Raw genomic sequence first — 288,358 nt, 5'->3', positions numbered from 1 at the left:
TTCATCTTTGTATGCCATTTTCCCTGTATGTGTGTGTGTTCAAACTTCCTTTTTTGTAAGGATACCAGTCACACTGGATTAGGGCCTCAGGACCCCATTTTAAGTTAGTTATCTCTCTCTCTAAAAACTTTACTTGCAAACAAGGTAACTTTCTGAGGTACTGGGGGTTAAGACTTCAACACGTGAATTTGAGAGGACATAATTCCAAATCCATAACACCCTAACATCCATGCACATACCAAAGGTGGTCAGGACAAGGAACCAAAATCTGTGTCTAGTCTCTAGTTGGCTCCTATTTAACATTTAATTCTCCAATGCAGGGCAAATCATACAGGACTCCTGAGGCTGCCATCAGTGTGTGCTCCTGTGAGGGAGACCAGCAAAAGGATGTATCCAAGACTACTTGGATTCAGAGCTACTCCAAGACTTCAGTAGTTCTAGACATGTATGCCAAGTGTGGTTCATGGACGAGAAGAATGATAAATATGAGGCCTTCGCATAATCAGTAGTCATAATACACTTTATTTCTTTGGCAAGTAATAAGAGTTTAACCACTGGAAACTTTAATTTTTAAGGTTTGATTTAACACATGATTGTCTTGCTTCTGTTAATTGTTTAGCAGTCCATGCTCCTGTGCATGTGAGACGGTATATTTGAAAGCAGTCAGAAAGACTTCAAAATACTAGAGAAAGATGCCATCCAGAGAACAATAGAACTGATGGATAGCTAAATACCACAGCTACCTTATGACTTGGTTTGGGTATCTGACCAAGCATCTGACAGTGCCTGAGACATACTGGACATCCAGGAACTTTTTGTTGAATAAGTCAATAAAACTAATGAGTGAGGGTTATGTTTCTTTACATAGTTTTTACAACTTATTTCCTGATCTTTTTTCCCTGGAGTCTTGCATCTGACAAGTGCCTGAGACCAAGCATCTGACAGTGCCTGAGACATACTGGACATCCAGGAACTTTTTGTTGAATAAGTCAATAAAACTAATGAGTGAGGGTTATGTTTCTTTACATAGTTTTTACAACTTATTTCCTGATCTTTTTTCCCTGGAGTCTTGGACCATAAGAATGGAGGAAGGGATATTTTATGTTTAGTTCCTGGTCCACTGTCATCTCTGACCACTTTTACCCACAGCTCACATGCTTTTAATAAAGTTATTCCTGCAATGCACGGCCAAGTTTACTAGATTTGGAATGTCTAACTTTACCCTACCATTAGAAATTCCTTTGACTTAGAGCCAGTTATATGCAGATATGTGCTTGTGATCTGTTGTGGCTGAGATGGATAACCTTCTTTCCATACGATTATTTGCCTATTAAGCCTTTTTGCTGACTTTGCATTGTAGGACAGGTTCTTCCTTGAACAACACTTTTGGATATCTATCCCAAACTGAAGAAGGAAGTCAGCATTCTCTTTTTCAGTTTAAGTTTGACTTTGTGGATATGATATAGTTTAAAGGCTTTTAATAGGCTAATAATCTTACTTAGCTTGAATGGAAGAACAGTTCATAATCTTTTATTCATTCACATGTACATTTGCATACTTAAACATAGTAATTTAAAGACAAATATTTTTATGCTCTTATATGTGAAGATTAGACACAAAAATGAATAAGACAAAGATATAGTTTTCTGGGTTAGCAGGATAGCCAGGCAGAAATGTTCTTCAGGGAGTTGGAAATATGGACCTGGAGCTCAGGAAAAATATTTGAGAGTCAGTTCTTTTAAGGTGATAGCTAGAGCCATAGTAGTAAATGAGATTTCCAGGAAAAGAGTGAACAGAGAAGAGATGAAAAAAGGGGACAAGAGGTAAATCTTGATGTATGGCCTAGAGAAGCAGAATTCTTCTTTCAGGTGATCCCTGGCTTGGGACTCAAATATCCCTTTTTGGAATATAAATAGATTTGACTCATTTGAAGTAAGCTCAATCATTATCTTTCATAAACTTGTAAATTCATGAGAAACTTCTAGTACTTTCCATGATTGACATTATCATGTCAATCATGGAAAATCCATCAAAGGGATTCTCATACCCTTACCTGGTTATGTCTTGAGTGCAGGGTTAAAAATAGTGAATAAAATGTATGTTGTACCAGGCATTCTAATGAACAATGTATACGTGTATTATCAATCCTCATATTATGCCATAAAGTGAATATCATATCTATCTCTGTTTCATATACAAGGTGACTGAAGAATTGTAAGGTTAAGTAATCTGTCTCACATCTAGTAACAAAAATGGCAGAGTAGTAATTCACATACTGTATGTTGGATGTGAGAATTTAGGCTTAGTCATTTTACCAGATTGCCTTCCATGACCATATTCTTCAAAAGGGTGAGTCTCATTCACTTTTCTAATTGCCTGTCTCAGACATTACAGAAACCAGAAACCAGTTTAAAAGATAAGCCAAATGTTCAATAACAATTACCCAATGCTCCAATTTTTAATTTGAAAGAGTCTAAGTGAACAAATTTTAATATACAGAGGGGCCTTACAAAACAAGCATGGACCCTTGGGTAACCTAGCATTCAGATTTTGAGAAAGGACAGTATAAGTAATCTATTTAGATTTTTTAAAATGTTAAGTTGTCATTTACCATATCAATAGCAGCTATCCCAGATATATTTTTCATTAAAGTTTCTAACTTCATCCATGCCTCTGTCATCACTACTGTACACCCACAGATCCTCTTTCATGGGAAATGCAGGCTGACAGTATATACAGTTTTCTGCTTTTCTCATATCAGCCTGTGATCTTATCTAGAGGGTTACCCATCCTTTTAGATTTCCTACTTTTTTCAAGGGAGAAATGTACCCATTCATTTTATAGGCCTACTCTCAATACAAATTGCACGTAAGACTATGATACCTTTTAAAATTAACATGATAAAAGCAATAGAGTGTCAGTCCACTGGAAGTTCAAAAGGAGATTCAGTGACTTTGATGAAGTTGCTATATTCATGTATGACCCTCACCAGAGGGTCTGGGATACAGTAAATATCCAATGAGTACTTTCTGAAACAAACTGGAGTAAAATAGAGGGTGGAAATCTAGCTCAGAATATTGCCTAAAGAGGAAAGGTGGGGTAATATAGCAGGAATTCATGGAAGCCAAATGCTGGTGATACCAGGCCTCAGAAGGGGAAGGAAAGAGAGAAAGGCACTGGAAATCAGTGATTCCTCCTATAAGTTCAGTCTGTAGCAGGTGTTGGAATCTATGGTGCTATTTTTCATGAATACTGACAACTTGACTCTGTTCTTGTTCAGATTTTTTTGGGGGGTGTCCTTAAAGATTCTAAGATGCTATCACCCTTATGGTAAAAGGAAAGGTAAAAAAGATAATTAATGCATCTTAATCATTTCAAGCATCTCATAAGAGTTCTTCAATTTTCAAACTTGCATAAATATTTAATACTTTAGACATATATCTCGGCACTTGACATATTTTGTGCATACTGGGGAAATAGCAATAATAGTTTGTTGATGAACTCAAGAAAAGGTATGTTTCTGAAAGGCAAATCATTCCATTATTCTGGCAAACCAGAAACCATTATTCTGTAGTATAATCAAGCAGATGAGTAATGCAGTTTGCTTCTCTTAGCAGGGTGTGGGTACAAGAACCAAACAGATGGCTCAGTTGACTCAAGAGAGGGGGTTTGCTGGGTTTAGTCGGGTGTAGCACAGGAGGGTTCTGATAAGAATTCAAAGGGAAAGGTTTGTCCATGCTAGACAGGGAGTTAAACAAATGAGAAATGCCAGTATGGAAGGACCAGAGGACTGAAATGTGGCACTGTCAAAGAGATTTGATGAGAAAAGGTAGCATATTGAGAACTCAGATTAGGATGTCCTAGTCCCAGAGTTAAATATTTTGAAGTGGAAAAGTCCAGAAAATCAATCAAGAGCAAATGTGGCCATGCATTGTTTGATAAAGTGGAATTATCAGAGTCATTTGTAAGACTTATTTGAGCTCTCTCTGAGATTCCCTTCTGCACCATGGTTAAAACTTTAAAGTAACCAATGGAGACAGGCTTCTCTCTTCTCAAGTCATCCTAAGCAGAATACCTACAAGCAATAGGAAGAGAGGCTGTCCTCGGCTTACCCCTCAGCTTCTCGATGAACCTCTTATAGGAATATGGGCTCTGGACTGACTGCTCTCAGCTAGCCCATCCTCGTCAGTCCTAGTCTCTTCTCTCTAGACCATGCTGATCCTGGAAGATGTCAACTGGCCTGTACACTTGAAATTTGGGTCATCTTTAGTCTTTCTCCTAATTCTTGGATGTTGACCCCAATCTCTATTTAAAAACAACCTATGTATTTTCCCCACCCATATTTTGGCCCTAATTCTTCTCTCTGAACTTTAGGTATTTTTGTACCCTTCCTTACAGTAGATGAACTGACTGTGGTTCCCTCCCCTTAGAGGACATTACTGTCCATCTAATTCTTTGGTTTGACTAGATATTAGGCTTGCTTTTCTTTGAGTCTATTCCATTTTTTCTAGACCTATTTAACATCTCTCAGGAATCCATTTCCAAAAGTATCTGCTTTTTTCACTCTGAGTTTAAAGATCTAAAAAATGAGTCCATACTTAAGAATATTTTAACCTAGATTATGAGTTATTATGTCAGACAAGTCTGAAGGAATGTATCTTTCTAAAATTATGGCGACAAGATCACCACTTAAACAGGTGGGGTAAATGTTGTAGGGCATAAAGATCTTTCCTGTGTCTTCAAATCATGATAGTGGAAACTCATATTTTAGGAAGTAAACTGTATATGCCTCTCCCTCAGCTATTTCAGAGCAAGAATAGACTAGGCAAAACAAAGAATTAATCTGGCAGATAATATTACTTATTCAATAGAGTAGCTCAGAATGTCTAATAAGGAAGTTCATGGACAATTTTTCTTCCTTGAAAATTACTGCTTAATCTTGTTGACCTTTCTTGGAACACTTGGATGAAACATTCCCAGCAGTGAGAAATCTCCTGTAGTCATTCTACACATATTTTTCACTCTAATAGGAGGCTTGCCGGTATCAAAATAGGAAGCAAAGATACTATGCCCTCAGACAGAGAAAGTGATTTTAGAACAAAGCCTGAAACCCCCAGTAGGCATTCTGAATACCAGTTTCCAGCTCTTTTCCTTGTCTTAAGAGACAGCTGGTTTAGTGAAGTGAGAAGCATTTTGTTCTCTAAGCAAAAAGCTTCAGGGCATGGAGGTTGGGGAATCTGTGAGGTTATTTTGCATATTCAGAATTAGTTGCTTTTGCTTTCACAGGAATTAATTTTTTTATCCTGTTATAGTGTGTTTGTTTTGAAGATTTTGTCTTTTTCTAAAGCTTTTTAAAATTGTTGTTGTTAAGTACTGATTTAAAATTGTTTTTATTCCCAACCAAGTAAAAGTCTCTGATCCTTTAACTTTTCCTATGCACTGGAAAAAATGCTTCAGATTATGGACTTATGGCCAAACTCCACATTAGTGTTTTTGCATATAGACACATCTACTGGTGACAAGTTTTCAAGGATGAGACTCAATTCTCTTCTCTATTTATAAGAAAAATGTAATGTCCCCTGGTGTGGAGCCCCTGCAAAAAAAAAGGCGGCCCCTTTGTTGTACAAGTGAGTACTAGAAATGAAGTTACTTCAGACCTTCTCTCATACTTTAATGTCTACAGTTCATTTGCAACATACATCTCCCATTTGCCGTGAGCTGTAGCACTCACATAGATGTATTATTTTTCTGGATCAACTTTCATAAAAAAGTCTCTGAGAAAATGATGGTCCCTACAGATACTCTAAAATAAAGTATTCTCCACAAAGTAAACTCAGAAAACATGGTTGGGAAATTTATTCCTGGCAAAATTGTTTGATAGTATAGGAAATAGTTACTTTTTGCTTTGAAATTCACTATATGTATTAATAAAGTAAAGGTTCTGAAAAGTCCCACAACCATGAAATCTCTTTGAGATTTTTAAGTCTGTTTCTCAAACTTGTTTAAAGATGTAATCTCCCCCCCTTTTTTTTCTTTCACATAATCACCATGGATCAAATGCAATCATTACAGAGCAATGAGACCTCTGTAGAAATGGCTTTATTGAGTTGCTCTTTGGCTTTCATCCTTGTGCCTACACTGAGGGGCTTACTGGTATCTTGTCAGGGAAATTATTAAATTAAGCAAAATGCTGCTGTCAATGCTCACTACAATCCTATTTTCTCTTCATAAAAACTCAGGCCGAAATTTCTCCCTTTGTCTCAGTATCAGGAAAATTATGATTTGGGGGATACCAAGTATGCTTTTATTTCATGGACACCACATATATTTTGTCATCTTTGTGCTGGCAGATGAAAAGCCCAAATTCTGAGCCACTCAAAATGCAAGTTCCAACACACAGTTTATTTACTAACCTCTTCCCTAGCTTAATTTAATTTTCCTTTAATATTTTTCACGCTTTAACATTCTCACTTGTTTGGATATTATCGAGTTACCCTATTCTAGTATATGTGTTTATAAATGATGTGCTATTGTAATAAGGAGATGTATAAAACATAATTGTTTAACATTTTCACTAAGTATTTGAATGAATGAATGAATGAATGAATGAGATACTTAAGCTGACCAAACATAATATAGTTATGTTAGACTTGCTGTTTTGAGGACCATTGAATTCAGAAAAATATCAATCCTAAAAATGTTATCATCTTAGCCTTTTTATTTAAAACCATGATTCATTTCAGTTTTTGTGTTTAGCTTGAAATAGAGATGATATCCCATCTTTCCATATAGATATCCAGTTGTTCCAGTACAGTTTGTTGAAAAGATTTTCTTTTCAATTAAATTACACTATTTTGAGCTAAATGGTGACCCCAAACAGCATTAGATTCTAATTCATGGAAACTGTGAACATTAACTTCCTGTGGTAAAGTTTTTACAGATGTGATTAAAGCTCTTGAGATGAGGAGATTATCCTGCATTGTCTGGGTGGTCCCTAACTGCCATTGTAAATGTCTGGCTAAGAAAGAGGCAGAGGAAGATTGGATTCACTCAGGAGACAAAGGAAGATGTGATGATGTATGCTGAGAGAGAGATTTGAAGTAGGCTTTGAATGTGGAAGATATCATAAGCCAAGGGATATATTTCTAGAACATGAAGAGGTGGGGAGGGAATCTCCCTACAGAGACATGAGAGTGGCCCTGGAGACACTTGATTTCAGTCCAGTGAAACTGATGTAGGACTCCTGGTCTCTGGAAATGTGAGAAGAATTAAAGAAAGTGAACATCTTTGGCTATGCTATAAATCACAGAGCTTGTAGAAATGAAGCCTAGCTCAAAAGAAGTCTCTTCTCCCTCTCCACAGGTAAGAAGCAAAGGAGCCTCTGGAATTGGGGAAATATTTAGAGAGGGAGTCAGAGGAGACTAGACTTAAGTTGGAGATGCTACCTGGGTTCTGTGGGGACTAGCATCTCATTCCCTGAGCCCTTACCAGGATGGAAAGAGGTAAGACAATGTGAACTTCAGACCGTATGAGATGGGAACCTGAAAGCACACAAAGCTCATGTTCTGCTTTCTGTTTTGCAATATGAGAGCCCCAGAAACCAGCATAGTGCAGGCATGGTCAGGTAGCCATGATCCAGGTAGATTTCTAGGCAAATGGGCTCAAAAGAAGGTCTGGAGGAGTTTCAGGGAAAGCAGTTGATAGTTTCTGAGCTCCTAAGGAGGACGCAGGGAAGTGCAGAGAGAAGAGGGTGACTACAGGTTGAATTTGAGATAAAGAAGCTGAAGAAGACAAGAGCTCTCATCTAGAGGCAATGACTAAACTCATGGATGTTAGCACAATGCTCAAAAGGCCAGTGAAGTTTGACCAACTTCAATGGGTATCAACTGACGATATCTAAAGCCAGAAATTATAGGGATAAGGCATCTTCAACCAAGGCTCAGGGGCATTGTTTAAGTATTCCCTGATGCCAGGGAGCACATGACTCTCCCTGGGAAGTTTCAAGCTTGAGCTTAATATAATAAAGTGGGGGAAAGGGAAGACACTTCTAAAGACTGAATATGTGTCCCAAAGTGTCTAAGTATTAGAAAATGATTGAGATGAAAATTTGTGCTCTAGATTCATTAATATTGGATGGAATAATTTTTCCACTCTGTAGAGATTGGAAACTTTGGGAAAAAGTTGAATTTTGATATAGGAAGTAAACAACAAAGTTATATTTAGGGAATTCAAATATTAACATGTAAATTTTGACACTGCCACATGTAGGTCATTATTAATTTATATTTCAACAGTAAGTATCTAGCATATCCATTTAGTAGTTAATGAATATTAGGCTCACTGAATTCAGTAAATTGTTCATGTACACATAGTTAAAAAGACCTAGTTCAAATCCTGTGCATCTAACTTTAAAGTTGTGTCCTTTCTGGTACTAACACATGGCTCCAAGGGAAAGCCCATCATCAAAAACCTGTTAACACCACGGATTGATTTTTTTTCTCATCATTATGGGTTGTATTTCCAGCTTCTTTTCATGCTTGATAATTGTTTATTGGATGCTAGACTTTGTGAATTTTACCTTGTTTGGTGCTTGATGTTTTTGAATTTATAGAAGTATTCCTAAAATTGTTCCAGCATAAAATTATTTGGAAATAGTTTTAGACTTTTGAAGGTTACTTTTAAGGTTTATTACATGGATCAGAAAATTCTTAGTTTAGAGTTAATTTTGCTCTACTATTGAGGCAATGGCTTTTGTATTCTCTACTCAATGTCCTGTGAATTAAAGGTTTTTCCCTTCGCTGGAATGAACACAAACTATTTGCAGCTCTGTGTGAGTTCCACAGATTGTTCCCTCTAATACATTAGGGTATTTTTTTCTCCAGTTTTCGGCCATTTCCTTACAGTACAAAGCTATGGATTTACACAGAATGCTCTAGGAATTTCTGGAGATCTCTTTCTATGCAGCTCTATCTTTTCTCATGATCTGCCCTATGAATTCAACCTGCCTTGACTTTTTCAGACTTTGAACACAATATTCTCAACTCTTGGGCTCCATTAGGCTCCCCTTTCATTTTTTTCACTAAAAAGAAACCCTGACATTAAAATTTAACCAGAACTTCTATAATACCCACCAAAATCAATTAGGTAAATTCTTAGATTCTGGTAATCAACATAATAGGAAACAGAAATTAAATCTGAAACTTAGGACATTAAATACATGAAAAAATGACCATATTTTAAAGTAAGAGTGTAAGCAATACAAGTTGCTAAGAAACTATCACCATTGAAGCTTTTCTTTGGAAATATCTTATTTTAAAATTATGATGAGGTGGATTGGAAGAACAAATATTGTTAAAATATCTAGAGTACCCAAAGCAATCTGCACTTTTAATAAATTCCTGAAAAATATTAATGGCATTTTCATAAACTAGATCAAATAATCCTAAAACTTATATGGAACCACAAAAGACCCTAAATAGCCATAGCAATCTTGAAAAAGAAGAACAAAGCCGGAGGCATCATAATTCCAGACTTCAAGTTACATTACAAAGCTGTAGTAATCAATATAGTATGGCACTGTCACAAAAATAGACACACGGATCAATGGCATAAAATAGAAAAATAAGAAATAAACCCATAATCATATGGTCAATTAATCTTTGACAAAGAGGGAAAGACTATCCGATAAGAAAGAGATAGTCTCTGCAACAACTGGCATTGGGAAAACTGGACAGCTATATGCAAAAGAGTGAAACTGGTTCACTTTCTTACACCATACACAAAAATAAACTGAAGATAGATTAAAGACCTAACTGTGAGGTCTAAAGCCATAAAAATCCTAGAAAAGAACATAAGCAGTAACTTCTTTGACATCAACTGTAGCAACTTTTTTCTAGGTCTGTCTTCTGAGGCAAGGGAAAGAAAAACAAAAATAAACTATTGGGACTAAATCCAAATAAAAAGCTTCTACACAGCAAAGGAAACAATCAACAAACTAAAAGGCAACCTGTGGAATGGAGGAAGATATTTACAAACGATATATCCAATAAAGGGTTAGTATCTAAAATATATAAAGAACTTATACAATGCAACGCCCAAGAACCAAATAATCCAATTACAAAATGGGCAGAAGACATGAACAGACGTTTCTCCAGAGAGCACATACAGATGGCTAACAGACACATGAAAAGATATTCATCATCACTTACCATGAGGAAAATGTAAATCAAAACTACAATGAGATATCACCTCACACTTGTCAGAATGGCTAAAATCACCAATACAGGAAACAACAGGAGTTTGTAAGGATGTGGAGAAAAAGGAACACCCATGCACTGTTTGTGGGAATGCATACTGGTGTAGCCATAGTGGAAAACAGCATGCAGATTCCCTAGAAGTTAAAAATAGAACTATCCTATGATCCAACAATTGCACTACTGGGTATTTACCTAAAGAATACAAAAGCACTAATTCAAAAGTATACATGTACCCCTATGTTTATAGCAGCATTATTTACAACAGCCTAGGTATAGAAGTGGCCCAAGTGTCCATCGATGGATAAATGGAAAGAGAAGATATGGCACACACACACACACACACACACACACACTAGAATATTAATGAAATCTTGCCATTTGCAATAACATAGATAAAGCTAGACAGTATGATGCTAAATGAAATAAGTCAGTCAAAGAAAGACAAATACCATGTGACTTTACTCATATGTGGAATTTAAGAAGCAAAATAAATGAGTAAAGGAAGAAAAAAGGGAGAGAGAGAGAGAGAGAGAAATCAAGAAAGAGACTCATATATAAAGAACACACTGATGGGGGACGCCTGGGTAGCTCAGCGGTTGAGCATCTGCCTTTGGCTCAGGGCGTGATCCCATGGTCCCAGGATCGAGTTCCGCATCAGGCTCCCTACATGGAGCCTGCTTCTCTCTCTGCCTATGTCTCTCCCTGCCTCTCTCTCTGAGTCTCTCATGAATACATAAATAAATAAAATCTTAAAAGAAAACTAAAAAAATAAAGAACACACTGATGGTTACCAGGAGGAGGTGGGTGGGGTAATGGGTTAAATAGGTGATGGGGATTAAGGAGTATACTTGTTTTGATGAACATTGGGTGTTGTATGGAACTGTTGAATCACTACATTTTAAACGTGAAACTAATATAACATTGTATTTTAACTAACTGAAATTAAAATTTAAGAAGGCAAAAATAAAATTATGATGACAAGGTGGGTAGAATATACGCAGTTGAAAACAAAAAATGCAGTGATATATTACAGCAGAAAGAGGGAATGCATTTTGTAATCCACAGCATCAAATTTGTGGCTCTAAGTAATTACCAGTATTTGAGTATTTTTCCTATTATGTTAACTTTAAAATTTAAACTGAATAATAGTTTCATTTATAAAGTTAATAGTTGACAACAGCAAATTAGAAGAGCCATAAAATTAGTCTGCTTTAACTGGGCAGGATTTAGGATTTACCTTACCCATCTGAATCAACCCATGTCACCATTCTTAGAGCCAAAACAATGTGGATATTGGCCTATTTTAATACTTTTCTAGTTCAGATCAAATTTACCATGACCTAGAAACTCTGCCCTGACAGTGAGCTGAGGTATTTGTAAGGCTCACCTTGTTTATTTTTCTCTCAGGAATTATATTCTATACTGACTGATACTTAATATTTGAGAACCATTGTTTTCTTTATTTTGTCCTTTTTAAAAATCTTTCAGTCATGAAGATAGATCTGACTCCTATTACTCCATTTTGGCTAGAAAGAGAAATCACTTTAGTTTTATTTAATCTCATCTATGTACCTCTTTTCTGGCGTTTGCCTTGGCATAAACAAGTTAAGATCAGTAACATTTAAATTAGGTTTAGCCTCATCTCCTTGACTGATGCTAAAAATCTCAAGTGTATTTAACTCTGTCGTTATTACTAGGCATTTCCATCATACAGCTCTGGCATTGTGATGCCCAATACGACAGCCACCTCTCAGATGTAGCTATTGAGAACTTACAGTGTGCCTAATCCAAATTAAGATGGCCTATAATTATAAAATACACACTGGATTTCAAAGATTTATTTAAAAGGTAAAATATTTCCTTATTAATTTCTTATATTTCTTACATTTTGAAATGAATATATTTATGCATGATTTCATTAGTTTCTTTTTGCTTTTTTAAAAAAATATTTTAAATGAGTGTACCAGAAGATTAAAAATCACATATGTGGCTTGCATTATGTTTCCATTGGATAGTGCTTTCCTGAACACTTTCAAATGAATTTGTAAACATCTGTTCCCAATCCTAGAACAGTCACTAAGTCATTGGCATTTAAAGATCAGAAAATGTGTGACAATGAAAATGGAGAGAAACCAAAATAGATGACTTGAGTTGTAATCCTAGTTCTCTAGGAAGATGCCTGCAGTGGCTTTTGCAAAACCTTGCCACTTTTCCAGAGACTCTGATTGGCTTTTTTGACATTTAGCAGATGATCTTTCTGTAGTCCTGAATTTTCCTTTATTTCAACTTAAATATTCTTCAGAGATAGTAGTTCTCAAAGTGAGGCCTTTGCTGCAGCAGCATCAGAATTACCTGGGAATTTGCTAGAAATGCAAATCATAATGTATTAGGGATGCATTCTGCTCGTGGAGCTTAGCAATCAGTGTTTTAACAAGCACTTCCTATTATTCCAATGCATGCTATGCTTGAGAACCACCGCTACAGGAACTCATATTTAACATACTAAACACAATGGTTGTCTTAGAGGTCATCAACTTGCTTTCTTCTTCACTTCCTCATTTCTATTAACCTTAATTCTTGTCATCAAGGTGCAAAACATCAGTGCCCTCTTTGATTCATCCTTCATTCTCAACTCCCATGTTCCATAAGTCATCAAATCCTACCAATACTGAGTTGCAGGTGGCCTCCGTGGACTGACTATGCCCTCATTTGGTGTTTTCAAATATTTTTCTTCTCTTTTTGCTCTCATTTCCACTACACTCTGGCTAAATTGAACTATTTTTTCCTCCATGCTCTACTTTGATCAAGTTCTTATCACTGATAAAAAGTGTTCCTTACTCTCAAGAACCTACCCCATATCCAACTCACCGGGATCAAATTACTTACATTTAGGGATCCCTGGGTGGCGCAGCGGTTTAGCGCCTGCCTTTGGCCCAGGGCGCGATCCTGGGGACCTGGAATCGAATCCCACGTCAGGCTCCTGGTGCATGGAGTCTGCTTCTCCCTCTGCCTGTGTCTCTGCTTCTTTCTCTCTCTCTCTCTCTCTCTCTCTCTGTGTGTGTGACTATCATAAATAAATAAAATTTTTTTAAAAAAATAAATTACTTACATTTAAAGGGAGAATTCAAAAGCCACTTCTAGAAAGTTTTCAGACTTTCCAATCTGCAGTAGTTTCCCTATTTCCAAATTAAACAAAATCTCTACCTCTTTTGACTTTTAATTTTATTTCTTTTATTGCTCTACATGTTTTTTTTTTTAATATTAGTGCGTATGTTTTACCCTTCTAGTAAATTTAAGTTTCTTGAGGGAAGCACTCAAGTCTGATTTATCTTGTTATCCCCTAAGAAATAGGGAAGGAGGCACTAATATTTCTCATATATCTTCCAGTCCCAGGGCTTCTGCATTTTTTATTATTTGTGCCTCAATATTCTCTGCTTAGTAACTTGATGGCTCATTTCCTCACTTGCTTTAATGATCTCTCAAAGAAAACTTTTTTTTTAGATTTTATTTATTTATTAGAGACAGAGAGAGAGAGAGAGAGAGAGAGAGAGGCAGAGACACAGGCAGAGGGAAAAGCAGGCTCCATGCAGGGAGCCTGACGTGAGACTCAATCCCAGGTCTCCAGGATCATGCCCTGGGCTGAAGTCGGCGCTAAACTGCTAAGCCACCAGGGCTGCGCAAAAACTTTTTTTTCATCTTCTTGCCTTACCTTATTTTTCTTCATACCACATATTCCTACCAGGCATATATATGTATATGAATTGTCTCTTTCTCTTTTTGATCACCATTGTAGTTCAGATACCTTGAATTAGAATTATTTGTTGAGTATGAATGTATGAATGAATGGATGTATCTAACTTCCAAGCCTCAATCACTGCATCTGTAATGTTTGGACTATTACACTTACCTGTGAGAGGTTTGGAAGAACAATGAGGTGACAGAAATCTGCCAGATAACACAGCATCAGACACATTGCAGCACATAGTAACTGATAACTATTATTATCATTACCATTAACTATTTTATGAGTATATATTGTTTTGGGGTTCCTGCCCTTTTGCCCTATTAGACTCTGAATTCCCTAGGTTCACTGACTTTGGACAACGTATCTTTGCACAACTCATCTTTGCACATCAGAAAACAGTATTTAGTGATTACTGAATGCATGACCTTAGCACATTGTGTGGATTGCACTATTCTCACTTATGAAACAAGAGAATTAAAATCTCCCAAGTCTTTTCTGACAGTGACTTTTCACTAAAAAACATGTTACAAACCCCACAGCCTGATAGTTTGGAGACAGAGGTCAGAGTATACAGACTCCACTAATTACTTCAAATCTTTTATTTTTCTTACATTGAATCTTTATAGTGTTCTCAGTGAGAAACAAATACTTGCCTCTTGGATTTGATGTTTGCCAATGCCCCTAAATATCATCTTATCTTTTTCCATAGAAAAGTATATATATTTTTTCTGTTTCCTCCTGAGTGAACTCAATTCTTTCTGCCTTTCTGGATCCCATCACTAATGTATTCTTTTGATAAATCAACCAACTTTTAATAAACCACTGAAATCTTGGTGTCATTTAGTGTGGATTCGCTGTATAATGTTTCTGAGAAGTTATACTCAAGGCTCATTACAGCATTTAAAAATAGGTACTCTGAGTGATAACAGTAACAGTTGTTTGCAGAGCTGGGCTAGAAATCTGTCTTTGCTCTAACTAAATCTCTGCACATCTCTTTGAGCAAGTATGTGCTCCTCTGCTATAATTTTAGTGAACTTTCTGCTGGTTCCTGCAGATCCTACATTCTGTCTGGCTGACTAATGATATATTCCCTTTTTTCTTGAGCCATCCTATGATTTCATCACATAAATAGCAGCTTGGTTTCTTTCCTTGAATACTTGGAATGCTACCTTTTATTTGGATTGCTGCAGACATCAGTAGAATGAGATCTGAGTCATAATTTATTTGACCTATTTGAGGGCAGAAAAGCAGAGACATATTTCTGATGAGAAGGAGGTTTTCTTCTAGGAAAAGAAGCTATTCTAAAACTGACTACAAACATTGCCATTGCTTCAGACTAATGCAAAGGGTCAAGGCAGCAACTTTTCAAATGCCTATATGGGTCAGGCTAGAAGTGGGAAACTAGTCAAGAGGGCTTAGTGGAGGATATGGTGAGATGCAAGGGGTGTGCATTTAAAAAGGGCAGCAATGCTTGTGTTTGGACAATTACTATGATGCTGAACCATATGGATTCAACACTTTTTTTTCAAGTATTGCCAACCCTTCTGGTTTTTCAAGAGAAAATATAAATCCAGATCTTAATATAATTCTTTTCTGATTGTCAAAGATTGATGATAAATTAGGTTGAAAACAACAATATTTAAATGCTAAACAAAATATGTCTGTGCAAATGCTGTTACTTTGTAGTCTGATTTGTACACCCCACAGTTTTAGCTTTTCAAAAGGAAATTATTGAACAGGGTATTATCACCTACTTTTAAGGGTTCATGGAGAAATACATCTCTCAGAACAAATGCTATGATACAATGGTCACTAAAGATCTTACCATTTCTAAATTCTTTTAGATTTTAAAAGGCAATAACACTTGCATTAGTTGCTTACTATGAGCAAGAGAGTAATGGAGATACAAAGCTGCATAAGATAACATCTTTCTCTTTCCTCAAGGAAGTAATTACTTAGTTAGGAGAAACAGACAGTATCTTTTCCATCAAGTGCTGTTCTTCCAAATCATGACAAATGTAAATGTCATGGAAACATTTCTATGAACTATAAAAATTTCTAGGAATTCAGAGAGGTGTATGGAAAATAAATGGGCTGTTTGGTCAGAGTGGACTCATGAAGAAGAGAGAATGGATTAGATGTGGATATGAAGAAGAGGGCATGGATTAGATGTAGATAAGAGGACAGGAGGGAACAAAGCTGCAAAGATGGGTTTGCATGTGACATTATTTGTCTTGTCTTGTCCATTGGGGTGTTAAAGGTTTATACTGAGGTGTAAAGGGGTGATATTTTGCATTCCAAATCTATCAAACAATAGCAACAATAATCAAAAACCACATAACTTTGGAAAGCTTCAACAATGAGGATGAAGCATTTGGACTGTCCAGTCCTGGATGTGAGGGTGGACACATTAGACACATCTCATGCTATTCCTGTCTAATCCTTTAATCTGAGTTAATTCTTTTTGTTTTGATTCTCTGTTCACCAACCAATCTTCTGAATCTCACTTGACAGTCCTGTGAACTTATGACATTGGTCACTAGAGAGAATACCTAGGTCACAGATACTTTGGTCCAACTCTTTTGCCCCAGCTGACTTTGCTCTTTGTGCCAAGGAGATAGATATATGGTAGAGATAGATAGATGATAGATGATTGATAGATACATACATAATATTTGCTATTATATATTTTTATCTTAATGATATATATGTATATGTATAACCAACTGTATACATGTGTGTTCAGTTGGTTAGTTAACATATACATGCAAATGTACACATGCATATATATATATATATACACTTAATGATATATGTGTGTATATATATTTAATGATGTGGATATACGCATATTTAATAACAAACTTTTGCCAAATATTATTTTTCAGATACAAAACATTAAACTAATTTAGTTTATTATTCATTTCCCTCTAAGGAGCAGTTAAAACATTTTGAATTCTTTTTCAATTTTCATCTTATTAAAATTATTTTCAGTGAGATTAATTAATTTTACCATGGTTTTGATTTAATCACCTTTGAAATCCACATTAAGTTTTATGAAGTATAAGTTCTTCTATTTAGAATTTTCTCTCTTGTGGTTATTTTTCCAAGTCTGATTTTCTGAAGTCGAAGTTACCACTGTGACTTTTGTTAAGATACTTCGTTTTTCTATAAATATTTTGATAACAAAATTTATAGGCTAGTCTGTTTATGTTTTTATTTTATGTTATTTCCATTAAATCTATTTTTAATTGATAATATTCTTTATGAATTGAACAAGGTACTATTAGCTCATATTTATTTCTTAGTAAATCTATAACATCATGGTGAGCAGGTTTTTCTAGACATCTTGTGATTAGATTTTTTTTAGAATTTGAAAATTCTACTATTAATCAATGTACCCCATGCACTTCTGATTACATTGTATACCATGTACTTATTTTTATTAACAGTGAGTGGAATAAAGAACAAACAGGGTCAAAGTAATGGAATTAAACGATACCACTTTAGGGACACCTGGGTAGCTCAGTGGTTTAGTCCCTGCCTTTGGCCCAGGGCATGATTCTGGAGTCCCGTGATTGAGCCCCACATTGGTTTCCCTGCATGGAGCCTGCTTCTCCCTCTGCCTATGTCTCTGCCTCTCTCTCTCTGTGTCTCTCATGAATAAATAAATATAATCTTTAAAAAAATGATACCACTTTATGTCCAACCACCTTAGACTTACTGGTGACTTTCTGGTTTTGTATGATTGTCTTTTGAGCTTGGGTTCGTTCAACAAGTATTTATTCAGAACTGACTATGTGTCAGACATACCACTTTGCAAATATAGTAATGAGCATGTTCCTATGGGCCCTATGCTTATAGAACTCACAGTCCAGTGGGGAAGACAATCCAATGGTTAGTTACCACAATGTACAATTATATATGTATGATTAATAATATGATAAGAAAAATTCTGGATGCCAGGAGAGTGCAAAATCTAACCTAACCTTACAGTCATGGAGTCTCCTCAAAAACAATGATATTTAGGTTGATACCTCTGGGAAACCAACTAGGGGTGGTGGAAGGGGAGGTGGGCGGGGGGGTGGGGGTGACTGGGTGACAGGCACTGAGGGGGGCACTTGATGGGATGAGCACTAGGTGTTATTCTATATGTTGGCAAATTGAACACCAATAAAAAATAAATTTATTTTAAAAAATGATATTTAGGTTGAGGTCTGAAGGATGAATAGCAGTTTGCTCAATGAAAAGGAAAAGGACTGTGGTAAGAGGAAGGAAGTATCACAGGAAGTTGTGTCATACGGCACAGAGTGAGAAGGGAGTGTGTCAGGAGATGAGGTAGCAGAGACAGGGAGAGATCAGATCATATAAAGCTTTGTAAGTTTTTCAGAGTCTGAAATTAATCTAAATCACACTGGGAATCCATTAACATGTTTCAAGAAGAGAAGTGACATCATGGACTCTGAGAACAGAATTAAAGGACACAAGGCTGGAAGCAGAGAAGCCAGCATTGACAGCTGTTGTGACACTGGCAAATGATGTTGGCTTGGTTAGTATAGTGGTCATGACAAGGGGCAACATAGGTAGATTTGAATAGATGTAGTAGGAATGGGTTGGTGAGGGAGGGAACAAGAATTGAGTTCCTGAGGTTCACCTTACACAACTATAGAGGGAAGTGATTTGCTAATATGAAAATTTATAGAAATATCTGGTTTGGAGAATAATATAATGCATTCAGACTTAGAAATGCTTAGTTTCAAGTGTCTATGAGATATCCAAGTGCACATGTTCAGAGATAAATGGAAATATGATTGCGGAATTCTTGAGGGAGAATTAGATGGAGATGTTGAGAGTAATCAGCACATGGCTGGTAGTTAAAGCTGTGGGCCTAGATAAGGATACCCTGTAACAGTAATTGGAGTAGGAAAAGCAGTGGGCCTCTTGCAGAACTCCAAGGATCACCAGTACCTGAAGAACAGGTTGAAGTAGACGACTCTACAAAGGATATTGGAGCAAGAATAGACATAGGAAGAAAACCAAGAGAGAGTAAAGCCAGGAAAATCAATAAAGGATAAACGTATCAAATTCTGTTGGAAATGTAAGCAAGGCAGAAGTCTGGAAATGTTCTTTGGATTTTCTGACATGTTGGTGATGGGTTTTGGTGGAGTAGGAAACCAGATTAAAGAGTGAACAGGGAATGAATAGGTAAAAACAATAAATTTGACAAGTTTGCTTGAGAAGTAGGAAAGAAATGAAAGCCATAGCTGAATGGAAATATAGAGTAGAGGAAAAGACATTGATTAGTGAAGAGACACCCAGATATTTAAGTGATGATTTAAAGAAGTTCATAAAGATACAGAGGATAAAGTTACAGAAGAGAAGAGAGTAATATGTGAAGGGGGAGGGGCCTACAAGGCAGGAAGCATTGTGAATGAGAGCATAGTGGTAGGGTGACCCTTAAATTTCAAACAAGCAAACATAAATAAACAAATCTGTATCAGTGTTCCCTGTGGCATCATGAAATGCAAGTTGGCATTTTGTTCCTGGCCTCTGTGCTCAGAAATTATGAACTATGTCTTTCTCCCATTTTGGAGATATTGCATTATGACTGGAGCCTTCTCACTCCCCTTGCATTCATCATTGTCTGTCTGAAATCCTGCCTCCTATCCTCCCTATGGATGCACAAACATGTCACATCTCTCCACTTTGCAGTGAAAAGAAGATGGATGCTGGACTCAGGTGGCTGTGGACTTAATACTGATTCCATCACTCATTTTTGTAGTTTCACTTTGGACAAAAACCTAACCTCTTTGAGCCCATAAAAGTGCATATAATTTTTTGAAAATTAAATGAGAGAACACTGTTGGCTCTTAAGTGTATTCATTTTCCTCCCTTCCCTTATAAAGAGTTATCTCTCTCAATTGGTGATCACCTGTGTGATTTACAAAAGCATTTCTGAATTTCTCAGTCTCATCTCTTTTTATTTTATGTAATGTTGCATTCTTCCTCACAGTATTGGTTATTCCTTAAAGTCCCAAGCATTTTAGGCCATCTGTTGCGATCCCTTGAATCCAACTTTTTGGGGCAAGAGGGAAGACAGGTTTGTGGGATAAGAGAATAAAGTCATTTCTGAACTTCAATCTATACTTTTACAATACAGCAAAGAATCAGAAAATAGCACAGATTAGACGGAAACAGAGACTCTCAGTCCTGGCTTCAATAACAGGATATTATCAAGCACCTTAAGTGATATCGCTTAGTTCCATTTTTGATTTTCCAAAAAAACACTATGAATCTTTAGCAAGGCCTGGGGGCTGGCTAGCAATTTAAAAAAAAATAGAACAAAAAACTAAATTCCTGAAATAGTAGCCCAAGCTAAATTTATTTCCATGCTAATATGTTGATTGCTCAGATAGAAATGAAAATTTGGGAGCAGCCAGACCTGTGAGCATAAATAAATATCTCAGAGAGAATCATTGGTTTTGCCTATGGTTTAGAACAAATCTTGTTTTCAATGAGAATTCTGTCTTGTTGCATGAATTTAGTACATGACAGTGAGTTACAAGATTTTAAAGCTGTGTATAAGTCCTATCTTTAATCATGATGTAACAAGGCAACAACATTGACCACTCTTCCTCATTGAAAAATAGTTTGTTTATGGAGGTACCAAACTGTGTCGATACTCATTATAGTCCATAATCGTTCTTTGCACTCAACCATGTTTCCATATCACTTAAAAAGGTGGTCTTCAACGGCAGCATGTGTAATAGTTTAACTTCAAAGATATGGGATGGGTACTTGGGTGTTCATTATAGAAGACTACAGAAATGGAAAATAAGGTACAAAACCTAGACTCTTCCACTGACCATTTTGTTGGAGGCCCTTGAAATGGTTGGAGTGCTAATACTTTTACAGGAAAGGAAGATAAATATAGTGTTGAAGATGAGAGGAGAGAAATTAAATCCTGGGAAATCAGAAAGAATGTGTAGGAAAAGGAGCTGTGTGTATGACGCTATAAAGTTTTTCAAGTTGTTTTTATTTAAAATAAAATAACATGCAAAATGCAACTTTAAAAAAATATGTAGGTGTTGGGAAGCATTTCCTTTCTGAGGTGGGGGTAGTTGGCTTCTATTCACTCCCACTAGAGCTGTGAACTTTTCTAACTTGGAGACTAGTCTCCTCTCACTACATCTCATTTCCAAACTTCATGAAAAAGGATGTGTCAGACACCAGAGTGATTTCAATTTGGCTAACAATTCCAGAAACTAAACTACTGATTGCTTTGTAAAAGTCTCTGTCCTGAACAGAGCAACTGAACACCATATAACTATTTATTTCAGATTTAAAATTTCAACCAATGGCTTTAGAAGTAATTGGAATGTCCTTAAATTGGTCAGATACAATGTCTGTTACCCTTCCATCCTCTCTGCTTGTTCCGCCCTGGGAGATTATTTAAGAGGCCCAAGCTCTATTTCCCATTTCAGTTCTGATTTGTACTTACAAACGTGTTCTCTCTTTTTCCTTGATTTTCTCCACACCTATTTACTCAAAGAGTTATTTTAGATTAAAATGAAGGAATAGTGATCTTGGCAAGATGAAGCTGCAAAGGGAATGAAAGTATTTAAAACGCTACTGAAAATCAGTATCTTTTTAAAAAATGTGATATTAGGGGAAAAGTACGACTTGTAGGTCATATGTCAACTTGGGGCTTTAGATCTCTTAAGATCTGGGAAATTTGCTTTGAATGCCCTTCCAAGATTTCTCTGAATTACTTACTGGGAGGGAATTTGTGACATCTCATGATGACCTCTAGTTTTGAATTTTGCCTCTACTGAATTATCATTTTCAGCTTTGTATCATATGATTTTTTTTTACCATCATGTCTTCCAAAGATGTGTACAGTCAGTTCTTGATTCCTACAACAAATCTATTCATTAAGAGCTTTCTTATGTGTAGAAAATTTTGCCAAAAGTTAGAGATTTATAATTTACATAGACTGTTAACATCTTTGTTCTTAAAGATCCTACAGCTAATCAGCTGGGTTTCTTTTTTTAAAAGATTTTATTTATTTATTCAAAAGAGACAGCATGTGATCACAGATCAGGAGGCAGAGGGAAGGGACAAGGAGATTCAAGCAGATTCCTTGATGAGTGGAGCGCCCGACTTGGAGCTGGATCCCAGGACCCCAAGACCATGACCTGAGCCAAAGGCAGATGATTAAACCTTTAATCAACTGAGCCACCCAGGTGCCCCAAATCTCCTGGGTTTCTTGGTGATCTTTTCTCTTTTCTTGTCACACTCCCTTCTCCTTTTAAGTCTTCTGCTCTATTTCCCTTAAGCAGGAAAAAAATTAATCCTCTCATTTTAGGTATTTCCAACTTTTATTGCTTTTGCATATGTAACTTTTTATAAGATTTATTTATTTATTTATTTATTTGAGAGAGAGAGAGACATGAATGAGGGGATGGGGGTCGGGAATGGCAGAGGGTCAGGGAGAAGCAGACTCCCTGCTGAGCAGGGAGCCCAATGCTGGGCTCAAGCCCAGGATCTTGATATCATGACCTGAGCCAAAGTCAGATGCTTAACCAACTGAGCCACCCAAGTGCCCTTGCATATCTAACTCTTGAACTAAAGATCTGGAACTCCCAGTTAGTTTTTAGATAAAATATCATCCTTTTTCCAGGTACTTTGTGGAAAGCAGGATAGGAAGTAAGTTTGGAAGAGTGGGAATCTTTATTTTTTCTTATAGTTTAATAACTGATGGTGTGTTAGCACTGCCTCTCCATCATGGCCTTTTGTCAACATTCCCCATACTCTCTGGATTCCAGCTACACTGGCTTTCTTGATATCCCCTAAACTCACTGCAGTACACAGGTTAATGGTCCCAAAAGATGCCCATATCTTGGTCACTGGAATCTGTGACTATGTTAGGTTACATGGCAAGAAGGAATGAAGGTTGCAAATAGAATTAAAGTTTCTAATCAGTTGACTTTAAAATAGGGAGATTATTTTAGATTATCCAGGTGGGCTCAATGTAATCACCAAGGTCTTTCAATGTGAAAGTGGGAGGCAAAAGAGTAGGTCAGTGATGCAGTGTGATAAAAATTCGATCTGACATTTCTAACTTTCAAGATGGAGGAAGGTCACCATGAGCTATAGGAAATAACTAGACACTGAAAGAGGCAAGGAAGTGGTTTCTCTGTCTCTAGAGTCTCAGAGAAGAGAAACAGTGTTGCTGACCCTTGATTTTAGCCCAGTGAGATCCATTATACACGTCTGGCTACAAGAACTAGAACTGTCAGATAATAGATATGGGTTGTGTTTAGTTTTAAAGATTTCATTTATTTTTTTGAGAGAGAGGGAGAGAGGGAGCATGAGCACAGAGAGAGGAAGAGGAGACTCCCTGCTGGGCAGAGAGCCTGACCCTGGTGGTGGAGGGGGCAGGAAGGGGGCTCCATCACAGGACCCTGAGATCATGAACTGAGCCAAAGGCAAATGCTTAACTACTGAGCCACTCAGGTGCCCTGATATGTGTTGTTTTAAATAATTATGTTTGTGATAATTTGTTATGGCAGCAAATACTCATACATTTACCACACTCTCCCAGCACATGATGCTTGCACATGCCAATCCTCCTGCCTGGAATGTCTTTCCCTCTGTTTTCTGAATAGTTAACTATCACTCACTTGATAATTTTTCTTCAATTGCTCACATACCTACGAAAGGCTTTCTGATTAGATTAATCCTTTATTAAATGTTCTTATGGAATGCCATATACTTTTATTTTGAAGCACCTTTGTGTGTTTGCCATTCTACCCTTCATTTGTTGGATCTTTTGTTTAATGTCTTACCCCTGGATTATACAGTCTGTGACTCACCACTGTATCTCTACAGCCTGGCCCAGTAGCAGGCACACATTGAAGGTTTAATGTCCTGACCTCTTACTGGCATTAGTTTTAAAGGCCGGTCTTAAAGGTATTTCCTGTTAGAAATATATTGCTTTACTTGGCATGTTAATTATCTTCCTATGCTATGAATTGAATCCCTACCTTGCTTTATAGACATCTCATTGCCTTAATATATAGTCTCAGATCCTTAGATTTAAGTCCAGTTCATTGAGCACTCTAACTTTTTATTCTATTTCTCATTCTCAATCACCACCTGTGTTAGTCTCATTAACCTTCTTATTTTTCTTGAAATGATGTCTTGTTTTAACTTACACCATTTTATAAGACTTCTTCTTTTTTCTCACTGTCTCCAGGTATAGAAATGCACTATATGGAGAAATTTTTTAACTATATATATTAGTTCTAACATTGTTTTCCTCATGTGTCATATTTTAGCTATTCTTTTAAAAATATTATCTGAGAAGTTTCTTGTTTGATTTGTCAAAGAGAAAACTATAGAATTTGCTTATTCTACCAATTGCCCAACTTCAATATCATCATTTATGCTTCTGTACTTATTATGTATATACATATATATTTTTTCTTGGAGTTATTTTTGTAACTTTTAAATTTTGATCTAATTCCAAATATATAACTTGCAAGGATTGTACAAAGATTTTTAGTATATCATTTACCCTAGATTCACATCAATTGCTTAATTTTGCCTTACTGTTTTATCATCATCATTGTGTGTTTGTGTGTGTATATATGTGTACTTAATATAATTCTGTCTTTTGAACTATTTATGAGTAAGTTGGAGACATTGTGCCCCATTACCACTAATTCTTTATTCATTCTCTTATAATGATCAAAATCACGGTAGTCAAAATTGATACAATATTCTTAATTAAATCTAATCTACACTTAAATTTTATCACTTGTTACAGTGTTGTTCTTTATAGCTATTTTTTTACTCTGATCCAGAATCCAAAACAGAATCACAAATTGCATTAATGTCATGTGTTTTAGTATAGTTAAAGACTGAGGAAAAGTTTATTAGTTTTACCTTTTCTTTCTTGACTTAATTATTTTTGAAAAACACAGACCAGTTATTTTTTAGAATGTCCATCAATATGGGTTTGTCTAATATTTCTTCATTGTTAGATTTAGGTTATGCGCTTTAGGCAAAAATATCAATGCCATGATGTTGGGCCCTTTTCAATGCATTATTTCAAGAGGCACATGATGTTTCTTTATCACAATACTGGTAATGTTAACTTTAATCACTAGGTTAAGGTAGAATCCAATATATTTCTTCTCTCTGAAGCAATTATATGGGGATGTATTTTCAGATTATGTGAATGTCCTATTCCTCAAAGAACATTCAATCACTAGTTTTAGCATACATTCATGCTTCATGAATTATTATGTATTTATTAGTTGGCCTCCAAGGATAAAGAACTTATCTATCTATCTATCTATCTATCTATCTATCATCTATCTATGTATCTATGTACCTATCTATCATCTATCTATGTATCTATCTAATCTATCTATCATGTATCATCTTCCTCGTCATCTATTTATCTGTTCTAGCTCTAATGAGATGATACCGATATCTCCAATTCCAACCTAACATTATAGGGTACATTCTGTTTCATTGCTTTCTGTATTTTCAATGCCCTTATCCAAAAAAAATTGATTTTCACTATCCTCAATATATTTATTCATTTTTCTCAAGAGTAGAACACACAAGGAATGGTTTAGAATTCTTAACTCAAAACTCTGCAAAAATAGCAAATATACTAGAGTTCAATATTATTCATATTCCTTTTTTTATTAGGGTTAATATTTGCATAACATGGAAGACATGTCTTAGAAGACATGGAAGACAATTTGATGAATTTTGAGAAATACAGGCAGCTGCATAATCTAAACTCCTGTGAATGTAAAGAGCACATCTATCACCCAAGAAAATTTTGTCACCCTTTACAGTTAATATTCCCACTAAAAAACACCTGCTTTTTATTTTTTCATCATTGATTAACTTTGCCTATAGTAGAACATCACATAGATGAAATTATAGAAAAATTATTCTTTAACTTAACACAATGTGAGTGAAATTCACCAATGCTGTTGTATGTATCAATAGTTTATCTCTTTTTATTGCTTTTTTTTAAAGATTTTATTTATTTATTCATGAGAGATACACAGAGAGAGAGAGAGGCAGAGACACAGACAGAGGGAAAAGCAGACTCCATGCAAGGAACCTGATGTGGGACTCGATCCTGGGACTCCAGGATCACACCCTGGGCTGAAGGCAGGCGGTAAACCGTTGGCCCACCCAGGGATCCCTTTCCTTTTTATTGTTAAGTAGTATTCCTTTTTTTTTTCATTTATTTTTTTTTCCATTTTATAAACATGTCACAATTTTAAAAATTCTCTTATTGATAAAATTTATTTATTTATTTATTTATTTTTAAAAGATTTTATTTATTTATTCATGAGAGACACAGAAAGAGAGAAAGAGAGAGGCAGAGACACAGGTAGAGGGAGAAGCGGGCTCCATGCAGGGAGCCCGGCATGGGACTCAATCCTGGGACTCCAGGACCAGGCCCTGGGCTGAAGGTGGCACTAAACTGCTGAGCCACCCAGGCTGCCTGTTGATAAACTTTAAGATTATTTCCAGTTTTCCAGTTTGGAGTTATAATGAAAAATGTTTCTATGAACATCTGTGTACAGCCTTTAAAATACACACATATACATACACATATATATGTATATATATATATATATATATACACACACATGTATATATATATGCATGTATATATATGTATATTTGCCTTTCTTGGGTAAAGATCTTTTAGTGGAATTCCTGTATCATAAGCTAAATGTTTGTTAAGTTTATGAAAAACAACCAAACCATTTTCTTTTTCTTTTTTTTTAACCAAACCATTTTCAAAGGTGATTTTATCATTTTATACATCTATCAGCTATGTATGAGAGTTCTAGTTGCTCTACGTTCCCACCAACACTGATGTTGTCAGTCATATTTATGTTAGCTATTCTAGAAGTTGCAAAATGGCATCTTACTGTGGCTTTATTTTTTAATTTTTTAAAAGATTTATTTATTTATTTATTTATTTATTTATTTATTTATTTATGAGAGACAGAGAGAGGCAGAGACATAGGCAAAGGGAGAACAGATCCCCCACAGGGAGCCCATTGTGGGAGGAACACCCCATCCAGATCCCTAGACCATGACCTGAAGGTAGCCAACCAACCACTGAGCCACGCAGTCATCACTTATTGTGGCTTTAATTTGCATTTATATGATGGTTAATGATACAGAGAAAATTTTCCAGTACTATTGGCTTTTCATACAGCTTCATTTGTGTTAACTCTACTTATATATTTTGCCAGTAATTTGTTGAGTTTTTTGTAGAAGTTCTTTATATATTTTTGATACTAGTCATTCATTAGCTACGTGTATCAAGAATATTTTTTAACCAGTCTGTAGCTTGCCTCTTCATAATCTTATTGTCCTTTAATGAAAGCAATTTTGAGTTTCAATGAAATCTTACTTAACACTCTTGGTTTTATGGCTACTACTTCTGTATTCTAAGAAGTTTTTAGCTACACCCAGTTTATGAAGATGTTCTTCTATATCTTTTCTAGAAGCGTTGTGGTTTTAGTCTATATTATTTGATCTATGACCCAACATGCTTTAATTTGTGTATGGGGTGTGTGTGTGTGTGTGTGTGTGTGAGAGAGAGAGAGTGAGAGAGAGAGAGAGGATCAAGGATTTATTTGTTTGATTTTTTTCATATGGATATTCATTTGTTCACCACCATTGTTGAGAATATTGTACAAATCAGTTGACTGAACAAAGTTAAATCATTTCGGGCTTTACACTTATTTCGTTGAGCCCAAATTTTGCTTTTATAGGTCCTTTGCATTTCAATGCAAATTTCAAAAAAACTTTTTTTTTGGGGGGGGGTCTTCTGAGGATGTAATTACCTTGACTCTATACAGAAATTGAAGAGAATTAATATCTTAAAAATATTTAGTCTTGGGATCCCTGGGTGGCTCAGCAGTTTAGCACCTGCCTTTGGCCGGGGGCGTGATCCCGGAGTCCCAGGATGGAGTCCCACGTCAGGCTCCTTGCATGGAGTCTGCTTCTCCCTCTGCCTATGTCTCTACGTTTCTTACTCTCTCTCTCTCTCTCTGTGTCTCTCATGAATAAATAAATAAAATCTTAAAAAAAAAAAAAGTTTAGTCTTCCAATCTGTGAACCAGGTATAGCTCTCTTTACCTAGTATTTTAAAAATTCTTTAGCAATATTTTATTGTTTGCAGGGATTTTACACGTGTTTTGTTGAATTTGTCTCTATTTATGATTTTGAGGTTATTTTGAAAGAATTTTTTTAAATGTTATCTTTTCCACTGTTCACTGCTAGTGTATAAAAAGAATTTTTCTCTATTGACTTTATATCCTGTGACCTTGCTAAATTTTCTTATTTATTTTCATATTTGCATTGTACATTTCTTACTATTTTCTATGAACATGATCAAATTGTCTGTAAGTAAAAAAAAATTATTTGCTTTTTCCTTTCTAATACTTCTGCATTTATTTATTTTTCTTGAAGTATTGTCCTATCTAAAACTTCTAATACAATAGCAAATGCAATTGGTGAGAACCAACTTTTGGTTTTTAAAGATTTTATTTATTTACTAGAGAGAGAGAGAACAAGAGAGCACATATGAGCTAGGGGGAGGGGCTGAGGGAGAGGGAGAAGCAGGCTCTCTGCTGAGCAGGAAGCCTGACTCAAGGCTAGACCCCAGGACCCAGGGATCACGACCCAAACTAAAGACAGAAGCTTAACCACCTCAACCATACATGTGCCCCCAACTTTTGGCTTTTAAATTTTTTCTACTGTTTGTCTGGTTTCTACAATTTAGTAGAAATAATATAATATAATATATATATAATCATTTTAGATTATATTCTTTTTTATTTTCTTTCCTTTATTTATTTTGGATTTGATTGCCTTTTTTCCACCTTCTTAGAGTGATAGCTTGAATTATTGAATTTAAATGTCTATTTTTAAAATATTTATTTATTGTAATATTTTAAATATATTTATATTATAATATTTAAAATATTATATATAAGTATATAAAGCTATTTATTTCCTTCTATGCATGGCTTTAACATAAATTCCACATATTATAGATAATAAATACCATTTTTATCATCAAATGGTTGAAATATTTTATGATTTTAATTCTGATTTCTTTCTTCCATGATCCATGGGATATTTAATAGTGTGCTGATTAGTTTCCAAATATTTGAGGCTTTTATAAATACTTTGTAATAATTTATTTCTAATTTAATTCTATGTGGTCAAACATATTGGTAAGATTTTAAACTTTTGAAATGTATTAAAACTTGTTTTACTTCACAGCATGCAGGTCTTGGTAAGCACTCTATGTGCAGTTAAAAGGATTTACAGTTATAGGTGATTTGTTTTATAAATGTCAATTATATCATAATATTTGATCATAAAGAAGATGTGAGATATTATATATATATATACATACATACATACAATGGAATATTTTTCCACCATTGGAAAGGATAAATACCCACCATTTGCTTCAACATGGATGGAACTGGAGGGTATTATGCTGAGTGAAGTAAGTCAATCGGAGAAAGGCAATCATCCTATGGTTTCACTCATACGGGGAATATAAGAAATAGTGAAAGGGATTATAAGGGAAAGGAGGGAAACTTGGGAAAAGTTAAAGGGAGACAAACCATGAGAGACTCCTAACTCTGGGAAACAAATAAAGGGTTGAAGAAGGGGGTGGGGTAACTGGGTAATGAGCACTAAGGAGGGCACTTAATAGGATGAGCACTGGGTGTTCTACTATAAGTTGACAAATTGAATTTAAATAAAAAATATTAAAAGAAAATGCAAACAGCAAGCAAAGAATTAAAAAAACAATATTTGATCATATTGTTTAAATCTTCTATGTCCTTACTGACTTCCTGCTTATTCGATCAATTGCTGAGAGCGTTGTTAAAATCTCCAACTGTAATGGTGGATTTGGCTATCTCTACCTTTAGTTTTGTCAGTTATTTCCTTCATTTATTTTGAAGCTTTGTTATTGGACATCCACACAACCATGATTGTTTTTCCTGATGAATTGATCATATATCATTTTGAAATGTCTCTCCTATTGCTAAGAATATTTCTTCTTGTGAAGTCTATTTTGTTTGATATTATAGCTACTCTAACTTTATCTCACTGTTTTTATGGCATATCTTTCCATTCTTTTATTTTCAACTTCCCTGTTTCTTTACATTTAAAATGCTTCTCATGCACAAGAAAGGATTGGGTCCTATGGTTTTTTAACCCATGGCAATATGTCTTTTAATTAGAGAGTTTATTTCCATCTAAGTTTTATATAATTGGATTATGTCTACTAGTTTTCTCCATCTTTCCTAGTGTGCCATTTTTTCTTTTCTGTTTTCTTACCTTTTCTGGAATAATTGTTTGCTGCATTTTGTGGGATTCTATTTTAATTTCTCTATTGGTTTTTAGGTATTTCTTTGCACTATTTATTTTTGTAAAGATAATGATATGCATTCCTAACTTATCATATATACTTAGAGTTGATATTATATTTTTCAAATGAAATATAAGAAACTTGTAATAGCGCAGTTTATTTTACCCCCATTATTTTTAAGTTCTTAATATATATCTACATGTATCATGTACCTTACAATATGGTTTAATTTTTGCTGTAAACAGCCACACATTTTTTTTAAAGATTTATTTATTTATTTTGGAGAGAGTGCAATGTGTGCATGCACATGCTGGGAGGAGGAGCTAAAGGAGAGGGGAACCCAAGCAGACTATATGCTGAGCATGAAACCTCATGTGGGGCTTAATTTCATGATCCTGAGATCATGACCTGAGCTAAAACCAAGTATCAGACACCTAACAGACTAGGCCATCCAGGTGCCGCAGCCATATACTTTTTAAAGAAAATAAGAAAATATTAGTATCTTTTATATTTTCCCACATGTTTATCATCTCCAAGGTTTTTCATTCCTTCATATAAAGACAGGTTTCCATCTGATGTCATTGACCTTCAGTTAAGAACTTCTTTGCATTTCTTGTAAATAAGCTCAGCTAGCAACGAATTCTCCTACTTTTGTATTATATGCAATAGTCTTTATCTTCACTTTTTTAAAGAATATGTTCTCTGAGTGTAAAATTCTGGATTAACTGATTTTTTTTTCTTTGGGCACTTTGAAGATGCTATTGATTTGTCTTCTTGCCTCCATCATGGCTCTTGAGTTATAAACCATGATTCATATGGTGGTCCCTGTTTTACAATATGCCAGTTGAGCATATTGTAAAAAAAGTAAAAAAATATATCTCTATACTTTTCCTGACTTCCTTCAACATTTTTTTAATCTTTTTTTTCCCCAGCAGTTTGACTATGATGTGCCAAGTTGTGTGTGTATATGCATGAATTGCGTGTGTGTGTGTGTGTGTTTATCTTATTTAGAGTTCGCTAAACTTCTTTGATTGCTAAGTCCATGTTTTTTACCAACCATGGAAAGATTTTCATAAATATTTTTTTTAAATTTCCCCCATTCTCTCCTTTTCTTTTTTTCTATGTCTAACTACATGTAGATTAGTTTTTATTAGTGTCAAGAGTCTCTGTACCTTTATTGTTGTTGTTAATCCTTTCCTCTCTTTTCCTGAGATTGGATAATTTTCATTTTTCTACCTTCAAATTCACTTACCTTTTTTCTTTTACCTACCTTTTTTCTTTTACCATCTTTACTCAGTTGTTAAGCCCACCTCATGATTTGATTTTTTTTTTCATTTCAGAATTATATTTTCCAGTTCTAGAACTTCCATTGATAAGATTCTCTGTAAGTACATTTATTATGGCCCATTTGTCTTGAATATATTTGTAATTCCCTAGGTCTTTGAATATATTTGCAACCACTCCCTTAAGGTTCTTGTATACTTTTTTTTCCCCAAAAAATATCAGTTATCTCAGTTAGTTTTATTGATTGTTTTTTCCTCTGAGTCACATTTTCATTTCTTTACATGTCTCGTAATTTTTATTGCAGAATTTTTGCATTGGTTTAGTAGGACTGTCATAACAAAATACCACAAACTAGGTGGCTTAAACAACGGAAATTTACTTTCTTACAATTCTGAAGTCTAAAGGTTGAAGATCAATATTTCAGCAAGTTTGGTTTCTTCTGAGGCCTCTTTCCTTTGCTTACAGATGGTCACACTCTTACTGTGTCCTCACATGATCTTCACTCTGTCTATGTTGCCTGTGTCCTGTCCTAATATTCTCTTCTAATAAGGGCACCAGTCATACTGGATTAGGGCTAACCATTTTAAGTTAATTACCTCTTTAAAAACACTCTTTCCAAATATCACATTGTGATATGTAAGAATTTGAGGGGATGCAATTCAGGACATAACAATGGATATCATAAAAAATATATTTTAGAACTCCTGATTCTATTATCTTCTTCTGACAAATGTTGATTTTTTGTTTAAAAAAGGGGTGATCAGGATGCCTCGGTGGCTCAGCGGTTGAGCATCTGTCTTTGGCTCAAGAAATGATCCTAGGGTTCTGGGATCAAGTCCCTCATTGGGCTCCCTATGAGGAGCCATCTTTTCCCTCTGCCTATGTCTCTGCCTCTTTCTCTGTCTCTCATGAATAAATAAATAAAATTAAAAAAAAAAAAAAGTAATCTTGGCTGGAAACAGATCCAAACTCTCTCTTCTGAAGTGAGAAGCAGCTGAAACCTTGTCTGTTTATTGTTGTTATTGCTATTTTGTCTTCCAATTGTTGCTCTTTGCTGAACTTCTTGAAGTCTCTCATGAATGAATAAAGCTTCAGCCATGAAATTGAAGGATGCTTAGGTTCAGATTTTGGGGTCCCCTCTTCTGTAGTTCCTTTCTTTCCAAAATTATCCTCATATTTTCCGGCTGCTCAGACATCCTTGAATCCTGCACTTTGACCTTTAACCCAATCAAACCAAGTCTTTATGCTCCAGTTCCAAATATCTCTATACTGTGTAGACTGGAGTGTCCTTTTAGGCAAAAAGTCATATAAACACAAATCTCACCCGATACAATTCCCTTTTTTCATGGTTCAACTGTCTTCTAACTTTTGTCATATTTTATTTATTCTATAGTATCTTTAATCATTAATTTTTTAAAAATGTTTTATCAAAAGCATAAATTTTTTTCAGTGGAAAGGTTGGTGTGATACAAGTTGCTAGTCTAATACCAAAATTTTAAAATAAGTTTTGAATTTCTTGAGTTTGCATAGATCCTTGATGCAGAGACATAAGATAAACACATTTAACTTAAAATCCTGTGGTATTAATCCATATGCCATGTTAGAAATAATGCATTCAAGTGATATGGGCTTAATGTCTTCAAAAAGAAGTGAGAATACATGACAACTCTGATAAAAAAAAACAAGGGGCAATAAAGAGAAATGATTCAAGAAAAGGATGAGATTGAGGCAAGCATGCAAATAAGGGAGGCTCAGATAAAATAAGGAATACAAGCAAACTCCAAACGCAGTGGCAAAAACCAAAGTTTATGAATTTGAAGTAGTGAAGATAAAAATTAGGAATACAAGAAAAGAAATCAGTAATTGCTATGGTCTGAATACAGCCCTTAATAATTCAAAGGTTGAATCCTAACCTCCAAGGTTATGATATTAGGAGATGGGGCCTTTGGGAAGTAATCAGGTCATGATGGCAAAGCACTTATGAATGGGATTAGTGACTTTACAATAGAGCCTCCAGAGAGATCTCTCGCCTCTTCTTCCATATAAGGCTATAAAGAAAAATCTTCAACCCTCCACTTAACTATGCTGGCACCAGAGTTCTAGGTTCCAAAATTGTGAACAATAAATTTCTGTTGTTGATAATCTACCCAGTCTGTGGTATTTTGTTAGAGCAGCCCGAATGGACCAAGATGGTAATACAATGTAGAGAATTGGTTTGAAACATTCCCAGATGGTCAACTATGATGAATATAGTGACAGGAGATTTTATCACAGGGGAAAGAGAACAGTGAACCAAAGGAGAATTCTGTTTGTTCTAAAGAAAGAAATGTAGATGATTGGAATAGAAAAGATAATAAAAATACAAGAGAAGGAAACTGCATAGAAGAACTGGAGTCTACAAATCAAAATGATATTTCTACTTAGTACACATGTGGCATTGTTACAGATTCTCTGCTGACAGTAAATGAGCCATACAGGAAAGGTCCTTGCGATGACAGATCGTCTATTCACTTGAAGATGAAAATGCAATGGTCAAAAAACAAAGAAAAAAATCAGTAACTAATTTAATATCATTTCATTTTAGTTATGGATAATTGTCATAAAGAACATATGTTTCAAAAAAAGATTATTTTTCAGAACAGTATGTCACAATTTTTACATATAATGACACATGAGAAAGGTTATTTCTATGTTTTTTCTATGACATACTGTAGTAAACTTGAAATAAGAGAGTGATTTTATATGTATATATGTATAGGCTTGGTAAAAAAAAAAAAAGTACATTTTTCTTTATGTTGTATAATTTTGATAAGTGAAATGGAATACCAGGTTTCTAAAATAAAATTAATGCTAATTTTTAAACTTAAAATCTTCCCAAAACATTTTTTTGTGTCCTTCAACTTACTTCTATGAACATTAGTTTTTTGTTGTTGTTGTTCTGGTTAAATGTATATGCAATTCTTAGCCACAAATTTTTAAGGATAATTTCTTTTTCTTTTTTAAAAAAGATTTATTTATTTATTTATTTATTTATTTATTTATTTATTTATGATAGACAGAGAGAGAGAGAGAGAGAGGCAGAGACACAGGAGGAGGGAGAAGCAGGCTCCATGCTGGGAGCCCAACGTAGGACTCGATCCCGAGACTCCAGGACAGTGCCCTAGGCCAAAGGCAGGCGCTACACCCTGAGCCACCCAGGGATCCCCAAGGATAATTTCTTCAAATAATTTATCATTACCATTGACAATAAACTTTGTTTACACAAATAGGTAATAACAAATTTAAATTTTTAAAAATAATCATCTCAAATTAATTTACAACAGTTAACAATTGTAATTAAAGAACCAATAGTTCTTCCTTTTATTTCCCTTACAAATGCATCCTTGAAATATATTGTGATAAGACATATGAGTTTATATGTAATTAAGTTTTTATATCAATATATAAAAATAACAATGAAGTTCTAATTTGCAGTTTGTACTTGCATTGCTGGAACAGTCATTCTGCTGCTGGCTGCTGGCTTGAAAGCCACATCAACCATAAAAGTGTGATAACAGCGATTTAGGACTGCTGTCTGGGCATGTTCTTATTCATCCTCCCTAACATTCAGCCACAATCTGAGCTGCACAACCTGCTCCTTGTGCATCTCTACATAAACTTGTCTATGACAGGCAGCAGCAGCTCACTCTTCAGGTGGCTGCTGACTCAGATACCTCAGAGTTAAGTATTTCTTTGACCATGTATCTTGTGGTACAGAGAGAAGATGTTGCTATTGTATTCCTCGGTGTCAGGAACTGTGGGCCATGTTATCAGATTGTACTTTGTTCAGGCTATTCCCATAGTGGTCTCAGAAAAAGCTCTCAAGTTTGGAGGTGGCCAACCTGAAGCTTTCAGCAACCCCAAGCTCCATGAGTGATTGAGGCTTAGTATATCCTAAGATCTAAGAGTACTTATTTATTGGAAACTATTACAAAGTATGGAAGTCAATAGATGGTCATTATTTTCTCAATATACCATTGGCTGAAGCTTGTGTTGGGTTCTGTTAACTATTCTTTGATTGTCTAATATTTTTGTATTCTGCATTTTGATGCTGTTTTTGACATATTAATGTCCTTGATTGCTTTAGTCTTGTTATTGATTATAGCTTTTACCAATTTATTAAAAGATTCCCTTTTTTATTGTAATTATAATTTTACTTTGTCTGGATAGAAATACCGTAACCCTGTTCTCTTGTATGTTTATTATTTGCCCAATACTCTTTATTCTTTTATATTTAATATTTATTTGTCATTTTGATGTATATATGAAGAGGCCTAGTAGGCTAGATAGTTTTGTTTACTCTGGGTATTTGTCTTTTAGAAAGTAATTTTTTCCCATTTACTTTTATTTTTGTCTTAACTACTTCATTTGTTGTTTCTTCTGTTATTTTGTTTTATGCTTCTCCTTTTGACCTTTACTGTATTTATAGTGTTTTGTCAACACTATATTTCTATTTTATTTTTGTTAGTAACATACCCTTTTTTAGAGCATTTATATTTTATTATTACTCTCTTTCCCTAGGCCTCAATGTTGATCAACCATCATTTCACTCTCAATATTTTAAATTTTTGGTTTTTAGTTGACAATCTGGGAGACATTTATGTTGATATTAGATAAGACCTGTTTATTTTGTACATTTGCAATTCTATTCATTAATGCCTTTAGATATAGACTTTGGTTCTACATTAGCAGATTTCTGAGTGTTTTTTAAAAAATTTCTATCTTCATCCTAATGGATTTTCTCTTTAAGCTCCTATTTCTCTTCCATAGTTGCCATGTAGTCTTGCTTCTTTTAATGATATTAGGAAAATATTGTCTACATTTTTTTCTTTCTTATTTAAAGTTATTTTTATAGGCATGTTTTCTCTGAGTCTTTGGAATTATGTTTATATTCTCTTATCGTTATCATTTTTCTACATATTTATATACTCTTAAATGTGAAGAGATCTAGTCAAAGGAGAATTTGCCCACAGACATGAAAATGTTAGTGCCCATCTGAAATTGACTACCCATTTTATCTAACTCAAAAGGCAGATTTTCTCTAAAAATATTTGAAAACAATATATAAAGCATTAAAATATTTGGAAACAATATAGAAAGATATTGATCAGGTATATTTTCTCAAAAGAACTGTTTGGAGTTAAGGGAACAAAGTAAGTAATCACTTAAGAACTCATCTTTCCCTAAAATTCCTTAAAACTCTTTCCTTGCTATTATTTATTAATGGCCTTGTTCACCTTTCATAACACCAATGTAGTGAGTTCCAAGAACATAGAACAGCATGTGCCCTAGCAGCTCTGTGGAAAGTAGTGTTGTTTGAACTGGATGACATCATTTCCTGTTCAAAATGAGGAATCAACGTTTAAAAATTTTTTCTCTAACACTTTCAAAATGAGCATGAATTTTTTGCATCATTCTTTGCCTTGGGATTAGTAATACTAAGCTGCAATAGCAACAGAAATTTAAAGCCTAACAAACCACAAAGTTAAATACCAGGTTTCTACTCTTCAAAGCTCAAGAGAAAACTATGAACAAGTCAAAACTTGTCATGTACTTCAGTAATTGGAATGTCTGAGGTTAGTTTCAGGTAAGCATCCCAGTGAAACAAGGTTAAATTGTCAGCTTACATCACCATACTTAGTTTAAAGAAAACTCAATGGGATTGACAATATTTTTCACAATGTAATTTGCTTTGGTTGGCCCTCATGGTGACAAAAATAAAAAGCCTGGCAAAATAGGCTGCTTTTCAAAAGGTCTTACAACTTCTTTGGAAGGGAGACTTTTTCCCCCAGTTTAGTTTGTTTTCTGTTGCATAAGGCTCTAAACTTGTATATGTACACCCTACATGAGAGTAGGTGTTTCTGGGGAGGATGAGCTGAGAAAAGCATGGATGGATGTGGTTTGGAAAAAGAATAGGATGTGAATTTTAGAGCAGCAAACTGTCTAAAACCACTTCAAAGAGAAGGAAGTAGCTTAGTGACAACATCTCAGGTGTGGGAAGTTAGCTGAAATGCCTTTGATTCCATAGTGCAAAGAAAAGAACAAAAGAGTTCTTTGCTGATCATTCAGCTGCTCAGAGTCTTCCTTTTCTCTCATGTTCTGTGAGTACAGTCCCTTAGAAAAAAGATCTTGATGTTCCAGCTCTTAATGTTATGCCATTTGTTCAGCAATGATCAGGATCAGAAAAATATCTAATCAGCAATTTAGAAATTAATCATATTTTTTTGAAATTTAAATAGATGCTTAAATTCAGTGGCAAATCTTAATTTAGAGGTTTCAGTTGAAGCTCAATGCTCACATTTATTTGATCTCTGAGGCTGTGCAGAGCTATGGGAAGGAAGGAGCTCTTTGGGCCACTTTGCATTTTGGTACTTCTGAGCAAATGCAAGTTGTGAAGAATATGTAAGGTGATACCTCATTATATGTCTTGTGTGAATTCCAGGAAAATGTGATGCTTGATGTTTGATTAAGTGTCTGTAATCTGTTTTCTTCTACAACTCTATTTCACATGCATTGATGAGTCAAAAGCACACTCAAAAAGAAGAAGAAGAAGAAGAAGAAGAAGAAGAAGAAGAAGAAGAAGAAGAAGAAGAAGAAGAAGAAGAAGAAAGAAAAAAGAAATCAAAGAAAAGAGAAGAAAAAGGTAGCCCAGAAATTTTTTTTGTTCAATGCTATGTAGTGCCCATATAAAGAACTCATGGGGGGATTTTTTGAATCAAAGGGAGACCCAAATGTCATTGGCTAAAACTGAAGATAAAGGATTTCTCCAGAATGAAAAAGGCAAACTCTCAGCATTTTTTCACTGCTGTTGAGTTATATAAGAAGCAAGATTATAATCAGAATATTTCTGGGATGCCTGGGTGGTTCAACGGTTAGGGTGCCTGCCTTCAGCTCAGGGCATGATCCTGGAGTCCCAGGATCAGGTCCCCCATCAAGTTCCCTACATGGAGTCTGCTTCTCTCTCTGCCTCTGTCTCTGTCTTTCTTTCTGTGTCTCTCATGAATAAATAAATACAATCTTTAAAAATATATATCAGAATATTTCTTAGGTGATCACAGATATCAATTTTTAAAAAATTAGATGATCTTATAAAGAGTCCTTCCCCTGAGAGAAGGATAATTTTGCTCATAAGATATGGTACTAGTAGTCTAAAGCAAGTGACTATTAGTCACTATTAGTGAGAGTATTAGTCACTATTAGTGAGAGTAATACTCTCACTCTCAGTTGGATGGTTCCAAATATACTCTTGACAAAATTCTAATGCAAGCCCTTTTCCAATGTTTCATGCAGATTATCTACTAGTGATAATTTTTATTTTCTTTATAAACATACAAATTCAACAGATTTAATATACCAATGCCATAGTACACTCTGGCTAAATTCTAGAGCGGGGTTTCTTAACCTTTGCACTATCAACATCTTAGGGTGAAGAGTTTTGTTGTGGGTGCTTTCCTGTGCATTGCAGGACATTTAGCAACATCTCTGGCCTCTACCCACTAGCTGCCAGTAGAACCTTCTCCCTGCACCCCTCAGTCCTGACAATAAAATAACTCCAGACATTGTAAAAACCAGAACTACTCTAGAGTTTCTTTGGTCATTGATTATAAGAAATCCTTCAATTTATTTTTATTTTCTTAAGAAACCCTGTACTTTAGTCACCCATTGACAAATTGTTGTGCTGCACTTTAGAATGGCCAACTTCTCCTGGTGACTTACATAGTCCCCGAATAAGAGAATCTATTTTTTAAAAATCAGCATTCATTGTTTCAAGATTCTGGCTTCCCTATGACAGACAGAGTCTGCTCTACAAAGCATTTGATGCAATGCCCTGAAAATAGAAGAATATAACACATGCTATTTATTCTTAAAGTTGAGATCATTTTATGCTTGACAGAATCCTTCCATTGGCTTTAAAGTTCATTTTCTCTTGTATTTTCATGTACTTGAACTTCCATTATCCTCCTTTACTTGACATCAGCCCTCCTCAAATGCCTCCTGAATAAACAATGGCAATTGCTACACACCTTCTTGTCTACTTGATATTTACCCTTAACAATCAATTGTTGCAGCTGACTCTGAAACAAGTATCCAAAAATCTCAAAACCTTCCACTTTTCCCTTTATGCTATGCTTTATTTAAAGAAAAATCTGGTTTGTTTTTGAGATAAGAGTTTTTTCTTTGCTTTGAAGTTCCTTTTTTCCAAGACTCTGTAATGTCATTCAACACATTGTATTACTATTCATATGTATCTCTTTTTCACTAAACAGTGGACCATTCGAAGACTTTACTGCCTATTTATTTCTGCATCACCTGGTGCCTAAGACAGAGGCAAATGGAAGGCAGTATTGTTTACTGAATTGTGTTAAGTGGATACACAATTGAAGAGCTCAAGGAGACAATACTGCAATACTAGAAGCTGTCCCAGAGGTTGACTGCTTAAGTCATCAGACATCCAGTCACACTTCTGTTCTCTTCTTTTGCCTCAACAATAGGTCCAGCTCCATTACCTTTCCCACTCACACACTCAGGAGAAAGAGAACTTTGGAACTTTAGAGTTTTGAGAACGAGTACTATAAAAAGTGATTCTAAGCTGAAATGGGAAGGGTAATTTAGAAGAAAGAATTGATAAGGAGAGGGATGTCATATGTCACTATCAATTTTAGAATAAGAAATAGATATGCATTGAAATAATAAGCCTTTTCATGAAAAGGAATCAAATCAATCAACTTTTAGGAAAGAAAGGAGCTATTTTGTCTGTGGGCAAATTACCTTTAGAAATTATAAAGCCAGGATGCCTGGGTGGCTCAGCAGTTGAGCGTCTGCCTTTGGCTCAGGGCAGAATCCCGGGATCAGGGATCGAGTCCCACATACGGCTCCCTGTGAGGAGCCTGCTTTTCCCTTTGCCTGTGTCTCTGCCTCTCTCTCTGCATCTCTCATGAATTAATAAATAAAACCTTTTAAAAAAAGAATTTATAAAGCCTGCCATATTAAAGTTTCTAAATTAATATTGGACTATTAGAAGAGGGCAGGGAGGCAAGAGTTAGCATTTTCTCCCTTTGTCACAAATTTGGCCTTTTAAAAGACCTACTCCTAGGTGCAGATCATAAAAAAAAAATAGCTTAAATCAAGGGATAGCTCAATAAGAAGCTAAATTCACATATTCCAACAAAGACTCAGTCTCTAAAAATAAAATTTGTAACTGAAGAGCAAAGATCTAGAATCACATAATTCTAGAGCTAGGAAGAACTCAGTCTCCTCATTTGTGACATAAGAAGTTACAATGGATGATTGTTTAAGTATGTTTTTTCTTGAGATCATATAAAATTTTGAGTCAATGGAAGATGATTTAATTTACAAAACAAAAAATCAAAACCGAAAAACACCTTTTCATAAAATTCTTCAAGAGCACATCTATTGTAAGTAATGATAAATATGTGAGTTCAAATTAGGAGACTAAGAAAATAATAATGATGTGGAAAGAGGCTAAGAATGATGCTGGTGAGCAGAGAGAAATTTACAAGATAAAATCACTTAATAGGAAAATATAAGAATTTTGAGAGATGTTCCCATATACACACAAGACTGCTGAACTGCATGGTCACCTACACAGTATTCTTTCATGATACCCAGCCCCTGTGACCAGGAGGGGATGTTCTGGCATGGTCTTTCTAATAGTGGAGGTGGATTTTGGCTGATGCATCATGAACATCCTCTTGCTTGGTCCCATTAGTGGCCTTTGAAATAGGATTTCTGGATAGCTTAGGCATAGTCTGTGGTCATGGAACAGTATTAGGCTAATGAGGGCTCAAAGTCTTGTTTTTTTGGCCCTGAGGGTGGGGTAGCTATCCAGGTGAAGAAAAGACCACATGCAGAAGGTTCATCAGGCATGCACCCAGCTGTTAGGACAACAGTTCTCAAATGTTAGTGTACATCAGTGCCCCTGGGGAAGGTGTTAACAACGCAAATGCCTAGGCCTTATTCCCAGAGATTTTTTATTTAAAAAGTTGAAAAAGTTATAAAATAAATGTCACTGTCATGAGGATGAGAAGTACAACATAGGGGAATAGTCAATAATTCTGTTATAATGTTGTATGGTGATGGATGTAACTACACTTATTGTGGTGAGCACTGCATAATTTATAAAATTGTTGAATCACTATGTTACACCTTAAACTAATACATTGTATGTGAACCAAACTTCAATAATACACATTTTAAAATAAATTAAAAATTAAAAAATAAAAAGTTGGATGTTGGACCCAGAACTTTGAATTTCTTACCAGCAGTCCAAGAGATTCTGAAGCAGGTGGTCTTCTTTGAGAAATGCAGTTCTAGAAGTTTAGTTGATTTCTGCTTCTCCTGCTTGGCTCAGGTCCTCTGAGTTAGACCCATTAAATTTTTTTTCATCTGCTCCTATTTTGATGAAGCCAGTTTTAGAATCATAATTTACTTCTAGAATGCTCTTACTGTTATTCAAAATAGTATCATTTGGCAAAGTGGAAATGATTTTGAGAAGAGAGAGCATAAAAAGCTTTTGAAAAGAAAACCAGATCATAAGATGGCCTATTAAGCAGCAAGAATAGATTCAACTTTCAAGCTATGGAGAATTTTGCAAATGGTCTCAATGAGGAAATGACTAATGGAGATTTTGGGAGCCAAGGGAAAGAGAGAGAGCACCATACTCCTGTCAGTAGTTAGACCAAGAATGTTTGTTCTGCTAGAAGACCTTGTGACACAGGGAGAGCCAGGTGACTGAGAGATTAGTGTTCTCATCACAGACTTTTATTCACTTATGTAGAAACCATTCCAGCTGAATTGGTGTTTCCAAGACTGAAGAACAACCAGGAGAAAAGTTGCCTGGATTTATAGGAAGTCTAAAAACCTTGGCTACAGCATGAGTACTTGGATCTTAGGTTGAAACAGCTGAGAGATCAATTTTGTGGTCCCCATTATTAGAAGAACCCAGAGTGAGTGGTTAATTACCCAGTATGAGTTGTGGTGGGAAATGGGCTTAGGCAAACATATAAGGGCTAGTGAAATTTTTGGAAAAAACAACATACAGGTATAGAGGTGTTTGCCCTTCTGACAGAATGATCATTTTAGAAAAAAACAGAAAAAAAACAAATGCATGTAAATTGATTTGGCCAATATATGCCAAGAAGCATAATGACTAACAGCAAAGGCAGTGGAAAATACTGTGGAATCTGTTCTCACTGTAGTTGGATTCAGAGAATCACCATAGGACTAATAAATAATAATAACATTAAGAAAAAAATACTAAGGCAGGCAGTCTGAGCCAACCCTTTTTTCCACGCCCTCCAGCCTACCTTTTTATAACCAAGGCCGTCTTCCTATGTCTCTAGACTGCCCTCTAGTCGTCCCTGTCTGTACTGCCATCTCTTCTAGGCAGAAAGTCTACAGAATTTCCCTTGTAAGACAGATTGCTCTGCATCTCAGTGCCTTTTTGTTCTGCTCTTTTCTTAAATCTGAGAAGCTAGTGATTTTCAAATACTCCTAATAATGAAATTCTTTTTTTTCAGATAGCGTTTCATGCAGAAGCTCAGCACATAAAATAAGTACTCCTTAGCTTGAATGGAACAGACCCTGCAACCCTATCCATCTGGCCTCCTATGAGAGAGAGGCAGTCCCATGGAGCATTTAGGCAACTACTGTGTGCTAAACTCATTATGCCTATGGACTCCTGTTACTTATCTTAAAGGCTATATTTGTATTAAGCAGAACCGTCTTGAAAATGATATACATTCATCAGAACTCTTTAGGTTAGAATTGACAGAAATCCAACTCAAAGCAACTGAAACAAAAATGAGAATCTTCTGTTTATGAATCTTGAAAATGTAAGGGTATGATCTGAAGTAGGACCAGATATAGATGCCCAGAAAATGTCAACAGAATTGTCTCTTTCTATCCTTCAGGCTTGTTAAAATTTGTTGGCTTTATGTTCTATAAGTTCTATAAGTTCTATAAGTTCTCTCCACAAGGCTGCAGAAGAAGACATTCAGGTCTACATGGTAGATATAGCTGGACTCTCATAAAAAGAGACATCCTTTTCTCTTTGTCCAAAACCTTGTTCCTTCCCCATCAGCCCTGCCCCACCCCCCCACCCCCACCCCCAAAAAAAAGGACTCTGATTGGCCCTGTTCATTACTGGGATCTGCTATTGCATTGGGCACTGAGGTTATATATTCATGACTTCTACAAGGAGTGAGTGTACCATAAAGCATCCTTTTTATAGACCATTCAACTATTTTTTCCTCTTAATAAAGGGAATGGATCATCTAAGTGTAAGCCACGATGGGGTTCAGGATGCAGAAGTCCACAATGTCATTAGAGCTATAGCTCCATTTCTGAGCTCTTCATTCCGCCCTCCCCCTCCTGCCTGCTTTGTCCCAAGACTGGTTTCACACATGCTAGTGAGATGGCTGCAAGGAAACTTCAGGGCTATGTGCTTTCTCCTTCAAATTATCCAAAAGACCTGGGCTTCCTTCCCTCTGACTAGATTAACTAAGCTAATGGTCATGGCCCTGAGCCAATCAGTGGTATAAGAGATTGGGAAATTACTGATGGGCTCAAATCAGTTAGATCCACTCCTATAGCTAAGGATGGCTTAATGGATAGGAAAGTTAAGGTTTGAAAATAAGGGGATGAAAGCAATGAATGCTCTTCTCCACACTACAGTGGGAGAAGTTAACTCCTTCTAGGTCATAGGAACTGTATCAATCAGTGTCTGATCAGAAAAGCAGAATCTCCAAAATCACTATCTCTCTATCTATCTATCTATCTATCTATCTATCTATCATCTATCATTATCTATTTATATATCTATATATATATCTATCATCACTATATACTATATATATATATATATATATATATATATATATCACTATTTTTTGAAAGCACATAACTTGACTGATTTCATAGGTTCACAGCTGAAGAAGAATTTTTGCCTCAGGATGAATCACACTTTAAGTCTCACCCATACCTGATTTAGATGATGTCTAGATGAAACTTTAGCCTTGGAATTGATGCTGGAATGGGTTAATACTCTTGGAACTGTTGGGATAGGGTGAATGTATTTTACATACAAGAAAGACATGAATCCTGAGGGGCCTGAGGGGCGAGAGGAAAGAATGTTATGAACTGGATTTGGTCACCCCAAAATTCATAAATTCAACCCTAATCTCCAGTATGACTGTATTTGGAGGTAGGACTTTTAAAGAAGTAATTAATGTTAAGTGAAGTCATTAAGTTGCGGCCCTCATCTGATAGGGCTGGTGTCATTATACAAAAATGAGGGGGCACCTGGGTGGCTCAGTGATTGAGCATCTGCCTTTGGCTCAGGTCTTGATCCCAGAGTCCTGGGATTGAGTCCCTCATCGGGCTCCCTTGCAGGGACCCTGCTTCTTCCTCTGCCTATGTCTCTGCCTCTCTCTGTGGGTCTCTCATGAATAAATAAATATTTTTAAAGAGATATCAGAGCTCTTTCTCTTTCTCTCTCCACATGCACACAGAGAAAATTTCATTTGAAGACACAGAGAGAAAGCAGCTATCTGTGAGCCAGGAAAAAAAACTTATCAGAAACCAGCCCTATTGGCAACTCGATCTTGGACTTCTATCCTCTAGAACTGTGAGAAAATAAGTGTCTTGTGTAAGCCACCCAGTCTGTGATGTTGTGTTATGGTATCCTGAGCAGGCCAATGTATGTATAATAATTTTCTTCAAGAATTTGACCATACATAACTACTGGAGTTGGTTAAATAATCCATATGAGGCTGTTGTTTCTGTGTCATGCTGAAGCCTTAAGTTCAGATAAGCAGTCTGTAGTCAGGGAGAAAAGATAGGCATGAAGTAAGAAGGCAAGGACAAACTAAAACCAGCAAAGGCGAATTAGAAGCCCCAAGGATGCTCTGGAACTTGCTGGTCCTTCATCACCTCTAAGCCACCAACCCTTGATGATGAGGTGATCTGAAAGAGCAGCTGGTAGTCTTTGTCATAGACCTAGACATGCTCTTGGCCCAGGAGTCAGAAAAGCTGAAGGAAGAAATATGGCAAAGCCAAAGGGGCCATGGTCTGCTTCCTGCCCCATGCTAACTGACCTAGCAGATAACTGACCATATGTCTGAGCATCAACAGTTCTTCATGATCTGTGCCAAGCTTCCAAGCATAAAGAATTTTAAAAAAAATTATTGCTGTGGCTTCCTATATGCCTTCCAGATCTCATGCAAATGTCTTATGTGGCTCATGCTAATCCAGAACTATGCAGTGATGGGAATTCTAGAAAATGTAGAATACCTAAATTGACACAACACAAATCTATGACAGGAATTAGCACGAGGTAGGAAGAAACAAAACATGCCAACTGGATAGTATCTTAACCATTGGCCAAACTAAAGATTAGAATCCATAGCAGTCCTCCATGAACATTGGGCAGGATTCAGTCCCCATCTTAGAGCACTCTGTATCCTAATGGATAGCAGCAAGGCCTATTGTCCAGGAAAATCCAAGCAAAAGCTAGTTCTAGATGCTTAAGTTCTATTGAGTATATCAAAACCAGCAGTCACCTTATCTTGGAGTCATTCCTTTTTGAATCTAAGAAGTGATTGTTTTCTGGAGTGTCCTAGGAAATGTTTTATTCTCAAGCTTTCTCATTTTATACTATCTATGCCTATTCATATAGGAAAAAGAATGATGAATAGCATACAAGAGAAAGAGAGAGAGGATGCCTATTTAGGATTTCTATCATTGAGCAAAGGAGTCATACATTTGGGTAGGACTTTTATTCTTTTGTAATGAGCTTTACTCTGGTGAAGAAGCAAAATATTGCCTGTTTGAAGGCAGCAGGGAGAGCTGTCTATCAGTTACATCTAAGAAATTGAACTATCTGTATGTATTTGTGTATAAGATGAACTAAGAAGGCTGCAGCAAGAATAAATTTATAAATCAAAGGGCCAGAATTAGAGATAGAGAAGTCTATGGGCAGCTATAATACAGGTGGATCAGAAAGCAATAAATAGACTTTTTATCTGAAATCATCGGATGTGATGAGAGGAAGTAAAGTGTAGTGATTAAAAGTACGACCTTTAGAGTCAAACTACCCATGAATGTATCTGGTTTCCAATGTATGCTATGGGACCTTGGACAAGCTACTCACATTCCTTTTGACCCCATTCATTCACATTTAAATGGGGGTGAAAGTAAAACTAGCTATTTGAAGTAAAGATTAAGTGCTTAACATATGTAAAGTGCTGGCTAGCACTAGGCACACCGAAGGCACTATGTGTTAATTGTTTTTGTGATTCTCTATCTGTATAAGCGGAAATGACAGAATGCCATCACTAGTGTTTTTCAAGCAACATGTTGAGAAACACCAAAGATACTATTTTTCAAGTACTTATCATCTGTTGAGTGCCCATTATAGGGCAGGTATGATACAAAGTACTTTGCAGTTATTTAATGAAATCCACAGAACAATCCAGGAAGATAGTTTTTTTTCACGATTTTATGTATTTATTCATGAGAGACACACAGGGAGAGGCAGAGACACAGAGGGAGAAGCAGGGTCCCTGCAGGGTGCCCAATGTAGGACTCAATCCCAGGATCCCAGGATCACTACCTGAGCCAAAAGCAGACACTTAACAACTGAGCCACTCAGGTGCCCCAGAAGATACATTTTCTTATTCCCGTTTTATGGATAAGAAAACTGAATCTCAGAGTTGAGTAATTACTCAAGGTCACATAGCTAAAAACAAACAAATAACTTAAAAAGATAAAGATCCCAACCCAGTCTTATTTGGCTATGAACCCTAGGAATGCTCCACCTAGTATTATGGTATAAAGCCACACTCCACAATCCAAGCACTGAGTCTGCTCCTGAGGGAGGTTCTTTTGCATACATTCTTAATGAAGTTCAATCTTTCTCTCAAAGCCCTGAAAGAAACCAAGTCTTGAGCCTACTGAGAAGGAGACAATTTTAGGCCTTTTTCTGCATTTCTTGTACTTTTGAGGAATGTCCCTAAGTATAGAAAGCCTTAGGAGCCTCAGCCAGTTTGGGGACAGGGAGGACTGGCTGATAAAGCTATTCAGCACTGAGAGATTTTCTTTCTTTCCTTTTTTTTTTTTTAAGATTTTATTTATTTATTCATGAGAGACAGAGAGACAGACAGAGAGAGAGAGAGTGAGAGAGAGAGAGAGAGAAAGGCAGAGACACAGGCAGAGGCAGGAGAAGCAGGCTCCCTGCAGGGAGCCTGACTTGGGACTCAATCTCCCATCTCCAGGATCAGGCCCTGGGCTGAAGGCAGGGCTAAACCACTGAGCCACCCGGGCAGCCCAGCACTGGGAGATTTTCACTGAGATTTTGCTCTCAGATCAGAATAGTGAGGACTACCAAAGGGAAGAAGACAGAGAACTGATGGGAAGTATTAGCAAGTACCCCAGATATCTGAAAGAGTTACCTGGATTAGGCAAAATGGCAAAAGAGGCCGGTGAGACAGAGAAAGTGATATATTGTCCGAAAGCCACAATTCCTCCAGCCCTAGGGACAAGCTCACTAGTCCATTTGTGGCTGCCTTGGGCTATTCCACTTCATCTTTCAGTACTGGATTTGCCCTTCAGGGTGCTCTCCAGTCTCACTGGGATTATCTCTGCACAATTACTTCGTGATCCAAATAGTTGATTAGAGACCAAGCCGTCCTTTCTTTGTCAACATGTTATGCTTGCTGCTACCAAAAACAACATTTTTATTTTTTAGTTAAAATGTAATGCAAAATCAATTTCAGGGTCACCATGGTCACATCTTGAGAATGACTTACACCTGTAATTGGGAAAGTTGCTCTGTTGGCTTTGTCATTGTCCTAAAAGAATTTTTTTTAGCCAGTGCTCCAAGTGTGCACTATCTCGGAAGACCTTGGAAGGTTCTTGATTATACCTCTGGTGACTGATAGAGGTGCATGTGCATGTGCATGTGCATGTGCGTGTATAAAGGAGCCATTGCCCTGTGTTCTCTCATTCCCATCCACTCTCCTTCATCAACTCCTGAGACTTGAATGCAAACCGGCATGATATTGCCTGTATCAGAGACCTTTCTAAATAGTCCTTAAGTATTTGAGAGAGCTCCTTTTATCTGTATCAGCTTCCATGCTCTCATGATAAACATTACTTCTGATACTATAAAGAGTTACAGAGAGACTACCTAGAGAAAATAAAACAGAAAAAGAGGTTTTATTTATTAGATTTTTTTTCTCTCCTAAAAGAAGCGTTGATTGAGGTGAGTTGATTCACAGACAGGAAGAGAACTCTCTGTCTTTTCTATATCTTATCTGTTCCACCTGGAGACAAAAACTAATGATTGGTCATAAATGGTTAGCTGATGCTTCTTTATTGACTTGTGGTTTGCAGCAGCCTTACTTCCTTTGCTTTGTGACATCATTTTCCTGTTCATTTCCCACAGTTGCATATGTGAGTTTATGTGGTACACACTAATCCAACAAATGGAAGAAATTATGGACCATGTCAGAGTGCTTTCAGGAATAGAATTTGGAACAAAGGGGGCCAATACTTGAAGTATCCATAAAATAAAAAGGGTGATGAGATAACTGACAAAGAAGCTTCTTTGCTTAAAATTAGAATCCTGCTTACAGAGTGTTTTGAGTGAACCATAGTGATTTTCTTTATGGCCTGTGATCTTCATGCTTCCAACACTCTTATAGGCTAGAGGGCTTGTTGGGCTACTAGGCAGATCTTTATCCCACAAAGCCCAATGGGTTGAGTAAGACTGACTAGCCACAAATGGGAATAATTTTCTTTCCTTTTTTAGGGGAGGGGGGGATCGTTTTCATCAGCAAGAGAGAAGAAGACTTCTTTGGGGATAGTATAGTATGAGGGAACCATAAGATTCCAGGAACTTTAGGATGCTGATACAATTCCCATGGAGAGAAAAAAAAGGGGGGGGGAGGTTGAGGTTATTCCACTTGGCCAAAAAGTCTTGAGGCTAGAAATTACTGCCCAAGATAGTTTTGAGTCACTATAAATTCTGTGATCATTCTGATACTAATAACCTCACTTCCCCATGAGCTAAGAGCTCCTTGGAAAGTTACCGGAGTGTCAAAAGTACCCCCTGACTGGACTGAGAGTAACTCTTACTCTGAAGGAAGATACTTCGTGGTGTACTTTTGCTAACATTGTCTGCTGTGAGGAGCACCTCTGGTAGCTGTTCACTAGAATTCTCTGCTGCACTGTTAGGGTTTCAGCTTGATAGTCAAGAACAAGGTGCTTTGCAATGTTACATTGCTGTTTGATGTCTATTTGTTTTTTATGTTATCCATGCACTAGCTACTACACTTGCATGTTGAGCTAAACACTTGTATTAAGTCCATTATCCAAGCAATTTTTCACTCAGAATTTAACTGACCACAGAAAAAGATAATCCTCTTTTAGAGTCTGAGTTATATTTCTTAAAGTGGTATCTGAAATATGTTTGCTATTGCATGGTATTCACAGAGGTTCAAGGAAACATTAGAGTCACAAGGTGTGTGGTAATGCTTTGTCACAGAAAGATCCCATGGTTACAAGCAAAGCCACAATTATGCTCTGGGAGGACAGTAATAGAATGAAAAATTTAATAAGCCCCAAGTTGCTGGATTATCTAAGTATCTTTAGGGGAGTCCCTTAGTTTTTCAGTATTTACGACAGTGCTTGACATATAGGATATGACCAAAAATGTCTATTGAATGGGTGACAAAGGAATGGTTAGCCTAGGCAGAGCCTGGAGAGGACTCTTTGCATCCAGGGCTATGAAACTCCAGCCTAACACTGTAGACACCTGGTGTAGTTTAGCATCCAGGGCTATGAAACTCCAGCCTAACACTGAGACACCTGGTATAGCAAATGCTGCCATAGAATTTTCTCTTCAACAAAAAATCAGGGTAGCTTGATATATGAAAGAAAAGCTTAGTGATTAGAATAACCTAGCTTTTGAATATGGGCCTTCAGAGTTTCAGCTTAGTCATCTATAAAATGGGATATGGAAACATACAGGGTTGGAAGATAAACTAAATAGTATTAGAGATCACTGTAGTTGGAAAAGCATCTCATTTACTACCTAATGCTGTCCTGAAGATTTTTCCATACAGCATTTTGGACACTTGGACAAAAATCAATCAATCTTTATCATTTTGAGGGATCCCTGGGTGGCGCAGCGGTTTAGCGCCTGCCTTTGGCCCAGGGCGCGATCCTGGAGACCCGGGATCGAGTCTCACGTCGGGCTCCCGGTGCATGGAGCCTGCTTCTCCCTCTGCCTGTGTCTCTGCCTCTCTCTCTCTCTCACTGTGTGCCTATCATAAATAAATAAAATTTAAAAAAATATATCTATCATTTTGAGATGAAGGATATTAGGTAAAAAATGAACATTTACTGAGTACTTGATATACATATACATGTCAGAAATATCATATGTTCCTCATCTACTATTTATAATAACTCTGGGATAATAGTCTGTGACTTACATAGATCAACTGAGCCTCAAAGTGCTTAAATATCCGTATCCAGCTTGCAAATGATGAAGTCATCATTTCAGTCCATAGTGTCTGATTCCACAGCCTATGAGCTGTTCTCTACATGGTGCTGCTGCCCTACGGGTAGTGCAAATTGGGTGAGAAGACTTTAGAACTGTTAAATTTTTCTACTTTTGGCATTTAGTTGATGTTACTAATTATTTGCTTGGTTTCAAAAACATCACATGTAGAGAAGAGGTCTGGGTGAACCTTGTACTTTGTGCCTAGTAGCCTATTCAAATTAATTTTAGATCAATTCTTGCCTTTAAAGAAGTTAGGAAACATTAACATTCATAATTCACTAATATGGTTTTTCTTAGGTGTTAGAAAATTTCTATTTTAGCATTTCTTTGATTTATTAATGCAATCGAATTTCATTTTTTGCATTTTTTTTTGTAAGTTTATAGGTGTCTCTTTTTCCTCCAAAAAAAGAAATACCTTTTCATGTCTTAAGGATGAATGAACCGCCTATGGATAAACATACTATAACCACACACACACACACACACACACACACACACATCTATGGTAAAGAAGCAATACTGCTTATTTTTATGACTTCATTTCTCTTATAGACGAAATGACCCTATGTATATGTGAATGATATACATACATATGTAATATATATAGATGTAGATTATATATGCATATATGTAAAGAATATGTGCATATCTGCATGTGTATATATACTCTATATGCATTCCCAATAGGATGAATGTGAAGCAAACCATTAGTTTTAAACCTTTGATTTGTCTCATGAGTCTTCTACAGCTCTTGTGGCTATCCAACACAATACTTCTCATTCCAGGGATCCCTGGGTGGCGCAGCGGTTTGGCGCCTGCCTTTGGCCCGGGGCACGATCCTGGAGACCCGGGATCGAATCCCACGTCGGGCTCCCGGTGCATGGAGCCTGCTTCTCCCTCTGCCTGTGTCTCTGCCTCTCTCTCTCTCTGACTATCATAAATAAATAAAAATAAAAAAAAAATAAAAAAAAAATACTTCTCATTCCATCCTGCTTCAAATGTATACCAATGTCACTCAGAATAAATATTCAAGAGCACTTCCTGAGAAGTTGTTTTTATGTGACTGTCATCTCACAACCTGGACCATCTAGGCTTCCATCCCAGGAAAATTCTTATATACAGCTACCTTTTAAGATCTAGGAAAATATCTTTCTTCCCCATCAATCTAGGGCTACATAATGTATATATCTCTATGCTCCAAAAGCACAGGTTTATCCACTTGTCATTACATCTGTCTCATGGCAATATGCTGCCAGTCTGCTGAACTAGCATCCCTGGTTGTAAGCCTATTGTGATGACCCTTTGCATCCTGAGCCGGTGACCTCTCCCTTTCAGAGGCACTATTGGCTTTGTCAAACAAGTTGAGGAAGAAAATTGCTAATTCTGAGCTGTGTAGCTGGGGCAACTCCTCAGTCTGAAATGAAGGATACATGTGGGTAAAATTGTCATAAAATAGCCACGATGAAGGGGTTTCCACGTGCGCACCCTCCCAGACTCTGGACTCTGTAGCAAATGGATGCCAGTTGTCCAGAGTTCTAGTGTCAGGGAGAGAGATAACAATAATGACATTCCAGCAGTATGGTCTATCAGGATGCACTACTATGTCACAAAAAGAGCCCCAGAGCCATCATCACCACAATGACGCATGTCTACACTGAATGGTACCACTGCTTTTTCTTCTCTTTTTTACTATCATCCCTGGCAAGATTTTGATGACTGATTTTCCCATGAGATCATTAAGCCTGAGCTTTGACATTACATTGGCCTCAGGTTTATCTGAACATTATCCCTTTATATGTCATTGTATATTTTTTTAAATCTTTTATTTGATTGCTTCCAAGTCAAAACAAATTAAAGTTGTTGTTGCAATTGCTTCTGTGAAAAAAGGAGTTGGGAGTGTTTGAGGTAGATGGAAGAATACAGACTGCAGCTGATTCAACTCCTCTGCTGCAGGTGAAAGTGTGTAAGTGGGGAGTGTGAAGTTTAGACTTCAGTATCGTCATCAGTTACATGTTTGTCTTCACCACCATCATCACCAAACACAATTTGTAAGCACTGTTGGTATATGGTTGGACTGCGTGACCCAACACTCAGCTCAGTGTTGCTGAGAACTATTGAGGGCATGACAGTTCACCTGCATCTTGCCCTTGGTCAAGCACAATGTTAGGTTAAGGCCCTTTAACAAGGTTACCCTACAAATTGAGGCTTCCTGATCTTTCTTGGTCATGCAACACTAGAAAATGATAACATTTTATGGCATTTGGATAAATGGATAAAGAAGCTCTTGGCCTGAGGCCACCAGTCTAGGAACTTTGGCAACTCCAGGTCACATATAGGTGCCATAAGGAAAGGAAAGTAATATCTTGGCACACCTGTGGCCCATTCATGGTACAGCATTGCACTACTATCCCCAGTTGAGCAGTGCTACTCTAAATTACTTATATTGGTGAACCACATGTGTACTTACTGACAAAGTTCTATGCTTGTGATACTTGAAATATCCCCAAAATCAGTGAATGCAATTAAGTATTCAATAAAATATTAAATTCCATTGATTGTTTCTGCATGAATCCTAGTAGTTCAGTTGACCCTAAAGGCACAGAGAGATTGGAGGGAAAGGAGGAATCTGTCACAAAATATGTCAAGGTTTCATTACTATCAGATGCCTCTAAATCATGGACGTGCCATTTTCAGAGTATCCAGGAATTTGGTAGAAATATTTCCATTTAGTTACCTCTACTGAAATAAATCTCAGCCAAATCCAAAAAGTAAATCAGACAGTCCACTGGGCATGGTGGCATTGGAGGGAGACTTGGAGGAAAGAGCTAATTAGTGTTGTCTAGGGGGTTTTTGGGGTATTGTGGCACTTAATAATTGCTTTAAATTGGTCATTAAATAATAGACTCAGGATCCATCCCTTAAGAGAGTATTGCATGAGATGTTCCTCAGGAGAAATCTAGTATACTTGTCCCTCAAAGAACAAATCTGGAGACACTTCCTCCTAAAGTTTTCTGTTAGGTTTCCCCAGATACCCCCTTTCTCTGGAAAACATCTTGTTCTCTCTTCAACCACAGCCCTCTTGTGTCAGGTGGTAACTGCTTTTCAGGGTATGGATGAACTTAAGAACTCGGGTCATGTCTTACAGACTTCTGCACAGCATCTTTCAAGTACCCAATAAACTATCAAATGACAGATGATGAGTATGAAATTTGGGGAATATTTATCCGCTATTATATGTATTTTATACACTACAGATGATAAGCTGGTGTGTTATAGACTAGATGGGCTGCTCCCAATTTACAAACATTGCTTTCCCAAATTCATTTTAGCAAATCAGTTGTGGAGAACTTGGAAAGGGTTTCTTGGAGAAACATTTTTGTATGTGGTGGGTAGGTTTCCACTCAAGCTATAAAATTCAATGTAACAGTGAATGTCACCACATCAGAAGACACATGCAACATGCCTGAAATCTGCACCTGGGGTGGGTGTGGAGGGCCCATAATGCAGAAATAGGGAAGGGGTATGCATTCCCCCATCTGTGTGCAGCTGGTCTTTGGCAGAATTTTGGAAAAAGGAATATTCGAGACTCTCCTATTTATCTTAAACTATGATTTTGCCTCATCCTAGATCTGTCCTATTTCCTAAAATGCTGCACTTTAAAAATATCCCCTTTAGCTTCAATCACAACACAGATTTTCTTACTGTACAAGATCTCAAGCTTGCGTTCAGCATAAAACAAGCTGATCCAAATGAATCCCACAAAAGTGAATGACTTATCTGGGAGATGCTTGCTCTGTTGAGTGGTGATTGAGGTTAATCCTCTAAACTGTTCTTGATTTTTTCAGATTTTGTCTGGCTGTGAGGATCCACAGTTTCTCTCAATGCTCGGTTATTTCATTCTGACTTTCCTGGAAACAGAAATGCCGGTACAGCCTTTCGCCTGGGCAGGAGTGACCCTCTTGGATCATTTATTTATAAATTGGGAATGTGCAAGTCTGGTACTGCCTGTGCTCAGGAAGGCTGACTAACATTCCCCACCCCAAGGCACTGGAATGCCCACTTCTCTAAACCTTCAGAAGGCAGCTCCTGCCACGCCCCAAAACAGCCTAAGGAACAGGGGAGCCACCCTGGGGTTTGGAGGCTTGAGCTAATGACACACAACCTCCTGGCTGTGGTTACAGGCTGCTTTGCCAAGGTTGTACAGCTGGTTGCCTGTGTGTTGGAAGATTCTGATGCCCCCTGCTGTAACTTGGGTTGCCAGGGAGAGCAGTTCCAGTGGGTTTTAAAGAGACCACAATTTATCTTTTCTCAGAGGCATCCTTGTTCCTTTGCTTCTGGCAGGTCCAGCTCAGCTCAGGTTGTGGTTACGTAAGTGTTATACAGTGAGCCATCTGTCTTCCCGAGGGGCCAGGCTGATTTACAAGCAAGGCTATAGACAGCGTTTGGCACTGTCATAGCTTGGATTTTACTTCAGATTTGAACCTCCAGAATATTCTGTGCTGTGTTCACTCCTTTGCATGAGGCAAGCATTCCATGTATTTTTTTTTTCCTTTCCTTTTTGCCTGGAGTGTTTGTTTACCACAGAGCTGTATAATACCTCAGCTATTTCTTTAACTGTCTTAATCTCCAAATGAAGATTGTTTTTGCCTCTATCCAATTGTTCTCTCTACAGCTGCTAGAAGTTCTTCAAATTTATGCTTTTATTAAATATTTAAACATGTATTTTCAGGGATGGAACATACTCTCTGCTAAGAGCTGTGCCAGCAGATTTATCTGCTCTACCAGTGGAGAGATGAATTTATGAAAGGCTATGAAGTGTCCTTGAGTAGCCAGCACCAAATGAAGATAGCTGAGGTTTTATGTTCTTTTCAGCTTCAGACTGGCTCTTATTCCTGGAAGACCCTTGGTGTGCAGCAGTATTCAGGGCTGTGAAATTCGAAGGACAACATCATAGAATGAAAGCGAATGAAAGCGAATAAATGTATGCTGATTTAAAATAAAATGTGTACCCCCTGAAAAAAGATGGTAACGTTTAAATTCCTGCAACTAAGGCAAAAATCTGTTATTCAATGAACAGGACTCCTGCAAGTAAACTTTGCAAATGAGATAATCTTTTAACAGTTGTGTAGAGCGATCCAACCCCTCCAAGTGTTTTCTGAGCACCTGCCATGTGCTCAGCCTGGTGGTGGAAAGAAGCTGCTTTCAGAAACGGCATAAAGAAGGGCCCCTGTGACTTTGCCAGAACAGTGGGGGCTGAACCCAATCCTGACAGAGCATCAGAGTTTTTCTCCTGAATGCCATCCTTTCCCCATCAACGACCTTCCAGGGTAAATGCTGAAATCTATTAAGAAGAACACAGAAGGGAAGGCAGATGCTGAATGAGTAAGAACCCCCTTTGGAAATGCCCACCAAGCCACCATTACCTATAGTAAGAAAAAAAATGATCCTAAAAGAAACAGCAGTATTTATTTCCAACCGTAAATACAATCAGCATCAATAATGTCTAAAGGCAAATTGAAATAAGCGGTTATATGAATTGTCCTTGCATCCTTCCAGCTTCTACCAGTCCATTTTCTTATCACCTAGGGCTTAGCTCTCCACCTGGTTTCACTCCCACAGTTACCTGATACTTGCTGCCAAACCTTCCTCAAGCTGCCTCCCGGCCTACCTCTATGCCCACCTCCTGGTCAGTACACTCTCTTAGTACTCTCTCTGCCTCTCTGCGTTATCTTCTCCCATTTCCCACTGCTGGGTTTTCATACCAGGACCACTCACCCCAGTACACACACAAGTCAAACCTGACATATATTGTCTCTTTATAAGATGTGTAATCGCTTATTTTGAACTAATTCTATCTCTGCCACTGGCTAGTATATAATTTTTTCTTAGTATCTCTTATTCTAAATAATTCAAGTCCCAGTAATGATTATAAATGAATATTCATTAGAATTCAAATACCTTCTATCCCCCTGTTTTGCTTATTTCTTGGGTTTCAAAGCAGTCTGTTGCCTCTTCCTAGAAGAACCTAAAAAGTCCTCTCCTTGATCAAAATTGCTACTCTACAGTGGTGATTTCTCTTCCTGGAATAGCCTCTTCCTCTATGCTTCTCGCTCTTGTTTATGAATATCTCCTTCCAAAATTCTGAGATAGATTTATGGACCTCATGTCTACCCTGACCAGCACTAATAACTTCAGTTTTGCAAATCTTTAGGTCTGTTACTAGGTGAATGATGTAATCACTTGGCATCTTTTAAAAATACCATAGTTATTTTTATGCACAACATATGTTAAAACAAACTTAATCTCTCTCTCTCTCTCTCTCTCTCTCTCTCTCACACACACACACACATATATATAAACAAATAACTTTCTTCACAGTCCCTGATTACAGTCTACTTGAGGAGACAAGACTAGCACACGTACATTAATTCTGGAACAATATAAGGGTGCTAAGCTAGGTGCTAAATCACATCATACTGTCAATAAGAAACCAGGAAGTCTGGGAAGTATGAGAAGGATAAAGGCAGTGTTAGTAAACTAGAAATGACAGTCTTTGAGGACTAAAATGATTTAATCAAGAGAAGGAAAAATCAAGAGTATGTAGGGAAAGGGAACTATCAAATAGAGGGGGAAAAACAGGAATATGCTTTTTGGGGGAGAAGAGGACACTTAAGAGATTGGCTGAGAAACACATGGCAAGAAGTGATGGATTATTTTCCATTATTTTTCACTATTTTTCATTCATTTGAGTAAGTAGGGTGAGCCTCAGTTATGGTGGATCTTAACAACCGGATATCACAACTTGAACTTTAGATGCTAGGGCATAGCTATCATGTGTTGAAAACGGTATGAAAACTGAGTCTAAAGAACCTGAATTCAGGGCTTGGGAACAGCTGGAAGGTCATTTTATTACACATTTGCAGATAATGAGGTTCCTGTCTGATGATTTTTTTTCTTTAATCAAAGACTAGGGAATATTTTCCCTTCTGTGATTCCTCTTTATTGATGTTAAAACTAAGAGTATAGATACAGGTAATAAGTTTTTTTTTAAAGGAAATAAGTAGTCAGTCTACAAAGGTCCAACATGCTTGCCATGTTTCATGTACTTCAGATGCAAAGGGAGTCAGGATGAAGGTGGGTTAGCGTTACCACTTAGTTACAAGGTGCCACCAACCAATGATTACTAAAACACTGCTTCCTTCTCTTGATGTTCCCTCTCCCAATATTTCTCTAGGAGTGGGGACCTTAAAGTAATTGTCATGTGTCAGTTTCAGTCTATCAATAACCAATATTGTGGCTAGGCCAGAGCTTGTGGATCTTACTATCATTGCAAGATGCCCTTTGGCAGTAACCATCAGGAAACTTTGAAAATATTTACTTTTTGCAGGACCTGAAAATCACACAGCACACCTGGGACCACACAGCAAGGTCTCAGATAAAAAGAGAGACAGAGAAGAGTGTGGGCCTGAGGTTGAAGGTGGTTGCCTAGGTTTTCCCAGACTCACTCTTTACTGAAGAATTTAAAACACAAGAGTGGGACTTGAAAGCAGAGGAGAAAAAAAACAAGTGATCTTAATGTTCAATTATTGAAATTATCCAGCATCTCTAAACCAAAGGAGGCTCAGTGTAGGGAGATAGCCTATTCTTCCTCTACTTTTGTGGTTGGCCATGTGTTTATTGGAGATAGCCATCTATTTAGTGGTTGCCCCTTTGAAGAGATGCTTCATCACTCAAAGCTTAAATCAGGAACTTGCATTACAAAAAGAAAATTTAAAGTCAAGGTTCACACTATAATCTACACCATGATGCCAGGGCATCAGGGTCAAAGGTGAGGACATTGACTGCCCGGTAGCTGATAGGCTAAAAGTCAAGGATAGGACATACTGTAACCTAGAACGTGCACATCTAAATGGGATTATAGTAGCAATTCTGTAATAATTATACAAGCAATAGTCTGAAATCCAATCTGTAGCCACTGTCTCTAATCTGAAAGTGTTCAACCATGAAAACAGGTCAGTCATCTTGTGGGCTGGCCCCTGGGAATCTGTTCAAAGATTTGGGTAATGTGAAATATTTTAACATCTTCGGCCATTGGGTATAAGGAAGTTTGAACCTGTCTTGAGTTGGTAGACTATTCCATACCTCATCAAACTAATTTTTTAGTCCTAGGAATAAGTTGGTTCCATTTAAGGGTTGTCTTATTTCAGGAAACAGTGATACATGTGGGCTTCCAAAGTTAAGTCTATATGATGCAAGTATTTGCATCAGGTATTTAATAAGAGGCATATCTATGGAAACTAACAAAAACCCCACAAAAGTTAATGATTGGAGCATATTATAATTCCTGTTTCTGGATTCTGAAGACAGCCAGACAAAAATATTTCTAGATGTCAGGTCCAAAGCATCTTTAGATGGGGTGAGGTAGACAGTGACAACCTGATAGATTTTTGGTTCATACTATGAATGTCTCTGGTGGTGTTTTTGGGTGTCTTACACAGCAACAGGCATAAAGATTATCTATACATCACCTATTGTAGTGATTTCTCTGAAGTCTGTATAAAGTTGTCCCACTTTAGCTTTCATGGCTTTGGGAAAGGGCAGTTTTAGTTCTCAATGACTCCAAGTCAGAAGAATGGGAAAAAAATTAGGAATGTTAGTTTGGATGGTTGCAGCCAGATATTGGAGGAAATGAAAAGAGTTCAGTCCAATTTATAGGTAGAAAATAAAATTTTAACAATCAACAGAACTAGAATCTAATGTTCACAAGTGTATATTATAGTTTATAATAAAAAGAAAATAATTTCTAGCTCATTGAAAATAGTTAATAGAAAATAATAATAGTTAATAGAAAATAATTTTCTAATAAATAGAAAATAATAGAAAAATATTTTTTCTCTGCACAATCACACCTATTTCTATCAAAGAGACCCATAGTAAATCTAATTTGTTTGCAAATTAAGTCTAGTTTCTATAAATTTGGCCTGGTTATTTACGTAAGTGCAACAAGAATAGTGATTGACCATATAGGCTCTTTTAAGTCTGCTTTGTTGGAATCTTTCATAAGGAATTTCAGATTGAACATTTAAAAGCTTCTCCAGACTAGGAAGTCAAGCCAAGGACTTGTCATTAGACCTTGCCTAAAGTACCTATAGATTTGGATGACTTCCTCTCTTCTTGACATCCCCCAAGATATCCTGAACTTTGGCCCAGGAATCTGCCAGAAAGTGAGCTTCCTTACTCACGTGGTAAGGCTGCCAGGAACCCTGTAAGCAAGGTACTACGCTGATTTTTCAAAAGGGCTTTATCAATCCATAAAATCAAACTTAGCTTTCTTGAAGTTGTTCATTTATTTTTAAGTCTATGCACACTCTATCAAATATATCAAATATGACATTCCAGTCAAAGGCTTAACATAACCAATGTTTCCAATTGTGTGCTTGTGTTACAGGGAGAACAGATTCTTTTTTTTTTTTTTTTTTTTTTTGAGAACAGATTCTTACTGAACTTATGCAAATAACTACATTGCCATGAAAATAAAAATATTCACTAAGAGTTTCTGAATTCTTTTTTTTTTTTTTTTTTTTTTTTTTGTTTCTGAATTCTGAAGGGATCAGATAGGGAGAAAAAGATAAATGTTTCTTCTTTGTTAACAAAGGTACATCTTGCCCAACTGCTGATAGCTTGAGAGAAAACAGAAAAAGGTCTCCTTAAATTTGGAAAACCAAAGTATGAAAGAACCAACAATATTTCAAGAAAAGCTCTTAAAAAAAGGAATAATTAATCTCATCAGGTTATTCAGTCCTATGTAATTAATTCTTGATCTTAACCTTTTGTTAGCAATGTTATGAATCCAATTTTACCTTAGAGTTCCGTAAACTCAAACCCAGTTCAGTGGTATGGTTATCAGAAACTTGTACTTGTCAGAGTTCTTCTCACAAATCTCCTTGAAGATGAAGCACTTTTGTAAAAGCACTTTTTGTAAAAGCACAAATGTCATTTGCATTTGTTTTTGTAAAAAATAAGACTTAAAAGTGTCCATGGCTGAAGATCTGATGAGAATTTGTCATAATGTGATTAAGAAGGAAATTTTATTCTTGCTGTGACATACAGTGCTTTAAGAGGATAAGTGGAATTATGACTGATAACATTTCATACCAGATTTTTAGGAATTTCATATAATTTTTGGAACACTTATATTAATGACACATATCCACACAGAGAAATGCATAAAAAGGCTTGGCATTATTTATTTGACAATGCTTCCTATGAAATTTAATATATCAACTAAGCCTAATTAGCTTAATGTCTCTCTTTTCATAAGGAGAGAGAACAATTTGATATGTTCCAGTGACCTGCTGGAAAATCCCAAATTACTTCCAGGTCAAAAAGGTTTCACTTAGGATTTGCTTTGGGGAAGTTTGTCAAAAATATTAAAAGGTTTTGGACACTTGACTAACTGGGATCTACGGCTCATTATGAAACAATAATTACTTATCTACTTAACCAAAGTGACAAAAGATTTTAAGGATAAAACAAGTTGCATAGTGTGAACAAAACTTAGCTCTTTTAATTTTCTTAAGTTATCAAATACCTAGTTAAGGCAATATGAAGCATAGGAAATTATTTTGGTAAAACACTAAAATCTTTGCTTTCTAGCCAGATGACTTCAAAAGTAAAAAAAAAAAACATCTTTATAAGCTCTTATCAGTAGCATATCCAAGAAAACTTTGTTCTTTCAGCAGAAGAAAGAAAATTACAACAGCATACTATTGATATTAAAACTTATTGAAGGAGATCCTTGGGTGGATCAGCGGTTTAGCGCCGGCCTTTGGCCCAAGGAGTGATCACAGAGTCCCGGGATTGAGTCCCACATCAGGCTCCCTGCATGGAGCCTGCTTCTCCCTCTGCCTCTCTCTGTGTGTCTCTCATGAATAAAAAATAAACTCTTAAAAAAATAAAAAAAATAAAACTTATTGAAAAAGATAAAACAACCCTTTTAATAACAATTCATTTTAGCCAATTTGACCACAAAAGGTGAAATTCTCTCTCTTTCTTCCCAGCTTTCTCTATTTTGTCCTTTCTTTTTCTCTTTCTCATTCTGAAATAACCAGCTTTTCTTTTCTTTTTTTTAAGGACAAAATTACTTTTTTTTTTCCCTTAATAAAAATGTCTTTCCATACCTCATACCTTTTCTTAACCAAAACATATCCTACTTTCCCTGCATACGAGTTGTTCCTTTTATGATTTCTAGTAGCCTTAATAACACATGTTAATTAGAATTCCTTACCCTTAAAAATCCCGGTTTCTAGTTGAAATCCCCAAACTGAAAAGCAATTGTAAACTGTCTGTTATACCAGTATTCTTTACATTGGCAAATTTATGAATACATTTCATAATTTCTAGAAACATACATTTCCTTCCAGTACAGCTTTTTAGTGTGGCACAGATTGTGTTTATGAACAGACCCAAATATTAATTCACTTTCTCTATAATAAGAGGTCAAAAGTAAGTAAATTTAGACTTAATTGTTGAGCAATTAGTGTTTTTATATTTAATCTTATTTGGAAATGATCTAGACATGCAAGGAATTATCACTACTTCACTTAATTTAGCAAAATTCTGAAGTTTCAAGTTGCCATTGAGATTTTGGAAACTATTTTGAAATAGATGTAACATAGCTTACAATTATAGATGAAAAGTTTACCTAGAAGCCTATTCCACTTATATCCATGTAAGCCATTTCCTTCCCAAAATGATGTTTAGATTACCAATGAAACTTGATTACATGGTAGCCAAAGTCAGCCATCATTTCAAGCTATTTTTCTTGACAGGATTTGTAAAAGAGAGAACATGAATTTATTTGACTAGTAAACACAGGTAGAATTAAAGTTGTTTATCTGCATTATATTTAATGTTCATAACTCTGAAGACATACCTATTTTAACTAAACCAAATATAAATTAGCTTGTATTTACCAAAGATTACCCAGATGATGTAAACTTGAAAAATATTTGGGTTAATTCCTATATTTCTGAGTTTTAGGAATACTTAATTCATAAACACCTACTTTTAAGCCAGTTAAATAGAGCTCTTTTACAAATTGGTAACACTATTTGGAGGCAAGGGGCAGGGGAAGCACATATGCCTAATATACATCCATAGACATTCTTTTTTTTTTTTTAAGATTTTATCTATTTATTCATGAGAGAGAGAGAGAGAGAGGCAGAGACACAGGCAGAGGGAGAAGCAGGCTCCACGCAGGGAGCCTGATGCGGGACTCGAACCCGGGTCTCCAGGATCCTGCCCTGGGCTGAAGGCGGCGCTAAACCGCTGAGCCACCGGGGCTGCCCGATAGACATTCATAAACATGACAGGCACAGAGACGCTATAGCTTCCGTTTCAAAACAGCCACAAATCAGGTACAAAAATAAAAGACTCAGTAGTTTATAAATGACAATTGAGCCCAAATTGCCATATAAAACAAGTTAAGTTTATCTATGTGGAGGCCGAGAAAATTAAGGCCATTCCACCTTAAATTCAGCGTTAGCACAAGTACAGCCATCCAAGGCCCCTGTGAATAAGAGCTGAACTTTACTTCAGTTACTGGAGAAAAAACATCTTACAGCTTAACGCCCTAGAAAGCCCCATATTAGAATGAGAACAGAGCTTAATACCCTTGAAAGCCCCACATCAGAATGTAAACAGAACTTGAGAAATTCCTCCCCCCCTTCTGGAGATCCCCTAGTTCAGCCCATAAAACTAAGCTGGCACCCACCTCGGGGTCCAAGTCCCTGCTCTGCTGTGTCGGGTATACTTGGACCCAAGCTCGAGCTTGTAAATAAACCCTCGTGTGTTTGCATCCGTGTGGGCTCCTTGGTGGTTTCTCGGATTCGGAATCTTGGGCACAACAATCTACTCCTATGGCTAAAGCATTTTACCAATATTTGTGGGGAAGACTTTCAAGATTTGTATTTGTCCTTGATTTGCAATCTTAAGAAAGCTGTGAACTAGATTTTGGACAAGAAAACTTTTATAGCATGGTGTGTGTGTGTGTGTGTGTGTGTGTGTGTGTGTGTGTGTGCCTGTGTGTATACAGAGAGAGAGAGAGAGAGAGAGAACAGTATAATTGACACATAACGTTACATTAATTGCCGGTATACAACATAGTGATTCAACAAGTTTATACCTTAAACCAGGTTCACCATAAGTGCAGCATTTAAGTGTAGCATTTTGTATTTTAAAAAGCCTCTCCCCTACCCCTCACCCTTCCCATTCCCCCAGGCCCCCACCCCCCACATTTTGCACTCCACCACCCCATCCTGCTTCTATTCTTTCAGTAGCAGGTGATTGTAAGCAGAGTTTTAGTTACCTTCTAAGATGTTTACATTTCAAAGATATGGTAAGATTTACATCTTCAAGGCATAGAGAAAGGATGCAAATTTTCTCCTAGAAGTTTGTTGTCTTTTGGATGGTTTCAGTAGTCCCAATAAAATGTAGTAGCACTGCTTTGTAGTTAGGTCTGGGCTCAGGATCATATGGGGACCTCTTCACAGAAAGGAAGAGAGGGTCTTTTGGGTCACTGTGGTTATGGACATGGTAAATCCATTGTACCATACCAATTTTGTGCAGCAGGAGATGGGCTTCATCTTAATATTTTCCATTCCTTTAGCAATGATCACTGTGATGGAGGAACTGGCACAGTACCAGGTAATATATAGCCAAGTGAGGAGAGGGAGGGCCCAGGTATGAATACTGGTGGCTCTAGCGGCCTTTGCTTTCCCATTTCCCTCTTCCTCCTCACTAGAAGCCTCAATGACCCCATCAGCTTTTCCCTGTAAGCTTCTCTATACCTAAATGGCAGGTTCATTCCTTGCGAAGTATGCTTCTAGCTCTACTCCTTTCAGAGAGAGCTCAGGATCTACAGTATCTCAGAGGAAACAAGGATATATGCCCCATAAACCCAGTTAAATCTTGAAGAAAATTATGGATTTTAGGGTTTTTAGAGATACTGGCCAATTGATTCATTTTGGCAGCTGTGACTAACAATTCAGAGCCTGTTCCAAACAAATGAGAAAACCCACATTGGTCAATTAGTTCTCCTCTCTTCTGCAGAGGCCTGTGATCTCTGTTACCACCTTTACCCTCTACTGTTGTTCTTTGCCCTCTCACCTGTTGGGATATTATGAGCCCAATCTCTGGTGTGATGTTGCTAAAAGACTAATGGATAAATGTAAATTCTTGAACATCTGGTACTAGAACCAGAGGAGGCATATCAGCTCTTTGATAAATGCAAAACCCCATGACTGCTTCCTGGGTGTTAGTGCCATGCACACCAGCATGCCCAGATGTTGGTATCATACTCCAGAGGCTTAGGGGCTTTTCCCAAAGACTCTATGCATATCTCACGGGTGGAGATGGACCCCAATCCTGGAGTGGTCTCTTAGGACACCCTTGAAAGGAAAACAGCCTTCAGTAATAACCACTGGGTAACTTTTACAAAATAAAGGATTGTTACTTACAGGACCTGGAAATTACATAGCATACCTGGGATCACACAGTGAGTTCAAGGGTAGAAAGAAAAAGAGGGAGAGTGAGTGTAAGCGTGGGGTTCACCTTTAACTGGGGTCAAGGGTGGGACCTAGGATTTCTCAATTTACTCTTTATTGGTGGATTTAAAATAAATATTTATATTTATATTTATAATCTATATTGTGGGAAGGTAGCCTGATTTTTTGTCTAGTCAAGAGGCTGTCCATGTGTTATTTAAGATAGCCATCCTTGAAGTGGAACCTGTTTGACATGAATGCTGCAAAATCAAAGCTTAAGTCAGATACTTGCATTACAAAACAGAGGAAAAAACTGTCAGTGCTTACAGGACAATGAGCCAACGTTACAAAATAGTAGAGAAGTAAAATGAAGTTGCACAATTGCTTAAGAAAAACTATTGTCAAAAATACAACTCTTCAGAATATGTAAGGAGATATAAAACCGTAATAAATATTTATTTAAAATTATTTTTTTATCAACATGTCACATACAAATATCACAGTTTAGCGGGCAGCTGGTATTTATTTTTGAAAGATTCTGGAATTCTATTCTATTCCTGAAAATCAGCTTTCAGGATTTCTTGTTCACTGCCTTTTAAAAATGGTAGAGTCTTATTATATCATAGCTCTTTTCAGCAATAATATGCAATATTCAGCAAAAGATATTTTGAAGAACTATTCATTGATCGTAAGAATGTAAGGACCAGTAATTGATTAGATATATGGATGAAAGACAGGAATATGAAAAAGACAACGCATCTTGGAATGATCAGGACAATGGAGATTTCAATGAGAACTAAGGAAGTTGGGGAGAAAAATTATATTGTGAATAATGGACTTAATCCTGATTACACTAAATTAGCAGCAATGTTAGGAAACTCAAGCAAAAGGGCTCAGAAGGCACACTCATGACCATGGAAAGACCATTTTTAATCTGTGACTTGCTGTTCCTTAAGGGTTGCTCTTATGGAGTACGTTGTGAATATTCTATTTATTTGAGTAACTAATGTCAATAGATATTTCTGAGCTAGCCACTAGGATATATATCTATATTTATCCATTTATTTGTTTGTTCATAAGGAAATACCCATATTAAACTAACTGGCTAACTTATTAGTTCTATCATATATTTTTCAATAGTAAATATAAATGAAGCCAGCTTTTTCAGTACTGCCTCAGGGAGCCAGCAAGTTTTCTACTATCCAATCTACAAATCTTGATTCAATAGGGATTGTATTAATATGAAATAGAAGATTTATTTGCTAAAAACCTCCATGGATTATGTAAACAGTATCTAACGGAAGGCCAGTAAGCAATGGCAGGCTGCCATACTCCCTGCTGAGGGTCGTTGATCTGATTTAACTATTATTAAGGAAGGAAACTAATGATCTGAGATAGGCCATTGCAAAGAATATTGGAGCTTTCAGAATTTTAAGAGAGTGGAATGTAAAAGTGTAGAAGAAATTGCATATAAGATGTTTGGGGATCCCTGTTCTCTAAACAGTGAGGGAAATGAGTAGCAAGGAGGTTTTAGGGTTAACCTTTCTTAAAAGGTAACTGTCAATGTATTTGTGTAAGGAGAGAAGAATGCCAAATCTGAAGACTAGAGGACATTTGATCTGGTGAAGAGGAAATTTAGATTAAATCTCAATATGAGAAGGTTGAGGTTTATATATGTTAAAATAAGAAAGTCTGAGTTGATGAACTTATGTTTGGCATTATGCTTAGGTGGGTCTAGGACTTGTAATTTGGAATTGACTCCTACTCATTCAAGAAACAACTGAAATACATGGAATTTAGCCTTGGCTATTCTAGAAAAATAAAAGTCTATTACTAATTTAAATATTTTAAACTACAGGAATCTAAACCTGTTTTATAGCTATGATGTAGAGTGGGGAACCCAATGATTAAGATCTCCATGTCTGAATGGAGGGAAGCCAATTTCTAGCAGAATACTGGACAATAGCACTGTATCATAGAAAACTACCTTCTAATTTCCTCTCTCTAAAACTAATTTGCTCAAAATAGCATAACTATTAACAGTGGGACCTAAACCCAGATGATCTGATTCTGAAACATCAATATCAATTTTGGATCTCTTGCTTGCACTTTGCTCTCATCTGTAGATCACATTGAAACAATGTGCATCTGAACTACTCTGCCATTGTTTGATCCTTTTTAAAGCAGAAACTTGAGGTGTTTAATATTGCCTTCATATATCAGTTTATGTTACTCAGATGAGCTATAGTTGTTCAAATTTGTAGCTTCAAATTCAATGATGTGTATCTTTCTTAAATTAATAATTTATCTTTTAATCTTCTTAGAAGGGATGCTAATCAGACAGATAAATAAGCCTTATTCCAAGTTCCCAAGGCCAAAAGAAAATTCGAGAATAACCTTAAAGGGAATATAGTGGAGAGGTGCTTGAGTGGCTCAGTCATTTAAGCATCTGACTCTTGATTTTGGCTCAGATCATGATCTCGGGGTCCTGGGATTGAGCCCCACATCAGTCTCTGGGCTCAGTGCAGAGTCTTCTTGTCCTACTACTCCTCTCCCCAGCTTTATGCACATGCTCTCTCTCTCTCTCTCTAACTCTAAAAAAAAATAATACAATCTTAAACAACAACAAAAAAAGCGAATGCAAGAGCTAGGCCAGGAGTTCCCAGATAGGCAACAGGAAATACCATAAGAGCTGGCCACACCTTTTTCTTCCTTTATGCATGCATGGTAATTATCAGGTTTGTATCTCTGAGTGACTAATGAACTTAGTTATTAGTGAATGGTATATCCTTCACTCTGGGTTCTGGGAAGGTGTAAGTAAAGGAATGGGCTTTAGGTTATGGTAACATTTTGGTGCTGTCCTAGTAGGAAATAGAGAGTTCATTGAAAGAGGCTACTGAATTGAGCTTGTTTATAAGGAAATTAGTGGGATTAAGGAAAAACAGTTATAAAGTTCCCAGGCATGATATTACCACGCTAGGTCTAACAGACAGAGACTAAAAAGTTAATGGAACCCAAAGAAAGTGCAGTGGTTGGTTAGTTGTAAATAAGCTCTGTCAGACAGAAGCTCTAGCCTTCAGTGAACAAACAAGAAAGAAAAGAAAAAACTCAAGCAACCTTAGTCATGACCCAGCAGGGCTAGGTTCAGGGAAACATACCCACCCTCCTTCCTCACTCAGATCTCCAGCCAGTGCAACAGTGCATAACACACTGGGAAGCCAGAGGACAAGAGAGCCTTTGACACAGACACGGAGGTGGTTCTCCCAAGGCATCAGGAGCAGGGAAGGGGAGTGCACCTAAGGTGTAAACAAACAGTGCCCAATGCAGAGGATGACAGTGAGTGAGGTTAAGGCTAATCCATTTTTTTTGTGGACCAATGCCGGTATATCTGACTCTCAAGTATTTGATAATTATTCTCTAAATGAATGGCTCTTGGCAGCAGAGATCTGCTGTTAATAACACCCTCAGAATCAAAGAGTAAACATCAGTGTCTGAATCTGGAGTCTGGGGTGAGACCCTTCGAATCATGACTTATCCGTTAACAACCCTGGGTGAAAGTGGATGGGGAACTCAGAAGGGAATCCAGCAAGAGCTCAATGGCTTTTACTTTCCTAGAGAAACAACCGCAAGAGTGAAGTAGATGAAATCAGCAAAGGAGAGGTGACTTCATGGTCAAGTTTCTTCTAGGGTATTGGAAACAGGAGCCAGTGCAAAAGTTTTTTGCAAATGAGTTGGTGATGTTTCTTTGAAAGCCAATTAAAGGAACCTCAGATTGAAAATGATTGTGAACAATATTTTTCTCATTTTAAATCGGGAGATTGAGGTTCATTTGTGAGAAATCAATGTAACCACATTTATCCTTCGGTTAGTACTGAAAAAAATATAGTTATAGTGCAAAATGATTTTAGTCTTTTGAAGCTGTGGGTAATATGAATGCTAACTGAATAGAAATTTCAGATTAAAGTGTACAAGATGGCAATTCAATAATGGTGTGGAATGTTTGAGGGGGGTGCGTTTAATCTCAAGACACATGGGTAACTATGCAAAAAAAAATGTATTGCAGTAAATGATGTAACCCCAAAATTTTCACAGGATGGGCTCAATCACATTTTCACAAACCCAGCACATTTCAGCATCAGTTAAATATATGCTGTGAATGCAGAGGAATAAGGCCGGTATTGATGACAGCAAGCCTTGCAAAAACCAGACCCGGCACAGTATTCCCCTTCTGTTTTCCCCCTTTCAAGAAAGGGCTTCAAGCATTCATTTGAAATTTGTCTCTTAATCTGTTTTCCATTGATGGCAGCAACTGAAAAAGTTTTCAGCCGGAAAAAGTCAAGTTAAGTCAAACCAGTTTTGCGTGCAGCAAGCATGCAAATTGGCTATTTTTTTTAAAAATCAGAACTTAACCATATGCTTTGAATTCAGAAGTGGGATTATATACTAAAAGGCTGCATTATCCTTAAATCACCTTGTGTGTGTGTGTGCATGTGTCTGCACGTGCACGAATGCATGTATATGCCTGTATGTGGGTGTGTGTGCATGCCTGTGAGCAACAGAAAAGTATAGGCCTGCTCTCTCTGCACCCTGCTTTGCAGATGATCCTGAAACTGAGACAGTGGGATGGGGGACACTTACCAGAGATACTACCACAGTCCCCCACAGTGATTGTCTCTTAAGGATGCTGGAGAGACAGACTCACTCTAAATATACTCTGAGAGAAAATGTAGAGCCTCAGGAAGCACAGGAAGATTTCAGTAAAGTGCTTTTAATAAATAGCACTTGAACAGATATGTTCTTTTAAAATAAAAACATGCCATTAAATAGCATACCTTGAAGTTTAAGAGATTCACCACTGATGAATGGGTTGTGTCAGAAAAATATTCTACACACTAGAAATATGTACAACAAAAGGAATGAAGAGAGATCCTACCCTGATGCCTCTCCAGCAAGTTATATCTTTGGCTGAAATCAACAGCACCTCTAGAAGTGACTGCTTCATAGTCTCCTTCCCAGGCAGATGTACCCACGATGCCAAAGTTTCAGGGTTTTGAAAATGTTCTTCTGAGCACTGTGCATATATGTACAGTGCCCAGGGGGCACAGGCCCTGATGTTCTCACTGGGGTTGGAGCTCAGAGGTGTAGGACCATCCTATATGCCTCAATGAGCTCTGGCTCTAGCAAGAGGGGGACATGTTGCAGCCCTTCCCCATGTCCCAGACAATGTGCTTTTCTCAAACGTCAGAAGTAAGGCATAGAGAAGATATCCAATGGAGATGTTGAAGGGGCAAGTCAATTGGGATATTTTATCTTGTAACCAAGACTGGGTGAGAAGTGGAGTGTCATAAGACCGCCCCCCCAGCCCAATTTGACCATTTTTTTAGGGAGGCCACCTACCTCTCAATGTTGCAGCCTCTGGGAACCATCATATATTATTTTTTAAAATGCAGGTGTATCCCTTTACTCACTTTCCTACACATGTTATGGGTAAGTGAATTATCATATAAGCTTTCCCAGACCTACTGGTGAACACTGAGGCAGAAACGTGCTCTAAGGTCTTTGTATCTCAGCAGTGTTTCCAATTATCCAACAACATTTCACAGATGTTGCATCAATGTTAGGAAACTGGGTACTGCTCTGGGACCTCCCATTCTCACTCACCTTAAGCAATTGGTCAGGATAAGTGTGACAGCAGTCTGTGACCACCTGGGATTTTGACCCTCCTTGAGCAGAGAAGATCACTAGCTGTAACTCTCAGGTCAGGCTTGAGGTGGGGAAAAAAGGAAACTCAAGTGTGCATCCTCTTCCTCACACCTGCCCCAAGATGTCTGGTCATGGGTTCTCTGGACTTTTATACAAGTGATAATGGAGAAGGATGGGAATAGTGAAAAAAAGAGGGTGGAAACATAGCTACAGACAGAGGGTCACAACCCTTACCAAACTGCTGGTCAACATAGAAGTGTTCATCTGGCTGCCATGGGCAAAAAAAAAGTGTTCATCTGGCTGCCAGGGGCATGACTGTCCATGATGTTACAGACTCTACATATAAATTTTCTGTACACAAGTCCTCCAAAATCTGGGAAAACTTCCTCTTGGGTCATAGATTAATCCAGTTACATTTCTAGAATACTTTTTCACTAGAATATCATATTTTATCCAGCAATAATAATTTTTAAAAATTTTAAAAATTAAGCAAAGATTTTGACAAGATTTCCAAAAGCATTGGAATATAACTATACTGTAACCCCTGAGGAGTTACCTATGGTTGCTCTATGGTTGGTTTTAGGCAGATATTTTTATTTAATTTTTAATGAAATCAAGCAGCATAGATGGACTCTCTCTCTGTGACTTCCCATAACACCTTAAAGTCTTCTATCACATATCACATTTTATGTAGTCATTGCTCAATTTTTCAGCTCACAGCATGCATTAAAAAATAAAATATTTGCATTAATCATTGGGCTAATTAGATAACATTGCCCACAGCCAGAGGCAATTGGTCTGGGGATCTAAGCATCCATTGCCCAACTAGTCTCCCTGGTTTATTTATTTATTTATTTATTTATTTATTTATTTATTTATTTAATTATTATTTTTTTTTTAGTCTCTCTGGTTCTAAGTTTATCAAATTGAACTCTTTGTGGGCTTTAAGAACATCTCCACTGCCTGAAGAGCAATGGAGAGGCTGGCCATTTTGGTCTTTTTCAGGATTTAGTGTCCCTCTTATATAAGTATAGTGTGAAACACTGACAGGTGAACAATACTCTCCAAACAGATTAAAAATGTCATTGTGAAGAGACCTGAACTGACTTGATGACACACTGATCCCATCCTAGGCAAGGTTCATTTACACTGTAATTGCTTATCTGCCACATCTGATTTATCTTTTTCCTGGCTATTATGTGCATGCTGCCTCAGGAAGTGAACTATCACTACTGTTCCTCTAGCATCAGAGTCTCCTTATATTTTGATGTTTCAAGAGACAATGAAAACATGGAACACTTTCTCTTACGTACATTCCAATCACCCTTGATTCTAAAGGCCTAGTGTGACTCCTTGATATTCTATCTCAATTGTAAGAGCACGATTATAGAAATATTAATAAAGTGCAATGGATTCTAGGCATCCAATAATATCGAACTTGAATATGAAAATCCCAGACTTTGATTCTGTATCAGTGAGGATAACCTATAACACTAAAGTTCATTTATAATTAGATTACATGTCCATCATGATCTGCAAGAGGGTTCTCCACATCATTGACACTCAGGAAGCCAGAATGTAGGAGGCTCCATCTCAAAACATGCTTCATCAATGCAGAGGTGGAGAAGAGAGGGCATGGCAAACCACAAGCTGCTACTTACAGCTGCTGACCAAATATAACCCATTATTTCTTCAGTTCAGTATTCATTGGCTAACTAAGTCACATGGCTATTTCTGAGTTCTTTGCAGGCAGGGAAACCAAGTATCTGTAATGATATAGTGTACCATGTGGCTTCATGAGCAGAAATAAGGCATTCATTTGTTCAACAAACACCTTTGAGTACCTATTATGGGTCAGAACAGGTTGAGGCTCTTGCAATATGTCAAACACAAAAACATATAAAGATCCCTGTCCTCATGGAGTTTCTACTTTAGTGGGAAGACAAAGTCAATACACAATAAGTGTAATGTAAAGTAAGGTACTTATTTTGTTAGAAGTTGATAATTGCTACGGAGAAAGAAATTTTAGAACAAGGTTGGGGAGCAGATGGCAGCGTGTGATTGGAAGTGCCAGAGAAAAAGGAATGGCGATGTTACTTTCTTTTTAATTAATTTATTTTAAAAAAGATTTTATTTATTTATTTGACAGAGAAAGAGAGAGCAAAAATGGGAAGAGGGGCAGAGGGAGAGGGAGAAGCAGACTCCCCCATGAGCAGAGAACCTGAATTTGGACTCTATCCCAGGATTCTGGGATCATAACCTGAGCCAAAGGCAGACACTTAAGGAACTGAGCCACCCAGACACCCCAAAATGATAATTTTAAATAAAATTGTCAGGGAAGGACCCACTAAATAAGTAAAATCTAAGCAAAAACTTGAAGTAGGTCAGGGAGTTACCTCCATGTACATCTGATCCTATACGACTCCCTTGGCTTTTATTTTCAGTAGTTAGGAAACCTTTGATGGCTTTTGAACAGAGAAATAGCATGACTAATATGACTTCTGTTATAAAAGAAACTTTTCTACTGAACATAGACTGTAGGGTTCAGGATAAAAGCAAGGGAACACGTTACAAAATTACCTCAGGAATCCAGGTGAGATATGATGGCAGCTCAGACCAGAGTGGCAGCGTTAGAGATGATATGGTGAGAAGTAGTCAGAATCTGGGTACTTCCTGAAAGTGGCAAAAACAGATTTTGGGAAGGGCTGAATGTGGTATAGGGGAGAAAGTTTTTGTCCTAAAGAGCTAGATGGCTAATGTAGGAGCACTGACAATACTGACTCCATTTTGGCCCTCCATCTTGTCCATGTTTGCTCAATGATCTTTCTTGGGACTATATGTCCTGGGCTCCTGGGAAATTAATATACATACCTTAAAAATTCCTGCCGAGACCAGGAAGGAGGGAGGCTTGCTTTGGCCTCCTATGATTCGTTAGAGACAACCTGGTCTTTTCCCTTCCTGATGCAGAGGTGATGCTTTGAGTTCTAATTGAAGGTTAGCTGTCAATTAAGTGCACACAAGCTGACCTTTGAGGTGTGTGTACACCTTGTAATCTCACTACAATGCCTTTCTGCAGGTCCCCTCACTCTATAAAGTTTGTGGACTAAGGTCTGGATTTTTCAGGGAGTAACTATGCAGCTGCCATGTCCTCTGCTTGATCCTGCCTGTCAGTAAATTACCTCAGATAAAACTGTGTCAACTATATGGAGTGGCCTGCCTCATTTTCTGGTCTCAAAGTGCCTTCTCAATTTGGGGGATATTTTGCTTTTTAACGATAGAAATGGAGCAGAACTAAAGTGGGGTGGAATCTGGGGGAAGATAATTCGGTTTTACACGTGCTACATTTGACACATTTCTTAGATGTCATGTGGAGGTATTGATTAAGGAGTTGAATATATGAATATGAAATTGACCAGACAGATTGAAGTTGAAGATAGAAACTTAGGAGTCTTCTAAGTGTGGATGGTGTTTAAAGTCATGATATTGAATCAGATTAATATGAGCGTAGATATTGGAAGGGTAGGAAATTTAGGCCTGAATTTTGGAAGACTCCAAAACTAAAGAATATTATTGAGTTTTCCAGGCCTGGTGTAAATTGACCACAGTGTTTATTTAATTCTTGTTTGTTTTTCTTCTTTGCTTCTTTAGGTTATCCTACACTTGTATTCCACATGAAAATGCATTTTCAATTCAATGGACTTTTTGAATGAAAAGTATTTATTCCCTGCTATCATGTAGGAATTAGGCTCCAAATCAATTCATTTTAAAATGAAATCTGAAAAAAATAAAATAAAATGAAATCTGAAATGAGATCTATGACTAGGTGCTGAATATAAAAAAAAGTGAACAAAAGAATCCTTAACCATAGTCTTCTGTGTAAAGGATATATTTCTACTTGTGGTAGATGAATGGAAAGGGAACCTGCTCCTTCTCCTCTGTTCCCAACCTTGGTCTTTGAGACCACCATCTACTCACAGGTGAAGAGAAAATCAGGGTGTTCTCTGTTATACCTGGCTGTCCCTTAATCCCAACATCAGTTGTAGCCAAGTTCTGTTGAATTTACCTTCAAAACAGCTCTTAAGTCCTTGCATTTCTTCCATTTTCAGCGGGTCAGTAGGGCTGTTTTTCAAAGAAGAAGAGGAGGAAGAAGAAAGAGAAGGGCAGCAAGAAGAGGGAGGGAGAAAAGGAGAGCGAAATGGGAGAGAAGAAAGAAAGATGCTTGAAATTCATCAGTGGCTTCCTACTGGCCTTGGGATAGACTCCAGTCTTTTATTACCTGTTCTTGCTGCCTCTCCAGTTGTCTCCTCCTTCTGGTCTTACTCCTAAGTATCCTTCAGATCTCAGCTTCAATATCAAGTCTCTAACACCATCACTCCATTCCTCCTAGACTGGAATGAATGCCCCAATATTTGTTTCTATAATCCCCTTTATTCTTTTGCCATGTGCATGATATGTTGTTATATTTGGACTCAGACAGGTTGTGTTGCTCATCCACATATGCCCAGAACCCAGGATTTTATGAGACATTCAACTAAAAGTTTTTAAGAACGTGAGTAATAAATGACAAAAAGGACACTCAAGTTTTAGTCTCTCTACATAGAGTGTTTGGTTTTTAACAGGGATAAAGCCTTTGATATCAATCAGAGCTAAAGCTGTAATTGATACTGGGACTGGGAAAGAAGGCTGAATATGCCAGGGGAAGCATCATGGAGAAAAACCTGAGCTCCTTAAAATATTTGGAAATGGAAAGGAAATGGCAATTCCCTGTATCCTGCTCTCTTTTAATGTGAGCTGCAGAGAGAGGATGAGAGGTGTGTCTAGCATGAGTGGAAGTCCTGCATGTTTCTTGGATCCCCCTCTTCCTTCTCCTTCTCCTCTCTGCTTTAACATTTTACAAAGGAGGAAGCATTCTTTATTTCCTGAATTCATGTAAATTTATTTGGAATTACCTCATTCTGAAAGCTGTTTCTCTATCTGCCTGTTTTTAATTTGCTGCAAATTTCAGAAAAGAAGATGATTTATGGATGTGTCAAATAATTCATGTTTGAAGTAACTCAAATATCAGCATTATTTGTCTTGCTGAGTATTTCAAGTATGAAAAAAAAATATTTGTCTTTAGAGTCTTCAGATCCTTAAACAATGTGGGAATGTGCAAAACCTACCATCGTACTTAAGTGTTTTCGTGAAATGAGCAACCAATGCTTCAACTGTTCTTTCTCTTCTTTCCCTTCCTCTCTTTCTCCCTTTCTCCTCTTCAAATGAGAATATATTCAAAATCATGGACAAACAAATGGCTTAGCTAGTTAGTCAAAACAGATGGAAAGATCAGATTAACAGAGTCTGGATCAGAGAGCTATGTATGGACTTAATGGTAGTGAGAAGGAAGTGCAAAGGTCTTTGTATTCCCTGATAATGGTCACTTGAGAGCACCCACTACAAAAAAAAAAAAAAAATCTACCAGTAAACCAACAAGTAGGCAGGACAGAATTAATTGAATAGTTGATAACAGCCAGCCTCTATCATCAGATGTCAATACTCAACAGTATGTGAATGGAATAGTTCTGGTGGCAGGAATGGAGGCTATGCATGGGCCCAACAACATGAACTATCACTCCCCAGTGCTAACCTAGCCACTGGTATCGACAGATATCCAACCTACAAGCAACAGGAAACAGAAAACAATGATTTCCCCCTTCCTGTCCTTCCCCCACACACTCTTCCCTGGTATGGAATTTTATTTTGAAACCAATCAGCCACTCGGCAGAAAGTTGGCTATGTTGGATATCATCTATGCTAAAAAGAGCAGTGATTCATTTTTATGAGAATTGATTCATATTTCCCATTTCAGTTTACTTTTCCTACCTGTACAGCCTCAGCTGACACCACTATTTTAAAGTTGAGAGAATGTGATCCATTAACATGACATCTCACATAACATTCCATCAAAACAAATGAGTCACTTCACAAGAAAGAAGTTGTAAGAGTGGTCAAGTAACCATGGGCTCCATGGGTCTTATCACATACTTCACCATTGAGAAGTTGCCAAATAGAATGATGGAAAGGTTTGTTGAAGGCATTGCTGATGTGTCAGCCTGGGGACATTATCTTGCAAGGGTGGAACACCGTCCTCCCAGATATAATACATACACTAAATAAACAGATATATATGATGCTGTGTCTCCAACAGGTAAAATATCCCTGGGAATCAAGGGATGGGAACAGTAATAACCTTACTTCCCATCAGTATGATCAACGCTGTTGGGGAATTTGTGCCTAAGCTCTGTGGGTTTAGAGGTCCTGGTACCCAAAGAGACATATTTCCAACAGGGAATACAACAAGGATCCAACTGAATATTAAACAAAACCTGTCTTCTGGAAACATTAGGTTTCTTACACCAAGATACCTGCATGTAAGAGAAATCTCTACCTAAACAGGAGATGGAACTGATCTTCAGAAGATGGGACTGTTTATACACAAGGCATACAAGGAAATGAAGCAAATTAGCTGGGTGTCCCTTAGAATCCTCTTTCCCAATTTTGATGATAAATGGACAACTGCCACAGCCATAAAATGATAAAGGCATGGTGATGAAGGGCTTGGAGTCCTCAGGAATGAAAATCGGGGTCACCTCACCTGCCAACTAGAGCAGCCAAAGTGCTAACCAAGATAAAGGGGAATCTAAAATGTAAAATAAAGGAGGAAGATAAGTCACAGTGTAATCTTGAGACCAGATGAAACAAAGGTTTATTACCCACTAGCTTTCTTTTTATAAGTCTCACCCAGGAAAAGAGGTCAGCTGGTATCCTGGAGGAGCTTTAACATAACATATAAAAAGAGGTTGATTCAAGAAAAACAAAAAGTGGATTGCCATGGACGCTGCACTGTCTTGCTCAAATTTCTTGTCAGGTCTGCAGGACCTATTTCCCATAGGCTGAAGACAGTCACATCACCCAGCTTCATGCTCCTACGTTAGGGCTGTCCACATCCAGTAACTTGTCAGCATAGGGGCTGATCTCTGCCTCAACAAGGCAGCTCTGAAGGCAGAGCTGCCTCTCCATCCCAGCTTCAGAGCTCCCAGTTGCTTTGGGTTGGCCCAACCTCTTCCTCTGTCCTTTCTTGTTTCCTGTCCTTTCTTCCTACAGATTTTGATTCTAATAGCACTCCCTAACAAACTTCATGCCCACATATCTCCGTTGGAGTCTGCTTCCCAGGGGCCTTCCCCAGACAGATCAATTTACAAAGATAAAGGAAAGGTTTAGAGAAGCAAAAGGATTGCTGCTACCACTTCCATGCCTGAGGGACAAGAAAAGGAGCTTGTAATAAGAGCTAGATAGGAAAAAGCAACCTGACAGTTTATAATGATTCTAGCAGAAGCATAAGGCCAAGCGCTGTCAACCTCCACCTCTTATCCCTCCCACTCTTTGAACTTCTGCTGGTTCCTCCCATTGGTAGAACCAAAATGGAAGCTGAAGGTCAAGGGATTCCTTTGTTTATTCCATACAATTCAGCCTCCTACCGTAGCACACAATGTGGAAAAGGTTAAAGAGGGGCAAATGAAAGTTATACCATAGCCCACTTGGCTCTGCTGAAAATTTCTTTTTTTCCCCTTTTTCCAGGAAGCAAATTAAATAATACTTCTTTCTTAGAGATGGGGTGTGACTTCTAATTTGAGCTATTAGCGTCAATTAATCAATACCTTAACAAAATGACATCAAAGGAAATATTTATTTGAATATGAAGGGCAAAGACTTAGATTATAGCCAAGTCAGGGCAAAGACTTAAATTATAGCAAAGTCACCTCTTTATTTTTTAATTTAAATTCAATTAGCCAACATATATAGTACATCATTAGTTTGAGATGCAGTTTTCAACAATTCATCAGTTGTGTATAACACCCAGTGCAAAGCCAGCTCTTTACATGATATTTTATGCAAGTGCATTTATAGGAAACAACATTATCAAAAACTGCTACAAAAACTGGAAAAATGATGCTCTTGTTAAATTCTTGTAAGGGAGCTGATATCAGCCCCCACCTCATTTCTAGGCTTTTACCAGCTCAGATTCCAAATGCCCTTCCATGGCTCTTCTCTTCTGCAGGCTTAGTCTTTCTCCAGACAAGGACCAATCCATATGCAGGACATTTAAATATCCCAGGCTTCATATTTTGTAAGTTTGGGGATTTAGTTAATTCCTAAATCCAAAACGTTTAGATAGCATGTTTATCAGATAGTAAGCAGAGTCAGAATTTGAACTCACATCTGTCCTATTCTTAGCCAATAATCTTTCCACCAACCACACATCATTAATTATTCAATGTTGTACCATTGGTTAATATGTATGCCAAGGGACGTCATTGCTTCATGCAATGGTGTCTGTAGAGCTCAAATGGGAACTGTGGGCTCTAGATTCTGGTTTCCTATGGAGTAGCTGCAATGTTATTAGAATATAATCATTTCTCCTTAGTATAGAAAACAATTGTAGATTTCTCAGTAGGGAAGAGCTTTTGCAACATGAAATTTTATTTTAGCCACAGAAGTAAAGAAAATCTTTTGTTTTTGTTGATATGTCAGCATCAGAATATATATGAGCTGTATGTTTTTTATTTTTTATTTTATTTATTTATTTATTTATTTATTTATTTATTTTGTGAGCAGCAGAAAACACTTTATTCCCAGGTTCTGAGCAGCCCTGTGGCCTCCAGCCAAGAGCCCCCAGACTGGTCCAGGCCACCCCTCATGGCCCAGCCCTGGGAGGCAGGGGCTGGCATCTGGGTTTGTTCCAGGGGGGCCCCGTGGAGACACAAACATGCGAGAGATGGAGGGAGTTACTCTTTCTGGAATATCAAGCACTTGTTGGCCGGCATGTCCACCATCCTCTCCAGCAGCAGGCCACTGGCTTGGCCCCCGTCCTCCAGGAGGGCCGTGTTCCGCAGCCCCCACTCAGGGTTCCTGCATCTAAGAGTTAGATCAAAATCCACGTTACTCTGCAGAGTATATATAATAAATATATGAGCTTTATATAATAAAGATGAGCGAAAGTGGCTGTAAAAGCCAGGTTGCCATCAGAGCATTCTATCCAATCTTCTAAGAGAATGGCCTTTCTGGTTGGAAATCTGAAAATGATCAGAAATTTTGCAACTCTTTTATCAGGTCAGAGTTATAAGTTAAAATTCAGAGACTTTGTAGATGAGAATGTGTGTCCTAAAATTTTTTAAATTGGGCAGCCTGTGTGGCTCAGTGGTTTAGTGCCGCCTTCAGCCCAAGGCCTGATCCTGGAGACCCGGGATCTAGTCCCACATCGCGCTCCCTGAATGGAGCCTGCTTCTCCCTCTGCCTGTGTCTCTGCCTCTCTCTGTGCATCTCTCTGTGTCTCTCATGGATAAATAAATAAAAACTTAAAAAAAAAACTTTAAAAAATAAAATTTTTAAAATTTATTTGACAACTTTAAAAAAATCACACTCTAATGAATCGGGCTGTATATTTCACCGTAGTTCTCATCACTTCACATAGTTCACACTCAGTTATGATCTGGACACGTCTCAGTTTATGACTCCTGGGTCTTCAGGAATTTTTTATGATGTTCTGAGTTTCATGATTTGATGGCTTTAGAGCTTAATGTCCAAATGATCCAAATGAAAAATCCCTCTTATTTCTTTTCCTTTTCAAAAAAACAAGGAGGACATTCAAGGCTTCAGTCTATATTATATTTTTACCATATACAAACAGGTTAATGATATCGTAGCCTAAAGAGATATTGGGGAGAAGAAAAATAGTTCTGAGATTTAACCAGAGTGCAATTTTTTTCTTGTAAATGTCTTTTAATATTTATCATCAGAGAACACCTACTTCTCTGCCTGGGTGATGCTATACAACATTCAAACTGAAGGATGTAGATGTGAGGATATTTAATTCATTCCTCTCATTTCCCAGTCTTTGGGTCTTTGGTGCTGCCACTGAGCTGTGATGCAAACAAACACCAACTTTGAAGATTCCAAAGGCTTTTTTCCTCCCCCCATCAAAAACATCCTTTTTCCTTTTGCACATCTAAAAAGTAAACCTGCAGCTAGCTCTTCAAACTTCCTTTAGTAGGAGTCCTGTTTCTTTACTAAAAATGTGGCTTGCCTTAACTAAGCCCCAGAGCTTGCCAGCTATCTTCCCTTGTTGGATTCGAGGTAGGATACAGGGAGATGAAGCACACTGATGATTGATGAGATCTTATGGGGATGGCAGAAAATATTTCCAATTTTAATTTATTAGGCTCATATTGACAAAGAAATCATAAGCTTTTAAAAGCTTACTTCATTCACATATTTTTTGGCCAACGAAAAGTTGCACTGTTGCCAAGTAAAAATGCTTCCTTTATTTCTCTCACTTCTGCTGACATATAATTTTTTTGGAAAGACTTAATTAGAATCAGAAAGCAGCTGATCTAGCCAGAACTGTTGATGGAGACAAGGTGTTTGGTAGCTGGGTCCTGCTTTTTTAAAAATGTATTTCCTGGTTTTGCTATAGACAAGAGCACGGTCCGTTGCCACCAAGAGAGCTCCTCTCACACTGGAGCACTTTAACTTGGAGAAAAAGGAAAATGAGGACTGCATGTACTATTTCCACCAATATGGATGCTGCTGACCTTGAAGGTTTCAAAAGAATAAATGTTGTTTTATGATTCTTAGAATTTCTGCTACAGTGAAAAAATTTTTGAGTTCCTGATGAATTCTTTAGAAAAATGATTTTTGCAATCCATTCAGTTCCATATTTTTAGCCAGAAGTGAAAGAGTTAAGAATGCTGAAAAAATAAATACCTTCTATAATCAGGAGTTTGGGGGGGAGAAGTGGGTGTATCCATTTGGTGCTTGCCAACTCTTGCTTTCTGTTTACTTCCCTCTTGTGTAATCGTTCTTCATGATGCTCTTGTTGATGTTAACATTTAATGAGGGCCAAAAATATGCTAAGCCCTCTGTGGTTATATAGAATGAGCAAAGCCCTTTCTTTGAGATCTCGCAAGGCACAACGAGGGTAGAAAAATAATAGATTAAAACGGGAGACATAACTATAGAATTATACAATGAATTCCATCAGCTGTTCTCAAAAAAAAAAAAAAACAAAAACAAAATACCAGTCCTTCCCAAATAAAAACCAAAATGCAACCCCTCAAAGGGGCACATATATACTAAGATATGAGGGAAAATATGTTTTGAGTGATTATATGCTCATGAACTTATCCCTTTATCCCCACATTCAAAAAATGTTTATTGCATTATTGCAGACTCCTGGAATCAGCTCTGTACAGGATAAAAATGTGTTTCCATTATATTCCTGACCTGAAGGAATTTTTTTTTTCTGAAGGAATTTCTGATCTGTTAAAAAAGATAAAGAAAATATGCACAAGATCTTTGCTGACAGGACAATATCACATTTAATAATAGGAAGTTGATGACTTTTCCCATGCAAGTGCCATCTATTTCTCTCCACTCCCAAATCTTAGTTCAGACCACATCATGTCCTAACTGATCTCCTGATTTCAGTTTTGTTTCCCTCTTGCCCATTCTTTAATCAGTAGCTGGTGGGCATTTCTCATCTGGAGAAAGCCTGAAGGTTATGCAGGACTTGGACACTAGAAGGGAACTAAGAATATTCTCAGAAGAAATTCATACATGAGACAAGCACATGAAAGGCATAATAGTGCATCTGAAGAAATGATAGACACCTCTGTGCCTGTCTGCCTGTCAGGTTCTGAGAGGGAGGAAGTATTGAGAGATGAGGCAGGAAATGCAGACAGGGTCTTGCAGGTTATCTGAAAGGAGCTTGTACTTTCTTGGATATGAGAATAATTGGAGGCCTGGAAGACTTTGGAGGGGTACATAGCATCCCTTCACACTTCCTACTTTTCTCATCTCTTTGCCTCTTTGTGTCCATAGAGCATTTTACTCTCCCTTAATATTACTCTATTGGGATTTCATTTCTATGTCTATAAATAAGAATCAGATTTCAGGGCTCAGAAATATGGCAGACCAAGTTAACACAGATAGATATGTTTCCTTGTAGGTGCACTTATCTGTACTGAATAGTATATTTAAAACAAAATAATAGTAGTATGAAATTCATTCATAAGGACAAATGAACCCTTCAAGTGCCAGTGAGTGTCTAAGCTGATGCCAGGAGGTATCTAAACCAGATAAAAGCTCCAAAGGCTAAAAACTGGAAGTTTACTATCCTTATAGGAAATCCTAAGCTAGACCACATGATGGCACAAACTAGGTGGCTTAAAATAACAGAAATTTCTTTCTGTCACAGTTGTGGAGGCCAGAAGTCCAAAACCAAAGTACTGACAGTGTTGGCTTCTTATGGAGGCTTTGAGAGAGAATCTGTTTCAGGCCTCTCACCTGGCTTCTGGTGATGGCTGGTGATCTTTGGTGGTCCTTGGTTTGTGAATGCATCATCCCAGTACTGGTCTTCATTGTCACAAGGTCTTCTTTCTTATGTCTCTCTCTAGGTCTCTGTATCAAAATCTCTTTCTGTTTTCTCTTAAAAAGATCCTAGTCTTTGGATTTAGGGTCCACCCTAATCCAATACACCACATCTTAGTTTTATTATGTCTACCAAGATCCTATTTCCAAATAAGACACATTCATAGATATAAGGGGTTATGATTTAAACATATCATTGGAGGGAGGGAGCACTTCAGCCTAATAACAAGAACATCAGTATAAAATTTGGTCCAGAGTAGTAAAATATTTATAGTGCCACATCAACGCAAATATAAAATATCTCACTAGAACAATCTCCTCCAATCAAGGCACGTGGAACTCCAACAAAAAATATACATACAAACACACATCTGAAGATTAGCTTATAGTAAAAAAATTAAGAGCACACAGGAAATGATCTAACACAAGGAAGAAATAGGAAGCACAACAATAAAGGACATGATTTGGAAATAACAAAAAACATCCCAAGGGTTCGAAGTTATGAAAACCATACACCATAAAATAGTATTAAAGTATTTAAGACATAAAAAAAGAAATGGGAAATAAAATGAAAGATAGGACAAAGGATTATGTGGACTCAGAAAATAGGTACTCTAAAAATAAAAATAATAGTTTTTAAGCTAATAAACTTAATAAATTGATTAGACAATAGATTAAACATAGCCAAAGAGGGGGGAAATCAGTTCAGTGGAAGATGAATCTGGTGCAAGTGCTCAGAAAGAAGCACAAACAGATCAAAGCAGAAAAATAAAATGTGAAATATTGAGAAAGGATGATGAAGGATTGAAGAAGAAAATACAAAATATATTCAAATAATTCTAGAGAAGAAAGGGAATTAATGTATGCGAGGCAATGTTTTAAAAGATAATGGCTGATAATTTCCTAGAATTAAGAAAAGTTATGACCCTCAGATTCATCCCTGAGCATCACAGATGCTCAATAGACTTTGGAATATTAAAGACAAAGAAAAAAATCTTAAACAAGCACACCAACTTGACAAGAAGAACGGATTACCTGTAAAGGAAGAGAAATGGGGCTAGTGACAAAATTTCTTATCAGTAAAAGTAAAGGCCAGAAGACCATAGAATGATACCTTTAAAGTACCAGAGAAAATAACAGTCAATGAGATTCTGTATCAAGTGATCCAAGAAGAAAGGTGTGAGAATGCTAATATGCATCAATAAATTAAACAAACAAACAAACAAATAAATAAATGACAGTGACTCACAAGCGATACAAAAGCCATAAGTAAATGAGAAAGTAAAATGAAGCCCGGTAGGAAAAAAAGAATAGGACCATAGACCATGAAGTAATAGAAATTTTAGAAAGTAAAATGACTAGTAATCTATCTAATGAACATAGATATAAAAACAATGAATGACACATTAGCACACCAAATTTAGTAGTGTATGTAAAAAGTGACTGTGGAGCAAGCAACGAATAGCTGAGGGCAGTGAAACTATTGGACGGATACATGTCATTATATATTTGTCCAAAATGATAAAATACACAACACCAAGAATGAACCCTAATGTAAACTGTGGACTTTGGATGATAATATTGTGTTAGTGTGGGTTCATCAGTTGTAAAAAGTGTACCACTATGACAGGGGATGTTGACAATGTGGCAGGCTATGCATGTGTGAGGGCAGAGGTTTGCGACATCTCTGTACCTCTCTCTCATTTTTGCTATGAACCAAGACTTCTCTAAAAAATTCACGCCTTAAAAGAAATACACATGACAAAGGAGAGTTTATCTCAGAAAGATAAGGATGCATTGATAGTAGCAAATGTAAGAAGATCAGAAATATGTAATAAACACATTTTAAAAGGGAAAAAAGGTGGAAACAAAGTACTTGAATATCTCAGTTGAAGTAGAAAAAGTATCAGATGAAATTCAACATTCAGATGTTATTACACACAGGCACATACACACTTACTCAGCTAACTATGAGTAAGAAGGAAACCTTTAAATAGGTGAATACCTTCCTGACAAACACAGCAAACAACATACTTTAACTGTCAAACATTAAGGGTTTTTCTGCAAAGTCTCAAACACAAGGATGCCAATTTACAAACTTATGAATTTTTAACTTTTTATTTTCAATGAGCTCTAACCTTACAGAAAAGTTGAAAAAAAAATTTTTTTTATATCTCTCATCCAATATCCCCCATAATTAACATTTTATATGACCCATACTATAATTATCAACCAGGAAATTAACATCAGTATAATGCTTATCAACTAAAGACCTTATTCAAACTTCACCATAATATCCTTTTCCTGGTCTAGTTTCCTAAAGAGGTTTCTGTGTTACATTTCCTTGTTTAGACATAATTGTCCCCAGCATTTTGTAATAATTCCCCAGTGATTCCTTGTCTTTCAGGATCTGGACACATGCACAAATATTGATCAGTTATTTTGCTGAATGTGCCTTAGTTTGGATTTGTTTGCTGTTTTGTGTGGATTTTGTTTGGTTTGGTTTGGTTTTACAGTTGGGCTAAGATTATGCATTTTTGGTAAGACTAACATAGAAATAAGGTTGTGTTCTTCCTGGTATGTCATACTATGGAGTTCAGTATGTCCATTTGTTTAAGATGTGTTTTTAATATAAGTGATGGTAGCAACAAGACAAATATAAGGCAGAAAACAAAAGTTTAGGAATTGGAATGAATACTGTAAGTTACCTTTTTTCACAGATAATGCTTACCTGTGAGAAAATCCAAGACAGTACACAGACCAAATATTAAAAACAATTATATAATTAAGCTTGCTAAATAAAAGATAAAAATAGATTTTTCTTCAACTGCATTAATTGATTTGAAAATGCAATAAAGTAAAATGTCACTTTTCAAAATATAAAAATAACAGAACATGCAAAAACTTTATGCTAAGACTTGAAAGAATAACTAAATGCATAAGGAGATATACTACATTGATGGACTGGAAAAATAGTTGAACTAGGACAATTCTTCCAAAATTGCTCTATAAATTCAGTGTAATTCCAGCTGGCCTTATCATGGTTTTTCATAGAATTAGACAAGCTGATTCTAGAAGATTATAGGAAAATACACCATCAAGATAACACAATTTGATAGATTTTTAAAAGCCTTAGTAAATTAATACTGTGATATTCGTGTGGGGATAAATAAATAGATGAACTGAAAAAAATGAAGCACAAACAAACTCATATATTTTGAGTCCTTTGGATATGACTGAGATGGCATTAAAAATGAATGAGAAAAGGCCGGATTACTCAAAATGTTTTTTTGGTAATTGGTTATTGCCAGTGGTCACTACATCACACTGTAACAAAATATCAATTCCAAATGGATGAAAGGTCTATAGCGAAAAAATTGAAGCTGCAGAAGTTCAGAAAAAGTTGGAGGAGATTATCTTTATGACATCAAGTAGGAATACATTAAAGCCTAATAAATAAATGAGCCATATAGAAAAAAAGTATGTTTGTCTACTCCAAAACTAAAAACTTCCACTTAAAAAATACATGTAAAGACTAAAAGGCCAACTAAACAAAATATTGAAAACTCATATTGTAGACAAAGAATTAGTATTCATATATCACATAGCTTAGATTATAAAATGCACATTTTCCCATATTTTAATATCTCTAAATTTGGATATATCTTGCCACTGGGAAGATAGTTTGACAATATCTTTTTTTTTTTTTAATTTTTATTTATTTATGATAGTCACACAGAGAGAGAGAGACAGAGAGAGGCAGAGACATAGGCAGAGGGAGAAGCAGGCTCCGTGCACCGGGAGCCCGACGTGGGATTCCATCCCGGGTCACCAGGATCGCACCCTGGGCCAAAGGCAGGCGCCAAACCGCTGCGCCACCCAGGGATCCCGACAATATCTAATAAAGTTGAGGACACTCATACCCTCTGACCAAGCAGTTCTGCTCCCAGATGTATACCTCAAGCCAGTGTTTTTTAAATCTTAGGTCCTGACTTGTTGCTGGGTCATAGAATCAATGTAGTACATCATTCTCAGAATTTAGAAAGGAATAGAATAGAATAGAATAGAATAGAATAGAATAGAATAGAATTACATCAGATTGCACCTCAATTTTGTTTCAGTTAGATGCACACGCATATGTTTATGTGTGCTTGCACTTGAGCTTGTGGATGATGACATAAAATGTAGTCTAACTGTATATCCTTGTCAAAAGAAGGTTGAAAAACACTCCCCTAGCGAAATTCTCACACATATGAACAAGGAGGCATATACAAGAATGTTCACTGCAGCACTATTTTTAATAGCAAAAAGTTTTAAATGTGTATATGTTCATCAAAAATAGAAAAGTTGGATTATGGTAAGCTCATATAACAGAATAACAGTAAAGTAGCAGGATATACTGAACTAACTATGTGTGTCAAATTGGATAAATGTCAAAAGCATTATTTTGAATGGAAGATGTAATGTCCAAGAGAGCTTATAAAGTATGATACCATTTTGATATATTCTTAAAAGTCAAAATCATTCATTTTGTAATGCATGGCCACCAAGGAAGTAGGCCAGTAGTTACCTTGGAGAAAGAATGGAAGAAAGAGGGAAGGAGAGAGGGAGAAAGGAGAATTAAACTTTTGGCAGAGAGCTTTTCGATTCTCTTGGTAACATTTTCTTTTTCACCAATTTAAGTCTTTAGAAGATTTAGCAAAATGCTAATGTTTATATCTACTTAGTACTACATTAATTGCTGAATTTTTTTACTATTTGTATTATTTTACAATAAAATTTAATTTCTTGACAGCAAAACAAAGTATTGCATGAATCATATCTATTCCATATCCTAAGCATCTATGGCATGGTTGGGATATAGTAGATGTTTAATTCATTGGCTACTCAACTGATGGGCTTTAGGATATTGATGCCATTAGAGCGCATGCTAGAACCAGTCTATCTTGTGTGAGTAAACTGGTAGAGTGCTCAGGCTTGTAGGAAAAGGGTGGGCAGGGTTGGCAGGTGACAGCCTTATGACCAATGGCTTTCTTCATTCCTAAGCACTCTGTAGGAAAGCAGGAGGAGAGTTCAGACATTCCAGGAAATGTATTTTTGATGAAGATGAGAGTATGGAGAAAAATATCACCATTGCTCCTTTAAGAGTGCAAAGTCAGAACCAAAAAGGGATATTCTGTTGCTGGGTGCTTTTCATCAGTGTCAGGAATTTCCAGGAGGATATTTTAATCCCAAAAGACTAGGGGGGAGAGGAAAACCTTAGGGCACCAGGGCACAACCCAGTGTGCCTTAGATTGCCATGGAGCTGGAGATTCAGAAAGGGGAGAGTGAGAAGAGAGAGACAAAGAGGGTCTCAGGCTCAGGGGAATGGTTTGCCCTGACCATGTGTGGCTTTGTAAATTCCTCTGCATTTCTCCTAGTGTGAGGAGCCCAGGCAGCTGTACTCAGGATACTTCCCCTTCCAGGCTGCAGCTGTGGTGGATGCTGTTGCTCCCCAGGAGAGGACAAAAATAGGTTTGTGAAGGCACACAACTCCCTGGCTTAGAGAGAAAGAGAGAATTCACAATGAGAGAAACCAATCTTGGTTGTGTGAGATGCTGCCTTAGAGAATATGCAGTTCTAATTCATTCAAGGCTGATTAAAAGTGAAAATCCCCTCAGCAGTTGATCACAGAACTAAGGAATCAATTGGCCCCAAACTCTAATTCAGTGCTTATTACCCCAGGCCATTGTTATTGATTCAAGGAGGTAGAGGGTATAGGGCAGTTTCCTCGGTATAATTTTATAATCTCCTTGAGTTTTCATCTTCAAAGAGAGGACTCTGATTTATTTTGAGAGGGTAGAAGAGGAATTTTCTGTTCTTTTTTCCCTAGAAGTAGCTTTGTGGGATGGGGTTGGAGAGGAGAGCTGTTCTCACTTGGAGAATGAATGCACGCACTAGCAGACCAGAACAAAATGCAGACTGGAAAGATAAAGTCCAGGGCCGGGGCAGGGGTGGGGGGAAGGTTAAAAGGAATAGAGAAACATAACAATGCCTACAAGTTATTTGGGGTTTAATACAGATTAATCAGTTTATAGAATCCTATACACATTGCTTCATTTAACCCTCTAACAATCCTGAGAGATAAGCAGAATAGAATTTTTACAGATGAATACAGGGAGGTATAGAAAATTAAATAACTTGCCTGGGAGAGTCATTAGGTCTGCCCACCACTCCTTCTAAGTGCATAGTAGGATAGTATGCTTCTGCTTCTTGAAGGTAGGTGTCACCATTTGACCTGCTTTGTCTAATAAAATATGAGTGGAAGTGACATATGTCACTACTGCATAGTTTTAGGAAACAGCGTTTTCTATGTCCTTGTTCCCTTCCCCTTGCCATGACAAACCAGAGACGCTTCAGATGGAGAGCTGCCATCAGCTTTGGTCCTAGAATGAAGAAACATGACCCAGTTCTATACTGATCGGAAAGCACAGCCTAGAATCTACTGCTTCGGCCCTTCCCACAATTAGCTAATTCAGCAAATTCCATATCTTCTTGTTTAAAATACCTGCCATGTTTTCTGTTACCTTGACTGATACACTCAAGTAAGGACTCCTGTAGAATCTGACACACTGAATCACTCCCTCCTTGACCTTCTCTCTTTGGCTTTGATGGCACTGTTTTTTTTTTTTTCTGAGTTTCCTTACTCCTTCGCAGTACCCATCATAGGTTTAGTACCCTCTGCCCATCCCTAAAATGTTGCTATGTTTCAGATTTGATTCTTGGCAGCCTTCTTTTATTGCACATTTTGCCCATAAAGTTCTATCCACACATGTTCATTTATACTGTATTCTATATGGATGCCTGCCGATATGGCTATTTTCAGACCAACCTTCCAAGATCCAGATTTGTGTTTGCAGTTACCAACCAGAAATCTCCATCCAAGCACTACTCAAGCACCTCAAACTCAAAATGGAGCTATCCTCACCACCACCAAACCTGCTCCTCCTTTGGGGTTTCACATCTCAGTTAATGGCATCACTATTCACTTCATGGCCTCTACTAAAAACCAGGCTTCTTCAACTCCTTTTCACTAACCTTCATACTTTACCTCCCATCTGTCAACTCTATTTCTTAAGTAAATTTATCCTGTCGTCTTATCAGTTACTTTTTAGTTCAGAAAATATTTATTAAACACACAAATATGTCAGGAACATCATGCCAGGCAATGGTGAACAAGATGTGGTCTCTGCCCTCAGAAAGCTTAGCTTAGTTCATGCATCATTATGTCTCACCCAGACTATTGCAATAGCCATCTAATAGGTGCATCTCTCCAATGTACTTCGTTTTGCTAAAGGGATCTTTCCGTTTTGAGATTAGAGAGTCTTCTGTACTCAGAGTGATCTGGTTTTGAATGCCTGCTCCACTACTTTTCGATTATGTACCCTGGTAACTCAAATAAATTTTCTGTTATGTCCTTCTATGTGAAATAGGCACAGGGTAGCTCAGTAAATGTTAACATAATTAAAATAAAAATCTGATCAAGTTGCTAGCTAGCTTATACTTCTTTTGTGAATCTTTATTGTGAATAAAGTCAAATCTCTTTATCATAGGGTATTAGAATCTTAACGACCAGCATAGAATAAATTCGACTTTGTTTCTCTGCACCCTCACACACCTATCCTGTGTTCCCCACCACACTGAATGACTTGTACTGAATGTACCTGTTATGTTCTTTCTGGCCTTTGTGCTCTTGCACATTCTGTCTGTCTAGAGTACTCTTCTTGTGGTTCACTGTGGACTGCTGATTATTTTTCAAGACTCCATTCAGCAATAAATGTATTAGTTATTTATAATTTCCCAGACATTGTTACAGGCACAGGGCACTCAAAATTTTATAAGACATTTTATTTGTTCAGGAGATCCTTATAGTTTAATGAGAGAAGTGTCCAGTAAGCAGGTCATACAATACCTGGTGGTAGGAACTATAATGGCAGAGAAAGACTACCTATCTCAGATTCAGAGAGTCCTATGAGATTTGGGGGTTGAAGAGATGCCTGAGATGAGTTTTAAAGGAGGAAGTGGAGGAGAGAAATTGGAGAGTATAGTCAATGCTTTTGAGGAATTTGCTGTAAAGGGGAACAGAAAAAATAGGGCACAAACTCTTGGGGGAATTGGATCAAAAGAGGTGTGTGTGTGCGTGTGTTTAAGATAGGAATATAAAAACATGTTTGTATACTGATATAATTGATACAACTGGACCAATAAAGAAGCAGTAATTGATGGGGGTAATGAGAGGGGAGACTTGCAAAGTGGTAGCTTTGAGAGGACAAGAGAAGACAGGATCCAGAGCATTAAGTACTAGAAGGGGCTAATCTACAGTACCCTCATGTCTGCTTCCTTCTCTGGTATACTCTTTTTCATCTTTCTAGAAGCCCTTATTACCATTTTCCCAAGAGCTAAGACTTTAACCATACTTTTGTAAGCAGAAAGCTAAAACAAAAATCTGTAAAATGAATAAAAAATGATGAATAACCTAGAGACTGCACCAGCATGTGCAAACCTAAAACACAAAACATGTCCAAAGGAAAGAATAATTGAATTACAAATTGTCTTTTAGAGCACACTTATTTGTGAATTGAAAACTACCTTTAAATTTCTTTATTGCAAACAATTTGACCTTTAAATGAATTTAAATAATTTTGCAACTTTTTTGAGAGAGGATTGTAAATGCTGTCTAGGGGATTGTCCATTTCGAAATAATAAATAATAATTTCATTTTATATAGAGAAGCTCTCAGATTTTGAGATTTTGAATGCTTGCTCTGAACAATACCACTGAAGAAAAAAATACTTTTTAAAGATTTTATTTATTTATGTATTTATTTATTTATGTATTTATTTATTTATTTATTTATTTATTTATTTATTCTTTCTTATTATTATTGGAATTCAATTTGCCAACATATAGCATAACACCCAGTGTTCATCCCACCAAGTGCCCCCCTCAGTGCCCATCACCCAGTCACCCCAACCCCCCACCCACTTCCCCTTCCACTACCCCTTGTTCATTTTCCAGAGTTAGGTGTCTCTCATGTTTTGTCACCCTCACTGATATTTTCACTCCTTTCCCTTTATTGCCTTTCACTAATTTTTATATTCCCCAAATGAATGAGACCATATAGTGTTTGTCCTTTTCCGATTGGTACTTATTTATTTGAGAGAGAGAGAAAGTGCGTGCGACAAGAGAGCAGGAGTGGAGGGAGGGGCAGAGGCAGAGGGAGAGGGAGAAGCAGACTCCCCACTGAGTGTGGAGCCCTAAGGCAAAGGCTTATCCTAGGACCTTCAGATCATGACCTAAGCTGAAGTCAGACACTTAACCAACTGTGCCATCCAGGCACCCCTGAAGAAAAAAATATTAAGTAGAAAAATTAGATTATATAATTATTTATCATAGCACTGTTAATTTAAAAAACAGGAAACAACCTATAAGAGGAAATTAGATTTAAAAATTTATTAAATTTGGGGATCCCTGGGTGGCACAGCAGTTTAGTGCCTGCCTTTGGCCCAGGGCGCAATCCTGGAGACCCGGGATCGAACCCCACGTCGGGGTCCCAGTGCATGGAGCCTGCTTCTCCCTCTGCCTATGTCTCTGCCCCTCTCTCTCTCTCTCTGTGTGACTATCACAAATAAATAAAAATTAAAAATAAATAAATAAAAATAAAAATTTATTAAATTTGATACAGCCACTGAAATTAATGAATAAAAGAATAGTTATATTTAATGATAAAAGTCGGTTTATGATATATATATTTAAGTGAAATAAATAGTTTACAAATAATATGTTCAGTTTTTGTCTTAGGAAAAATACAGATTTATGCATTGGAAAAATTCCTGGCATATCATATAATTTTCTCTACATACTGGAAAAATCATTGGTGGTTTTTTTTTTTTTTTCATTTCTCTCTCTCTTTTTGCTAATCTAAATTTTCTAGTTTTTTGCAATGAAAACATATTACTTTTGATTTTTAAGTGTGATTTTTCATGGAGAAAAATATATTTGCTGCATATTCTATCAACTCCCATAGTCAACATTCTACCTACGTGGCGTATATTCTCCATCACTCACATGCTTAATAGGCCATGTTTTCCTTCACCTCTTAGAAGCACAAAGTAGTTAACTACAGTGTTAAATCTCTCCTGAAGAAAAATGTTGTTTATACAGTGTTAGCATTCATCTGGGGGGGGGGGGGTGTAATGGTGTGGCAAACATATTATATTTTCCATTTTTTTAAAGATTTTTATTTTATTTATTTATGAGAGAAACAAATTGAGAGAGAGAGGCAGAGACACAGGCAGAGGGAGAAGCAGGCTCCATGAAGGGAGCCCGATGTGGGACTCGATTCTGGGACTCCAGGATCACGACCTGAGCCAAAGTCAGACATTTAACCACTGAGCCACCCAGGTGTTCCATATTTTCCATTCCAGACCAGGAGATGTACAAGTGGTTTGGGTATGTCAAGAGGTAAATGTTCATGGCCACTGGGTGTCCTGCCTATCCTGAAAAATGCTCAGTAGCAATGTAGCTGTTTCTTCAGGTGGTAAATTACTATTCATTTATCATCTTAGGATATTTCATTTTCTCCAATGCAAGTATGCTGTTTAAAAAGTAGACTTCAGTTTTTTTTTGAATGAGGGAAGGGAAGGATTAAACTGGTGAATGCATTGTTAATTCTAATACAGAATCTATAGCATCTCCAAAGGGCACTAAAGAAGTATTACACAACAGGTAGGTGTTAGTATTTCCTGGTTTGACTCGTTATAGGTAAAAGTAACATTTTCAATTTTATGTACTTAATGCCCTCCATCTTAGTTATCCTTAATTTCCACTGCAATCTTCTCTAAAATTAGCCTCCAATAGAACACAAGCTTCCTCTCCAAATATAGCCTTCACCAGATCTAAAATAGCAAGCTTTTTTTTTTTTCTTTCTTTCTATTTCTTCTTGGTCACAATCAGAGAAGAGAGAATTCAGTAAAACTCTTCCCTGTGAGAAGGATGTGAAGCATAATTTGAAATCTTTTGGGAAAATAACTCACTCTAGATGTGTCTCTGGCAGAAGTTTGGACTGTTAATATTATATATGGCTGGTGTTCCATCAGCCCTGGAATGGATTTTAATTAAGCAACTTTGTGGACTTCTCCATAGGCCAGGTGACAGGAAGCAGGCTGTTAGCCTCATACTGTATGTTTTCATTGGTAACGGTGCTGAGGGATGCCAATGTGTGTGGAATAAGGAAATGCAATAAGAAAAGACTCAGCAGAAAATGATTTTTAAAAATAGCAAAAGAGAATGGGAAGGATCTGCACATTCATGGGGGGAGCACAAAATTATAAATATATGGGGAATAAATGCCAGAGAGGAAAAAACAGAGTAGAACAAGATTATGAGATTAATCAGATGTTGGATGCCCAGCTAATTGAGAAAATAGCAGTCTTAGTCAAAGGGAAAGAAGTACAAACAAAAGATTTACAGAGCTTCTCCAACACAGAAAATTAAGAAATGAGCACAGGAGAGTTATGATACTTCATGCACAACAAATGTCCAGGTATGGCACCCCTTTTAACCCTGTGAAGGGGGCGACTTTGGTGCAAAAGGATCAGGGAATACGTCTAGGAGGAAATTAGTTTATTGAAGGGAAAGAGGCTTTAGAGGCGGAATGATTTGAGAGTTGCTTCCCAACTGTGCCTCTGGACCAAGACACTTTCCCCCCACCCCACACCCAGCTCAAGTCTGCTTTCTCTTATTTAAAATGGCAGTTTAGCCACTGTCTCTTTGGAGTTTTATTATCTCTGAAAATAGATAGTACAATGCCTGATGTATGATTGATGTTCAACAAAGAGTACCTATAATTATTTCAGAGAATGTTCAAACCTTTAAATATAGCTTCCCAGGAGATGCTTGGTTACTCTGACTTTGGGGTATAAATAATATAGTGATACTATACATATTTGTCTAATGTAGCCAATGCCCTTCGCTTTTTATGAACAAACTAATGCAATGCACGGGTTGGCTGATAAATAATCTTTTCTCACTGAGCATCATAGTTTGGTGTTAAATATTATAAATATGCCCTAAATACATTTTGCTTTTGTTGTATAAATTTAGGAACTAGCCAAGACCAGGATGGAGAAATGGATAAGAGTCAACAACAGAAGACTCATAGAATATGGCATCCAAGAGATCTGGTTTGAAAGATTATCTGCCCACTTCATGCTCTGTGACCCTGAGCTATTTGTTTAAACTCTGTAAGTATCAATTTTTTCAACTCTATAAATGAACGTAGTAAATATTAATTACTATCATTAGTAATTAAAACAAATGAGTGGCCAAGAGTGGGTAAGTAGTGGACTCAAGTCCTTGCCTTGCCTAGTATGGAGATGCAAGCTTATGGAAGAACTTGGAGGGTCCAAAATGGACCTAAAAGCAGGTATTACCTTTGTAGGTATAAATTTGATTTTCTCTGACACTTGATGAGGTGTTGAGAACTCATTTCATATTAAATAAATACTTTTGAGACTTTTTTTTAGTTATTGTTAGTTATGGTGGGGTTTGCAAAGATGAATAAATCCAAGTACTGTTTCTGTAAAGCATACATCCTCACCAGGATATATACTGATATATAGAGAGAGACATACAAGTGAGAGAGTGACATGTGTCATAAGAGGAGTGGAGATAAGGGACACCTGGGTGGCTCATTGGTTGAGTGTCTGCCTTTGGCTCAGGGTGTGATCCCGGAGTCCCGGGATCGAGTCTGCATCAGGTTCCCTGCAGGGAGCCTGCTTCTCCCTCTCCCTCTGCCTATGTCTCTGCCTCTTTCTGGGTCTCTCATGAACAAATAAATAAATCTTTTTTTAAAAGAGAGAAGTGTAGATAAAATGTTATGGGAGTTTAGAAAAATGATTACTTTCAATTGGGGGCCAATAGAAAAATGCCCTTTTTGTGTGACTTCTTGCAGTTTTTCTAAACCCAACAGAATCTATACCTAAATATGGGATTATTGAGACACAAACAAGCTCTGTGTTCCAATTCACTCAGGGGACATTTGAATACAAATTTGGAATTGTGTCATGAATCGCACCATAAACCAATATTTAGATTCCTTTCAATTTAAGGTAAAAGGTCAGTTTGTACTATTGAGTGGAAGTTCCAATGTGCAACAAAATATACTGATTGAACAAGCCAATTAGAAATTTTGGTTCTAATTCAGTTACCTCATAGATGATTAGCCTTAGGGATCCCTGGGTGGCTCAGTGGTTTAGCGCCTGCCTTCGGCCCAGGGTGTGATCCTGGAGTCCTGGGATTGAGTCCCGCATCAGGTTCCCTGCACTGAGCCTGCTTCTCCCTCTGCCTGTGTCTCTGCCTCTCTCTCTCTCTCTCTCTCTCTCTCTCTCTCATAAGTAAATTAAAAAAAAAAAAAAGATGATTAGCCTTAGAGAAGAGTGAGCTAATAATTGTACCAGAACTTCTAAAATATGACAAAAGCAATAAATCAAGGATTAAGCCTTACTAATAATGATCATTACAGAGAAGTGTTTGTCTATACTCATCTACATGGAAAGCAAGCACCTCCAAAGACTTAAAACCACTTCCCTGCATAATATAGCATCTTTTCTGCTGGGGGCAGTGGGGGGAGGGCAGCGCAGCGGGGAGCATAACCTTAATTGCAAATGGGCTCACTACTCTCAGAGAAAAGTATTTCTTATTTTGAATGACGATCAAAATAGCAAGTTTTCCCTTACTTAGCAAAAGTAAAGTAAACAATGACAAGAAGTCTTTCTCACAGATTCATTATTGATTTTGACCCAGGGATTCTCTGACAGGCTGTTTTTGCATGTCTATAATCTGTTACTCTTAAAGATTACATAACTGAAATGTAGTTTAGACTATTTGAAGTCTCCATTGTTTAGATTGTTTTTTAAATGTTAGTGATGAAAGAAATCAGCTTATTATATATTCCCTATCCCCATTTCCAGATATTCTGATTCACTGAGTCTTGGGTACGACCCAAGGGTCGGTATATATCATAAATGATGCCAATTCATTCTAATACAAGGGGTCCATGGACTGCATGTGATAAACCCTGCTATAGACTTACTAAGCTTTATGACCTCCTTTAATCAAAGATCTAGTAAGTTCTTTCTTCCTGCAGTTTCTAGAATGCATCCTGTTTCCATTTCACTCTTTCTTAAAAATGCCACTCATTTCTGGGCCAAATCTTTGCCATGCTGTGAAAAAAAAAAATCTCTCTGTGAAACTGTTTAAATGCTCAAAGTTAGTGATCTTCCAAGTAGGTGTGTGCACCCTAAGATCCGCACGAGGAAATCCACTGGAGAAGGAAGAAAAATTAGAATTTCTATTTCTTTTTGCTTTTATCTAAAAAGAAAAATTAAACGTTATCAATATTATTGGATTAGGGCATTAGTATAAGTGCCTTGTAGATATTTTTTTAAGGTTTATTTATTTGAGAGAGAGAGGAGGGGTAGCAGAGGGAAATGGAGAGAGAAAATCTCAAGCAGACTCTGTTCTGAGTGCAGAGCCTGACATGGATTTGATCCCACAACCCCGAGATCATGACCTGAGCTGAAACCAAGAGTCAGATGCTTAAACCAACTGAGCCAATCAGGCACCCTGAGTGTGTTGTTTCTAAGTAAATAAATATGCAATAGAGGCATGCACCCTCAAATACTTTTTACTGGTAGGGATGAGTTATGAAGACATTGAGAACCATCTGCTTTAATCAGTAAAGTTCCCATTTTCCTAAAACTTTTAGCATTTATTATAGCCTTGTATCATTACTTAGATTTAACATACTTCGGTCTTCTTTTCCCATTTAGAATATAAACTAGAGGACAGTTTAATACCCTCTCCCCCACACCCTCTCCCTACACTTAGCCCAGAGCTTTCAATTAGTGGGTGTTAAATAACTATTTGGAGATTAATGGACATGTTTCAAGTCCTTCAGTCTATTCATTCTCTAATTTCATTAAGATTGGCAGTACCATGGACTGCCCTTTCTCATTCCTGTTTTCACGTGCTGTGTCAGCCAGAACTACTCTTTTACTCATATTCCCCTCTGACCAACACATGTATCGTTGTGTCGGCTCCAATGCTACTTCTTCTATGATGGCTTTCCTACTTATCTAGCCTCAGTCGGCTCCACCTGTTTTCCTGACTTTCCAGAGTAACTCATCCATAATTCCGTCATGGTAATTACCATGCTATGTGCAAGCCTGAATGTCCTGGATCTAAGTTTACAAAGACTTAGGTCTTATGTCTATAACATAGGAGACACTCAATGTGTGTTCTTGAATTCTTGGTTCAATAATGAATGAAGGAACAAAAATGCTGCCTTTATCCTTTGTCTATGGAGGTAAAAAATCTTAGAAATGTGTTTATAAGTTTACAAGAGAAGAAAGCATAATTTTATCAACTTAAAGGGATTTTTCACAGCATCTTTTCATTTTAGTGTGTGAATAAAGAATTGCTATGCTAGAACTAAAAAAATTAGGCAAGTTTTAGTCCAGTTTCCTTTCAAAGGTAGCAATTTATAAACAATTACAAATGAGAAATGTCTTAAGGAATGCACAAGCACCCCAGAGTGCTGGTGAGCTTATATGGTGATTTTAGGAAATAAATGGTTGAAGTTAACTATAAATGAAAAGGTAAGAAATAATCTTAATTAAAGTTCATCTCTTTAGAATAGATCAACAACGCAAGAAACAACAGGTGTTGGCAAGGATGTGGAGAAAGGGGACTGCACTGTTGGTGGGAATGCAAACCGGTGTAGCCACTCTGGAAAACAATAGGGAGGTTCCTCAAAAAGTTAAAAAAATAGAGCTGCCCAATCATCCAGCAATGTATTACCAGGTATTTATCCAAAAAATACAAAAATACTAAATCAAAGGGATACATGCATGCATCCTGAAATTTATAACAGCATTATCTATAATAGCCAAATTATGGAAACAGCCCAAATATCTATCAACTGATAAATGGGTAAAGGAGACGTGGGGTGTGTGGGTTGTATATATATGTTATATATATATGCATACACACACTCATACACACACATATATAATGGAATATTACTGAGCCATAAAAAGAACAAAATCTTGCCATTTGCAATGACTTGAATGGAAGTAAAGAGTATTATGCTAAACAAAATAAGTCAGTCAGAGAAAGACTAATATCATTTCACACATATGTAGAATTTAAGAAAAAACAAAAGGGCAGAGGGAAAAAGAGAGGCAAACCAAGAAACTATGGAGAACAAACTGATGGTCCCTGGAGGGGTGGTGGGCAGGGTATTGGATTAAACAGAAGATGAATATTAAGGGTGGCAGTGGCACTTGTGATGAGCACTGGGTGTGGTATTTGAGTGTTAAATCACTAAACTGTACTCCTGAAACTAATATTACACTGTATGTTAACTAACTGGAATTTAAATAAAAAGTTAAAAAGAAATAAATGAATCTCTGTCCAGGTTTTCTTTCTTATTTCAAATGAACATTTGAACACAGTATTTGGGAATTTTCTACAGTTATATTATTCCAATATATTTTAAACCTCCTATTTCCTAGCAGCTGAGCATGACTCCATCACATTAAGTAAATATTTCCAGAAAGATTCCAACTGAGATGTTTTATAATATGTTGAGGTTGTTATTCTATATTCTATGCCTAAAACTCTAAAGAGATTACCAAGAAACTTCTGGGCCCAGGAAGTGGTTGGAAGGCCTGGTTTTGTCCTGGAAAAGATGGACAAAATGTTCTGGTTTTTAAAGTAAATGACTGTTTATGCCTATAATCAGGAAAATTCTTTTCTTTTTTCTTTTCCTTTCTTCTCTTTTATTTTCTTTTCCTTTCTTTCCTTTTCTTTCCTTTTCTTTTCTTTCTTTCTCCCTTTTTTCCTTTCCTCCTTTTTTCTCTCCCACTCTCCTTCCCTCCCTCCCTTCCTTCCTTCATCCCTGGCAAATTCAATGGTAGAGGTAAATAATAAGGCTGTAAAAAATAACTGTTATTCAAAACTATAAAATTATTCAAAACGTTTTCTGAAGCTGTCCATGTGAAAGGTAGGAGTAGCTTCAGGTAGGGAGGTGGTAGCATCTTTATTTTATTTCTGATTTTAGGGAAAATGTATTCAATCCTTCACAATCAACTGTGATATTAGCTCTTTGTTTTTCATAGCTGGTCTTTATCAAGCTGAGGAACTTACCCTCTGTTTCTAGATTATTGAGAGATTTTTTCAGGAATACAAATTAGATTTTGTCAAATGTTTTTTCTTCATCTTTTGAGATAATATATAATATATATGGGGTTTTTTTTTTTTAGTTTATTGAAATGGTGATTACATTGATTGGTTATGTTAACTAACCTTGCATTCCTCAGAAAAACCATACTTGATGTCCACTCTCACCACTAGACCAAGAACTGAGTTTTGCACAGTTGTAGAATATGAGTTCAATATACAAAACCAATTATATTTTTATTCATAAGCAATGAACAATCAGATATTGAAATTTTAAAGAATATTGTTCACAATAATATAAAAATCATGAACTTAGTGATAAATCTGACAAAAGATGTGTGAGACTTGTATACTGAAAACTGCAAAATGTTCCTGAGAGAAATTAATGAAATTAGAGGTTGTCTAAATAAATGTAGAGATATACCTTGTTCGTGGGTTAGAAGACTCAAAATTAAGATGCTAATTCTAGGGATGCCAGGTGGCTCAGCAGTTGAGCATCTGCCTTTTACTCAGGGTGTGATCCTGGAATCTGGGAGTCCCACATCAGGCTCCTGGTAGGGAGCCTGCTTCTTCCATGGCCTGTGTCTCTGCCTCTCTCTCTCTCTGTGTCTTTCATGAATAAATAAATAAGATGTTAAAAAAATAAGATGCTAATTCTCTCAAAATTGATCTATGGGTTGCAAACAAACCCAACCAAAATTCTAGCAGTCTATTTCATAAGGATTGACAATCTGATTTTAAAATTCATATGCAGATGCAAAGGACCAAGAATAGATAAATCAAATTTGAAAAAGAGCAAAGTTGGGTATTTTTTCAAGATTGTTTATAAAGTAATGGTAATCAACACAGTGTGGTATCAACATAAAAATAGAGGGAGCAGAATAGAGAATCCACAAATAGACTGCACATATATGTACAACTGATGTCTGACAAAAGTGCAAAGCCATTCAGTGGAGAAAGAATACTCTTTTCAATAAATGGCACTGGAATAATTGGACCTCTATATTCCCTCTCCCCGAAAATCAACTTTGACCTATCTATCACATCATACACAAAAATTAGATTAAAGTGAATCATAGAAGTAAATGTCAAACCTGAAATGATAACATTTTCTGAAGAAACATAGTTGAAATTATTTTGACCTTGGGTTAGGCAAAGATTTCTTAGATTCCATACCAAACATAAAAGAAAAAAATGATAACCGACTTCATCAAAATTAAAACGATTAGCTTTTCAAAAAATGCTCTTAATGGGGATCCCTGGGTGGCTCAGCAGTTTAGCGCCCGCCTTCGGCCCAGGGTGTGATCCTGGAGTCCCAGGATCCAGTCCCACGTCAGGCTCCCTGCATGGAGCCTGCTTCTCCCTCTGCCTGTGTCTCTGCCTCTATCTCTCTGTGTCTCTCATGAATAAATAAAACAAAAAATATTTTTAAAAAGGCTGTTAAGAGACTGAAAAGAGAAACTGAGAAAATATTTGGAATACATATATGATAAGGAACTTGTATCCAGTATATATAAAATTCTCAAAGCTCAGTAATAAGAAAAAAAAAATTCTTTTAATGATCAGGGTGCCTGGCTGGCTCAGTTGTAGAGCATGTAATTCTTGATGTTGGCATTGTGGGTTCAAGTCCCACGTTGGGCATGGAGCCTACTTTAAAAAAATGATCAAAATATTTGACCAGGCATTTCACTAAAGACATAGAATGGAAAATAAGCATATGGAAAGATGTTCAGCATCTTTACTCATTAGGGAAACACAAATTTAAACCACAATTAGATACCTGTTAGAATGGCTAAAATTAAGAAGATTACTCATGCCAAGCACAGGCAAAAGTATGGAAGAATGAGCACTCTCATTCACTGCTGGTAGGAGTATAAAATGGTATGACTTTTTGGAAAAGTTCATTGATTTCTTAAAAAGATAAATATACACCTTTTATAGGATCCAGCCATTTCCGTCATATAATTTACCTGTGAGAAATGAAAGCATTTGCCCACACAAAGAATTATGTACAAATGTTCACAGTAGCCTCATTAAAGATAGCCCCAAGCTGGAAATAATTCAAGTGTCATCTACAGATGAATAGATAAACAAATTGTGGTTCATCCATATAATAGAAAACTACTCAGTAATAAAAAAGAAATGAACTACTGACATATGCAGTGACATTGGTGAATCACAGAATAATTATGCTGAGGGAAAAAAGCTAGACATAAAAGAATACATACTGTATGATGTCATTTATATAAAATTCTAAAAAATTCAAATCAACCTATTCTGACAGAAAGTAAGTTAGTGCTTGAGGATGGAAGTAGAGCATGGAGAGGGTGGGATGGATTACAAAGAATGACAGGAAGCTTTTGGGCATGAGGGATACATTCACTGTCTTGTTTGTGGTAATGACTTCACAGTTGTATACGTATGCCAAAACTTTTAAAATGTACTTATTTTTGTACAAAATTATACAAAAATTTTAAAGTATCTATTTTCAATATGTGCCTTTGATTGCATGCTAATTATACCTCAAACAATTCTGAGGTACGTGTGCCTGTTAGAATAGTTGAAAGACTGTAATAAAGCATTTTAGAATTTTAAAGCCAAAAGTGACTATTAAAAAGCTTGTTTTATAATTGTATTTATTCATTTTTTTAAATTAATAGGTGAAATAAAAGGAATTATTTTCTCAAAAGAAAATTCTAAGAAGAGTTGGTCACCCTACTAGTTCCTGGGGTTTTTTTTTGCCTTCTAAGATAGTTACATCCAGTCATACACCTCCACAGTTTATTCACAGTTAATTGTATTTAGGCTAATTCCTCATATACTCCCACATATTGTTAAAAGCTTTATTGCTTCTTTACCTTTGATTCTTGCTAAAATGTTATTGCTTCCTACAACTGTGCCCAGAGCCAAGTACAGCCAAGTGACATGAAGTCATGCTTTGTGTCCACCACCATTTCTGTAAAAGTCCTCACTTCATTGCTAATGATCCAAAGACACCCTTTTAAATTTAACAATAGCTTCTTTATGGTTGGATCATCTTTAATCATTCATGATGTAGAAACAAGAAAGGAAAGTCAGATCTCTTTAGCCTCAGTATTCTAACAAAATGAAAAATAGCTTATAAAAAGGAACTTAGCAAATTGCCAAGCACCTTGCAAACAATTGTCTTTATTATTGTACCTCTTTATCACTGTGTCCCAATGAATGTCCATCTGTCTGGCTATGAGCATTACCCTCCTCTGTTTCTAGATGGAGAAAACTATCAACCTTCCTGACACAAAGAACAAACAAAAAACTAGTAAGTGATGTAGCTTGGGTTTCAAGCCCTCTCTGCGTAACACTAAAGGCTGAGCTTGTCACCATTCTTGGGTACTGCTTTCCACAAATGCCAACTGACGTGTTGAAATATATAGTAGATTCTCCTAATAGGTGCTCAGTATTTCTGAAATTGAATAAAATTGAAGCTTGTATCAGGACGAGGGGATGGTTGCAGGCCAATACTTTGTTTGCATAACATGACCTTGTATGTAGCCTCCTTAACAAAAGGCAATGCAGTTTAATTTCTCTGCGGTTCCATGAGTAATTTCCCACTGCATTCGCTATGTATCCCCCCTTGCCAAAAGCCAGATGCTCTTTTTTGATCTATATTTGTTCAGTAGTTGTGCTGTGCATGCTATTAATTGGTCAATTGGGACTCATAATATTTATTCCTTTATGATTCAAACAATACTAATTCTGTTGGAGGCAGAGAGCAGTTGTTGATGATATATTTTGGCCTGAACATCTTACTCTTTAAAACCTCAGCCTTGTGCTTTCTTTTCCCTTTTAAAAACATTTGAAGTATAAAAATCCTTGTTTATTCCTCTGAATTTTGTTAAAAACCTAAAATTGTTCTAAAAAACAATCTTTAAGGGGTGCCTGGGTGGCTCAGTCAGTTAAGTATTGAACTCTTGATTTTGGCTCAGATTATCATCTCAGGGTCTTGAAATGGAGCCCTGTGTGGGACTCTGCATTCACCAGGGAGTCTGCTTGGGGCTTTCTCTCTCCCTCTAACCCTCCCTCTCTCAAATAAATAAATAAATCCTTAAAATTTAATCTTGAAAAAAATCCTTTATTCTTCTCATTTGTATTGTATTTCACATCCCACTCCCATCCTAAAGAAACCATGAAAAAAATTCAGAGTGTAACTAAACTTTTAAATATTTTACATGATAATAGCTTGGTGAATGGTGTGTGTATGTGAGAGAGAGAAAGACATATTGTGCTTGTTATAAAAATATTCTTTAGTTGATATTGGTATACTAATTTTTAAAAATCTAATTTTCAAAAAATATTATGGGTCATTGAGTGCCTACTATGTACATGAGGAGTTTACACAGTACGAGTAATCTCATAAGAAATCATAGGAAAATGGAGGTTATGAGAAGTTAAGGGAATTGTCAAGTGTAAGTGCTACAATCTGCATCATTCAATCCCAGCTCTGCCTATTTTAATGTCCCACACTACAGTTACTAGCGTGAAAAGAGGATTATCATCTTGAGAATGTTGCTGCTGGTGTTAACACCCTTCCCACCTTGAGTCTGTTCTCCTCAAAGGCAGGAGGAATTAAAACTAGTTTCAGAGAAACAAATTTAATTCAGAGGTAATATTGACCCTAATCAGGGATCAGAGTTGCTTCATCTCTTTGCTTCCTGTTATCTACAGGAAAGCTTTGGTAAATGTCGGAGCAGAGCTGAGTGAAAGAAATGTCAGGGCTGCTCACAAGCTCCCCGTTCATATCATGGTGGCCACTTTGAAGCTTCCGTGGTTCTAGCAGAGTGGAAAAGGTAGGAAGGCAGTTAGTGGAGAAGAGACTCATTAGAAACAGAACAGGGTACAGTAATTTGAAAGAAAAAAAAAGAAAGCAACAAGCAGAGAACATAAGGGTTGAAGGTCAACAATATGTTTCATTAGCTCCTCTGAGCTTCTAATGGAATATGGATTGGTTTGCCCTGTGAAGGCTGGTTATAGCATAAGTCAGTGGTAATGTTCTTCTTGCAGAATACATTATCAAACTTGTTCTCCTGCCATAGCTGATATATCATCATTTTACAATAAAGCAACCATGAATGACATAGTAAATTTTTTCAAGAAAGAAAAACATGAGGGAAAAAAATTGACAAGTTTATAACTTTTCTCTTTTATAAATGTACTCTCAACACATCATATATTCACCTAATTTGAACAATACTTTTGAGTTGTAGGACACAAGGGTGCCATTCCCAGCTTTTGGTTGGGAAAATTTAGATGAAATAATCAAATTATCCAGCCAAAGCTTTATATGGGTTTGTGGCAGAAAGACATAGGTCTTCCAACCCATGTGCTATCTATCAGTTTCTAGTTGGACTGAGGGTATTTTCTTCCTGCCAGGAAAGACTACTCAGTTTACTGTTGTTTCAAGTGTTTAGCTGCCCTGGAATAAAAACATAACCATTGTTTTGAATTATCATCATCATTAAAAACTGGTAGACCTTGAAAGTAATGGTCATATACCAAAAAGATAAGAGAAGAAAATTTAAAAATTGCCTTTAAGGAAATAAACATCCATGAATGAGACTCAAGCAGTACCACCTCTGAGTTTGACAGTGATTTTTCTTGTCAACTAAAGAGTTCTCTGAATTTGAATTATATTTCATCAATGTCTTTCTTATTAGGAAAGAATTTTTACACTGAGAGTTCCATGTCTATTTTATCAGAATCCCACTGAAAAGAGGAAAAAATATACATATTTTTTACTGTTCAAGTCATTTAGATCAGAAATACTCTTTGGGGGCACTCCCGGGTGGCTCAGCGGTTTAGCACCACCTTCAGCCCAGGTGTGATCCTGGAGACCTGGGATCAGTCCCACATTGGGCTCCCTGCATGGTGCCTGCTTCTCCCTCTGCCTGTGTCTCTGCCTCTCTCTCTCTCTGTCTCTCTCTTTCTGTCTCTCATGAGTAAATAAATAAAAAAAATAAAAATAAATTTTAAAAAAGAAATACTCTTTTGAATTAACCTGCCTGACCCATAATGCCTGCAATTGGCACTAAAAAAAAAAAAAAAAATGTGCTGATTAGAATTACTTTGAATTTTGAATTGATAGAAACTGATGTGCTTTTGAATTGACAGAAATTGGTGCGCTCACACTGCCCTGTGTCTGGCAAAGCTGCATTGCCCAGTGGAATACCGAAAGAGGACCATAGCTAGAGCAAGAGAAAAATTTTTTTTCTCTAAATTCCTTGTTTCTTGAATTTTGAAACTACAGAAGAATGTTATTATTCCAATGTTTCCCTCACTAAGAAAAGAGAAAATCATTGTAGAATATGATTCAACAAATCTCTCAGGTTTACATAACTTTTACATTTTTGCCTTTTGAAATCTATATGTGATAGATTATAGATAGAAATCTATAGTGATTGATTTGTAGCCTGACCCAGTTTTTCTAGGATGAAGTAGAACACAGTTAGTCAGGTTCCCCAGAGATGTGATAGTGAAGTGGTTTGAATTTAGGTTCTGGAATTGGACAGATGTGGATTCAGTGCCCAATCACTATCATACACTCAGTTTTGTACACTGGACACTTATGGAATCACTCTGGGCACGTTTCCTAATTGGTAAAGTTAGTATTGCAATAAGAAGTAGCCCATATTTATTTTTCCTAAATATCTGCTGCAATACCAGAAAGTATTTAGCAAATAGTATACCCACCATAAATGTTAGCCATGATTATGACCATTACTTGTGCTGGAAGAACTCATAAGTTTTCTAAGACAGATCACTGAGGATGGAAGGAATCATCCAACTATAAAGAGCCATAACATGTGTTGACTGGTGTAAATGGAACTGGGGATGATATGCAAGTGAGGTCAACCCCTCATGGGGCTGACAGAGATGCAGGCTTGACAGCAAGCAGGGACACGGAGAGCCCAGAGGGAAGACTCCAAAACCACTGCCCATAACTTGCCTGGTGATGCCACCAGCCATAGCCTAGGCACCCGCTGCTTTTGCTGACCCTTCAAAATGCCTCGTGTTGCTGCCATTCCTGGAAGGTGTAAATTCTCACTTTGTCTCCCAGTTTGAATCACAGTCTTTAAATTCAGCGTTTTGTATGGATGATTCTGATCAGTGAAAGGGTCAGAAGAGCAGGCACAGCTTTTCACATTCTAAATAGGAGTCAGCCCTACCCATTGTGACTTATAGGGTGGAAAAGCCCAAGTGCAGGAAGGGAAATGATATGCTGATCCAGCCCAAATGCTTTGTTCCCTGTAAACTCATAGGATTAATGTCAGGTGTATTTCAGAACAAAAGGTACTTGTGTGAGTCATTCTGCAAAATGATTCATGCTTAGAGTGTAGATGGGGAAACTCAACAGTTAGATTGACTGAGTTATCTGATGCTTGAGGCCCCTTATTGGTCATTCTGTTCTGGAAAGCATCTGGCTATCTCCATGACAGCCCTGCAGCTATCTCCATGAGCTCTCTGAATGCTTTTGGGAAAAATGGAGGGTTGACCTATTTGTAAATTTTTTTAAAAAGATTCTATTTATTTATTCATGAGAGACACAGAGAGAGAGAGAGAGGGAGAGCAAGAGCGAGAGCGAGAGCGAGAGAGAGGCAGAGACACAGGCAGAGGGAGAAGCAGGCTCCATGCAGGGAGCCTGATGTGGAACTCCATCCTGGGACTCCAGGATCACGCCCTGGGCCAAAGGCAGGCCCTCAACCACTGAGCCACCCAGGGATCCCATTATTTGTAAATTAAAGCAATCTCCCTGCTTCTGATGTTCAACAATTCCTCCCAGATTAAAAGGGAAAAGATAGTATAGGGTTTTTGATTGGAAAAAGGGGACACCCATTAAGTCTAGGCATTATAACCCCATCCTACCCCTCCAGCCATAGCCCACTCTTGGGTTCTCATGTTTGGGGGCAGGGAAAAGGAAGTTTTTGAATCTCTTCCTTAAATCAGTTTATCCAGATTTAGTCTAAATAGAGAACATAAGAATAATTTCACCAGTTATTGATGCTTTAAAAATAAGCATGGTTTTATGTAAAAGGAATGTAATTCAATGAAATGGAATTTTGAAAAAATGGAGAAAATGAAAAAGTCTACTAATACTACTATTCTATATGTGCTGCTGAAGCGAGCACATAATCCCACTATTCTAATAAAGCTACTTTGACCCTTTTGGCCTGTCTTCTGTCACACAGCCTCTGCTATTAAAAGGCATTTGGTTGAGGGTGCCTGGGTGGCTCAGTCGGTTAAGCATCTGACTCTGGATTTGGGCTCAGGTCATCATCTTAGGGTCCTGAGACTGAGTCCCGGGTCAGGCTCCACAAGGAGCATGGAGCCTGCTTAAGATTCTCTGTCTCCCTCTCTTTCTGCCCCTTCTATCTCTCTCTCTCTCTCTTTTTCACTCCCTCCCCCCCCCAAAGGCATCTGGTTGTTTCCCAAAATTGTCCTTATAAAGTAGAATTTGAGGGTTGCTTGGTTGAGCATCTGCCTTTGGCTCAGGGCAGGATCCTGAGGTCCAGTGATCGAATCCTGCATCAATCCTGAGAAGAGCCTGCTGTCTGCTTCTCCCTCTCCCTATGTCTCTGCCTTTCTCTCTGTCTTTCATGAATAAATAAATAAAATCTTTTAATTAGCAATAATCGCACCTCGGATAAACCTCATTGGTTACGATTCTGCTACTCTGCAAGCTATAAATAAAATCTTTAAAAAAAAACAAAAAGAATTTGAGGATCAGCTTCAGGTGTATGTGTGTATCTTTGGAGGTTGGTGGAAATAGGGAACAAGCCTTAGATGTTGGCAACAGGGTTGTGAGTCTACTCTTTACAAGTGCTGAGCAATCAGTTGACCTCTGTGACCCTTATCTGCCAACTGGAGAAATGCCAATCATACATACATTTGCATACATTGATAGGCAAATTCCTGGAGAGCAGTAAAGCCACCAATACAGCATGGACACAGAAGGAAAAGGAAAAATGAAGATTCTTACTTACTTCCCTTATCCTCCATGGAATAGACAACTCATGAGCAGCATCTACACTCTAATTATGTTTATTAGAGATAGCGGCTTTTATCTAACCATATTTAAATATAGCACTTTCTATGTGTCAGGTCCAGCTTTTAGGGTTTAAAAATTAACTCATTTATCCTCTTAACAACCTAGGGAGTGGTATTACTTCACAGCTGAGGCCACTGAGTGCAGAAAGTATACATCACTTACAGACCTCAGGACCCACAGCTGGTAAATGGCAAGGCTGACATTCAAATACAGTAGGCTGGACCCAAATCCATACTCTTACCTCTCACACTATAACCATCATCCTGTTCTAGCCCAGTGCTCTCTTTGGAGTTGCCATAGTCTTTCTTCTTAGGCGGAGGTATGGGCTCTTGTTCTCCTGAAATCCCTAAAAAACAACTCTAAACTTAACATCTTTCCTTAGAGACTTAAGAAATGTGGGCATCTCAGCTGCTTTGCAGGCTGGGTTAGGTCTGTGCAGAGCAAACTAGAAAGAAGACACATCCATGTTGAAGCATGGACCTTTCTCAGGATTATTCACTCCATGTTGCCATTTCCTATAATTCTTTTAAAAATAGTCAATAAAACAATCTAAATAGTTTCAAAATAGGAAGATGAAATCAAAGAGTAAAATTTTACCAGCCCAAACAAAAATCCAATATCACAAAAGTGCTGCAAGTTCCTTTGAATAAAATTTTTTAAACTCTCAAAGAAAGATTAAGTGTTGAGTTGACACAGATTAAGTGCAAGAAGTGCTTCTTATCAGGATGCTGCAGGTGAGGGCCTCTGGAGGATAGAATTCTCAGCTAGAAATTTCTTGTGGGAGAGCTCTCCCCCTGAGAAATAAGTACCTTCAGCTAAATTGTGCAGTTTCACTGGGGATGGGTAGAGGAGAGAGTGCTGGCCATTCAGCCCATCGGAGAAACGGAGCAATGTAGGCTTTTCTTCAAGCAGACACCAAGGAATTGCTTCTTCACAAACTGCATCCCTCAACAAGAGATGCCCTCATTTTGCAAATAACAAAATTGACAGCCTAAAGGAGTTATGTCTTAATTTCCATGGGGAGAATAATATCCCACAGTCTCTAAAATATCCTAATAGACTCTTCCTTCAATCAATCTTCCTTCCTCCCTCCCACCTACGTTCCTTCCTTCCTTCTTCCCTGCACCCCTCCTTTCCTCCTTCTCTCTCTAATATTACCTCTCAACTCTTTTTGCCAGTTGGAGTAGAGAATGTTAAAAAAAAAACAACAACAACTCTTTTTCTGGGTATTGTCAAGGAGTAAACAACATTCTCATATAGTAATAGTTATAAGAGGTGCTGTCCTTATCAATCACGAATGTGTGCAAGATACTTTATATACCCTGTTTCTATTCTTAACACAAATACTCTAACAAGTAATTGTGGTTAACTTCATTTTATAGATAAGGAGAATGAAGCTCTCAGGAGTAAGGAACTTGCTGAAGTCACACAGTGACCTTGGATCAGAGGTGCACATGGAAGCAGAATGCATCTTTCTTCCTCATGCAGTCCATCCTGAGAACTCAAGAGGACAGGCTTGGGGCTGATTTGGTGTTTAAAGTAGAATGGTTGCTGAACTATTTAACTTAAGACCAAATGGCTGATTCCCTGAAGTATTTTATTTAACTGAATATAAGGAGGTGTGGCATGCTGGCTTTTTTTTTTTTTTTTGGTTTATTTATCTGTGAGCCATGACAAGAAAAATCATTTTTATAATGTGTGTGCTCCTGACGCCATGGCTCCAAATGGCCAGTGAATGAATGAGTGAAATGAAGCTAGAAGGACAGTGGAAATGGGAAGCAGCATGGCCTCTCAGAAGTGATGTAAGGCCCCCCTTCCACCCCACAGTCTATAAAACATCTTCAGAACAGGTGTCTTCTAGAATGGCGAGACTCAGAGAGCTCAGTGCCTAATGAGTGCAGGCATTTCTGAATCATACGTCATGGAGATCCCTTTAGACCAGAGCTCTTTGAGTTATTCCCCCTCCCAAGTAATTAAACTGTGTGACATCCCTTCTCCCACACCTTACTCCCACCGTCGCACGTGGCTTTGTTAATGGGAACATGCGGCACTGCAATGTGGGTAGCTGTGTCAGGTGTGGGGTGTAAATCTATCTAAGGAGTAGGAGAAGGCGTAGAGGAAGAAATCTCTCTCTGCCTTTGAGTAACTCAGGAAGAGAGAAGTCAAATAGCTAGTGGATAAAAGGCTTTATTTTAGCTTGTCATTGCTATTCCTTAATAAAGAAATTGTCCCTAGAAAAGGAAATTGTGAATTTTGTGGTACCTGATACTCTTCCAGGGTTTAATGCTGAACAGATATCCACCAAGCAATATCTGAATCACTTCAGGACTTTGCACAAATTTCTTTGTCACTGTCCAGAATTGTGCCAGTATTAATTCTTCACGCCTACTTCACTGGATCAGGCTCCAGCTGGCAGTGGCATCACTGCCTTTGTGTGTTGATCTTATTGCTTCATGCCATTGAAGTTGAGCTTCTTTCTTTAGGGTGGTATGAGGACAAGAGGAATAAAACTAGACTTTAGCCACCAGACAGATGTCAATGACTCCCAAGTTGTCAAGCCTGGAGAGTTGAACAGCTGCATTTCCTTCCAGGCAGCCAGATCATGACAGGGCTTCAGGTACCAGTTAGCAAGCATTAGCCAACACTGTGCAACCTTAGGATTTTCCCATCCAGGTGCATTTAATGGCTCCCAGGCAGCCAGGGAAGATATCAGGCGCTCTCTCTCTCTCTCTCTCTCTCTTTCTCCCCCCTTTCTTTCTCCCGCTTGCCCCTCTTTCCATTTCTCTCCTGCTTTCTTTTCTCAGACTGTGGCAAAATATGAAGAAAATCAAGGATTCAGTGATAAGAGTAGCAAGTGCTCATTATAGAAACTTAGATGGAAAAGTTTAATGAAGAAAATAAATGGCACCAGGAAATCATACAGTTTACAGATAAACACTACTAATATGTTTTTAATACAGACTTCCAGCTCATTTCTACTACATGTGGGAGGGGGAGGAAGGCATGAAATTATCAAGACTTTCTAAGAATTATTATGCTTCATCTTCCAAAGGTAAATATAATTTGCCATGAAATGATGTTGAAGTGAGAGGAGTGTGAGGACTGAATTATAGTATTTCCCATCAGCCACTTAAAACCTATATTCTTCATATTTTAGAATAATTTATAACTATTTTAGTTTTATAAACTATAATAATTTATAACTATTTTAATAATTTATAACTATTTTAGTTTTATAAACAAGAAAAAATACTATGAAGTATTTCTGTTCACCCTTAACCACATCTCCAAATGTTAATATCTTACCACATTTGCTTTATCATTCAATCTATCTTACATTCTCTTCCATGGATGATAGATGATAGATAAATAGATAGGTAGGTAGGTAGGTAGGTGGATGGATAGATTTTTTTCTAAACTATTTGAGAATAAATTGTAAGTTGCAGACCTTGTACCCACTTATTGATGAATACTTCAGTGTATATTCCCTAAAAATAAGAGCATTCTTTTATGTAACCATACACAACAATCAAAATCAGGAAATTAATATTGATACAGAAATATTTTTTGGTCATGCCATTTTTGAAGAACACAGGCCATTTATTTTGTAGAATTCCCTTCAATTTAGGTCAGTTTGATGTTTCCTTATAGCTAGATTCAGGCTTTACATTTTTTGGCAAAAATACTGCAGAATATTGCATCTTTCTCAGGACATCATATTAGGAGAAACATAATAACTATCCCATTACTGGTGATGTTAACTATAATTACCAGATTAAGGTAGTATCTTCCATATTTCTTCACTGTAAAGTTACTATTTTAACCTTTTTCATTAATAAGTTTCTTATGGGAGATTATCAGTATCTCCCATAATATATATATTATATAATTACATTAATATATATTTTCTTGGTCCTTTGGATTGTATGTATATATGATATATATACAATATATAATATTACATATATTGTATATAATATATAATATATAATATATTTTATTGATCCTTTGGATTATATATTATAAAATATGTAAATATACTTAATTTTTAAAGTTTATTATAGAAATTTAAATATATAAAATTATATAATATATTTATAATATTTTTTCTTGGTCCTCTGGATTATATTTTGGATATGGTAAATTATGACGATTCTGGATTCTAATATTTTTTTCCAACAAGTATTACTTTCTTCAAGCAATGTAATTTACAATATTAATAGTTTTAGAAATTGTGTTAGGCACTGTCCTGGACACCTACCTAGAGAATGAGACAGAAAAGTTCTTCAGCCTCATGGCTAAAGTTTTTTCATGGAAAGAAAAAGACTGACAATGAGCAAGTACACAAATAGGTAAAACATCACCAGTGTGATCAGTGTGATGAAAAGGATAAATATGATGGTACATTACACTAGGGGTTGATAGACTTTTTACGTAAAGAGCCAGATAGTAATATTTTTTAGACTTTGCAACTATTTAACATGGCCATTGTAGCAACAAAGTAGCCGTAGATTATACATAAATGAATGAACATGGTTGTGTTCCAATAAAACTTTATATAAAAAATTGAATGGTGGGCTAGTTAGGCCCATGGGTCAAAATTTTCCAACCCCTGTGCTACGGAATAAAGCAATCTTTGTTCTTGATACTTTAGACAGAAATGGCCAAAGAAGATCTATTCAAGGAGAAATATTTTAGCTAAGGTTTTCAGAAATGCCAGTGTGTTCTGGGAAAAGAGGTGGTAAGCATAAGAGTTCTAAAAGGTAGGAGATGTGAGGGCTGTTCCAGGAGCTGTCAGAAGGCTGGTATAGCTAGAGTGTGATCAGTGGCAAGTTGAGGTTGGGGAGTGGTGAAGAAAGATCATCCAGGGCTCATGGGTCAGCATAAGGAATTTAGGTTTTCTCTCAAGTACAAAAGAGAGTCATAACAGGGTTTTAAAAATAGAGTGATGTGACGTGGCAAATAATTTAAAGGTCATGCAATCTGCCACATGGAGAACAGATTGGAAGATGATAAGAGGAACAGTGAGGACCCCAGCCTGGAGACATCTGCAAGAATCCTGTGAGAGATCGTTGAGCCTTTTACATGGTATCCACATCCTACTATTATTTGACTATTACCACTTGCCCCATTAGGTCTTATAATTCCTATGAAGTAGTTAACAGAGCTGGAATATAAACCTAGGAAGACTAATTTTCAGGTCTGTATTAGCCACTCTCCCAACATCCTTCGACTTAAGTCACCCTTCCTACCACTGCCTATGGTTATATGGTCGAGTGGTTTTCAGAACCCTTTGGCTCAATGCACTATGGTTCAGCAGTAAGCCATACACCTCAGGCTTTTGGCACTGATTTCAGCCAAAAGCCTGTGTGCTTGATGCCTAAATGCAGGGGAGCCAGTATTCTCCACAGGCAACCTTCTCACCTCGGAGAGCATGTGCCAAAGCTCAAATCTGGCTGAGTGTATATTTGAGAGCATGGTAAAGCATGAAGATATGTCATTATTCAGAAGACATCATATTGACAATATTAAAAATACTCTAAATCTAACTTTCTTTAGTTCTTAATGAGGAACGGCATCAGTTTGGCACAATCAGGATTTACAGTTTTGTTTTCATTTTACCAAGCAGTATTTTTTGAGATTATTACTATCTCACATTTAATTCAGTAAATTTGGTGAATAATGACCTTTGGAGCTGGAAGGCATTTTCAAGATCAGTCAGGCTGGTAGTATCCAGATTGTGCTCTCAAGAAGCTCAAGATTCTAGGAGAGAAAGTTCAAAGAGAGAAAGAAGTGCAAGAGGAAAAGTCTCCTTCAACTCAAGCACTTTCTTTTATTTTATATATTGAACTTTTGGATAAGATTTTTTTAAAAGATTCTGCTGGTAAAAATATTTGAACTTAATTATCTGATCCAATGCCTTAATTTTTACAGAAAAATTAAGTAAGGCCCAGAGAAATTAAATACCTTGCTTAGGAAACCACAGTGATAAGACAAGGACTAGAATTTTTTTTTAAATTTCTCCACCCAATATGGGGTTTGGACTCACCACAGGGAGATCAAGAGTCCCCTGCTCTGTGACTGAGCCAGCCAGGCACCCCAAGGGCTGGAACTCTTTGACCCTGAGACTCAATGTGGCAAAATGTTAAAGAAAATGTTGGATCAACTAACATGTATCTAATTATCACTGGTTGGGCGTCTAGACAAATCATTTTCCCTTTCTTAAGTCTCCTTATATACAAGAGGATTTTAGGTGTCTTTGTTTTCCTTCCTTTCACTATAACATTTTGTCTCAGAAGTGTGGCTTTCAACAAAGTGATGAAGGACGAGAGAAAATTTAAAGAGAAGCTGTGGACAGTTCTCTTTTCTTGCTCACATATGTTACTTCACTAGGAGTACTCCCCATCACAGCAGTTTTTGACTGTTTATTGACCAGTGTCAACCCAGACTCTGAATAAGATCCTTGCACACAGCAGGAGATCCATAAACATTTATGTAGATCTACCAATCTCTAAAGACTGAACCCACCTTGTTCTAATTGTGTGCTCCGCTATTATTAATGGTGCAATGCCATCTGCTGGCAATATGAATAATTACAGTTGCATCTGTGAAAAAGAAATCTTGAGGGACTTTTTCCTTTCTTGTTTTATATTACTTTAACAGAGAAAGTAGTGTGGGAACACTTTATGTCTTTTATAATGAAATAAAGAATATTATCTCTGTAGACCATAAAATCTCTTCATTTTCCCAGCATAATGACAAAACATGAACCCTCACCTAGAGTGAGAATTCTAACCAAGCATAGGAAAAACCTGGAAGCGAATACACCTGAATCCTGAAGGAAACGAACAGTGGTGAGGGACGCCCCCTTGTGGACATTCTGAGCCCTACTTAGAATGGAAGGATGAAGGCTCCATTGGTGAAGTGAGGCCCTTTTTAAGAGAATTTTAAATTAGTAGAAATTTCTGACGCCATAGAAAATTCTCATGTCTCATTTGCTATGGGGCTTGATCCTTTAGAAACAAAATCTTCCTTGGCTTTTCTAAATCCTTCAGACCGTGTTTTAACATGAACCCTCCTGAGAAGAATTTGTGTTTTGTTTCTTTTTTTAGAAGCCAGGATAGGTTACTGCAATGTGGGATTTCTTGGGTCCTCGAGTTTGTCCTATAAAATATGGATTGTTCTAGAGAAACTCTAAGGCAATTATAGCCCTGAAGCCCATTAAATCTGCTAAGCATTTCAGCTCTCCTGTTCAAAAAGTGTCTTCACCATCACTCCCCTTTCTGGAATGCAGTGCCTGTGAATATGAGAACTTACATGGCTAATGGACTTTGCAGATGCAATTAAATTAAGGGTCTTCAGATGGAGGGGTTATCCTGCATTATCAAGGTCAACCCCATGTAATCACAAGGAGACTCATAAGAGGCAGAAGAAGGACCAAAATCAGAAAAGGCAATGTGACAGCAGAAATAGATTGAAGTGATATAGTAAGGAGTATCAGCAGCCTCTAGAAGCTGGAAGAAGCAAAGAATGGATTCTCCCCTGGAGCCTCCAGAAGGAATCAGCCATGCCAACACCTTGCTCCGGAAGACTCATTTCAGACTTCTGATCTCCAGAACTGTAAGAGAGTAAGTTTGTGTTGTGTCAAGTCACTAAATTTGTGGTGATTTGTTACAACAGCAATAGGAAACTAGTGCTAGACATATTTTTAATAAACAATGATTTTTAACATAATCATTGTGCTATTATCAGACTTCGTAAAGTTACCATTCTTTCATACCGAATGCCATATTCAAATTTCCTTGATTTTATGGCTCCAATCTCTGTGTCACCATCACCTGTTTAACACACCTGCTTTTCCCACCAGACCATGAGTTATTAAGAAGGGCTGATTCTGTTCAGCAATATATCCCCTACAGTGCTCAGGTTGTAGCATATAGTAGACACCTAATAAAAATGGGTTAAATTCAAGTTAATCACATCCACAGTAGCTTTGATGTGAAATTTCTGAAAATGCAACTTCACTCTCATGACTATCCTGTGTACACCAAATCAGAAATATGTTACACTCCAATGACAAAGTTACTATTTATTGAGTAGCCAACCTAACTGCTCTTTCTATGTGTAGTTTCAAATTTAATTGTTCTAGCAGCTCTGTGAAATAGGTAGTATTATCATATAGAGGCATACCTCATTTTATTGTGCTTTATTTGATCATGCCTTGCAGTTACTGCATTGTTTTACAAACAGAAAATTTGTGGCAACCCCGCATCAAGCACATCTGATTGGTACCATTTGTTCAGCAGCACTTGCTTCTTTGTGTCTCTGTGTCACATTTTGGCAATTCTCAAAATATCTCACACCTTTTCATTGTTATAGTATTTGTTGTGCTGTTAGTGTGGTCAGTGATCCTTGATGTCACTACTGTAATTGTTTGGGGGCACCATGAACCACACCTATATAAGATGGCAACTACCATCCTGGCCAGTCAGCAGCCATTAATATCAAAGGCAAGACTCTCCACAAGCAAAAATATTATGACTCCCTGAAACCTCAGATGATGGTTAGCATTTCTTAGCAAAGTATTTTTTAAGTAAGGGAAGTTTGTTGTTTTTTAAGACAATGCTATTGCACACTTAATAGGCCACAGTATGGTATAAACATAACTTTCATGTGCACAAGAAAACAAAAACAAAACAAAAAAATCACTTGATTTGCTTTATTTAGATGGTCCAGAAGCAAATCTGCAGTATCTTCAAGGTACGACTGTACCTCAAACTGAAATTGAGAGGTCTGTAACTGGATAAACACCGTTCAGCAGGTGATCAGCATAGACAAGATTCAATTCTTGGAAACATCAACTGTGAGCCATCCTGCATTCTTCGTGAATAACTACCGCTTACAGAGTTGAAAGGTGCAACAGCAAACAGGACTGGGAGCAAACCATGAACACAGTACCACTTGCTTACTGTAATTCACAGGGCAGGACTCTAGGTGGAGACAGACTGGCAGAGAGAGTCTTTCCCTAAGCCAGAAATGTGGTAATGATTCATATTTAATGTAAAATGTCATTTAGTTCCTGAATTATGAGTAAGAATGAATGTCATCCCCCTCCCCCCCAACACACACACACAAATCAGCTACAGTTAAAAACAAAATGAGGGCAGCCCTGGTGGCTCAGCAGTTTAGTGCCGCCTTGAGCCTGGGGCCTGATCCTGAAGACCCGGGATCAAGTCCCATGTTGGGCTCCCTGCATGGGGCCTGCCTCTCTCTCTCTCTCTCTCTCTCTCTCTCTCATGAATGAATAAATAAAATCTTTAAAAAATAAATAAATAAAAAACATATGTTTAAAAACAAAATGAAACCCTTAAAAAGCTATGGTACAGTAAGATTCCTGGATATCAGATTTTTCACTCTTTCACTTGCTCACAGTGGTAGGCTAATTTATGCCTCCTGAAGCGATCCAGGTCCTAATCCCTGGAACCTGTGAATGGCACCTTGTATGGCAATAGAGACTTGCAGATGTAATTAAATTGAGGATCTTGAGATGGGGAGATTATCCTGGGTTAATTTTGTAAGCCCTAAACATAATCACAAATGTCCTTATGAAAGGAAAGATAAGAGAAGGCCGCGTGACTGAAGCAGAGAAAGACTCGTCTCTAGAAATGAAGGAAGGGCTCAAGAGGTGAGAATAGGAGTGCAGAAGAATCTGGGAAAGGCAAAGAAATGGATTCTTCCCTAGAGCCTCCCCTAGAACCTCCGAGAAAGCATAACTTGGCTGAAACCTTAACCTTAACCCACTGAATCCAACTTGGGAATTCTGGCCTCCAGAATCATAAAGAGAATAAATTTGTATCATTCTAAGCCACCGAGATTGTGGGCAGTGTGTTAGAACAACCATAGGAAACTACTACACTCACATAAAGAGATTATCTCTAATTGCAGGTGTACTTTAGTTTATATATAGAAGAGGCATGCTTCAGAAAATACTCCTAAAAAGTATACAGGCATCTCAAATCAATTTCTGTTGTCTTTTATTACAGAATAGTGGATGTTACATTATAGAACTTCAAGGAAATTCCACATTCTAGGAAGAATGAGAATTGGCTCACTAGTGACTATCACATTGTTTTATTTTTAAAAATATATACACAAAAGGGATGGCTGGGTGGCTCAGTGGCTGAGCATCTGCCTTCTGCTCCGGGTGTGATCCCAGGGCCCTGGGATTAAGTCCCACATAGGCTCCTTGCAGGGAGCCTGCTTCTCCCTCTGCCTGTGTCTCTGCCTCTCCTGTGTCTCTCATGAGTAAATAAATAAAATCTTAAAAAAATAAATGAAAATATGTACACAAAAGAAGCTCACAAGTCATAGTTGCAGCTTGACAAATTTTGAAAAGTGAATGTTCCTGTGTTATTAGCAACCATCAAGAAATAGAATATTCCCAGAATCCCAAGCAGCCCATCTACTTCCTCATAGTCACCTCACAGTGGCTACCAGCCTTCCCCAAACATCATATCTTTCTTGACTTTTTTTTTTCTTCTTTCTTGACTTTTACCTGTTTTCAAACTTTATATAAAGAAATCAATAGCATGTGTTCTTTTCTGTCTGGCTTCTTTCATTCAAAATTATGTTTTTGAGCCTTGTAGCTATAGTTTCCACATTTTCTCTACTGAATAATATGTGTTGATAAGGCAGTTTATTTAGCTATTGCATTGTTTGGTGGGCATTAACATCGTTTCCAGTTTGGGGTTCTTCTACACAGTAAACATTCTTGTGCATATTTTTTGGTACACACAATTAGTATTCCTGTTACTTATATATCTAACAGTGAACTAGCTGGGCAGAGAGTATGTGTATGTCCAGCTTGGGGAATTACAGATTAATAGATTTCCAAACAATTAGATCAATTTATATTCCCACCAATAATGCATAGGAGTTCTAGGTTCTTTTGATAGTGACAGTTTGTTAATTTTAGCCATTATAAGGTATATAGTATATCTCAGTGTTTGTTTGTTTTTTTAAATTTTCATTTGGGAGGCAGCCCCGGTGGCGCAGCGGTTTAGCGCTGCCTGCAGCCCGGGTTTGATCCTGGGGACCCTGGATCGAGTCCCACGTCAGGCTCCCTGCATGGGGCCTGCTTCTCCTTCTGCCTGTGCCTCTGCCTCTGTGTGTGTGTGTGTGTGTCTCTATGAATAAATAAATAAAATCCTTAAAAAAAATAATAAATTTTCATTTGGTGAAGTTCCTATTGAAGTCTTTTGGCCACTTCTCTGTTAGGTTACTTCTGTTTCATGTAGGATTTTAAAAATATTCTGGACATAAGTCATTTGCAGGAGATAAGTATTTCAATTTTTTTATGGCATGCATTTTCAAGGTCTTAAATGGTACTTTTAATAAATGGAAGTTCTTAATTTAAAACAAAAGACAAAAATTTAACAATATTTTGTGTGTTCTCTTTAAGAAATATGTGCCCTCCCCAAAGTCACAAATATTGTCTTGTATGTTATTGTATAGAAGCTGTATGTTTTATCTTTAACATATAGGTTTACCAGTCACCTAGGTTTATTTTTCTGTGAGTGCAGCAGGAGACACATTCTATTTTTTTTCCATATGGGTATTCAGTTTATTGAATATTGCATTGACTTTATATTATTTATTGAAAAAACTATGTTCTGTAAGCTATTGGTTTTGTCATAAATCTAGACACCATAATGAATGTATGGATGTTTCTGAGGACTATTTGTGTATTTGTCACTTTTTTATGTCCACATTACACTGTCTTAATTACTGTAGCTTTTTAAAAAGATTTATTTGTTCATTCAAGAGAGAGAGTATGTATGAGAGAGCAGTGGAAGGGCTAAAGGAAGAGAGGAAAGAGCCCTTTAATAGACTCCTCACAGAGCGCCAAGCTGATGTAGGGCTCAATCCCATGACTCTGGGATCACCACCTGAGCCAAAACTCAGAGTTGGATACCTAACTGCCTGCGCCACCCAGGCACCCTACTGTAGCTTTATAATGTCTTGATACATGACAATGTTAATTTGGATCTTTAAGGATTGCCTTAGTTATGATTGTCTCTGTTTTTCTATAAAAATTTAGTTTTAGCTTGTCAATTTCTGTATGCAAGAAAAGAAATCCCACTGGGATTTTAAATGGGATTGAATTGAATGTACAGATCAATTTGAGAAGAACTAATATTTTTAAATTAATGACTTTTTAAGTCTACAAACATGGTATACATCCCCATTTTATCCAGGCCATCTTCAATTTTTGTCAATAATGTTTTGTATTTTTCAGTGTAAAGATCTTGCATATTTTGTCTGCATTTGTTATTTTTATGTTATTTCAAGTGGCACTCTTTCTAATTTTATTTTCACGTAGCTTATTGCTTATATGTAGAAATACATAGCATGCAGATATATAAAAATAGAGAAATACATTTGATGTCTTATTTGACATTTTATCCAGTAATCTTATTAAATTTATTCACTAATTCTAATAATTTAGATATGATTCTTTTAGATATTCACTGAACACTATCACAGTATCTATCTGCACATAATTATATTTTTATCTCTTCTTTTAGAATCCTCATAATTTCTTTTTTTTTTTTTTTTTTTTTTGCCTTGTTGTCCTGCTAAGGCCTATTGAATTGATGTGGTGTTGGCATGCACCTTTATCTTGTTCCCAAATGCAAAAACAAAGCTTTTAATTTTTAAGATGAAATGTGATATTTATAGTAGTTTTGATTTTGTAGGTACTCTAGATGAAAATAGTTTCCATTTATTCCTATTTTGCCGACAGGTGTTCATGATAAAAAGAATCTTTCTGTACCTGTGGAGATGATTTCTGCTTTATTCTATTTACATCACAATAAGATTATCTCAAATGAAACCCATCTTGGTTATCACTCCTACTCAACATTGAACTGATGGTTTCTGCCAGTGCAATATAATAAGAAAAAAAAAGTCATCTAGGTTGACAAGAATCAAGCTGTCTTTATTTCTGGATGATGTGATTGTATATATAACAAATCCAATAGAACCTATAAAATAGTTGCCAGAACTCATAAATGACTTTAGAAATGTTGCAGGATACAAAAACATTGTGTTTTATATTCTGGTAGTTAACAATAAATAGTTGAAATTCTTAAAATGTAACTTATAATAGCATTGACAATATGAAACAATCTGACAAACAATGTAATTTATATGTATATATACTAAAAGTGAGACATTACTAAAAGAAATTGAAGGAGATATAAACAGATTAGAAGATGATATTTTTAAGATATCAAGCATCCCAAATTGATCTGTAGATTCAATGTACTTTCAGTCAAAATCCCAATAGGCATATGTGTTTGTTTTGTGTGTGTGTGTGTGTGTGTGTGTGTGTGTGTGTGTGTAGATAGATATAGGTAGGTATAGATATCTATATCTTCCTCCAACTTATTAAAACACTTGGGACTCAGCAAACTAATAGCCTGCCAGCTAAATCTTACCAGTCATTTGTTTTAGTAAATAAAGTTTTATTAGAAAAAACCTTGCTTATTTATTTATACACTAATACTGCTTTCATGTTACAATGGCAGAGCTGAGAAGTTGCAACATAAATCATATCTTTATGACCCACAAAGCCTAAAATATTTACTATCTAGCTCTTAGTAGATGGTTGCCAATCTGTGCTAAAAATTATATGAAATGCAAAGGACTTAGAATAGGTAACTTTGAAAAAGAAGAAAAATGTGGAAGACTAACACTATCAATAAAAAGGAAAAAGCTACTGATGCAAGCAATAATATGGATTCATTTCAAAAACATGCTGATCAAAATAAATACGTATATAATGAATAAGTATGTAAAAAGTACTATGCAATTACCTCTGTGGTAAATTTGAGAATGGACAGAACTAATCTATAGTGACAGAAATGTGGCTTTCTGTGATTAAAGAGATTGTAAAGGGCATGAGGTACCTTTCAGGAAGATGGCAATATTCTGTATTTTGTGATAGTGTTTACATGGATTTATACCTCTGTCAAATCTTACTGAACTGTGCAATTAAAATGAATACAATCAATAAAGCAGACTCGGGGGAAAAGAAAAAATGGGTATAAGGAACACAGGTATAGTAATCCAAAAACAGAAGAGTGTCTTTGAAGAATGTTAAGTTCTTTTTCACAGATTTCTCACAAGGACTCTGGCTTGCCATGAGGCCCTGTCACAGGTTTGGGTTCTATTCCTGGGATTCAGCAATCACTAACTGCATTGTTTTCCACAAGGGCTGGTGTGATAGTTAATTATATGGGTCACCTTGCAAGGGCCAAGTATGCTCAGATTACTCATTACTTCTGGGTGTATTTGTAAGATGGTTCTGAATGAGATGAGCCCTTGAATCAGTGGACTCGGTAAAGTAGATTACCCCTCCCCTCTATGGATTGGAATCATCCAATTTGTTGAGGGCCTGAAAAGAACAAAAAGGTGGAGGAAAGAGGAATATGTCCCTTTTTGTTTGCCTCACTGAGTTAGGATATCTCATTTACCTCCTTTGCTCTTGGACTGGCCTTGACTTGGAATGAATTACACAAGTGGCTTTCCTGGGTCTGCAGCTTGCAGACAGCAGATCATGGAACTTCTTAGCCTCCATAATCACATAAACCAGTGCCCATAAAAAATGTTTATATACATATATATCAATCATGGGATCTGAGTATTATAAAAGCCTTGAATTCTAGGGAAAGGACTTCAGATCTGATTTAGTAAACAAGACAGGGGGGAGGGTGGTGATACAGTCAGAGCTTTGATTTAAGAAAATTAATCAGGTGTCTGTGTGTATGATGTATGGTGCACATACCACATGATATACTCAATGAAAGTTGGTTGGATGAATTTTAGAATATACAGCTTTATAAATTCATAATTTAAGAACAAAGCAAAGAAAGAAATGCAAAGGAGTTCTCCATGCAAGTTGATAAAACAGTAACATCAAGTTTCACAAAGTCTTAGTACTTGTTAGGCTGTGTGGTATATATGCTAGTTATGGGAGCTACCAGGGATGTGGGTGATTTTACACACTAATAAAAATGTATGTGCAGGATAAATAGAACACATTTTCTGCTATTAGTATGATTATTCTAGTAATCTAGTTGACAGCAATTTTGAGAGATGGTCAAGATAGAGTTGGTTAGTGGAATCTCACTGAGGTATGAAAATGCCATGGTAGATCATAGTAAAAGAGAAACATCTCTCTTAGACCAACAACAGTGAAAAGGAAATCCTCCTAAGAGTTAGAGAACATTTCTAGCCTAGCTAGAAACCCAGATTCCGACAGGAAAACATCATACATTTTGGAGACTTTATGCACGTCAGGTTTTTTCCACTAACAAGTTGGCAACATCTGCAGAAGAGGCTGAGATTTTATGTTTATATTGCTTTCTGAGAGCCTGGGCTTTGAAGCACAAGGTTGTCACCAGCATCACGAACACTAGTTTTCTCCAGGAGCAACAAACCCTAATGAGCCTTCACATCACTGTTTTCAGTTCCATCCAGGCAGGACAGAAGGTATATCTAGTAATTTTCTGAGAACATTGCAGCCAATGCAGAGCCCACGGGCTGGGCTATAGGAGGAAAGCATTTCCTGAAGCTAAGGGATTCTCTAATGGGGAATTCCATATTCTAGGAAGGAGGCAAGTGCATTTTGTTAGGGCCACCGACTCCCTAGGTAGAAGTCTCCCCAAGTCTAAGGTCAAATTCCTGAGTGACAAGTTAGTAACTCATGGAGACACAAGAGATGCCTTTTTTAAAAATCTCAATTTCCAGTCATGGGCAGAGAGCTGGCACCTGAATAGGACCCAGGAATCCACAACTCAGGGTATTTGACTTAATAGAAAACTGACTACACTAATCAAGGCCACAATCCTTTATCGTTTACAAAATAGTTCCGTATCCTTTATCTCAACTGATCTCCACAATCAGGAGATCAGTTATGTTAGTTATGATCAGAATCATCCCCCCTTTAGTGGTGAGGGAAATATGGCTTGGAAAGATAAAGATATTTCCTGGAAAGTGATAGTTGGGACTGCAAAACTTATTTCTTACTGGCAAATCCTTTGCTGTTTTTACAACATCATGCTATCAACCCCTGAATTAAGGCAATCACACTTAAGGAACAGAAAGAACCACCAATATTACTTTTAATTTTTTAAAAAAAAAATTCATCTATTTGAAAGAGAGCAAACATGAGTTGGGGGAGGGGGAGCATAGGGACAGAAGGAGAGGGAGAAGCAGGATCCCGCTGAGCAGGGGGCCCAATCTGGGAATTAGTCCCAGGATCCTGAGATTATGACTCCAGCCAAAGGCAGATGCATAACTGACTGAGCCACTCAGGTGCCCCAGAACCATCAATATTATTAACATTTTAATTTAAAATGAATGACATTTTTATATCACTTTCCTGGACTTTTGGAGGGTACCCTGTAGCTTAAATGAAGTGAGAGATATATAAAGAAGAAATAGGGTCCAGAGAAATTGGAAGTTGGTGGCAGGCCCACATGACCTCCTTCTAATTCCATAAGGTTAGCCTTTTCAGAGACAGTTCCCAAAGACATGAGCTAGCACTGCCTCTTGTAAACTCCAGGAAGTGCTAAAGTGTTTGCCTTTCAAAAATGTCCTAATCTTATCTTTAATCTTAAGAATAAGAAGAAATATATGAAGTGGTTAACATCGCTCCATCCTGCAAAAAGTATCTTGCACATAGTCCCTCTCTATTAATATACTGGTGATGGTTAATTTTAAATGTCAGCTTCGTTGGGAAACTGTCCAATTGGTCAAGCATTATTCTGGGTGTTTTTGTGAAGGTTTTTTTTGGGGGGTGGGGGTGGGTTTGAGATTAACATTGAAGCAGGTGGACTTTGAGAAAAGAAGATAATGTGGGTGGGCCTCAACCAATCAGTTGAAGGCCTTACTGGAACAAAGACTGACTTTCCCCCAACTAAGAATGAATGCTGCCAGCAGATAGACTTTGGACACAGACTGCAACTCTTCTTTGAGTCTCCAGGCTGCTGGCTTCTCCCATCAGATTTTGGACTTCCAAGTGTCTACAATTGCATGAGCCAATTCCTTAAAATAAATTTTTCTGTATCTAGTGGTTTTGTTTCTCTGAAGAACCCTAAATAATCAATAATGTTAGATATATAGCTTATAATATATATGTATACATACACACATAGACACATTCATAGACACAAATACATGTATCTATGGACACTCAAAGCAGCCACTGAATGAATGAGGTTTACTATCCTCGCATAAAATTAAACCTGGCATGTTGACCAAGTAAACAGATCATCCTTTTAAGATGATGCCAACCACACCCTGATTGTCTTCCAGTCTGAAGTTCAGGGTTCAAGAGAGAAGACAGTAATCTCAGTTGAATTCCAGTTGCTTCCTTCTCTGAGGAGACAGATAAGGACTCAATTTGCCTTCCAGCCCTCTAGGGCTTCCATCATTTTGATTTGCCTGAGCAGTATGGAGCAATTTGTACAAGAAGAAATGTTTTATGAAAACTAACAGTAAATTTTCATGAATTTTAGAATATAACAGTACTGTCACTGGGGAAACATTAGATTCTAGATCCCTGTGCACACCCACATCGGACTTACAGAGGTTTATGTTGACAAGAATTTAGGAGGAATGGATTTGCCCTGCTATTTCGTTGTGACTATGGAGAAAGCAACCACACATCATAAATCCTTCCAGAAGTGCTGAGAGGCCCCAGGAGTCACTCACCCTGGGTGGATTGGTGGGTTTAAAAGAGGCCCCTAAAATCAAGGACAGGCTGTAATCCTACCTACCCCTCACCAGGACTCCAGGCTTACCATAGCTACTTGTATCCCAAACACACACTAAGTAAGATATGGGAGAAAATCAACTCAAGGATTAAGGAGAGACTGAACACTGACTGTGCAAAAGAGCAGAACAAATGTTAGAGAAAGAGATCCCTTGAAAAAAAAAGTCCAAGTAAATTGAGAATTATTTAGGAGAATGAAAGCCACAACTATGATAGCAATCCCTTATAGCTTTTGTGGATAAAAACAACAAAAAACCCAACCCAACCCAAACCAGAATAAAACAAAACAAAAATCCACCCAATACTTTGTAGCTACCGGCCAATTTTTCTGTAACCGTGGCAAAAGTCTAGTAAAACATTTTCTAACTCTTATGTTTAGAGTACTTGCTCGGGATTGTTTCTGAAAAGGAAATATCCTTTTAACAATTCTGAGTACTTTATTTAGAAAGCAATGTGTGTATGCATGTGTACACACATTCACCTATATGTAGTTATCTACCAAAACTGTTGAAGATATGTGGGGTTTTTTTTTTTTTTTACCTTCATGTTAAAATATTAACTGGAAGGAGACTAATCAGATGAGTGACAAATTCTTGTTTGAAGAAATATATCTGCACTAACATTAAGATACTAATCTAATAGGGGATTCTGGATGGCTCAGTGGTTTGGCTCAGGTCATGATCCCAGGGTCCTGAAATCGAGTCCTACATTGGGCTTCCCGCTGTAGGGAGCCTGCTTCTCTCTCTGCCTATGTCTCTGCCTCTCTCTCTGTGTCTCTCATGAATAAATAAATAAATTCTTAAAAATATATATATACTAACCTAATAGCCACACTGACTGCCAACTGGTTCAAGGGACCCTCCTGCTCTGCCCCACTATTTGCATTGCCATAGCTGATTTCCCATCATTATGATGTCTGCTAATTTCTGTTTTACAACTTAGGAGACTCCCAGGACCCTTGGAAGGGAATCACATGCATATGACCTCTTCAAAGTGTGTCTTGGATCTTCGGCAGCTTTCTGTGCCAGGAACTGCCTTCCATAACTTATATGCATGCAGCTTTCTTTCATTGGAATGCAGACCTAGGGGGATCCCTGGGTGTCTCAGTGGTTTGGCACCTGCCTTCGGCCCAGGGTGTGATCCTGGGGTCCAAGGATCGAGTCCCACATCAGGTTCCCTGCATGGAGCCTGCTTCTCCCTCTGCCTGTGTCTCTGCCTCTCTCTCTCTCTCTCTCTCTCTCATGAATAAATAAGTATAATCTTAAAAAAAAAAAAAAAAAAGAATGCAGACCTGGCCTCGGTGTCCGGGGGCAAATGAAAGATGCTCCTCTGGGCTGTGGGGCATGTCCATGTGTATTTACTAAACGGAACCTATTGCTTTTGCCTTCTCACTCACCCAGCAGGAGATCCTGTATTGCACATCTGAGGACAATTCTTGGCAACTGGCAAATCTGTTCTGTTTGCTGTCTTTGTATTTCCAGCTGATCTGTTTTCTCCATTTCCCCTATGGCTGTGCACATTGTTGTAACACTGCTGGGGAGGAGAAACAGGATTTTTTTGTAACTGTATTGGGGAGGGATCATTAATTCCACAGATTTGTTCAAAGAAAATGGGGTTTTATCTCTGATTTTCACATGAGTACTGACTTGCCACTGGGCCATCTTCTCCTTTGTATTTGAAAGTGAATCTTCCTACTAATTTAATCCCTAAAGATTTCATTAGTGCCCTGAAAATATTAAAGTGTGCATACAGAAAAGGCATTTATTTTGAAAATAAAAAGAATACATGTATTCCCTTAAAAAATTCAGATTGAGGAAGATCAGATGTCTCGGATGATGATTAGTTTTTGGCTCTTTGGATTGTTTTTAAATGGAAAACATGAGAATTTTTATATTTAAAGAAGTTAAAGGAAACTATAAAATTCTAGTGCTGAAAATATTTGAGCTCTTAATCAGCCTTTTTTATTTACCAGACAAACTGAGGCCCACAGCAGACAGACTAAAGTCACACAGCATAGACCATTGCTAGAAGAGTAAATATTTCCTAAAAATTAAACTTAGGACATTTCCTCTACATTTTATGATTCCTTCCAGAGTGAAAAAAACTGTTGGCTTTAGCATAATGGGATAAATACACCTTTCTAAACCTCAAAAAATACTGTAGTCTCTAGTTCTTATCCTTACTAGTTACCAGCATCATAGCTTGCCATCCTTACTGGAGGCTGTAACATGATTTTCTTGTAGAAACTGCTAGATGGATAGTAATAGAACTCAGGCTAATGAGCTTTTGGGATCTCACACTTTTCACTCATTGCAACAAGTTAACTGGAACAATAAAATGTTTGCCAGAAGCTCCCACAAAGCAACTTTAAAAAATATTGGATTTTTGTTAGCCAAATTACCACTGTTCTCTCAGCAACCTGACAGACACGCAAGGGAACTGATGAATTTACAAATGGAACTAAAGATTAATTTTCAAATGCTCATTTCAGCATACTTCCTAAACATCTCTTGATTTTACACATTAAACATAGAGAAAAATATGGTAGTCACAGTTAATCTCTAAACCTCACTTTGTATTTTCAAAATCTCTTCTCTTTGTAAGTCTCTGCTGAAGATACTGCTCAATGGTGTCCTGTGCTTGGTGTTGTTGGCCCTGTGCTCAGCGGCCCTTGGAAGGTGCCTGGTGACAATCCATCAGGGTGACTCTGCCAGGCTCCTGGCTACACAGCCTTCAAGGCACACTGCCCAGCCGTTTTGTATTTCTGTGAATTGGGAGGGGTGCCCACCGGGGCACGCCACTTGGATCCGTCAAAAGAGAAAGGACTCTGCAAGGAGTGGAGTCAGCTAATGGCCTCCAGATACAGTGCCCTGTCTGCCTGTGTACAAGTGAAGGCAGTCTCTTCCTAAACAGTCCCAACCACTAGCTGAGTGCAGCAGAAGTCGGGGGGTGGGGGGAGCGGGCAGCGTGTCCACCAGACATGTGCTCAGGGATGAGAGGTCCCTGTGCTGGAGCCCTGCTGGGCAGCCAGGGACTTCCTCAGAGTTGGACTGCACTCTGAGGCTCTTCCTACACCATTCTCCTCCCTCACATGCTTCTTAAATGAGTGTGACACCTGCCTCCTCTTGCTCTTTCTCTGGCTCCTTCCTCTTTCACAGGTGTTATTCCCAGTAAATTGCTTGAGTTTCTAAATCTATCCTGCCTCCTGGATGACCCAAGCTGACACAGTGAACTAGTAATAAGTCACCTTTTTCCCCATAATCCACTTATTCCAACCGAATCTTTCGAATCCTGTCTGAATTATCGAGTTTGTCTCTCCCCCCTTCCACAGCTTCTGTTGATCGGTGAGCCAGTCATGTCATATCGTGTTCTTGGACAAGGTATACACACTTGAATAAAGCCGGATCAACCAGGGCCTTTAAAAAATTTTTTTTCTGATTTTGCAAGGTTCTCATCATTCTCTTAGAATAATTATTATTGAAGTATTGCTGACAATGTTGTATTAGTTTCAGGTCTATAATAGTGATTCGACAATTCTATACATTATACTATGTTTGACTGATAAGTATAGCTACCCTTTGTCACCATACAATGTTCTTACAATATTATAGACTATGTTTCCTATGCTGTGCTTTTCATCCCTATTACTTATTTATTTGCAACTGGAAGTTTGTTCTTCTTAGTCCAATCAGGGGCTCTTTCTCAAAAATTTAAATGAAGAGATATTGAAACCAAGGTTCTATAGTATTGAGAACCAGAGATGTAAAATCACGCTTAGGGTTGAGGCCAGATCAGTACAATGGTAATATCAGACCTCACTTAAAACACAGCTATGAGGCCTTGAGAGGAGGTGAGTCTACAGCAGGTATAGAGCAACATGCAATGATGAAACACCATCACTTCACTACTTTGTAGACTATCAGGTGGTTTCTTACAAAACTAAACAGTCTCACCATACAATCCAGCCACTGTCCTTCTTGGTATTTATCCAAAAGAGTGGAAAACTTATGTCCACACAAAAACCTGCACATGGATATTTATAGCACCTTTAGTTATCATTGCCCAAACTTGGGGCACCTGGGTGGCTCAGTCGGTTAAGTGTCTGCTTTCGGCTCAGGTCATGATCCCGGGGTCCTGGGAGGAAGCCTCACGTAGGGCTCCCTGCTTCAATCAATCTCTCTCTCTCTCCCCCTTTGCCCCCTCCCCACTTGTGGTGTTTCAAATAAATAAAATTAAAAAAAATAATTGCCAAAAGTTGGAAGTAACCAAGATGACCTTGAGTAGGTGAATCTATAAATACACTGTGGTACATCCAGGCAATAAATTATTATACAGTGCTAAAAAGAAATGAATTATCAAGCCATTAAAAGACAAAGATGAACTTTAAATGCACGTTACAAAGTGAAAGAAGCCAATCTGAAAAGGCTCTGTATACTGTATGATCCCAACTAGATAACACTTTGGAAAAAGTGAAATGATCGGTGGTTGCCAGGTGTTAGGGGGAGGAAGCGATGAAGAGGCAGAGCACAGTGAATTTTTAGGAGTGAAAAATACTCTGTGTGATGGACACATGCCCCTAGACGCTTGTCCAAATCCCTAGAGTGTGTACCATCGAAGTCAGTCCTAAGGTGAACTATGGTCTTTGGGTGATAATGATGTGTCAGTAGAAGTCCATCAATTGTAATAAGTGTACCACTCTGGTGGGGGATAGTGACAGTGGGGGAGGCTGAGTCAGAGTAGGGACAGGGGTGGATCGGGAAACTATACGTCCTTCTCAATATTGCTGTGAACCAAAAAAATGAAGTCTTATAAACAAAACAAACAAGTATAGCATCACAAAGAAATTGCTTGATGTCCAAGACCATCATCCTGTGGTCCCAGATTCCTCAAAGTCTGGCTACAAGTGTGGCTGCCAGGCTCCATGAGGACCCTCTGTGCTCTTACATTAAATTCCCTAATATTGAAGTTAGTTTGAGCCATTAAACAGTTCTCAAGACAACTGTTCAAAAGCAGGTTTACGTATTTTTTAATCTCAGACTTGAGTTGAACCTAATTCCTTTTCCAATACTATTAAAAAAGGATTGAGTGAATACCAACATGATTTTTTAATTCTTATCATACTTGCCTGTATCATATAAGGTGACATACAATAATTAGCTTAATGCTAATACTCTCCCCTTAATTTGTATTCCTAATCTATGTTCTTGCAAATCCACCAAAATCCAAGATACTTTGGAGATCTACTTTTCCAAAATAAAAAATGCAAATGGACCCAGAAAACTACATATGAATTTCAACTTAATTCAATAAACGTTAAAACTAAGCACCTGTTATGTGGCTAGCAATATGCTATCGCCTATGAAAATGATGATTTTAATATTAATTTCATTCACTAGAAAGGCCATAGATGTATGAAATTTTTAAAAAACAATGTGCCAATTTATGCGGGCACTTTTTATTTATTGCTATTGTGTTATGGAAGACAATCCACTAGCTTTAATTTGGCAGTAGTGATTACATCTCAGATCTTTACAGATAAACATTATTTTTTGAGTTAAAATGGTTTCATGTCATATCTGTTCATTCTGGCCAGCAAATTCCTAGTAGGAAGGTTATAGGGTTGTAGTCACTTAGTATTCTTGATTGATTGAGCTTCAGGATGATGAAGCAGGAAAATACTGCAGTGCTCTAGAGGTCTTTCTTTTGCATTGTTATTTTCTGATGCAGTGCAACTAGACACTATAAATATTAATATTAAAATGTATATTACATGAATATCAAATGTTTTATTCTCACTGGCATCTTGAATTTATAAAAATCACTTAAGCCAATTCAGAATGAAAATAAGTCAAGCCAACCAGAAGATGTCATTTGAAAGATTCAAAAGATTTTGGGGATATGTCTGAAGTTATTCATCATCCAATTATTCATAAATGTTTAAAATAAATCCTTAATCATTAAGGTTTGAGAATTTAGAATATTAAGTGTTTGGTTATGACCTTGAACTAAACTAGCTTTTCAAAACACACCAAATACAAATATTTTAAAGAGATGATTTGGGGAACATACTTGTTAAGCCTACTCTAAGGGCAAACACCGCTTATTACCTTATTTAATGTAAATTAGCCAGAGATTCCCTGTAAGGTTGTTCCAAATCTTTTTAAACCACCTCTGTTATGATACTCAGCAGGTGAAATGAGGCTCTAATTATTTTGAATGATAAAACTCAGGAAACTCAGCAAGCTTTCCTTACTCTCTGTCTGGTCATCCCTCCTTGTCTCATGTAATAACCATCTTTCCACCCCCAAAGGGCATGGTGCCTCTTCCCTTTGCCAAGGCCGGCTCCCACCGTACAGTTCTTACTCTCTCACCTCCACATAGAGCATCGATTCTTCTGCTGCCTTTCTTTTTGCCTTCAAAACGGCCTTTGCATTCCATTCACAAACAAGAAACAAAACTCTGTAAGACAACTTTCCTTTATGTTTATACAGTTGACCCTTGAACAGCACAGCATTAGGGGTGCCTACCCCCACATGTCTGACAATCCAGTGTAAGCTGGGACTCCCCCAAAACTTACCTACTGTTGACCAGAAGCCTTATTGATTAATACATAGTTTGTATGTCTGTATGTATTCTTACAATAAAATAAGCTGAAAAAAAGAGAATGTTATTAAGAAAATTATAAGGAAGACAAATAATTTGCAGTGCTTACTGTATTTATCAAAAACAATCCACTTGTACATGGATCTGTGCATTTCAAACCCATGTTGTTCAAGGATCAATCGTTCTCCTTTAAACAAGATCACCCTTTCTTCTCCCCGCTTTGGCCACATTTCTTGACATAAGCAGCTTCTTCTTTTTTTCTTTCTTGAGAGGCTGTTTCTTAGCTCCTCTAATTCCATGGCATCTGGGACACCTGGGGACTCACTGCTGTTCTAAGTACAGTGAGCTGGTACCTAGTAAAGGTGGGCTGGCTGCCACTTTGGAAGCCTAGTGGCAGGCAACTTCCCTCCCCGGGCCTTGAGCCCAGACACCATCCCTTGAATTGCTTCACTCTTCTGTCAACTTCTCCAAAGGCCTCCTCATTCTTCTCTCCAAGTCCAGGCTCTCTGTCTTCTAATTGTCCTTCTATGGTCACTGTCCTAAAGCCCCTTGTGGCAAGGATTCAGTTCCTTCCCCGCCTAGAGCCTGTATGCGTCCCTTGTGCCTGCCCCAGCCAGACGCTAATCTCTTACATTTGTGACCTGGACTCAGCCTCTTTTCCTGCTCCCACACCCCATGGTCAAGCCTCCCTCAGCTATGTTCTGCTCACTGTCCTGGACTTTCCAACTGCCAAGCCTGGACAGACTTTCCTTACTCTCAGGAGAGGCCCATCAGAATATCTCGGAACTTCAAAGACCACAATGTCACTAATATATTGCTGGTCCAAAGCTTCTGTCCGCAGTTCTAGAAGCTTTCACTGGATCTCATGACATGGATCCTGTCCTTGGAATGCCTGCTTTCATGAGGATGCATGTTTTTTAAAGGGGATCACTAGGCACTCTGATGTAGAAGAGTGAACCCAGAGTCCAATGGATGTAGGTTTGAACCCACTCTCACTTCCTCTGTAGCCACAGCAGGTAGCTTAACCATCTTTAATCAACAATTCTCCCAAATGGAAGATTAGAATAGCAACGCCGCCCTTTCCTACGACTCCGCAGAAAATTAGAAGAGAGAGCAAAAAAGTAGCTCATGCTCAAGTGTGTTTATAGATTTGTTTTGTTTTGTTTTGTTTCTATCGAGTCCAAATTGCCCAATTTGGGCTGAGGCTGCCCTTGGCAATAAAACCTGTCATTTTTTCCCCCATTTTTTGTTTCAACAGGCTGTAGAATATAAATGCAAACACCTGAATATTTCACATTTATTCTTATTTTTCTCTAGGGAGGCAGGAAAAGAAAACTGTTACTTTAAGGATTCTTCCTTAAAATAAAGAGGGGAGTAAGAAAGGAAGGAAGAGCAGGAGAGCAGATGGGAAGAAAGGAAGGTGTGGGCCGGAGGGAGGGCAGGAGAGGTCTTAAATGCTTTTATAGAAGAAAAGTAGAATGTTACTCAACTGCAAACACAGAGATGCTTCCAAAATATTGTATGTGTAAAGCCTAATTCCTCCAGATTTCACAATGTTACAAACATAGGTCAGGCAGCGAATCAAATCAGGGTTTCCTGTCCACTCGCCAGTTACTCCTTAGGCTTTCTGAAGTAACCTGCTTGTATGTGACTGGAGATGAATCTGAAGCAACCGCTTGCCTGTTTTCTTAACATGGCTTGGCCCAGAGTTGTGAACGTTGGCTCAGAAGACCTTCTAATTTCGCAGTGACCAACCAACACTCCTCACAACTTAGCACTGAGTAAGGCTGTCAGCCAAATTGGCCTTGGCTCTCTGAAGAAAAGAGTTATCCTAAATAACCACACCAAAGGGATGTGGGGAGGTTCTGTTCTAATCATGCAAGTGAAGTTGGCTAACTTCTGTCATTTTCTAAGTTTCCCACAATGAAAACAGCAACTATAAATGTGAGAAAACATCTCAGGACCTAACTCCATATATTACTGATTTGGTTCCCTTTTTGAGATGCTGAAGACCTCCTCACAAGGGAACCTATATTACTTCTAATCTTCCATAGAGCTTGGCTTCACATCAGTCATTTTAAGAAAATCCAAGAACTTCAAAATGCATTAATTCCTAGTGAGCTGGATCTTTGTAATATATTCATTCTTAGTGTTTTGGCAAAGTAGCACCATGTCACTAGCTTAATTGGTGGCAAGTTATTTTCCAGTTGTCAAAGGATCTTTTCCTATTCAAGAGTCAGAAATAAAAACACTCACTCATAAAGGAATTGAATAATTTGGAACACGAACAACGTAAGTATTTATTTGAAAAACATTTTCCATTTAAGTAAAATGGCAAATCAGCTATAGTAGCTTCTTACTACTAATTCTAATTTGCACTCACAGTCACTTTTATTCATCATATTCAAAGATATTGCTACAGAAAACTATTTCACAAAGTATTTAGGAAAAAAATATATACAGTCTCTCTGACAGAAAGTTAATTAAAATAACAAATCCAGGCAATATAGAGCTAAGATATGAAACAAGCTGGCATTTATAAACACAAATAAATAAATATGTACAAAAGAGTCTATGCCAACAATGGACAAAGAAAAGCTTCACAATGCAGGGAATGATGACAGGAAGAGACATATCTCAGGATCCTAGGCTAACACAATGTAGTTTTAAAAAAGGACCAAGAAGAAGAAAAAAAAAAAAAACAGGGAATATGATCTGCTATCATTCTCAAGGTTAGGCTAAACTAAATTTTGGCTCTATAGCTAAATTCCTGCAATTCTTTTTTGAAGGAACCCAATGAAGGTGAGAGAAGCCCATGCTTGGAGCTGAGGGTGGATCTGGCTCAGGCTTTTAAATCCATCTACAAATGTTTTTATTCAGCTGTTTCTTCATTTCACCTTACCTGATTACTGGAAATTTCAAAAGTGGAGTTGACATTGTTGTCAGTGGTGAAAAAAAGAAAATGTTTTCCCAGATCTGATTGAATAGGAGTAGAAATGAAAGCCATTTTGGAAGTTATCTCGTCAATACTATTAACTAAATATGCACTTTGGGTAGAAATTTCACATTAGAGAGCTAATGAAATTCTCTCATGAATCTCTAAGGCTGGGGGCAAAGTATATGAAGATTCAGTGACTAAGATTAATTTTCATCTACATGCAACCTCTGCCAGAATAAGAGCCTGTTATTAATATGGCTATAGAAAAGGATTTGGCTCTACTGTAGCGAATTTTAGTGACCTTGAGATTTACTCTCCTTTCCTACTATATACACTATGAAAGTGAAAGCTGAGCAATGCTCATGTCTCCCAGGACTGTTCCAGGCTGCTGCAAAATGAAATAGTCATAAAAATCCACCACCATATTATCTCGTCATCCATTCAAGTCTGCCAAATAGCTTCATGACCGAAGATCAGCAAAAGGTGAGAGGCCCCGGGATGCTGCATAGCTTGAAAGCTCTTCTAGGTCTCAGACTGAGAGCTACCTGCTTTTTGAGTGGAGAAAAAGGTTGCCAGGTGCTCAGTTCTGGCTTCTGCCTTTAAGCAGACTGATGCTGCCAGAATGTCTTATCTTTTTGTCACTTAGGCTACTATCTCCCAGAACCTGATACTTCTCAGATAACCCAGAGTACAGGTAAAGGTACAACATGTACTCAGACCGATTTCTAAGGACCTAGATACAACTCTATCATTTAAGAATAATTTAAATGTCATCTCCACTACATTCACAAGCATGCACATCACTTATGGTAGTTTGAAAATTAGGTAAACTTCTTAATATGCATGCCTTCTATGCAGAAACCTAATCCATAAATAACACACCATCTATCTTGCCAGACCTCCTCTGGCTTTTTATAATCAGAGGACTTAATACAAATAGTTTTTAGACTAGCAATTGCAGCCTCACGTGTTTATAAATTATTTTGATTATGACAAGTCACCCATATTTCTCAGTTTATATTCTTTGGAACAAGACACTTAAAAAGGAAGTAAGAGGCTTTCCAATTGTGCAAATGGAGATGACTTAAAGTCTCTAGAGCAAGGAAAGGGCTATAGAGTCTCAATGATTGTTCTTCTAAAAGGGAGAGACTATTATGCACAGTATGCCTAATGGAAAACCTCATTCATCTCATAAGTCTGTGGGCTCAACAGATGGTAGAGGAGCGAAATGGGAGGTCTAAGGGATTTATTCTTCAACAAGTAGTGGGAAATCCACACTAATGGAATCTCAACATTTTACTTCATCAAATGTATGGGTTAAATTCTAATTAATGATGATGCTTAAACCTTGTATCTTGAGTAGGATGGCTGAAACAGTACAAACTTACAGGGCCTCGTATTAACAGGGTCAAAATATTGGAAATTCTTTCTTAAGCAATATTGATATCTGAAGGTTAAACATACAGTATAATAAGAGAGAATTCCTTTCTAATCTTTGGGTCAGACATTAAGCATTCTTTTGCATCTGTGGTTGAAAATTTATGGAAAAAGAAATGCTACTGCATTCATAGAAACTAGCACTGAGAAGGGACTTGTGGTCATCTAAATAGTTATGACAATTCCTATGTTTTAAATTGTTGAGAAAGATGATATAGCAAATGGCTATACCAAAACCTAACAGTGGGGCGTGAATGAGTGCTAAACAATGCTTGTCCTAGCTCTGCCTCTCCCTGTCCATTAATATCCCCCACCTCCTTGAATTCTCATTAGTCTGATCCAATCATATATTTTAAAAAATCATATCCCCTGTGGCTACTGGGTCATGTTGCTCTCAGTACTAAAGTTTTAGTGATGATCAAAACTTCCCCATGGAAGAAATACACTGAAAAAACAGATTTAAAAAAAAAATTCACAAAAGCCTTCTTAACAAAATACATTCCTCATACATGTACATACAGTTACCTAGATCATAGCACATTCACATGAGCTAGTCATGGTTTTCACTGCTTGCAGGTCTTCATGTTTCCGCAGACTGATTCTTTTGTATACTAAACACGTTAAAACTTTGTGCTATGGCTGAAGGTGTCTGACATGATGATATTTTTATAGAAGTTATCTGAATGAGCATTGCAGTAACCCTTGACCTTATCAATGACCTGGTGGACAGGGATGATTGAAGTTTGTTCTCCATCAGCATGGGTCAATTTTGATGAGGATTTGTCCATGGAAGTATTGTCTGCAAGAAATGATATCAGAAATTAGGCTGCAAGATGAGCAGGGGACATGCCTAAGGGCCATCAAACTGGATACTATTTTGCACATTAAAGAAATACACAAAGGAAATGAAGCCCTGGTTCTTTCTAAAGTTAGGTAGTAGGCAGCACTACAATTTCCTGCTTTTCATCTTCAAAGTACATTCCTATGCACGAATGAATGCTAACTTGCCTTCTAGTAATGTGTGTTGGAATTTGTTTCAAGAAATGTTCCTGTTAAGTAATATTTTTTAAAGAGTCAATGAAGAGAATAACCAGAAAATTGCCACAAAAATATATGTGACAAGTAACTCAAAAGAAGCAGGGACAGAATATATAGCAAATAAAGTAAAAGATGCCAAAACATCTATGCAAGAAATGTTTAAAGTCTAAGATATGATTTCAAAATAATACAAGGAGGGGAAAATGGGTAGGTGACCATGAGTTGATAGGTACAAGAGGCCTCATTACACCATCCTCTCTGCTTTTTATGTTTGCCACTTTTCATAATAAAAATTTTTATAACATATAACCTAAGAGATTTTGGAGAATGAAGTGAATGAAAATAAACATGAAAGGGTATTTTGAACACATTTTACCATAGTTTTTAACTTCTAAAATGAATGGAAGATACAAACAGGTATCTTTTAATTATTTTTAAATTATAGAAATCAAAATTATCAAATATTGTAAGCATGTGTTTTTATTATCTATGTTACAGCCTCAGAATGATGTTATTGCTGACAGCAATAATATCAGAACAATTGATAGTAATAAAGGACTGCTAAATACATCTGTTCTGAATTTCTTATTTATTTATTTTTTATTTATTTATTTATGTTTTTATTTTAATTCCAGTTAGTTAACACACAATGTAATATTAGTTTCGGGAATACAATTTAGTAATTTAATGCTTAATATCATGTATTTAAATATTATTTCCCTAGATCCAAAACCCTGCTAAAATTGATTCTGATAGTAGTCTGAAACTCACATTATTAGCTCTATTATCCACAAATACATATGGCTATCTTCATGTACCTTATGAATATCTTATTAGTATTGATTCTCTTCCCCTTCCCAACACATTCTGGGGAAAAATTCTATCCTAAAAGTAACAGAGATTTCACACCAATGAAGGAGCAAATGTGACCTCCTACAACTTATTCGGTTCCCTACATTGTATCTTCTCTATTTACTGTGGAAGAGGCAAAAAAATGTATCATGAAAAATTACTTCTAGGAATCATCGCTCCAAGTTTCGAGTGTTCTTTGCAGGCATTTTTATGCTTTAAGTAAGTTGTACCCAGTATGTGACATAACATGAAAAATCCATCAGTAATTGGTAAAAGCCATCATCACTATATCTGTCGTCTTTGGAAATGACTCAGATTGTTCAACTACTGTCTTGTGTTGAAGGGGGAGACTAAATAATATGAAGGCTAAATGAGGAAATGGTGTGTTCACCCCATACTAAAGGAAGAAAATAGATGGTTCATGGGAAGAATGGCAGATTGAAGCATGGCAGAGTAATTATATCCCAGGACTGGTAAAAAAAAAAAAAAAAAAAAAAAAAAAGGCTTAGGGAGTCACCATAGAAATGCCCCTCCCCACTGAGCTCTCAGCAAGCTGATTCTGTGCCTCCTTCAGTTCATATATTCACTAGCCATTGGTTTTCTATTGGCGATTTCTCTATTGATTTAAACATTAGTAACAAATAACTTGTTCTGGATGTTTTTAGAAAATCCACATATCCTCAAAGAAGCTTCAAGGATACACTCATTCTGCTTCATTGACAACTTCCAGTGACATGTGCCTTTTAGAGATTTTGACTAGCTTCTTTCCAAATATGTGGTCCAATTTTCTGGATCTTCTTAGTCAATAAAGTAGAATTCTGAACAAGGGCTGTATTTCAACATATATGCTATTTCCAGTCCTCTGGTTAGATATTACATCATTAACAATATAGATTTTGATTATAGCTACAAGTTTGAAAACCAGGGGCTAGGGAAATGAACTATTATTTGACCTATGCTAAAATATCAAGCAGATAAAAATCTTCAAAAAGCAGGCTTGGAATTGACAATGTCTCTTTTATGACTTCTATGAATGTACCATGACATATCCAGCAATTCATAAGAGCAGTGGAAAAGTAAAGAATTTCACTCCCTTCTATAACAGACTTCTCAAGTACTGTTTTTTTTTTTTCAATATTTTACCTGATATGTGACCCATTAACTCCAGCGCATGGTACATTTCCTAGAAGGAGCAGCTTGCAGACACCCCCATGCAGAGAAGAGCCAGCACAGCACACAACCATTTGAAATTTCAGAAATTCCAGCTCAATGCAGGAATGTCATTGTGCTAGCTGAGAAGTATTGTAAAGAACAAGCAATTTTGCTGGTGCAGCAAGAGTCTTAGTTTATTCCATGCAAATATTCTTTTATTACCTTGCAAAAAATTCATGCATTCAAAAAAGTAATAAAAGTTTACCTGAATGGTCCACTTTTGCTGAAGGAATGCTCTTAGAAGACATTATCTACACCATAAACATATGAATTTCTAGATCAATTCCAAGAAATAAACCAACTAGATATCTATGATGATATGTAGTGACTTTTTGCATACTTTAAGGGACCCAAGTACACCAGCAGTCCCATTGAGAACTGGCAAGGGAACTAAAGATCATTTGTGTATCAGTTGATTGGAAAGCATAAATTACTATGTCACAGATATAATGTCATATAGCTGACTATATCCTTATGCTAGTTGACAAGAACTCATTTAACCCCAAAGGTTTTGTTATAAGAAACAGAAAAACAATAATGCATTCCTTAAAAAACAGAAACAAAAAAAACATACACAATACTTTGAAATAGCAAAGGTTTTCTTTGGCACCTCCTCCATTTCTGTATTTCCTTTTATCTTTTGATCAATTTTCCCATGAACCTTAATATGCCTAAATATTTCATTAACACTTCCAAAATGCCCCTGTTACAAATGATCTATCTTGTTACGTTCTCTCCACTTTCAATAGTGGCACTTCTCTGGCTAGCTATTCTCAGCGGTGTTAAGAGGCAAATGATTTGGTTGGTCTAATCCCTATTCATTCACAATTGATGTACCATGCACTAACTATTTCCATTTTAGAAGGGGAGGCAAAATGAGTACCTAGTTTTTTCCTTGTAAATGGGATTGTTTTAATTTCTCTTTCTTCTACTTCATTGTTAGTGTATAGAAATGCAACAGATTCCAGTATATTAATTTTGTATCCTACAATTTTATTTAATTCATTTATCATTTCTAGTAGTCTTTTGGTGGAATCTTTAGGGTTTTCTAAATATAATATTTCATCTGCAAACAGTGGAAGTTTTATTTCTTCCTTACCAGTGTAGATGTCTTTTCTTTTTCTTGTCTGATTGCTATGGCTAGGTTTTCCAATACTATGTTGAATAAAAGTGGTGAGAGTGCACATCCTTGTCTTATTCCTGATCTTGGAGGAAAAGCTCTCAGTTTTCACCACTGAGCATGATGTTACCAGTGGGTTTTTCATACATAGCCTTTATTACGTTGAAGTATATTCCTGCTAAAACCTACTTTGTTTTTATCATGAAAGGATATTTCATTTTGTCAAATGCTTTTTCTGCATCTGTTGAGATGATCACATAAGTATCTCATTTTGAGGGGATTAAATAAAGTGAAAAATACATTCATCATAAGTAAAACATTTTGTGCCAGGGAACTACCAATTAGGTAGAAAAATATATCTCAGATTATACATCTGTTATCAATTTTCTTACACAGGTATTTAAAGAAGGTATACACAGACTTCTTAACTTCAGACAGAACTGTTTGTGTACAGGACTAAGAGGCTACATCTTATCCTGGAAGAGAGTCCACAGCTTCTTTTGATTCTCAAAAATGTCCTCTACTCCAAGAAACTTAGAAATGCTATACTATGCTGCTCTAAGTTTTCAGATATTTCTTTGATTAATTTTGTAAATAATAAACACTCAAATATTTTTCCATAGCGCTACCTTGACTCTCAGGCAGTGGCCATTCCAGTGGCAAGGTACAGATGGTGGTGTAAGCAGGGACATGTAGGATTCAAATATATATAAAAGTCATATAAAATTTAAGTGTTTGCAATGTGAACATCTACAGATACATTACACAACACACTCCCTATTTGCAAAAAGCCAAATATGAATATCTTCAGTGTCATTCACCTCTGCTTATGTATAATAACTAGACAAATTCAAAATTATTTCCATTATCCTTTTAGAAACATCTTTAGTTAGGAAAGAGCTAGGTGTTAAAGTGTTGACAGCTGTTTCCTTGAGGTATAATTAGTATTTCAAAATAGCAATTCTGCTATTTTCCTTTTAAATTATTAAAAGATTGCAATGTTCCACACCACTCACTGGCTATCAAGTACTGCAAAAGAATCTTTATTTCCACAGTGTCTTCAGCACTGTTCATACACATGCTCAGTGTTAGAACCTGTGGTCACTGTAAATATGATGAAGATCCAGAAGATGAACAAAGACATGGTGTTTCTCACCATCCTGTACCACTTTCCAAATATGATGCTCTCTATTCTATCATTTTTTATCAGTGATTTAAAGAGCAATTGGTAATAACACTTCCAATGGTTAAGGACTTAAGTCTTAAATGTAAGACATCCTGGATGGTGTTTTTACCTGTTCCCATGTCAATCTGCCAATGAACATTTATAATAAGTTATGAAATAGGAAATATGTAGCATTAATAATTGAACTTCAGTTTCTATATTCTTTTAATATAACTTTTTAAATATCATATTTTTGAAAAGAAAACTACGGTTTGAACCAAATGAAGTTACAGTAATATTGAAAGCTAATAATATTATGGCTATGTAGATTCAGTTTTGGTTTTAAAACTCAAAGATAAAATGTTCACAAAATGTTCAATTTTGGTTATAAAACTTAAAAAAAGACAAAATATTCACAAAAGTTGGATAAGGTCTTCAAATAGATTTTGATTTTCATAAATCTAATATAAGCACCCTAATGGGCACTGTGATCCTTCAATCTTCATAGTATGCCAATTGTAATAAAAAGATGAGAAATGGACCAGAGAACACCTTTAACACCTCCAGAATGACTCACCAGTGTGGCTATTCCTTTTGAAGTAAGTGGTAGAGCTGGATTTAGATTTGGATGTAAGGTATGTTGAGTTGGATCCAATGGAACTTGAGGACAAAGATTTTCCTAAATTATCGGAACTTTTCTTGATGATATTGGTAGCTGTCTTGCTCCAGTCTGAAAGAAATAACATCTCTCCATGAATGTATTTTAGGGGGCATTATGTTCTACTGTGAAGAACCATCACCACATTATTTAAGTAATTTATCTCAAACATTCCATTTTCTACATGCTAGCAATGGCTCAGAGAAGAGATTGGCATAAGAATAATAAACTGAAGAAATAAGTCTCAAACTTTGACCTGTTGCCCATATTGTTTAAAATCCTACTTTAATTTTGTCAGGGTGAGAAGTAATCACTGCCAAAAGAAGTAATGCTATTCTTCAAGTATTTTTTTGTACTGAGAAAAATGTCTGTCTCATAATGCGATTGAGGGCCTCAAGAGCGTAGAAAGGTGCACGTGGCATAGTGGAACCTCTGAACATCTGAGTTGTTAAGTTAGACATAAAACCTTGGACAACTAACTTCACCTGGCTGGAATTCATGCTTCTCTGTAGAACAGAAAGTTCAGGTCCAGAGTCCTCAGATCTCTTTCAATCCTAATAATCTAATACTCCAACTAAGCATCTTCACATGCATCTTTACAATCTGCTACCAGTGGGAAACTTTGACAATGGAAGACCAAATGACAAACCTTTCTGACCACTCTTAGGTATAAAAACCAATTACCAACATCACCCTTTACCTGAGTTGTCTGCTAACCGAAATCTACCACAGCAGAGATGCCGCCTCCACTGTTTCTGAACATTCTCCTTCATAGCACAGTGGAAAATAAATATAAATAAGCCTGGAACAAAAGAAAATATAAACATTTAAGCCAATAGACATATTTTTAAAGATATATCTTGTGAAACATATGGGTTCATTTTAAGTTTGGGGGGGGGTGGTATTGTTTTATTTTGTTTTGTTTTTTAACATCTGAGTCCATAAGAAACAAACATCCTAAGGGATCTTGAAGTATGTAGTAGATGTTTTAACCCATTAGAACAGAATACAAAGACTCAAATAAAACTTGAATAATTACACAGATCTGATTCTGTCTTTGCCTGTTCTGTTCAGGAATTATTATGACTTGACCTAAAGATTAAGCTGAAATGGGCAATATTCAGTTTAAGAGGCATTTAATATGTCCCTTATGTTTGTATTAAAATTTTGTGAAAGCATTTCAAAAAGCTTAGAAAAAAAAAGAAAATTTAAAATATCTATAAGCTCTATTGCAGTTTGTGTATTCTAAACTATTTTATGTATGCATATTATTGTAAGTTTGGGCCATAGAAAAAAATGTTTTTTTTGCAGGTCAAAAATGGCCAAAAATCAGCAAATTCATGTGACTCTACTTGGGCTGCTTTAGTTTAAGATTTTATTTATTTAGAGAGTGACAGAGAGCATGAGTGGTGGTAGAGGCAAAAGGAGAGGGACAGACTTAAGCAGACTCCTGCTGAGCACAGAGTTTGACATGCGGAGCTCAATCCCAGGACCCTGAGATCATGACCTGAACCAAAGGCAGATGTTTAACCGACTGAGCTGCCCAGGCACCTCTTTTTAAATTTTTTAAATTAGGCTCCATGCCACACAGAGCTTGAAATCATGACCCTGATATCAAGACCTGAGCCAAAGTCTGGAGTTAGACACTGAGCCACTCAGATGCCCCTCCTCATTTTACTTTTAAATGTTGAGGCTTTTCTTTTCTTTTCTTTTCTTTTCTTTTCTTTCTTTCTTTCTTTCTTTCTTTCTTTCTTTCTTTTTTAAATATTTATTTATTTATGGTTGCCTAGGTGGCTCAGTCAACTAAGCATCTGTCTTTGGCTCAGGTCATGATGTCAGGTTCTCTCAAATAAATAAAATTAAACTTTCTATTTATTTGACAGAAAGAGAGCATAAGCATGCAGGGCAGAGGGAGAAGGAGACAGAATTTCAAGCAGACTCCATGCTGAGCACAGAGGCCAGTGAGGGGTTCAATCTTTTGATCCTGAGATTGTAAACTGAGCCAAAACCAAGAATTGTATGCTTAATTGACTATGCCACTCAGGCAGCCCCTGGCTTTCTGTATTTTCTATGGCTAGATTATCCCAGAAGGTACTCATTTCCTCTAGTCATGTTCTATGAGTGTGATATGCTAATTTATACATTTGCCCCCATTCCCTTCTCTTGCCACCACCACTACCAGGATGTCAACTATACTACATATAGGGCACCTTCATTGGCTGTATCTCTACTTTTGCAGCACCTCAAACCCCTAATGTTCTAAATAGACATCCTCTTCATCACTACCCTCAAACCAACATGTCAAGTTCATTCTTGCCCAATACCACTTCAAAGGCTCTTCTTTCTGATCTTTCCATAACTGCCTCCTATCTGTCACTCTGGTGTTAGATTGTTAACTCCTCAAGGAGGCCATACCCAACTGTTTATTTCATTTTATGTTTTGGCTCTAGTCACACCTTTACACGTACTTTTGTCATAGCATTAATCAGTACCTGGTAGTCTTTTGCTAGGAGATAATAAGCTCCAAGAGCACAGGGATGTTTGTCATCCAATGCTGTACTGCTCCTTTCCAGAAGGATACCAGAAACTAAGCAGGAACTCCATGGATGTTGAGTGAATGAATAATAAGCATGATTAACTGCTCACCTATTTACATGAGTTAACTGAATACTTATACATATATTCTAATGTGTCAAAGGTATTTGGGGACGAGGGATGAAAAACTGGAGTAGAATACAAATTAAGGAGCCATAGAATATAATGAAAATATATTTAAGGCAAAAGTTTCTAAAAAGTACACAAGCTAGTTGCCCAGGTACTGCCAACATAATATACTATACTAAGCAGAGTATCTAGATAAGGGAGGGTCTTTTAGAGGATGTAGGGCTTGAATTGAACCTGAAGAAAGCTTTAGGTAGGGGACAAGGGAAGTTTCTAAAAAGGGTAACTCATTCAGTGACTACAAAGCAGTGTTAAACAAGAGGAATTGTTGATTTAGGACCTGCATATTCAAAGGTAAGCAAGGTAGATGATCATTGCTTTCATGAGGTGAAGCATCTAGCATGGGAAGACATAAAAGTAAAAAATATTACAGTACATTTAAGGACGTTGACTTATTTGTCCTTTTCGAATATGGAGTATTCATCAAGAAAACTATAAATTACATTGTAGTGTGTGTCTAACTGGAAAAGTGGGGCAAAGTATTGAAAGCACTCTCTTTTGAGGTGTATAGTTAAACTGAGAAAATATGTCTATGGTTATACTTATATGTTTTTATGTTTCAATATCTTAACTCTAAATGCCCATAATTTTATTCCAGAATAAATTGCATTATGGACTATTAGAAAAGAAGCATGCTGGATTGCTACTGGATGGGCCCTGACCTCAGAGAAGGATTCTCTTTCTCTGGGATTGACTTCTTTGATCATCAGTGAGTGCCTGACCCCTAGGAAGTGCTCTATAAATTCCTATTGCTATCACTGGTCACTGGTCACTGATTTAATAGATAGCTAGCCTATTTAAAAACACCTGGGAAATGCAAACACATATATCTCTAAGAGGTATAAATAAAACATATGATGACCTAAGTGAAGTAATACTGGTAATCGGTAATATTTACCAATTTATTATTTTTATGAGATCTTCTATAAATTTATATAAGTAAAACTATTGTTTCATTTGTTATGTTATTTACTACTAATACTGTATTCTTAAAGCGATTTGTGAAGGAAATATAGCCTAGTGACCTAGTTATTTGTCTGAAATGATATCAGAGCAGGAAAGTTCTAATTTTAAAAGAAAGCTCTAATAAATATGAATCAAATTTCAGTCATTCAGAAAGCAAATACACACACACACACACAGCTCCTGAAAGTGCCCATGCAGTGGGCAGGAGGAGGACAGCGGGGTTGGGCCAGAGGGGCAAGAGGGAGGAGACATGCTTACAGACTGGGCTGGCGCAGGCATGACCAATCTCAGAGGAGGAAGAAGCTTTTCTTTACATTCAAAACCCTAGAGTCAGCACCTGCCAGCTGTCCACCTTCCCAGGGAATAGGGAGACATAACTGGGTTCAGCCCTCACCCTCAGACTGTCTAAATCTGATGGCTTTTCAGAACTTTCCTACCACCTCTCCAACCCCAATTCCCTATGCAGTTTGCTGACACACAGAATCCCTTTAATAGGTAAACATGCCTTTTAGTATAACTGATAGTGTGAAGAACCAAGGCATGTACATAATCTGAATTGGTTAACACAGTCTTTGAGGCTTCAATGAGGTGGTGGCAGTTTCTGAGTTAAGGGAGCAGAGGGCATGAAAGCCTGAGGAGAGTTCCACACAAGTTACAGATGAAGGAGAGTGCCATTCGAGAGAGCAGAGCCCCTGCCTCAGGTTTACTGTTTTTGTGAACCAGGACAGATCTGCAGGATTTGTTCTGGGGAGTATTTGTCCGAGACCTGAAAACACAGGTAGCCATGTGTTCTTAAGCCAGGGTTTCACACAATCACATATTAGAACTGGGAGAGATTACGAACTTCAATTAGAAACTTTCCTTCCCAAGCATCACTCACTACAGGGCCTCACACTGAGCCGATGCTTTTCTTTTAGTTGAGGGCAGAAGGGGAAAGTTGCCAGATGTTATCTCCTTTGTTTTACACTCAGTAATTTTTACAAATGTCATATCTACTAGAGGAAAAAATACTTCAGAGGTTATGGCTGGTGTTTTCAGGACACTGGGAAGAAACCAGTTCTGGGATTCACTTTGTCAACCTTGCTGGAATGGTAAAATGTACATTATTTTGAGAGTCTGATGCTAACCACCATCACAGAGGAGGAGGTTAAAGATAAATCTGACTTAATAAAACATTTTTTTTTAGATTGTGCAGTGCTGTTCTAAATTATAATTACACAGCATTAGATGACATTGCCTATTTTTAAGCATCCATATGTGCCAGTAAATATATAGGCATCCAATAAGTTCAAGAGACACTGGAATATAAATTAGATTTAAAATCTGAACATCTAAACTGCTGTGATGGCAGGCATTGAAAGGTCACCCCCTGTGTCCCCATTATGAACTGTGATGCTATGAGACAAAATTAAACCACAGGCATGAGAAATTAGAATTCTTAGGAATTAATATGTACTTAAGTGCCGAGTTATTATGCTGATTTACTTTAGCCATTGGATACATTTCCATTTTAAATCAGAATAGGATTCTCATAATAGGTTATTTTACTATTCATAGTAACTAGCCCTTTCAAGTGAATTTAAATTAGTCTGGCAATAAATATTATACCAAAATCCTTACAGGACAAAACATCCCTTGTACAGTTCAGCTGTGGGAAATGTGGTAGGTATGTGCATCTGGAAGGACACGCATACTCAGTATGGAAAGAAATTCTAAACACTTCAGGAAGGAGGAGGAGAAAATGCAGCAGGAGAGCCAAGGAAACTTGGAGGCTAAAGTGAGAAAACAGGGCTATTCCCTCTTCAATTTTGAAGAGTTTTCCCCCCTCTCATTTATTTATAGGTCTTGCTGCCAGAAGCAGAACTAAAATCACAGAACTTTAGAGTTCTACACTGACATCCAAGGGAATCCGTTTGATTTCTCATCCTCATCTATGCTCTCTTTCTAGCAAATGTTTTCCCTTTGAGAATCTTCCTATCAACCACATGGCCCCTCAAAGGATATCTCCATACCACCTGGAAAAACAGGCTCTTCTAGCTTTCTGGGAAGGGCTTTCAGCTGTGACCAGGGACCAGGATAATTGGCCTTTACTCTTCATATTGACTTACAGCCTTAGTTAACTGACCAGGGAATAGGGAACATTGCCCATAAAAGTTGGAAGCTGAAATGGGCGTAAAGATTGAATCAGAATTAAAACCTTTACTTCATCCTGACAGGCTAGTGCTAGTTCCACAAAACCTTTATATCGCATAAAACAGAACTCATGATGGCCCTTCCACTCTAATGAATCTAAGCCAAAGTTCCTTAGCAATAGCTTCTTCAGCTTGATAACTGCCTTGATTCTTTATTTTACCTGCATGAACCCAGATTCCATGCTAGAACAAGAAGAAAAACAAAAACTTAAACCCATTTTAAATGAATAGATTCCTAACTGATCCTTTACTCACCCAAAACCCCTCACCCTTGCTTTCCTTTTACCACCATCTTTCACTAACTGGAGGGATCTGCTCCCTTTAAAAAAAGACAAAAGCAAAATTTAGAACAATATGGGAATTTAAGATGTCTTACTTCTCCATAAATTTTGCAATTTTCTTATTTAAAACAAATGACTTTTTCAGTTGTGATGGAGGATGGTGTTGCAAGCATGTGTGATGGTGGGCCTGCCCGTGGACATTGTTAGGGAGGAAAAGGTAATTCCTCTTGGGGAAGCACATTGCAGGCCAAGGCTGGATCAGCAAATATAATGAAGGGATACCTGCAAGAAAGACCTAAACTTGGAGTAGAAACATTCTGAAAACTCTCATCAAGAAGTGGATTTGGTTTTTGATATCTGGTCCTTTCACTGACCTGGGAACACTTTCAAGACACATGTTTGGGGGGGGGGGGGTTCCTTCTAAGTAATGGCGCTATGTTTGCTGTAGGTTTTATGAGCTGTGTCTAACCTTGGTCTTTATAAAAGCTATTTTATTCTGTATTTAGAAAAAGAAAATTCTGAGCCTCAATCTTTTGGCTAGGAATTTGGCTCCCGCATGGGACTCATTCTCTTTGGTTGATTCTGGCAAAGATTTGCAGCTTTCTGGGGGCAGATGTAAAATGAGTAACCAAAGGGATGTTCTCAGATCTTTAGCCTGATTATCAAAAGCTTAAAAAAAATTGCCAAGGAACAGTTTCCCTTGGATATAAAAATGAAAGCGGTACAGAAAATTCAAGACAGCACATATTGTCATTCTTTGTCAGCTCCAGAAGGTCACTTTCAAGAAGCCTTGGTAGAGAAAAAAATTAAATTAAATTAAAACCCAAATATTGGGTCTTCAACTCTCAATGAGTGCTTCACTGACTAAAGGCCACTGACACTTTCCACTTTCCGCAAGATCTGCTGATGATCAATAAATTCTAACAAATGGCTTCCCTTAACTTTCTCTTACTCTGGATAATAAAGGATCCAGAAACATCATTAGGGGGAAGTTCAGGGATGCAAGGTGGAGTCAGAGTGGCTAGTAATGATGAGTAAGTGTATCTTAATTAGGTACACAGGCATAAGTAGTTCTGGTGGGAAAATCAAGAATTATTCAAATCACGTATGTAGGCAAAAAGGATGCATGCTTTAGATAACGGATTTTTTTTTTTTTAAGTAGGCGCCACACCCAGCGTGGAGCCCAACATGAGGCTTGAACTCACAACCCCAAGATCAACACCTGGGCTAAGATCAAGAGTTCGCTGCTTAACTGACTGAGCCCCTAGGCACCCCAAGAGAACTGATTTTTGACAAAAATGGTCTAGATTACCTCTCAGCTTCCTAGGAAGCCTGAGTCCAGGTCTCTGAACAGCTCATATATTGTGTTGTCACACAGACATAGCCAGCTGGCCCCTGGACTGGGTTTATGGCTCTCTTTGGGAAACTTTTGAATCCTCCTTTCATACTACCAAGATGCCCTTTAGAAAATTATTTCTCCGTGGCACAAATGCCCTGCCAAAAGATGAGTAATTTATTTCCTTGCAATGTGTAACATCTCAGCCAACATGATGTCGTTTCAGATGTTTGGGTTTAAAGGTGGTTCATCTCTTTACCTTGGCACCAATTCCCCATGTTGTATAGGTGATTACAACACAGCTTAGCTGTCAGGAGGTTCCTATCCCTTACTTTAATTTTCTTAGTTTGCCAATAAGATTAAAATAATAATAACAAATATATTTCTCTAAACTATTTTTTCTGAATAAGGCTAAGAATAAATTAGCATTTATTCATTAAGCATATAATTACTAAGTTTTTTCAATGGAAAAAACTAGAAACTTTGAAACAAAAAATTGAAAAGGCAATAATTTTTTTCTTATGCTTTGTCTCCTAATAATGTGCTTTTCTATTTTCATATATGCTATATTGTAAATAATACACTGTCAGATTCAGACTAATCTTGGGGGGGTCCTTAACTCTTTTGAGCCTGTTTCTTCAACTATAAATGCATAAAACACTCTCTTTCTTGGGTACCTACTTTCTACACATACTTTAAGAATTACATCAAATCATGGCTGTTGTGTGTTAGTTCTTTATAAACCACAATGAATTATGTGAATATAAATTATGTCTGTTGCTCTGGGTCTATTTTAATGTTATCAAATTAATTAATGGCAAACATTATCTCTGAGTAAACTGATAATAACCTTCTGTGTTCGCCATGGCGGCTCCTATTTTCAGAACCAGATGCTGCATCTTATTATGCTGTCATAAATATGTACAGAAGATGGGCTGATTGTGCTTGAGAGTATTAATCAATATTGCTTCACATATCTCAAAAAGGAAAATTGAAGACCAACTTCTTGCTATGGAACTAGATAGACTTCATCTCTTGATAAACTTGTCAGGAGTATTAAACTAACTGATAGTGTCAAATGCTTTTGCACAGTTAATGAAAAAAATATACAGCCTAAATACTGTTCATTACTTTTATAATGAGCAACTATGGGCATATACTTCATCTCAGAGCAATAATCCATCCTGCAAGCACACTGATATTGCCAAGGGCAAGAGGAACCCAAGAGGACTCTGGCCACCATCTTTCAACAATCAGGGAATCGTCTTTTACTTCTTTAAAATGAGTGACGTTGTATTTCCTGAAGTGTAGGCTAATATTCTCAGGCATGTGAATTACGATACACTTTTTGTCAAACATCTGTTCCCTTTTAAATAGCAATTTGTATAGAATACTATTTTCTCAAGTTGTATTCTTTAGAAAAAATTAAAATTTCTACTACAGCAAGATCTGCCAATTTCATCCTGGGAAAGCAACAATGATAGCAAAAGCAGATAGATCTATAATACCACCATGGCAAGAGAAGATCCATTGATCTTTTCATCTCACAAGAAAAAAAATCAGCAGATTGATTAATAAAATATAGCATACTGAAGTGAAGTAGGTAATAAAAAAAGCAATATACTGTGGAAAATTAGAAAACAATTAACTTAGGTTTAGGCTTGATTCAATTCATGATTTCTTTTGCTTATTCAAGTAGGTAAAATTTTAGCTACAGCCACACAGATGATGATAATTTTCTAATATGAGCTCAGCCCTACTTTTGGCAGTTAAGTTGCCAACGGCTATAAATGTACATAAATGTACATAAAAATTAAAACATAAAATAATGTTAATAAACATTAAAATAAGAATCTTTAAAAAATTTAAAAAACAATATAAAATTTTAATATGTAAGCTATGCAAATTTACATAAATATCCATATAATCATACATATATGTATGTGTGTTTGAAGACACTCATATCCATACAAGCATTTATTTCTAAGAACCCTGAAAAATAAAACGGATTTTTCACATGTTTGAACAAAAGTTTTGAAGATATATACAAAAATAAGAAGAAACCTGCTAGCAGAAGCCACTCCTATGATAAAGATGTCCTGGCCTCCCTGCAGACCCAATGTGAACACCTGTCCTTCTCAGAGGTGCCATCTCTCTAACATGCAAGGGTAACTTGGGGGTCTTCAAAATTAAGACCTTGCTGATTTTCATACGCTCAGCACCAAGCTAAATCCGAGATTAACATTTGTTTGGCATGGATTTAGTTTTCAGAATATTGTATCACATTCTAAATCTTCGGCCATTGCTAAATCTAATAATGATAGGCTTCAATATTTTTTTTTTTTTATTTATTTATTTATTTATGATAGTCACACAGAGAGAGAGAGAGGCAGAGACACAGGCAGAGGGAGAAGCAGGCTCCATGCACCGGGAGCCTGACGTGGGATTCGATCCCGGGTCTCCAGGATCGCGCCCTGGGCCAAAGGCAGGCTCCAAACCGCTGCGCCACCCAGGGATCCCTAATGATAGGCTTCAATTAGCGACAGCATGGCATTAAGCAAGAAGACCACTTATCCTAACCATTCTAGAAGAATAAAAGTTTTGAGTATACCAGTGATAAGTATTTTGTGGCAGCACAATTCCAAAATTTCTCTGGACTCTATTTGTGTATCTCCAGCTCCCCCATCCCAGCACAGTCTAAAATACTGCACTGTATTATTTTACCTGGACGACTGAAATAGCCTCCTCTCTGCTTTTCCCAACAGACTACTGGGATGCTCTAATCCCTTCTTCACATTATGTCCAGCTTTATCTTTATAAAATGCACATCTGATCATGTCGTTCCACAGGCCTAAAAGATTTCAGACTTCCCACTGTTCTTAGAAAGATCAAAACACAGAACCTTCTGGTCCAACCCCAGCCTTCCTTTTGTGCCATGCCCACCTCTCTGTCATTCTATGGCTATTTCTTGGTTCTTTTAATTCCTGGGGCATACACTATAATCACCAACTATTGCAGGCTTTTTGCACACAGAGTGCCCTCCTCTTGAAATCATCTCTTCTCCATTCCTACCCCCACCTTCATCTAGTTCATCCCTACTGATCCTTCAGATTCCAGCTTAGCCACTATGTCTTCTGTCATGTGCTCTCAACACCAACCAGCTCCATTTCATACGGTGACTATCTGATTAATGTTGGTCTCTCTTACTAAAACATAAACTCCATGAGACAAAGGGATCATATCAAGTTTTTTGCGGGAATAAAAATAGAAAGAATAAAAAAAATGTAGTTTGCCTAAGTACTACCTGAGTTTATTTTGCCTAGGTACTACCTGAGTTCACTGAATTGTTTCTTTAGACTGTCTAGATCCTACATGCATCTTTTAATAAAGCATATACTTTCAACAACAGCCAAGCTGCTCTTGGAAGGTTCAGAAAATGACTTAAATAAAAACCATTAAGTGACTTTCTATAGCATCCTGACAAGTTTTTATACAAGCCCAGCCAGTAAGCAATTGTTGGTGGACTCATATGCTCTGTATCACTGTGTTTTAATTTAAATTTCCTTTTCAGGAAGTGTTTTTAATGTCACTGGATATGCAGAAATCTGTTCTAAATTTATATAATTTAACATTAGTCTTAAAAGTTAGCGATTTATGGAGAACTGTGACTTGATGATGGTTTAGAACATTTTTCCCTTCTGACAGGAGACCTATGCTGGGAAAAATAAAACATCCCAATTCTCATTAATGGAAACAGAGCTGAACAGACAACTGTAGCTGTTGAAGGTTACTGAAACTGCCAGGAAATTCTAAAAGCAAAAACAAGGTTGGGCTGGCAGATTAATGGGCCTGAAATATAAAACCATGGAATTTCTAATGTTAATGGACATTTTTGTCAATATTTATCTAGGCACTTTTATGTTGTATATTATAGAAGAGATTACATAGAGGAATGCTCACTTTACAAAGCTAGATATGAAGTTGCATTCATATGCTACCTATCCAGTTTCTGACTTTTGGAGATGTACTTAAGGCTTATTATTCTATTTACCAAAGATAATGAGCCCACATATTTCCTCTGTTATGGAAGAGTGAAGCCGAATAAAATTTGCTGAACTAATTAATGCCTATTTATGCCAGAAGAGACTCAGGTTGGATTTAGGCCATCTCCAAGGCTCCTCCCTTTCTTCATCCAGCAATCCATTTACTCATTTAACAATCACTGAGCACCTACTTCATGACAGATTTTTTTTTTTTTGCAGGCACTCAGGAGCTGGAAGGAAAACTAGGGGGTAAAGCAAAACAGGTATGTATGATACAAAATAAACACTCCCCTGCAGGTAAATACCAACTTCTCTTAGAACATACCTGTAAGGGGGGCAACTGCCCAGGCATCTCATTGGATGAATGCTGTAAACTTGCATCCACCACCCTATGCACTCCAGTTCAGCTTTAGCCAGCTCTCCTTTCCCTACACACTTAACAACAGCATGACCAGGAACTTCAGGAAGCCTGGAGTACCCCCCCCCCTCAATAAAGTCCAAGTTTGGTCACTTCATTCCTTTTTTGGGGGGGCCTTATGGTGCTTCTGAACATTGGGGAGCTTTATCAATAACCCAAGGTATATCCAATATCTTAAAGAATGTCGTTCAGCTTTTGAAAGATGTAATTCATATTTATTTAAGTTTCAACATGAAATTCACCCATAGAGTCTAGAACCAGAAGCAGGTATGTGTTATGGAACCAGAGGCAGGACAGGAAGCTCCTCAATGGAAGCCTTCAATTTTTGTACAAAGTGGGCCACTGGGCAAATGTTTGTTAAATTGTTGAACTAACTGCCATATCTCATGAGAAAATGAGCATTTCTGAACTAGAGTATGTATTTTGAAATCCAAGGGGCCAAGGAGTCAAGGGCTATTGCTCTGTTCCTGCATAGATTCTAAAAATTCTCCTGGCCAAGAATGTTACATGCACATAGGATAGTAAGGAAAACTGTGAAGAAGGTAAAAGTTGCCTGTGTCTCCCTTTAAACTCCCCATTGGGTACCTCCCCGCCCCATATTTAGTCATAAAACAACGGAGATTTATTGAGCACCTACTATCTGCCAGGTACTGTTCTGAGTGCTTGGGATACACATCACTGAAAACAAACTGACATTCTATCTCATCTTTCTATTCAAGATCCTTTTAATGAGTACCCTGTACCTGGAACTATGTTCATTACTTGGAACAATGATGTAGAAACTTCGCATGACATCTACCCCAAAATGGAGGTGTTTGCAAACATGATACATTTAGAAGGCAGAAATTACAAAGGTACCACTTATCTTACCTTGTAATGAGTTGAAGATGGAGAAGAGGTACATAAAAGGGACATTTAAGGGTCCCCAGGCAAAGAAAGCAAAACCCCATGTCATGCCCAGTAGAAATGTCAGGCTGACTACACTGCGCAAGTTCCTTAAAACCTCTTCACGCAGGGTCCGGTTGCTTCTTTTGCCATTCCTCCCACAGATTTGCACCATTACCACGATGAACATGGCAACATTCAGGAAAAACATAACTCCAAAATACCCAGCACAGGTCACATAAAATACGACTGGATCCTGAATCCAACAGCTTAAAGAAGAAACAAGAAAGAAAAAGAGATTTATTACCATGTCCTGTTTACCTAAGACTTCTCCTGGTTTAGTTTGGGCTTCTGCAGATTTCACAGCTGGGCCTTTCTCAATACCTTTAGACAGTCACTTCATTTTCTTGGGCCTCAGTTTCTTTTTTGATGTTTACACAGGGTTTTTTTTGGCTAGGTTTGGATAACCATCATCTTAATATCGAGTTATTTAAGTCAACAACAACAACAAAAAACCAAGGTGGCTTCTTGAATTCTGACTTGGCGTGAAGACACTCTGGGTTGGCTCACTCAAAACCATGTCTAACCCCTTTTCTCTTATGCGACTGTACTCCAGAGAATGGGAAATTTAAGTATTCATTTTCTCAATCTCTTTTGCATTTAAGGGGTAGTCATGTGGACATTGCTCTACAAAACGATACAGAAGCAAAATCTGCTAGGAGCTTTTTAGGAGAGATCCTTATTTGTTCTTTCTGCCTCCAACATGAATGCAAGCTCTGGAGTTACAGCGATCACCTTCTATCTGAGATAAAGGCCAAGACTGCTGCAGAGTTGCTGGTCCTGACATTTTTAGCCATAAAACCAATGCCAGTTGCGGTCTATTTTCATGTCTCTTGTCATGTGAGAAGAGTAAATTCCTACTTAAGACATACATAATCACGGATTCCATTACTGCTGCAAAATAATTCCTGTTAATATAATTGGCCCAGTTGAGGCAAGACCTTGTTATAGAACTGTGATATTCCTATAGTGACACTTCTCATGAACAGTTAAAAAGCTTACACCAATTACAACACTTCTATGATATGAGGAAGTGTATATCTGGATACCTGATATCCAGAATGATATTTATAAATCAGGAAATAAAGTAATTTTAAAACTGCACCATGTGTAAAGTGTTCTATGAGTAAAGTCAACATATACTACAATTTGCAGATGCCCCAGTACCTAATTAATACTATGGGAGTTCTTGGGTACCTCAAAAATTGGATAAATTGTTTAAAGCAATTAAATTCATATTAAAATTCTCATGAAATTCTCATTCTGGGTTACGTATTCCACACTAGATCATGAGTGCCACAAAGGCAAAACCTGTCTTGAACATCTTTGGATCCCAGAACATAACGTGATTCCTGGCATATAATAAATGCTCAACAAATGACATTGTTGATGGCATGATAATTTACTACAATGGAGTGTAAAGCCCTGTGAGAGTTGACTAACATACTTGTAAAATTCCCTTATTTGGGACTGACTTCTACTTTTAATGTATCTTATTATAATAATCCCCTAAAAGATGCTGCTTGTCTCTGGCACTAATATCCCCTTACATATGGAAGTCCCCTTAGAATCCAGAAGTTCCTGACCTAGCTCCTCTATTTTCCACTAGTTCTTGTGGGATATTTTGAGTGCTGCTTTGGAACTATAAGAGAATGGAAGTCTATGAGGGAATGAGCACAGATTAGACACTGCCTTGATATGAAAATGTTCTCCATCCACGAAACATGTGCAGAGATGTGGTCTCATGGGTCTCATCTCAGGAGTAAGCTCTGTGTGCATCCAATAATTCATTCAATCAACAAATATTTATTGAGTACCTATTATGGGCTGGATAAAAGTGAACAACATCCCAATCTAGGCCTCAATGATTCCACACTGATTCCACTGATTATTCTGAAGGGAATTTACCAAATACAAATACTGATTTAATTTTCTTGAAACATGTGTGCGCTTAAAGAAGGGGAGTATTACAGAATGCCCTCACAGGACGGGTCTTCTGAGCCTGGAAGACCATATACCAGACTACCTCTGCAGTCCCCCAGGTGACAGAGTGCAGGTGAATGTGGGGAAGCAGCTCTAGCAGGCAGGGTACCCAGCCCAATACAGTTATGGAGCAGCAGAGATGTCAGCAAAGGCACACAGACACATTTTCAACCTTCCAAACTAAGAGGCTCCCTACTGGCCTGGGAACTTGCACTACACCCCAGGAAGCAAAGGATATGTACTCATCACAAATAAATTTCCAACAAGTTTTATTACTTACAATTCATCACCTTGTTCTTTTCCATAACTTTCTTTTCCATAGACCTCATTTTGGTTTCTGCTTGCCAGAACAATGGACACAACCAGGGCAGGCAGACCTGTTACAGAAAGACCGTGACATAAGCAACTGTTCTGAGCATCTGGAACTGCTTTATAAGACTGATAATGGCAAGAGGAAAAAAAGGAGAGAAAGAAAACCCTCTATATCACAGAATCCAATTGTTTTAGAACTGGAAACTTGGTTAAAAGGAACAATGCAGTCCCCTCTTTGGTGTGAAACATCCAAGTCTAAATGGCAACAATTAAAACTCACTCTTAAATACAGATATTTAAATATTGTGTGGGATCACTGTGTGGCTCAGTGGTATAGTGCCCGCCTTTGGCCCAGGGCGTGATCCTGGAATCCTGGGATCAAGTCCCATGTTGGGCTCCCTGCATGGAGCCTGCTTCTCCCTCTGCCTGTGTCTCTGCCTCTCTCTCTCTCTCTCTCTCTCTGTGTCTCTCATAAATAAATAAAATCTTTAAATATTGTGTTTTCTTACTCTTACTCATTAGAGAACCAGAACCTCATTTATTCTGAATCCAGAAGCAAATGTGCTTCATTAATGACAGCTGTCATTCTGCCAGAGTTCGGGCAATAAAGGATCTGCAGCTTATTTTGCCCCTTTCTATGTAAAGAAAACTCTTTAGAAACAGTGGGGAAGAAACCATGGGGCTATAAAATTTTTATAGTCTCCTCTTTTCTCTCAAGAGAATCAAGTATTTTCATACATATTTCACTGGAGAAAACCACACCACTCTAATTCCCTGAAAGACACTTTTAGCATCAAATACCTTGGAAATATCCCATACATTTATATTGCCACCTGCAAAACCAAAACAAACACACACACACACACACACACACACACAAACCCTCTAAAGGTTTGCTCCAATATGAAGCTAGATAAAAAAGAAGCCCATTTAGAAGATTCCAAACAGGCTAATGGTAGCATCCATGTCTGGCTGAGGAATCACGTTGAGAAGTTCAAGGCAAGAATTTTGTCAGTATTCTGGATGCACACACAAAAATAACATTCTCTCACTGCTTCCAAGACATGGGCATGTATTTAGGGGGTGAGGATAGCTAGGAGTCTGAGCTGGCCTTTATATTTTGAAACATAATGGAAAGGCACCACTGTCTGCCAGCTGCTTCTTCAGACTTGGGTGGGCTGGCTCTGATCACAGGAAATAAGTCTGTGGTGACTCAGGAGGCTAAGGCTTTTTCCTTTACTCCTGAGTTTAGTAAGGACAGCTTAATAATTTTAAAAAATACCATACCAAGGAAGCCCCTGCCTTGGGATGTGTACATCAAATCCACATCGTTCACAATTTTGAAGTTTCTTTTAGCAATGCTAAGCTTCCAAAATAGGATTTTCCTATGAAACTGGTGGTTTCCGTGAAACCAACACTTTTTAGGAGGCTTACCCCAGCCAATGATGCAGAATTTCAGGATGTATCTGCGAATGTAAGTGTTAAATACTTTAACCAGGGCAATATACATGTGAATGGCTTCTAGACCCATCCAGGTAAAGGTTGCAAGAAGGAAGAAATGGAGCAAGACAGCAACTGCCGTGCAAAGGCCATCCACATGAAACGAGGTGATCCAGCCATCCAAGAGGAAGAGGAGATTCAGGAACAGCAGGGCTGTACTCAAGTTCATCAAGATTTTAGAAGGATAGTCCCTTCGCAATTTTCTGAAAAGGGGGGAAAAAGATGAGAAGGAATACTGTAAATTAATCTCTTAAGCACAGGCAGTAAATTCCTGTCTTCTGTAAAGCTCTGTAGTGGATTAGGTAGCATCATTGTGACATGACTTCACGAGGAGGAGATTTGTTTTTATGTAGAAATATTTAAAGATATTTATGAGTATTTGGCAAATTATAGTTTTTTTTAATGTTAATTTCATTTCAAAACTGCAATTGTTTACCTAATTTCCAGTTAGCTTCAACAGATTTTTTTTTTTAACAGATTTTTTTTTTAAATTTTTATTTATTTATGATAGTCACATAGAGAGAGAGGCAGAGACATAGGCAGAGGGAGAAGCAGGCTCCATGCACCGGGAGCCCAACGTGGGATTCAATGCCGGGTCTCCAGGATCGCGCCCTGGGCCAAAGGCAGGCGCCAAACCGCTGCGCCACCCAGGGATCCCAACAGATCTTTTTTAATCCAGGAAAAATGCTAGTTATAAAAATGATATTTTTGTTATAATAAAACAATTTCCCTTAAATTTTCTTAATGAGGTAAGGATTCTTTTTTTTTTTTTTTTAAGGTACTGTTGGGGAGGTAGTCTGGCTGGCTCAGTGAGTGGAGCATCTGCTTTCAGCTTAGGTCATAATACCTGGGTCCTGGGACCAAACCCAGTTGAGCTCCTTGCTCAGCAAGGAGTCTGTTTCTCCCTTTCCATCGGATTTTCCTCCCTGCTCGTGTTCTTGCTCTCTCTCCCTCTCTCAAATGAATAAATAAAAAATATTTTTTTTAAAAAAAGGTTTCTATTTCAGGACTAATTTTATAAGATCTGTGAAACAAAAGTTTTCATCTCTTACCATGTAAAAAGCACTTTGTACAATTTGTATATATATGTTAATCATCTCTTACAGGTTTAAATGCATTTTATCCATAGAAATACAATAATTATAAATGAAGATTCTATACTGCAAAATTTATATTGTATGATATATGTTATGAGAAACCTAAATATTAAAGTTGAACTACTCTACATGATTCAAAAAGCATATAAGTATTTTTAAAAGCAAAGGCAATTTTCTTATTCACATTTTGGGACAGTTAGCACTGGATTTTGACAGATAAAAAAATACTTACTCAAAGGCAACATACGTCAGGAGAGTTGCTGCTGAAAAGATAGCAGATATCCCACACCCAATATAGGTGATGAAGGTGAGAACTTTGGTGTTTCTTGCATCTATCTGTGAGGCAGTTCCTTGAAGGTCCTGCATAAAACATGGGAAGTAGCTGTTAAGAATCTCTCTTTTCATGGGAATGGTATTTTATTAGAAAGTTCATTGCTAGCACTTACAGTCTTAGCTCCATCTTAGGGCTAAAAACAACAGTGCATTTCATTTTTTTGTGCTCTTGCAGATCATTCTATGAAGCAAAAGTGTAGCATTACTGAGAGAGTTGCAGGTTGCTTTCTATCATTACCTTGTAATCTAAATTATTTGCACACCAGGATAGCCTGAGGAACAAAACCACTGGGTCGGTCTCCCATCAGAAATTGGGGAGGAGGTCACTGCCTTGCAGAATAAATTATCAGGCCCATTCCTAACATTTGCAGGGCTAGGGACACAAGTACAAATGGAGGCCACCATGGTCAATGTGAGCCTTCAGGCAAACTTTGGCTTCTATGTCCAATAGGAAGGGCTCAGCCAGAGACTGGGACCTCTGAGTGTAGTACAAAGGATCTTAACCATGGTCATTTCAAAGCTTGGCATGTATTAGGTTGAGTGGCCTTTATTTATTTTTTTTAAATAAATATGAAGCTACTACAAAGTTTTAGATCATAGCTGTTTTTTGTTACTTTTTTCCTTAAATTTTAACCTCTGTAGACCTGAAAGAGCACCATTTAAAGTGTTAGAGGTTGTAGGATAGAAAGAAGTAAACACTTTCTAGAATATTAACATGAAGTATTAATTTCACTGTGCAGAAGCAGACTTGCAAAAGGAGAAAAAAATTGCAAAGTCTTTTTTTTTCTTCTTAAGTAGGGAATTGGGTTAGGGATAAATCTTGAGCTAAGACTATCTACTCAATCCTGGTTGGAGGAGAAAAGATACCTCCATTATGCAGATGTTCAAAAATGGAGCCTTCTTGGGGATGGGGTTCAAGTCAGCGCCAGTGGACTCACAGATGGGTTACCTTGACCAACATTTTGGTTACTCCAGGATTTCATGGAGCAGAGAAAGTCTTGAGGAATCTACAAGTGACTTGTCATTACCTCTTGCAAAACCTATGGCTCCCATCTAAGCAAGGGGGTAGACTTGCAATCCACAATTAAAATCACAATTTAAAGTGTAAATTAAATAAAATAATGTTGTTTATTATTACACATTCAAACACAACTCTCATGCTGTTTTGTACTTTTAGAGAACAAAGAATATGAAAATATTTATTCCTCTGATCTAGCCAACATGAAAATGTACTAATGTTAAAAGTATTAAAATCAGTTTTACTATAAAGAAATGTTAACAGGGAACATTAAATCCTTCATACATTTGTAGATTAGAAGATATAATTATGGGGCTGGGGTGCATTTTTTAACTTCTCATATGGTAAAAGTGCCACAGGGCAATGTAGACTCTGGGAATATCTTACAAGTGACAAGTGAATAAAGAGTTTGTAAAGCATGAAAACTCTTAACAAAGTCTTGGTGGTCTTGAAAAGCCAAGAGGAATGGGACATCTCTAGGAAGAATAAATTCTGGAAAGTTTTTCTCTTAGTACTATATAATCTTATAAGAGCACCAAGAAAGAAAGAAAGAAAGAAAGAAAGAAAGAAAGAAAGAAAATAAGAGCACCAAGATGGAAAGAATAGAACTAAAAAAATGCATATGTTCATATATATGTAAAACTAATTATTTAATAAAATGACAACAGAGAAATACACAGTAACAAATTCATAATAAAATTCAAACAATGTATGAAGAAAGTAACCAAAGTAATGGGAAGCCAAACTGTGGTTACATGTAAACCACTGCTGTATACGGAACTATACTTAACTGTTACCTATTTATTTAATCTTAGACCTACAAAGTACATAATCCTGCTCAAACACACACGTGCACATGCATACATATACATGTGTTCACATGTACACAATTCAAATAGTTAAATGAATTAAGCTAAAGTTTATATACCTAAATGAATAAAGATACAAAGTAAATGCTTTTAAAAAAAATGTCTGCTGTCACTTTTGGAAAAAGGAGAACATGAAATTTAAAACTGAAAGTATTTTGGGGCACCTGGGTGGCTCAGTTAAGCATCCGACTCAATTTTGGCTCAGGTCATGATTGCAGGGTCAGGAGAGAGAGCCTGGCATCATGCTCTGCCCTCAATGTGGAGTCTGCTTGAGATTCTCTCTCCCTTTCTGTTTGCCCTTTCCCTAGCGCTCGCTCTCTCTCTCTCTCTCAAATAAATAAATAAAATCTTTTTTAAAAATTGAGAGGTTTTTGTTTTTCTTTTTTGTTTGTTTGTTTGTTTTTCTTAGGGAAAACACAGTTTAATTGTTCATTTTCATGCTCTGGCAGAAAGAAAAATATTTATATTTTGGGAAAGTTAAAAAGTTATTTGCTATGATTGTTTCCTTTTTCAATGACAAGTTTTTTATCCCTCAGAGCATGATGCAGTAGACTGTCAGGAAAATTACTTATGGGATGCCCATATTGACAATGGCCAAGTGGGTTCATGAGCCTAATGCCATATGCCACAGCCCCTACTGCTCCTGCTTAGTACTACAGGAAGTAGGGGTAAGATCTAAGGGAGAGGATAAACATAACCATGGTATCTGCAATCCATGTTCAAAAGGCTTTACTCTCTCAGCATACATTACTGCCATCATCATTGGAAAACAAATGTGGTTTAATCCCTGGGAACTATACCAAATATCAGAAACAACAGCTATGTTACAAGCTGGAAGATGCACTGCACACCAGAAAAGTATCTGCAAAAACATCAGTGTATTAGATATAAGATAGAGGTATAAGTCTGTGGATGAATTCAAACAAGTTGCATAGAGCATGGCTTTTGAAAATTTGGTGGGATGGAAAAAAAAAACCACGTCTATGTGATCTAATTTTTGTCTAGAACTGTTGGATAGGCTGGATAATGAGATAAAACTAGGGCCATGGGAAGGAAGGAAAAGAAGGAAGCAAGAAAGGAAGGTAGAAGGAAAGAAAGGATTAATATGAAGGCCTAGTGGTAAGAGACCCATGTCACACCCATCACTTCTCTTTCAGGCCTGAAGACTTCATGCTGTCTTAGACCCTAGTCTGTTCTAACAGGCCAAGGGCGGTGGTGCATCATTTTGGGTGACAGCTGGATCACCTAGCGCAGTATCTGCTATAAAGTCACATTCAATCTAAAGAGTGATAATGCAAGAACATTTTATCAGACTTTTCACAGTTCCCCTCCATGTTAGTTAAATCCAACATTTTCTTCCTCTTTAACTTTTCAAGAATATCATGGTGATTTTCTTGTTTCCAGGATTACTTATCATTGCTATTAATACTACTGGAGAAAAAAAAACTAAGGTTCTTTTTTATAATTCCTGTTATAAATTTTATATATGTGATCTCTGCTAGTTAGAAAGATTCAAGATATAGATATCAATTATCAGGAAATAATTCCCAAAACACAGTCTAAAAAGGCTGACTTACAAAAAGAAGTATGCCTTCCCAAATTATATCATTTCAAAATGAGTTTAGAAATTCCTCCCCTACCATCAGAACTCCAAAGTGTGTGAGGTGGTTACATAAGCAGACCGTCTCGCTCTCATCTGAATCTCTGTGTGCCACACATCCTGACGTGTTCCAAAATCCAGAACCTTCTGTAAGAGGAAGTCCACAAACAGTGTGAAAATAACAGCAGGCCAGTTCCTTTTCTATAATGGATGATATCTTCTTTAGGAAAATACGTCTTAGTCTTTTCTGCCTTACAGTTTATCAGTAAAACAGATACTTTTAAGAATACTTAAAACTGCCAATACTTAGAATAATTTAGATTCCCGCCCCCTCCAAAAAAAAATTTTTAGATTCCCAGAATCACAGAATGTTAGTACTGGATTGGCAACGAGAGATTATCTAGTCAGTGGTTTTCAACTGCATTCTACTGAAGTGTCTCAGGGGTCCTGTAAAAGTTTGATTCAAGTTTAACTTTTAATGTATTACAAAATAAACTACCATGAAAAGAGTATCCCCTTTCAAATATATTACATACCAATGAAGTCTCTGAAGATCAATGCATTTTTTTCCCTTAGGTTAGCCTCTATTTTTATAAAGACATGAGAACAAACAGAGGTCTGCCTTCTTGTAACATGCTATTCAGTACACAGCGATGATGCACAGTGGCAGCTTATTATAAATGCCTTGAATGCATTTTATCTAATTTTTATGGTAGGATGTGGAATATGAGCAACTTATAGGTTTAAAGATTATTTTAACACTGCAATGTGATATCATTTTTAATTATGTATCCAGTAAATCCACTTTGTCAAAATTGTGCAACTAGAAACCAAACAACAAAAAATTTACTAGCTGTGATAAGGTATATCAAAAACAGAGGTTGGACACCCACAGAATTCATTTCTACCAAGAAGCAGACTGTACCGGTGCTGGTTTGATTTAGCCATGATAATATCCCTGGGGATCCCCAACGGAAGGTGACCCTCAGGAGGCAGAGGTAGGAGGTTTCATAGATCATCCTTCACATCAAAGAGTTCTGCATACCTTATACTTAATGACTTATTCCTTAATTTTGCCATTTTCTCTTAATTGTTCAATGTCATTTTGGAAGCAGTTCATTTCTTTCAAGTAAAATATATGTATTATAACCACCTCTATATTTATAGTCCTTTAATATGCTTTCCCCATAATCTGAGATCTGGAAGTTGGATGCTAAATTGTGTGCCTCATGCACAATCAAATAATCTCAGAAGTGTCCTTAAATGAATAAGATCAAGTAAGTATATACTGATGTTCATCTAAAAGTAACAACACAAATGCACAACTGTATCTGAAATCAAAGAGGTTGTTTGGTATAAAAAAAATCAAGTTTACTTATTTCTTCTTGCAATGAGTAAAAAGTTGCAGAAATTAGGTTCACTTCCTCTGCTACCTAAACTAAACTTTGCAGTTCAGTTGTCATCACACTTACACTGTGACTCACTCTGGCTGGGGTGGAATGAAAGGAAACGGGGGTGTCTAACAATGTTTAAAATTCAGTTGTTCTTAAGACAGCCAATATTTTAAAACTTACCGTTTTTGTTCAGATCCCAGAAGGCACAGATGGGATGAAGCACTGCCTATATTAACATAAGAATAAACATGTGAAATTGTGTTTAAAATAAGTGAAAAATCTTAGGATCTGAATATGGGAAAAGAGTCAAAATGCTAAGGTTTTCACAAAGAAATAGACCAGTATTAGTCATGCTGATACAACCTAAGAATGGCAGGCAGTCCAGAAGGATCTCCTCTCACAGAGACTTCAAGTGGAAACCAACCATAAAACCTCATGAGGAAATGTGCTTCCCATTTACCTAAAGGTTACTATTTTTGTACCACCATAACATGATATTCTTAGCATTTATCAAAGCTCTTTATATTGTAATTTCACTTCATCTTCAAATTTATCCTTTATGTCTTAGTATGTGCCCCGAATTGAAAGTAGGGCTTCAGACAGATATTTGCACATCCATGTTCACAGCAACATTACTCACAACAGCCAAAAGGTGGAAGCAATCAAAGTACTAATTGATGGATGAATGGATAAAAAAATGTGGGAGATATACATACATACATATGTATTATGCATACATATTATCTAGCCTTAAAAAGGAAAGAAATTCTGGTACATGCTAGAACATGGATGAACCTTGAAGAGATGATGTCAAATGAAATAAGCAGGTCACAAAAGGACAAATACTATACGATGTCAATTACATCAGGTGCCTCAAATATTACATTCATAGAGATGGAGAGTAAAATGGTGGTTGTGGGGTCCCGAGGAGGGGAAATGGGGAGCTGCTCTATAATGGTACATAGTTTCAGCTGGGGACTATGAAGCAGTTCCAGAGATGAATGGCAAAATGTGTGCAGAATAACATAAATGTACTAAAATGTCACAGAACTGTACACTTAAAAATGGTTAAAATAGTATTATATTATATATTTTACCACAATAAAAAAAAATTCTTCATGCATTAAGGAGTTGAAACAAAGGAAGCCAAAGGGTAGAACAAGGAAGTCTCAAAGGGCTCGGTGACAAATCAAGGCTAGTTCTTAGATGACTTAACTTCCAAGCCTCATTTCTTATCAGCCAGCTTCCTTCCTGCCTGCCTTCCTGACTGCCTAATAAATGGGAGAATCACAAGTGGGCCCTCCGTCAAGGAGGGGAAAGCCTGTGCCTGGCCTTACCTGGGACCATGAGAAGCCCTGTATAATTTTATCAAATAAACAGACGATAGCAAGGGCAATGAAGCAACAAAAAAGCAACATGTGCCAAGATTTTAGATAACTGCTAACCTCTCAAAAAAAGAAGTCCATCCTGGCCTATTTCCCTTCTGCTTTCCCAGTAGCAGGAATTTCTGACTTGAAAAAAAAAAAAAAACCCACAAACTTTTAACGGCAGGATTGTGCAACTGCATCTGATTTCTCAAAGCAATATGTTGTTCCTTCAAAAGAGGTTGTCCTCCTCACTCTCATTCTTCTCATGACTGAACCCTAGATGGACAAGTCTCCCCACTTGCCAATATTTAACATGATACTACAGTACCGACCTGATTAACTGTTCTCCCCTTTTTGGAAAATTGCTCCCCTCAAAAAAAGTGCCAGTAAAATAAAATTCTTACTGTGTCAGGGAACAAAAAGGCCTCATACTTCTCTGAAATAGTTTGCCTCTTTTCCATTGTTCTCTGTAGCATTTTCTTACCTGGCTTCTTGTGTGTTTGATTTTAATTCGAACAGGATCCTTCAGATCCTGAATAGTAATGTTTCCAATACTGCATGCCATCACATAACTCACTAAGGTGCCTTTCTTGGTTTCTACATCCTTTTAAAGAAAAAAAAGTGGATTATTCATCAGAAGTATCCTTTTATTTGATTTGGGAGTTCCCAAACACGCAAACTGTCAGCACTTTTTACATTTAAGATTTTCAATTATAAAACATCCTGTTTATAAAATCAAATTGCCGGCTTTCCTGAAAGAGCTTTGCTATTTCCCTTATTATAATAAATACATTGAGGGAACATTATGAGCCAATGCTGCAAGGCAGTGTTCATAATACCTACTCTTGATTGCTATGGGCTGATGTCAGCCAGTTAACATCTGAAACAATGTGAACCCAGAAATAATATACTCATAAAAAGCCACAAAACAATTAGATCATTTCCCTGCCCTAGAAAACAGATGAAGTTGTTTGCTGTTAGAAAAACATAAAGAAATACAGTGTGAAAATTAAAAAAAAATTTAATATCCATGCCAACAGCCTGATGTGTTTAGTAACTTACAACTAAATGTAATTCTACTAGATGAAGGTCCCATCCAGAACTACAGCTTTTTTAAAAATTATTTTTAAGATTTATTTATTTGAGAAAGAGAGAGAGAGAGCATGAGCATGATGGCTGCGGGGAGGGGGGATTGCACAGAAGGAGAGGGTAAAGGAGAGAGTCTTATGCAGACTCCATGCTGAGTTCAGATCTGAGGAGGGGCTCAATCTCATGACTCTGAGATCATGACCCTGAGATGGTGACCTGAGCCAAAAATCAAGAGTCAGATACTTAACCAACTGCCCCACCCAGGCACCCCCAACCAGAACTTCTACCTTCTGTGATTGTATACTTGCCACCCTCGTAGCTTCCCCTTCAGAGACAAGGTTGTCAGGAAATCAAATCAGTGAATCCCGAGCTCAAAAAATGACTAGGGCCAACAGTATGTCTCTCAGCAAGACCATCTCTTACTTCTTCCTCCCTTGTGCTTTTCTTGTCAAACTACCTGCACTTCTCTATTGAAGCTTATAATCAGTTATTTGGGAATAATCATAGGATTTCTTACATGCCAAATAAATCTCAGCATTCAGAATATAGTTTTTCATTACTTTTGTGATCATGCTCAACAAAGTTGGTAATGGCTTATGGATACCCTGTCTTTTTTTTAAAAAAATACTCATATCTTATTCACTAAGTTAGGAGTTTACCATAGAACCCTTAAAATCTTTTGATTCTGCTATTAATTTACTTTAAAAACCAAACATATGTTTCCTAATAATAATATGGTGACTGGGAGATGCTGAGGGAGAAGGGAAAGGTAGTGCGCAGAAGACAGACTCAAGATGAAACAATGTCAGATTCTTATAGTTCTAACCCTTCTCCCACCCCCTCCCTGCTGGGCTCAACTTCTCTGAACAAAGCCTCCTCTATCACCAGTCACATTTTTGTGATACATACTGCATTTCTGTTTTGCTTTTAAAGGTGGCGCTGTAAGCCTCAGATAATTTTAATAAATGTCGTTTTACCTGTTTATAGCTACTAAATCCTTCAGACTACTTAGCAATTACGTTCTTAATTTACATAAAGATTTTATGTAGCTTGTTTCTAAAACATATGCTGAAAAAAACTTTAACATTTTACAATTATTGTAAATGATTTCATAGTATTTCTTTGCCATGCTTCTGTAAATGAATTAGAAACAATTCTATTGGCCTTGAGACTTGGCTATTTTCTCTTATACAGATGGCATTGTTTAATATATACTGGTGTATTTAATTTAATAGATAACTTTTATTTTTTAAAAAGGGCTCAGTGAAACTCTCTGAATTGGGTTGCACTTTCAAAGGCAATCAGAGGTCACCAGTATTTGCTGGCAGTGGACTTTCTAATATCTAAAAATGATGCCAATAAAAATGACAATATGTGCTTAGCACAATGCCACCCCACTCTGGGGATGTGTGAAGGCCAAAGGTCATTTGAAATATTAATGGGAAAACTGATTAAAGCCAAGAATGCTGTTCATTATGTAAACAGTGCTTCCTGCTGAATTAAAAAAAAAAAAAAAACAGAAACAAAAACCATACCTTTCCTTTGGCACACAATTTCTTTGACTCTGAAGGTCTAAATTGCTGGAGAGCATAAAATATTTAACAAAAGGAATAATAGATAGTTACTTCTCCACAAATTCCATTCCTAATTGTACCATGTAAGTCTTAATCTAATATTTATTTTAAAAACCTACATGAGCACATCCTGTAATATGCATATAATTACCTGAAATAAAATTCTTAAATAATTGTTACAATTTTTCATATTTGAAGATCCAGTAGTTTAATTTCTCTATGCCTCCTGATATATTTTCAAGGAATCCAAACTGTTATTTTTATTTTTTGAGCAAGGAAACTCAATTTGCAATTGAAAAATAATTTAATGAACCCATACCTGGAAGAGTCCAGTTTTATTGAAGAAAGTAAACTGTGCTCTTTTAACTAACACAGAATCTTCTTGATTTAAATTCTCAAGTAAGTTTGGAGGCAAAATTACAGAAGCCAATGGATCCATTTGTCCACTTTCAAAATCCATCTGTCACACACAAAGAGATACACTGGTCAAGTAAAGACAAATTGCAATGATAACTACTCCACATACTGAACAAGGCAGGAGAACAACTACTCAGCTAGGGCCAGGGCTTCACTTTATTTACCCCTACTGGAGTCACTGCCCTCCTGAATGAATCCCTACACACAAAAGCCTGTATCTCGTCTGAGTTTTGCAAACATGGAAAAACATGGAAGACACATGGATTTTAATGAAGGCAAATTGAGAAACAGACTAATCAGTTAACATTTTCAAGTATAAGATGTAGATTTACAATTAATAGATTTTGAGCTTTTCTCAAAACACCTAGTGACAGAAAACTACAAAGCAGGGGAAAAAAAGACTAGAGTTAATTAGTCTGATGCTGAGAATGAGCATCTCTGCACAGAGGAAACAACTGAGGCTTTATGAATACTCTTGGATATCACTTTTCCAGAACCTACCAAGGAGGCTAAAAAGTGTCTTCCTGCAAGTGGACTTGGAATGAGACTGAGGCTCATGACCAAATTTTCACTCTTGAATGTGAAACAGAAATTTCCACAAGAGCCCCTACTCTCAAGCAGAGAAATGTTCTTCCTTTCAACCAGATTTTAAAATATTTTATCTTGGTTTATCGCCACAGTGGAGAAGTAGTACATGCCTTCGTGTGCTCTCCCACACCTAGGATGGTGTTGTGATCATTTAATTTGCCCCCATGGTTAGCACTAACATACAGTAGGAACTTGAAAAATCTTTGCTGAAGGGTCACTTCCACAGATCAGAGAGGCTCTCCATGAACCTGTCCAGCCTTATCACTGCCTACCATTCCCCAGCTTCATGCCACTGGTTCTCAGAGTGCCATTCAAAGACTAGCAGAATTGGCAATGTCTGGGAGCTTGTTCCAAGTGCAAACGTTGGAGATCCACCTAGGACCTACTAAATTAGAATCTCTTGGGATGGTACCCCGCAATCTGTTTTGACATGTCCTCCAGGTGTTATCATGCAATTTGAAAACCACTGGCACGGTTGAATACATGACACTTCTTCTTCCCACCTGGGTCCTTAATAAAGCCCTTTCTTTAAAAAAAAAAAATTATTTACTTATGCATGAGAGACACAGACAGAGAAGCAGAGACACAGGCCAAGGGAGAAGTAGGGTCTCTGTGGGGAGCCCGATGTGGACTCGATCCCAGATCCTGGGGTCACGACCTGAAGGATCCTGGGGTCACGAGCAGAAGGCATAAGCTCAACCACTGAGCCTCCCAGGTGCTCCTCCCCCCCTTTTAAAAAACATTTTATTTAAGCCCTTTCTTCTGATTGAACTGATCTCCTCCCACCACTGTCAATGGGGTAGTTCCCACCGATGGTTTAACACTTAGTTCCACTATCACCCCTTGTAGAGGGTAAGCGGACCACCCCATCACCCAGGCTCTAAAAGAATACCTCCTCTCAGCATCTATATACCTGTGGTTACTACTACTATTAACCTTAGCCAGTGTTCTGACCTACCTGCCTGCAACCAGTGGACCAAGATCTTGAAGTAGTAACTGGCAAGCGATCAGATAGTTTTTATTTCTCTAATCTCTTTTATTTCTTAAAACTAAAGAAACCACTGGCTCATTACCTGAAAATAGGATTCATTATTGCTTGGAAGACCAATGCTAAAATTTGAGATTTCATTTGTCCCTGGGGACAGGGATGATACTCCAAGGGCCAAATTCCGAGTTGTAATATTCACACGTGATGTGGTATTTAGGTCTATCTTGAAGGCCAATTCATCAATTGTTTTTAAAGCTCTAAAGAAATAACAATACCATTGTTAATTAACATGTTTTATGTACTTATAAACATGTGACTTGCAGGACAAAATACAGATCAGGTAAAATTGCCTTTATATTTTGTGACCTTAACATGAATACCAACAAAATTACCCCAAACCGCAGTATCAGTTAAAACACAGAATGATAGTGATAAATGCATCCTCAAGAGAAATATTATGCTTTAAGGAAAATCAACAATTAAATCACTCTAAACAAATATCGTTTTTTACCTCTTAACCTCTCTTTCCTTATTTTATAACTGAGTGAGAAGGAAAATAATGAGGCAAAGCATTTATTTTAACTCTAAGACACTATGAAAAAAGTTTGTAATTATTATGTAGATAAGGTAAGTTAAAAAACACATTTTAACAAATATAAAATTTTTATTGAAGAAATTTGGTGGATAGGAAGGAAACAGAAGAAATATTAACATATTAAATGAAATAACTGGATGCAAACTAATTGTGTAAAAACAGGTACATTTCACCTACCCTGGACATTTTCATTCCTGAAGTATAAGGATCACACAGCTGTGGCATATCTTTGTCACAGTCCATAGGACAGAACTTACAGTGACAAAGTTGTGCCTAAAAGATGTGAGCTGAACGTTTGCTAAGTGTCTCCTCTGCCAGCAAAGTATCCTATGCTAATATATATAGTAGCTTATCTTGTGAATTAATTCCAATTAACATTTTTTCAGATGAGAAATGACATACTGATTATGTTTTTCTGGGGCTATTTACGTATCTTGCCAGATGAACAATCCTAATCATTTTGTAAATTATTTTTCTCAAGAAAGAAAATAGACAACTTTGAAGTTCACTTTGTGAATGATATTGGGAAATATTCAGAGATCTTCTGGATATTTAAATGATGAAAGCTGCCCACCATGCGTTCAGATAATAGAAATTACATAACATGTATCCAAATAAATTTTACTCCCCAGAAGAAAAAAAAATACTCACTCAGAAGAAGACTCAAGCAAGTCACTGTCCGGACTGGTTAAGATATTGGAAAATATAGTCATTAAAGTTGAACCAAGCATTATATCAATATTTTCTTCTTTATTCACAATCCTTTTCACCTGCTCTACAATGCTGGTGATATTGGCTGAATTTAAGGTTTGCCCATCACCAGTTAAATTTAAAATCTGGTTGGCCACTTCATTTACTTCCCCTAAAAAAAAAAAAAAAAAAAAAGACAAAAAAAAGAACACACAAAATTTTGAATAGTTCAGGAATCCAAAACATACTATAATATTTCCACTTCATAGTCCCAACTTTGGAGTGACCAATAATCATATATAGTTCTAAGAGAAATGTCCCCAGAATCACAAAAAATAAGTGTATATCTGCTTTTTAAAAATAATACACAACTAGGGGCGCCTGGGTGACTCAGTCGGTTAAGCATTTGCCTTCGGCTCAGGTCATGATCCCTGGGTTCTAGGATCGAGCCCCATGGCTGGCTCCCTGCTTAGCAGGGGGTATCTGCTTCTTCCTCTGCCCCTCTTCCTGGCTCCTGTTCTCTCTCTCTCTCAAATGAATAAATAACATAATATTAATATTAATTTATACATATTTATTTATATATTACGTCTTCTCTAAAATTGTCTGTTTTTAATTTCCAACAGAATATACAAGAAAGTTAGAATTGGGAAAAAAAGAATTTTCTACCTTATGTAAAACAATCACTTGCTTAGCTTTTAATATTACAATGGCTATCGTATGGCAGAAGAATATATCTCAAGAGGATGAAAACTATGAAGTCATTTCACTTTGCCTATGAGAACTGAAGAAAAATTGCTCGCTCACTTACTTGAACAGTTGGAGATATCAGGAGGCCCCCAGTAAGGCCAAAGATGTGTTGGCAGGGTCACGATAACTACAGAACAAAACAAGGTATTTCAAATATTTGGCATAAATGACAGTATAACTGACAAAATTAGTTAATATGTTTGAGAATTTGCCTTGATATCTAGGTAAATTTCTTTTGAAAATAAAATTGTAATATATTGAAATAAAACTCCCACTAAGAATTCTTATAGGAAAAAAATCAGGTGCCATGCATCCTAGAAACATAATATTATACCAGCAATAGCATGTGTTCTAAGCTAGGATACATCAGGTTACTAAGGTTAAAGTGTTCAGTAACATGGATCAAATACCTCTTTAAGAACTTTGATAAAATCTGATTTTAATCTCATATAACTGTAAAGCAGATCACAATACACACTTCAAAGGTGAGGAAAAAAGACTTCGAGAAATCAAAGAATATTCCAAAGTCTCACAGCTAGGAAGAGGTAGAGCCTTGTTTCAAACTACGATCAGTAACTCTCCCCTCTTTACTCCCTACCATATGTCAAACACAGCAGAATGTGCAAAGTTCTGGCAGTTTCCATTTCTGATCTCACCACCCCCATGAGAAAACTCTAACAGGGGGTGAGGTAGAGAGTGAAGAGCTGGGTCTCACTTGCTAATCAGTGAATCCTCTGCAATCAACCTGTCTCTGAGGTAAACACATGGAAAATCTACACCCTGACAGTCTCCATTAGCAGTCTGCCCTAACATGGATTCTGTATGTATTCCCTCTTTTTCTGCCTCTTCTCATTCCAACAATAACCACTCCAAATTGTTCAAAAGTTTTGGAATTTCCGATGCATGTTACAAAGCTGTAAGTTAGTTCGTTCATCCTTATACAAAGTGCTCTGCTCTAGACCCACCCTGTGGTTTCCAGACTTCTTCCTCTTTCTTTGTTGAAGGCTAAAATAGCATGGTGCTTGGAGTGAAAAGGGTTTTCTTGGTACCCTACCTGCCTTATCTTTTACCCTCCATGAAGTCTATGATTTAAGTATTCACAGACTTTCCAATCAATATACAATTGGTGGGAACTACTGTGCAGCCTGTGTAACCCAGGAAGGTAGATAATGTGGAGCTTTACTGGCAAGATTCAATTAAAAGCATTACCATGTCCGTGAAGCATAAAAGCCCTGCTTTCCTGGACAGGGAAGGTTGTATACAGAAGGTGGGATGAGTGGCCAATGATAGCCTTTGGGATCCTCATCAGCAGGACATAAACCTATGTGGAAGTAAGAACCGACATGGAAATGTTAATCTATTCTTTGAAGTTAGAAGTGAAAGAGGGAGCAAAATGACAATGTTGGTACTCAGGTATTTATTTCATGTAATACTAAGATACTAGTTGTTTTATGTTCAGAATTGGTAAACATTTAGAAATTAGGAAAAATAAGCATTTAAGTACATTTCGGATATAAAAATTATCCAAATCAAAGTCATACTTATGGGAGTATCATCATGAAACATATATCATTATTCTAACATAAATCATTAGTAGCTAAAATTAGTAAAATAAAGGTTTATTCAAAAAATAAACACTACATACAATGATGATCTTGAAAAATTCAAAATGTAGTATGATCTTTTTCCAAAAAGGAAAGCCTATAATACATCAATCCTGTTGTCATTGAGTTGCAAGCATATTTTATGGAAAAATTTCCACCTGTTCTGAAAGCATCTTCTGCCTGGAAGTTTGCTGGGGGAATGGCAAAAGGAGACCCATGAACCAGCATCACATGTCTCTCACACATGCCTTCACCCTCAAATCATCCCATCTGTTGTTGGAAAACTTTCTGGGCAAGTGTCATGACATAAATAACTCAGATTCCACAATTTTAAAAATATCCAAATAAAAGCAATATATTAATGACAACAAAATTGTATTATTCCTGGACTGAGGAATAGCAAGTTATAGCAGACTATTGGGAACTGGTATTACAGTCACCAGTTGAACATTTAAAGAACTTTCCCAACTACATTCTGAGTCTTAACATTATCAGGATGTGGCCTTAATATTTTCAATTGCTATAAACTTTTCCTCATAGGCATACCTGCAGAAAAACAATAAATTATAGAACCTAAATTAAGTAGCATAAATTATATGTTTAGGTCTGCAAGAGAGTTTTCTGGGATTCTGCAGGCTCCTAGGACAGAGATGAGTCCAGCCGGCCCTCACAAAGCTTCCCTGTTACATCTAACCTACCATTCGTCAAGCTACCTCCTCGCGGAGACATTTTTTGTGACAGGAAGCATGTAGACTCTCCCAAGCCTCAAGAAATGCCATTTGTTGGGCAGCCCGGGTGGCTCAGAGGTTTAGTGCTGCCTTCAGCCCGCGGGGTGATCCTGGAGACCTGGGATCGAGTCCTATGTCAGGCTCCCTGCATGGAGCCTACTTCTCCCTCTGCCTCTCTCTCTCTGTCTCTCTGTGTCTCTTGTGGGTAAATAAATAAAATCTTTATTTAAAAAAAAAAGAAATGCCATTTGTTAATAAGCAAGCACTTTCTCACAGAGGCTCAGAAACTGTTCATGATAGTGAAGACAGCAATGATTCGTATTTCGCCACCTCTATGAGTTCTCTGTAGTTGTGTATGTGGTGGACACATTACATATGGGTAGTTTCTCATAGAAGCAGGGATGCCTGCTTCTTTATTACATCAGGATTCTGGCTTCAGTTGGAATCAGCCTCTTAGAGACTGAGGAATACTTGCTTCTCTCACATTAGCCTCCTGAGTGTGCATAAGGAAAATGTCAAAGTTTTCTCTTGATCTCTATTAATATGCTTAATCAATAGTTATAATCATGTAACATTAGAATAACTTCACTTTTTGTTGTCCATATTTGTGATCATTAACTTTTCCAAAATATTTCCATCAAATCTCATTCACTTATTTTTTCAAGTATTTAAGTGCTAGGGAATGTGCTGGATGCTAGGGAAGGTAGGAAGCGAGGGTGTTAAAAGAAACTAACAGGTGTTCTCAAGTCAGAGAAGATTTCTATTTAAAGATAATATCCATAAGAAAGTCCAGTCTAATACTATGGTCTTCTAATTTGTCCAGTGCTCTAGGTATCAGGACAGCATGAAGTAGAGGCTCCAAGGCAATGATTCCTATTGATACATGATGATGTCATAGAACACATCACAGAAGATGACTTTGGGCTATCTTTAAAACAATGATTTGATAAGCAGGTGAATGGTGAAAGTCCAGAAGAGCAGTGTGGGCAAGACAGAGAAGCATAAAGGAACACAGCATAGTCTGAGGTGGTACAAGCAGTATCATGTGTGTGGATGGAGTTCAGGATATGAATGGTGTCTACGTAAGAACTAACTCTCAATCCTGGATAATTCCCAGAATTCTGGCTTATTCCTCTGAAGACACTGATATCATTAATAAAGATAGAAAACATAAGAGAAGGAGATGTTTTCTAATAAGAAATTGCCTTTTCTAAGATTTACCTCATTAGAGTCCCATACATACATATATCCACTCTTCATTTCTGAAGTTGAAGCTAATTCTGGTTAAGACTCCTGGCACTTTGCTCAAATTCTTAGTATTTCTAGAATATGTCCCCAAAATCAAGTATAAATTCTCTTCTGCCTCTTTGATTCCCTTAGATTCATAGGTGTTGATATCTTTTATATTACCCACGTCACCCCTTTGTTACTATGCCACCAATATGATGAATTTCATCATCAGAAAAAAATAGTCTTAAATAAGCAAACAATACAAAGAGGAAAAATACTGTTGTTGCTGCTTCAATTAAACCTGAATGGTTATATTAAATACATATAAAAAATTGAATGCACTTACCCAGTTGTTTCACACTCACTGCATACAGCCTCAGGCCCTCATCCAGGGATTCATTATTTTTTAAGAGCTTCTGTTGAATGTCTTTTCCTTCTAAATTGGGATTGTTGGTAGCATTGTAAACTAGAAGGGCCCAAATCACCAACCTAGAAAAGCATTTCAGATATAATTGTTAGAACTGCTGACTGGGTGGTTGATTTTTTTTTTTTTTTTTTTTTGGTGGAAAAACAGAACACTTGGATATGGTAGTAAGAGGGACGACCGACCATGAAACATTGAGAGTGGAGTAATAGGCCAAGGCACTCAAAGACTCCTGTCACTGCACAAATTGTAATGTTAAAAATATCTCAGTATGAATAGCTTATACAGGATATCACATGTATAATTCTATCATATCATATCATATCACCTCATATCTTTTAAGGAATATGTTAAGTAATACTTATATATAGTATATAGGCAAGAAAGGGCCATACTTTAATAGTTAATTCCTCATTGTTTTTTTGTAGCCAAAAAAAAATTTTTTTAGAAAAATTAAATTCCAACAAATCTGACTAAACTAATCATTTGACTTTAAAATTATTAAGGGTCTTATTGTCTACAAATGTGTTACAAATATCTCCAGAATTGTGATAATGATTTTCTATCACCAGGAAGCATTTGCAAGTATGCTGTATGGTGAAAAGGTACAAAATAAATACTTAAAATATACATGGTGATTGAAGGGGATATTACAGAAGTTTACAGACTGGCTGCCCCTGAATGTCTTTAAAAAGAAAATATTTCTATGAGAAGCAGAGATGTACCCTAAAAGCCCCATCAAAGTTTTTCATTCTAAAAAAATTTTTTTTCATTCTACATTTTGAAATAATATAATTTTCTATTTCACTGTAATCATAGCTATACTCAAGAGTAGAAATCAAAATTTGCCAAAATCAAGGTAGTAGCACTGCTTTTGAAATAAGTATTGCCAGTAGAGAGGCATAGCATATTTTATTTATAAAGTTATGTAGGTATTAACAAAAATGAAATAGACTACTGATATATTTGTGGTGCTAAAAGAAGAAAGACAAAATGAAACCTATGCTATTCAAGATTAGGTAAAATTAAAGAAGAGCTCCCATTTTTTTTTCTTCTGAATATCTGTGCTAATCTTAAAGTGTTGAGCTGTTCTCATAATTCAGTCTGAAAAGCTATCTCAAAAATGATCTACTCAGGGTTCACATATAAATCATACTTTCAGTTGAGTGAGACATAGATGTAAATATAATGGTGAGCTGTGATAATTTCCCAATTTTGTAAATGCCCTAGGGAAAGTATCCTTTGATTAAATTATTGTTGGAAGATAAGCTTTGCTACTCCAGTTACTGAGAACTTAGTGTTGGGAACATGACCTTTTACTTCTCTTTAATATTGAGAACACAATGAGTACAATGTATTGTGATAATACTGAATACCCAAATTCAGCAATTCAAGAATGGCCATGCATTTTCACAGGTCTTATCTCTGTATTTTCCTCTCTTGTCCTGAAAACTGAAACTAGTTTATGGTTCCACAAAGTTTCATCAGCTGTTACCATCAATCATCCTTTATTTGAATAAACCCGTTTCTGTGGCTTTGGTTTCCTATCTGTCTAGGCAATAGAAGATGATAGCATTATCTGAGGTTATGGTCTATGTTAAGTGTTACAACCAAACTGAAAGAAAAAGTCTGTGTGTAAAACTAGTAGTCACGGTTTTTGAGAGAAAAACTATGAGCGACTATAAAGATTCATCAACGAGTATCAGAGCCATAGATATTAGAAAAAAGAGAGGGAGAAAAAGACTATTATAAGAATACATTATTTTAAGAATACATTTTAAAACAATTTTGAAATGATTAAAAAATTTTAAAACAGGCTTTTAAGCAATTAAAAAAATTTTAAAACAAAGATTTATACCAAGAAAAACTAAACATCTGTACTTTCCCATATACATGGCCTTGGTTCCCTTTCCCTATAATTTTCTGTGAAGTTACTTATTGGTTTGACAGATAGAAAACTGAGATTCTATGAATTTAAATGTTTTTCAAGCAAGAGTTTCTGAGGTACTGACATCTACTAATGATGGCGGACTTTAGTGTTACTGGGTAGTAAAAGAGTCACAGTAGGTGCACTAAAAGGGCAATATTGACTTCCTGAGGAGGATATAGCATTGGTGACACCCCAAACTAGGTCTGCCCCAATTGTTAGACAAAATGTGTGGCAAAGAATCAATATGATCTAGCAGTAAAGGCTAGATCACCTTCAGGTGACCAGGTGGCCTTCAGGTGACGGGTGACCAATCACCATCAGGAATATAGTATTAAAATAATTATTCTATTCTTCAGATCACAAAGGACAAGGAATAATGAAGATAAAAACAAATTTCCCTGATCATATGGTCCAAGCCAGTCTGTTGAATATATATTAGAAAAGTTTCAATTATAACTTAAACACATCTGCTTCTCTATTATTAAACAGAAAAAGAAAAAAAAAGAAAAAACTCTCTGGCCAACTCTCATATAAAATTCTATTTTTAATAGTGAAAGGGAATAAAGGGGAAAGGAGAAAAAATAAGTGGGAAATATCAGAAAGGGAGATAGAACATGAGGGAGTCCTAACTCTGGGAAACGAACTAGGGGTGGTAGAAGGGGAGATGGGCAGGGGTTGGGGATGACTGGGTGACAGGCACTGAGGGGGGCACTTGATGGGATGAGCACTGGGTGTTATTCTATATGTTGGCAAATTGAACACCAATAAAAAATAAATTTATTTAAAAAATTCTATTTTTATTTTCTCCTAGTAAGAATATACCATCTGAAAAGAAGTATATTCCATCATCATGGCTGTAAATCTGTAAAATCTATTCGGTCAATTGAAATTAAGCAAGACTGACATGAACATTTACTATTCAACTTTTTTTTCTCTCCTTTGGAAATGTGATAGACGACCTGAACACAACTAAATTTATTTCATTTGGGAGTTTAAATTGTTTTTAAACAATTATAATTATACAGCATTCTGAACAGCTGGCCTTTATGCCAACTCATTCTATATGGTGGATAGATCTGTTAAATTACCTGCCTGCATAAGTCATGGTCCTGATATCAATTTTAAAATAGACTTCCGAAAATTAGCTGTTACCCATATTATTAGATGCTTCTATACACAAGTACTTACTTAAAGTTATAACTATCTTTTTTTTCCCTTTAATGCTCTTTTTGAAATTTCAATTAAGAGGTAATGGATTATCATAAATAAACTATAAATACTAAAATAAGAACTCATACATTTAAAATGTTCTACTTCTGAATTATTTTTCTTCATATGTAATGTCTCCATCCAGTCTATTTGATGGTTTTAACTACAAGAAAAAAAACTAGTGTGCTAGTGCTATAGAAATAACTTAAAACTGCTACCTAATTAAAATATATCTCTCCTATCTCATTATTTTCATTTCTCTACCAGACAGTCAAAACAGAGAGCTAGAAAAAGGATGTTACAATTTCTGTAAGACTTTGTCAGCGTTACCTTTGATCATTCACAATGCTTCTCTTGACTTTAATCTTGTCTTCTCCCATGCTCAGATGAAAACTACAAATACAGATATGTGTATTCATTATCAACCTCATCTGCCACATCATCAACAACAAAATTTAAGGAGGTAAAAGAAAGAGGCAAAGTGAACATCCTAAACCAGTATTTCCAAATGTGTGTCCTGAGGTTCCAGTTCTTTTTATATGCTCAAAACCAAATGACTCCATTGTCAAATAAGCTTGGTAGCTGTGCACCCTTCCTTTCTTTTCAAGATTCACAATCCATGTTTGTTATACTAAATAATCTGAGATATTCAGATATATGGAAATCTGTTTCAGTTTAAGAATGTACTTCTTGGGGGGATCCCTGGGTGGCTCAGCGGTTTGGTGCCTGCCTTTGGCTCGGGGCGTGATCCTGGAGTCCTGGGATCGAGTCCCGCGTCGGGCTCCCGGCATGGAGCCTGCTTCTCCCTCCTCCTGTGTCTCTGCCTCTCTCTCTCTCTCTCTCTCATAAATAAATAAATAAATAAATAAATCTTTAAAAAAAAAAAAAAAGAATGTACTTCTTGAGCAAATTCAACCTGTGATTCTTCTTTCTGTGTTAACTCATAACATCTCTTGGGTCCACAGGATATATGTTTAGGGTTAATGAAATACACTTTTAAAAACTAATTTAAAACTGTGAAAACAAGGCACAGAGGAGGGTATGTGGATGATATACTATTGGCTAGGCAGTTAAAATATTCAAATGGAATAAAGATATTTTTGAAAAGCTAGGTTGCAGATTATAGATGTCTTATTTTGTAGAAAAACAGTCTCCAAACTGGGGTGCTATATCGATGGTTCACTGGGGCATGAGATGAAACTAACAGAACTTCTATATATATATGATTGTCTTCTTTTAATTTGTGATATATTTATAACCTATACTGGTTAAGTAATATACATACACAAATTTATTTAAAATCACAAATATATTTTGGGAATATACACTAATATTTTTTAAAGATTGGGATCCATGATAAAAAAAATTAAAACCAATTGCTGAGCATTGAAGATTTTTGTGCAGAGAAATGACATAGAGTTGTTTTAGAAAGACTATGAATATTGTGTATGTGTGTATTTGTATCAGGTATGTGGGGTATAATCACAGCGATGAAGAGTAGCATTAAATGAGACACTACTTTTTACTTCTCAAGTCATTCACTCTGTCATTTACCTGATATTAACCACATAAACAGTGTAGTTCCAGTTTTGGAAGGTTGAATTGAGCTGAAAAATACAATGGAAAAGGGTGAGTTTTGATAATACTTTCCAAAAAATATCTGAATCTAGTTTTTTTCCCTCCCGTAAGTTGTTATTGGAATAAGACCCTGGGAAAATCCCAGAGAGCCAGAGGAGTGAAAGAAAGGTAAAGATAACAGTCACTGCATCATTATATGCCAAGAACTTCACAAAGGTCGTTTCTTCAATCTCAGAACAACTAATGAGATAGGTATTATCTGCTCCCCCACCCTGATATATGAAGAAATTGAGCTTCATGGAGAAGGAAATAGCTTGCCCAATGTCCCCAACTAAGGCGTAGCCGATCCCAGACTGGAACCCAAGACTGTTTGTCTGGAAACACTATATTTTCCCCTCTAGCCCATATTATAATGGGTCCCTCCATTGTGGTTCTTTGACTTAGCCATAATACTGAGGGCTACACAGCTGTAAGAGGGTACATAGGAGGATTAGCACAATAAACACATTCCATATTTTTCATTCAACAAACACTGTGGTACAATACACATGTTTTTCTAGTAAGCATCATCTCATAAGGATATTGGTTAGGAAAATTACAAATTAACAATACAAACCTTTAAAAAAAAAAACAAAATGAGTTAACGTTATTGGGAATTATGTTAATTATTATGTGGCTATTTAACAGAATTATGGGTCTTAGTGCCAGACATTTTAAAGAAGCAATGGATTATGGATTCCTCTTGATATAAATAACCACCTTCCCATGATGCCTTGTCAATACAATTACAAATGGGATTTCGTTACTGATATGAAATCTTCCTATTTCTATATGATCTGAAGGGTGTTTTAGGACTTATTTCATACACACAATTAGCCTTCCTTGCAAACATTCCTAAAATTGAATGTGAAATCTATGAAGTGCTGGCAAAAAGTATTAAATTATTTTAAAATTGTAAACAGCAATAATATGAATCAGGGACACCAATTATGCTTTCTCTATAATCAAGCATCTGCTTTGGTATCTTGCATCTTAAATGAAAAGGGTCCAGTAAAGTTTAGCTTCAAATGAGAATGAAGTTATGCTGAAAACTATGCATGTAATAAAGATAAATGTAAAATTATACACTGCCTACGGCATAGACTCCAGTGAATGTTAATCTTCCAGAATAACATTAGCAGTGGCTTATTTGAGAATGAATATAAAGAATTTTATCTTTTGAAATCATTCTGGCTTTAAACTAAACAAAAAGAAGAACGCTTGAAAGAAAATGGGATGAAGAATATGCTCTTTCTATAAAGCTGCTCTCCATTTGGAAATGAAACATACCTCCCAGTGTTTGAATTACTTACTGATTCTAATGCATCAGTCCAAAAAGTCAACAGCAGCATTTTTCATTGACTTTTATTAGAGAAGATCACTCCTCCACTCAATTTTATAATAGAATTGTTATTTACATACTCTTAATTTCCTGTGGTCAATTTATTTTTAACGTGTATTCAAAGTAAGACTTTTCTTACTATAGACCCTTCAAAATAAGACTGTATTGTCATATCAAGTTATTCTTCAAAGATGGGTAGGTAGGTAGGTAGATAAATAGTCACCATTACCTCTCAATGTAGGATTTAACTTTGTTTTGCTACCAAGGACATGTTTTACTAGACACCTGCTGCACAAGAAACCCATCTTTCTCAAAATGTATACTTGAGTGACTTTATTCACAATGTCTGAATTGTAATATAGTGTTATATATAAAAAGCAGTACAAAGTCCCACAGTATGCTGCAGACAGAAAATAAAATGGAAAGAAATAGAAACCTATGGAAAATAAATTTTTTGTTATGGAAACAAGAAAAAAAACATAGGTGGTATCCGTAAGGACAAGAAAATAAAATGCTGAATTTTTTTGTTTTAACTGGAAATTAAAAAAATTTCATTAATAGAATACCGATTAAATAAATTAGTATATCAGAAATCTCCATCAACAGAAGACTTGCTAAATTAATGACTAGATAGCCGCATAATGGAATATATCACAGTGTTAAAAAAAGAAAAACAAAAACAAAAACAAAAAGGAAGGTCTCTGGTAATAACAAAAATAAGTACAATGTAGAATGGTATGCAAAATATGTTTTTAGTGTAAAAAGGAGGAAAAATAAGAATCTATTGTCTTGTTTTCCTTTATATGAACAAAGAAATTCAAGGGGAAAAAACAAACAAGAAAAACTTAACAGTGATTTCTAAAGCAGATGGGTTGGTCTCCAAGGAGATGAGCTACAAAGATGGGTAAAATATTTTCACGATATATTTTATTATGCTTTTTGGTTTATGAACCAAATACTCAAACAATTAAATAAAAATATATAATCTATTTTTTAAAACTCTGCTGAAAATGTAGGGATATAATTGTAAATAAAGAGACTTATGAAAACATATTTCTGTTTGTGTGGTACTTTTCGACATTAATAGTGTATTAGGCTTGTCCTTGATTCAAATGCATCTCCCTTTTTAGGAATAAGCATACACCTCCCTTCTAGGTCTATTCATAGTACAGATAAGGGACAATGTCTATGTTTTAGTGTGATCTTTGGATTCAGTTAGCCAGACAATAGAGTCCTTTCCAGATTTCCAGAGCTTAACGATGTCAAATCAAAGAAGAAATTGTACAAGTTCACTTACCCATTCTGCTACCTTGCTCTGTACTTTGACCTCAGGGTGATGAAGGATATTTTGAATCACTATGGAAATTCTATAGACAATTCCATCTGTCCATTGGAAATAGGATTTAGTCCATTAATTATATTTTACAGTCATATAATTATCAATTTAACTTTACAATCACACAATTTAAAAGAAACGCCTTCTGTGGGAGATACAGGTTTCCAGTGATGGAATGAATAAGTCACAGTAATAAAAGGTACAGTACAGAGAATATAGTCAATGGTATTGCAATAGCATTTGTATGATGACAGATGGTAGCTACACTTGTGGTGAGCACAGTATAACATACAGACCTGTCAAATAATTAGGCTATACACCATAACATGTGTCAACTACACTTCAATTAAAAAAAAAACGAAAAAATAAATAAAACACCTTCTACATTTTTCTACAGAAATTTTCTACAGGAAATTTGAGATATTTTGACTTTATGCTGCTCATTGACCTTTGTAACTTCTTAGAAAGAGTTATCAGGAAGCCTGGGTGGCTCAGCACCTGCCTTTGGCCCAGAGCATGATCCTGGAGTCCTGGGATCAAATCCCACATTGGGCTCCCTGCGAGGAGCCTGCTTCTCCCTCTGCCTGTATCTCTGCCTCTCTCTCTCTCTGTGTCTCTTATGAATAAATAAATAAAATCTTTTAAAATATATAAATTAAAAAAGAGAAAGAGGGGATCCCTGGGTGGCGCTGTGGTTTGGCGCCTGCCTTTGGCCCAGGGCGCGATCCTGGAGACCCGAGATCGAATCCCACATCGGGCTCCCAGTGCATGGAGCCTGCTTCTCCCTCTGCCTGTGTCTCTGCCTCTCTCTCTCTCTCTCTCTGTGACTATCATAAATAAATAAAATTTTTTTTTAAAAAAAGAGAAAGAGTTATCAATTAGTTTATTCTTATAAACAATTCATTGCTCCTAAATTATCACCTACACATTTCTTTAATTCTGTATATTTTGGGTATCTACTGTCTGAATTTGTTCATGTACAATTTGATCTCTTATAAGAAGAAATTACCATTATTTTGTACATTATAAAGAATGACAGAGTTTGGAGTATGTAGACTTGAGTGGGATGATGGAGAGAAGCTAACCTGAAAGAGAACAAACAGGTACGTAACATGTTTGGTGCTCTCGACCCCCTAGTCTTCCTTTCCTCTTTCCCCTCCTCAATACAGCATTTACTTCTACGAAATCATTTACCAGATTTTTCATCAAAATTCCATAAATATAGTTGCTTGTATCAAAGTAAATGGGGTAAAGAGAGAATATTTGCAGACAGAATTTTAACTGGACTACATTGCTTTTAAAAGAAAACCTTATGTGAGAAGAAGGTTCCGCTTTTTTCTTTTTGGGATAATCTTTAAAGTAGTCTGATGCTTTTTTTTTTTGTAAATGCAAATTGAAGTCACCAGCCAGGGTTTGCTAAATATCTCTATGTGTGTGTTATAGGGTACCTTACTAGAAGTAGCTAATAAGAAAAATATCATTTTAAAATAAGGTAGGTTATACAGAGGAAAAAAACCTGAATCTCCATTGTTGTCAGTCATCTTTCTTCATGCTTATAATCTGGTAAATCTTAAGTAAAAGAAGCAGAGAAAACGTAGAAATATATAATCAAAACAATGTTTTGGAGTAGATTTAATTTTAAAAGTTAGGAAATCAGTAGAAAAAGTACAAAACTCTGCCTCTGGAAACCCCTGTATCTACCAAAATGCAAATTCCGGTCCCACTACTTTTAAAGGAGTGCTTTTCCCATGTGGGGTCAGAATCTCATGCTAAAAATGTTGCCACTCCCAAATATAGTAATATATGAAATTGGTACAATCCCAAGGACAAGTGGGTTTAACTTATCCAGACTAGGTTATTTCAGCTTCTAAAGCTCCTTAGGTATTTTAATAATGTTGATTTTATGTTCCTCTAAAAATATTCTGAATTTAAATTTTAAATTTATTCTGAATTTAAATTTCAGAACAAATGATAATAATTCAGATTTAAAAACCTTTTTCAGACTCTGTATGTCATCATATCAAATAATGGGCATGCCCAATGACTCAGGAGAAATTCAAAGTGCAGAGGTCCAAGAATTATTCCAAGACCCTAAGGATATTCTGTTAATATTCACTGGTATCAGCAGAGTAGCTGAAGAGCCACCACTAGATGGAGACCTAAAGCATGTGTTTAAGATTAGTAATCTTTCCTTCTCAGGAAAATATTGCAAAATACTAAAAATCATTATTTTTAATCACTGACATTTCTGAAATGTTCTGGAAATATTTAAGATATTCTTCTTTAAATTTTAAATATTTCCTGCCTCCATTTTTTCAATCTGCTCTTATTTATATGTGAGAAAGACATACAATATCAGAGACAGCCTAAATCAATTTATAAATATAGCACTTTCCCTCAAGTTAAATTGCTTATGGCAAATAAAATATGTTTTCTCATGCTATAGATTCTCTCATGCTATATATCATGCTCAATTAGTCTCTCTTCAAAAGCCTTGGAATGAGATATTTATATACTCGGCAGAGTCTACTTGTTATACTTACTTAAAATTTCTGAATAATGTAGACAATAACTAAACATAAGAAATGTCCAGGGGTGAACTGTCAAAGCGAGATAAAATATCAACCAAAGAATTGGTAGGAAGGGTTTTGGGTTGCAAGAAAATAATTGGTTTAAGCATTGCTGTTGTAGAAGATACATAATTAAAACGTATTGATTCAGGCTCCCCAACCCCGTAGCAAGGGGTCTTCTACAGATGTAACAACTCCCACAGTGTCTCAATTTTAGAAAAGCTAATAACAAATTTTCATATATTCCAGAGACTTCAAAAGCTATTTTATTGTCCTAATAATGATATTTAAGCCAGCAGAATTCGTGACAGACATTTCTTGGGAGGGGAAAAAGAAGTATTTAAGAGTATATCCATTTTCCAATTAGATAACTCTTTCAGCCATGCAGAACCTCAAAGTACAAATCTTTGCTTGCCATTACAGATGCCGTGTCAAAACAGTATTCCTGTCTATGGGTCTTTCTCCAACTAATCATTTTTTTTGAACTGTCTTAACATTCTTTTCAGGGTTTCTTAGAAGATATAGAAATGACACTCCTTATTTATTCTATACTCAAGGGGGAAATACAGGTTTCAAAAAGTAGATTTTAAAATATTAATTTGAAAAGACGATGTTGAAAATAAATCACATGTTATTTTGGAGTCAAAATTATTTCTTTGAACTACTGATGAGGCAATTACCACATGACAGTAGTATTTATAAGTGGAGTCCTGCTCTCCTAAACACATGATTTCCTTAGATAACCGGCATATAAAGCCGGATTGATTGTCCAATTGATACACATATCCAGAGAGTATTTTTTTCTTTGAGTAGTTAAATGTATGTTAAGAAATTAGAAACAGTGATGCAATTAATACCTGTAAGCTAGGTTTTTAGAAAAATAAGGACTAAGGGGGTTAGTTCCTTACTTGGGTTATTTGTGATGACCCCACAAAATTTAATATTCAGTGGCACTGAAACGATGCTTCAGGCAGAGAAGATACCATCTGGCCCAAGAGCTTTCTTTAAGAATGTAATGTAAAAGGTGCAAATGTTATTGGTGAGAATACCTAGATTATCCATTACATACTGAAATATCTCTTTATGAAAAGTAACCTAAAGATTTTCCTAGTATACAATCTGAAGTATCAAATATAGGTCCTATTGAAGATAACAAAAAGAAGTTTTCATAGAGAAACAGGAACACTTCACAAAGTCTAGGAAGACAAATTTCCCTGATACATGGAAGAAATGTCTGATTATCAAATAATCTCAACCCCTGCCCCTCCCCACACCAGCATATCGTCACTGACAGACCCAGCAAAACTCTTTGATAATCCAGAATTTAAAGGACTGGATAAATTAGATGACAAATTTGATAGTTGTGCCTATCTTTCTTACAATGAATAAAAAACAGGATTCTCTAACAGATCATAAACCTGAGAATGTTTACTGTGTCAGTTTCCTGAAGAATAAGAAAAGTATATCTAGGGGATCCCTGGGTGGCTCAGCGGTTTAGCGCCTGCCTTTGGCCCAGGGCATGATCCTGGAATCCCAGGATCAAGTCCCACATGGGGCTCCCTGCATGGAGCCTGCTTCTCTCTCTGCCTCTCTCTCTCTCTCTCTCTGTGTCTCTCATGAATAAATAAATAAAATATTTTTTTAAAAAAAGGAAATCTGGAATTGCTGACAGCATGTAAATGATTTGGAGAGTACAAGACACGGAATTAAATCCCATTTATTCACAAGGTGAATGAGTAATTCTCTTTCCAATTATTTCTAATTTGACTACATCAAAGAAAAAAATTAATTAGATTACAGTCTTACACTTTGTTACTCTCCCTTTTTAAAAAGATAATGAAGGCTTCAGGCATAGATATATGAGAAAGCAATAGGATATAGGGAGAATTCAATAACATTGTTTTCATAATATGTATTCTCACTTTTCTATTTTACAACAAACAGTACTGGTTTTACAATAGCGATATCAATTTTCCCATATAAATGCAAATATTTAAGTAAAAATATGCGCCAATTAAAAAACTATTAAATCAATAGCAGAGGTGGTTCAAGGATATGGTAAAAATTGTTATGACAGTACACAGATTTGAATACACAATTTTGAGACTATTTCTACCACACGATGATTTTTGAATATTTTTAATGCTAGGATTATATTTTTATCGAGAATCATCTAAATTAGATTTTTTTCCTTTCATGTAGTCAAGTCAAACCATTTTAACTGATTCTAACATTTGCTGGCTTTGTTGAAACTCCAATGAAGGTTATGACGCAGACAGAGATGGCTGAACAAGGCTTTCTTCAAGAATGTCAGAAATGACATGATTGAGTGAATACAGCTCCACTCCACCAAGTCAAGGACTCTGAAGCATCACATAAACGTTCTTGGGCAGTAGAGGATGTGCCAGTCCTGGAGGGAGAATGCCACAGAGGCTCTTTGTATGACCATACAAAGAGCGAAATACTTAGTTAGAATTATAATATTCCCATCTACTGGCTGGAGTCCATATGAAATACGCGCTGGGAACTTCAGCTGTCGCTGCTTTCCTGGGGGTTGCTGGAATGTTTGCCCCATCATAAATCTCCTTGGTGTAACTACCAGAATAACCATAAACACTTCCCTGAATCGATGTCTTTATAATCCTAGTGAAATTTATATCTATGTTTCATGTAAAATATTCCATACTTCCAATTTAAATGTCCTTACAGAGGAAGTTGGTGTAACCCCCAGAGCCAAAGGAAAAATGAACTATGTGGGTTTCTTTTCTCTATTATATTACAGATGTTTTGGCCTCACAAGTTAAATAATATTGAGAAAATTCATTTGTTTCAAATAGCTCATATTTGAGAATATTACTGTCTGTTAGGCAATGGTGCAGTCACCTGATTGGAATTTCTCTTTTCTAGGAGAAACTTAAATCATTTACTCTGAATTGCCAAAAGGCTATGTAGTCCATATAGGTAGCAGACTAAATAACTCACATTACCTTGCATTTTCTCTGCTCATTTCTCACATCATATAACTGCTGTATTTGCAAATTACAAATAATATAAATAGAAATATATATATGGAAAAAAAGGCAGGAAGTATTAGCACTTAAATTGAAATTCTGTCAGCCAAAAATTGACTTAGTTGATATGCAATCACATTCTAACCATTATTTCTCAACAAGTAAAAACAGAGAGCAAAGTATTACCATGTAAATTGATCTAAATGTCACGAACGTTTAAGCATAAAGTTGGCTTCAGGGAAAAATTACATTACTAGCATAATTTAGTTTCCTGAAATTATGAAATTCTTTAAAAAATTAGTTTCCTGCAGAGAATAATCTGACAAAATACAAGAATATTTTTTTCAGATACTAGACACTAGCAAATTAATTCCTTTTAATTAAATGCTTTCTTTGAAAGCAATTTTAGGTAAAAGTGTGTAAGAGTAGTACTGGAAATGTACTCATTCCACTGGTCATTAGGATAAAGGAACTCAAGGGAGTCAGGTGATATTTATTTACAAATAAATCTTACAAATATACAAATGTAACTATTTCAATAACAGAAATTTTGTTTGAACATTTGATATTCCCATTCTTAAAATATAATATTTTATCACATCAGACATACTACAAATATAAAAGGTAATGATTTCTTACCATTCCTTTGTTTATCGATTCTATTAGTAACAGGCATGTTAGTGGTGACAGTGGGTGGTGTAGTACTAGGAGAGTCTACAGTAGCTGGTAATAAAGATGAGAAAGATGTAATTTTGCAAGGGCCACATGACAGTTAATATGGATGAGCAATCTATAATTAATGAATGAAAATATATAGAGGAGGAATAGAAACCATTTCTTGCTACTAAATACAAAACAGACTCTAGGGTTACAATGCATAACATGAAGCAATGTTTTCTATGGCACATTAAGAATCACTTCATACAGCCTTTGGTGTCACACAAGACACCAAAGAGTGTCTTGCACACTCTTGCACAAGAGTTTAGACAAGAGTGTCTTGCATACTCTTGCACAAGAGTTTGGAGCTGATGCCAAAGAATAGAAGGAAGAATGTTCAGATTCTACACCCATGTCTGCCATTTAACAGGCTGATGACCACAGAGTAAATTACTAAATCTTTCTAGAACTCAATTTCCTAAGTCTATAAAAAGGAAAGGTTCCATAAGGTAGTCTGTATTGCACCTATCAGTTTGAAAATGATCTAAACTAAGTCTTCTACTGACTAAAGAAGTAAAGTCTCAAAGGAAAATGTATCTTCTCCTTGAGAAGATACATGACAGAAAAACAAAAGAGAATGAAATGTTTATATAGAATATAAATGTATAGAATCATCTACAGATCCCAATAACTCTACTAAATGTTGATGGATAAAACGGATTTCATAAGGACAAACCTTAGAGGGAAGACATTTTCAAGGCATTATAGTTATGATTCTTATACTATTAAAACTTTCAAAGATTAAACCCTTATGTAATGCTTTAATATCTTTCTAAGGGATTCTGGAAGAGCTATATAGGTAGTAAAATAACTATACACACAATTTCCCTTTAGTTTTTCTTAGGAGTATGTTTGTATTAGATGACCATTCATATGTACAATGATCATCTGTTATATATTTCAACTTACCTAAATTTAAAACATTTACACGACTATATATTAAGTGATTAAGCGATTATGATTATGATTACCTTCTTGAAGTAAAATTCTTTGATTCAAAATATGCATCCTTAACTAAAATAATTTTCAATTCTAAAGTAATGTAAAATTCTTAAAAATGGGGATCCTTTTTGAAGTCTTTATTTTTTTAAATTCTGATCAATTATATTTATCTTAGTGCAAAAATACATCAATGAATTTAAACATGTTTTTGGTCATTTAGGACATGGTGGGGGGGGGGGGAGAATGCTGGGCATCTGATCTTTGACCCAAGGAATCAGTACTATAGGTACCTCAGGTTAAAACAAAACAAAAAAAAATTTAAAAAACCCTTCAGATCTTGAGCTAGGCAAAATTAAGGTTTCTTTCTATTTTATTTATCTATTTTAAAACTATAGTGAGTTTGTGGAAATTATGTAATGACTTTATTTTCATAGATCATTCATCAGTAATAATAACAAGAAATAGTATCTCAAAAAAGAAGCAAACAATGCCGAACTACATCCCTTCTCCCTGACTACTCCCATACTGGAATCACAGAAAAGAGCTTAGATTTCTATCTATTTAGAAGCACTTCTAACCCATCACTCTCAGGATATGATCCTCTTAATAAGAGATTCAGCTTTTTCAAAAGGCATTGTCATGATTCTTAATGTGGTACACAGAACATGTTACTTCATAAAGAAATATTTAATAGAATAAATGGATGAAAATGGGTCATAAGTAATTAGGAGGAGCAATGATAAAATTAAAGCAAAATATTTATGTTATTATTTTAAAACTTATATGACTTTATATATTATTAGCATGCAACTATTTAGTACATTATATATAATTGGAATACTGGCCATAATATAGTTATTGTGTATTATAATAATAAAATTACACTAATATTAGTTTAAATATAACTATTTTTATCTTAATACTTAAGTTACATTATGTACCATAAATTGCCTTATGCAGCTTAATTGAATAACTTAATTTTCCCCTTGTTTTTCACACATGAATGCTTTTTCAAAATATTGCATGACTATATTTATACTGGACCTTTGCAATAATCTTGAGAATAAAAAGAGGAAAAAAAATGAAATAAATCCTTGTTTAATAGCATATAATCATTCACATTTAAGAGCCCAGTGCTTTATGGAAATATGGTCATCCAGTGTGTGAATACATTCTTTCTCCACAGTGTATGTACTGTACACCCACACAACTAAAACACATCCAGAAATTCTTCTGTTTTGCTGGTTTCTGGCTTCTCAAGAGAAAATTAAGATAATAATAAAAATAATTACAACCACATTATCCAAAATAGCAAGTAGGAAATAGACCCCAGAGGACGATGTTGGCTCCCTACCTTGGCAGAGTGTCCCCAAATCTGCACAGTTGGCTAGTTCTGCTGCCGGGAGTGGGATCAGGTAGGAACCTTGATCAATACAGAGGGATTATATAAGTTTGACTTATGATTTAGTGACATTGCCCCCAACCCCTATGAATCTTATGGTTGGTATAACAGGAGTGCCCCTAGATGAGTCCATCAATAATACTCCAACATCAAGAAAGTCTCTTAAGGTCTTTGTATCTTAATTTCCACAAATGTAAAATCAGATTATTGAAGTTTCCCTCAAAATCTTCAATCACTTTATTGGCTATCCACACATGAAAGGAAAAGAAAGGCTACTGCTCGTTAGAGTTTGTGTAAAAAGTCCAGGGACTTTTCATAGGATAAATTATGAAGCTCTGGTAGAAATTCATATAAATAAAGTAATATAAACATCAAAGGTAAGTTTCAAAAGTGAACTTGGATATTACTAATATTCATAAAATGCATATTTTGGGTTCACAAGCACCAGCATATGCCATTTACAATTCCGGAAATATGTTTCTGTGACTTCAGGTTGGTCTTTGTGTCTTTTTCAAGCTTTTTTTTTTTTTTTTTTTTTTTTAACTGACTCATCCTCAGCAAGAAACAAGTTTAGAGCTGGTTTTCTAGTAGGAGTAATGGATTTTCTCTGTTCCAGTAAATCTCTGACAGTTAACAGACTTTTACCAATAGGTTGAGACTGAGGAAGATGGGTTCAACTTATCACAAAGCACCCACATTATGCATAAAGACAAGAGAACAAATACAAATATTTGTATACATACACATACACAAATACATAGATTTAGTTTTAAAAAGACATTTCCATAATAGTGATTCTATTCTAATGGTTAAACATTTTCCAAACTGTTCTGTGGGAACAGTACATGAAGGCAGAGCAAGTACGTGATCCAACAAAAGATGTCGTATTAGGTGATTGATGTGCATAAGCGGAAAGCATCCCAACAATTTAACAGAAGCTCATGAATCATGATTTCTTCATTCTCAACTACCTCAGGCACCTAGCCCAAGGAAGGAATCTTCAGAAAAGCCCAACTCTACAGGCAGGTCTGCGATGTGAACTGGCAAGACGCTCTCAACATAGTCATTTACATATTCATTCAACAAAAATGTAATCACTGTTTAGTGTGTGAGGCACATAGGCTAGAATAATACTCTAAGACAGTGTCAGTGCTCTCAGAGAGGCACAAATGGGAAACAGAGTCGCAGTTCTCTGAATGCGTTAAGTGGAAGTACTCAGTGGCTCAAAGGAGGGCATGACCAACAGCTTGATGAGAAGGGAGAAAAGAGAATCCATTACAAAAAAGGATGCCTGTGAATAATATCAGGAGTCACTATACTAATGTAGGGACAAGAAATTAGAAATGGAAATTACTAGCAGAGAGAATTACTGAAATATCAAGATGGCAGTGAAAAGTTCTGGGAACCTGGGTGACATGGCATCACTGGAGTACAGCACAGGAATGATCAGATATATAGGTAATGGATACCAGTGGAGGGCCTAATAGAATGTTGGCATCATGAATAATGGGACTCTGTCTTCCAATAACATATCCCACACACATAGCAGGTGGTTACTCAAGCTTTACCGAATAAATCTCTGGATGCATCATGAATGACTTCCTCTTTCTTAGAGGAAAAGGAAAATATGAAAGGAAACTAAGTGAGAAAATTGGATGTCTTGTATCCATCTTTTTCTTGCCATCCTCATTGTATTCATGATATCAAGTCTAAATTAATAATAGTTTTTATTCTTAATGTATATTCCCTCTTAGTTGGCTATGGAGCCTCAAAGATGGTTTCATTTTTTTTTTTTAAATTTTTTTATTTATTTATGATAGTCACACAGAGAGAGAGAGAGAGGCAGAGACACAGGCAGAGGGAGAAGCAGGCTCCATGCACCGGGAGCCCGACGTGGGATTCGATCCTGGGTCTCCAGGATCGCGCCTTGGGCCAAAGGCAGGCGCTAAACCGCTGCGCCACCCAGGGATCCCTAAAAAATTAAAAAAAAAAAAAAAAATCAAAGATGGTTTCAAATTTAAATCACTTAGAAAGAAAGAGAAGACTAGGGGATATTTTTCTGGTTTCTAACTTGAGAAACTGGTACATAATGATCTCATAAAAGGAAAGAAGAAATACTAAAGGAAAGCAAACTTAGGTAGGGTGGGATGAATGAGTCCAATAATGGGAACTGAGTGACATCTGGATCCATGGGCAGGTATACAGGTTTCTGTGAGAGGCCTAGCCAAGAAATAATGCCACAGCATCTATAGATGTGTCTGGGATCACTCAAGCTAGGGTAGAGATTAGATGGAACCATAGATATGCCTATTTTTAAGTATCTTATTTTTTTTTAAGAGTTCTAAATCTCAGAAGTAAAAATAGTTCTTATAGAAGGTGGTTTTATAGAATTCAAGTGAAGGAAGTTTCACGGAAGGTGTGGCCATATCATGTACACCAGGAAGGTCAAGAATGATCAAAACCGAGAAGACTTTTAACTTGCATTGGAATTTGGGTAGTAACTGTACAGGAATTAGCTTCAGGAGCGTGGGAATGATGAACTCATGACCATCATTTGAGAAGTGAATGCAAAAAGAGGAAGCCTGGCTATGAAAGAAAACAGAGACAGGGAGAATGACTTTGGAAGATTGAAAACTCAGACAAGTGTACTATGGAAAAAAGGGCAGTTGAGGAGGTAGAAGTTGAGGCCTGCCTTGTCAGGACTGAGGTATAATTTTACCATCAATGTTTTCTGCCCACCATTCTTTCCCATCACTTATACCCACTTCTTGCAGAACCTTACTTCTTTGTTAGGTACTTATATTTTAGTGAGGAATTTCTGAAAACTAAAAAAAAGCTTTAAAACTCAACATGAGGAACTGTCAGCAACTGCAACATTAGGGAAAGAGAGAGAGAGAGAGAGACCCTTGCTTGGATGGAGTTCCTGTGCTTCTCAAATTACACACAGTGTTGGCAGTCAAAGGCTCCTTAGGCCACTTCTGACACTGATACAATATCTCTGGAAGACAAAAAGAGATAAGGAGATGGTGTGGGAAAGAAATTTCTAGACTAACTACACTTCCACTGCAGTAGATTAAGGAGCTCCGAGGTGGAAATGAGGAAAGAATCAGTAGAGTTATGATTTAGAGTAAAATATTTAACAATTTTCTTAACATTTCCTCAGTTTCACTGTATGGTAACAAGTATAAATTCCATTTTGTGACATCCTTGTCACAGGAAATTATAACATTCCTCAATATTTAAACCATCGGTTGCCTCTTTTTTGGTATTTACAGTTTAGCAAATTAATAGTTATAAATATTAAATAAACACTGTTTTATGATTCAATATAGCAATAGAAATTAAATCTGAACACTACATGGTATAAGTACAAGTGACATTTATTATTTCATTTTTTGAGATTTTATTTATTTATTTACTTACTTATCTTTTAGGGGTGAGGAGAGAAGCAGAGGGAGAGGAACATGCAGACTCTGCACTAAGTGTGGAGTCTAACATGAAGCTCGATCCCACGACCCTGAGATCAGGATCTGAGCAGAAATCAAGCCAGATACTTAACCAACGGAGCCACCTAGGTGCCCCACAAGTGAAAAATTTAATTGGAAGGAAATTATATTGATAAATGAAAGCTTTATAAATACACCAAATTCCATCGACAAAAACCATAAAATATAAAAAGTATATATACTAACTTTTTATTTCCACCCATTTCATATTTTCAGCATATCTGCATAAAAAAAGTCATTCACACAATCAGTTTTCCTAGGTAGACATGTTTATGAACCAGATTGTTAAGGAAGAAGAGACAATTTTCTTTCCTGGATAATAATATAGTTATTATCAAGGAATTACATTCAGAACGTGACCTAAGTGTGTTCACTGATGTTTGTGGATACCACAGAGGTTTTTAAAGGTACTTGCTTAATATTTAACTGCAAAATTTAGAGGCAAATTTCCTTGAAAATGTACGCACCAGGGATGCCTGGGTGGCTCAGCGGTTGAGCATCTGCCTTTGGCTGAGGTCATGATCCTGGGATCAAGTTCCTCATTAGGCTCTCAGCAGGAAGCCTGCTTCTCTCTCTGCTTATGTCTCTGCCTCTCTCTCTGTGTCTTTCATGAACAAATAAGTAAAATCTTTTTTAAAAAATGTAATCACCGAAAATAAACAGGTGATGAAAAGCTGCAAGCTGTTAATCTTTCTTCTCTGTTGTTCTTCCAAAATCTTGCCACTGAGTCACTATTTACACAGGTTGTGTTAAAAAAAAAGACTGATGTGTGGCCAATAACACATCTTACATTCTACAATAATGAGGAAAAAAATATTACTTTCAATTCCCTCTTTGCAGTTATTACTAAATTGAACTTTATAATTTTTCATAAATATATTTAAAATAATATTATTTCTGGAAGCCATTTATGCTCATAGAGTTTGGATCATCTTCAAAGAATAAAGTCCTTTGTAAAGATAATTTTATTTTTATTATTTAAAAAATAATTCAGTTTATGCAAAAATACTACACTCAATATTTTTTAGGGATGAAAGGAAGGCATCAACAATGAGTCACAATTTTATGGCTGTGAAGGACAGAAGTGTAACAATTGAAAAAGAAAGTACAGGAATCTGTTGATGAAGCATTGGTAATCAAGCACAAAACTTTGGAAATGAAAACAAAAGTCAGGACAAATCCAAAAATTTCTAGAAAAGAATAACATAAAGTTGTATACTTACGAATTGTATCTTATCTCTATATCCACAAATGGTTAATAAATGGAAGTGTTTAATAAATGCTTGTAAAATATATGTAGTTTTTTTGAACTTAGACCATTCACTGGGTTATACTGTACCACTCCTCAGGAAAGAGCAGTCATAAGGAAAATAAGTAAAACTGATATAGAAGGCACTGTTTGTTCTTTGTGAAAATTGATGGACATTAGCCAGTATCTAAACTTGAATCATAACACAGGCAAATACTTGCAGTTATAAATAAAGAGTCCATTAAGAAAATCGTCTATCCATGGAGGTCATAAAACTGAATATGTTTAACAAAATTATGTAAATAAAATATATTTAATAAAATAAAATTGAAAAATGAAAAATCTAAGAAAAAGGATTATGCTATAAAATGAAAAAGAGCTACTGCTAAATAAAGCATTTCTTTCTGAAAAAGACTAACAAGATGATCTGTGTTTATTTTTTTATTTTTATTTTTTTGATGATCTATGTTTAAAAAAAAAAAAAAAAACCCTGCTGAAAATTTCTTAATTAAGGTATACTCCTGAACTAGGCTTAGAATAGTGTAGGATAACAAAACAGCCTAATTCTGAAATTTTTGAAACATTAATTAATAATATGTTGATTTTGGGATCCATCCCTGGGTGGCTCAGTGGTTTAGCACCTGCCTTGAGTCCAGGGCGTGATCCTGGAGTCCCAGGATCATGTCCCACATCGGGCTCCCTGTATGGAGCCTGCTTCTCCCTCTGCCTGTGTCTCTGCCTCTCTCTCTGTGTCTCTCATGAATAAATAAATAAAATTTAAAAAAATAATATGTTGATTTTATTAAGGCAGAAGATATTTACTATTTGAAACAAATGACAGGATGTTTTAATGTTAGATGTAATCAGTTCTGTTTTACCATCTTATTTTCATATTATAATTTACTCAAGCAATAGACCTTTGGAAAATCTGTTCATTCTTCCACAAGTTAAATCTGGAAGTAAAGGTCATATTTAACAGACACTGTCAGTCCAAAGGAATGTTAGGCATGAAATTCTATTTTCCCATTGGTTACTGTACCAATCATTAGTTTTTGGAAATTACTGTTACCATAAACAGCAAGCCAAAATGTTCCAGAAAAAAGGAAAGGTTAAAATGTTAATCAAACAAACCTTTTTCATTTGTTGAAGTTCTGCTTAGCTAACAAGCTTAGATAGCATCTCTCTTACAGGTATTTCCTGCCAGTTAATAAGTGACTAGGGTTATTCAACTCCCAAAGCTGATGACTGAGCAACAGAGAACACCCTCTCCCGTGATGACTCCTGAAACACAGCCCAGGATATCTGAATCCACGGAATCGGGTGTTTAGCGTCATTGTGGAATGTCAAGAAGACCTCTATAAAAATTAAAGGAATTCAAATACACGGACTCAGTGACTTGTGCTACTCTTTTAATGAAATCATTTTGAAAACTTACAGATGACTGAATCAGACAAGCATATGTTCAATGCATCTCAATAATCTTAAGCCTTGGGGAAGGAGTGTTAAAAACAGTGTTAAAAAAAATGTGAGGATATCCAGATAATAAAGCCTGGGGAAGGGGGAGAGGAGATGGGCGTGTCTGTGCACCCACTGCCTTAGCCACTTTTTTTTTTTTTTTAATTTTCAGTTTTTTGCCCTATATTAAGTGAAGGGACTGGCCTAAGTTGGGATTCCCAAGCAGAAATGCCTATTGGGGGGAAATCGGGGGGTGCATGGATGGCTCAGTTGGTGAAGCATCTGCCTTCAGCTTGGGTCATGAAACCCCATGATCTCAGGGTCCTGGGATCAAGCCCCACATCAAGTCCTACTCTATAAGGAACTTTCTTCTCCCTCTCCTGCTCCCCCTGCTTGTGCTCTGTCAAATAAATAAAATTAAAAAAAAAAAAAAAGCCTCATGGGGCCAGAAGGCAATCTAAAGATGAGATGGGGCTGGTGGAGAAAGAATACAAAGAATGGTAAGGGCTGAGGAGCACCCTCATCCCAAGAAGCAGACACCACCTAGCTCTAGCTGTGCTGGCCTGACAGCACTGGCTCAGGCTTAGTTTATTGTTTGCCAGAAAATCCAAACATTTATTTTTACTTGAAATCTATTTTTTTAATGTTTGAAATAAATCATTTAAAAGCATTGTGTGGAACAAATATAAATAAATGAGAACAGAGAAATGCTGCCACCATCATCAATGTCTGAGGGCTGAATGAGCTCACAAGTGGCTGGTTCACTCCCTCTGGCCCAGGAGCTCTAGTAGGTCTTTTCCAGTGTTGTCCAAAGTGTGTGCTTCAGAACGTTGGACCTCATGATTTTTTGGACTCATCTCAGGGAATTGGCACATTTTCTCTTAAAGGGCCAGATGGTAAAAATTTTAGGATGGTGGGTCAACTTAGAGTCTCCCACAATCACCAACCCTGTCCCTGTAGCACAGAGGCAGCTATAGACAATACAAAACCTCCGAAATATGGCTGTGTTGCAATAGAACTTTATTCACAAAAATAGGTGGCCTGCAGTAGGACTTCCTAGTTTGCCAACCACCTGGGTCTAGAGGATTTCTTAGAGAAGTTCAGGAATCCATGTATATCCCTCACATTTTATATTAATGTATCCAAGAAGCAATGCAGGAAAGAAATCTTACTAATTTTGTTTAAAACAAATATAATGTTTATGCTCTAGAAAGCTAGTGTTTTCCCACAGATCACTCCTGGGTCTTCATACTCCTCATCTAGGCAAGAATTAGCTACTCTAGTACATATCATCTTTTAGTCCTGCATATTCTAAAAGACAGTCTAATTTATACTTGTAAGAGACACAGCTCTAAAATTAAACTTCCTGGGTTCACTTCCTGGCTTGGCCACTAATTAAGTAATGCAGGGGAAGTTACTTAATTTCTTTGTGCCTTGGATTTCTCATCTGCAAAACGGGGTTTGTAATAAAACCCTCATCACAAGATTTATGTTTGTAGAAAAGAGTTAATATGTGTAAAGTCTTAAAACAGTACCTAGAAAATACATATTAAATATTCAAGTTAAGTATATAATTTAAGTGTTAGCAATTATTAATACATCTAGTCAATTTTTTTTTGGTTGCCATAGTCCTCAAATATTGCCCCACAGAAAGGCAACTATTAAGTGATCTATATTATGACTTTTTTTTTTTTTTTTTTTTTTTTTTATATTATGACTTTTTAATAATAGCCAAGGATATGGTGAAAACAGGCTGCTGGGATAAAGATAATCACCCTGGACATAGGAAAAATATCTCTGCCCCCTCGCTGCTCACCATCCCACACCAAACACGCACACCTGATATCTTCTCAATTTTCTCACTGAGTGAAAGACTTCTCAGGGGTCCCCGACCACCCTCTGTAGCTAGTCAAACAGAGAGGATGCCGGGAACACCACTGGCTCTTACAAAGTCCTCCAGTCTTCTTCTGGAACATGGCTGTGGTTTACCCTCTGTCCAACAACCCACAAGGAAATACCTCTCAAATGGCATCACTTAATAGCCTCCCACCATTTACAGGAGCACCATGAACCACAAGGAGGGATGGGTGAATTACAATGACAGTTATGTGACAAGAGTTCCCCAGAGCAGCAGGGCACACACAGGCCAGGGAAACAGGAGAGGTGGTCTCATGTCTTCAAAGGGATCCTACTCTGCTCAAAGGATTGGGAATGAATTTCTGATAAAATATCCTCCACAGTCACATAAGAATTACTTTTTAGCATCAGACCTCTTCTTTCCTCTTTTAATGAAAGTTATCTCCGTGACTGAAAAAATAATAACTTATATTATTTATATTTATATTATATTTATATTTATTATATTTATATTATATAATATATATTATATATAATGTATATGTTATATATAATAATATATATATTATTTATATTTATATTATTATTAAAGTGCTGATATATTATCAGCACTTTAGATTTAGTCATATGACATTCAAAAGTGATAATGAAACTTCTCCTTTAGGATTTTCATCAGTCCTATAATAAAGACTTCCACAATTAACTTATATACATAGAGAATGCTTGATAGAAGTCTATTTTAATATAATGTAGTTATATAAAATTATTTTCCTAAGTATTTGGCATTTAGCTACTTCCAGTAATATCAATTTAAAGTCTCTCAAAGGGGCTCCTGGGTGGATTAGTCAGTTAAGCGTCTGCCTTCGGTTCAGGTCATGATCTCAGAGTCCTGGGATTAAGCCCGACATCAGGCTCCCTGCTCAGTGGGGAGCCTGCTTCCCCCTCTCCTATGACAACTGATCATTTTCAGAGAAAGAAGTTCAAAGAAAAAAATGGATAATTCCTGATTATCAAAGATTTTTCCATAAAATGGAAAAAGCTCTGATATTTTATCTTGGCTGAGTAAATACCATTCTTTAAGGTGGTGTTTATTTAAATAACATAATGGAAATTTCATAAAGATCAACTTTTTTTTAATTTTTTTTTATTTTTATGATAGGCACACAGTGAGAGAGAGAGGCAGAGACACAGGCAGAGGGAGAAGCAGGCTCCATGCACTGGGAGCCCGACGTGGGATTCGATCCTGGGTCTCCAGGATCGCGCCCTGGGCCAAAGGCAGGCGCTAAACCGCTGCGCCACCCAGGGATCCCTAAAGATCAACTTTTTATTGTATCATCTTTGTGATTAAAAACAGTAACTTACTAATTTCTTTTGTTTCAGTCCTGGTAGTAACATTTCTATTTGAGGCATGACAGTTACAACTTCTGTTATGTCAGTGATAAACTGGGTGACATTTTATGACATCAGGAAAACTTTAAAATGGTAGAACCAAAAGCTTTAATTGAATAAACAAGGCTTGTAATCAAATGTATATACTCTGTATGGCTGAACATATAACATTTTAAAAATAAAAAGCTCACTAACAACTATATATACATGTATGTGTGTTTGATTTCTTGTTGACCAACATTCATAGAATAATGCTCTTTAAAAAGGGGGGCAGGTAATATGGGCAGACTTACCACAGCTTAGGTTGCTTTCTGCTTTCAGAGCTAGCGTGGGGATATTCCAGAAGTCATTCTGCCAGTCAACCACATTCCCTTTCACATTACAGCTGAGGTTGGAGAGGATTTTGGAATTCATGGTAAAATTCCAAAGTCGAAAGTTATAAATGTCCCCTTTTAGGGAGGCAATTTCATTGTGACTGGAGCCTAACAGCAATTTCCCATTTCTAGGAATAACTTTACTGATGGTAGACTCGCATGGAACTGCTTCATAGTTTCTTTTGAAATTTACACCAACAGAACCCAGAGAATTATTCCAAATAATGCAGAGCTGCTCAAAGCTTTCTGTGAAAATGTCTTCTTTATCCTTCACAGGTAACACACTGTTCAGGAAGCATTTTGAACCAGAAATAGAAATAAAGTAGCCATTCCTGGTCTTTCCAAAACTAAGTAACTGTGTGAAGGAGGCATTGGAGTAGGAGAAAGCTATCCATTCATGGTCTTCCTTGCCAATTTTGGTTGCTTCAAAACAGAGAGTGAAAGCGCTGAGCTCTGGAATAGAGACACTTTTGGCAACAGATATCTGGTAACTATCTACTGTCTGTGGTAAAATGACCTTCTGGTTCCTTAAGGACACAGCAACTAGGACAAAACATAGTAACAGATAAAAATATATTAATTTCAAACATGAACTAATGAGATGCAAAACATCTGATATGCCCATTCCCACCCCACCGCTCTGCACTGACTTTTGCCCCTCCTTTTATGACTCTCCATTACCTTGTACCAATAATAATAACAATATGGATCCCACCCATATTAAGTCTAATCATGGTGGGATCCCACACCAAAACTTCTGAGGTATACCCAACCAAGTTGATAAGTATCTTTTTTAAATCCCTGAACTGAAACAACAACAACAACCCAAAACCCAAATTAAGGAAACTATTATTTCAAGAAAGCTCTGTCTGTACACTTTTTCCAGAAATATGCTATTTTTCAAAATATATTTCTAAACATAATAGCTAATAGTTCTTTTTTCATTAATAATTAATTGCCTTTTACTCTTCCTAAACACTCCTATGCTACCCCATATCCTATTCATTTTCCCCACCACCAGGCTATTTGAGGAACAAAGGTGAAAATAATCCTATGAAAGAGAGGCACTCTGATAAAAAATAAAAATAAAAATGAAATTTTAAACTATATTTCCTTTACCGCGGAGCATCTGGGCTCCTTTGTGAGGGATAGCAAGGAGCAGAGGTAAAAGGAGCAGACAATGCAACTTCCTATCCTAGCTCTTCCACAAAATGCAGTGTGACCTTGGGGACATTACTTTACCACTCTCCATAAAATGAAGGACAATGACACCGATTACACAGGTGGTCAATAGGAATTAAATTAACACCTTGGAAAGCTCTAGAACAGTGCCTGCTATAGTCAATGTACAGCTAGGATTACTAACATTACCGATTACTAACATTACTGATTACTAATACAGATTATTATTATCATCTGCATAATATAGTCAAAATAAAATGAATTAGCCCAGTCTTTCTGTGACATATGTGAAATTAGTAAATAATACAATGAATTTAACCCTATGTTAATATAATAGACACTGCAAAACAGTTACTGATTGAGAGAGAAGCAGCTCTCCTCAAAAATTCTGTTTAATGCTGGCTTCATAGGAATGCTAGTTTGAATATATTTCAATATATATCAAGAATAGGTCTATGGTATAAAAACATCATTTTAATATAAATATTCTAGTTAAAAATCCATGATGAGGGATCCCTGGGTGGCTCAGTGGTTTAGCGCCTGCCTTCGGCCCAGGCATGATCCTGGAGACCCCGGGATCGAGTCCCGCATCAGGCTCTCAGCATGGAGACGGCTTCTCCTTCTGCTTCTGCTTCTCCCTCTGCCTCTCATGAATAAACAAATAATACCTTTAAAAAAAAATCCATGATGGAGTTTAACAGAATCATGGATTTTAGTCTACTTTTTAAATATAAAGGACCTTACAGGTCTATTTACCCAAAGGAATATTTATGTAATAGGAAGCCAGTATTCAACATGTGTTATTAAAAGGGTAGAAAGGAAATATGTCCATCAACATTTTATTAGAGGTTATGGCTAGGTTATGATATATGGGCAATTCTAATTTGCTTCTTTTTTATTTTCAAATTTCCTATAATATTTTACAATTTTTAAAACACTATTAAAAATTAAAACACAATATCAATTAACCACACATATACTTAATGTCAGTCACTAATAGTAAATGACTCTGCCACCAAAAACACAATTTATAGTAATGAGGGTCAGACATTTTCCTAATGGTGCCTTTCTTTATTCTTACTTTCAGAAATGACATCCACTTAAGAAGCTAGTCTTAAAGCTTGAATTTTCCTTAAGCAAAGAGAGGTTTTAGAGAGATCGAGATTATTCAAATATTACAATATGCCAGAATCTGGGAACTATGCTTGATAGAAATATTTTTTGCCTTTCATTAGTCATTTCTAAGGGGCTTTCCTCAGGCTATGTTGTTTATTAGCTTAAGTTATAAATAGATCTTTTTATTTTAATTTATATGCTAATATTTTATATTTGTCCCCTAGCATAGTTCCTTAAAAGGGCAACATCTTAAAAGTCTAAAATAAAATGATTTCTGAATAGGAATGTTTGAAATGTTCAGTGAAGAGCTGTTAAAATTACAGCTTTTAATTATTAGCTGTGGAATATCTACAATCTGTTCAAAGCAGCCTTTAAATATTCTACATATAAACAATATAAAAAATTCAGTTCTACTGTAACCAGATTTTGGATCTGGTAACTATATATTGCTAATGAGAATGTTCAGAGAATATTAACAGATTCTTGCCCTTAAATTCTAATCCTAATCATTCACATTCACATAAAAGAGCATAACTCTGTCTTCTGGTCCTTGTGTTTATTGTAGAACATGTTAAATGAAAGCAGAAGGTTGGCGCCGCCTTTGGTTTACATACCTCTGATGTAGCTGGCATTGAAACCTTTCTTCTGGATGCTAAAGTCACTTGAAAAGGACACATGCATCTCATTCGCACTTGAGTTAAATGATAGGCCTTTGGCAGTTGCTCCACAAAATTTAGTCTGGCTCTCTCCATTATCAAGGGATAATGAGTCATAAATGCAATTGGGAGCTTCTTCAATGTCGAAATCATTAAACGTTATCTGAATGATATAGCCGGTGGGGGCTCGCAGGGTCCACAAGCAAGCCTGGCTGTTAGGGTAGTCATTAGGGTAGCACGGAGAAGTAAATGTCCCAGAAGGGTTGGATAGGACAACTCTGCAGTTGGCACATCCCCACACTGTTGGCCAGACAAAAGAGAGACAGAGAAAAGGGTGGGGATCAGAGGCATATGATAAACCAAGAATACCACACACTGGGGACAAACAATAAGCATTTTAAAATACCAAAATATCATCATTAAAAAAAAAAAGGAGAATGAAACCCATCTCAAGGAGAAAAGGAAAAAGTAACAGAGGAACAAAGAGTAAAAGAAAAAGAAAAGTTTTAGAGCAATGATTCTTAAACTTGAGGGTCACAGATTCTAAGAATCAGATAAAAGTTACAGTAAAACACATAGAAGTCACTACACTCAGTTTTCTATTTTAGGGAGTACATGAGGCCACAGGAGGTAACAATGGATTTCCCAAAGGTTCACTGGCTCGGGGTTAAGAATCTCTACTTTAGCGAGTAACTGAACTGGGGGTAAGGGAGTTAGAGAAGCATAAAAGTAGAGGTCAGTATTACAATCATGGATATAAAGGAAGATAAATACTTAGGAATTAAATGTTTAAAGAGAAAGCTACCAGTACAAAATAAATAAATAAGCAAATAAGTTGTCCTATGGCAGACTTTTTTCCCCCTAACATTCAAATAAATAGCATCACCTTGCATGTATGGATATTTATAGTTTAAAAATACTTTCACCTATTTCATTTGTTCATAACAGTTGTTACGTACATACTTGTGTGATTAGCTCATTCATTCATTCATTCATTCCGGTGACTATTCATTGAGTACCTTTCATAAACCAGGCACTATTCTAAACACTAAAAATAATTCTAATACATATTAATCAGCAAGAAAGACAAAGTCTATTCTGAATGATTCTTACACTTGGTTTTGGACTCAGAGATAAACAAATAATATAATGGCAGATGGCAATAAGAGGTAGGAAGAAAAGTAAAGCAATCAATTATTTCTCAATTATAGCTATCCAGGGCCTGGTTACCAACTGGAATGAGAAACCAAGGTCTACTATCTTTCTATCTAGTGGCACTTTTGCAATTAATATTCATGTCTCTTTTAAGTATTTGTATAAATGGAGGCAGTAACTTCATTTATTCAACATTCTGGATAAATAAACTGCCAAAAAACTGACACATATGGCCTAAAACAATAAAATACTTTAACTCTGTTAATGGAAATCACTCTGAAAGTATTGTGTTCCTCCCTCTTTTACCAGGTTGAGTAGAATAAATATGCACTAACTTTTCTTGAACATGGTAGTTACCATAAATACTACTTATTTTTCTATGATATAGTAATATATGCAAGGAACTTACTGGATATGTTACACTGCTCAGGTTAGGTTTTTCTTTTTTCTTTCCCCTGTGGCTACCTTGGATTATGCACTATATCCCTGACAACTCTGCTCCCCATCAATTCTTTGTAACTTGCCCTCCCTCTGTTCTTCCTCCCTGTGCCCGCAATGTGTTGTATAGGGCTGAAGACAGAGAGGGGAAAACAAATTATGATCACCACGTGTTAGCCAAACGCCTTCTCTCATCCATCCCTGGAGTACCACATTCCTCTTCTTTGTTGTTTTCATCAGAGCAGTTATGTTACTTCCACTTGTGACATTATTTGCTTATTGTCTGTCTGTTCCCACTGTTCTCGGAATACAAAAAGTAAAAAATGTACTTGTACTGTTCTATTCACCATCTTACTCCTCAGGACCTCACAGCATCCCTGGTACATGGAAAACTTCCAATAAAATTTTTTAAATTTATGAATAAATGAATAGCTTAAATCCTATCTCAAGTACAGTATATGAAACTAAACCAAACAAAGTCTAAGTCAGAAAAAGATAGTGCATGAGCATGTCCCTTTGGGTGGCATTTTGGGGCTCTTTCTTCCAATTATTCACTCATAGTCTAAGACTGAGAACACCGGGCCTGACACTTACAAGTAATCTTAGTAAATTAACAATAATGTATCCAGTAAAAGGTACTGATTGTTAAAAAAGAAAAACAGGATACCATCTCTGTGTCATCACAATGTGCATGAAGCACCATTATTTTTCCATCTGCCACATTCAAAACACAATATACATGACTTCCTTCATCCTGATATATATATTTTTTTTTTCCAAATTCTTCTCTAAGAGCTGAATAAAAAGTACAGGCAAGTTCAACCTGAGCACATAGACTCTAATATTGAACAAGTTAATGTCTCTGTGCCTCAGTTTCACTACCTTCACACTGGTGGCAATAGAAGCATCCACCTCCCAAGATTATTGAGAGGGTTAGATAGGTTAATATTGGAAAGTCCTGGGAGCCACACCATTTGAGTGTTGGATTTTTATTACTCATTAGTATAACACAAAATCTGTGCATCAATAATTTAAGAGAGAAAAAATATAGCATCCCATTTTAATAGAATCCTATTTTTCCCTTAGGTACTCATTGGGATGAAACAGCCAAAGGGAAGACACCGATAATATTCATTTAAAAACCAGTTAAAGTATTCCTGGGGTGCCTGGGTGGCTCCGTTGGTTCAGTGTCTGCCTTCAGCTCAGGTCATGATCCCAGGGTTCAGGGATCAAGCCCAGAGTTGAGTTAAGGCCCTTGCTTGGCAGGGAGTCTGCTTCTCCCTCTTCCTCTGCCTCCATTGCTCCCCCTACTTCATTTTACCAAATAGATAAATTAAATCTTAGACAAAGTAAAATAAAAACAGATTAAAGCACTCTTTTATGATTCTCATCTACAGTCACTAGACAGCAGTTAGAGATAGTGCTACTAAACAGCAATTATCTTAGTTGGGTGAAAAATCAATTAAACAAGGCACAGTATCATCATGTTCATTGTATTTTATAGATAACTTCACAGTAAAGGGCTTTCACATATATTATCTCATTTGACATCGTAACAACCATGGGAATTAGTAGTTCTATCTTCAGATGAAACTAACAAGGCTAATACATATTATATAATTGGTCCAAAGTTACACATCTAATTGATAAGAAGACCAAGACTCAAACCAACTGTTCTCAAGTCTAGTGTTTTTCCAGGGGAAAAAAAAAGTTTCCACAATTAAACAAAAAACAGTAAAGTGGAGAGCACAAGTACTGCCTCAAAAGACAATGTTTTCTACTGGGCAATTTCTTAAACATAGTGAAATCAACCTAATAGTAATATATTTTAAGAAACTGATTTTGAAATATTTTAGTAAAGAATGCTAGAGAGTATAAAATATGGTGATTTGAATTTGTCCGGTTAGAGCAATCAATTGTCATTGTTAATTCCTAAACAATGAGCTTTTCTTTAAGAACTTTATTAATTCTCCCATAAAGGCACAGATACTTAAAAAGATGGCTACTGAAGTAGCCACTGATTCTGGTCTTGGTAAAACCAGAGTTGACACATTTCCTAAAAGATACTCAAAACATCTGGCTCAAATTGTTTTCAAAGATGGATATAGTAACACATTCACACCTACAAATTTATAAAAGCAAAGTTTTCCGGAAATCTAAGCAACAAACCAAATTCCACCCTCGGCTTTTGCCTATGCCTGTGAATGTTTAGCAATAATTTACTTATGCTCATTTTACAAAACTTTATTCTTCCAAGAAACTCAAATCTAAGATGGAAAACCTTCCAGTCATGCCAAGCCTATTTCAATTTATAAGCAACATTTAGACTCAGATTTAATAATCATTGCCTTTTGTGGCTTTTGTTGTTTTATCTCAAGATTTGGATTCTTACCCCGCCCTTGCTTCAAGTCCTTCCCTCTAAATTAGATAGTATGTTCTTTAAAATCTAAGGCAAAGGTATCAGGTTCCAAAAGATAAATCAAAATAAATCAATTTTAGCTGCTTTCAACACAGATCTATCAATAGAATCACTGTTTTTCCTCTCCTGTGTTAAAGGATGAATAGAATGAATCCATTTAAATGAAATCTTGCTTTTTATCTGCATGCATCTCAAACTGCTGCTAATTAATCTGTTGGACAACTTCACTGGTGAAAATCATCTCAGAAAATTTTGCCTCAAGTTGCTGGCTCAAGTTGCCTCTATTCAAAGTTGTTGTTTGAAAAAAAAAAACAAAAAAAACAAAAACAAAGTTGTTGTTTGAGTGATCTGTGTGACTATATTAAATTCTAATGAATAAAGTTCATTAGTTGCTTAAAAAGGTTTAAACTATTCAGTAGCCTTGGTGTTTTCTAAAGATTAAGCGGAAAAGTCAGCAAGTGAGAATTCCAGGATCAGTTCTACGGCCTCAATCATCACGAAGCCAGGAACAGAGACACAGGATTTTTCCAGATCAAGTACCACGCCACCAGATGTAACATCATGAAATGTCCAATAGAAATAATACTTTAGATGCTGGTATTTATTAGTTGACTAATAATATAGAGAACTATATATAATATATAGTCATCAAAGTAAATGTAAGTGATTTCAGCCTCTGTGCATATTTTTTCAGCATGGCAAGGAATCTGAAGGCAGTCTGGCTGTGACATCTGCGTTTCTGTTAATGTGACAGACTTGGCAAGCATTCCCACCCTCCCTCACCACTCCTCTTCAAGCTCTGCACTCAGAGATAGCATTTCCATGTAGGGGAGGATCCCTCCTAAAGCAGGGTTACACTGGTCATTCCAATCTCCTGCTGGAATTTCCAGCAGCCAAGTAAGGATATCAATTTGCTCCCAAACTCCTCCTAAAACACTAGTTTCCCCAGGGTTAACCAGAAAATTGATTTTCCCACTGTGATGTTTTGGCCTCAAAACATTGTTTGGAGGTACCATAAATATGAAGCCATCGCCATGATTGGCACATTAGTTTAAAAGGGTGCCGCTTTACTTGAATCAGTTAATTAAGTTTGACATAGCTAGAAAATTAACAAGAATTTGAAGGTTCCTTGATGAAGCACAGTTAAGCTTAACAATTTTTTTTGAATCTCCAAAGAGATTCACATCCAGCACATCTTCAGATACATTTCTCTCTTCTACAATATTGTTAATGTTTAAACTTCAAGTCCTGCCTTTCCATAACCACTGGAGCATAAAAACATCCTATATGTAACTGTGAAAGGTAATATTTTCTGAATCCAAACACATGAACTGCTGGAAATCTTTCCAGACTCACTTTATTATGTAGCTACCCTTCCCTTGCAAGGGGATTAAACACACAAGCACATGTGCACGCATATGCACACACCCCCACACATATTTTCATGGGAAACTGTTCTCTCTTAACCAGTGGCTGAATCCTTCCCCAGCTGTTAAAAAAATAAAGAATAAAAACATACAACCTAAAGGCAATGCATAATTTTAAACAAACTAAAGCTGTAGAGTCCATCACTTAACCTGTCTTCTGGTTAATACGTTCAAATCTTTTATCCCCTTCTATATTCCTGCACTGCAAACCCCTAACTCTGTATTAATATAGCCATGGACCTTTTGCTCTCTAATATGTAGGCTTCTGAACACTGCTGAAAAGAATCCACAACACTGCAAATTTATACTGAGGAGGCTTCTGATTTATTTCACTCACCTTCTTCAACATTCAATGCTTCCCTGATTCTTGAGTCTCTCCCTCACGGTTTCTACCTTCCCCTTATTATTCTCCTGCCCTTCTCTCAGCCCTCTCTGAGCTTGCCGCTGCTCTGCCTCACAATGTTTGCTATTTCAAGTACAATCCTCAGACCCATAGCTTCAGCATCACCTGTTAGACATATACAGAATCAGCCAGACCTACTAAACAAAACTATATTTTAACAAAAATCTCTGGTGATTAGTAAGTACATTAAAATCTGAGAAGTGCTCCTTTTAATAACAACATACTACAGAACCTAGTCATAATCCCCCCCACACACACTTTCTCCCCAAGGGATTTGCCCCTCCCACATCTCATGCAGTCATATCAGTACCATCACCCCAGGGAAGGACCCCCTCTCCTGAAGGGAACCACATCATGGGCTTGGCTCCTCAGATTCTCACTCTGAGAATGTGAAGTTAGGGACACAGATAATTTGTTCAGAGAATGATGAAAAATAAAATGCCTGAGTTATATGAATTCAAGAACAGCAGCTGTCTTGCCCATTTGCAAATGAAAGACACTGATGAGAAGAAGAGAGCAAATGTAGAGAATAGAGAGATAAGAAAAAATCAGACCTTTGAGAAACACAGAGGCTTTCATTTTAAACATTCAAAGTCCAGAATTCAATGAGAGGAGCTGTTCTTTGTGGCTTCTCCTTGAATTCCTTGACGAGAATTCTTATACCTACCATCTCACTTCTCTTGATCCAGTTTCAGTATATTTCTTTTTTTTTTTCCAAAGATTTTACTTATTTATTCATGAGAGACACAGAGAGAAAGAGAAGCAGAGACACAGGCAGAGGGAGAAGCAGGCTCCATGCAGGGAGCCCGATGTGGGATTCGATCCCAGGTCTCCAGGATCACGCCCTAGGCCAAAGGCAGGCACTAAACTGCTGAGCCACCCAAGGTTCCCCCAGCTTCAGTATATTTCTGTTCCTGACAGCCAAGTGTGCCTCAAGGCTATACTTTACCAGGCTCTCCTCTCTCTTCAGCTTTTCTGTCTCTATACTTTGTCTCTCGGATGATCTCATCCACACACAGGCCTTTATTATGTCCAAATGCTGTCCTACTGAGCACCACACCCACACTGGCGAATGTCTATTCAATGTCTCACTTGGATATCCCATAGATCCCTTAATTCACACACCATTCCTCAAATTATGTGTTTTTATTCATTTTATAATTGTTCATAGTATGAGAAAGATCCAAACTGCAGCTCTGAATACTGCCCTAGGGCTACCTTCTCCCATACCTTTCCAAATATTTTGTCAAGGGCTGTGTCATTATCTTATTCATGGCTAACTAATATATCCCCTTATCTCATTCTCATGGCTCCTTAGTTTAAGGTTCACATCTTTTCTCTCTTGGACAAAAAGCTCAGTAGCTAGTCTATTTGCCAATATCTTATCATCTCCAACTCATGCTCCACATCACTACAAGAAAGATCGATGAGATAAAAATATGCTTTCAAAATCTTCTCTGGGCTCCAAAAAGGACAAACTTCTTTGAATGACAAGTACAGCACCCATATTTTCCTGTTCATACTGTCTACTCATCACTTACCATCCCCCCATATCCATTCACTTGATAAATACTTCTTAAGCATCTCATTACCTGGCCCTGTGAATATCTACTGTATCATGGACAGGATACAATTCCTGACTTTATGGAACATCTAGATTTTTTCAAGTATAGATAAATAAGGGCATAGCAATAGCACAATGTGAAAATTGCTCTGCTAGAACAAGTGGATGAGTACAATCACCTGGGTTTAGACTTCGTGGAAACAGTGCCATTTCTAACAGATGAGAAAGAAACTAAGACCTAAATATCCAGCATAGGAGTGGGCCAAGTAAAGAGGAGAAATAGAAAAGTGTTCTGGCTAGTAGGTCAGCAAGTGTAAAGGCTAGCCGGTGAAAGAGAACACGACTGTTCAGGTAACCTAAGAGTTTAGTTTTGTGGAAACATAGGATCCAAGGAGGGGCAAAACAAGAGATAAAGATGGCAAGGTAGGCAGAAATTAGATTCTGCAGGATTTTGCAAGCCAGCCTAAAGAAAATGGAAAATTATAGTAAGAGCAGTAGGGAAAATAAAGAGGTTTTAATTAGGGGAAAGTAAAATAATGAGATTTGTGTTTAGCACATAGGTTTTTGTTTTTTTTGTTTGTTTGTTTGTTTTTTGGTAATTCCTTACCCTTCTAAACATAAACACAAAACTACCAGTTAACAAAGCCCCTTGTAAGAGTCCCTGCAGCCACACTCAAAGGACTTGACAGAAGACAAGAAAGAGAGAGCAAACCACCCTGGCAGCTCATTTGCGGAGAGAGAATAGTAGTCAAGCAGTAGGAAGATTAATTCTGCAAAGACTCCCCGAAGCAGAGCCTAACTGTTGATGGGTAAGATCTAAGAGCAGCAAAGTGACCAATCTAGTGTTCATCGTAGATCTATCCTACTGTGATCTTACATGTTTTATTACCCCTGATGGAAAACTGAGGGAACTCTAAAAAACACCCACCTAATGTTCATTTCTCTCACTTGAGAATGTCACAGAAAACTTCTCCATATGGATTATCTAGGCAGTTGTTATAGGGTAAAACTGGTTTATGTTGGCATTAACCAGAAAAATATTGCTAAATATTACCAACATAAATGGAGAATGTCTTAGCCTAATTAAAGCTAATTATAGTTCTAATACCCATGAAGGCAATGATATCATTATTGGCAAAGTGACACATTACTAACTTCTTGAACATACGAAAGCAGCTAATGAGATATCCATGTAAAATACTAGGACTGCATTTGATTAGTAGTAAGATGCTCAAATAATATTAACTTTTAGTGTTGTGATTGTGGTTGTTACTTCATAGGAGAGAATGTTTCAGTTCATGTTAGTTCATGCATGCATGCATGCATGCATTCATTCATTCATTCAATTTTCTGGGCTCCTACTTCCATTCATTTCCAGTTTTCTCTTAGATATCTTTACATATGGTTGGGATGCCTGGGTGGCTCAGTGGCTGAGTATCTGCCTTTGGCTCAGGGTGTGCTCCTGGGGTCCTGGGTTAGAGTCTTGCATCAGCTTCCCCACGGGAAGCCTGCTTCTAACTCTACCTAAGTCTCTGCCTCTCTGTGTCTCTCATGAATAAATAAATAACATCTAAAAAAAAGATATCTTTACATATGGTTAACAGAGGGTGGTCAGAATTGGAGGTCAGAGTAAAAGGTTATTGCTTCTAATTTATTACATGTTATGTGGTACAGATGAAGAACCCGAAATTAATAGCTAGAACAAATTTTGGTTTAACAAACTTGCCCTCCCAAATAAGTTGGGAGAATATATTGGGAAGAAGATGACAGTGGCAGAGTAAGTGTGCCCCATAACTCAAATTTTCCAAATGAGCCTTTGAGGGCGTTAAAATCAACAACAACAACAACAACACCCACCTAGGTTTGTACACATAAATGGCAGTAGTTTAAATAGTGAAGGCTTGGAGCAAAGTAAATTATAGATGCAACTAACATAATTTTGGCCCTTTATAGAATACTTTTTATAGAAACATTTTGGGAATAAGAAAAGGCTGATATAAAAAATCCATAATATAGATTTTTAAAATAAAAATATTTTTTCAGTAAAAGTTTCCATTTTATACTCAAAAAAGTCATTTAAATATGCTGTCTAACTGCCTTAAGTTAAGGAATTAATTACTTTTCCAAATATTTATATAATGTCAACTTTGCACACAGATCTCAAGAATAATGTATTTGAGGGTTGTATGAAAGAGGGAAGGAGAAAGAGAAATAGAACAAACCTTAAGTTTGTTCAGCACACTCTAAAATTCAACTTTAAAAAGTTCTATTTCCAACTTCTTTCTAGCTAAATCACAAAATCTGATAAAAAATATTTTGTTATTATTTTCAAAAAAGAAACACTGTGGCAAAGGCAATATATTCCTGATGCTGAACTAGAAGATCTCTCAAAATCCTTTCCAGATGTAAAATTATACCTTCCAAGGTAATTTTATTTTTTAAAGAGAAAGCACAAGTAGGAGGGGTACAGGGAGAGGGAGAGGGCAGAGCCAGGCTTGAAGCTCAATTTCACAACCCTGAGATCATGACCTGAGTCATGATGTCAGAGATGAGACTCAGATGCTTAACCAACTGAGCTACTCAAGTGCCCCGTAGAGTATTTTTTTCATATCAATATTAGCCATTTAAACCCATATATATAGAAACAGCTAATAATTATAGCACCTAATAACAATTAGCATTTGGTGAGTGATTACTTTGTGCCAGATGAGAGAAAACTACATTGGCTTCCTCTTGAAATAATCTGTTTTTATGAGTATTTGATCATACTACAAGTGGATCACAGTAGGTTCTGGTCTTTGCTCTTCCATTAACCAACCATGGGACTCTGAGCTAGTAGCCATTGAGGCCTCAGTTGTCACATCTGAAAGAAATGTCTTTTCTAGTTCTAAAACTCTAGGATGGGTGATAGACTCAGATCCTCACACACAGTGGTGCTTTGATAGCTCCCTTTAGTAGGAGGAAGCTTCCAGGAAACTCATGAAAATACCTAATGCTTCCCTAAGGAAAATAATGTGCTGATGTATAGTTCATAGGATATCGAGAAAACAGGGTCTTTTTGAGTATTAATGAGCCTCAGCCTGTTTGTGTTCATCTGAACATTTTGAGCCATAAGTCAGCCAATACAGGTTGAATGGAAGTAGAGCTAACAGTCAGCAAACATCCTGATTTCTGGGACATATTCAGACTGCTCAAGAAAATTTCCACATCTTGCTAACAGTAGTTATTATGCTATTTTGAATATTGCTGGCTTAGAATTATAGAGCAAGCTGTGACAGATTGTAAAGATTTAGAGTGTGGTTACATCAGGGAAAAAAATCACCTACTTTCTACCTAATATAGCTGCTTTAGTGTGTTCTTGATGCCTACCAGCTTACTTTACAAAAGAAAAAAATAGTTTATTACTTGTATAAAGTTAATACAGCTTTTAAGGAGTAAGGTTGAATTTTGGTTTGCCACACTATTGCTAAAATGTTTATCTAAATTTCAGAATGCATTGGGTTGTGAATGAGGTAATGTAGGCACTAACTCTGTAGAGCCCCTGGCAGATTCTGTACATCCAGGCAACTCCATCAACTTCACATTTAAAATGCTTCATCTCTGCCCCTGGGGCTCTCCACATTAATCACAAAACCTGCAGCAAAAACACACTTGAGAAAAAGTTCATAAAGGTCACTAAACTTCATAATTATGACTTTCCATGATCATGCAAAAATCTACTTGCTCACTGTCTTTTGGCTACTTTTATTTTTAAACTCCAGAAAAATGGAAGAGTGACTTGTAATAGGTAGGTGAATAAGGTCACACCTGCAGACAAGCCAGAGAGAAGGCCAAACCACCAAAAGTGGGCGTGCTAGGTGGTCTAACAGAGCAAACAGTGCTGCATGTTTCCAGTTGGAGGCACAGACCAAAGAACAGGAGTTGGTGTCCAAGAGGTCTGAACTCGGGCAAACCTGTCAGCGGAGAGTGTAGGAGTGCTCAAGCTGCATACAGCTGGTTCATTATAGAGGGGCTTAACAGTCACTTGAAATTTCTGTCAAATTGCTTCCATGCCCTTGACCACTATTTAGCTTTGCAACATTGAGAAAAAGGGAAACATTATTTTAACATACAATGCCTTTCACAATCCCACATAGAACACCAAGTAGGGAGGTTTTGAGGGGTGTTCTCTAAGGAAGTGACTTTGGAATAATAATAGGTATAGCACTATTCTGGTTCAATACAAGTTATAACACATACATCATTTTCCTAGGGAAGGATATATGACAGGAAGACTATGTGTCCTCCTGGCATCAAATCTCAATACCCTCAAAAGACGAGAAACTTTAGATTTGGTGATTCTATAATAATGTGTTAAAGTAAATAGGAGATATTTGGATAATACTATATCTTTCCGAAAGTTATTTACTAAATAATTTGAACTGAATCTCTACTCAAGAAAATCAAAATGATTTTCTTCTCCCTCCAATATAATCAGCTGACTTTCAGTTTTTATGATGAGCAAGACATTAGGCATTTTTATGAAGAACCACCCAGGCAGTGTGGTGCTGTCCTATGTGGAAGGACTATTAGCCTCACAATGCAAAATGGGCCAAAAAACGAAGTTAATTGAAATTTTAATAAAAGTTAACTTTTGCGCTTGTAAGGTGATGTTAACAGTTTACATATATGTGATTTTGCCTGAAAGGAATAGTTTTTTTAATTATTAAAAATATCTTTTCATCTAATACATCATTTTTATAAATATTATGATGCTTGATAAATTTATTTTCTACAAAACTAAGTCACGATTCAAAAGCAGATGATGCAGATGCAGTTCTTTGGTCACTCTCTCTGTCTCCCAGCAAACAGAGTCAGTAAGAAATATACATATCACACTGATCTTAAGGTGTGGGCCAAAGCTCTTGGCTGAGACATAAGAATGTTCTAAGTGACTGTATGTAAGACTACGTACAGCTGACAAATGGAGGATATTTGGTCATTAACAACTCAGACACAGCAAAGCCCTTTCCACAGAAAAATATGAGAAAAGCAGAACATTAAAGCATAGCCCTGTCTTGTCATTTGTTTACTAGATTTAAACATTTGCTCTGAGGAACGCTGAAAATTAAACACCTAGAGTTCACAGAAGTTGTTTTGGACACTGATCTAAGTTTCTAGTTGAACTGGCTTTGAAGTTGCTCCTATGCCAACATCTTTACAGCAGCTCTCAGTATGTAAACCCTCCATACACTTGACTAGAAATAGCACACTGACTGGCTGGAACTTTCTGCACACTGTTGCAGTGAAAGACACTACTGTCTTTTAAAGCACATTATTCAACAATTAGATTTGGGCTGCTGAAGCAGAAGACAAAGGCAGCACTATATCCTGTGTAATTCAATCAATTTGCTTCATGACGTCATTTTTAGGTACAGCCTTTCAATTCACAGTTTGATTTTTTTACATGGCTTCGAGTGATGTAGAAGCCATGTAAAAAGATGTACATCTACCCCTGGGGGTGCACTCATTTCAGAAATACAAGGGCTTTGGTTAGGAAAATCTCATAAGTTGGGGTAACGTTTCTATTAAAAACCATTAATAAAGGCAAATGTTAATATTTATGAAATTTTAATGAAAAAAGTACATCAAATTGCACACCACTTGGTGTATCATCCAAGTAATACTAATGTGCTTATCCTTTCACTGTCTTTAGTGGGTTAAAAAAAATAGAAAAAGAAAAGATAATGTCAACACTCAGTCGATGTGATCCAGGATTTTCGGGCAAGGCTGGGAGGGAACATGTTACACTAAGAGTGTTTGATATAAGATGTGATTAAATCATTGCAAGATGAGTGCCATCTTGTTGGATATAATTGGAAATGTATTATGGCAGATTAAAGTATCACATTTTCCTGTCAACTGGTAACTGGTAGTAAGAAATACAAGAAGTAAAATAAAATATATTCTGGACATAGATTGGGCAGGAGCTTTTTGCTGTCTGCTTCCTCTTTGATTCTTTGGGTTATATCCAATAAAAAGGGAAGTAGAGTGAAAAAAAAGAAGTGGATATGTCTACAATGACCCACTTAACTTGAGTTCATACTGTGACATTGTATAATGCCCAGCACACAAAGTTATAGACTTCCTTCATCCCACATAAAGTCTTGTTTTTTGGGTATTTTTTTGTTTTATTTGTTTTGTGTTGTTTTGGTTTGTTTTTTTGTTGTTGGATTTGAGGGAGATCTGAAAATCTTGTGGCACACTCTCTGAAATTTAAGACTATTTTCCTTGGCACCCTTCATCTAATTTTATTTGCTTGCTTTCCTTGTCAAATATTTTTTTTCTGAATTAAATACCACAATTCATAAGATGAGTCAAGCTAAAAAAAAAACCCAAAACAGTAAAGAATAAAAAAAGGAAAAGTTCTATGTGTGTATGCATAATGTGTATGCCTTCTGAATACATCCATGTGGTATACGTAAACAATTTCCATGAGGTCAGGCAGCATGTCTACCTGATTCACTTCTAAATCTCCATCAGTATCCAACGATACATGGCAAGGATTCACCACTCAAATACCCAGAAATTGAGAATAAAGGACAGACATACATACTCTACACATGCATACTTCAAAATATATACAACATTAACATACATATATTTACATATATTTGAAATATACATTACAAGATCATTTTTTTCTATAATCCTGAGTTTTACATGGTAGAAGAGCATCAATTCATGTATTCCTTCCTGCTCATGATAAAAGTGAAACTGAGGGCAGCCTGGGTGGCTCAGCAGTTTAGCACCGACTTCAGCCCAGGGCCTGATCCTGGAGACCCGGGATCGAGTCCCATGTCAGGCTCCCTGCATGGACCCTGCTTCTCCCTCTGCCTGTGTCTGTACCCCTCTCTCTCTCTGTGTGTGTGTCTCTCATGAATAAATGAATAAAATCTTAAAAATAAATAAATAAATAAATAAATAAATAAATAAATAAATAAATATAAAAGTGAAACTGAATTCCATTCTAGGCTGAGATTATATTTTATTTCATTTGATTTCAACATGTTTGCTTCACTCTAGTCAATCTATACTTATTTTGTATAAGGCACACATTATAAGTACTAAAGAAGAGAATAATTTCCTTTAGAGAAAACAAGCCAAACAGAGATGCCACAAACATGCTGACCTAGAAGGGCTCCTTAATGCCAATTGTTGACTTTATGCATTGCTTCATCCTGAACCACTTAGATGTCTATCATAATATTTGGTAAGATATTACTGCTTCTAGTTCACTCACCACATGCCCTTCACTTTTCAGATGCAGAGGCTTAAGGCCAGAGATATCAACAGACTTGCCCAGGAGAACACCATGAATTAAAATCAAAATGATAATCATTTCTGCTTCCCAACTATGGTAAATGTAAATATTCTCTAATACCTGTACGCCTCTACTAAATTTAAACTTAGTAAATAAATTTAGAGTGCCTAAGGTATCTGAAGTCATGTACAATTATCTTTCCATATGTAAATTAAATTCTTGTGACAGTCTTGCAAAGCATATTATCATTGTTTTATTAATGAGAAAACAGACATTTATGTGTATCACTTTAACATATTACTTTGCTTCTATAATCTAGCCCATAGGCTTCTGAAAGCCAAGGATCATATCTAACTTGGTTTAGTCAACATTACAGCCTAAATCTAATTTCTAGTTGTGGCAGTATGGGTAGTCACAGTATTAATAACAATTAATTTATTCCAAGCTTTACCCAGAATCAAAGGATTGCAAGGAACCTTAGAGTTTAGATAACCCACTCCACCATATTTCTTACCCTAAGAAGCAGCAACATGAAAAAACATGAGCTTTGGAGTCAGGGAGACTTGACACTTGTATATGATCTTGGGCAAGTTATTTAACCTCTAAACCTCTTTGTCTTCTTAGAACAGGAAAGACATGACCTCCTTTTTTTTTGTGGTTCCTGAATGGATTAGTGAAATCCTACATAAAGGACCTCATGCAGTGGCTGATATTGCATGGGCTATCTGAGTATGTACAGACCAAAGCAGAGACACAAGACCCAGCCCCTTTGCCCCAACTCTGATGGGCACCTCAACTCCAGAGTTCCCTATGGTGTCTGCTGTGGCTCCTGTGGCCATTAACAGCCCAGCTTCTCCCTCAGCCCTGCTCTTCCTTCCCTTCCTCACAGGTGTTGGCTAAAGAATACTCTCTGATAAACTTCCTACATGTTAATCTCCGTCTCTGAGTTTGAGCCACAAGAACTCAACCTGTAACATCTGACTATTTCATTGTCTTGTGCCTGACTGAAACAGAAGGCATTGAGCATGCTCAAGAAAGAAATCTCCATTCAAACTGCAGTGATGTGATAAATGCTGAAGTGAGAAATTAAAGGTGTAGGTCTGGTTCCAGTTACCACCTAGGTATGCTGGGCCGCTTATTTAATATCTTGGCTTTATGGTTGAAAATGTGATCAATTATAACTCTGACGTAAAGCTTAGGTTCCCTCGTTTTAGTTCTGCCTTCAGGCCATAGTGTTTCTCTTGGGCCAAGAACATTACCTGTATTGAAAAAAATCAACTTTTATTTTCATCAAATCCTAATCAATTTACAGACCCAAGACGATGAATTTAAAGGCCATGATGTTTTCCTTAACAGATTTTGAATGCACAACTTTCCAGATTAACCTAACCTAGCCAAGTAGAAATTCATTAAATAATTTACTATGGAATACTAATATAAGTATATTACCAGTAAGTGACACTTCCTATATTACCATTAAGATTAAAAGTAAATTTAGGAAACTAGTCATTCTAAATGTCTCAGAAGAAAATCCCACGGGTAAATGTTTCTTTGACTTATGAATTTTGTGAAGCTCAGAGAGAGGACGTTATTTAGTTACTCAAGTGCATTTTTGTGCACAGTGAAGTAGCAGATGCTTTCAAGTGATGTCAGGAATGAACACTGGAAGGATACTTTTAAATAATGTAGGGAATTAGAAAATGACATTTTATTAATATCTTATTTTTATCAATCCAAAGATATATATTGTTCCCACTGGAAAAATGACCTATCTCATGCCTATATCTAAATTTGTCTCATCCATTTGATCTTTTAACATTTGATGCAGAGTCCAATTATAAGAAGGTTCACTTGTTCAAAGTTGGATTTTTATATTCCCTTTGATGTATTCTCCAGAGGGATTAACAAACACCATTTTAAAAATATACTGTACTAGAACATAAACCTATCACTCATGTTTGTTTTTCATTGAATTTCTGGTAAGCGGGTGGTGTGATGATTCTCAAAACCTTAATTCCACCACTCCACTACCATGTAGCTAATGGGTTTAGAAAAATCCAACCACAAAAACATAATCACAGTAGTTCTCTGTAAAGAGGTACCTGAAACCTCATTGATCACGACACTTAAAATGTTCCCTGTGAAGGTCAAATTCAAAACATATTTATGAAAAATAAACCTTTATGTTTAGATTTTAAATCTGTTGGCCAGAAAAAACATGGTAGTTTGGTTCAGAATATAAAAAAACTAACACAGGAATCCAGGAGAACATTCAGCAACTTTATTCAAAAAAAATTCTTAGCACTTGGGTGCTATGATGAAGAGTTCCCCAAGAATTTAGAAATCAGATTATTCTTTAAAGTGTTCAATTTCAACTCCTTTGTATTGATACTGACATAATCATCTTAGAAAAAGTTTTATTGAGTAAGCAAATGAAGAGAAACACAGTGAGTACAGAATAAGGGAAATATAAAGCTAACTCAATTGTAGTACCTCTCTAAATACTGTACCAGGCCAATAAGAAAATCCTAGACAATGGCCAGAGACCTTGTGCCACTGAGAAGATCAAGCCTCTTGGAGATGGATGCACAGGCTCAATTGATTGCTAAGGTTAAAAATCTAATCTTCTACTTCTTGCTCAGACGACTGTATGGTTTCCTACATAGATGGGCCATCAATTGTTCTGGTTCCTCTGATATTACTCATTGTATATCATCAAGTTAGCTCATTACAAGTTGGTTTCTCAAGTAGCAATATCCCCATAAGAGCAATATAAAAAGAGGCAATATCAAAAATATTTAACAACCCATAACAATTAGGACTTGGGCCTTAACCAGAGTAAACGCTGGCCCGGAAGGCAGACCTTGTGTCAGTTCTATAACTTCTGCACTTGCTTTTACTTGTAAGCAAACTTCCAGTTACTTGTTTAACATTTTTCTCCCCTCTTATACTGTGAGGTTCCTGGGCACAGGGACTGCCTCATTTACCACTGTATCTCCAAAACCTAGTATAATTCCTAGCCCTGGTCTTAGCTCTGAGAATGCATGAATGAATGAGTCAACAAACAAGATTAATGTGGATGAATCTACTTTTAGGAGATAGATCTACTTTCACAGTGAGTTTAAAATCAAACTTCTGAGGCTTCAAGACTCAGGGTTAGACCAATGCACTATGGTGAGGAGTAGCCTTTGGAGAGCTCTCTTGCGAAAGTTTCAGCAACCTTTCTACCACAAACAGCTCACTATTCTGACCTAGCCCTGCTGACACCAGGGGATTTCCCACCACATAGCCTACAGAGAAATTACCAACATAAGAAAACAACTTTACATTCTTTTGTCTTCTGAACATAAACTTAAGTCAAAACAGCAACTAATTAATTAAATGGATTAAGATAATAAGCTAATTTCGCTGCAAACTAAAGTCTGGCTAATAGTTTTAAGTTTGATTATTGAAATAGTCACTCCAATTTTGAAACAATACAACTTCGTTTCTCAGTTTGTTTTCCTTTACCCTCAGACTATTAGCCATGTTGCCATTGGGGGAAAAACGAATTTTTAGTTGAGGAAATTATTTGATCACAAATTTACATGAAACAAAATAAACCGTCCTACAGGGTATATTCAGAGCATGCTGTAGGGGGAGGAGTAGATATATAGGATGTTGTTTCTTTTCCTTCAGCATGTCAGAAACACCCACTAAATATTCGTGCATTTAACTGGCATATAAACCAGAAAGACTTTTTGAATTCAAACACAGTTGATCATACTGTGAAAAGGATTTCTAACAAAAAAAAAAAAAAAAAAGGTTGAATATAGTGTTTAATTGTACATTTACAAACCAAACTAACTTTTTTCCCATATTTTCATTATGTATTCAATGTTTATGATGATCCGCCAACAAGTATGAGCAGAACAGCCTTTGCTATGACTGCCAAGGATACTAAGGTATCTTTTCAAATTATATACATTTTCCCTTCTTCTGGCTCCTAACTAAAAACTAAAGAAAGACCAAAGACAATTGCATTTTTATACCAAAAACCCTTAACACATCACCAGATCTACAGCACATATTTCTTTTCTCCTTTGGCACTCTGCAGAAAATTTCTCAGTCCTGCAAAGCTTTTTAAAATGCAAAATGACTATTCTTTGAGTCCCCTTTGACTTTCTTAATGGGCAATATTTTACCATCCAATTACTGAATGACCCTTAATTCTGACCTTTATTTGGGTGGATTTGACACTTTTCTTATCCCCCTCTCACCTTTCTATGTTCCACCCTTTGTACCAGGAATTATTTGAAGGGGAGCAGAATCAACTCATTTCCTCATATCCCCATCATCTCAAGGAATTTGCAAATATCCTTGTAGTCATCAATATATTTTATCGCAAAGACAACTAGGTAATTATAATTGAATATCACAATGTTAGATATGTTAAACAAGGTGTGTGTATATCTCTTCTATGTATCCTTTCCATTAAATCTTACCTACCAATTACTGCCTAAAATAGAACCGAAAAGAGAATGAGAAATAGAAATGGAAACTATTTATTTATTTATTTATTTATTTTTAAGATTTTATTTATTTATTCATGAGAGAGAGAGAGAGAGGCAGAAACACAGGCAGAGGGAGAAGCAGGCTCCATGCAGGGAGCCCGATGTGGGACTCGATCCCAGGTCTCCAGGATCACGCCCTGGGCTGAAGGCGGCGCTAAACCACTGAGCTACCCGGGCTGCCCAGAAACAATTTATTTATAGTTTAAGGCACCAACTACTTTAACAAAAGTTTTTAAAGGAGGTAGTGCCTCTTAGTATATCACATAATATCAAATGTCTAAAGAAAACATTTAACTAGCTAATTATAAACTACTAGACTAGCCTTAGAAATTTTCTTCCCTTTAAATATTCTTCCACACTGTTTTCTTTAAAACATGCTTGTAATTAAATGCCAAGTTAATTTTAAGTAAAGGATAAATCATATTATGCCTTTCAAGTCATAACCTAATAGCTCTGTGTGATATGCTAAAATTCATGTAAGATGTTCAGATAGTATTAATAAAGCATTTCAAATATCCTTTTAGTACACAGTTCTGGTATAAAGAAAAACATATTTTATTGATCATCACATTGTTAAATGGGTTTTTCTCAAGTATGTTTTGGGGCTTTTTGGTTTGGTTTTTCTTTGCAATTTTGACCTCATGCAATATTTTTCTTATCACTAATACGCTGGAAACAAAACAATCAGTGACACCATCTACAGAAGGTTTTTTTCCTTTCTCATTTCACAGAGTAATAAATCCAGAATAATAAACTATGTATTAGCATGCAAGCTAGATATTTCTGATTTCTCTCTGAACACCCTTTCAATCTTCCAACTGAAAAAAACAATTCAGTAGGAACTGTAGTTACTGTTCAACACAGATTACCTTTCATACATTTCATTTAGCATATAGATAAACCTTAGATACAGGAAATCAGTGCTGTAAATTTCAAGTGTTAATGAAGTAAATATAATATGATGAGGTATCAGAAATCTTAATGTTTCAATTCAGGAGAATATAAATTGAGAGCTTCCCCTTTTTGAGTTTTTTTTTTTTTTTTCCAGATAATTCACACAAAAAGTCTTGACTTTTTAAAAGAAATAGGTGAAATGGAAATTTTCATGGCTTTGGATTTGGTTAATTTAAAAGTTATGGATGATTAAATATTACACTAACAACCAAACATATTTTCCAAATTGGTGACTCTTGCTCATTGTTTTTGAAAATTAATATTGAAACTACTTTTATATTGTTCAAATTTTAAAATCCATAATGTAAAATCTATAATTTTACAATCTCAGGGAAAATCTGAGTTTATATATATTAAAACAGGCATCTCTAAAAACATATTTTTATCTTTCATAGAATAATTTCATTAAATAAGATCATTGTGAGGGAAAAATTGTAATTTAAAATAAACAGTAAGTAACGATCTTTAGTCAAAAATGTTGAGGTCCTTCTTTTTTATTGAAAATAAGAAATATAATTTGTTTTTCTGTTATTATTAAAAGTAAAATGTATTATTTATTTACTTAAGAATGACTATCTCTGGCTACTGAATTTTTTAAAGATACTATGTTATTTTCTTACATTCAAGTGCTTTCTTTATTCCAAATAACCAAGTAAATTTTAATTAAGTACTTCATGAATAGGAAAGACCACCCAGGCACTTATTTAGGTATCACTGGAATTACTAAATAAAAGTATAAGACTAGCAGGCGACGTTTTTATATACTTGATAAAAACACATTTCACTTTATAAAAAATGCAGAGAATATATTTATAGACAAATATCCATATCTTTACCGAGTTTAAAGCAAAGAATGAATTCATATGTGTCTGGGAGCCACGCTGAGGTCCATGTAAAAGCAATAGTACATTAATAAGTCAGAAGTCAGAATCTCATCTGTATTCTTAGCAAAAGTTTTACTTGTCTAACTATATTTTAAAATAAGTAAAATTGGGTCTTTTCCATTATTTCCTCTTCAAAATTTAATATATTTAGTATGGGGACATAATTCAAGCCAGATAAGTATAAATGAAACTGTTTTCATTTTTTCTACTAGATGATTGGCTTTAAGGAATTTTGGTAATTTTTTTAAATTGCTTACAAGTTTAGTAAAATGAAAAAGAAAACCCAATGGAAAGAACACTCCCATCAGCTTTGTGGCTTATTATTCTGATCTTGGTAAAAGAACAACTAAAACGGCCAGTTAATTATAAACCCTTCTATAGGCTTTATTTAGATGGTAATGCTTCAATAAGAATGCTCAGGAAATTAGGGGTTTCATAATAAATATTTTCAAATTAATGATAAGGATCATTTCTCCGATTCTTTTTAAAAGAAATACTATGTGCTATGGAACAATAAAAATCATGCACTTTTTTCCTTGGTTCTTCAGGATATTGTGATTTCTCATTTTGAATAGTAATAATTACTGAACTACCGCATAAATGTGGATGGGGAAGGCACTGTAAAAATGAATCTCCTCTGGAATTTGATTTTTGGAATAAATCCCTGAGATAAACTTAGTTTCTTAATGTTTTTCCTTTCAACAATTTTCTCTGGCCTCTAGGGAATGTTTTTTCCATGCAGTTATACTTTGACTCTTTACCACTTGCTCATCTTTCTAAAACTCCCACTGCTCTGCTTGCCTTTCACTCCATTTTATTCCCTCTTTGCACACAGGTCCTTGTAAGGCAGGCTCTAATAACCAACTGAGACACCAAACACCAGAAAAAATGTTTTCTAGATTGACCCTAAATGGCATGCCTTCTAGGCATGGGGTGTGTCCAGCTTCCACTTTTGACATTCACAAAACAAAACTGATTTGGGGGGCATTTCAAACTCGAGTGATCACGTTTAAAAAGTTGGTATTCATTGATAAAATACTCACAGAATTATAGAACTCTAACTGGAATAGAATTAGAGGGCAGACAATCCACGATTTCATTTTCTAACTTAGAAGGAGAAGGAGGAAGAAAAATGGGAGGAGACAGCGTAACCTGTCCCCAGCCACATAGTTACTCATAGGGTTACTCACACATTACTCAGCATTATAACTACAGTTAGAATCTTGCTCTCCAATGAACACTCCATTCATTCTTATTCCAAGAGCAATAAGCCAAGATCTCGATCTTCCATTAATAAGTACATATTAAGTTCTTATAATGTGCTAAGCAGCTCAGCGAGGCAGACACTATTAATAACTCTATTGAAAAGTTAATAAAACCAAAGCTTAAAGAAAATTAAGTACTCCAAGTCACAGAGCTTCCAAGTGCCAGAACCAGGAATCAAGCTCAAGGAATTCACTCCAGGACTTCCCTGTCACCCTAGGAGCACCATTATTAATTACCCTCACAGACAGAAGTCAATTCTAGGCTCTCATTTTCCATTTTGAAGACCTCTTCATTCTTACAATCCACCAGTAAGAAGCACACTCTCTTATTACATTCTCTTTTATTTTTACTTTCTTAATTTGTATTTTTTTTTTATAGATTTACTTATTTATTTGAGAAAAAGAGCGCATGTGAGAACAGAGAGGAGAGGCAGAGGGAGAGGGGGACAGAGAATCTTAAATTGACTCTATGCTGAGCATGGCCAGGCTTGATCCCAGGACCTGAGATCACGACCTGAGCCCAAATCAAGAGTCAGCTGCTTATCTGTGACACCTAGGCACCCCTAGTCTTTTTAATTTTGAAGACATCTTTCCATGATGACAACCTAAACCAATTCCTACTCCTGCATTTTATGAAATTCTTGTTTTCTATAAATATTAAAAATGTCTCAGGTTGGTTAAACTGTCGGACTTTTGGTTCCAGCTTAAGTCATTATTCAAGGCTGTGGGATCAAGCCCACAGTAGGACTCGTGCTCAGTGTGGAGTGTGCTTGTCCCTTTCCCTCTGCCCCTCCCCCTGCTCATGCTCTTTCTATCTAAAATAAATAAATAAACAAATAAATACATAAAATCTTTTTAAAAATATGTTAAAGCCAAGTCATCCTACAATGCTTTGAAGTTTAGGATGACCAGAGAAAATGATGTAGTGGAACAGCAGGCTAACTCATTTAAATTCCTTAATTTAACATGAAACTATCCTCAGAGACCTTATGGTAACAGAAACATGCATTATATAAACTTCAAATAAATGCTCCAAGCTTTTAAAAGTTACTCCCTTGTAAATCAGCAACTTCACAATTAAGAAATAAAGATTTCTCTGATTCTACTTGGAATAGGTGGGGAGACAAGGATGTTTCTCTCTCTGGGAAAGTCTATGACTCAAAGGGCCTAAAAGTCCAGAAAGAATGGAAATCTCTTTATCTCTTTATTTTGTTCTTAACTAAAGAATAAGGGTATATTCTTTAGAAATTTACTATGTTCAAGTTTTTGTTTTACATGACACACAGGGGAAGCACTTCGGATTCTATGCTCTGTAACTTGATACACCTCTATCTATATGAGCACTTCTGACTTCTTGCAAGTGATCTTACTATCATAAAACCTTCTAGACTAAGCTAAATGCACACACTGGGAATTGAATAAATTACAGGGTTATTCACAGAGAGACATGTACCTAGTAGATAAGCAATAAATATGTGGTGATGAATAAATTGCCACAGATGGCCATTCATTTTTGGGAATACATCTGCAGTTCACATTGTCTTCTTTGCAAAATAACTTGCAGCTATTGTTGGTACGTCAGTAAAACACCACATATTAGTCTAACTCCCACTTCTAGTGCTTCTCTTTCCACAGATGTGTAGTTTCATACAGGCAAGGGCCAGATCCCACTGTGCATAAGAGTTACCAGTAATATGCTATATTTATCATTTATAAGACTAAAATAAGGAGTTAACTTTATCAAGTAAAAGTGGCTTAGTATTGCCTAACTCTGCATTCAGTATTTGAAAGCTTTTGGTCTGTAGATCAGGAGCCAGCATGTTCAATGTCAACCAAACCTGCAGAACACATGTTAAATAACAATGCAACACAGAAGGAAATACTTACCCTATTATGTTGAAGAGTAATACACTAGAATAAAAGAAAAAAGAAAATAAAAGCACCTGGTTTCCAAAGTTTCGGCGATGTAAGGCAGTCGAGTAACAATTATCTGGCATTAAGTATAAACAGCTGTATCGAAAAGATTAAGTAGGTAATTTCATAGTGGTTTTTATTCTGTATTTCTAGTAAGGCACTTAAAAACCCTTAAAGTCCAAACATCCCAGGAGCATGGATAGTCTTAAGGAAACCCTGCTCATAACTGACCAATGCAAGAGGGCACTGCACAAACCTAATCCTTGAAATCACAAAAGGATTATGTTATTTAACATGAGAATTGTTTTGTCAACAGCAACATAGAATGGCAAATCTGTGTCCTCTAGCACAGCAGGAGAAAAAGAAATGGCCAGTTTGTATCAGTATTCATTCTTGGCACTACAGAGGGAAAGGAGGGGTTCTAATTTTAGCATAGTTTCTAGAAAGCTCTGAGATCAGCCCTGATATATCCATGCTGGATAGTTTCTAAATCAAATCCTCAGTTTCAATGCTTTATGCCAATTTTGATTGCCTGCTGGTCCCCAGCTTCTTTGGAGGCATTTACATTGTTGTTATGCCTCCAATATCACTGGGCAATTTATAATATAGAAGGGAATCCCTACCTGGCTGGTCTTTGCATGAGCTCTAAGTGGTGTACTAGCCTCCAGTAAGGGATTATAAAAGCCTGTGCATATCTAGTATCATATTCCAAAAAGGGTCTCTGGCTCAAAAATATGAAGAACACCAAATTATCCTGGATATGAAGATTTAAGAGTAAAGTTCTTACAAATTTAGAGTTAATACAATGTCAATCATGCCCAATGGGAAGGAGACTGTGTTTGTATCTATGACACTGACAAATTTCTGGAACAGTTAGTCAGCCATCAAGAGAAAAGTTCATTAATATTTGGGTTGCTTCTACCTTTTAAGTGTGTGGGGCTGGATAGATGAATGGATGGATAAGTGAATGATATGTATTATTTGAATTGGAAAAACATTGGTTTCATTACACACCAGATAAAATGGTTTCATTACACACCAGATAAAGTTAAGAATTATGCTTAATTTCTTTTAGATTATTTATAGGATTATAATATATAAATCTAATGATGTTAACATTCTATAACTATGAAACAGCAATTATCTTAGTAAAATTTTTGCTGAAAACTTTTTATTTTAAAATGATATCAAAGAAAATTAATTTGGATATTTTAAAGTTTTGTGGTTAAGATGAATGTGATATCAAGGGAAGTTATTGGCCATTATTTAAACACAAGTATTTTTTTTAAGTTTTTAAATTTAGGTAATATAATACTCTTATTTAAAGCCTTAAGAACTAAATTATTAAACAACCAAAGAAAATTAGATATTCTCAACATTGGTAAAGAAACAACTTTAAGGGACACCTGGGTGGCTCAGTGGTTGAGCATCTGCCTTCAGCTCAGGGCATGATCCCAGGATCCAGGATCAAGTCCTGCATCAGGCTCCCCGCGGGGAGCCTGATTCTCCCTCTGTCTATGTCTCTGCCTCTCTCTCTGTGTCTCTCATGAATAAATAAATAAATCTTAAAAAAAGAAACAACTTTAGTATAATTAAAGCCACAGATTTATCTCCTTAATTTCATTATAGTATGAAAAATACAGGGCATAAAAAATTGTCAGAATATTTGTTCATTTTTAACATAAAAAGTATATTTAAGTCCAGTGTCAGACATTCATATAAGTAATCAGATATTAAGTACTCACTGATTGATATTCATTTCACATACATCAATAGATGTCCCTGTAGAAATGTACTAGAATGCTATAGAAAACCTCCTACTTCAGACAGGAAACCATCTCCACATAAGAGAATGGAGTCAGGCTGAGCATGCAGTTATACCTTCCACAAATTACATATCATTTAAATCTCTCCAAGAATAAAATCAACCTGGAGCTCAGCTCACTTCACAGGGAGGAATCATCAGAAGAAAAGATAGGTTTCTACTCTACATATACTGTTGCCATTTTTCTGTTGTTTTTTGTTGTTGCTGTTGTTGCCTGAGTTATATTGCAGCATTCGTGAAAACAGTGCATAGGGAAAAAAAATTTAAGACTGACCCATAATTTATTTGGTTTTAATTAAGACTTCCAAAAATACAAAGTGAAAATTTTTTCTTAAGCTCTGATACCACATGAGTATTTTACCAGTAGGTGTATATTTTGTTCTCCCTAAGAACTGTGGGCTTTTCTTGGTAAGATGCACTCCCAAATTCACAAAGGATATGGGATCACATGAAACTCTTTGAAGATATATAATATCATAAGAGAATGATAGCATATGATCCTAAAGAATGTTAATGGCAATGAAGTTTGAAGATGAAAATTGGGTAGAATGGTTTCTAAAATTTATTCAAAAAGAGAAAAAAATGCCCATCTCAAAGCACACAATTGTGGGAGGAACACTGCTCTGGTCCATATGGACCTAGACACCAGTTGCCCAGGTGGTACTGAAGCTCTCTGCACATTAGCACACTCATATTCACACCTTGACAGTCAAGTCCTTGGGTGGTCCCCACTTTGATATGTCCATAACCCAGGAAGTGCAACATGACACAGGGATGACTGAGAATACTGGGTTTGAAAACAGCTACAAACTCAGTTCGCTCATGTGTATAATGACAATAATACCACCTCTCTAAAGAGGTTATCATAAAAGAAGATAATACAGGGGTGCCTGGGTGGCTCAGTGGTTGTGGGTGGCTCAGTGGTTGAGTGTCTGCCTCAGGTCTGGTCAATCCTGGGGTGAGTCCTGCACTGGGCTCCCCACTGGGAGCCTGCTTCTCCCTCTGCCTGTGTCTCTGCCCCTCTCTCTCTGTGTCTCTCATAAATAAATAAGTAAATAAAATCTTAAAGAAGAAGATAATACAGGTGCATATTTGTGTCTGTGTGTGTATATATGTGATTATACACAATATCTACCAAAGTACCTTAGAACATGGTTCAACAAGTGGTGGCTCTTATATTAGCAGCATGAGTGTATGTGATTGCTAGTAGTATAAACTGTAGTTGCTATGATATAATAGGTAAACTAACTTAGTCAAGGACTGAAGTTTCAATCAAAGCATTTATTTTTATCATATAAAATAGAAAAACATAAAAAAGAAAACCTGTAAATACTCCTCAATTACAGTCTTAACCATACGCATAGCCAAATACAATGTGAGTAAAGATTTGACCTTTCCAAACTACTGTTTTGACCAAATGTTATCACCTGCACGTTATTTCAGGGATAACTGGGAGTTCCCTGTTAGCATGCCCCAACTGTCTACTTTCCCCCAAGAAGGGAAAACGGGGGCACTGCCATCTTCCAACAGAGCTTATCCAAAACTACAAGAAGTCAGTCTGACGTAAAGCCTTTATCCCTGAGAGAAGTCCAGTCAGCGCTGTGGGGAAGAATAACGCACAGCTGGCCACTGATAGGTACTACTGTCACCCAGAAGGGGACAGAAGGACATCATGAAAAGTCACTGAAAGTAACAAAAACTTTAACTTATAATTTGGGGCTGTTTTTTGTTCCTTCACATTTAAAAAATTATACGGTCATCCCAGTGTCCAAGCTCTTGAAGGGTTGTCTGAATCCTCCACAGAAACCTCCAACTCAGGGGGAAAAAAAAAACAGTTTTGTTTTGTTTTGATTTGTTTTTTTACTTCCCACCTTTAAACTCTCTCAGAGGGTCCCTGACTACATTTTCTTGAAATTCTTTTCTTTCCTGGCTCCTGAGAGATATTACGTCTCAGTTATTGTCCTTACTCATTATTCTTTTATTACTGCCTTCTCTGATTTTTCCTTCTCATTCCCGACATTTTGATGTTCTCCCAAAGTTCAGCGTGGAGGTCTTTTCTCCCCTGACAGTTTCTCCGTTGGGATTTCATCAAATATGATTTATGTCAGTTTCATCCTCTATGTAAATAACTCCCAAACCTGAGTCTCGACTCCTGACCTCCATTCCAATTCCTGATGTCTTTCTCAATTCCTGACCTTTGTTCCATACTTGTGGCTGTCAGATGGAAAAGACAACCTGCCTTCACTCCAAAACCTTTCCTCCCAATGGGTTTCCCATTTCAGTGAAAGGCAACTCTGTCTTCTTAGGAGCTGAATTCCTACCTCTGTTCTGGCTTTCAACTTATTTCACTTAGACTTTTTATCCCTCCCTTCTAATCCTTCTTTCCCAAACCTTTTTTCTACCACTACCAAATTAATATTTATGAAACAAAACTCATAGCGTGTCTGCCTCTATTTAAAAAACAAAAGCCCTCCAAAAGAAATCAGGTGTACAAAGGCCAAACATCTGAACTCAAAATACCCGACACTACTTCTGATTGCTTTTGTCCCAACACTGTCCTCCCAGCAGATTTACTAAGTGAAATTATCTGCTTGTAGCTCCTTATACATGGCTTCCACCTACGCTATGTAAGCTCTTTTCTCTGCCAGAATAATACCAAATACTAAATGCAATGATAAACTCTTTCCTAGATCTGTTTGTGTCCGTTGTAAATCACATTTATCCTACTGAGCGTTATAATCACTCCCACGGGCTTTATCCAACTCTGAAAAGAATCTCATCTCATATTCTGCTTATTTTCCTGAAACATACATTATTTTGAATTTATTTGGTTACTTCTTTTAAAAGAATTGTCACAGCAAATCTTATTTCATAAGCCCAAATCTTTCCCCGCACACAATAAACGATATTTATGAAAAACAGTAAAACTTCTGAGTATGAAAGAGAAATAAGGTGTAACCAAAACAGTCATAGAATCACAGAATCTTGGCCAGGGATCTTCAGGTTCATCTGATTCAAACTGTGACCCAATGCTACAACCCCTGATGGTACCCCTGCCAGACAATGTTCTGGCTGCCGTCTGACTCTCCAGTGAGAGGAAACTCATTACTTTGGGGAATGGGACATTCCATTGTTGGCAGCTCTTATTGTTAGAAAGTTCTTCCTTACTCTGGGCCAAGACATACTTCCTGGTAAGTTTTCCTCATCACTCCCAGCTCTGGTGCTACAAACACTTGGGCTTCTGTTATTTCTACAATCTGTTAATGTTTGCAAATCCACCTTATTGTTTTAGGGGGCACCGCTGGTACAGACTGGATCTGCTAGCTGTTAACTGGTATCATATTTGTCTAGTAGACCTGGGAATGAGGAGTTCTTTTGCCTTGCCTTTCTTTTTATTGCTTTCTTCCTTTGGCCACTCACTGTTTTGATTTCCCACTTTTTACATGAAATGTTATTCTTTCTAGCTTCCTCATTTTTCCATCCTTCATATATTTCTTCTAATGGTCATATTTCTAGAACTTCAGGTCAAGTTGCCATACCTTGGGGCTCACATTGGAAACATCCTGAAGCTACCACAGAATAGACTGCTACACCCATTCATTGGGACCTACTGGAAAACCACTTTCCTCCCCAAGTCAACAATGTGATAACATTAATAGGATGCAATTTGTATTAGCTCTCCCTCAGAAGCATCACTAGTTTACATATACACAATCCTTCAGAAAATATTTTATTTGCAAAAATGCATTTGAATTAGGAGGAATTATAGTTGGATAGGATATGGGATTAGAGACAGAAAGACTAAATTTAAGCCCTACCCAGCCACTAGGTCCTAATATGGACAAATCCCTGAACTTCTCTACAACTCAATTTTGTCATCCCTAAATAGTAATGACCTATGTGTTATATTGTTTCAACCTTATCCTAGTATAACATTGGTATTCTTAACCTCTTCATCAAAAAATCAGAACACTAAGTCCAGTTTCCAAGTTCTCAGAGCCCATGAAGGTGAGTTAAGGGCTCTAGTGGGCCTGACCCCAACACCTACTCTTGAGTGCACTATACATTCAAAGGAAGAAGAAGAATTCCCTGATCCCTGATAGATCCAAGATCTACCATATTTTATGATTTTAATGATATATGTAAACACTTAAAGAACATTAAAATAGTCAAGAAAGAATATAACCCTGAAAAAACAACATTAAGTATACTTGGTGATGAATTAAAACAAATGAGTCAACATATAGTGCTCTTTTTCTAACCACCTGCCCCCCCCCCAATTCTGTCCAACATTGTTCCCTGAGCAGATTTGATCACCGAGACACTGATTAATTAACAAACCCAAGCAAGAAAAATAAATTAATGTTTCAATCAAGTCCCACACCATATATTCTCTTTGCTCTGAAATTTGAGACAATCCACAGGATCATACTTTTCTAATGTTGTCACCATTTGCGTGATGGAAGTCTATGACCATCTCTACTCTGTAACTTTTGGAGCAGTTCAAACACCTCTGAGTCAGTACGGTAAGTGCCAGGCTATTTTTATGTTCAGCCAATTTCCTAGGGTAGCTGAGCTAGGATGATAACTAGATAGCACACTGGCATTGCCATATGCTTAACTTTCCAGGCTTCTGGACAGAAGCCCTTCTCTGGAAGGTTTAGAATTCCTATTGGTCTGTTCCTCCTGCCACAGTCCTTCAGCCCATATTATGGTTCTGTACTTGCATCTCTGGAGTGGGAGGAAAGGGGGCTCAAGGGTACTCTTACTAATTTACACAGAATAATTTACAGAGGGGAAAAAATTGGGATAAAAGCCAAAGATAAACCAAACAGATGCATATAAAATAAACATAACCTATCTTTATTTCTCTTGTGAAAGCTATCACATCTTGGCTTGGTAGATAATAATGTTTTACGTCCACACAACATCCAAGCCTCACAGCAAGATTTATAAAGAAAGGAAATCATTTCCTAGAAAAACTGCCTTGCAATGAGGTGGCTCATTATCCAAGCCAGCAGAATGTCAACTGTGCTTAACCCAGACTTCCTTCACAAATGAGGCAAAAAACATCCTGGTCAAAAACATTCTAGTTTAGTGGAGAACAAGAAAGGTCATCAGGCTAATATTTACATAATTTACTTTTATTAAAAATAAAAACTTCCCATCTCTATGGAATGTCTTCTAATACATATGTTCAAATTTTTTGTAAGTTGAATTAAGAGAGACTATCACTAATATTCCAAGACACACTACCTACCCATCACTATGCTAACAAGTACAGCCTTTCTTCAACAGTTCTGTATCTAAATCTTTTGTCAGGGAAGATGGGAACCAATTTTATACTGTAGAGATACAGTCATTCTAAAGTAATCAACAAGTGGTAATCTACTCATATTTCGATATTAAATTCTGCTACATCTAGTTTAAGAACTGTGTGGCATACCTGAATTTACATACAGTTTCTTTTTCTGGAATACCAATGATATAAATTTTAGATTTGACAATATTTTATTCTAAAAGTCTAAAGATTTGCACTTAATTGTCCCGCCACGAAGCTCTTCATAACACGAGATATCAATACAGTTCTGAATGGTAAGATGGCAGTTAACTTGTTTGAGATAACAACAGTTCTTCACATCTCATTAAAAGATGGTCTAACATTCTAGACAAAAAAATGTTAACATGAAAACATGCCAAATTCCACAAGCCGTGAATTAAGTTGATTAGTTAATGGAGAGGGGTTGGGGGAAGCAGTGACACATATTTTCCTATTTAGTCATAAGTACACTTAAAAAAAAAACAGTTTAAAAAAACAGCAGAGGGCAATAGATTTCATCAACTCTTCTGTTCCATTAATCCTGCCTATAGGGATCAATATTGTTGCTTTAAAAAATTTTAAATATACCACTCTAGATCCATAGTCTGTAAATACTAGTGTTTTTCAGAACTATTTTCATCAATGAAAATAAAGCAAGGTCAAGCGAATGACAGTTCTAAAAAGTTTTCTTTTAGCATCCTTTTCAGAGGATCATGTCATTGTTGGATTCCCATGCATTTTCATCATACAGCATGAGGATTATATCGGCAAATAGAGAACACAAGAATCTCTTTTCATTTCTGACCCTGCAAGATGAGATCACAGAGAGCCCCACACAAAGCCCATGGGCTGCAGGACATGTTTCACTGGACCTAAAAGGACACAGCCCTTTTTCACTGTGGCTTTTCTTTGAACTACACACTTTAAAGGAGCCATAAGATTCAAGGAGGGAGGGGCAGGGGCAGAAGAAAAAGAAGAGACAGAGACACTATGTCTTCTCAGAACTAGGGGAGCAGGGGATGGCAAAGGTTAGAACTTAGGCAGAAACACTAAAAAATCCAGAACAACTTAAGAACACTAGTTGAATGATTATCTTTTTTGTTATTACTGTTTTTCTGCTATATCCTATAGACTATCCATGTCACTCACAGGCATTCCTAGCCCCAACTCCGAAGGGGACCTGGCCTTCCTGTGCCCCGTCAGTGACTTCCAAGCAAAAACAAATGTGGCTTCATAGCTCCCACAGACAAAACTGTTGATCCAGCCCAGTTACATAAACGAAGCTTATAAAAAAAAAAAAACAAAACAAACAAAAAAAAAAACACCGTCTTGAAGATGATAAGTCTGCAATGTTTTATATGCCCAAGAATTCTATACTTTAAAAATCCCAGGCTACAGTCCCTCTGCTGTATAATAGACTGAAAATTGATTTTTCAAGATAGAAAGAGCATGTTTTTATACTCTAGTAATGAAAATGGAAAGAATACACTGTAAATTCCTCCCTTTCCAAATCCCAAATTAATGACGAGTAGGGGAAAAAAAGCATATAAACCAGTTGCACTTTCAGCCTACTGAACGCATTCAGCACTACAAGGTTATGGTAAATCAAACTGTCTTCTTCTCAAGCATATGTTATTTCTTTTCCTGAAGGGAAAGGCAAGGTATCAAAAACACTACTCCCTTAGCTGTTTCTTGACTCCAAACACAGTAGAAAAAACTGAGACGAAAAAGGGATCCAGTGACCTAGCATCTGACACGGAGGAGCAGGGGAAGCCCTTTCGTTAATATGGTTTTCATGATGAATGAATGAATGACATTACCATATTTACTCCCACATCTTTCCGGCTTGCCTAAGTCCCTTTTGGCTGAGAATACCATCAAGAAAAAAAAATGCTCTCACCACCTAGTTCTGAAGTTCTCTACTACCCTGTTTTTCTGCTTTTAAAAAAAGTTACAGTGGCAAGTAAAAAAAAAAATTTCTTCCAGCAGAACATGTTTTGTTTTTTTTTCCGCTTGCCAGAAACTATGAAAGACTAAAATAAAGGAGCAAGCAGCTGCTGGCCATGGGTTGCCCTGAAGAGGGAAGTTCCACAGCGGCTCTCACACAGCTAACCTTTGCAAGGCTGCCCTTCCCTACCTTTCCTTTTCTGCCCTCTTATCACGGGTGGCAGATCCGTGACTACCACCAATTACAGAGGAATAAGAGAAGTTAAGGAGTGACCTGGGAATGCCTTGGCTACTAGAGTTTTTAAGCAATGTTTAGATGAAAAAGAAATCTTCAGGGTAAGACCACCTTTCCATTACGGATAAGTCCTTTTGCTTTATTTACTCTTTGAGTGGCTCACAATGGTGATGATTATTCATTAAAGGCAGGAGGAAAGGCCAGAAGTTGTGGACTAAATTCACTCTGTTAGGATTTTCTTTTAGTAAGGGTCATGAAAATCTGACCGCTTACCAAAAGTAGACACTAAAGGTTGCAGCAGAAGCTGATGCCAGCAGCTGATGCTTACCTAATTCTTTGCTTCCCTTTCAAAAGTAAAAATAGGAGAGGAAGAAAATGAGGAATATCCTCAAATGATTTGAAAGGGGGATAATATTCTCTTCATGCCTGCTTTTAGTCGTTAATAAATTGTTTATGAAGATGAAACTGCAAACATTTAGAAAGAAAAAAAACTGCTAATGAGTCATGCACATTATGTGCTGCCCCTGGAAAGTCTTCTAAATGGGTCATTTCCTCAAAAGTTCATTTTTAAGATCCTTGGTTGAAACAAAATATCATTTTCCAAAACGATATTTACTTGGGGAATGATTATTAACTGTGCAAACCACTGTGTGGAATAATGATAAAAATTATACCTAGCATCTCTCTGGTGCTTTCCTAGGGTCAGGGTCTGATAATCCATCGTATGGATCTATGAACTGTCACAACAACCCTACAGAGTAGAAACTATCATGACCACATTTCACAGAGTAAGTTCTCCCAAAGCCACATAATTCATGAACAATAGAACCAGTACTCCATCTCATAGTTTGTCCTCAGGGCCCATGTACTGAACCATTGCACTCTACCATCTTAGGTAGTTGGATGATGCAGACATAAAAAAAAAAAAAAAAAAGGTTTTTTTTTGCATACATTCCTTATGAGTCTCAGAAAAAATAAATAAACTATAACTTGAATTTCAACTGTGGTGAACAACAATTTAAAACAGTGGTTCTCAAACTTTAGCTTCCATGAGAATCTCCCAGAGGGCTTGTTAAAAAACAGACTGCTGGATCTCACCCCAAGAGTTCCTGAATCTGTAGGGGTGGGTTGGGGCCCAAGAATCTGCATTTCTACCAAGTTCCCACATGATACAGATAACTGCTAGTCCCAGGACCAGACCACACTTCAAGAACAGCAAACCATCACAGCACGGATACTAAAAACTGAGACATAGTAGAAGTAATTTTGTTAAGTACTATTACTGAATAAAAATCAGGCATAAAATACATACCCTGACTCATGGTTAGAGACAAAATACATTTAATCAGAGAAGAATAAGCATGTGAGTGTGTATGAGAACCTTTGCAGCCTTGGCTTGCTTGGTATCTGTGGGCAGTTTGTGGATTTACCTTTAACAAATGGAAAGAACAAAGAGTAGGAACCAGAAGAACTACATTCTGGTTCTTTTTCTACATAGCTGTGCTTCTTTTTCTTTTTCTTTTTTTCTTTTCCTTTAAGATTTATTTATTTGCTAGAGAATAAGTGAGTGAGTAGTGGAGGGAGAAACAGAGGGAAAGGGAGAGAGAAAATCTCAAGTCAACTCCACACTGAGCATAGAGTCCAAGTCTGACCGGGGACTTGATCTCACAGCACAGAGATCATGACCTGAACCAAAATCAGACACTTAACTGTCAGACACTTAACTGACTGGGCCACCGAGAAGCCCCAGCTGTGCTTATTTTTAAAGTCAGTCTCCCCTTCTGTGTAACACAGTAATAATTCCTTTCCTTTTCTTCTCTTGGAATATTGTAAAAATCTGATGAAAAAACTATAAAAAATATTTTATATACCAAGAAACAATACATGAAATAAACCAAACACTACTGTGATTCTGATTACATTTATTTGGTTTAGTCTCAAAATGTAAGATTTTTCTTTAGAGAAAATTAAATTTTATACTTATTTATGAATTATTGATAATTGTGTCATAATTAGAGCATATTTTAACACCATAATTTCCTAGTGAGAGGAAACCATAGAAAGAAGTTAGTGGGCAAAAATGGAGGATTCACCCTTTATAAAAATAACTTCCATGAAACAAAATAAATGGAGTTGATTACACAATTCTCTTGAGGAGAAGGAATCAGAAACAAAAAGGTGATTGGTAAGGAGTCCTTCACAATTACTCCCAGGTACAGGTAAAACAGTTCTGGTATTACACAATTATCAAGAAAAGGTAATATTAATTTCCTAAAATTATCTAATGGCTATTTTTAAACCAAAATGAGCCACACTGTTCAGCCTCAGAAGTCTATTTGAAGTCAATAGTAAGAAAATCTGTTTACTATCAGTGATCTTCATACTGTCTTCAGAAGCAACATTTTTTAATATAAAAGGTGGACTTCAGTTGTTAAGTTTGAATTAGGGGAGTTTCCAGTTTACACAGAAAGTTACTGTTATGGTACATCTAGTTCCTCCTGGTTTTCAAAGACTTACTAAGATAAATAAAAATTTAAAAGCCTATAATGCCTCTTTCTCTCCCTGTCATTATTTTAGTTCAAATCATGGTTCATGTGCCTCAGCCCTTATTTTATGAGGCTCTAAAAATTAAAACATTTTTAGAAAAATATCCCACTGACGACTGCATTACATCTGGAAACAATTAATAAAATATAAATACCCAAAGTATTAAAACAAAATGGGACACTAGTAAGGGGAAGCAAAATATGCCACCCCAAAATGTGCCACTTTAGTGTGTGGATTATTTTGAACAGAAGGCAATCAAGACCTATCAGACCCAAGAAAAACTTATGCCTCTCCCTAACTACCTAAAATAATTTCAGTAGGGACCTACCCCAGAAAGAGAGCTCTTACCAGAGATAACTTTCAATGCATCAGGGCAAACAGCTACTCTTCTGCTCTTCTTATCAAGCTGCGAATCACAGTCCTCCTCTCTGAAGCCCCAGGCTCATATCCCATTCTTTAGGTCAGAATGGTATATAAGCCTCAACTAGCTGACTTGTGCCTGAGTGTCTGTCATATCTCTAGGGCTCGTATGCACAAAATTCAATTTGTTTTTCTCCTGTGAATCCACTTTCTGTCAATTTAACTATTAGACCAGCTAAAGAACTAGAAGAGAAGAAAGGAACATTTTTCGCCCCTACAGTAGTCCTTCATAATCAGACCAAGATAAGAAATTATACCTTCACAATACTCATGATTTGGTACTGGATCATTAAATAATGTATGAAGATTTTTCTGGATGCTATTAGATTCTGAAAGTATGATCTATGTCAATTAATCTTAAAAAAGATTCTTAAAGTGAACAGATTTTTAAATTAAAAGCAAATGTATGCAAATATAAATCCTGTAAGCCTACAGAGAGGGTTCACTGTCAACTAACCACTGAGCCCCCCCCCAACACACATACACACACACACACACACACACACTCTTTATTCTTATACAACTTGACTGTATGGCTCTTTCCACAGATGCTTCTGCGATCACTTCAGCCATGAAGTCTCTGTCCCCACCTAATAACTAAGTTTTGATAACAGATGATCTCAGTCTCATAAAATGAGTTTGTCCTTGCATCATTAATTTAAAAGAAGAGTGAACAGTCAAGAGGTACATAAGAACAAAACAACTCTGTTCCGGATAAGGAGTCAGCAGTAGTGTGACATTCCATCTTGAACCACATTCAAGATAAAAAAAAAAAAAAAAAAAAAAAGCTGAGATTCTGAAAAATTATGATAACATTGTATATTATAAATAATTAGGCCTGATAAGATATGCCAATTTTCTTTTTAAAATTAATTTTTAATCCCCATTTATTTTGTATGTTTAAAAATTCACAAATGGTATAGCAATGTAGGGAAAAGGAACCACAACTGGGGATCACATATAAACAATAACTTTTCTTGTAAGGAGGGAGTGTGGAGAAACAAAATCATAGTTTTGAATTTGTCTTAGTGCATACTGCTTTAAATCAGCCTGCATTACTGTTCTAGAAGCAACTCATTTAATTAAGTAGAGGGATCCTTCGGTGGCTCAGCAGGTTTAGCACCTGCCTTTGGCCCAGGGCATGATCCTAGAGTCCTGGGATCGGGTCCCACATCAGGCTCCCTGTATGGAGCCTGCTTCTCCCTCTGCCTATGTCTCTGCCTCTCTCTCTGTGTGTCTCTAATGAATAAATAAATAAAATATTTAAAAAATAAAACAAAAATAAATAAAATCTTTAAAACAATAAAATAAAATAGAATTATTTTAAAGATGTATTTTGAAAAAGAAATGTATTTGAAAAGTTATATTCTTAACACTCTTTCCCCTATTTTAATATATGCTTATTACCTGCCAGTCACCTATATACATGTGTATTTTGCAAACATGGTATACCTAATACTTAGGACTAATATTTTAATATTTTTTATTCTAAACTATATATTTCTACATTATAATTGTAGTTACTTAGAAATAGTTGATAAAATTATTTTGTATTAATGGAACCTTAGGTGGTTTTTTTCTACCATAGATAGTATTAAATGAGCATCTTTATGTATAGAGCTTTTGCTTCTATTAAATTATTCTGTTTGGCAGATTTCCCAGTAATCAATCAGAATGTATAATATGCATCCATCATAGATAATTCTTAAAATTCAAACATATACAATTTTAGTATGATAAATCCACTACTTATAAAAGAGAAATCCTTTTTAAAATCTACATATACTTATTTAAATGAGAAGCATATTAGACAAATTGATAAAGCACTGATTATATCATGTTTCTAAATAATTCACAATAAGGATATTTTAATTTGACTTTTTTTAAATTAATTAATTAATTAATTTATGATAGTCACAGAGAGAGAGAGAGAGAGAGAGAGAGAGAAAGGCAGAGACACAGGCAGAGGGAGAAGCAGGCTCCATGCACCGGGAGCCTGATGTGGGACTCGATCCCGGGTCTCCAGGATCGCGCCCTGGGCCAAAGGCAGGCGCCAAACTGCTGCGCCACCCAGGGATCCCTTAATTTGACTTTTTAAAAATAGGGCACAGACACAATAAATTTTGCAATACTTGGTCTTAAAAAGTCAAAAATACCAAGTCCAAAATGTACTGATTCTTATATTGCAAAAAATAAGTTCCTAGTTGTTTGGATTTAAAATTTTTTTTTCCCATGGAAATAACATAAAATTTCATTAAAATCCCAGGCCAACTCATAACATAGCTTAAATAAAATTACTAGCAGCCCAGAATCCCAAACCCACTTAATACCATGGAACTTCAGCCTGAGATTCTGCTAAGCTGTGAGCTGCATGGGAAATGTAAAGAATATGAAAGGAGAGCTGGGTAGAAGTTCTGGTACCTTTCTTCCTCTCCTATGGGAAGGGGGAGGAACATGGGTGACAGCAGAAGGATCAGCACAAGCCTATCACAGGGATGGGTCAGTCAAAAAAAGACAAGGTGAGTTTCATGATATTGGCTATTAGACACATTGTTTTGTTAAGACCACAGTTTTTATGTTACCAACTTCTTGGGAGGTATTATGTCATTTTGTCTATACATAAACAAAGTCAAAATGAACACAATACAGAATGAGCCACCAGGGTCTGCAGCACCCTGATTACTTCAAGCAAACCTGTTCCAGGATGACAACTGGAATGTACAGTTGTGCCTTGGCCTACTTTTTTCACAACATAACTTCTACGGCTTTCACATCAATCCTGTAGAATGGATGGGTTATCCTAATCTCAAATAATGTGCTTCAATTCATTCATATTGCAGCAACACACTTTCTTGGTTTTGTGCAGAATGAAAAAGGAAAGAAGAGATGGCCCCTATCTTTTAGGCACTACTGATCAATAAGAAAAAAAAATATGTACCTTAATAATCATAAAACACAACATGGCAACAAAACATAAAGTACAAACTGTTACAGAATTCCACACGAGAGACGGAATACTTAAAAAATATTTTCCTGCTCTAGTTCTGCCTTTACTACGGGATCTGATATGAGGTTACATGGGTATACACAGACATGAAAATTAAGGAAAAGAAACTTCTCAGCCTCGTTTTAAAGGTTTCTGACATCAAAAGTGCATTTATCATAGGTTTTGAGATGCTAAAGTACTTCATGAGGTAGCAAAGGGGAAATTGAGTTTTAGGTTGAGAACAAAGTGGGAAGAAAGACTTGGAGGCAAGGAAGTATATGGAATACCAGAGAAAAATAGGTTTTTCAATATGCTTTTTTTCCCTTAAATTATGAATGAGGAAACTCAGAAATAGCTTAGAAAATACTGGTTGAGGCTCCATGGTGAAGGATACTGATCAATCCCTAAAGGCAGCATTTAATTCCCCACACCTGAAAGCTCTTCAAGGTTCCTGAGCAAATTACACTTTACTAAATGTTTATATGAAAGTGGTTTATTATTAGATGGCAGAGGAAGACAGGAAACAATAGTGTCAATTTTTCCCATTATTACAAAAGTAGAGGCAAGAAGCAATAAAATAAAGAGCATTCAAAAGCAAATAAAAAAAAACCTCCAAAGAGATAAGAGACTCCCAGATTTAGCAATGGATTAGAATTCTAAGAGGTGTTGCTAAAAACAAGGCAAAGATACATCTGAAAGTCTGACTCTAGATGGAAGAAAAATAAGGATATTAGTAAGACACTAAGGAAAAAGCAGCTTAGACTGAAGAAAGATACAAGCTTGAACAGTCAAAGCTATTAGTCCTGGGAGGCTGGAATTCAGATGCTTCCCACTAGGTGAGTTGTGCTTATTGATCATGTTTGTCTTCAGACAACTTTTTGCTGGTTGTACTTCATATCACTGTTACAAAATGTATTATATCTTACATAAACCAATAAAAAGATGAAAGTCAAAGGACATAGGAGTCCATGACAACGTAGTTGAATGGTTAAGAACGTTTTTTATAAAGGTAAATAAATAGCCATTGAATTAGATATGGATCAGATGATCTTTAATGACTGGTGGGAAAACTGAAAGATTCTGTGTTCAGAACACTTGATAAGCAATCTCTCTCTGCTATAAAGGAATCAGAATTAAAAATCACTGACACATTGTGGGCAAGATTTATGAAAGAAAGACAACACTAAGCTCCAATTCAGATCTATCCTCAAAGGCCTTAGTGCTATATGAAATGAATGGCAAGGGCAGCCCGGGTGGCTCAGCGATTTGGCGCCGCCTTCAGTCCAGGATGTGATCCTGGGGTCACCGGATCAAGTCCCGCATTGGGCTTCCTGCATGGAGCCTGTTTCTCCCTCTGCCTGTGTCTCTGCCTCTCTGTCTCTCATGAATAAATAATAAAAATAAAATAAAATAAAATCTTAAAAAAAAGAAATGAATGGCAAATAAATGTCATTTATATGAAGTACAAATAAAATGGTACTATAACCATCATGGCTCTAGGTATGATGATGTAACAAGTATTGGACTTCCTTTCCCAGCATAAGCAAAAATATAAGTGGATGAAATACATGAAGCAATTGCTTTCAGACTGGAAAACTGACAGAACAAAGCTTTCTGATCCTTGAGAGAGAATAAACACACTAGGTGAGCCCCACATATCTGTCAGAGAGTAATTTCCAAGCCACTGCACAGGTAACTGGAGCACCAACAGAGAGCAGTGGTTTCGTAAGTGAGAATATCTATAAAATATCCTCTACCATGTCATAAGCTTGGTTTCAAGGCACCCCGGTACCTTAATAATGTATAAAGATTTTTTTTTTTTTTGACAGAGAGAGAGTGTGAGCGAGCACGTGAGTCCGGGGGTGGGATGAGGAAGACAGAGAGAGAGATCTTAAGCAGGCTGTCATAACCCTGAGATCATGACCTGATCCAAAATCAAGCATACGGTGCTTAACTGACTGGGCCATCCAGGTGCCCCAATGTATAAAGATTTAAAAAAAAATAAAATGTCCCATTCAATGGCCCCAGCAATGATACTATAACTATTAGCACAGGCCCTCCCTCCATAGCAAAATATCTGCCAAATCAGCTTAATTTTAAACTTGTATGAAACTCAGAAATGAGATCAGAATTTAAGATGTAAAAGTTGAGCTTTCTACCTTTTTGTAATATAAAGTTTGAAATTATACCTCTATTCCCCCTTTAGATGAACTGAATTATACATAGCACTTCCTCAAATTATCCATCCAATAAGGATATAATCTTGCTTTCATGAATGTTCGTGTATGATCTCTACATCATCAGGGATTTTAATATTAACAGTTGATGATTATGGGTCCCATTATTTTCTTTCAATCAATGGCCATTCTCATTAGACCCTTCATGGGCAAATAGCAGCCTTTATACAGGGATACAGTCATAGCAGGTGCTTCTCCAGAAATGAGACTGTCTTGAGTGATGCTTTCAACCCACTATTTACCCACATAAACCTCTCAAGTCAGTAACCAGGGCAGAACAAATAACCCTTCAGAAACCACTCACCAGGTGCTGACCCCATTCCAGGTCAGAATTTTCAAGTATTGGATTGAAATTTACCTTCTGATTCATGCTTTATATTTGCTGAGCAATCAAATTTACAAAAAGATTTGCGAGGTTTCTCACAAGATCCATGAATTTTTGAAATGAGTACAAATCACTTTACAGTAAATGAGAAACAGCTCAGTTAAGATAGAACAAAATAAACAGAAGAAAATGAGGCTTACAACAATCACCAATGAGAGTTAGTTTTTCTGGTCCACCTTTCTTGTCTTTAATTTTTATTAAAGGTAGTAAACCAAAAATACAGTAAGTCTACCATAAGGTTTTAGTTAAGAAGCAAAATCCAATGTACACATGAAAATACAACAAACAGGAAAAAGTGTATTCATTTTAATAGATGGAGGAAAGAAGCTCTCAAGGAAAACTGCTGCCAAACAAAGGAATAATAATTTGAATTTTAGAATGTATGTAGGGGCTGAAGAAGGGTGAAATGTAAGCTTTCACTTGAGCTAGGTGAAGTTTTTATTCTTTGCAGAAATTTCTTCTCCCACACATACCAAAGATTCTTAAGTACTGAAAATATCTGAACCACCATAATAATCCATATGTACTAATACTGAATATTACTTTCCTACTGGCAAAAATAAAACAAAACTTGCATCAACTAGAACAAAGAAGTTGTACTTTAGAAAACTATTATTTAATTCTTGACACACCTAGTAAAATCCTGAGAGTTATGAGGGCACTGGAATTCTATTTGTTGTGCCCTAGAACTATTAACTAGTATTTTTTCCAATTGGCAGAGTTTTTTTTTTCAGAGGTATAAGTGACTTGCAATTAAAAGCACAGATTTCAAGTGTCCTGTTCAATGAGTTTTGATAGATGTATTCATCTATATAATTATATCCCAACCAAACTTTGGAACAAATTCATCAACCCAGTGTATCTTCCTATGTCACTTTCCAGTCAGTTGCTCCCTGGAGGCAACAACTGTTCTGATATTTATTATTATGATTAGTTTTGCCTATCCTAGAACTCCATATAAATAAAATCACAAAGAATATACTTTATGTCCCTTCCTTGCTAAACATGTTTTACAGATCCCCATTCATGTTGCAAGGATCAGTAGTTCATTTCTTTTTTGCAGAGTACTGTTCTATTTTCTGAATATACCAAAATCTGCTTATCCGTTTGCATGTTGATGGACATTTGAAATTTCCCCAGTTTGGAACTATTATGAATAATGATATCATGAAATAGTTATGGGAGTTTTGTGAACAAATGTTTTAATTTCTTTTGGAAATTAAAACCCAACAGTAAAATTATTAAATCACGGTGTAGATGTGTGTTTGTAACTTTTTAAAGAAACTACTGAACAGCTTTCCAAAGCAGCTGTACAATTTTACACTTGCTCCAACAATCTATGAAAGTTCCAACTGTTCCACATCTTCACCACCACTAGAATTCTTCAGTCTTTTTAATTCTAGCTGGAGATGAAGCAGTATCTCCAGCTTTCAGGATGAGAGCACTACTGTTCAAACCAGTCTTCTTATGCAAGAACATTAATCAGTAGAATTAGATTAGGGAACTTTATATATGTATAACAAATGAGCATTGTATGTATACACTGTAATATACCAATATAAGGCCAAGAGGTTTTATAATCATATCCACGCACAAAACTATATAACATTCATACATAAAACTATAAAAACAGTGAGTATACATTGATTTTATACTATTATGAAATCTATCCATGTTATTGATAGAAACATAAAGATATGATGACAAAGGAAGCACCTGAATCTCAAGAACACAGTTTACTATCACTTTCTATTTATTTTTTAACTCAGACCATTGTTTAAAAAAAATCATACTAGTCATAGTTTGATGTCCCGCCCTTTTCAATTTCACTTGAATCTTGATCCCCCCATTTCACTAAACATTTAAAAAATTAAGTTAGAAATATGTATACCATATCATCATGTAAATATACCAGAATTTATCAAATCCCCTATTGTTGGATATTTAGGTATTGTTTAATATTTAGTAATTATAACAAATCCACAGCACGCATTGAAAGGGTATCTCTGGGATGCCTGGGTGGTGGCTCAGCAGTTGAGCATCCGCCTTTGGCTCAGAGTGTGATCCTGGAGTTCTGGGATCAAGTCCTGCATCGGGCTCTTGCAGGGAGCCTGCTTCTCCCTCTGCCTGTGTCTCTGTCTCTCTCTTTCTCTGTGACTCTCATGAATAAATAAATAAATCTTTAAAAAAACGTGTCTCTGACTACAAATGAACATGTCTGCAAAATTTAATTTCAGAGTTAGCATTTAACTCATGTTACTGATTGATCAAGTTAGCAGTGCCACTGATATCACACCAATGTTTGTCATTATCATCATTAGTTTAGATGCATTTTAAAAATAACTTGATGTCCTATTATGTGGATTTCAAGTTTAAATAAAACCCAATACAGGTTTGACTTTTTCAAATATGTTTCTCGGGCAGCCCCGGTGGTGCAGCGGTTTAGCACCGCCTGCAGCCCAGGGCGTGATCCTGGAGACCTGGGATCGAGTCCCACATTGGGCTCCCTGCATGGTGCCTGCTTCTCCCTCTGCCTGTGTCTCTGCCTCTCTCTCTCTAGCTGTGTTTCTATGAATAAATAAATAAAATCTTTAAAAAAATAAAATAAAATATGTTTCTCAAGGGCACACTTTTAAACAATACAGGATTCACTAGCATTTTTTTTTTAATTTTTATTTATCTACGATAGTCACAGAGAGAGAGAGAGAGAGGCAGAGACACAGGCAGAGGGAGAAGCAGGCTCCATGCACCGGGAGCCCGACGTGGGATTCGATCCCGGGTCTCCAGGATCGCGCCCTGGGCCAAAGGCAGGCGCCAAACCGCTGCGCCACCCAGGGAATCCCTCACTAGCATTTTTAACCTGAAATAGCACACATGTTTTCTGATTTTCTTTCTGACTAGGATTACTAACATTAATAATATGCTCAGAAGGTAGTATGGTCTTACTTTTGAAAAAATGACAAGATCCTCCTAATAACAAAGAAAGCAAAATTACACCTGTTGAATTTGATTAGATTGCAAATCTAATTTTTTGTGTCTATATGAATAACAAAATCAGAGTAGTTTATATATTCTGCCCTGAGAGCTAAAAGACTTCCAACCTATTTTTTTAAAAAAAGCCTAATGAACTGTATGTTTTTCCTGAACAAAACAGGAAGGTGTGATTTTTAGCACTACATTTTTATCTTATATATCTCTGCTTCTCACAAATGAGAGCTTTAAATGTAAATTCACCAAAACTCCCTAGTTCAAAATGATCTCAAATATAATTACAACAAAAATAAAGGTCACTGTAAAGTAAAGCCAGATACCCATACTGGACAATTATTAAAGACACTTTTTTTTTTTTTTTTTTAGTTTCACTGGAATCGATCACTCTGATATAAATACCCTAATAACGGCTTAAGATCCTAATGCCAGAAAATTTTAAGATATGATGGGAATATTGGAAAAGAAAGAAAGAGTAATGGAAAACAGAACCAAGTAGGCAAATCTGCATATAATTTTGATTTATATGAGAAAATGATTTAATTGAGATTAAATTAAATGATTTAATGAGAAAAAAAGAATATAAACTGACAGGAAGTCAGAGGCATGTAAAGGAACAATCTGAAGAATATGAAAAAATGCATGTGAAAGGTACCTTATAAAAGTTAAATGCAAACCACCTAATTCCTAAATCATTAGTTATCTCATTTTGTGACACAATTTCATCCTATAACACACTTTCTTTGAAGGGTTTTCTTATTCCCTTAATAGCAAACATGATTATAAAAAAATATTTTCCATCTATTTTACAAAATTCTTAAAACTAAAAAACCTTTGGAAAACATCAGACAACTCAGGAGATCTTTAGGGCTTTAGAAAACCATACATACTTGTTTAGACACAAACACACACACAAACCGATACTTGTCAATGCATCTCCAAAACAGAATTATCCATTTTTTAAGGGTGAGGAAGCCATAGATCCCAATGTATATTACTCTTTCAAGACATTCAAAAACGAAGGGAATAACAAATGAAAACAGTTGCCTAAGAAAACAAAAGGGTTGAAGGGAGGTGGGAAATTTTTGTTTGTTTTGAAAAGAAAAGATGTGAATATGTTTGTGAGCTAACTTGGGAAGGCATAAAGCAAGATAAAAGTTTAAGATAGTAAGTGATGATGAAGATAGCTGTGGAAAAGACTGACAAAGGGGAAAAAGAATAGCTGAAAGAATTTTAAGATAATAATCACCTTTTTTCCATTTTGAACAAAAGTAGATATTTTTAAAAAGAATAGAAGTATATATTTTAATAGTGATAAGATTAGTTTGGTCCTTAAAAAATGTATTTCCACAAGAAACACAGTCCTTGAAGCAAGTGTAAATAAACTATTCTAGTTATTGTACACATGTAGAGTGACTACTTTCTTCTTTTAGCACAAATAATTCTTTTAAAGTTTTATGAAATTTCCTCTCTCAAAGAGTTGGTCTCCTGCAAAGATTGGAGGGTTCACCATTAGTTTTTAAAACTTCACATAGCACCTATGCTACACATAAACTTCTCTTAAATAACTGAATATTTATCATATATATTATGTATGGATAGTTATAATATATGTAGAACAGATATTCATAACATCCATGGCTAAATCCTAATTATGCTTCACAAAAATATATAAATTCTTTACTTTCTGCACTCTTTCAATATTTAATTGAGGCCCTACTATTTGGCAGGCACTTGATAGGGGTACAACAAAACTAGGGAGCCAAGAAATTATAAATTAGACTGGATTCTATCCTGTAGGTAGGGAGAATCTTCAAGGCAATTTAATTAGGGCAGTGGTATGATTCCAACTATAATTTAACAGAAACACGACACAGGGAGATGACTTAGGAGCTCAATTAACACACCTGACAGAGATAAGCACCTTGGAGGTAACAGTTATGAAGATGAAGGTGACATTTCACAATTAAATATGGGTTTGAGCAAGAAAGAGAAGGCATCAAGGGTACTTGGCATTCTATTAATATCTCCCGCTTTCTGTTATGTGTATGGATGCTCTTCACCACTGGTGAGCAAAGTGAGGCTGCCATTTCTGGAGCAAAATGGTACAACAGAGAAGAAGCATAAACTACGGATTCAATAAACAAAAAACAGTTCTGCCCCTGAGTTACCAAACTACAAACTTCAGGAAGTCCTTAACCTCCATTCCCATCAGCATACATTTGTCATTACACAGGTCTTCCTGATTGTAGCTGATGGTGACAAGTCTCTCTCCCCTCCTGGGCTGGAAGTCCTTACTCAGCTTTGTGTGCCCAGTCCCAAGTGACATGTTTCACAGCCTGACTTCCCACTCACTTAACTTCATTCCTTACCCTCTTCTGCAGAGACCCTTCATTCTAGCAACAAGAAGTATTTATCCTTTCATAATCATTTTCAATGCATCTGTGGGTTTGCCTTTGGCCCCTCTTCCCCAATACTTCACTTCTCTATCGCCAAATCCATTTTCTGTTCTCCTGCTTTCTGTTCCAATCAGAGGGGACACTCGATGGGTAAAAACCACTCCCATGACTGCCTCAGATTTTACAGCCAGCCATACAATCTGCTTGCAGGAAAATCTCTTCAAATGTTTAGTGAGGAAGCAATACCATTTTGTGAATATTTTGTTCCTCACCTCTGGTAGAAGACACAGTTTTTTTGTTTTGTTTTGTTTTAAAGATTTCATGTATTTATTCATGAGAGACAGAGAGGCAGAAGCATAGGCAGAGGAGAAGCAAGCTCTCTGCAGGAAGCCCAATGCAGGACTTGATCCCAGGACCCCTGGATCATGATCTCAGCTAAAGGCAGACACTCAACCACTGAGCCACCCAGGCGTCCCAGAAGACACAGTTTCAACATTACTTCCTCCATGAAAATGTTTCTGAGTTCTCCTCTGCTATCCCTGGGTACCACCTTTGCAATCCTATTAGAACCACAGATTACAGTGCTTCCTACTTGTCTCATGTTAGGGTCCTCATCAGCAATGTCAAAAACTCCTTGACAGTAAGGACCACGATTTTGCCTGTTCTAACACATATCTGATATATATACAACACAACACTCAAATATTATATTATTATAACACAGCTCTCAGCTTTTAAATGCATCTAAAAGAAGCAATATTAACTCTACGTTCTTTATATGGTATTTAAATACCATAATGTCCTCATTAGTGTTTAACATACTTTAATAATACTAGAGGGAGGGGCAAGGCTCTGATGAAGACGACCTACCTCTTAAATTAGCTAGACTCACCACGCTAAGGGAATCAAAGGCCCAGAAGGGCAGCCTGGAAAGCAGTTTGATTCATTCACTACACATTCGCTGAAAACCTCCTCTGAGGCTACATGATCATGACAAGATCACAAGAAATGGTTGAAAATTCAGGAAGGATGTTCTTCTGAAGTAGTTACTAAAAGGGGCAGACCTCTCTCATACATGTGTGAGAGACATATAAGCAAGCCAGATGGTTAAGTCATGACAGTCCTAATCAAACACCAACAAAACCATCAAGGCTACCAAACTGGAAGCAAAGAAGTCCTATGTCAAATTATCAAAGGCTCCAAGAGAAAAACCACAAACTTTATTTTTTACTGAAACATTAGGATTTCATCAGTGCCATCACAGACATGCTATATAGGGTCAGGAGATTGCTAAAATCAGGTTACCATTTCTAAAGAGAGATGAGATTAGCAGTCCAAGTTATGAGCTAATATTGACCTGTGATGAGCCAGCAAGGAGACAACAGGTACACACAATCTGGTGAGGAGCATTCAGGAAGTGGTGGAGGCCACATTCCACAATGCCCAGTGCACATACTGAGTGCTCCTTCTCTCTAAAATACCTAACACCGAGACAGAAGATCTTTAAAAGTCTTGCTTCCCCCCCCATACCACCATTATTGAAGCCTACCGAAATCACTAGGACCAGAAAACTCTCATCCTGTGCCTTAAAATTCTGTTCAATAAAGCCAGTAATCTAGCAAAACTCTTATACTCAATAGGGGCCAGTATTAATTACACATATTTATGGCAAAAAAAAAAAATAACGGAAGAAAAGAACTGTGGACGTGTTTAAAAGCAGTGATTAATATTCCCATTCTGACTATTTTCTTTGTTTTCAGCTCTGTAATTTCACTCTGATGATACTCTTTAAAGTTCCAACCAGGTAAGGAAATCTTAAAAAAGATCCTTTTGTCTGGAGATTTGGAAAAAGCACGAGCAGTAGCCCATTCCTGTAGCTTTGCCCTAACTAATAATAGTGATTAGAGTAATTTTATAATTAAAGAGAAGGGGAAAAAATCTGATTTGTAATTGACTTGGCACAATCTATCACCTGGGCTCTAGTGTGAACACATTTTTGCTTTTCTTTAAACTAGTGGCACCAAGCGTGAAGCAGATTACACTAGAGAAAGACATCTTTTTTGACTCCTAAGAGTTGATGTACTGAAGAAATTTTGTAACTTTGTAAAAACAGTGTATCCTTTCTAAACCACAAGTTTAAGATGCAGGTGATTTAGGAATGACTGTAAACTAAGACTATGTTATTTTCGCTGAGAGTTTTTTAGTTCTTTTAAAATAGTTAGAAAAGTTTATCTGAACTAGTGAAAGCCTCCACCCGTGTGCTGGCAAAAAGACCTTGTTTTCTTTTCAGGTGTTTTACTCTCCTAATATAGTGGAAGGGAAAGGATGTTTGTAATATTGTGACTTCACGCTCATTGTGGGATGAATGTATTTTCTCATCTAACTTCCATACTTCCCTCCCCTGCTGCCACATCCTCCTCCCCTGCTGCCACACCCTGCAAAATATATTTACTTATTAAATCTGAAATAAGTTTCTCTCTCTCTGGTTCATTTCCATTTTGTTCTTTTCCACATTCTTCACTTATGGAATCCTATGACATTGCAGTCATAGTAAGAATGGTATCAAAAAGCACATATTCTACTTGCTGAAAATAAAATGAAAACTCCTTAAAGAATGATTTATTTGAAAGTGGAGGAAAATTCTATATCTGCCAAAGTCTAGAGCTCCCCCAGTACTCTCCTGTCAAACACAGTGGCCTGCCCGATCTCCAGTTCAATATAAAAATTACCTGCTAAACTGAAAGGAAATGCATCCAGAAGAAATTTTTGAAGCAAGACAAAACTATGTGTACCTCAAAAAACTAGAGTGTACCACTCTCTCTCTCAAGTTGTAGACTGAAGAGAACTTCACGGTCTTTAGTACAAATTCTTTTTCAACTTTAAGATTCTTTGTTCATGTCCTGATTTTCAATGATGAGGAATTTGAAGGACAGCTGGTTTTATTTCTTGTCAATTAATTACTAGGAGAGTCATTTGGTAGAGTACCAAGTCAATCTTCTTATCTCTTCTCTGAGAAAATTTAGAATAAGTCTGTTATCACTTACAAATGACCACTCTTCAAATACCTGAAGGCCACTCTCTTACTCCAACTGACTTCATGATTCTAAAGTAAATGTGCCATTTCTCCTTTTTTTTTTTTTAATTCAGCAGGATTTTTACTTAAAAAGAAAAAAAAGAAGTGTTACACGAAAGCAACCATATTGTGTCTGGCAAGGGGTTTGAGTCTACAGTGGCAGCCCACCCCCAAAGAGGCTTCCCAGAGCACAGCAGAGACAGATGTCCTAAAACATCCCCCAGACCACTTGAGACTCATCACCAAGCAGATCTGCTCCTGCTCCTGTTTACAATCTCTCTAAAGGATCATCTAAAGAAGATCATCTAAAGAATCATCTCTAAAGGATGCCTGGACAGCGTGACCTGACCAGGAAAGTGTAGGATATTCTACTGACAACCCCTCTCCCTAATGCCTTCTAAATGGGGTCAGTTTCATTAGTGGCCCTATCACACTGCTTCATCACTTGAAATTGTCACAGTGGTGACAAGTCATTGTCTTTCCACATTTATGTGATTGACTTTCTGACCCCAATATAAGATTTCATAGTTACCTACATTGAATTCAGATCATCTCAAAGGTACACAAAGGAAATTATCTGAGAAGATGCTTCAAGGAAATTTTTGTGTACAAATTTCTGGGGTTTGTTTATTCAGTCAAATTGGCTCCTCTAATCTCAGGTGTAGAATAAGAAAAGAGCCTTTTAGCTGATGGCTGCAGACAGTAATTTGAAGCATTTTGATCCTAACTGAAAAACAAACTTTACTACTATATAATTTTCTTAAATAGCCATTATTCTGGCTATTTTTTCACTTGATAAGAACCATTTGCTGGGTTGTAGGACAGTTCCACTTTTTGAGGAACCTCCGTACTCTTTTCTAGACGGCTGCATCAGTATGCATTCCCACCAACAGTGTGTGACAATTCCTTTTTCTCCACATCCTCACCAAGACGTATTGTTTTTTGGGTCTTTGATGTTAGCTATTCTGACAGATGTGAGGTGATATTGCAGTTTTTTTTTTTAAACATTTTTTTTATTTTTATTTATTTATGATAGTCACAGAGAGAGAGAGAGAGAGGCAGAGACATAGGCAGAGGGAGAAGCAGGCTCCATGCACCGAGAGCCCGATGTGGGATTCGATCCCAGGTCTCCAGGATCGCGCCCTGGGCCAAAGGCAGGCGCTAAACCGCTGCGCCACCCAGGGATCCCTCTTATTGCAGTTTTGATTTGCATTGCCCTGATGATGATTTATAGCAGTATTATTTACAATAGTTAAATTTTAGAAGCAGCCCAAGTGCCCACTGATAGATGAATGGATAACGAAAATGTAGTATGTATATACATGGTATGGTATGATATAAGGTATGTATATCACAAGATTTAGTATGTAGATCCAGGCAATGGAATATAATTGAGCCATAAAAAGGCATGAGATCTTGCCATCGGTAACCACATGGATGGAGCTACAGAGTATAATGAAATAAGTTAGTGAAATATAAGTGAAACAAGTGAGTCAAAGACAAATACCATATGATTTCATTCCTATGTGGAATTTAAGAAACAAAACAAATGAGCAAGGGGGGAAAAAGAGAGAGAGAGAGAAGCCAAGGAAGACTCTTAACCATTGAGAACAATGGTTACCAGAAAGGAAGTGGGTGAGGGATGGGTAAAATGGGTGATGGGGACTAAGGAGAACTCTTGTTTGTCCTGGTGAGCACTGGATGACATATGGAAGTGCTGAATCACTATATTGTACACATGAAACTAATATAACACCATGTTATACTAGTTAACCACACTGGAATTAGAGAAGAGAATATTTGGCACAACAGGAACCTTGTTTTTGAACTTTGAGACACATGAATATAAAACGGCCAAAAAAGCCTGGAAGACTTGTAAAAAGATGATTTTTCTATGCATTTGAAAGCCTTTTTGATCAAATATATGAAAAATATGCATAAGGTGATATGCCTAACACATAAATATAGATTGCAATGTAATTGATGCTCTAGAATAATTGCTCATTCTTTGATTATGAGAAAAACAAACAAACAGAAAGTACAGGATTGCTTCTGCCCAATTACCTACTTGCCTTCTAGAACTATGGTGTGCTCTGGGCTAGAAAGTACACAATTCAGGCCAGACTGTACTTTTAAGAACACTTCCCCTTTTAGCTATTGATGCATCATAGATATCAGAACAACACTGAGCTTTGAAATAGTCTGTTGGTATCACCAGTTTTTCAGGAGAGATGGGAGGCTCCTCCTTCAGTGCTCATGACTAAACCTATCTGTGTGGATATAGACTCTTGGTTGCTTAGGAATTCATTGGCTCTTGGCTGTTTGTTTCCCATTCTACTTGAAGCAGTAACCTTCATTCTGCTTGAGATACCATCATTCATCTTCAGAGTCATGGAGTGTCATGCTACATAAAAAGAGGTTATATTTTGAAACACCTTTAAGAGATTCCTATTAAGTAAAGAAGAGTCAGAGTAACAGTTACATGTCTAACAGAAAATTATAACATTCATGTACTTCAACGGTCTCCCTGGCCATTTTTTAAATGTGGCTTTTAAAAAAATTATCAGGTTTTCTTTTTTTTTTCCAAATTACTAAAGTAATATACCTTCACTGTAACAAGCAAATAATTCAGAACTGTATAAACTTCCATTGCCTTTCCCTTTCTCATTCCAACCTATGCTCTTGAGGATGACCCATTTTAAAACCTGATGTGTATCATTCCAAGTTTTACTATGATTTTTATATAATCTTAAACAAGCATATACATGTAAAACACATTCAAGTTTTGTAATACAACCTAGTACAAATCTGATATTGTTCAGCGATTTGTTTTTTGACTTAACATTATCACCGACCTCTTTTAAAGCCAATATAGACAGTTTGACCACATTGTTTTGAATGACTGCATGATATTTCATAGTATTAAAATAATTTATATAGCCATGCCCTTATTGAAGAACAATTAAAGTCTTTGCCACATGTTTGCTTATAGTTATAAGCAACTATAGTTATAGTTAACATACCAGTACATATTTCTCTATATATTATGTTTTTTATTTATGTAAAATAGATAACCTACATGTGGGAGTCACGTATCAAAGAAAATACAAATTCTTAATTTTTAAAAAATGTTGTCTACTTATTCTCCCAAGGGACAGAGCCAACAGTGTTATTATGTGCCCTATCCCCAATAACTCTGATAAGACTGGATACAGATATTAGCAATGTTTCTAAATATTCTCAAGCTAGTGGATTAAAAAAATCATGTTTTATTGTATTAATTTGCACCTCTACGGGATTAGTTTAAATATTCAGCTATTATTTTGTTGTAGTTCCTATTGAAAGTTATATTCATCACTTGTCAAGAGACAATGACATTTTGTACATTCCTTTTTTAAATCCTGAAGGGCACAAATCTCTGTACTACTTGCTTTATAAATTCCCCATGAAACTATAATTGTTAACTTATCTACTAGAAGACCAAACCTTGCAATTCTATTACTTTAATTAAACAAAGATGTTATCCAAATTAAATTACAGGATTCTAATTTTTAATCATCTCAGCTAAGTGTCAGTCTTAACAATAAAAAGCGGTTTTGCCAAACCTCTACCTGAGCTATCTCAGCCAAATTACCAAAGTCTTAACAACCAAGGGAGCAACCAAAATCTATAGATTATCACTAAAGGGTAACATGGTAAGAGAGTGGCAAAGGGGTGCCTTTGGGGGACAGGAAGGCTTATCTGAAGTGGTAATAATTAAGATCAGAGTGTCAAAAAAGAACCAGGTGTGAGCAGTTAGGAAGAAAAGGGGGTGAGGGAGGCATGGTCAAGAAAGAGATGGGGATCCCTGGGTGGCGCAGCAGTTTAGCGCCTGTCTTTGGCCCAGGGCGCGATCCTGGAGACCCGGGATCGAATCCCACATCGGGCTCCCGGTGCATGGAGCCTGCTCCTCCCTCTGCCTGTGTCTCTGCCTCTCTCTCTCTCTCTCTCTCTCTCTGTGACTATCATAAATAAATAAAAATTTAAAAAAAAAAAAAGAAAGAGATGGACCAACATATCTAGAAAATTGTAAGGTGGGAGAGAACAGCAGGATATAGTAGGGTAGACTGTACAGATTGAAAACGAAGTGGATTTTGGGATAGGAGGTAGGAATCAAGAGTCTTATTTGCACCTGTGAAGTTTGAGGCCATTATATATCCAACTATAGATATGGATAAGCAATCCCAGAGGTGACTCCAGGGTCAAGGAAGAGGACAGGGCTGACAATACAGATTTAGGAGACATTGGCATCAGGATGCCATTAAAAGCCACTGGATTCCTTAAGGTCACATAGGGGTCATCGAGGGGTCACTCATGAAAATGTCAGAGAGTGCAAACATTGAGATACCACATCATAGTTAAGCATCAAATGTTCTCAAGAATAGTTATTCAAAATTACACTATGACTTAAAGATAAAACTTTGAAAAGCAGATATATATAAAGTTTTGATATGCATTATTTTAGGGAATCTCATACTGAGTTGTAAGGCAAAAATTTTATATTAAAATACCAATAATAATCCCCGAAGTATTTTTTGTGAGTTTAGACACTCATGGCTGAAGTAGTGGCATTCTGAGTGAGTCATTGCTTACAGGTATATAGATACATAGCATTCTGGGCTCATTAGTAAACACAGATTACCATCAGTCACAAAGCCTTACATGATGCACATAAAGTATTTGGTAATGAAAGAAATTCTTTAAAAAGATTTCTTGTATGAGACAGTAACTTAAAAACAGACGTAAGGACTTTGATTTCCATGACCTTGAGAATGAGTGCCCTCCTTAAATTCTGCAACCCAGGGGCTTCCCTGGCCCCACCCTAGTCCTAGCCAGTGCTGACTTCTTTTAATTAGTCTGAGAACATGTGTTTCATTTCATTGATTCAAGTGATTAAAATAATGATGTGGGTATTTCAATTAAAATGTTGACATCAAAAATAAAAAGTCTCAATTTAAACTCTGAAGAAGCCTCCAAAATCGACAAAGGCCATGACCTAACAAAAATGAAAGTAAATAGACCTCGACTAATTTTAATATCATAATTTATTATACATCATGTAATTGGTTCTTGGAGAGTCATTTTTGAAAGTTGAGAAAAAGTCTAATACTGGAACCTAGTTAATCCGATGTATATTTATTTTCAGTTCTCTTTACTTGTTTCTTTCCTCTTTTGGCAATGAAAGTAAAGAGTGGCTTTATCATGAAACTGAAACAAATACACAAAAGACTTCAAAGATCAGTTTTGTTTTGAAGCCATTAAACAAGTGCCAGGAATTTTCGAAGTTAGTAGCTGAAACTTTTAAAATACTTGATGGCTTGGAAAATCATACTTATATATTAAATACAAGTTGAATTTCTCAATCCATGAATAAATAGTTTTAGCAGATAATCTATTTTCATGATTCATTAAATTCAGGATTTTTAACATACAGGTATATCATATATATGGAATGTATAAAATCTTGATTAAACCCCAAGTAATAAATACATAAGACTACCTGGGTAACAATTTATTCTAAAAACAAATATAGTAAACGGAAAGAAACAGCAATTTAAAAAAGCAGGAAAACAAAATGGACTTCCATGAAATGCAATTTGCTCAGGAACAAAATCAGATAATCATGGAGAAACACTTCACTTTTAAATATCACTGACATTCTTCAGGTTCTGATAGGCTCATTCACATAATTAACTGTTTATAGAAAATTTAGCTTGCAACAATAGCTAAAAGGATCTTGTTTCAAAGTTCAGAAAAAAATTCTAATTACAAATATTTGATATTTTTACTCTAAAAATACAACTAAAATGAAATTTTTCATATCATTTTAAGCCAACTAAATAAACTTCATGGTCTAAATACTTAATTTCAAATTCTTGTCGTATGCTGCAACATGGTAAGAAAATCAGGATAAATACAAACAGCAAAGTCTATACTTTCCATAAGTAACTACATGAAAACTTGAAAAGTGAAAGAACTGAATACTGTATATTTATTCAATAGTAGAATAGCTAGCACATTTTTAATGTCAGACATGTAGCTATCTCATCATTCCATATGGTTGGATAAATAAATAAAGCTAATAGAAATGCAGCAAAGATTAAAGAAATAGACTCGTCAGAAAACAGAACAATGATCAAAATAATAGTATTCACATGAAAGTCAGAGAGGCCATGGACAGTAAAAGTCTGTAAGGACAGAAGCAGAAAAAAGACAAGAAATAAAGTTGACTTAAGTAAGTAGCACAGTTGTACTGAAGGCAATGCTATCACTATTAAATTCAGGATTTGAAAGAGAAAAAGTCTTACTTACCTGAAAGTGGAACATACACAATACATAAAGCAAATAAGAACAAAAGAGAATGTGGCTTCCATTTCCAATGACAGTTCCACATTTGATCTGAGTGAAACATCCTGCAACAGAAGAAAGCAACCATCAGGACACTCAGTATTCACTAAAGTGTTAGGACAATAATAGTCAAAGTGTAGGTTTTCAGCAGAGATTGGAAAACAGAAATCGTTTTCAACCTTGCTTCCAAATAAAGGAGGAACTTTAGAGATGATAAACCAAATCACCTCTTTTAGCTAATTAGGCAAAAGAAAAAAAGAAATTCACGCATGTCATTTGCACTTGCTGGCACCTTCCTTATCAGAGTCTAGGTATAATAGGTGATTTCCCAATGAAGACGGGGAAAAATTCAGATAATTCAAGTTCATTTATTAAAAAATAAAGCAATTTCAGCTTCAACCTTCAGCATCACGAGTCATATGCCCATCTAGATGGCAAGAGGATTTTATATCAATCTCTTCTAGAATCTTCCAAAAATTTAGACTTAAAGGAAATGTTTTCATTTTATAACATCTGCTGCTTTACCAATGGAAACAGTTAAGATAAATTTTCCAATCATGCGCTTTCCCCTAAGAAAAAGCAACGAAGCACTAATATGCAAAAAAGAATAATTTCCTTATAAATAACAATAGCTTTCAATGTTTTTAAATGCCTAGTAAACACCAAGCATTATAGAAACTAGTATATGGCATTACGTGGAGGGTTGCTGCTTTGAAAATTCTCAAATAATTATCCATACAATGGTCTGATCTTTAAACTTAAAATTGTACCTAATGATATTTTAGATAGGAACATCCACATTATCTTGGCTTCAAACAGTGGTAATGATACCTCGCATTGGCTTAACCTCATCAAAACAGGTAAGCCTGTGAATGGGGCAGCAAGTATAAAGGTCAATCATCAGAAGGTCCATACAGGGACCCGTAAGCATGAGAGCCATCAGGCAGGAAGATGGTAAGAAATCTCCAGATCCTAAAAATCTCCAACTATGGGAGTTACCATAGTTCCAGGTGATAACTGAGAGTCTTTTTATTTCTAAAAAGAGAAACAACTAATAAGATACTGTAGGATCAGAGTAATACCTTTTTTACCTGAAGGTTGCTTACCTGGAGTAAAATATGTAACACTAAACACAAAACTAGAAAAGTAGGAAAGGGAATACTCAGACAAGCAAAAATAGTCATCAAATGATTCCTGCACTTGCCTCAAGCCTTCATTTCCAATCTATCCTTTACTGTCAGAGACCACCTAAGCAGCAGAGACCAAGCTCTAGAGTCGACAAGAGAGTCACTGCTATTTGTGAGCTATGCCACCCTTGGGTAATTTCCTTGACTACCCTGCACCTCCTATTTTTCACCTGCAAAATAGAAATGGCAATTGAACCTAATCCATAGAGTTGCTGGATGATTAAATCAGATCACATCTTTTAAGAAAGTGCCTGACACTCAGCAATTGCTCAACAAATATTAGATGTTATTGGGGCACCTGGGTAGCTCAGATGGTTGAGCATCTGCCTTCAACTCAGCTCAGGTCACGATCCTAGGGTCCTGGGATGGAGCCCAGCATCAGGCTCCCTATGCAGCGGGGAGTCTGCTTCTCCTTCTCCGTCTCCCTTTTGCCCTGCTCTATTTTTTTCTCTCTCTCAAATGAATAAATAAAATCCTTAAAAAAAATATTAGCCGTTATTATTGCTACTACCATTCCAGTATAATTGTGGTTATTCTGTCCACAATAAAATCAAAAGAAAAGGTTTAAACAAGAACAGACAATAGGATGTCATAAACCAACACCCATCAGTTGAGTTTGGGACTACTTCTGTATCACCTTGGAACAGAAACGGGAAAGGATGATTCATGTCTGCCATGAATGCAGAAATTTTGAGTACTGTCTGACATGCATGCCATGTTTTTATATTCGCTCAACTAGAAGTTCTAGCATCACACAGCTCCTAATGGAAATTCTAAACTGGCAAAGCTTAAGACCTGAAGAGTATTTTTCTGAATGGAAGGTAGGTCTTAAAACACATTTATCCAAAATAATTGAAATTTAAAGCAATGTTACTACTTATGAGAAGCAACATGCCACTGTACATCATAATAATATATAATAATGATGGATGTGAGCTCTGGAATAGCAAAATTACAACCTGGTGCCTCTATTTATTGTGTGACTTCACAGGCAAGTACTTTAAACTCTGGACTATTTCCTCTTCTGTAAATAGGATACCATCCATCAAAAAGATAGAGATAATACTACATGGCACTTAGTAAAAGCTTTAAAAGGGTAGATGATAGACTGCTGTTACATGGAAAGTTCACTCATTTGGAAGGATGGATCCATTTCCCACTGATGTTGGATGAATGAGGTGTTTCCCATTCATGCCATGGATGAATGAGTATGCTCCTAAACTGAGGCCCAGGAAACCGAGGGGCAGACCAATCAAACTTGGCTGCCTGCTATACCACACACAGTCAGGAGTGTCATCAGCCTGAGAGAACTCCCAGTTTCCTAACCTTTGCGGCATATGACAATTTTCCTTTATCAGTATGGGAATAATGGTCTCCTCTTAGACTTATGTACTCTCTAAACAATCCTCAAGGAATCATGTTTGTTAGCTTTGGCAACATTCAATACTATTTATTTCATCATGCAACTTCGTTTTGCTACAACAGGTTCTGACATTTAGGGATTCCATAATCAATCCTGAAGCTGTTTTACAAAATCTGCCTGTAATTCTTTCAGACAAGAGCTGCAAACGATGATCTGGGGCTTCATGTGTTCTGGTTCTCAAGACTCCATCACTTTGTATTGAAAAGGAACCCAGGATAGGACAAGTACTTAGAACCAAACTTAAACCACATGGCAAGTCAACTTTCATCCAGTTTACTGTTTACTGAAGAACAGAAACAAATAAAGTAAGAATAGAACAGAGGAAGGAAAGCACTGTGTGTCTTCTCAGGGGATCACTTAGCAAAGACACATCCTTGAGATTCAAACAACTTTCTCACAAGAACGGAAAATCCTGAACAGGGTTACTAAGGTTCTAAATGGGAACTACAAAAAACATAATCCTGTATTACTTGAATTGTAGCCTCAAAGTTCTAAAGAGAGAAAGAACTTTTTTTTTTTAAAGTAAAAGAGAGCCATCCATGGACTTCTACCACCTGAAAAGAATCTAAAAATTATGCAACAAAACCTATCACTTCACAGGCAAAAACAATACATTAAACCACTTGCCAACTGGGTCACCTGGCTTCCTAGTCACTTGTTCTTTTTGAGAACCAAGCTACCTCTACTGCAAACCTGCTCCCCTTTTCAAACTGCATAGGTGATAAAATACAACATGCTTAAGTCCTATTTCAGGAGCTTTAGAACTTAACCCTTCCACAGGAATTGTTTTAACGTCAATGCTCCCCTTGTAAATGTGATTTAAACCAGATATTATCGGGACTCCTTTGGCTCAGGGCGTGATCGTAGAATCCTGGAATGGAGTCTCACATTGGGCTTCCTTCATGGAGCCTGCTTCTCCCTCTGCCTATGTCTCTGCCTCTCTCTGTGTCTCTCATAAATAAATAAAATATTAAAAAAAATAAAATAAAAATAAATAAACCAAACATATCACTGAAATAGTCTGTAATCTAGACAACCTACCTACTATCTTGCACCTCTTTACTCCTGCTGGATCCCTTAAAAGTCAAATTTAAAGAGAACTTAGTGAAGAAACTTTGAAATCAGTTGAGTAATTGACATGGCACTAATTCTATTATTAACCACAGTGGTCAGAATTACTTCATTCCTCATATCCCAAACGTATTCATTTTTGTTTTTTTCAAAGATTTTATTTATTCATTCATGAGAGACAGAGAGAGAGAGAGAGAGGGAGAGAGAGAGGCAGAGTCACAGGCAGAGGGAGAAGCAGGCTCCATGCAGGAAGCCTGATGTGGGACTTGATCCTGGGACTCCAGGATCATGCCACAGGCCAAAGGCAGGTGCTAAACTGCTGAGCCACCCAGGGATTCCCCCCCCCCCAAACATATATTTATGTTAAAATTGTCACCAAGGGGCATGAGGAGTGGCAGCGAGAGTACCATAATTCTTCTAGAGTGAAAAGAATGTAATTTGGTTTATTCAAGTCTGTGCTCACAATTGTATTTCTTCTTCTGGTTAAAGATCATGTTCCTGAGCTCAAGCAATGAATAAGAGAAAGTGCTATTCTATTACTCAATTCAAGTTATTTTATTAAGTTGTGTTCACCCCCACTTCGAAAAGGTAAAAAGGTTTATTCTTCAAATCTGTACACATCTTGACCCTTATTTGAGCAGAAATAGCCACTGTTCCATGACTGGTACCACAGGTGAAATTAAAAGGCAACCCTGAGAAACACACCTGAGTACATGTAAAACTGGGAATGTCTGAAAAAGAATACTGTCTCAGTATTCTGGTTGTGGTATTGTACCACAGTTTGCAAAATGTTATCCCCGAGAGAAACTGAGTAAAGGGCATGGGATCTCTACCATTTCTTCCGACTGCACATAAATCAACAAACATCTCAATAAAATTTTCAACTAAAAAAGTAAAGCCTGAAGCCATGATGTATATAATTTACTTAATGTGAGTCAGGAAAAATACTGTGTGCATCTACTGAGAGTAGTGGGTGGAGGGAAGAAGGATGGAAAATAAAACAAATGGGGTAAACCTTTACATTAAGTGATTCTGTGTAAAGTATAAACAGGTGTTCTTTGTATCATTCTTGAAACTTTTCTGTAGGTTTAAAGTTATTTATAAATAAATTTCCACACACCCATCCAATTTACACTGAGGTGTATCAATGTTTATATCATGATACTCCCATCACTATTATTGTTTCCTCATCACCAGTTTTACAGAAGTACCATCTCATTTGGATTTCCTTTATTTGGGTTGGCATGTTCATCATTTTTGTAGTTTCTATTATAATAGAAATATTTTTCTTACTAATTTGTGATTTCTTTTTACCAATGCTAAGCCCTTGTCATATTTGCTACCAATGTTTTAAACACAGTAATTCTGAAGTTTTCCTCAAGGCATTCTAAATAATTCCATCCTGAGTAATGCTTTAAGGGAAAGTAAGAGGATACTCAGGTAACCATGCTTAAGTTTTATTGGCGTTTTTAGTTACCACTGCAAAGTCCTTTTGATGTCTTCACGCCAGCCACCCAGTATGCATCGCAATGCCATCCAATGTAGATAGTGTAATAATGGCATCCAAACAGAAAGGAAATGGAAGGATACGTTTTTGTTTTTTTTTTTTTTTTTGCCTCAGCATGCCACACACATTGAACAAAGTCTTCTTCTATTTAGTCTAAAGTCTAAATTGTCTCTAGAAAGTTTTAATCATCCCATCAGAAATGTAAACTCCATAAGAGATGGGCAGTTAGAAAACGGTCAAGTTTAAGGAAGTGGTTGTCAGTTTATTTTTAATGTATAAACTGATTCTCTTTCAAATCATTATTTCCAGAAATCAGAGTGACGTGTCCAGTTAGGCAGTAAAACTACAAGCTTCTAATATTTCCCATAAGCCAAGAGACAATAGCCTCTTTCACCATTCATATTGGAAAAGCACAATGTCATGTAATTTATATAAGCCATAAATGGAACGAACGGGAGCTCCATGAAGCTTGAGACCAGCTAACAGGAGCCTTGCTAAATCTATTAAATATGTAGTCACTATAACTCCAAGTATATTTATAAAATCTGTAATTTCATAACTTGAGTGTCACAACATAGTAATACTTTCACCGCAAAGAACAGGCAGAAAATATCTTAGTTTGTATGCCTGAACCCATTAAGATTTAAATTTAAAAGATAACAGAGTTTGTGTTCCACATTGTAACATTTTTCAGTAAGATACTATGAATATTTACTTTGGAAAGATTAGTATTATTTCCATTTATTCTAACACACTAATATCTTAAAAGAATCAGATCATCTTAAGCCATTCCATGTGAATCATAAACAGCAAAATGGTAAAAGAAACAGCTATAATCTGGCAAGAAATGGAAAAACTTTCAGTCCAAAAAGCTCAATAAACTCAAATCAGGATACTAAACTTTATATTTTATGTGATTAAATATTCGTATCTTTATATGACAGAAGTTTTAATCATATGCAATTCAAATGAGCTACATAAATTAATTACATAATGAGGAAATCTGTACATTACCTGCTGTTCAGGTCCACATATTTTATTTTAAAAATTGGTATGCACACTTGTTTTCATTTCCCATAAGATCTAAATTACCTAGGAAAGCTGAAAGGAAGCTAGGCGAATATCTGCTGTTAAAAACCTTACTATACTTTCAGGAAAAACTGATGTTTAAAACAAATTCACATTCATTCAAAATGTGCCGCCTGCATATGAGAACAAGTCTTATGTGGGGCTGTTGGCTGTATCCCAAGGTAAATTAGTTCAGGTTATACCTTGCTGATTCCAACGGGCATAAATGAAACCTTAAAACTCACAGGTGTGGGATTACTTCACATGCAATTCTAGCAAAAATAAGTAGTTCTTTTCTAATTATACTGCTCACTACCAGGAACAGAAGGGCAGAGTGCTAGGCTTGCAGTGGGCACTACTCTTCCTGTTTTAAAACTGTGTGCTGGGTGGGGAGAAGAGGAGACACTGGGAGGAAGGGAAAGACAGGGCCTGAGGCGCAAGTCTTCCCAGGTATGAAGCTGAAAGAGGAGATTTTAATGAAAATACTTAAGGATCCAGTAGCTGGGGGAGGGAGGGGCAATAAGAATTTCTAGAAACACTTGTATTCTTGTGGAAGGGAGCAAAATGTCTGTCAGGGTATCTGCGCAAGAGTAAAGAAAACACCAGAGCGAACGTTACATATTACAAGAAAATTAACTTCTGCATTGGCCGCAAAAACAGGCCCTTTTTAGAACAATCCTTCTCTTTGCATTCTGGATGTGCTCAGTGGCCCTTTCTCAGGGTAGCCCTGAGGAATCTCACCGCTTCCATGGTCACTCCATTAAATCAGAACCTTTGGGACTTCTCTGACCATTCCTACCCCTACGTCCCCCACCTCTAATTCAAGGCAAGTCGCTTCCCAGGCCCCATCCCGTAAAATGACATAGTCCTTCATTACTCATTAATCTACAAAATACAACCAAGAAACTTCTCTGCGCGCTTCTTTCTTTCTTTCTTTCTTTCTTTCTTTCTTTCTTTCTTTCTTTCTTTCTTTTTTTTCTTCTTAAACCATTCAAATAACTCAAAGATGCAAGAATAACTTCTACAGTCGGGGGTGACAATGTGTAAAGTCAACATTTTCTCGGGATACCAGTACCTTCCAAGCCCCCCGGTGCTGATCCAGGATCGCTCTTTCTTGGCAGGGCGAGGCCCCTGGATGGAGGAGCCGTGCCTGTTAGCCCTTGTTTGATTTGACTCGAAAACACGTTTTCCCCATTCTTGAAGCCCTGCCCTTTTTTTTTTTTTTTTTTTTTAATGCTTTCCACCGCCCAAATGTGAGGTTTACCTCTCCCTGGAAGAAAAAAAAAAAAAAAGCCAGCCGCACACACATGCCACAGCTCCGCCTGGCAGGACCTGCTCGCTCCTCCGCGCCTCGGGGTCAAACTGAAGACAAACCGGTTTATTCTGTCGATGCAGTCCTTACAAAATCATTTAGTGGAGGGAGGTGGGGGCGCGGGGGGTGGATGCAGGTAAAGGTGTGAAGGAGTTCTCAGCCGCAAGGTGAGACTTACATGCTGGCATCACTGCGCTGAGGTCGCCGGGGCCGCGCAGTCGGGTCCGCGGCCTCCCGGCTCCGCTGCTCGCGTCCCCCCGGACCCGGCGCCCGGGCGCCGCCGGCCCGCCCGCCCCTCCTTCACGCGCCTCCCCGGCGGGTCCCCCGCGGGTCCCCGGCTGGGGCGGCGCAAGGTGGAAGGCCCCGCGGCCGGGTTCGAGCGCCGATCCCCGCGGCCGGGGCCGGGCGGGGCGGCAGGTTCCTCCTCGCAGGCAAGTCGGAGAAAAGTTAGGGCGACAGGGCGAGGGCGAGCGCGAGGGCGAGGGCGAGGGCGAGGGCGACCGCGGGGCGCCGGGGCGCTCGAGCGCTCTGGGCCGGGCGGGGGTGGAGGGCTCTGACCCCGCGACTCGCGGGCGGCGCACGTGGTCGCGCTCCGTGGCCTCGCCCCCCGCCCCCTCCCCCTCCCCCGCCCCCTTCCCCGCCCCCGCCCCCAGCCCGCGGGCTCCCGCCGCGCCCTGGGCCCGGGCCGGGGGCTCAGGTGGCTGCCCCGGCGGCGCGCGGCGTCTGGCCCGGTCCGGCCCGGCCCGGCGCTCCGCCGCCCCCCGCCCCCGCCCCCGCCCCCCGAGCGCGGCCGCCCCACCCAGGATCGCCCGGCCCGGGGCCGAAAGAAGTGTGACCGCGGGGCGGGGGAGGCGCGCCCCACGACGGGCAGCCGGCGGGCGCGGCGGGGGCAGCCCCGAGGTCGGCGGGAAGGGAGCCGGGGGCGCGGGGGCGCGGGGGCGCGGGGGGCGCGGGGGGCACCTCCTCCCTCCTCCCCCCTCCTCCTCCCCCGGCCCGCCGCCGCCTCGCCGCGCTGGGCTTCTCGGGTCCTGTCCCGTCCCTTCCCTTCCCTGCTCTCCTCCCTTTCTGTCTTCTCTGCCCCTCTCTCCTCTCTGCTCTCTTTCTTCCTTCTTTTGTTCCGCTTCCTAAAAATTGGAGCGAAGGGGGGGGTCCGTCTGCTCCCCGGCGTCCTCGGCCCTCGGTCGCCGCGCCTGGGGGGAGCTGGTGCTCTGCGGCCGCACCTTCCCCACGCGGAGCGCCAGGGCCGGGCCGGGACGCGCCGCGCCCCCCGCAGATGCACCTGCCACCTGCTCCCCCTCATCCGCCGACACCCATAGTTCCATAAATCGATATTCACCCTTTTGCCTTGGAGTTCCGTCGTCTTCACTAAATGCCTCTAAATGCCGCCACGGAGTGCTGATCCTTAAAAACCTTTGCCATTGCCTCTAGTTTGAGCTGTTCACGTCCCATCCAGAAAGAAGTATTGGAAGGGGAGGTGGGTCCTGCGATATGAGAGGAAGCAGACTCGGGGGTGGGGGCGGGTGCTGCCCGTGGGTGCAGAGGGATTCAGTGAAAGCAAAACTTGGTAGGACTAGTGACAAACTTGGTTGACAGTTTTGATTGAGACCGTCCTACCAGAGCCCTATTACTTCACTGGGACTGAGAGCTAGGACTAGATAAGTTGCGCTTTCTTTTAAAATCGGCACCATTAAAAAAAAAAAAAAATGGGGGGGATATTACCAGGGGGCTGAGAAAATGTTCATATAACATTTCATTCAGCAGAATTGATTTGCAAATACAAATTCCATTACTCATTGGGGAAAGTCCACTGCCTGGACTCCAGGGCTCCTACAAAGTAGCTAACTGGCGAAAAAAACTGGACACACCTCCTTGGTGATGAGAAGAGAAAAAAAAAAAAAAAAAGTACTCACACTTGGAAAGTAGCTCCCTTCCCCCTCGTGAACTGACGGAGTTAATCCGTGAAATGCTGGAGGCAAATGTTCTGGTGATAGAGCTGTGCTCCCCACCCAGAGCCAGAGCAGCCCAGCTTAAACTGTGAGCATGCATATGCATACATGCACAGGCCACAGAAGTGCCAAAGAACTTATATAACATCGATTGGCTACTGATAGAAAACTGTTGGGGTGGAAAAGAAGTAGAGCAGGACTTGAGGATAGACAGCTACTGGCAGAAAGGAAGCTGGCACACTGCCACCAGATTCAGAGGCTTGAAAATCCAGGGTGTGTTCTTCTTGTGACTCTTATCAGTGTTTATTTTGATGAATAAACAGTTTAATTAATGGAGACATTGAATTTAGCACCTAAGGGAAACTGAAGATCCTCTGTCCCATGCTCTCTTAACAGAACGGGAAATGAAACCCAGAGATGTGAGGTCGGCAGTAACTAGCTAGAAGTGGCCAGGGGCTAGGATCCAGGCCTTCCAATATCAAATCCGTCTCTAGGACACCAGAACATCCTAGGAAAATTTAAGTTCCACTCATAGAATTTTCTTTAGAGCAACAATATTTATTATTTCTCAGTTTAGGAATGTGAGTACAGTTTAGCCCAGTGTCTCACAAGACTGGCTGAGGCTACAGTCTCACCTGAAGATCTGACCGAGGAGCACGCTGCTTCCAAGCTCATACATGTAGCTGTTCACTCAGAATTTTAAAGCTAGGAAACGTAGGGCAAACAATGAAATATGAATAACTGCACTGGAGTTCTTTAGAGAAACAGGACGAACAGGATGTATATGTACATATAAAGAGTGATTCAGAAATTAGCCCATGTGATTATGAAGGTACAAGTCCAAAATCTGCAGAGTAGGCCAGCAGGCTAGAGACCCAGGGAGGGGAGAGTTACAGGCTAGGCCTAAGGTAGTCTGTTGGCAGAATTTCCTCTTGTTTGCGGGAGGTGAGTCTTTGTTCTTATTTATGGTCATGAACTCATTTGGAACAACAGGGAGCCTCTAGTGAAAATTAGGCATGAAACGAGGACTAACAGCCCCCCCAAATGAGGCAGCTCTAAGTAAAACTGAGGATTGGATGATACTGGTGCATGTGGTCGGTGCTGCCTGGAGCATCCCAGGAACTCATAGGCCCCCTGGGGTGACCACATCTTTGCTCCGGCCTGGAAGACACCCAACATCTAGCTTTCCCAGTATTTTAAAATCTGTCCCCAGTACATGTCTTATTAGAAAGTGAATTAGGACAAAGTGGTGAAATAAAGGTTTATCTCTCTAGTTTGTAAACAGAAAAAAAAAAAAAAGAGGCCTATTAAGGCCTTCCACTAATTGGGTGAGGCCCACCTACATTATGGAGCAGAATGTGCTTTACTCTATGTCCACTGATCTAAATGTTACCCTCGACTAAAAATCATCATCACAGAAACATCCATGATAATGTTTGGCCAAATATCTGGATGCTGCGGACCAGCCAAATCAAACATTACTATGATGTTTCAGTTCATCATAGTAACTGAAACAAATGTATATATGTCTAGATGATAGGAATAGTATATTTACATGTGCTGTTATATGCTGAAATGTTCATAAATGGATATATTGTTATTTCTATATGATTAAATAAATCATAGGTAAAATATTTCCTGAGACAGGGCCTTTCATTGATCAGTACTTAGTAAAATATGTGTACTTCTGTCCTCGAACTGAGGATTTGTTCTTTTTCTTTGAAAGAGCATGTTAGGGAAAGGGAGTATGAACAGGAAAGGACATGACCTTTTAATGCAACAACTCGAATTCAAAATGTGTTCCTGTAATTTACCAGCACTATGAACTCTGGCAGTTTTCTATCTAAACTATAAACGTGATTTGTAATAATGCTTATAATACCTAACTCATGGAGTCAGTAGGCAGATTCAATGAGCTGAAGAGACAGAGCAAGCACCCAGAATATTTCCTGGAATTTGGTAATATCGGTTGCCTCTGCCTGTCTCATACATCATCCTAAAACTGAAAGTGCCAGGACCACATTCCTTTGCACACAGGAATCCTCTGACAACATTCCAGACAAAATGAATATTGAACATCTGTTTGAATCTTTAGCATTGATGAACACTCAACTATGAGAAACTTCCTCTTTCTGTTGGTTGAATCAAACATTCATGCCATCAACTTCCATTCACAACAAGGACATTCTATCTTCCACAAAAAGCCTTTCAAATCTCTGAAGGCAGCTAGCATCTCTCTCTACTCAGCTTTTCCTTATTCAGTGTCCCCAGCCATGGTCATTTTCATCATTCAGTGCCTGGCTCCTCACTACACATATGATTCACCCTTTCCTATCAAAACGGGAGTCAACATCAGCCCTCTTGACGATGTACTCAAAGTGGATTCCACATCTCACTCCTGATTACACTGAGATCTTTACCTTTCCTGAACTGGATATTACTCTTGAGTAAATAAAAGCTAATAGTGACCTTTTAAGCAGCCACAGAAGATATTTATAGTAAGAATAGGAATACCTATTATCATCTTGATCATCTACTACATGGCAGAGAATATATAAATTTTACGCCACAAAGCCGTTCAAGATACGTATCTTAATTCATAAATAATTCAATCCAATTTCTGTTTTCATCTCCCATTCTGCCTTAATCATTTCGATTCCTCCCCTTCTCACCAGGCTAGTTGCTTTCTTCAAGGAGGGTAGAAAAACATGGTCCTTGATTTGTCTGATGTCAGCAGACATCAACCTCTCGGTCCCTCCCTGATCATCAGTCCACACAGGTTTTCAGTCTTGTCAGTGAGGTCCCACCAGGGTTGTGACTCTCTCTTGACTTCCCGATGGCCATCACTGTCTATCCGCTTTGTCTCTCCAAGCGGCTCTTCCCATTCTAGGCCCTTGGTCCCTCTCTTGGAATCATAGGTAGAGGAGAGGCAGCATTCAGGAAACCACTCAGCTCTCTGCTCTAATACACCCATGATCTATCGTACTTCCGTTTTTAACCAGAGAAGGGAGATAGCTTCTCTCTCTCTGCTATGTCTCAACATTTCAACTGTACCTCCACTCCTCTCAGTTCTCTTGGTGTGATACTTAGGGCATGAAAAACAAATCCAGACATCCTACATGCTTTCTCTTTTTTCTCTGCCCCATTATTTCCAGAAGCTGTGAGCATCCATCAGCTAGAAGCTTGAACAGGGAGAAGGAGAAGGGGACATAAGTAAAGGGAAAAAGGAAAACAAAAAGTTAATCTCACAAAAATAGCATGCCTCCACAAATTCAAGTGTTTTGCAAATGGTTATTATTCCTCTTTAAAGATAGGAAATTAAAGTTCAAAGTGGTTAAGCAATTTACCCAAGATCACAGCACGTAAGGAAAAGCTGACCCCTCGCCAATCTGAGTGACTTCCAGTGTTGTCCTTTTCCTATGACCTCTCCTCATCTTTTCACATGAGCTATTACCAGGTCAGACAACCCATCCTGTCCCAAAGCAATAATCTGAATCCGTGTCAGGGAGCCTAGTACATTTTATTTTGTTGCATTCAATCCAGCAGATCAGTTTGCAGAAATCAGTGGTTCCTTTATTAATCTTGTTAACAATCTTTACCAAGTTTTTGTTACATGAAAATTTAATGATTCTATTTCCTATATTTGAGTCATAAATGACCATACTGACCCCAGCAACGCCCTGTGGGATTCCATGAGGAGCCTGCTACCTAATGCTGATTTACTAATAATCGATGTTGGAAGACACACATTTCCAACCAGTTATTATTTGTCTTACCTTACTCTTATACAATATATTTTCCCCAGCTGGGGCCCCCAGATGATCACAAGATACTGTATACATCAGGAAATTCATATAGCTTTTATAGTCTCCTGATCTACTTACAATCTAGACATTCTAGTTTTCATCCATGAACATGAGTTTGAGGATCGGACTTATTTTTGGTCAGCTCTTACTGGCCCTTAGTAATACCTCATTCTGTTCCAGTCCTCAAAGCTATCTTTTGTATAACCCATCCTTAACTACGTCTAGGAGAAACATTAATTTCAGTAATCCTGCTTCCCACAAATCCTTTTTTCCTATGACAAAAATCAAAACAAATTATGTATTGTTTTAAAGGTAACATGACATGCTTTGTGAGTCTGATTCTCAGAGTCTTTGGTGATTAACGTAGGCTGCTGTGAATTTCATGTGCTGACAGCTAGTTCTGTAGTTTTCCATTGATAATAAAATTATTAATATTGGGACGCCTGGATGGTTCAGTGTTAGCATCTGCCTTTGGCTCAGAGCATGATCCCGGGGTCCTGGGATGGAGTTCCACATCAGGCTCTCTGTGCATGGAGCCTGCTTCTCCTCCCTTTTCCTATGTCTCTGCCTCTGTGTGTCTCTCACGAATAAATAAATAAAACCTTTAAAAAAATACTAATATTGACAGCAATTACCACCATTAGGGCTGCCTATGCATGTGATACTCTATTGAGATGATTACCTGCAGTATCTCCTTTATTTTTCACACCAACACTATAGATACAAAGATTTGGCCTAAAAGAGTCTAGGCAACCAGAACTTAAGTTCAGTTTTTTTTCCAACTCAACGCCCATACCCTTGATCCAGGTCTAGGTATACTTGCCTGGAACATTTATGTTCAGGGTTTAGTGTACGATCTGGCCAGAAGAAATGCAAGGAAAAAAGATGTGGGTTCCAGAAGTATGAGTATACAGTTGTTTCTGCTATTGTATTTCCCTGCTTTTAAAACCACTCCAAAACTGGCTTTCGCTAGCAGGGTGTCTGAGAATCCAGCAGAATATATAAACTTCAGAGTTTCAAACACTGGGAAATAATCCTGAATTATATAAGAAAATCAAATGTAAACTAATGCAACAATGAGAGGTACATTCATTGAAGTAATTATTAATTTCCCTTTCACTGATTTATTCATCAATAAAATTATTGATTGCCTACTTCATGTCAAGCATTGTTCTACACACTGTAATTATAGCAATGGATAAAAATAAAGTCTCTGCTTTCATCGAGCTTAAATTCTACTTGGAGTGGGAGGGGAGGTCAACGATAATGTAATAAAAAATAGATTTATAGTATGCAGATGATGAGAAGTTCCTTGAAATAAAAACAAGGAGATATTTTAAAAGATTGTGATGACAGGTACTATTTTCTACAGAGTGGTCAGGGAAAGCCTCTCTGATAAGATGTATCATTGAAGAAATTTGAATTAAGTGGAGAATAGAAACAGGCAGTTATATGAAGGGAGAGGCTTTAGTGTTTAGTCTTGTTTAGTGTTCTAACAAGAAGGATAATGCCCTGTAGTCCTATAGGCTTAGCCTGCATATCAGAGCAAGGATAACAGAGAGGCAGGACTTGAAGGAAAAAGAGGGAATGAGATCTGAGAGATAACAAAAGTCTTATTGATTGATTGATTGTCTTATGGGCAAGAGAACAGATACTGAAATTTTTTATGGGATTAGTAAATATTGGAATAATCTTGAATAGACAGAAGTGTGGTCCATAGAATCTATGGAGTTAAAAAATGGAAGCAGAGAGACTATTTAGCAGGCTGCATCATCAAAGAAAGATAATAATGGTTTGAACCAGGGTGATAGAAATAGAAGTGGTGAGAAGTTATTGGACTTCGGATTTTTTTTTTAATATTTATTTATTAATGAGAGAGAGAGAACGCAGCAGAGACACAGGTAGAGGGAGAAGCAGGCTCCATGCAGGGAGTCCGACATGGGACTTGATCCTGGGTCTCCAGGATCAGGCCCTGGGCTAAAGGCAGCGCTAAACCGCTGAGCCACCTGGGTTGCCCATGGACTTGGGATATTTTGAAGGTGATTTGTTGATGATTGGATATGAAGCAGAAATGGGGAGTCCTCTGGCATTTTCACCTAGATAGCTGAGTGAATGAAGTTGATAGTGACTGAGAGAGAAGCAGGTCTGGGAGGGAAATCAACAGTTCAGTTTTGGACATGGTAAGTCTGAGATGTCTATTAATACATGTGACTATCACCCTGCATGGAATATGCTAGGTGTTTGATAAAAGTTAGTTACTTAACTAAGCAAGCATTGCCTTCTAAGATTTTTCTTGAGATCTCTGTCAAGCTTCTTTGGCAATTATTTGTAGAATAAATTTTCACAGAAGAGTGAGAGGTTTCATGAAGTCGTGAAGAATAGGTTTGATTCTCAGTGACAGCGGAAAAGGTGAGAATATGAAGCAGTGGGGCTGTTTTAATCACGATGTAGGAAATGATGATAAATACTTGAGGGCAAGAGAGGAAATGGCCTGGCTACAGTCATAGATTCTAGAGGCTGATAAGGAGTGAAAGGCTAATTGATGGCAGATTGTTGGAGGCTTGGAGGGTCAGACTAAGGAGTTTGACTTATTTTTAATTGTCTTCTGTTTTTGTTTAGCTTGTTGGCAAGGGAGCCACAGATGAAAGCAATGTTTGTAGAGAATTAATCAGGATGGACTATAGTAGAAAGATTTATGCAAGAGGAGGACTGTAGTAGCTCTGAGTGAGAAAATAAATATTGTGAGAAAAATGGAAGTGGAAAGCAAGCAACAGGTTCAAGAGGCTTATGAAGGCAAGGAGATATGATTCTTATCTAATCCAAACTTACGAAATGGACTTCTAAGGTCTTTGATGCTTGGCATCATGCCAACAAAGTATGATTGATTGGATTCTTGTTAATTTACACAATTATACATGATCCTTTGCTATTTTTACATGCTATAGCTTTGGGAGTCATGAGGGCTGTTTACCAGGGTGGTGGTTCTCTTTCTCAGCACGTGGTAGGAGGGCTCTTTCCTTTACCTAGGATGTTAGGCATAGGAATGTGACTTGCTTTGGGAAATAGGATATGAGCATAAATGGTATGTGTCACTTTGAGACGGAAGTTTTTAAAAAGTAGAGTACAAATTCATCACCGTCTCTTCCTGATGCAGTCACTGGCAATATTAAAAAACGGTGGAGATTGCATCAGCTGATTTCATCAGTTTCAGAGTGTGGATGATTGAAGCAGCTACTCCAACAAAACTATAGGGTCAAGTGTGAGTGAGAAATATGGTTTTGCTCCTAAAAGCCACTAAGACTTGGGATTATTTGTTATTAGGATATAATCTAGCTGATCCTGACTGATACAGTAACTGTTATCTAAAGAATTGATAAAGTGTTAATCAAATGGCAAATATATTAATACTTTAAAGGGACATATTTTATGTGGAAAATCATATCTTTCCTTTCAATACTATGGAGCCACAGTATAACTCTTGAACTGTAATGATATTCAAAACTGGCCAAAAAGAGACCAGCAAACAGGAAGTAATAGTTTTTATTATGTATTTGCTTTCCTGAGTTGATTCTATACAAGTTTTCTGTGATCCACTTTTTTTTTGTTTTAAATCAAAGGAAAGTAATTTTGATCTTCAGATGACAGGTATCTCCAAGTCCCACTGAAGATGGAGTTTGAAGATAAAATGTTTCATCATTGGGGCACCTGGGTGGCTCAGTGGTTGAGCATCTACCTTTGGCTCAGGGCGTGATCCTGGGGTCCTGGGATTGAGTCCCACATCGGGCTCCCTGCATAGAGCCTGCTTCTCCCCCTGCCTATGTCTCTGCCTCTCTCTCTCTCTATGTCTCGCATGAATAAATAAATACAATCTTTAAAAAGAAATGTTTCTTCATCATGAAAAATAGATGTTAAGTGGTGGGTTAAATGGTGAAAATGATTATTTAAGAATTGAAGAATGACTTACGAACTTGAGCACACTTATTCAGAATTAATTATTTAAAAGGTTGAAGTTTAGTACATTTGTTCTGGTTTTTCAAAAATTGTGCTTAAAAACCAAGTTACAGTATAAGCTTCAAAATATGTAAAATCTTAATCATTCTGAGCTCATTGAATTTATACTCTGAAATAGTACTTTTACTCTGCTGCAGCTTTGAATTAAGTGCAATTTCTTAACATTGATGGAGTTAATCCGACCTTTTTCTATTTAACACATTTTTATTTAACATACTTATGTGCTATAATCTTGTCCCTGTTTATAAATAAATATATGAAGTGTCAAGAACGATAGTAGCTATCATTTCTAATACTAGTTTTTAGGACCTAACTACTACATCCTACTAAATCTTACTGCAATGCTAAGTGGCTCTAAAATAACCATCTCTTATGCCAAGTTTTAGTCCAGAAAATTTAAAACAAAAATCAAAATCAGCATATTGCTTATATTTCTTTTTTTTGCTTATATTTCTAAAAACACTAATAAATGCCATGCATATACATATAAACACAAACACAGACACACAAAATACATGACCCATCAAACATGTATAAGTTGACAAAATTCTCATATCAATATTTAGAGAAAAAATTAAGTAGAGCTATTAATCTGCATAGAGTCAGCTTCGTGGGGTTTTTAGAAAGGAAAAATTGATCTTAGATTTTTAAATTCATATATTCCTTAGCAAAATGATGACTGCTTTAAAATCTCCACTGCTTGAAAGAATAGGTTTTTTTCATTACAGATTTATTTTGCAGTCCAAGATATCTATTCACATATTGGAAATGTTTGAATATATATTTTCTAAAAGTTTAGGCATACCTAAGTTCCAACTAGGTCATTGATTATTGATTTGATATTTAGTGTGCTAATTGACATGGAATATTGTCAGAATTTGGACTTTTTTTCTCTTCTTTCATAACACCCTTCATCTTATTTTCTGTGCTTGTCTTAAAGAAATGAATTTTATTGTTAGAATTGTCTGGCAGAGTCAGAATAATTGAGAACAAAGGAAGCACAATCCCAGGCTAAGAAATATAACTGAAAATAAGACATGCCTCTTAGATAGTACATGAGAGTTGTTAAAAAATGGAATGAACTGTCAAAGCCTGTTTCAAATGGTACACAAAGAGGAGCTACTCATTGAACTTAGCTTTGAAGTAGAGGCCTCAAAGAGTAAGAAATCAAGAAGTTCTAAAACCTGGATCCAGCAGAAGGAGCAATGAGTTTGGGGCTCCAGCAGAAAGCAGAGCACAGTGGAAAAACACACAGGTGGGAACCACAGATGCAGAGATACAAACCCAGGCTTTCCCACTCCATCAGGTGGCCTTGGCAGAGGATCTTAAACCTGATTCCATATCTATAAGTGGGAATAAATGATGCCCAGTTTCATTTATTATTATTATGCTTAGAAATACTATTAGTAAAGTGTTTGACAGAGTTAGAGCTTAGAGATGACAGGAGCTATTATTATTAATTTTAATTGGAAACAGAATCAGATCTTTCCTTGAGAAAAAAAAAATCCCCTCAGTGAAGAAGGCAAGATTCACTAACAGAATAAATAGCAAAAATTAGTTAAGTCAAACCAAGTTGGGTTCGCTGACTCTGTTTAATGTCTGTATGTTCTCATCTTGGTTATAGTTGTAGGCAACTTTCTTAGAGTCGCAAAATAGATTTTGCTGACCAACATAGAAGAAAGACAAAGATCTTGAACTACGGAGGTATGACACACCCACCCAAGATTTTTTGGTGTTTCTGTGTTTACTGCAAATGTACAAGCCAAGTAAACTGGGTGGGTATTCAGCAAACCTGAAACCCTCCAACACAGTAGCTTTGTGAGCAATACCATTACCAGAAACTACTTTTTTCTGAGTTCTTTATAAACCAGTTCTGTTTTTGATTGACAAGAAAGCTACAAGACTCTTGTTCTCGTAATTTTATTGACCTGCCATTTGTATTACATATGGTTTTTTAAATAATTTCTTATTTGTTTTATTGAAACATTCTGAAATGCCTTTTCAAACTAGGGTTAAATTAATATATTGAGTTATATCACTTCATATCAACTTTCTTTTTACTGTAGTAAAATACACATAACATAAATTTACCATTTTAAACATTTTCAAGTGTACAGTTCAGTGGCATTAAACACATTCTAATTTCTGTCAGCCATTACTACTTTCTATCTTCAGAACTTTTTCATCTTTCCAAACTAAAACTCCATCCTATTAAACAATAGCTCCTCTTTCTCACCTCCCCCAGTCTCTGGCAACCTCTATTACGCTTTCTATCTCTATGAATTTGATTTATTCTAGGTGCACCTATGCACCTTTGTGTCTGGCTTCTTTCACTTAGCATAAAGTCTTCATGTTTAATCTATGTCGCAACACATATCAGAATTTCATTCCTTTTTAAGGTTGTGGGTTTTTTCACTCCCAAAGGCGTAATTCATCAATTAACCTTATTTTTAATAGACTTTTTAAATAGCAGTTTAAGGTCCATAACAAAATCAAGAGAATGATATAGAGATTTCCCATATATCCTTCTGCCCCCACAGGTGCACAGCCTTTCCCATTGTCACCATAACCCGCCAGAGTGGTACATTTGTTGCAACTGATGAACCTACATTGACACATCATTATCATCTCCAAGTTCATGCTTTATGTTAGGGTTCTGTTATGCATTCCGTGAGTTTGGACCAATATATAATGACATGTATACATTCTTCTATAGTATCACACAGAATATTTTCATTGCCCTAAAAATCCTCTGCGCTCCATCTATTCATCCCTCCCTCCCCCTAACCCCTGGAACCACTGATCTTTTTACTGTCTCCATAGTTTTGCTTTTTCCAGAATGGCATATAGCTGGAATTATATGGTATGATTGGTTCTGTTCACTTAGCAATATGCATTTAAATTCCTTCCATGTCTTGGTAGCTCATTTCTTTCTAGTGCTGAATAATATTCCATTGTCTGGATATAGTACAGTTTGTCTATTCATTCATATACTGAAGAACACCTTTTTTTAAAAAAATTAATTCTGGTATAATTAAGATACAGTGTTATATTAGTTTCAGGAGTACATTATAGTGACTCAACAGTTCCATACATCATCTAGTGCTCGTCACAACAAGTGCACTCCTTAATACCCATCACATAATTCACCCAACACCCTACCCACCTCCCCTCTGATAAGCATCACTTTGTTATGTGCTTTTCTGTTCTTTTTTTTTTTTTTAAGTAAATCCTCAATGTGGGATTTGAACCCATGATCTTGAGATCAAGAGTTGTGTGGTCTACTGACTGAGCTAACCCTCCCCCTCCCAATCAGGTTGTTCTCTATAGTCTGTTTCTTAGTTTGTCTCTCTCTTTTTTTTTAACCTTTGCTCCTTTATTTCTGTTGCTTCTCAAATTCCACACATGAGTAAACTCATATGGTATTTATCTTTCTCTGACTGACTTATTTCACTTAGCATTATAACCTCTAGTTTTATCCATGCCATTACAAATGGCAAGATTTCTTTATTTTTGATGCTGAATAACATTCCATATATTATAATATTTTATATATAATATTCCATACATATAAAGAAAAAATATATATATATCTTTGTTCATCTATCAAGGACACTTGGGCTGCTTCCATAATTTGGCTATTATAAATGTTACTATAAACATAGGGGTGCATGTGCCTTTGAATTACTGTTTTTGTATTTTGGGGGTAAATAGCTGGTAGTACAATTACTGGATCATAGGGTGGTTATATTTTTAACTTTTTGAGGAAACTCCATACTGTTTTTCACAGTGGCTCTACCAGTATGCATCCCCACCAACAGTGCAAGAGGGTTTCTTTTTCTTCACATCCTCGCCAACACTTGTTGTTTCTTGTGTTTTTTATTTTAGCCATACTGAAGGACATCTTGGTTGCTTTAAGTCTTGGCGGTTATGAAAGTATCTGCTGTAAATATCCACTTACATGTTTTTGTGCAGATATGAGTTTACAACACTTTTGCCTAAATACCAAAAAGCATCATTGCTGGATCATATGGTAAGGACATACTTAGTTTTGTAAAAAACTGGTGTATTCCAAAGTGGCTGTACCATTTTGCATTTCTACCAGCAATGAATCTGAATTCCTCTTGTTCCACATCCTTGCTAGCATTTGGTGTTGTCAATGTTATGGATTTTGACCATTGTATTAGGTGTGTAGTGATGTTTTATTCTAATTTGCATTTCCCTGATGACACGATTGGAGCCTTTTATATAATATTAACCTATCATTTGCTGAAGTTTCTGTTAAGGCCCATTTTTTAATTGAGTTGTTTCTTTTATTACTGGGTTTTAATTGTTCTTTATATATTTTGGTTAATAGTCCTTTATCAGATGTGTTTTTTGCAAATATTTTTCTCCTAGTCTGTGGCTTATCTTCTTATACTCTTGACCTTGTTTTTGGCAAAAGGAAGTTTTTAATTTTAATAAAGTCTTTCATGGATTGTGCCTTTGGTGTTGTATCTAAAAAGTCATCCTTATACCCAAAGCCATGTAGTTTCTCTTATATTATCTTCTAGGAGACTAATGTTTTGGTTTTATATTTAGGTCTGTGATCTATTTTGAGTTAATTTGTATGAAGACTGTATGATGTGTTTCATGGAATTGGTTTTTTGCATGTGGCAAAAAATTTACACCACCATTAATTGAAAAAAGTATCTTGTCCCTATTGTATGCTTCTGCTCCTTTGTCAAAGATGAGTTACTGGGCAGCCCGGTAGC

The 288,358-nt window shown here is 36.9% G+C and overlaps 1 protein-coding gene across 1 annotated transcript; it reads right to left on the bottom strand.

Annotated features, from left to right (window-relative positions):
* Positions 1-137,185: 137,185 nt before the first annotated feature.
* ADGRG6 (adhesion G protein-coupled receptor G6) lies at positions 137,186-274,418 on the bottom strand. The gene is given in 25 exon segments (XM_025422435.3): positions 137,186-140,087; positions 145,253-145,405; positions 146,034-146,135; positions 158,161-158,444; positions 160,499-160,595; positions 161,965-162,233; positions 163,360-163,487; positions 166,988-167,094; positions 168,522-168,567; positions 170,193-170,312; positions 172,691-172,831; positions 174,450-174,621; positions 175,611-175,821; positions 176,461-176,494; positions 176,496-176,526; positions 177,609-177,720; positions 180,308-180,450; positions 183,855-183,917; positions 185,079-185,131; positions 187,781-187,866; positions 196,414-196,482; positions 206,211-206,834; positions 209,204-209,545; positions 266,238-266,338; positions 274,020-274,418. Coding segments are annotated over 25 exon segments (3,669 nt in total). The 5' UTR covers positions 274,022-274,418; the 3' UTR covers positions 137,186-139,908.
* Positions 274,419-288,358: the final 13,940 nt, after the last annotated feature.

Source organism: Canis lupus, chromosome 1 (assembly GCF_003254725.2).
Source record: "Canis lupus dingo isolate Sandy chromosome 1, ASM325472v2, whole genome shotgun sequence".
NCBI lineage: Eukaryota > Metazoa > Chordata > Mammalia > Carnivora > Canidae > Canis > Canis lupus.
This window is presented reverse-complemented; position numbering and strand designations above follow the sequence as displayed.